This window comes from Vespula vulgaris, chromosome 9 (assembly GCF_905475345.1).
Source record: "Vespula vulgaris chromosome 9, iyVesVulg1.1, whole genome shotgun sequence".
NCBI classification, from domain to species: domain Eukaryota; kingdom Metazoa; phylum Arthropoda; class Insecta; order Hymenoptera; family Vespidae; genus Vespula; species Vespula vulgaris.
Genome location: NC_066594.1, coordinates 440936 through 715000, shown reverse-complemented (window position 1 = coordinate 715000; position 274065 = coordinate 440936). Strand labels below are relative to the sequence as shown.

The 274065-nt window shown below is 36.8% G+C and overlaps 15 protein-coding genes across 30 annotated transcripts in view; 10 read left to right on the top strand and 5 right to left on the bottom strand.

Annotated features, from left to right (window-relative positions):
- The window catches only part of LOC127066318 (uncharacterized), a 16842-nt gene extending 6623 nt beyond the window's left edge, over positions 1-10219 (bottom strand). The window contains exon 1 of the mRNA XM_050999881.1: positions 9474-10219. Coding sequence (XP_050855838.1) covers positions 9474-9561 — 88 coding nt within the window. The 5' untranslated portion in view covers positions 9562-10219. The remainder of the gene's footprint in view (positions 1-9473) is intronic.
- A 579-nt stretch (positions 10220-10798) lies between these two features.
- LOC127066311 (protein abrupt-like) lies at positions 10799-13044 on the top strand. The gene has a single exon (XM_050999873.1). It carries the CDS (start codon positions 11701-11703, stop codon positions 12838-12840), a length of 1140 nt encoding a protein of 379 aa, XP_050855830.1. The 5' UTR covers positions 10799-11700; the 3' UTR covers positions 12841-13044.
- Positions 13045-13162: 118 nt separating this feature from the next.
- On the top strand, positions 13163-14385 carry LOC127066315 (tetratricopeptide repeat protein 12-like). The gene is made up of 4 exons (XM_050999877.1): positions 13163-13444; positions 13520-13717; positions 13785-14177; positions 14250-14385. Exons 1-4 carry the CDS (start codon positions 13312-13314, stop codon positions 14303-14305), a joined length of 780 nt encoding a protein of 259 aa, XP_050855834.1. The 5' UTR covers positions 13163-13311; the 3' UTR covers positions 14306-14385.
- Positions 14168-15891, bottom strand: LOC127066309 (UPF0415 protein C7orf25 homolog). The gene is made up of 3 exons (XM_050999871.1): positions 15736-15891; positions 14668-15651; positions 14168-14591 (listed from the first exon to the last, which is right to left on the bottom strand). The coding sequence occupies exons 1-3, from the start codon at positions 15889-15891 to the stop codon at positions 14505-14507; spliced, it is 1227 nt and encodes a 408-aa protein (XP_050855828.1). The 3' UTR covers positions 14168-14504.
- A 352-nt stretch (positions 15892-16243) lies between these two features.
- LOC127066307 (zinc finger protein 346-like) lies at positions 16244-22333 on the top strand. The gene is made up of 8 exons (XM_050999865.1): positions 16244-16388; positions 19743-20225; positions 20840-20913; positions 21005-21151; positions 21248-21342; positions 21431-21738; positions 21836-21904; positions 21974-22333. The coding sequence occupies exons 1-8, from the start codon at positions 16349-16351 to the stop codon at positions 22126-22128; spliced, it is 1371 nt and encodes a 456-aa protein (XP_050855822.1). The 5' UTR covers positions 16244-16348; the 3' UTR covers positions 22129-22333.
- An 8174-nt stretch (positions 22334-30507) lies between these two features.
- Positions 30508-187980, top strand: LOC127066064 (ephrin type-B receptor 1-B). Of its 11 annotated transcripts, none has more exons than XM_050999308.1 (17): positions 30508-32504; positions 90344-90977; positions 125291-125370; positions 170771-171056; positions 171179-171715; positions 171806-171966; positions 172052-172316; positions 172403-172591; positions 172666-172777; positions 172843-172979; positions 173685-173702; positions 174460-174525; positions 175640-175816; positions 175903-176372; positions 176520-176857; positions 182184-182258; positions 184346-187980. In XM_050999308.1, the coding sequence occupies exons 2-17, from the start codon at positions 90869-90871 to the stop codon at positions 184620-184622; spliced, it is 3297 nt and encodes a 1098-aa protein (XP_050855265.1). In that variant the 5' UTR covers positions 30508-32504; positions 90344-90868; the 3' UTR covers positions 184623-187980. The 11 variants fall into 11 exon arrangements, with proteins under 11 accessions (XP_050855265.1, XP_050855267.1, XP_050855268.1 ...); XM_050999310.1 differs by having other exon boundaries at positions 30510-32504; positions 172912-172979; XM_050999311.1 differs by having other exon boundaries at positions 30510-32504; positions 172909-172979; positions 184358-187980.
- Positions 187981-190836: 2856 nt separating this feature from the next.
- Positions 190837-192193, top strand: LOC127066321 (60S ribosomal protein L34-like). Its single transcript, XM_050999884.1, has 4 exons — positions 190837-190916; positions 191077-191148; positions 191733-191930; positions 192050-192193. Exons 2-4 carry the CDS (start codon positions 191084-191086, stop codon positions 192144-192146), a joined length of 360 nt encoding a protein of 119 aa, XP_050855841.1. The 5' UTR covers positions 190837-190916; positions 191077-191083; the 3' UTR covers positions 192147-192193.
- A 14048-nt stretch (positions 192194-206241) lies between these two features.
- Positions 206242-218180, top strand: LOC127066067 (bone morphogenetic protein receptor type-1B). 3 transcript variants are annotated; one of them, XM_050999324.1, is made up of 4 exons: positions 206242-206422; positions 214411-215410; positions 215503-215818; positions 215929-218180. In XM_050999324.1, the coding sequence occupies exons 1-4, from the start codon at positions 206332-206334 to the stop codon at positions 216055-216057; spliced, it is 1536 nt and encodes a 511-aa protein (XP_050855281.1). In that variant the 5' UTR covers positions 206242-206331; the 3' UTR covers positions 216058-218180. The 3 variants fall into 3 exon arrangements, with proteins under 3 accessions (XP_050855281.1, XP_050855282.1, XP_050855283.1); XM_050999325.1 differs by lacking the exon at positions 206242-206422 and adding an exon at positions 206438-206609; XM_050999326.1 differs by lacking the exon at positions 206242-206422 and adding an exon at positions 211889-214081.
- A 3386-nt stretch (positions 218181-221566) lies between these two features.
- On the top strand, positions 221567-229906 carry LOC127066319 (RNA-binding protein lark). Its single transcript, XM_050999882.1, is given in 6 exon segments — positions 221567-221722; positions 221800-222345; positions 222500-222783; positions 226518-226535; positions 226537-226563; positions 228525-229906. Coding segments are annotated over 6 exon segments (1068 nt in total). The 5' UTR covers positions 221567-221578; the 3' UTR covers positions 228574-229906.
- Positions 229907-234096: 4190 nt separating this feature from the next.
- On the bottom strand, positions 234097-242256 carry LOC127066314 (F-box/LRR-repeat protein 15-like). 2 transcript variants are annotated; one of them, XM_050999875.1, is made up of 4 exons: positions 242120-242256; positions 236908-237261; positions 235746-236080; positions 234097-235020 (listed from the first exon to the last, which is right to left on the bottom strand). In XM_050999875.1, exons 2-4 carry the CDS (start codon positions 237103-237105, stop codon positions 234735-234737), a joined length of 819 nt encoding a protein of 272 aa, XP_050855832.1. In that variant the 5' UTR covers positions 237106-237261; positions 242120-242256; the 3' UTR covers positions 234097-234734. The 2 variants fall into 2 exon arrangements, with proteins under 2 accessions (XP_050855832.1, XP_050855833.1); XM_050999876.1 differs by lacking the exon at positions 236908-237261 and having other exon boundaries at positions 242120-242207.
- LOC127066312 (uncharacterized) lies at positions 238956-241556 on the top strand. The gene is made up of 5 exons (XM_050999874.1): positions 238956-239436; positions 240062-240269; positions 240378-240653; positions 240754-241162; positions 241251-241556. The coding sequence occupies exons 1-5, from the start codon at positions 239420-239422 to the stop codon at positions 241376-241378; spliced, it is 1038 nt and encodes a 345-aa protein (XP_050855831.1). The 5' UTR covers positions 238956-239419; the 3' UTR covers positions 241379-241556.
- A 196-nt stretch (positions 242257-242452) lies between the features above and the next one.
- LOC127066062 (histone acetyltransferase KAT6B) lies at positions 242453-268673 on the top strand. Of its 3 annotated transcripts, none has more exons than XM_050999304.1 (6): positions 242453-242592; positions 250920-251766; positions 257108-257592; positions 257982-259519; positions 261359-261744; positions 261837-268673. In XM_050999304.1, the coding sequence occupies exons 2-6, from the start codon at positions 251209-251211 to the stop codon at positions 266247-266249; spliced, it is 7380 nt and encodes a 2459-aa protein (XP_050855261.1). In that variant the 5' UTR covers positions 242453-242592; positions 250920-251208; the 3' UTR covers positions 266250-268673. The 3 variants fall into 3 exon arrangements, with proteins under 3 accessions (XP_050855261.1, XP_050855260.1, XP_050855262.1); XM_050999303.1 differs by lacking the exon at positions 242453-242592 and adding an exon at positions 242784-243365; XM_050999305.1 differs by lacking the exon at positions 242453-242592 and adding an exon at positions 242831-243365 and having other exon boundaries at positions 257982-258070.
- Positions 268674-270208: 1535 nt separating this feature from the next.
- On the bottom strand, positions 270209-271762 carry LOC127066317 (group XIIA secretory phospholipase A2). The gene is made up of 3 exons (XM_050999880.1): positions 271283-271762; positions 270781-270848; positions 270209-270704 (listed from the first exon to the last, which is right to left on the bottom strand). The coding sequence occupies exons 1-3, from the start codon at positions 271515-271517 to the stop codon at positions 270381-270383; spliced, it is 627 nt and encodes a 208-aa protein (XP_050855837.1). The 5' UTR covers positions 271518-271762; the 3' UTR covers positions 270209-270380.
- A 230-nt stretch (positions 271763-271992) lies between these two features.
- Positions 271993-272860, bottom strand: LOC127066320 (uncharacterized). Its single transcript, XM_050999883.1, has 3 exons — positions 272720-272860; positions 272405-272523; positions 271993-272336 (listed from the first exon to the last, which is right to left on the bottom strand). Exons 1-3 carry the CDS (start codon positions 272841-272843, stop codon positions 272139-272141), a joined length of 441 nt encoding a protein of 146 aa, XP_050855840.1. The 5' UTR covers positions 272844-272860; the 3' UTR covers positions 271993-272138.
- An 810-nt stretch (positions 272861-273670) lies between these two features.
- Positions 273671-274065, top strand: part of LOC127066063 (Golgi-specific brefeldin A-resistance guanine nucleotide exchange factor 1) — an 8077-nt gene continuing 7682 nt past the window's right edge. Inside the window, exon 1 of the mRNA XM_050999306.1 lies at positions 273671-274065. This exon is cut by the window's right edge and continues 151 nt beyond it. The gene's annotated coding sequence lies outside the window, so the exon portion shown is untranslated.

Here is a 274065-nt window from a genome sequence, read left to right as displayed (position 1 = left end):
CAAAGTATATTTACTTTAACAAGTATGAAGGTTTTTTTCTTTTTTTTTCTTTTTTTTTTTCTTTATATACGAATATCGTATATCTGCGAGATATGAGACAACCTTGGTTAAATAGAAACATTCAAAAAGTAAAACCTTTAGCGTAACGAAATCTGCTTGTTATTAAATATCTCGTAATCAGCACGTATACACGTACACACAGACACGTACTATATTCTCTTATATTACTGACGAAAATAGAAAAGGAAACAAAAGTAGAAAATTTCAACGATAACATAGCGAAAGCGTACCATTCATCACGGACAAAGCTTTTCACGAAAAAACAGGAAGTCGATCGAGAATTCATCTTATTTCAAATGCAATGAATAGAAATTGTTTTCTTATATGATAGAAGCTCCATTATTCGAGCCGCCATTACCAGAACGTTCTAGCATCCGATCGTTTTTATCGTCAGAACCTATATCTTTTATCATGGGACGTCGATTTTTCCTTCGTCTGATCAAATTTTTTTTTAATCAAGATCAAAAATATTCCATTCCAAATAATTTCATATAAAATCATCGATTTATAATTAGACTTTATATTAGACTATGATTACACGATTAAATCTTAGATTCTAAGAAAATTGAATTCTTCTAAGAGAAGAAATTCAATTCTATGTAATTTAATGTATGAAAGGATTTACGTAAAATATATGTATGTATGTGTCTTCTTATTATTAGCTTGAATTTTTATAAGGAACTCAATTCGATTCTATGTAATGTATGAATGAATGGAAGGATTAAGACCATTTTACGTGATACGTGTGTTTATTATTTTTGTAGTTTCGATCAAAAACAAGGATATCCTCATCGAGTCGTTAATCAGAGTTGAACGATACACATAGATTATGCAAAGTAACAATTTTTCCGATTCAATAACTCATTAAATTGCATTCAAGCGTATTTGTATTATATTTGTATATGCATACGCATCCTCTTCTAAATTTGTATTGCAAGATGCTTACAAGACTTTATAAGGATTTTACCACTTTGCATATGGATAAGATAATACAAAGAAGATTACCTATTTCTTTCGTCAAAGAAAAGAAAGTTACGTTACGTGTAATTATTAAAAAAGTATCGAACGATCCAAGTCGCTAATATGATTACCATCGTAATACGTATCTAGATGAACGATTTTCATTACTCTGACGAACTTGTTTTCTCAGATAAACGAACGTATTAAATTATCCAATGTAATGAAAAGAAATTAAATAAACATCTCTCGAACAGTAGTTAATTAAATGTTGTAATACGATAAGCTAACTATATCAATAAACCTACGTAAACATCTTTATTTTTATTTTCCAACGTTTACATCATTTCCTAAAGTCTAAGTATGCTTACTTTTCTTCCTTAATAGAATGAAATAATAAATGATTTATGATTAAATATCGTTTCTTCACAATTACATGTTTTTATATATAATGATGATAATGGAGGAAGAAGTACATTTGATAGGACAAAAACACGTAAGTAATTGTTTAGATATAGAAACAAATGTTCACATCATTAGGTCACTACAGTAGCGTACGAATAAACGTACATGAGGTATACATATATATTATCGTATCGGGTCATTTATCATCGATGAGCTTGCATCGTCCTTGCGAAATCGAGCATTGTTATCGCTATCAACTTCCTTTATTATCTGTTAGAAATTTTATATGTATATGTAAATAAACAATTCGTTTGAAACATGTCTATTAAAAATAAATGCGTAATAGAAAATTAAATAAAAATATAAGAGAAATCATTCGCACTGTTTTACTCTTTCAATCAATATTTTTCAAAGAGAAATATAAAAACATTTCTAAACAAATTAAATAAAAATGTTCACGAACTTTTATAAATTGCGAATTCATTGAGAGTAATCATGAAAATGAAACGTACTACTTATTATCTGTTGCAACAATTTGCACTATCTAATATTGTGAAATGAAAACAAAATAACAAAATGTATGTATGTATGTATGTATGTATGTTTTTTTTTTTTTTCATATTAAATCTATGCAAGAAAAATCTCGTAAATGTACCAAATAAATTCTGCGAGATTGATAAGATTCTAATCGTCAAAATGTCAAAAGAAAGAATTGTTTCGGTTATTCATGTTCTTAACGGTGTGCTATGGAAAATAATAAATTTTTATTATCGAATAAACTATGAAACGTTATTAAATTGATAAAAGATACCAGATATGAAGTTATATCACGTACATATATTCCAATGTAAAGCGTAGTATCTCTCCGTATAGCATTTTTAAAGCTATATGTGTCACTGTCTAGGCGACATGATTCGAACATTTTTTGAAATCTCACAAAAATCCTGAATGAATGATGAGCGTGGCAGAATAGGAAAAAAAGTTGGTTAGCGATCGAAAGGTCGGTCTCGAAGAAAAAAATATCAAAGCACGTGTATCGTGCTTAATTGTAACTTTAATAATCGTCTAATTTTAATAAATCTGTGTGTATGTATGTGTGTGTATGATATCTCTGTGTATATATATGTGTGTAATATATTCAAATATTAATTATTATATATATAATTATATTTACAATTATATATATATATATATATAATGATATTAATTATTATATATATTAACGTATATAGATGTGATATATCCAAATATTAATTATTCCGTAAAATTTAATATAAAAAAAATACAATTATGATTTTAAATAACAAATATATATATATATATATATATATATATATATATATATATAAATTCTTCTAATTCTCGAGTTGATAATTTACTCAGCCAAAAAATCTTGGCTAAAAAATCTTTTCGCAATCACGTAACGATTTTCGCAAGCGAAACATTAAGAATAATTGAATGAAAAAAAAAGAAGAAAAAAAAAGAAAAAAAAAAGAAATTAAGAAAAAGACTCGTATAATTTATCAACGTATAACGAAGAAACGAATGTAAGTAGCTTCGAGCAACCTACGTATCGATTTCTTTAGATTACAGAGTTTAGCTTGAAGCGAGTTTCGTTCGATCCGGCTTTTGAAGGCCTTGACTCGTACATACAAGAAGACACAGCCGCTACTTGAAACTCGATCGAGTATCTTCGAAGGATATGATTTATCGTTACATAAACGAACGCATTGGACAGAAGTTGAAATAATTACTTTAGTTTCATTACAACTACTACCCACGCGAAATGTATCCCACCGGAAATAAGAACGTCGTTGAAGAAGATAATCTGAAATGCGTGTGTACGATAGAAAGAGTAAGAAATAAAAATTTCAATGATTTTAGTTGATTAAACGAAATATTCAAGTGTAAACGTAATCGTGACATTATCCAATAATCGACATTTGTATCATCTTTACACTAACGTTATAATTATTTTATTAATATGTGGACGAAATGAAGTTAAACGATTACATTTTCTTTCTAATTACATATATATATATATATATATATATATATATATATATATATATATCATGTATAAGGATAGTTTTTAATACTAAAATTCATTTATTTATTTCTTTTTTCTTTTTTTGCAAGAATGTCGACTGTTATCATTTTGATATTTCACATTTTTTTGTCTTTTTTTTTTTTGGATAAAGTTCGAAGAACGACGTGATACATGTATTTATGTATATATATATAATTTATTTATATAATATATATTATAAATTATATAATATAAATATATAAAAATGCAACATATTAATATAACAAATATATATTATATTATATATATATTATATGTTATGTATTATATATATAATATATATTATAATATATAAATAAAAATATACATTTTGTATATCCAAAGTCAAAGGTATATACTCGAGAGACAAGTCATTCCTCTTGTTCGCTCCGCGAGAAACGCCTTTCCAGTTTCCATGCGGTCTCTTACGTAAGACGAGATATTATTACAGCCGTCAATTCGCAAAAGGAACACCGGCGAAAGTTAGCAGAATTTATCTTCCTCTTCTTCCACTTTCGTAAGAAATTCTCGCAAATGAAAGAGATCCTTTTGTAATAAAAAAGGAACACGAAGATGGACGCGTGGCGCCAGTGTGACAAACTTCGACTTAACGATGTCGACCAAGAAGAAGCCAAGAAACAGAGAAAAGAAAATGTAAAAAATAAAAAAATAAAAAAAAACGCACAGGCGAAAAAATAGAAGAGAAATTCTTGAAGAGGAAAGACAAAGTAAGTCGAATAGAGATCGAATATTTCGAGCATTTTCCTATCTTTCTTTTTTCTTTTTCTTTTCTTTTTTTCTCAAAACGAATTAAATTTATCAGAACACAGTCACAAAATCACAAAAGTCAAAAAAAAAAAAAAGATAAAGTCAACAAACGTAAGATAAAATCGAGAATTTATTTTGTACATTTAAACAAGAGAACATACATGCATACATATTTATGTATACAAGGTAAATATGTAAATTTTTGTCTTCTTTATCGAAAATAATCGACCTTGCTCGAAATATTAAACAATATTTTTAATCGATGGAAGGCGAAGAGAACTTTTTTCCCTCGAATACAATTTTCTTAACTTCACGTTATGTTCGCATAAATCGAAGTTTTTCTAAAAGTTTTATATCGCAAGCGATAATCGATTTTATGCCATTCTCATTGAATATTTAAAGGTGGAAAATGACGTTGACCTTACAAAAAATTTAAAAAAACCAGACTGATCGTGTATACGCGGAGTTTATATATATATATATATACATATATATGTACGCGATAAGGTACATGTCTCTTGTTATTATAATTACGAAACACGCGCGACGACATTAAAACTAACCGGTCTTTTTCTTGGCATTTAACGAAAAATCCAAATATTTATTTTATATATAGCAAACGAAAGAAACGTTATACGTCTGAAAAAGCAAAAAAATTTGCTTTAAACACATAGGACGCGAACTACGCGATAACAAAGCTCGGAAGAAAGATATTTCTAATAGGTGCGTTTTTAGATAAGAGATAATAAGAGATAAGAAAAAAAAGATCGATATTATTTACAATCATTATCTGATTTCCGATGTCAACAAGAAAGGAAAAATGAATGTTCAAAATCAATTATCGCGTTTTGATATAGTATCGTCAACGAACAATCGAACCAACGAGAGAGAGAAAGAGAGAGAGAGAGAGAAAGAGAGAAAGAAAGAAAGAAAGAGAAAGATATAAATATATATACATGAGATTGTCGTTAAAAAAATATTATAATATTTATAATAACGTTTACAAAATATTGTAAATATCGTAAGCACATCTTAATATTACGTTTGATAACTAAACCCATTTGAAATAGCTTGATCTATGAAATTTTGTTCTTTCGATATGAACATCGATGCAATCATTGATGCAATCATTGATCATCGTCAATATTTCTCGGTAGCCTATGTACGTTATTATTAATTGCAACAAGAACATTAATAATTTGCATTTCCAAAAATCCCATATTATTCAGGAATACGACGTAATCATCGTATTTGCATAATCGGTACGCGTAGTAAAATGAATCTTTACAATATTAAATCTAGTTCAGGAAAATGAAACGATTTTATTTTGTTGTGTGTGCATAAAGTTATTGGACGTTGAAAAAGTAGGGACGTGTTCGTGACTTTGAGATTGAATGCAACATTTACACGTCATCACGACATCAGAATTAACATCCGGAAATACTGCGGTCAGTAATTATTGATATTCTTGAGTAAATTTTTTTTGAATCATTTTTAATACCATCAATCATACGATCATAAATTCCTATATAAAAAGCTATATAAATAGATTGTTTGAAAATTTTGTCTATATATCTCGCGAGATGAACCATTAGCGAATTGAAATTTGTATAAAGTATGTTTCGTTCAGTGAGCTTAGTAAACTGCTGATAGACGTCTCGTTACTTGTAAATGCGTTGGCTGCATTGTCAACATCATCGATCATCGATGATTGAGCAGCTGGCACTATTGATAATAAGCAACTAAGATGTTCAAACACTTTTTGGCGACCTCGATATTCTCTCAAACGCTCTAGGCTATACTTTAGAGTTTTTATATTTGTTCTTCTTTTTTCAACATTGTTAATTCTATCAATTAATTTCATTTAAAATTAATATAACGTTAAATAAAAAATTACACGAAATATATAACGCGTTATTAAACAAATTATACGATAAAGAAATGCGTGTAACTCAATTTACTAACTATCTCTTTATCACAATAAAAACGAATTTAGAAGAAAAGGAAAATATGAAACACTTTTATTACGATTTACTGAGACAATAAGGAGCAGAACGAGGTAAACAGGGACTACTCTTCCTTCTCTTTCAAAACGTCGATTCTCACAGATAAGTACTATATGAAACGAAATTGTGAAACTTAGGGTACTCACTATATCGAATACTATAACCCTCTCTCCCCGTTTCACTTTTCGTTTCACTCCAATTCCTAATAGTTACAACTCTCACTACTGTGCTCTAAGAAGTTTCATTTTAAAAACATCCATGTTTGGATATTGTTTTTCAAGTGGATATCGTTATTTAAATTTCATAGTAAGGAAGAAGGAAAAAAATAAACGTTCGAAATCAATTATCGCGTTTCGTCAACAAACGTCGAACAAACAAACGAACGAACGAACGAACGATGAAAAATTTTACAATAACGAAGAGAAGAAAGAGAGAAAGAGAGAATAAAGAAATTAATGTTCAAAATCAATTATACCATTTCGTCAACGAACGAACGATGAAATATTTTGCAGTGACACGGATAAAAAAGAAAACAAAAAAAAAATAGATCGGTGTTCGGATATAGTTTATGATCATTATTTGAGTTTCATAGTAAAGAGGAATGCAAAAAAATGAATGTTCGAAATCAATTATAGTTGACTTCGTCAACGAACGAAGGTACGAAAAGATTTTGCAGTGACATAGATGAGAGAGTAACCAAAAAAAAAATGTAAATCAATGTACAGATATAGTTTACGATCATTATTCGAATTTCGTAATAAGAACGAAAGTAAAAAAAAAATGAATGTTCGAAATCAATTATAGCATTTCATCAACGAACGAACGATCAAAGATTATACAAGCACGTAGATAAGAGAAAAAAGAAACAAAAAAAAAGATCGATGTTCAAATATTCTTTATTATTATTATTTGAATTTCGAAATAAGAAAAAAAAAAAGAAAAATGAACGTTCGATATTAATTTTCACATTTCGTCAACGAACGTACGAACCGTGAAAAATTTTACAGCGACGTAAATAAAAGAAAAACCAAAAAAAAAAAGATCGATGTTTACATATTTTTTATTATTATTATTTGAATTTCGAAAAAAGAAAAAAAAACAAAAAAATGAACGTACGAACCGTGAAAGATTTTGCAGCGATGCAGATAAAAGAAAGAACAAAAAAATGATCGATACGCAGATATCTTTTACGATCATTATTTGAATTTTATAATAAGAAAAAAGAAAAAGAAAAAATGGAGGTTCCAAATCAATTATCACGTTCCGTCGATATACGAACAAACGAACGAAAGATATTTTACATATCTTGAAAAACGAAAAAAAAATCGATATGCAGATAATGTCCACGATCATTATTTGAATTTTGTAATAAAAAAGAAAGAAAAAAAAAAGAATATTCCAAATCAATTACCGAGTTTTGCCAACAAACGAACGAAAAAACGAACGAACGTAGAGTGACAGATTTTGTAGAGACGTAAAGAAGACTAAAAGATCGATATTCAAATATTGTTTATGATTATTATTTGAATTTCGCATTGGTTCAAGAAACTAACGAACTAGTCGAACTAACGAACGAACGAACGGAAAAGATATTGAAACGACGCGTAGAAACAAATAAAAAAATTAAAATGAAAGATGGATGTCCAGATATTGCTTACGATCATTATTTAAATTTCGTGTTTTGTAAACGAACGATAAAAGGATTTATTGGGACGGAGATAAGAAAGAAAATGACCAAAAAAAAAAAGATCGACGTTTAAATATTCTTTACGATCATTATTCGTATTTCAAAATAAGAAAAAAAAAAAGGGAGAAAATGAACGTCTAAAATTAATTTTCATGTTTCATCACGAACGAACGATATGAAAGATCTTGCAACAAAGTATATAAGAGAGAGAACAAAAAGTGAAGATCGATGTTCAAATATCGTTTACCTTATGATATTTCGTTGAATTTCGAAATAAAGAAGAAAGGAAAAAAATGAATGTTCGAAATCAATTATCAAGTTTATCAACGACAAACGAACGAACGAAGAAAGACCTCGCGGCGACGCAAAAAAAAAAGAAAAAAAGAAAGAAAAAGGAACAAGACCAGCCGATTGGCCGGAGATTGATCGAACAAATGGAGTGAGCAAACGTCATACATACATACATATATACATCATGCATATACGAATACATACATGCATCATATATACTTACATACGTAGGTATATATATATATATATTTGCATATCATATATTACATATATATATACATATATGTATGTACGAATATATATACATTATATACATACACACATACATAATACATAAGTATGTACGTGTATATATATATATATAATATACATACACACACACATATATATATACGATAGTATATGAGAGACGATGATAAGAGTAGAAATCCGGTGCTCGTTTCAATAGTGGAAGAAAGAAGAGCACGAAAATAGCTTTTGGAACGGTTTGAGCGACTTTCGTCTCGAGGCGACAACGAAAGGCGAACACGTAGCGTAGTATAGACGGTTCCGAAATCTTGAAAGAGCGTAAGCGAGGGATTAACAAGTGTGAGAGAGAAAGGAAGATAAGAATGGGAGAAAGAGAGAAAGAGATAGAGAGAGAAAAGATCGGTCAGGCAGAAAAGGAGGCAGAATATCGAAGAACGAACGAACGAACGAACGAACGACCGAACGACCGAACGAACGAGTGAGAAAGAGAGATAGAAAAAGAGAGAAAGAGATATAGACAGAGATAAAGAGAAAGAGAAAGAGAATCAGTTCGTAAAAAAAAAAGTGAACGTAAGAGAGTGAAAAAAAGAAAAAGAGAGAGAGAGTCACTATGTTAAAAAAAAAAAAAGCGAACGTAAGAGAGTGAGAAAGAGAGATAGAAAAAGAGAGAAAGAGAGAGAGGGCGGAAGAAGACTATTGCGAGTCCACATTGGGGTGACCCTAGCGGCGATGTTCGGCCGGACGAAGTTAATTCGTGGCCCCGTCGGTCGTCGGGCGGTAGTAGCGAGGTTCGATTTTATCTCATAGAGAGATAGAAGCGGGAAATATTGTTGGTTCCTTATTTTTGTTTTTTCTTCGATCTTTTTTACTTTTATACTTATCGTTACTCTATCGTTCTCGTTCTTCTTTTCATTTCTTTATTTTTGTAATATCTGTTTTTTTTTTTTTTATTCTTTTCTTATTTCTTTTTTTTTTTTCTTACCTGGTAAAGCGTAGGCAGCTGCAGAAAGAGAGAGCAGGGCCACGACGACGAGGAGGCGGCGTAACGCGACGCTTCGTCCCCTTCGCATTTTTCGACTTCCCAAGCGGAACACCACCGTATCGTCGTTTTTCGTCCTTTTTGTTTCTTATTTACTTCTACTTCTTCTTCACTGTGTATCTGCGTGTATCTCTTTCTTTCTTTCTTTCTTTCTTTCTCTCTCTCTCTCTGTTTCTCTCTCTCTCCCTCTCTCTCTCTCCTCGTGCGAGTGAATGTGTATACGTGTGTAAACGTTCGTTTGAATGGCGTGTGTTTTTCTTTACTTATTTCTTCCTCTTCTTTTTTTTTCCTTCTCCCAATCACTGTTTCAACACAACGTAGAGCGAAGTTACGAATAGCTTTTAATCCGCATAATAAACAATAAGAAGAAGAAACGAGGACGATTCCTCTCAAACGAGGAAGAAACTCACTAGCGAGATACGCGCACAACTCGGGTTCTTTCCCCTCTCTCTCTCTCTCTCTCTCTCTCTCTCTCTCTCTCTTCCACTCTTCTCTTCTCTTCTCTTTTCTTCTCTTCTCACTCTTTCTCTCTCTCTCTCTCTCTTACTTTTATTATTCTCTTATTTATCGACGTACGCGCACTTCTCTCGTTCCCCTTTGGCTACGTCGCGAAACGACGACGCGAAACGAAGATACGTATATATATATATATATATATATATATATATAGACATATATATATATACACGCAAGTATTTACTTCGAGTACGCGCGGCTAACTAAACTCGACCACGCGTGCGGGACGAACTGACGAGCGACGTGGGATGAAGAGAGGGAGAAAAGAGAGAGAGAAAGAGAGAGGGAAGAGAGAGAAAGAGAGAGGGAAAAGAGAGAGAGAGTCAAACGAGTGCAGATATAGAAAGATGAAAAGAGAGAATGAAAGACACAGAAAGAGAAAGAGAGATAGATATAAAACGAATTCGAAAGAGAGAGAGAGAGAGAGAGAGAGAGAGAGAGATAGTATGTTATATACGATCACTATTACGAGCTTAAATCGAACACGCGTCGACCGGCTCGTCAATGCACATAGCCGGTCGGCACTATCCTTTGACAGATAAATACTAACTCGCGTCGCGTACTCTCAGGAACATCTGCTATTAAGCTACCATTTGCAATAATCGAAGTGATTTGAGCTCTTCGAGAGATCGTCCTCGTCTGAAATGCTGTTGAAATTCAGAAAACGGAGAAAGAAAGAGAGAGAGAGAGAGAAATATCGATGACTATCGATAGTCATCGTCGATTATCGAACGAACCATCTTTGTAGGTACGTGCGCGCCCTCAAAATTTTGGCGCCATTTTTGAACGTACTATTCGTTCATCATTGTAAAAAATCTAAGTTTGACGTTTTTGTTTGAGAACATTTTTCTAACGTTTTGCTCTACACGTTTTTATGTCAAATCGATTTTAATTAATTACGATCTTTTTGATATCGTATTTTTTATTATCAATCTTCTCGATTACTGTGAAACGTATAATAGCGGATATTCGATGATGAATACAATCGTCGATCCGATCGAGTGGTTTTAAATGAAAGAAAATCAGATATGTCGTCAAAGTAAATTCCCGAATTTTTATTTTTAACTTTCTCAGAAATAATATTATTGTAATTGTTAAATTAAAAATATTATCAAAGACGTAATACCCAAAGGTAGATTCTAACGTGGCATCGACTGCGCCACGTGCGAAAAATTTTGCAACGTGTCGCAACCCAGGATAAAATTAATGCTGGTTCATAGTTATCTTGTTACACGATAGATAACGCCACCGTTAACTGTGATGGAAATCGATTACGTTCTATGGTATTTTTAAAATGTTATTTCATCTCTCTCTCTCTCTCTCTCTCTCTCTCTCGCTCTCGCTCTCTTTCTCTCTTATGCTTTTCCTTATTGTAAGACAATGAAAAAGATAGGCACGACGTACGAATTAAATCGAAAACGTGTTGTTCCTTTTATAAAAAATTTCTTTCTCCAGGGACGTACCCTACGAAATTGCCGCGCTTTCAAAAGTAGCGATTTCGAAAATCCGCATACTTCACTAAAGAACATAGTTGCGAGCGATGACAGCGGCACGTGTCATGGCGAGTAGTAGAGCATTGACATAAGAATAGACGAGTCGAGTCGTCGGATATAATCATCGAGTAATAACGAAGAAATTGAGCAAATTGTAGAAAATGAAGGAGGAAACAATGCTTAGTTTAAAGTGGCACAGTTTTCACTCTCACTTGGCAGTTTCTCTAGATACGTGCTATGAGAAGCAACAGTTTGTGGATCTTTCCTTGGTGTGTAAAGACGGAACGATATTAAAGTGTCATAAGATGGTATTAGCAAATTCGAGTCCTTTCTTTCGACGTTTACTCGTCGCTAACGATCATCCTCATCCGATGATCATACTTCACGATATCGAGGCAGATGATCTTAAAACTATTGTCAATTTCATGTATTGCGGAGAGATAAAAGTAGTTAAAAGTGAGGTTAGGAGGTTGCTAAAGTTAGCAGAAATCTTAGAGGTTACTGGTTTGCGACATATTCAAAGGTCAATTTTAACGGGAGAACACTATAATACGTCTCAAGAAGTTCCTAAAAAAACAACTACCATAAACCCTTCTAAGATAGAAGACAGCAGGAATTCTAATAAAAGCGGTCCAAACTCTGACTTCAGATCAAAGGTTCAAAATAAAAATGCATCTCAGTCTACTACGTTTGTTTCTTCCTCTCATTCGCATAGTAGCACGCTTAAAACTTCCCAGGACACTGTTAAAAGAAACGAGGACAGTAATATTACTGCTTCAAATCAACGATTTGAAAGTAACAGATCTAATATTAATATAATAGATATTAATGATATACCAAGTACAAGTAAAGGTTTACAAACGCCATTGACTTCGAAGAGAAAAGCATCTGATGATTCTGTTATCAGCTGGCAAAAGATTTTATCTACTATATCAAAGGACAAGCAATTACCATTAAAAAGATTATGCATCATGGATGAAGTGGAAATTACTCCTGGTAAACCTTCCTCATCCAAATCTGATGCTAAGAGAGACGAGCCATTGGATAGAAGGAAATCGACGGATACTGTCCATAGTAGTACTTCTATGAAATGTGCAGTTTTCATAAAAGATGAAGTAGACGTTTCATCAGAGTTAGAAGAAAATGCAGATATGGATCCTCTTGAAATTGAAGAACTTGAAAGTGAAAATACAGAGAATGTTGTAACACCTAAACGAACGTTCCGTTTGTGGAACGTCGATCGGACTTATAATACACGTAGAATGCTAGATTTTCCACCAAAGAAAGGTTCTAACAGTTAATATGCGGGCCATCGAACTTTGTTCTGTTGAGAGTGATGCTTCTTTAGATAATGCAATCTTGTGATTGTAAATTTCTTTAGAAGGATAAATCTTGTTAAAAACTCATCCTCGTTGTGTGATTATAAATAAGGACTAACATTTCCACTTCGTCGCTGTTTTGTTACATTATCTTACTCCCTTCCTAATAAACCAATACATACGGTAGTTTGTTTCTTTTGTTACCCCAGCAAAATCATTATTAAGCTTTAATATTGGTTTATAATTTATGATCATATCCAACTATAATATAAATAATAAGAAATATTCTAATCACAGATTTTCTAAATTAAAATTCCTCATATAGAATATTATTTCTAAGAAAGGAAAGTTACTGAAATGTTGTGTTACCATAGAAACTGTTTCTCTGCTGAATATAGTATACCATACTAATAGTATTTTAAAATATATATGATTATAAAGTGAGTTAAAAATATGGATTCAAAAAACGTTGAATATAATAATGAACACATGATCGAACGTCAGCAAGTAATAGAAAATTTAAGTTCTACTAATAAACTTACCGAAGAGGAGTTTCAGAATTTCATGCACCGTGTTACTGAAATTGGTAGGTTATAATGAGTTAGACATTAATGTAACTTGGTGAAATTTTTATTTAACTTTTAAACTTTTTATACTATAGAAAAAATTGTATCAAAATTAATGTCTTCTGATCCTAAAGAACAAGAACTTGGTGAAACATTAGCAGATACAATTTTAAATGCAAAAACCCAAAAAGAATTTTCTGAATTAGAGGAATTAAAAGTTAAAACTAATCGTACAATTATCAATAAATGTCCCATAAATGAAAATACATCTGATCCAACTAAAATGGGACAAGGTAATAGTTCATATAAAATAAATATTATGATACGTTATATAATTCAATATTTATCTTAAATAATTAGAAGCATTCATGAAGAGTATTGAAAAAGATGCCAATGAACGAGCAGCGGATAGAAAGATAAGGAATGAACGAGCAGAAACATTAAAAAGGATTGGAAACGGTGCATTTAAAGAAAGAGATTATGAAAAGGCTGTGACATACTTTACCAAAGCAATAGAACAACGTAAAGATTCTAGTGTTCTTTGGAACAATAGAGCTTTGTCATACATGAATCTTAAATTATTTGAAAAAGCTTTACATGACTGTGAATGGGCTTTAAAAGTAAACGATTCAAATTTGAAAGCTCTATTAAATAGTGCTAAATGTTATAAAAATCTTCACAATGAAGAAAAATGCAAAGAGTTTATTAAATTGGCAAGAGAAAAAAATCCACATTTCCAAAAATTCATTGATGGTATTACTTTTTATTTTCTTTTCAGAAAGTTTATGTATTTTTACAGGATATAAGTGTCATTTATTATTGCAGATTTCGAAAAAGATTTAGATACAATAGGCAACGTATATACGATCGATGATGTTTAAAATAGAAGACCATATTTAAATCTTTTCTCTATAATGAATATAGCAGTAATAATTAATCATTATCTAATATAAACATTTTATCATATAATTAAGAAAAAAAGTACTTTGACAAATATTAAAAAACTGAACATTTAATGCAATATTATGCAATATTTATTAATGCCGCTTTTATCGTATAAATAAAAATATATAATTAATATCAAAATTTATCGATTTCTTTGGCGTAGTGTTCTTTGATTTCAGAAAGAGATCTTGGTTCATGTAGGAAGACAGTACACTCAATGCCCTGAAATAATATACTTTAATTGATTAAGAGTATTAAAAATATTTGAAGTGGAAATAATAACGTATAAATCCAATACCTGCATTCGTGCTGCTCTAACAAAACCTTCATTCGCAGAAACAGTAATACTTTTCATACTTTCGCCACTTGCGAAAACTAATCGCGATCTATCTTTAATTTTTCCACCTAAACTTAATTGTTCTATAATCCTACCTGTTTGTACATCATCTACAATTTTCACCCTTTTTAATAACTCGTGTGCTCTTACTGTCTCTTTAGGACCACCAATTACATCTATGATATTCATAAAGTTGTCATAGGCAGTTCGACAAATAACAAAGGTTTTTCCTTTAAATAATTTTTCTAGAATCGGTTTAACAGGTCTTTTTCTTTCCATTTCAGCTTGTTGCGTTAATAACGGTTCCCTGTATATAAAATGATTGTATCCGTTTGTCATATTAGAAACATATGCCAATAACGTTGAAACATCTAAATTCAAAATTTGAATCTCTTCTGTAATCGATGGCGGACTTAAATTCACCATATCGAGAACAGGATTTTCTTTGAATTCTTCAGTTTGTGTCTCTTCGTTGAGACATGGAACCAATAGAGTTTCATCCGTTTCTATCTCACTATTTTCATTTTTATAACTATTTATCCTATCGCCTTCCACGACAATACCCATGGATTCCAAACGTTTTGCTAATACTATTTCTATGCCGTACGCAAAATAAAATACAATTTCAGGTGATTTGTATAAATGCGGATGATGCTTGGCACATTGCAGATAAGATTCTGCTTGATCTAAAACGGACTTTTGACCGTATTCACCATTGCCAAGCGAAATTAAAGTAAGGGCTTTAGCGTTTCTAGCAATAACTTTAACCCAAGATCCTCCGCTCATACAAACGATATCTATCTCCAATCTTGACCTTTCGTATTTAAAAGGTTTCATAACGCTGATTGGTTCTTTGGAGTTAAATAGACGCATGACCATTGCGTCAAGGTGAATCAAATTTGTACTTTGTAGATGTTCTTTCTTTACATTTCCTGTAGATTGTACCTTTATAAAAATACAAAACAATCGTGACATAACAACGTAGAAAATTTGTAAAAAACTTAATTTGAAGACGTATTAAGAAGATACCTTTTTCAAGAATCTTATCTCTTGCTGTATCTTCCGTACAAGCTTATCAACCCCATTAACCTCCTCCATGATCTTCAGTCGATCTATCATATCTTCGCCGTTGCAAATTTTTTCCTGAAGACATTTTAAGAGCTCGATCTTCTCTTCCATCGGCATCTATCGTGAGAGCGAGGCTCGAGCGTACATCGAATATTCGTTTAATACTCGGAATTCTTTGAAAAGATGATAGTTCACGGCCGACGAGCGTAGTATCGGTGGCCATCTTGGACCGCAGGTCAATATCGCGCAATGTCGTCAGGTCGCTTGTCAAAATCATCTAACCTCACAAATTTTTCATTCCTATAGACGATCATAGTCCGGTGTGTCAATCTATGGACTCGTTGCGATAAGGAATTCCCTCCAAAAATTCATGGTGAAAGATGAGACATATTTGAAAAGTGAATCTCATGAGTGAAATCAAAAAAAAAAGATCTTATCGACACATTATATATACGTATATATGTGTGTGTGCATATATATAATATATATATATATATAAAATATAAACGCAGAGTAGCGCTGTCAAGCTTCCTTCGACAAAAATAGAAACCGCATCGATATTGGGGCTCGCAAAATGTCTAGCGCGAAGATAATAAAGAATCCAGAAGTACCGGGTGAGTTTTTATTCTCAATTTATTTATTTAGAATGGCACTTGACGTTTCACACTACTTGTGTGGCGTTTTTCCTACACCTTTCCTCCATCCTTCCTTCGTTAGTGTCAACAAATATTCGAGGTTAATGATACATATTACGATCGTGAGAGAAAGATAGAACTAGCGCTATTATAATTCGTAGGGGTCGTTCGATCTTTGGACGAATAGGATTCGTACATAAGTAAGTACTACTTAGTTCCTTTCTTAGTGACGATTTCGTGTAAGTAAAGTGCATCGATAAATACGTATCAACGAAAGAGAAAGAGAGATGTTTTTTAGGATCTGTACAAATATAATTGTAATTTTTTCATGTACACAAACCTTAATAATTCCATCAACGAATTTACTTTCATTAATTTGTTTTCTTCTATTGTCGACTTTGTCATTAACGCATGACTATGGAGAAGAAAAAAAGAGTAAACTTTATAAATAGTACTCGTTCGAGTATTTCCCACGTTCCCATAACCGGCTTCCATAATTCTACGAATCAGTTGAGAACGTATGACTTGCTAATCCGACATTGTTGTAAATTCATTTCTAATCGTTTTACGAGTCTCTGTATTTACGTAAGACGATATTTGATACGAGCTATATTAGATAATATTCGAATAAGTATATATGTACGCATATACAATGAATTACAAAATATTTCAATTAATTTTCAAAGAAGTATACGCGTGCGCTATTATTGCTCGTTTTACTCGTAGAAAAACAAAATCTTTCCCGTGAATTTACGATCACTTTGAATTTATCGATATCAAATTTTTATTATTCCAACGTGTCCTCGAACGGAAATAAAATTATAATAATAAATAAAAAAAAAGTTTGTGAACATAATCCTTTACTTTCTTCTTCTTCTTTTTTTTTTTTTTTTTAAATACGAAAACTTATTTAAAATCGTTCGTTTTTCGCGCGGATTTTTTAACACTTTCACGACCAATGACAAATCTTTTTTTCTCTTTTTTGTTTTTGTTTTTGTTTTTTTTTTTTCGTAAACGTAAAATTTATGATACGATAAAAATCACAGTGAAGTATTATTTATTTTATAATACGTATAATAATTCGTTTACAATCGCACGATTCGGTCGTTCGTTGAAAAATTGATAATAGATTATTGATTTGCTCTAATTAGCACATCGATTATTATTTATTTAAATATTTCTATAAGATATTGAACATCATACACGTTCACCGTAAAATGATAATAATAATAATGTAATAATAACAACGACAACAATAACAATAATAATAATTTATTCCGCGATATGCTAATGCTTGAAATATTAATAATAATTTGTTAATAATAATTTATATTATAAATTTTAATAAATTTATATGAAAATTTTTATGATAATTTATGTTATAAATTATTATTAAACGTAATAACAATATTTATATTATAGATTATTATTCAAACATTAATAATAATTTGTTAATAATAATAATAACAATTTTATCATTATCGATAATATATTCGTTAACTTCGTCATTCGAATTTTTCTAATATTTCAAGAGTTAATTATTTTGAAGGAAACGTTAGAGCATGTTAGAATAACGTAATACGTATTTTAAAGCTGCGGGTATAGAAAATCGTGTGCGAATAACGAAAGCATTCACGTGAAATAAGCAAATTCTTATTTTGAACCGAGGAAGGCAGATCGCAAAGCGATTTCAAAAGCAGTTGGCTAGATCATAGACTACAAAACGTGTGGTTGACAAAGGTGCTTTGACAACGTACACATATACACGCATACATACGTATATACACATCTACATTCATACATATATACAAAAGGTAAGTACAATTCGGGAGCATTAGAGAATAGAACTAATGGCGGCTGTTCTTTGCCAGACGTATGTGTATGTCCATGTATGTATATATGTGTTTGTGTATACATACATACATATATATATAAAATTATGTAGGTATATGTATACCACCGAACGTGTATTTGTCCCCGTAGTTTGTTCGAAATATGGCTTTCGAGCCAGTGCGTTAGTACGTACTACCAAACAGCGATTATTTCGAAACACGAATATCATTTATCACATTGAATCGAGCGTATCGTGGTAATTTGTTTCACGAAAAGATATTTTTCAAGGATATTTTCCTTATCGGTCGTTCTATTCTGAACGAGAATAAAAAATAAAAAGGAGAAAAAAAAAGAAACAGAAAAGTTTACGTCATCGAAACATGCACATTGCAAGGTTGATTATAGCAGGTCGTTTAGTAACGTAAATAATTTTTATACATGATGTATCTTTGCAATGTCACAAATTATAATTGGATATATTTTCGCAATATTTCGAGCGTTCCGTTGTATCTATTTTGAAAGTGTATATTTCATTGATTTTATCGTGTTAAAAGGAAACGAGATACATATTTGAAACAAAACAAAACAAAAAAAAAATAAATGGTTTCCCCTATCCCATGGTTTTCCTTTTGAAGGGAAATGTATACGATAGTATCGATACCATTGATACTGTTGCCATCAGTGATTACTTTTATTAAAGTCACAGTAAGATTTAAAAGGAAGTCGTTCGAGATATTATTATTATCAATATTGTTATTATTATTATTATTGTTAAAATCGATAAAATCAAGTTAGAACGGTGCAAATTCGTCAGTAACGTTATAGAATGAAATAAAAGATCTTAGTATAGTAAATGAAAAAATAAAATGAATTTTTGAATATAACTTACGTTTATTTTTATACACACGTTGTTCTCATCGTGCAAGTATCGCGTATGATCGAATCGATGAAACATTTTCGAAACGGAGAATAATATTAACCTTTCACTTTGCAATTTACGTACGGTAAATACCTCTACGTGCATCCTCCTATTGCATCGCATCGTATTTAATCTAAGTATATTTGCAACATTTCGAATCCCTTCGATTTGCTGCTCGGATTATCGAAATTTATCGTGTTAACTGAATTGTTCGAGTATTTAAACTTACAATTAATCGCTGGCAAATAGAAAAAGAACAAAAAGAAAAGAACATTTATTTAGAATTTCAATATTATTACAAAATGATTTTTCGTTCGACGGATTCGACAGTTAAATCAACGCGAAATGTTTTAAAGTCACAAAGCGAAATGAATATCATTCGTAAATATAATACCTAAATGGAATTTATTTATTTATATATATATATATATATATACACATACACACGTCATAGACGTATCGAATGAAAAAGCAACAGTTTAATTAAGATCACGATATATCATATCGTACGAACAACGGAAGAGGTCAAGAATGCAATTGAAAATAATAACCAATATATATAATTGTTTTGTTACAATTAGGATTAGAATGCTTCTTACCTCCGCCCCCGCCACCCCCACCTCCCATAATTTCATCGACGAACGCCGTGTCGACGACTAGTGGTATACAAAATCAACAACAACGGGAACAACAAAAACCGACAGTAGAAACAACGATAACGACAACGACGTTAACAACGGTTACAACGGAAACGATAACGAGCTCGACAGCGGCAAATCCGAATACGATACAAACGGCTCTTCCAAATTTAGCGGTGCCAACTCCGTATATTCTGCACCCTACGATGCAACCGCAAACACCGACACAACAACCTATACCATGGTGGATTTCTACGGAGGCGGATACCTCGGCAGACATGTATGCGCAATGGTACGATACGTCGTACAAAGCTGGACCAGCTGTTAATACGGTCGTTCAAGTATCGGCGGTTCAGCCATCATCAAAACCGAAGAATAAGTATTATAAGCGTAAGAACGAGTTCATCGATCCTGCCCAAGATGCAGGTGATTGATTTATTTTCTCCATTATTATTAATAGATCGTTTTTAACAAAGGTTTGATCGAACGAATTAAACGAATTCACACGTACATTCGTTGCATTTATATCTATCGGATGTTATATATAAAATAAATATATATGCCGTACGAATATAATAACAACGTCTGATTATCGCAGGAGAATTATCACTCGTCGAATTTGTGAAAATTCTTTCGAATCTATAAAATTGTAGTTTGATCCATGACGAATACGTATCGTATATGTCGCACGTTATCATCAACTGATCCTTTGCCTAGAGAAAAAAATTGGAGTAGATTTTTTGATATTATATTTTTCTGCTTGAATAGATCGCGGATATATTTTCGAATAGAAACATTGCAATCGATATATATATATTTTTTTTCCGTCCGATGAAAACGATAGTATATTCCGTATTATCGTAAAAACGTTCGCGTGAAAACGGCTTTACGCTTGTTTCTTTTTTCCTTTTTCTTTCTTTTATTCTCATATTTTTTTTTTCTTCCCTTTTTTACAAACTTTTCTTTTTTACTGCGCGAATCATTCCACCGAGAAACAAATGTTTACTTTATATTTGTTTATTTGCTTCTCGCTCTCTCAGAAAAAGTTGCCAGTGCCCAGAGGGAGTTGTCGGCGTTAATGAAGCCGCTCAAGTGCGATCTTTGCAACGCGGTGGTAAGATTTCTTTATCTGTTAACTTCCGTGAAATTTGATCCGCGGCTCAACGAGGGCAGTCGGACGAATAAAAACGATAGGACGTTTTCAGATGAACTCCACCCTTCAAGCGAAATTGCATTACGACGGTAAGCCTCATCAGAAGAAGGTTTCCATGTTTTTGAATCAAAGCGTGAAAAAACAGAAGTCGGAAGACGGTCAAGTCAGTAGTACGACCGATTGGCAAAATCGGTGCGACGTAAGCTTTTTCTTTTTTTTTTTCGTTTCTTTAGCAAGAATTTTGGGAATAATAACCCGATCGTCGTAACAAAATTTGAAATAATTTTCATTTCAGATCTGTAAAACCTGGTTCTCGTCGCAAATCGAAGCGTCACAACATTACGCAGGGAAGAAACATATAAGAGCAGCCCATGGGGGTCCTCGTTCGAGGTATCGAAATGTCCTGACTCGTTTCGATCGATCCTTATCATACAGAACGTTCGACCGAGCTCGATCATTACGATATTGAACGTTACAGGCCGAAAAAGTCGCAGAATCAAAATCAGTACAACCACGTAGACTCGACCGGTCGATATGGAATAGGCATGGCTTTTCAACAGGACGTGCAAGTGCCAGGAACATCAGCCGTGGTATCTGACGGTAACATCATGGTGTCACCGCAAGGAACCACGACTCCCATTTACACACCCCCGGCATATCCCACTCCGCTTCGTTGCGATCTCTGTGGTGTCTCCGCGAATCGCCAGGATCAACTAGAAACACACAAGCGTGGTGCCAGGCACATGAGAATGCTCAGACTCAACGGATTACCCATTCCTGAACTACGTACGAGGCATTTCTTTCATTTAGCATTTTTTCCTTTCGTTCGTAATATCGAAAGAAAGCACGTACATTTATTTCCTTTGTTCTTGTTCCTTTTTAGTTTCTGAAAATGAAAACGCTTCGAGTTCGTCAGGTCCCATAGATTATTCCATTTACAGAACACCCTCGGGTAAGTATAATTATTCTGTTAAGTTATCCCAAGGAAGTCTTGAAAAATTAATGCTCTTGCTTCTTGCAGGTCAATATTATTGCGCACCGTGTAATCTGTCGCTGAACTCGGAGAGCACGTTCGCTCAGCACGTCGAGAGCAAAAAGCACAAAAATCAATCGAATCCTAAATCGCCATTGAACGCCGCGGTGATATCGAAGAAAGCAAGATTCAAGAAGAAATAAATTAACGTAGAGCGTAATCGTTATTTCCTCGTTTAGATCGTATTTTTCCGTTCACGTTTGATTTTTAATTCGACAGATATCGACAATCGTTATATGGAAGAAATTCGATGCGCGTCATCGATCTCCTTTTTAACGTGCAAAACGAACATAACAATAAACTTTTGACGTCTGGACGTAACAAAAGAGGAAGCGTTAAAAAGCCAAGTTCTACGAGCGTTCTTTTTTTTCTTTTTTTTTTCTCTCTCTTTCTTATCTTTTTTTTACTTCTTTCTTAATTAAACGTTCGCGGCGAATCTTCGTATCCGTCGGTGATAACGTCTGTGCGGATATTAGGAATTAAACTAAAGACAGTCGTTCGCCGTCGTCTGGGCCGATGATGAGAAACTTAAGTACGTTATGTCGGGCGGGTGAGGTGGGAGTGGATAGGAGAAGTAGAGGGTGGAGCAAGAAGGGGGTTCCATATTTTAAATGAAATACCGATTAACTTTAAATTAAATTCGCGTTAACTCAAGCGGTTACTTAGTCGAGCCGACAGAGTTCGTTACAATTTCTCTCGGAAGTCGCTTGCAAACGATCATCATCATCATCGTCGTCGTTTATCAGTATTTATTCGATTACGAAACTATTAACGCGCGGTTCCAGTAATGTATTCTCGTTCTCGCGTTCAAGAGGATTCGCGAAATCGAATCGTCGTAAGCCATCCATCCGTCGCGTTACGCGCTGCGTTCTCCCAAGCGTACCGTGTCATGGCCTATACGTGAAATTTATGCGTCGCTCGTTTCTCGACCTTCCGTAGAGAATTTATGACCGTTAGCAAACGAGCCTAACATCGAAACCTCTCGGGTCTATTAATTACCTGCTAAGGTAACGCTTATGACGTATCAACCGTTTACCAGTATCTTTTTTACCGTCACTTCCGTACGACGAATATATGATCGAAAGACCGGTAAACATAAATAGAGAATACTACTGTGTCAGACACGACGAATCAGAACCGAATTTACGAGCAGGCAAATTTACGACGAATAAAAGCTCAACTCGCGCGATTCCTGGATACATTCGGAGCGAAACGATAAAGCCGAGGATCGTCTCGACATTTCTTCCCGAATTCGCTTTTCTCACTTCTTTTTCTTTTTTCTTTTCTTCTTCTTTTGCTTCTTCTGCATCTTCCTCTTTTTCTTTCTTTTTTCTTTTTTTTTCTATTCCTGCTGGTCGCTACAAGCGTCGATTTTTCTAAACGAATTCAAAAGAATTCGCTTGGCAATTTGGCGAAGCAAGGGGTTATTTTCTTTCGAAGCTACTTTTTCGTTTTTCCGCCTTTGGCTCTCTTACTCTTCCTTGAGCGACTAAAAGAAAGACAGAAAGAGAGATTAGGATCGTTCTCGCACGAACTTGTAGATCGTTGCTTTATACCTGCGCTTCGGATTTTTATGACCTCCCTGGTTCCACGTTTAGCGTGTTTTCTTCTTTTTATTCCCTTCTTCATCCTCCCACTCTATCTTCTCTCTTTCTCTCTCTGTTTGTCTGTCCACGACATCTACAAAAAATCCCTTTTCCATCTTCTCGTCTACCGCGAGCCTGTATCCAGGGGTGCCACTCTTTCTTCCACGTTTTGTTTTCTGACCCGATGCTTTATGAAGCCTAAAAGTATGAGACCGCGTTGCGTTACATTGTAGCTTTGAGATTTAAGAGAACTCCTCTCGAAGGAGGAATGGGAGAGAAGAAAGAGAAAAAAAAAAGAAAAGAAAAAGATCGTCGAGAGAAAGTCGTTGTTTTGTATTCGAGTCACCAATACCAATATCATCAGCGCCATCCTTTCTCAGTAATCTTTGGGCGTAAATTATTATGGAATAAAAAGGTCGCGGATATATTTAAAGATAGGATACTTGTGATCGTAGGATCTACGAACGAGACGAGGCGATATGGGAAAACACGCGAATAAATGTAAAACGTTTATTTTACGACGGCTTTTTTTCCCATTTTAATGTTTTATATCGGGCAAGACAAAAAGTGAGAGAAATAAGAAGATATTAATTAAAGACCGACATCGATTACGTTTCCGCGATGAAGTCGACGTCTCGTATGCGTTTTACGAGGACGATGTTAATCCGGGAACGTCTAGAAAGAAAAAAAGAGACAGATAGATAGAGATAGCGAAAGAGAAAGAAAGAAAGAGAGAGAGAGAGAGAGAGAGAAACACCTAAACAAAAAAGATCGCTCTCAATCTGTCACGGGGCTGATAGTAATGCGCGTAAAAAGCCATTAATCGGAGCGGCAAGGTTCGCTTCGAATATCGGTGGAATTCGTAGTCAATGACTGGAGAGAATTTCTCAAGAGGAAGATCAGGAGGAGGAGGAGGAGGAGGGAAAGGATGGTGGAGACTTTGAGGAGGCTGCTAGTCGACTCGTTTCCACCTGCGAGGAGACGATGCCGTGACGAAAAAATCAATCGATCGATTCCTCTCTCCTCTTTCTTCTCTCTCTCTCTCTCTATATATATATGTGTGTGTGTGTGTATATATATATGTGTGTATCTTTCTTTCTCTTTTCCTCTCTTTCTACTTTGCAATGATGAACCCATATCCAAGGTTTCTCTTGACCGATTCTTATAAATATCACAAAGAACATTCTAAAGTTCGTGTATCAAAAAGGATCAGAAGATCCTCTTCCTTGGCATTTACTTAAGTATCATGTACTATGAAAAAAAATCTAGATCATAATCGATACATACGATCTATGTATGCGTTTTAACTTGTTCTGGATATGCGATACCGATGAGCAATTGGTTCCAATTTATGGACTAATGATGATTATCGATTTACCGTTTAATCCGACGATCTTGTTTCTTCTTCCGTTTTTCATCGAATGGCACCCGGAAACATTTAAAAGCATCCAAGGCTTTTAATCGATTAGAAGAGAATTTTTCGAAGTAATACACTTCCCGCAATCATATTCATGATCATGTTTTTAAAAAGATGTTTTTAATCATTGTTCTTTTAATATTTTGTACTTTCAAGATCTGTTTGTACTTTCAGAGATTCATTATTAATTATATACTATTTGAGATATAGTAATTTTTTAAAAAAGAAAATTAAAAAAAGTGAAGATTAGACGTCTCAATGTTTCATTTTTTTGTTTTGTTTATCTAACTCGATAACCGACCAATCAATTTTTTTTATCAACTCTTTGACAATTAATATTACCACGAACTTACGCATTATACATATTCGAGAAATTGCAATTATTTAATAAAGAAAATTAGAAAGAGCGAACCTTTTAATAGATTCGTATTCGACTAGGTATAAAACTAGCGATGAAGAGAAAAGAAATAAAGAGAAAAAAAAAAGGACAAAGAGGAACAGAAAAATCGTATTGTGGAATCAAAACGAGCTCAAGCAGAAGTCACTAAAATAGGTACTCACAGGCTCAAACGAATCATTATGGTTTTCGTTTGGTCGTCGTGAACGCGCGCGCGCACGTTCGCTGGCTCGCTTCTAATTTCGCTAACAAACGACTAACCGAGTTAGCGCGGGAACGTTATAAACGGGTATAAAACGGGGGAACGAACAGCGGCAGCGGCCTCTTTTGTCTCGTGAATTCCATTGTCCTGATGAGAGAGAGAGAAAGAAAGATAGAGAGATAGAACAGAAAAGACAAAGTTCGTTCGAAATAGCGGCACACAGTGGGTTTGTTTTTCTTTTTTCTTTTTTTTTTCTATTTTATTTTTTTTATATACGCCGACGAGCAGTATTCTCGACAAATTCATACAATTATTTCTCGATTAGGGCGAATCGACGTACCGAAGACGAGATTAGCTCGGCCGGTTGTATCAACGGGTAAGAGAAAGAGAAACAGAAAGAGAGAAATAGAGAGAGAGAAAGAAAGAGAGAGATAGGGAGAGAAAACACGTAAGCCCTCGTGTTCCGCGAGCCGGCTAATTGCGGAAGTTTCCTGGACAATTTCGGTATTAATAAAGTTTTTTACGCCTCATCTCGACAAGAGAACGAGCGAAGGTAGAGAGAAATAGAGAGAGAGAGAGAGAGAGAGAAGGAAAGAGAGAGAGAGGGAGAGAGATAAAAAAGATCTTCTCTTGATTTCGTCTGATATTGTCGCCGTTTTTGCAAGGCTTACCGAAAAAGTACGTACTGTTTAGTTTTAAGCGACGCCAAGCGAAAATATTATCTCGTATACACGATCCTACATACAGACATATGCACACACATACACACACACAAACACGGAGCCATAAGTATTTAAATACACAGGTGCCTTTTCTTTTTTTCCTTTGATCCTTTAATTCCCAGCGAATGGAATGACATTCTGTAATTTTTTTTTCTCTTCTTTTTTTGTTGCGTCCCTTCAAACGTTGTCCTTACCACACTAATCTAAAGTAGGTACTTCAATTATTCGAGCAAAAAGATTATTCTTTATCTTGGCGAACGATCAAACTAAAGCGAGGAATCAGGTATATACTAATATATATATCTCTTACAAAGTTACAAGGCTACAAGAAAAGTGGCAATATGTATGCAGATATATACGTTTTATCTGCATCGTGGTAGGGCTAAACGTACGTTGTACAAGAAATACTTGTGCTTGTAATAACTCCTCCCTTCGTAATCGACGAAACCTAATTACACGTGCTATACATCGAAAGGTAGGAGCAAGTACGTTTGCCAATGGAATTTGGACTCATTTTGGACCTCCCGACAATCTTAAATGTTGAAAAAATGGCGGGCTACGTATATCTGTATATACGTGTGGATCATGTAGGTATATAGACATACTTATATACTTACATATACAGTATATATATATATATATATATATATATATATATATATATAGAGAGAGAGAGAGAGAGAGAGAGGAAAATATTAAGTATTATTAAATGTCGATATTCCATCAAGAACGATATCGACCTCCGTAAAAACTTTTTTTCTCCTTCTTCTTCGATAAAGATTTTCAAAACGAGGAAGAAAAGAAATCGAATTCCCGAGATTATTCGCCGTTTCTCTCGATCCTTTAGAGATACCGCAACGGAAGGAAGGAGTTTTTATCAATGGTACTGATTCCACTTGACTCGGCTAGGGGTACGGAAGAGAAGGAAGATCAGAGGGAATAAAAAGCGATCGAGAGGAGACGCATCTCGAAGTCATGGGTAGAAAAGAGAGAGAGAGAGAGAGAGAGGCTGACCTTGCAGGTCTCTACGGGGCCACCAATGTAGACTGACGAGAAAAGAAAAAATCGTGCTGCTCCTAAATGCGGGCGGTGTGATGTCATGCGGAAATAGCCGTCCGACGCGACGGTGCCGTGTCGGCGTGCGAAGGAAGAAGAGAGAAAGAGAAAGAACGAAAGAGAGAGAGAGAGAGAGAGAGAGAGAGAGAGAGAGAGAGAGAGAGATCAAGAGTGAAAGAGTTGCCGGGAGACGCCGGAGGAGAATCTCGATCGCTCGACTCGGCCGATTACCTCCTCTCCGTAAGCTGAGAGTGAACGAATGAGTGAGTGAGTGAGAAAGAGAAAGAGAGAGAGAGAGAAAGAGAGATAGAAAAGATCTCGAAAGACACCTTATTTTCTAACAACTAATCACTCAACAACCAGTTTCATCTTCTATTTATGCAACCCCACGATAACGATTAGTCGCATTATCTACGATTTTTCCGACCTATCCGTTCCACTTATTAAATTTATTGTTTCCGCTGACGACGAGTCGAGGTATCGGTAATGACGCTCAGAGATCGTAGGAATCGTGTTACTGCGATCATCGTTAACTTACGTTAAATTTAAGAAATTTCTGTATCTTCTTTCTCTCGACGTTCCCCAAAAGATTTTATCTTCGTTTGACTCGCGTGATGAATATCGTCAAAGGGCGCGCAGTTCGAACGTTGACGTTCTTTTTCTTTCTTTTTTTTTCTTTTTTCTTTTTTTTTACTTCTTTCCAGTGAAAACGAATATTGCAATTTGTATGAGGTAAGTATACATGGGTTGGATAAAGGATCGTTTCTTTTAATACTCAAGAAACGAAATGCCGTTTATTGCATACGCGCGTACTTACTTACATCGCGATACAAAACTCGGTGTGTCTTTTAATGTGTTCGAAAGAGAAAGTAGCGACGCGTGTGTTCCACGAGATCCATCCTCGTCCATGAACATTCCAATGCTTATAAAGATCATCCGCCATAAATGTGAATGCGCGAAGATACGATCTTTGGGCGAGAAAAGGAAATTAAAGGAAAATTGGACGCGCACATACGGAGATTGTAACGTAATTCATTCACGTAACTCGGAATGTACATCAATTTATTTCGCTTTAAATCGTTTATAATCCATCTATCAAATATAATTTTCTTATAAAATGACGAATAAGTTTGTTTTATATTTCGTCGTTTTAATTATTTCAAACGTTTTATTATTTCGAAACATTTTACGTTTCATAAATTAAGTTATTTTCTTTGAACATCAACGATCTTACATACCTGAAGGTATCTTGTGAAATGTACAAATGAACCGTTCGAAAGAGGAAGAGCATCATCCTTCCGCAATTTATATCTAAGTCGAGTCGATCGGAAAAATGATAGCTTAACGTAGCTTATCTCTTTGCAGCTTCCGCTGTCCACTAGTCACTTAATAATCATAATCCGATTTTACGCCAACGATGTGTGCGTGTAACATCCGCATAGATTAACAAATTTTCTCGACGAAATTTCGCGGACTTTTGAAAATGTAATATTAGTTATTTTCAAAAATGTGATAAAAATATTTTTGATTTTTCTAAAAGTTCGTTGACTTGTCGAATATTCGTTGTGTACGTGTCAAGTACGTAGTACGTGAGACACGATCTCTCCGTTGGTTTGATCGAACCTTTATGAAAATTGTAAAATAACTTATTTAATACATTTCATTGCATTAACCTTTAAACACGCTAAGTTAATGGATATTTATGAGTTGTAACGAAACGACCGAACGAAATGGCGCGACTCCATTTGTTTTAAATATTTTATATCGCTCGTAAAATCTTTATTTAACGTTACGAAGCGATCGAAAATATGTATCGCGAGGTTATATCTTTTGCGTAAAAAGAACAAAAAAATGAAAAATAAATAATTTCATTAAGTTTCATTTTTCGATTAATACGATTAACGCGGTAAAAGCGTTCTGTCGCGACGGTTTATCGATCAATTTGATCGACTATCGTTTCGTTAAAACAATAGAGGGAGTTGCGATCGCCAATGGGGAAATCATCCGTCACATCGATCAAAATTTTTTTCTTTCCTTTTTTTTTTTTCGCATCGAAACAAATTTTATTGCGTATCACGTCAATATATTTTTCGTTATTTTTAATTAATTACATAAATTGTAAGCGAAGCTCGGAACTAATTCCCGCTGTGCAACAATTAACAGAATCGAGAACATTTTTCCAGTTCTCGAGTTTTTATCAAAATTGTTCATTTCGCTAACAACTGGTACATAAAGTTAAGACTAACCAAAAGAAATATAGTCTTCGATCGGTAGCAATTTATAGATAGTCGATATGGTCGTAGATTCAAAAAAATAATCGTTAGATATAGACAGCAAAAAACAGAAAGAGAGAGAGAGAGAGAGAAAGAGAGAGAAGTTGTTCTTCGTAAGAGCGGCACGCCGCGGGCGAAAGTCACCAGGAATTCAAGTCCGATAGGTTCATCGGTAGAATCAAGAGAGAGAGAGAGAGAGCAAGGTAGAGAGATACAGAGAGAAAGAAGGATAAAGAGAGAGAGAGAGAGAGAGAGAAAGAGAACGATGTCACGCCGGTGCGCGGTGGCGCGCATGCGCGCGACTTATACTTGACGGGCTCAAAAAATCAATGAACTCGCGGCACGAGCTTGGACGAGGAGAGGATCGTTCGTGGAAAATAGGGAAAAGATGGTGAAAAAGAAAGAGGAAAAATTTGAAAATGTAGTAAGAACGATAAAAACTCTTTTTCGACGAAAAACTCGATGAAAGATATAAATTGTAATCAGCAAGGATCGAGGAAAAATCGTCGTTGGCATTCGTCGAAGAGACGCATCGTGTGCGATCAGAGAAGAGCGCGGCCGAACGAACGATCTTTCTGTAGAAGAGAAGGAGAAGAGTTGAAGAAGTAGGGATAGGTATAGGGAGTGTGCGAGAGAGAGAGAGAGAGAGAGAGAGAGCGAGAAAGAGAAAGAAAGAGAGAAAGAGATAGAGAAAGAGATAGACAGAGGGAAAGAGAGAGACAGCTATAGGAAAATGGTGGACGAGTGGGAAGAGAGGGTGCAGCCCGGGTGGCGGCGCTAGCGTAAGATGGCCGAATAGCGGTACGGCGGATAGCAGCCGGGCGACCTCTTCGTTCGGCGCTACATTGCTTCGGTGCTACATTCGGCTGGTGGTGCGTTCGTTCGTTCGGTTCCGCCGTCGCCGCCGTCGGCCGCCGCTACCACCGTCGCTGTCGCACGAGTTCGTCTCGGTTCGGGTTTACTCGGCGCTTCAGTTCGTGTCCTCTCGCTGCGCACGACGGACGTGTCTCTCGGTGATCGCGCAGAGAACGTATTTTATATATATATATAGATATATGCATAGGGACATATATATATATACACACACGTACATATACATATACACATATAGACTGTTTGCGACTCTCTCGAACTACCTACCACCATCGAGTTATTATTCTCGTTAAATGCACAGAGAGAAAGAAAGAGGGGGGGAATCCAGAGTACAAGTCAAAACATAGAGACGACACGGAAGAGAAAGAAAGAAAAGAAATAAGTATATAGACAACGATTTAATTCGCGAAGAAACGAGTCGAGTATCGTGCCGAAGAAGGTCGTTTCTTCATACATATATATATATATATATATATGTATGTATGTATGTATGTATGTATATATATATGTATGTAGAGAGAGAGAGAGAGAGAGAGAGGAAAGTATAATAAGAGGTGTAATAGAAAGGAGAAAACGAAGAATCGAAGAACGAAGAAGTTTGTCGTCGGATCACGACGGTTTATTCTGTAAGCGTCCTTTTCGGGTGAAACCGTGACGACCAAGTGTGAAAGTGAACGAAGGTGAAGATCCAAGTGCGCGATTTTAGAAGGGTGCCGATCTCACGCGCGTGTCCACCTTTCTATCTCTATCTACCTCTATCTCTACCTCCTCCTTCTTCTTCTTCACCCTCAGACTCCACACTGCTCCTGTCGCCCACCTCCTCGCTCTCCCTCCCCCCCATTTCTCTCGCGTTAACCGCGAGTGCCGCGAGTTAAAATGGCGCTCGGCTTCGTCCGCAAGAGCGCTTTTCCGTACAACAGCATCGCTACAAAGCAATCTCGTGGCTCGTTGTCATCGTCCTCATCGTCATCGTCATCGTCATTACCGTTGTTGTTTCAACGTAGTGCCGCGTTCTCTCTTTGAACTCGTCGCGTTTTTTCCAAATCCTTAGCGAGTGCAAAGAAAAAGAAAAAGAAGAAGAAGAAGAAGTAGTAGTAGTAGTAGTAGAAGAAGAAGAAGAAGAAGAAGAAGAAGAAGAAGAAGAAGAAGAAGAAGAAGAAGAGAAGGAAGAAGAAGAAGAAGAAGAAGAAGACGGAGAGAAACCTTTCTCCTCGACTCGTCCTTTCGCTCTCCGCGCGCCACCACATCCCGCGTCCTCCTGCACCTACCTCCTCCTCCTCCTCCTCCTCTTCGTTCTACTCTTCTCTCTCTCTCTCTCTCTCTCTCTCTTTCTCTTTTCTTTTTCCTCTTCTCTCCTCTCCTCTCCTCTCCTTTCCTCTCATCTCCTCTTCTCCTCTCCACGGGCCGCGCGCCCCGTCGGAGCCAGCCGGCTCGGGCGGCATTCCGCGAATCGCGAACCCGACCGCCTGTCCTCGCGGCAGAGCCCGAGAAAACGACTTTGCTTCGTCGTACGTTTCGTACGTCCGTTCCTTCGAACTCACCGTAGACACGACTAAGCCAAACCCCCTCTTTCTTTCCTCCTCCTCTTCTTCCTCCTCATCCTCATCCTCATCCTCATCCTTATTCTCATCATCCTCGTCCTCGTCTTCATCCTCATCCTCATCCTCGTCTTCATCCTTGTCTTCGTCCTCGTCCCTTCGCTCGCTACTTTTTTTTCCTTCTTATTTTTCTTCCCTCTTTCTTCTCTCTCTTCCCTTTTTTTTTTCAATTTAATGTAATTTTATTTTGGTTTGTTTGATTTTGTTTGGTTTTTCTTTTTTTTCTTTCTTTCTTTCTTTCTGTATCTGATTCTCTGTCTCGTTCTTACCTCTTTTCTTACTTCTCCTACTGACAAACCCACCAGACAAAACGAGGAATATCATCCGTCCCGCTAACCTTCGGGATCTAGACGAGCGAACGCAAGAAGCCATCTCTCCTCGAGTCTTTCTTACAGGTGAGTTAATTTTTTCATTTTTCTACGATCGATAACACGCGCGCGTATGTATCTATGTATGTCTGTGTGTGTGTTTTTTTTTCTGCGTGAGTGTGTGTATTTATTATTATTATTATTATTATTATTTTCTAACGAACTTTTTTTTTTTAATCCACTTTCATCTTCGTCGTCATTTCTTTATCGTTCGTTATTTCTTCTTGTTTCTAGTCTAGTTTTTTTATTTTATTTTTATTATTATTATTACTATTGTTATTATTATTCCTTTCTTTTTCTGTTCTTTATTACTTCGAAGAAAAATACGAATCTGCTTTCAGAGAAGATATTTAGTGTCAGTAAACTCGTGTTTTCTTGACTGTCATCGTAACCATGCGAAAATTGTAATCGTTTCTTTCTCTTCTTTTATCTCTCTCTCTCTCTCTCTCTCTCTCTCTCTTTCTTTCTTTCTTTCTTTCTTTCTTTCCAGCGTACTTCTTACCGACCGAACGCGAAATTAATCCCCCTCTTATGAGTACGCTCTAGGGAAAAACCGGTTTAGTTCCTCGCTTTAGTTCTCCCGGTTAAGGGACTTATGTTAGTCGAATTCGTAACTCCTATCTCTGCGTGTGCATATATATGTATGTATGTATGTATGTATGTATAAGATCGGTAGAAAAATGCGGTTTTTATAATTTTAAATTTGGCAGCGGTTTTAGTTACTTTTTATTAGGTTATGGTTATATAATATAGAGCATTGTTAACGATGAAATTGGCACGACTGATATATTCCCTGTATCATCGTTTTCATCGTTTAGTATTGTAGAATCGAAGCCCTTAAATTAATCATGAGGTGAAGGAAAAAGAACACATTCGTAAGAGTTTAAAGTAACAGGAGTAGCAACAGAAATTACTCCAATTATCAAGCATATTTTTGACCAAGATATAATTAACGAAAATATAGTTGTTCGAATCAAATATTGATTTTTAAAATTTGGCGATGTTAACGAATTCTTTGAAGATCTGGAGAGTCGCTGATGTCCTTGAGTTATAATGGAAATAATGATTTAAAGTTTATTATTGGATGTAAAATAAATTGAGAGATTGAAGAAGAATTCAATATTGATTGTTCAACAGTTGTTTTGCAATATTTAAATTATATACGTATTTAAATTCGATACGTACAGATCACTATTATTTTCGCAGGTATTACATTTACAATACGTGTGTGTATATATATAAATATATATATATGTATATATCATGCGTAGAGAGAATGGTTCGATCTCGTCTATTAAAATTTGACTCTTCGTTAAAAAAATAATTCTTTCCAATAGCGAAATTTTTTCAAACGTTTCGTTTATTCATCGATGGGAAAAGTAAATGTACAAAGAAGACAGCAAACGATTTTTTTCTCACGAAAAAAATAGTAACATAAATCTCTCTAAGCCTTTACATTTTTTTTTCTTTTTTTTTTGTTTCTTTTTACAAAATCTAAAATGACTTTTTAAAACTAACCAACGTTATATTCTTTGAAATCTATCGCCTCGGTTATCTAATATATATCATAATACAATATAATGATCTTCTGTTCTTTTAAAAGTCCCCATAGGAATTAACTAAATTGCATCATTTACGTTCAGATAATATCTCGCAGCTCGTAAAGTTATATATAATACATCTACATGATACGCGAGAAACACCTAAAATCGACGAACCATAGTGATATCTCTGCTTCAATTCGCAATTTATGCTATATATCGAAGGATTTACGATACACTCGAATCATATTGTCAGAGTTTGATAGATCCTCGACGACAAAGTTACGACGTGTCAGTATCATACGCTGTACATATATACATACACACACATATATATATGTACATATGTATATATGTATGTATGTATGTATGTATGTATGTATGTATGTATGTATGTATGTATGTATGTATGTACGTACGTACATATTTATATATAGCAGAATAGGGTGAAATAGCGATTTGTTATCGAGAAACGATCTCCCAATGATTGTATCATCGATGACTTTTATACGTTCGTACGTCGATATATTTAGAAAATATTTCAGGATAATTCCAACCAAATTTTATCACACATATATACACACATGCGCATGCGCGCCCATACTTGTTAATTATACGAATAAATAACAGATATTGATAATCAAAGACAACATTGATTCAGATTGATCGAAACTTTATTAAAAAAGAAAGTTCCAATCATTCAATATTTTTTTATCGATATTACACCGTGTAATCTCGATTAACGAGATTTTAAAACATATGGTATGACATATGTCAAGTGATTATAACGTTATTTTATAACTCGATCGTTGTATTGAAATATTAGAAATAATTCAAATGTATCGTTATCTTCATATTTCATTTTTTTATTTTTTTGTTGTTGCTTAATTTTCCTTTTCTTCTTTTTTTTCTTTTTTTTAATTTTTATTTCTATTAATAGAAAGTTTAAAGACAATCGAGTATCAAAAAATTCGATTATATTCGATTGTTATATTTTATCGATAATGCATTCATTTTTTTTCGTTAATGTAAATATTTTCATTTAGATATTTTACACACGCACACACACACACATGCGTATACATTAGAAATTCGCTTTTGATTGATAAGCAAAGAGCAACACTTCGATAACCCTAGGAATCGCGATGAACGCAGAGTTTTGTTCGAGTCGACCGATCAATGGACACGCGTTTCTCATCGTTTCGGTTTGACGAGAGTGATTCTCTGTATTGCTGTATCGTAATTAGCCGATTCAATGGGGAATCTCTCCAACCCTTTTCGTTTATAACGTATAGTTGTATTCCTATTCGGATATCGCATCGAGAAACATTGTAAAAATATATAGAATTTTTTTTTCATTCTTCTCGTCTGGACATTCTTCCAATAAATTTACCAATGTTCCAGTAAAAGAATGATATCATGAATATTTGTTTGTTTGTTTCTCTCTCTCTCTCTCTCTCTTTTTTTTATATTTTGCTTCTATTTTTTTCTCTCCTCCATATAGTATCCATTTTGAAGAATGTTTTTACGAGTTATATCAAATAAATATAAGTCTATATATATTTATGTATATAAATATTCAAACAACGAAGAAGTTTTTGTTTTTAGATATTATCTATGATCAAACATTTTTTTATATTACATATATCTCCGGAAATACGTATATGCAGTATAAAAAATATGGGAAAGAATTTCTTTTTTTATTTAATTTATTTATTCGTCGACTTTTCTTTTTTTTTTCTTTTCTTTTCTTTCTACCTCCCTTTATTTTCGTCAATTCAAAACGCGTTCTTTTTTTTTTTTTCGTTACTAGTCTAGTGACACGATACTCGCCGAAAACATATGGCATTTCTCTAACTTAAACGGTCGATCGGTCACTGTCAAGACGATGCCTGGCATCGTCGTTGACGTCACGCCCGATCGTGAACAAATCGTTCCGTCGATGTCACGAAACGTTAAACGGAAGAAGGTCCACTTTTTTTCTCAATATCACGAACGTCAATGTTTAATTAATTTTTGCGAATCTATTCGTTCGTCCTTAAAAGGAAAAAAGAAGACAAACAATATATCTTACAAGAAATAATATAGTATCATAAATACGTAACTATTCGTTCTTTTAATTAAATAAAATTCTTTTTTTGTGACACGAGACTTGATTCTACTCTTTCTTTCTTTCTTTCCTTTTTCTTTTTTCATTTTTCTTCTTTCTATTTATTTTGTTTTTTCGATACGGTTTTGTAAACGGACGTTTTTCAAGTTAACTATTATTAAAGTTTACAAGTGTTTCATATTTACGAGATGATTTTTCTTTGAAATTTCTTTCACGAGAATTGCCTCGCGAAAAATGCGAAATGTACTCGCATCAGCGTTATACAGGACGAATATGAGAGCGATTCAGAGCGGAGAGAGGAGCGCGCTCTTCCATTAAAACGCGGTCCATATTTCGGATTCCCTGCCGTCGACAAAAATCAGTTTTGTCTTGCCTCGTACGGGCAAAATTTATTTTGCGCGGGAATTACAGGCTCTCGATTCGATGGAGGAAATAAATTTTCCCGGTACCACTATTTTCCCGTTTCTACGAAATACGATTGGGTCGATATTCGCGTGCGTGCGTTATATGCGTGCATGAGTGCGTTACGTGCGGCGTGCATGCGTTCGTGCATCTATAACTCTTGAAAATATTCGCATACTTACAATTAGTAAATTGGTAGTACGATTGAAGCCACTTTGCAAAACGAACAATTTTTTTTTCTCCTTCTCTCTGTCTCTTTTCTTTCTTTTTTCTTTTTTTTTTCATTCGCGTTCGTTCTAGGTTAAAAGTCAGAATTTATCAAGCAACGAGAGAAAAATAGACGTCGTTGATGGTTGTAAAATTCATTCGTAACAAAACAAGGAAGAACGATCGATGCGATTTAGACTCACTACCTTTCGCGTTATCTCTAGTTGGTGTAAATTTTGTTATAGGACTTAGGACACGTTATCCCAGAAATCGTATTTACCGAAATTCCTAGACCTCGATCCTCGTCGACCTTGCAAGGAGATACGTCCTTTAAACAAACGTGTGACAGGTGTTGTCCGTCCGTTATCTCGTTAATATCGAGCGATACAACGAAGAAAACAATGACATACGCGTATATCATTTAACAAATCTCCACGAAGTTAAAGGACGAAGAATATTTCAAATATATATTTATATAAGTATACATTAGGATATATAGAAGAGGGGGGGGGGGGAAAGAAAGAAAGAAAGAAAGAAAGACAAAAAAGAAAAAGAAAAAGAAAAGTCGAAGGTGAGAAGAGACAGGAGAACGTCGTGTTCCTGATGGAAAACGTTCTAGGATCTTGTTCTAGGATTAGTGTGCGCGCGCGTGCGCTAGGTAGTACACGTATACCAGTACAAGGAATGAGAGTTCGTAGATGAGCCGCTGGTGTTTGAGCTTGGCTCTTCGCGCAAATATTTTGCGCGGACAAACACTCCCAATGACGGATCATATCCCCTCGTCGTCGTTGTCGTTGTCGTTGTCGTTCTCGTTGTCTTTGTCGTCGTCGTCGTCGTCGTCGTCGTCGTCGTCATCGTAGTTGCATAGTCGGTAGAAACACCAAGGCGGCCATGTCGACAACGGGATTTTCTTCGTTCGTGAAGTTTGCGCGTAATCCTCGGAAGACCTTCGTACGTTCTCTCTCGAACAAACGTAACAGTACCGTCGAAGATCAACTTTGAGAAGGGCTCTTCGGGTGATTACGATTTCGAACTGTTATTAAGGGATTATCATTCTGCATACAGTGAATTCGTGGATAACGTATGGTACGAAAATGATGGCAACTTTAATATTTATATATATATGTATATGTACATGTGTGTATATATATATATATGTATATATCTTATACGAGGTATAACTGTAAATTGCATTAGAAGAATCTTAATACTTCCGTGTAGCAAGTTCGCAGAATCTTGTTTCGAGTAATCCTAACGTGGTACGATTCTGTTGATTTTTAAGGTTACGGTTCAGCGATTAATAATGACTCATCCGATCGTTTCGAAGGTAAAACATTCCTTCCCGAGTTAGTCACTCTTCTAGTACTTCCCTTCGAGAAAAAAAAATGGAGGAAATGAAGTAAAGAAGAAGAAAAAAGAAGTGAGATAGAAAGACGACACAATTGATGGTATCACAATCTGATAGTAACTTATAAACGATGTTTTATAATCGACGGATTGTTAGTAGTATTTTTGTTTGCTTACAATTTTTTCAAATTTCATCTTCCGTCGACGTGATATTCATTCTTTTTGATAGCCGATTTTTAGGATGATATTGATGGCTTAAATCGCGATGGTTCTTTTGCTTTCTTTTTTTCTTTTTTATATATATATATATTCTTTTTTGATCGAAAGGATAGATTGGAAAAGAAAATGAATTTTTACATGGTATGCTCTTGTCATGAAAAAAGCCGAGTTATGTTCGACGGTCGATCGTTATCATCGTGCTACTTGGTGAAAACCCGCTAGATCAGGTAGAGTGCTAACTTTATGACGGGTGGTCGGTTAAAAAATAAAAAAGAAAAAGAAAAAAGAGAGAAAAAGAAAAAGAAAAAAAGAAAAGAGAGAAGAGGCAGCAACCCCTCCCCCGTTTTTCTACCTGTTGGCACACAGGTAGCGTGCTCTTGTCGTTTACACAGAGTTTATTTAAGTTCGGTTTGCGTAGCTCGTCACGTTCTACCGAACGTGAAGGAATCGTCGAAACGCTAGTTTTCTTGGCGGCTAGAGAGAAAGAGAGAGAGAGAGAGACGACAGGGAATATCATTAATTTTTTATCGTGCGACCCTTTTGCTTTTTCAACCGTAAGAACGTAGTAACATAGATGGGAGATATCCTCTTTGCTATAATTCCATCCGTTTATTACGATTCCTTTGAATGTTAAGCGATGGTAAATAAATGATGATTGCGAACGATCTCGTTGTTCTCAAAATTCTTTATCGTTGTAATAATAGATAACATACGTATCGTATTTTCGATGATCGATAAATTTCAAATCGTCGATAATGCAGCTGATATTCTTCTTCGCAAATCTGATAGTAAACATTTTTCGACGTTTTTCAAAGAAAAAAAAAAAAAATAAATAAATCAAAATCAAAATAAAATCAAAAATCAAAAGATAAAGCTACGGAAGGATCTATCATTAAATATATTATTTTGTGATTTATTTATAAATATATCTCAAGTAACGTTAAAATATATATATATATATATATATATATATATATCATTTTCGGAAAGAAATCAAAACGTATCGATGTTCATAAGGACGTTACGTTGGGTGGTACGTTGATCTTTCATTGACCCTGTGTGATTCGATTATGTAGCTCTCAATGGATGCTCGCACAAAGATATGTCCCTTACAAAGGGACACTCGATCGTGACGTAACAGAGCGTTATGATCCCGAAGAATTTGCGGAGAGAAGCTTTGCTCTGCACGCTTTACAAACGCGATTCTCTGAGACGAGCGTAGAAAAGGGGAGGATGTCTAGCGTGTACGTGTGTGCATGTTTACCGAAGCATAACTCGTGTTTTATCGTCGTCTATGTTTGTGCGCGTCTACGTACGACGTTATCGAGCAATTCGCAATATTTTGCAGTTGTGATACTATGAAAATACGACGACATATTCTTGCAAATATATCGACAATAATAACAAATAAAATATTAAATAGACTCATTGAATGCCGCTAAATAAATACCGTTTTCTTTTATCATACAAAAATTTTGTCTCCTCGAATATAATCAATCTTAAATCAAACGTACGAAACTTCTCAAACAGTTACAGAAATATTCCTATATAACGCTGTTTACTTAGAACGACAGACAGGAATTATTTGTTAATTAACCGAATATAAAATAATATAAATATAGGTTGGTAGGTACTTTACGTGATTACGTGTATATCTATGTATACTTAATTAATGAAAAACAAGATAGAAATAAAGTATAACGACGAAAAGTCCGGGATACCCAGGAGACCTTGTGTAATTCTCTTTTCTCGCGTTTCTCATCGTAATTTAACGTTGAAAATGGAATTAGAAGAAGGATTTGTAGGTGTCCCTAGAGGGGATGAATTTTCCACGCATATATAATATATAATACGTAACATGGCATACGCATCTACGACCTGAAAGTTTTCGTTGAGTAAAGTATTGTTGAGAAGATGTAAGGTGGAGGACCTTGAGAAGAACGCGAATTGAAAAACTCACGCGACGCGTTAATCTCCGTCGTATGGTGGTTGTCCTCGGGGCGTGGATATTTCTCTCCGTTCTCTTTCTCCTTAACTTCTGCTTAACTTCTTCTTCTTCTTCTTCTTCTTCTTCGAAAAGTAGTCAGGGTCGTCGTTTTAACGAGAGAGTCGATCCAACTCACGTGAGTTTGTACGGCTCTAAACTCAAGATTGTTGGAGACGTGAGAACGCGGATCTTAGACGTTTGTCGTCTCCACTATCCGATTCTCGGATCTGCTTGATAATCGTCGAACCGTTAGACGAAAATGATCGTGGCTGAGCAAAGATGGTACTTCTCTGTTTCTATCTTTTTCTCTTTCTCTCTTTCACTCGTACCTAAGAACGTTAGGTACAGGTTTACTGAGAGGCAATCTCGCGATCGGTGCCGAGGATTCGACCAATTAATTATGATTACTGGTATTATTCTAGACGACGAAGTCCCTGGCAAACTCGCTAGGTAATTGCATCGTGAAAGTGTTACAAAGCGATTCACGTAGTCTCCGTTTGGCTCGAGTCCGCTTTTAAACGATCGAGAACCTCGGTGAGACCAGTGGAAATAGTGAAAGTAGTGCAGGCAACATCAACGGGGCACCATAACTACCAGTAGGTACTATTACCAAGTACTACAGAGTAGCACGTCATAAAACCATCGTAGCCACCTGCCTGCTATCGTACTTTTGCGTCTCTCGCTAACGCGTTTCTCGAAAACTCGCTAGGCAAAGCTTGGACTATAGCGAGGAAAAAGCGTAGGAAATGGTAAAAGTATTGGATTTCAGCTTTCAGTAGAAGAGCCACCGCTCTGGCCTCGTTTTTCCCGAGAGGAAAAACCTTTAACCCCCCTATATGTCTCTCTCTCTTTCTCTTTTTCTCCTCTTATTCTGCATTATGCTCTTTCTCTCTCTCTTCTCTCTCGTACTTGCAAAGCGTACCTATGTGTCAAAGGCCGGCGACTTCGATGCTCAAGCTGAAAAGAGAAAAGAAGTACATACGAGAAAGAGAGTTTTGATACCATCCAATACATATACATATATACATACGTGTATTATATATATATATATCTGTATCTGTATATATATTTCTACACACACACACACACACACATATCTGTATCTATATCTATATGATAGTCATACGTACGACGCTCTTCTTCGTTCTCATCGTCTTCCTCATCGTCTTCCTCATCGTCGTCCTCATCGTTGTTCTCGTCATTCTCATCGTCGTCGCTCGGAACAAGTTTTTTACTTGAACGGATCGTTGTCGAACGCGATGAACCGTGCCACTCGAAAAGTATCACGCTTCGAATATTTCTTCACTCTGATTCTTTCTTCGTTTCAAATTTTCGACGAGGACACAGGATGGATTTTATTTTTATTCCTTTTCATCAAAATTTTACAAAGTACTATAGTTTACATTCTATCTATGATTTTAATATAAAATAACATCGGACGTATTTTATCATTCAACGAACTTGACATTTTGGAGATTTATATACATCGATCATAAGTCAGCTGTTATTACTAAGGTATATTGTATTATCGTATTTGGATATCGACTACCGATACTTACACATTTTTCAGATAAACGATGTTAAGATATTAATAAAAGAATTTAGAAACGTATTCGATATTTTTATTCTAATAAATAAAATATCGATAAACATCGAAAACGTGAAATTGTATAGTACTTTTTTCAATCACATCAATTGTTAACTATATTTAATTGTATTATGACGTAGGCGTCCCAAGTATTATAGATATCCTACGATACTAGTCTCACAAGCGTCGAATATCTCGCACACCCTCGAACACACTCGACCGATTCCCGATTACATCGCGAACTTGCCGTTGAAATTCCTTCGCATTCCAGTTCTTTCTATATATATATATGTTAATTTATTAGCTATTCAAAGTATAATTCACGCTAAGAAAGCTAGGATAACTATCCTTCGACTCGAACTTTTTCGGCTTAAAGAATTTACGATTCGACTTCTTTCTTCTTAATTTCAAACTGCACAATAAAACGATAAATTTTCTTATATCTAGACTCATTTGAAATTAAACTTGGGTAAAATAAAAATAAAAACAGAAAAATATATTAAGCGTAAAACTTAAAATAGAGAGAGTAACCCTTTAAGAAATTCATTTTATTGCATTTCGAAAGGAAGATTGCAGCCGAAAAGAAGAAGAAGAAAAAGAAGAAGAAAAAGAAAAAACTGGAATTCTTCCGGGAGCCTCAAAATTCGAGGCTCATCGGTCAGCTTTATCGACCGTTCCAAATCTCAGAAACGCATCTCTTTCTCTCTCTCTCTCTCTTTCTCTCTCCCTTTCGTAAGAAGAAGGAAGAAGAAGACGGAGTCCTCTTTCTGCTTCTTCTTCCGTACTAATCTCGACGGTCCATCTAGCATCTAGGGTTACCTGCTTTCCGCACCTACACGCATTTACGCTAACGTCCCACTCGTCCTCGGCGTTCAGCCATATTATTATATTACCGGCAAGGTCACGTTTTGACCCGACGAGATACCAGTCGAGATAACGTTCCACAAGGACGATAAGATCGCGTTCCTCCTGAGACGCGAAATTCGATTTTCGGATACTCTTTTCTTTTCTTTTTTTAATCTTATTTTTTTTATATATCATTATCATTATCATTATTGTCATCGTCGTCGTCGTCGTCGTCGTCGTCGTTGTCGTTGTCGATCGTCGTCGCTTTTTTGATAGTCGAAAAATATAAAGATTTCGTTACGCATCAGGAAATAAGAATCTTTGATTTACCGTTGGGCTTTTAATGAGACACATCCTATGATTTCGACTATTTTATGATCGTCTTTTATCTCGAAACCAACGAAAATAACAGAATCGCGTTACGTAAGTAGAAGATAGAAAGGATAATTATGTCGAATGATTAGCTTGTAACCGAAAAATTATTAGCAGAGATCGTTCCGTGAGATTGAGATTCTCTTTCGCGTAAGTCAAGGAGGAATTTATATAAAAGAAATAGGAAACTTCAATTTCATTCGTTTCGCAAGGTTAACTCGTTTCATTTCTTGCGTGTTGTCCGACTAAATATCGCGTATACCTCGACGAAGGGCGAAGAGACGAGAGGGAGGAAGAGAGAAGGGAGGGAAATGTACGGATCTTTAGAAGGAAAAGAGTTTTTTCTTTTTCTTTTTTCTTTCTTTTTTTTTCCCCTTTTTAGTACGGTGCCCGCCGGAAGAAGGAATTTCAATTTGCGTATCATCGTTCGTGCGAATGCAAGAAAGACGGAAAAAAAACGAAAGAGAGAGAAATCTCTTACACGGGTATAGAAATTCTTTAAATCGTTTTAGGTCTGGACGAAGGCCAATCGATATAATCGGTAACTGCATCGAGACGACGATCTCTGTACACCTGTACCTAAAACTTTTGTAAAGAAAAAGAAGGAAAGAGAGAGAGAGAGAGAGAGAGAGAGAGAGAGAGAGAGAGAGAGAGAGAGAGAGAGAGAGAGAGAGAGAGAGAGAGAGAGAGTAAAAAAAATAATATCCTCAGAGATATCGATTAGAAATGATAATGTAACTGTTAAAGATAAAAAAGAGCGTGAGTAGAGAATTAATCGATAAGGTTTTATTCGATTTAACGACAATCCGGGGTGAAAGGTCTCGCGACCCACTTATCTATCGAACGTTCTTGCACTTTCCAGGAGAAAAACTTATCGTAAGGCCATCGTCTATATTTAGCTATGAATATACACACGGAAAGATGTAACAAATTCGTCGGTTTTATTGAAACATCTGTTAGATTATTACGTGATTATTATTACTTGTTAATTACGTTTAAATCATTTACGTATAAGCGATAACTTCTTTCTCATGTTTTTTATTTTTCGATTTTGCTCTTTTATTTTTTATTGGACAGACCATCGTAGTAGATTTATTTTAATTCTTGATTTTATATTTAATATGGACATATAAATTTGAACGTTTATTATCCTCCAGTTCGGTTTGTCGTTGCAAAATCAGACACGATTTATTTCGTTGATTATGAAAGTGGCACACATTATATATATATATATTTATAGTTGCATATTATCATAATGTAAATCGATTTTAACACAAAAATAAGTGAGAGTTTATTTATGAAAGTTTCAAAATCACATAATCTTTTTTTCTTTCTTTTTTTTTCACAAGAATAAATGGAGAAACGTATTTCGAAAAGCGTTCGTTAAAACGACGAGACTTTAAATATATTTATTGGATAAAGAGAGGTAAGAAAAGATAGAAAGGGAGATCGCAATCATTTTTATGGAAACGTCCCTCGTCGTTGAGTATTTAGTGTCGTAAGTACGATTAACGACGGGTGGATATGTGTAGACGAGAGTATTTCTCTCTCTCTCTCTCTCTCTCTCTTTCCCTTTCTTTTTATTTTTTTTCCGCTCATGAATTTCTTCGACAGGGTAAACGACGAGTCATTGTTCGTCCACGTGTCGTCAGAGAATTCGGACTTAACGATTGGCACGCGTTGAGTCCCCTCGTAACGACAATTTTGTCCGATACATCGGCGAAGTACAAAGTTAATCGGCAGATTGTATAGTCCTCGTTTCTCTTTTCGTCGAGTAAAAAAAAAATAAAAGGTTTAAGGAGAGTTAAAACCCCTGAACGATCCGGTACGTTATCCCGACAATACGAAGATAAAAAGACTCAGAAAAATGATCCTCGTGTTCACCCCAAAATCGCCAAACACGTCATCGTTGATATAAACGAAGGGAACCGTTCTGATCTCAAAAGTTTTATATGAAAAAGGAAAGAATAAATTTAAGCTACGAGATGTGTATAATAACAATGACGGCGACGACAACAACAACAACAACAACAACAACAATAATAATAATAATAATATATTTTAACGTGACAGAAAATAAAATATTAATTATACGCACTATTGCGTAATGATACTTGTACTTTGATTTATATATTTTATATAACGAACTTCCAAAAATTCATTTCTCATGTTTATTTATTCAAACATCCAAAGTTATATACACACACATATATATATACATACATATAGAAAGAAAAAGAGAATATTACAAAATTTAATTTCGAACTGAATTACATGGATAGAAATTTAAATTCGAAGGTGGCACGACGAATTACCAAGGGCAATGGCGATAATTGGTAGGATTTGATTCGCACGCAATTTCGTCCGCACAAACACGCAAACACATACACACACGTATATACTCGATAGAAAGAAAAAAAAAAACAAGAGAAAGAGAGACAGATAGACAGACAGACAGACAGACAGACAGAGAGACAGAGAGCATGGGGGTCGGCTTGTGCAGTAAATACCGAAAGCAACTACGAGGACGGATTTCAGCTTTATTTTTCTCATTGTCGAGGCCTTTGCTCGTGAATAGAGGATTCGCCTTATTTGCTGCTCGAATTTCATGGGAATCTGGCCAATGGCAGTGCGCGCACCTTTCGTTTCGCGGCGATCGGTGTCCCGGTTCGCGACGTGCGCGAGCGCGCGCGCGCGCACCGACCTTTTTCCCTTTTCATTGGAGGGTCCATTTTTTTGGGAAGTGGGCGTACCTCTTTCCGGTTTTCGCTCCATTGTGTTCCGCCCTGTCTGCTTCTTCTTCTTCTTCCTTCTCTTCCCTCCCCTCCCTTCCCCTCCCTCCCCCTCCCCCTCCTTCCTCCTTCCTCCTTCTTCTTATCCTCATCCTCCTTATTCGCCTTCTCTCGTCTCCCCTTTCTCTCGTTGCATTCGTGAAGAATGCAACGGACTATGCGAGCGACCGCACGCGAACAAACCTGTCGCACGGACGACCATAAGCCTTTCTAACACGATTTTTATATTTTCGTTAAGATTGTTTGTTCAATTTTTTTCGTGTCGTAAACGATATTTTTAAATAAATATGTAAATGAATAATGTTTAGATCGAGATCGAAAAAGGAAAAAGCTGTTTTGACGGTATTTATTTCGTCGCTGTTTAAAATTTTCTCGTTTTTTGATGTTGGGAAAGAAAGAATATCTTCAAAATAGAGACGAATTTTATTTTATTACGATGTCCGTTTCAAAAAAAAAAAAAAGGAAAAAGAAAAGAAAAGAAAAAATTGCGCCAGTTTATTTTCCATCGTATATAGAATAAAAAAAGAAATAATCGTAGGGATATCGACCTTTCGATTAAACTTTGATCCTTTATTCACAGTTTGAAGATTGTACAATCCGGCGGTCGCCATTTCGACCTTCGTTTTATTTCTTTAATAAAAAAAGAAAAAAGAAGAAGAAACGAGGGTTAAAGGAGATGGGAGGGGAGAGTAAGAAAAAGGTCGAAAATTTTCGTGGTCTTCGCTACGTAAGATATTTAGGTTAGAATGGGCATAAATCGAGCGTAACGCGAAAAGGTTACTACTTTCGTGGAAACTTTGATCGAGCATCGAGTTTCCAGAGAGTTTCCGAAAGCCATATATGTAAATATACTTGTACGTGTACCTACACACACACACACACACACACACATGTATGTATGTATATATATTCGTTCGTAGGAAAACTCGAGGGAATGACGGTCAAAGTAATTTTTGTGTGAAGTTACGAAGCGGCGGCAACTACCGAATTGCCTCGCTGAAGGAAAATATTAAAGTCCGCCATGAGAAATAAGAGAAGAATAAACGTGCAGAGTAGTATTGCATATATGTAACTATAGGACAAATTTAAAAATTAGAAATTTCTCTCTCTCTCTTTCTCTTTTTCTATTTTTCTTTCTTTTTTTCTCTACCTACCTATCTACCTACCAACCAACCAACCAACCAACCAACCAACCAACCAACCAACCTACCTCTTTGTTTTATATACATATACTCTCGAAACGATTTAATGCGCGCGAGGCGAAACAAATTGCCTAAGTTTTTGCATGGCAGTCGGTTTGTCTCCTTCGTGCCTGAGGGACATCGGCACGTTCTTGAGACACAGATTCGTCGTCATCGTCGTCGTCATTGGTCGTCATCGTCGTCGTCGTCGTCGTCGTCGTCGTCGTCGTCGTCGTCGTCGTCGTCGTCGTCGTCGTCATGGAAAAAGGAGAAGAAGATGAGAAGAGGGCGACGAAACGTGCCTCGTCGTCGGCCAATTTCATTCGAAAAAGCCGTAAAGTACAGGTTGGGCTGGCCCACTCGAAAGGAAGGCTCACTCGTTCGTTCTCTCTCTCTCTCTCTCTTTCTCTCTCTCTCTCTTTCTCTCTCTTTCACATTGTGGCTCGAGACAAAGGGACATTTTTGTGCGCGATCAAAGGAACGAAGAAGGAGGAGAAAGAAAGAAAGAAAGAAAGAGGGAATGGACGTGGAACAGAAAGAGAGAGAGAAAGAGAAAGAGAAGGAAAGAAGAAGAGAAAGAGAGAGAGAGAGAGAGAGAGAGAGACGCTTTTAGCGTTATACCTATCAAGCGAAAGAGTTTTCGACTTTCTTTCGACACGCTTGAATCAATGATTTCCTCTTCGTAGTAGGCGCCCCTAATGATTTTCTCTCTCCCCTCTCTCTTTCTCTCTTTTTCTCTCTTACTCACTCTTATTCATTCACTTACTCTTCTCACTTACTCACTGTTATATAGCATCGTTACCTATTTAGATTGAAAAGGACATAATACTTTCTCACACAGTAAGTTTTCGCGAAGGAAAGAAAGGAAAAGAAAAGAAAAAAGAAAAGTAGAACGACAGTGATCCGTTTGTCCGTATTATCTAATCGTTAGCAATCGATATAAAATAAAAAGATTAAAACGAGGAAGACATAGAAAAATAGAGGGATAAGTAGAAGAAAATGTATATATAGGGATAAGGGAAGAAGAATATCGAGCAACCACATCAATATCTGAGTAAGTACTTACTTATGTGTGTCAGTATTTACACTACTTACGTACTTACTTAGTTACATCGACAGAGAGAGAAAGAGAGAGAGAACGTAACAGGTTCTATAACCGCGAGATTTGTTCGCTGAACGTCATCGTAGATTAATACGAACGTTAATCGATGCGTAAGCATTCGAATTATAGATAAATAAGCTAGGCAAGTAAGTGGTAAGTGGGATTGAGATAAAAGAGAAAGACAGAGAAAGAGAGAGAGAGATGAAACAGACGAGTCATTTGAAAGGAAAGAAGACTAAAGAAAGCGAGAGAGAGAGAGAGAGAGAGAGAAGGAAAGGGGAAGCAAACCGTTAGAACTAGTGCTTCCTTCTCGTTCTCTTACCATAGCTTTCGCGAACTGTTATCTCGTCGAGAGGATCACAAGATATTCGGGTCGAGGTTAATCTCTGCTTTGCCGTACTGAGACACCTGCGATTAATATTGTACCTTTTTATCGTGCTTCTTTTCGACATCTTCTTTCTTTCTCCCATCTCACCTTCGTTTATGCTCGTCACATCTTTTTCTTCTTGTTTTTCTTTTCTTTTTTCTCTCTTCTTTTTTCCTCACGTTACTTTCATCATCATCATTATCCTTTCCTTTTTCCCTTCTTTAGAAAGGGTAAACGAGGAAAAAGCGTTTCCGATTGAAATTCAATATCTACGTTTTCTTTCTTTTTTCTCTTTTTTTCTTTCATATGTTCTCTCTCTCTCTCTCTTTTTTCTAATTATGGCTAAACAATTTCCTCTCCTTCTTTTCTCTCTCACCCCTTCTCCTATTCGTTCTGCTATTCTGAGATCACGTAATCAAAGTTTCCTTCTTTTTCGATATTTCCTTGGAGAATCGATTTTCTTTGGAAATCGCCCTTTCGAAATTGAAAAACCACATAGTGGCTATTTTACGTAGATAAAGGGTGGGAGAGAAGATTACAGCTCTCGAGTTCGATGCAACTTATTGTTAGTATTTTGCTCGAGCAAAGTCTCTTATTCTGATCATGCATTTTTGTACTTATACGCGTTACGTTTTGCATTCTAGTGGGTGGTCGTCTGCTATAAGGAAAAGCGAAGTTTCCTTGAAGATCGAAGTTCAAAAGCATCGTCGTTTATGAAAATTCTGCGTTAGTTCTTCGCCTTCGGCCTCGGGGAAACACGAAGTAGCAAAAGGATGATGCTACCTTTCTAATATTTGCGTCCTCTTCTATCCCATGTATATTCTTCTCTCTCATATTCTCGTTCGAGTTATTCGAAAAGTATGGGAAAGTCTTCGATGCTAGGAGCTGCTCGATCTATTTTTCGAGTGGCCTTTCAAATATCGTTCTTGTTTTTTGTTTCTTATCATCTTCGGAATTTCGATCGATTTCCTTTACCAACCCCCTATCTACACCCCCTATTTCACTCACATCTTCATCTTCAGACGCAACCTTCTCTTTTCTTCTCTTCTCTTCTCTTCTCTTCTCTTTCCTATCCTATCGTTTTCTATCTTTTTCTTTTCCTTAGTTTTCTCTAAGATACCTCAAGAGAAAAATCCTACGAATAAACATTTGACGTCGGACAGCCCCTCTCTCTCTCTCTCTCTCTCTTTCTCTCATACTACAGCTGCCATGAAATTTCAAAATGTATCGAAAACGACGACGTCTATTGAACGAAGAAACGAGCCAAGCATTTCTCTACGCGCTTCGCGCGACCCGTTTTAAAATACGCCAGGTGTTCCCGAGTGGAACAACCTTTTCGTATGTATAACGAGATTAAATCTTGCGCATCGTAATACTCGTCGTTTCTGCCCGTCGGTCCAAGCGACCGATAAAAGTTTAACTTTCTACGTTCTAGCTTTGTGTATACTTCCTCGAATTAATCTTTTCGACATCGACGATTAATTTCACGTACGTTTTTTCTTTCTCTCTCTCTCTCTCTTTTTTTTTGTTCTATTTTCTTTCTATTTTCTTTTTTTTTTCAAATGAAAGATCGAGGACAATATCTTTGTCAGAAATTTATTCTAAATTTAATCTTCGAAGAATTTTTTACAAATCTTTACGTTCCGATCTACGAAAAGAAAAACAAATAGAATCGGCTACATTAATCAGGTATATTAAATAGAATCATTTCTTTTTCTTTTTTTATTATAACAATTGAAGCGATCGTTTAACAATGTTTTAAGTAAACACATGATAGTTATGTTTTTATGATTATATTTTTCAAAAGAAATTTATTAGTTTGTCCCAAAAGTTTCTTTCGCAACCCAGACGCAACTGCTTTATCTGGCAGTGTTTAAAAAGAAACTAACTTATTAATAACGATATATTAATAATATATTAATTACATTAATTATATTAATATAAATAATATTAACTATAATTATATGTAATAAATTTTTATAATATATTATAAAAAATGATATATATATAAATTATAATAATTATCTTAATTATATTATAATATTTCCCATGTTATTTCACTTCAAAGAAGAAAATTACTTAAAATGAAAAAGAAGAAAAAAACCTAAACCTTAATACCAACTCTCTAATGGAATTACCATAAGATTAGGGGTTTGAAATTTGGAAATATTTCCCGAGAATCGAATTAACCGAGCGAAAGTTTACCAAAGAATTTTTTCTCTTTTTTGTCAAAGCTTTTTCATCTGAACGATTTAATTTTAACAAAGTATCAATGGTGTAGTCACAGTCGGGGTAGTATAGGGATTAAATTCGTACCGTGAATTTCACGGTATTTAACGAATCACTCTGCTTCTTTTCACAAACACACATACATTCTGTCCCGCAGAAACGCAATGTGTAGGTGCGAAAAACGACATCAGTATCTCTCTCTTTCTCTCTTCCGGGCAAACATCAAGACGGTCGCTTGCCTTTTGTCGGCCTGTTTGCGTTTCTTTTCCGTGACTCGCAACTCGCTCGATCGCACGGTACACTCGTTTAGCGAATAGCAGCAGTCTCTCTCTTTCTCTCTCTCTCTCTCTCTCTTTCTCTCTTTATCCGTCTCTCTATCCATCTCTCTTTCTCTCTCTCTTATTCGTACGAACCTTTTGTCGAAGATTTCTTCTCGAATGCGGCATGATCCAAGAAAAGAAGGTACAAGCACCTGGTCGTTTCGATTCATCGAACTTTCAGGTTGCTTTCTCGAAAAGCAACCTGAAAAATATCTTGGGCTCGGTGAATTTGCCTGTTGTGTAGTGTTCATTCGAAAAGTAAAACGTATAAACGTTTGATTCTATATGTACACTGAACGAAAATGAATATAGTATATTTCATTTAACGATCGTCCGGAATCGTTAATGAGAAATCTCATTTCCTTGAACGTGCATATTATTTCTTAATCGTTTTCAAGATAACGATATATATATTTTTTTTTAACTTTGAAATATCATTGACCTCGTTGCCGAGAATATTTTTAATTCGATTTTATCGATTGAATATACAAGAGTATTCGATCGTTATAAAGGTTCATCGATGTATTATACGAATGCGAGATAATTAGGAAGTAATGATCTTTATATATATGTATATATATGTATATATTAGATTATATACTTATATATTTTATTTATCATATTTATTTTTATTTTTTTATTATTTTATAGATTATATAAAGATTTATGTAAAAGAAAAAAAAAGAATTAACAAATAAAAAATCAAAGAAATAGAGTCAATAATTATGTTAAACCTTTTAATATTTATTGCCATATAAGAAATTCGTGTATTCGTTATCACCAATTCGTTTATAAATCGATAGATAAAGGAATTGTTGTACGGTGCAACGAAATTTGCTCATGAATCTCTCGCAAGAAAGTAAGATCAAAAAATACCTAACGAGAATAAAACTCAACTTCCCAAATCGATTCAATATATATATAAGAAAAAAAAAGAATTAACAAAAATCAAAGAAATAGAGTCAATAATTATGTTAAACCTTTTAATATTTATTGCCATATAAGAAATTCGTGTATTCGTTATCACCAATTCGTTTATAAATCGATAGATAAAGGAATTGTTGTACGGTGCAACGAAATTTGCTCATGAATCTCTCGCAAGAAAGTAAGATCAAAAAATACCTAACGAGAATAAAACTCAACTTCCCAAATCGATTCAATATATATATAAGAAAAAAAAGAATTAACAAAAATCAAAGAAATAGAGTCAATAATTATGTTAAACCTTTTAATATTTATTGCCATATAAGAAATTCGTGTATTCGTTATCACCAATTCGTTTATAAATCGATAGATAAAGGAATTGTTGTACGGTGCAACGAAATTTGCTCATGAATCTCTCGCAAGAAAGTAAGATCAAAAAATACCTAACGAGAATAGAACTTAACTCCCCAACTCGATCCGATATTTTCCCCATTCTCTTTCGACATTCCTTACCGTAAAAGTTCCCGACAAAGGAATTCAATGAAATTGGTCTCTCTCTCTCTCTCTCTCTCTCTCTCTGTCTATCTGTCTGTCTGTATGTATGTCTGTTTCCCCTCTTTCGATCGCATTTCGATCGTTATCGACACGCACGCTTCGCGCTATCGCTGACTCAGTCTCTTTTTACATCATGCGTGGCGATAACGGCATTGAATGATATTAATACCGAGAAAGGGACTGTCTCGAGACAATTGATCTCTTTATCTATAAATTTCAATGACACGCGTACAAGCAAAGAAAAAAAGAAAGAAAGAAAGATAAAGAAGCTGTTTGGAGTTTACGAGTTGGCATCGAATTCTTTTTTCTGTTTTTCTTTTCCGTTTTTCTTTCTTTTCTTGCACCTTCTCTTCTTCGTTACTCTCTTCCTCTTTTTATTGGATCCTTTTGTTGTTCTTTTCGACGGTATCTAAACTCTTTCTATTTAGTTACCTATATATAAATATTTTCTTTTTCTTTTCTTTCGTAGTTGCGAAAGTAGGCTAAGTCAATGCTCGAAAGAAGGCGATTTAAAAAGGTCTATTACCAGGGATCTCCTTGCAGCAGAACATTCTTTCATTTTTCTTCTTCCTCTCTTCCCCATCTCTACCTCATCTTCTCTTTCCAGTTCATTCGATCGACGGCTGGTACCTCGATAAGCGAGCTGCCGAGTATTCGATTATTACGATAACGCGGCCACCAAAGAAACACCACTCGGAAGGTTAATGATTTCAGGTTGTTTCGATCGTCGATAGAGATGGAGAAAGATGAAAGAACGCGTATGTTGGTTATAATAACTAACGTATGTGGATATACACACATACGCGAATACACATACGTGCGCGCACACATACTCACGTGATATCGTGTATTCGCGAGAAAACAACGACGGCAACTTCCTCCGTAACTTTTTAATACTATTTATATATGCACGCAAAGGGGCTTATCGTCTAACGGTACACGAGTGGCTCGCCTATTTGTTTATAATTATCCACAGACGGGGAGCCGCCGTTTTGCATCGAAGAAAACCCTGCCTGCCTGACGCTTCGTTAAACGTGATTTATGACTCTTTTTATGCTATCGTTCATTTACCGAGGAATTCCGATGTGAGTCGAACCATCGAAAATATGCGAAAAGGACAGAGAAAAACAAAAAAAAAAGGAGAAAGAGATAGATAGAGAAAGAAGAAAGACACTTTGTCGATCGTGAAACTCGCACGCTTTTAAAATACGTATTTACTCGTCCGTACATTCGATTTTATTTATCGAATTGATATAAGACTTATAAAATAGAATCGTTGTTACGAATGGTTTCGACCGTACGTTTCTTTTTATCCGGCAGATATATAAAGATTTCAAAATAACAGAGAGAGAAAAAGAAAGAGAGGAAGAGAGAGCTCGATAAAAATGGACGAATCTTTGACGTTGACCGTGAGAAAATGGATCGTTAATCTCACCGTTCCGAAAGCTTTTTTAATTTCTTTTATTCGCGAACAGATTTATTTTAACAGGAACGATAAATGCCGGATAATTAGGATCAACCAATGGAATTCCTCGTTAAGGAAGGAAGAAGAAAGAGAAATACCGGAATTCGTTACGGGACTTTGGAATATCCCAGAGTGTCACGCGATAAAGCGAGCGACACGTGCATTTCGAAAAGCGGCACGTTATCGAGAGACGTCCGAAAAGGAAAGAGTGACACGGAGGGCTTAGGGTCGGCCTTTGGATGGGGTGGGGTGGTAGGTAAGGGAATACAGGGGTATGTAAGATAAAAGGAGGGGTACAGCAGGCAGGCTAAGGGGGAATAAAACGGTTTAATCGGCCGAACGGCAGCCACACAAGAGAGAGAAAGAGAAAAAGCCAGAGAAAAAGAACGAGAGAAAGAGAGAGAGAAAATCCCATAGTAGATTGAGAAGTCAGAAGCGTGCTGCTCTCCTCTCTCCCTCTTTGGCCGGTTTTACTCGCGTGGACAGGATATGCCAGCAATGGTAGGAGTACTCTCTCTCTCTCTCTCTTTTTCTTTTTCTTCTTGTTTCTCTCTCTCTCTCTCTTTCTCTTTCTTATTATCGGTCGGCTACATTAGCCTTTGTAGATAGCGCTAAGTGCCCCTGGATATTTTCAGGACCCCTGCTTCAATGCGGATCGGACGGGTCCGGGCGTTATGTATCGCTCGAGTGCTTCCATGTATCCGCTTGTAAGCCCGTTGTAGGTACGCACGAGCCGAAACGAGCCGAACGGAACCCATCACCTTCTTTTTCCACGAGTCGACGACGACGACGACAAATTTTAACCAGAAATGTTTTCTTTCTTTTTTTTTTTTTCATGTGAAAGAGATAGATTTCAATATTATAATCGGAAGAGAGACAGAGAGAGAGAGAGGGAGAGAAAGAGAGAATTCTAAATAGCGTTGAGAAACGATGATTTTAAGGAAATTCAAAGGATTATTTTTTTTCTTTTTTTCAACCATTCGTCGTCGTATTGTTTCTACATTCCACAAAAATTGATTATTGTTCGTTAATCATCATTATTATTCGTGGATTAGTATCGCAGACTTTATCCGGTGATTTGAAAAGAATGCTATTATAAAATGATGCGAATCACGTGGTCAAATTTATCGAGCGTGTCATTTGCACGAGCTCTAATCAAATTGATCCTATCAATCTCAATTTCGTTTTTCAATATGGAATACAATCGACCAATGTATGTATGTATGTATGTATGTATGTATGTATGTATGTATGTCGAAGTACGTCGTCGTTCGTTCGTCGAAAGAAAAATTTTCTTTATTACGTTCTTGCCGATTTATTTATTTAACTATCGTTTTCTCTTTTACGAGTGTACGTATTTATACTATTTTTATTGAATTACTTTCTAATTAAATCGATCGATCAAACTTCAAATATACGAAAGGAAACAAAACTGATTAATCGAAATTCCGATTATCGAGACCGTCGTAAATAGAAATAGTCATTAAGTGTCGTTAATTAAGTAAATCAACGTCGTCAAATTTAATATCGAAAATCATTAACGCCACGATCGATAATAATTTCTTTCCTACGAATGTCATTTTTTCTCTCGTTTTTCTTTTCTTTTTTATTTTTATTTATTTCCTTCGAATCCTCACGTTTTCTATGATAGAAGCTCGATTAAACGTCAGCAAATGATTTCGAGTCGGGCATAACGAGTTAGTTGACGTCTCGTAATCGGAACGATGTCGATGGATTCGTTTTCATTCTCTGAATTAATCGAACGTCGAAACCTTGAACGCACGAAATTTTATACCTTTTACCTACACAACTAGTGTAAATATGTCCTACTTGCTCGTATAAGCATTTTATTATTTTTCGTTCACGTACATTCCCTTTCTCTCTTTCTTTCTCTAAGAAAAAAAAAAAAATCGTATTAATATCTCTATAAATTTACTCGTCTTATCGTCTCTAATCATTACATTTATGCATTTAGCTTCTAGCCTCGATCAATCGAACTCGTTTGTACGATTATTCCAACGTAGAGCACAAATCGGTTTTATTCTCCTTTTCACTCATTCCCTTTCTCCTATAATTCTCAATCTCTTTCGTCTGAAACTATTAATTTTGAGTGTGCCAAGGCGTTCGGTAACGAGCGGAACCCAATAAACGTAATGACAATGTCGTGCATAGAGAAAGATGCGTGTCGCTCGTAGGACTGTAATTTCGTATGCAAAGCAGCGCTCATTGTAAGGCCCTCGATGTCCCTCGGAGTTACGAGAAAGAAAATGAGAGAGACAGAGAAAGAGAGAAAGAGAGAGAAAGAGAGAGAAAGATACCTTCTACTTGTATTCTTCATCATCCTTTCTACATTCTCTCGTCCTTCCTCTTGGCCTTCCACTCTCTCGCGCGATCGTGGACGAGGGCGAAGGCGATAATACGTGGCGACTGTCTCGCGATCGAGCAAAAGATTTTTCTCTTTGCCAAGCGAGGGTGAGGATCAATTGAAGAAGAAGAAGAAGAAAGAGGAGAGAGAGAGAGAGAGAGAGAGAGGCCCTCGAGCTACACGTGGCAACTTTACTTGGCTTCTTCACAGTATAGTAACTATCGTCGTCCTTGCAGAATACGTTCCTCCTGTCAATAAGATCCAAGGATAAGAATTAAGATCTACGCTGCGAATAGGACTTTATCGGCGCATAAATTTAACGCTTGAATGAGAGTCGTAGATTCGTTGCCGCCGATGCCAACGCCACCGCCGCCATTGCCGGCGGTGGTGATCGGACAAATTAATAATTTGACTCGGCTCGTGTCGCGAAATTTTTTTTTTGTTGCTCTCTCTCTCTCTCTCTCTCTCTGTTTTTCTCTCTGCAAGAAAATGATAAAATTATGAAGTAATATAGTATATATGTACGAGGGATCTTCTAATAGGATAATGAAAAAAAAAAAAAGAGAGAAACAAAAAAGAAAACATGTATGAAACGATATAAATAGATTTGAAAAGTGTACTCGTGCACTCGAGTCCACGAAGTAGATCATCGGCTTAGAAATATGTTTCGTTCGAAAGCCAAATGGGATATTACTTAATGGACACTAGGTATAATACGTGCTTTACGCGGTAATGGAAGCAGTGCAATTACTATTCACCGTTCTCCAACCATCTCACCCGTATTCACCGTTCTCTCATCGTCGCTGGTGGTCGTAAGTAGCAAACGCTTGCGCGCGAGTAACCTTGCTTCGTTACTGTTCGTTAAATTGATAACGTTAGACATTTAGAAGATATTATAATAAGAGAGAAAGAGAGAGAGAGAGAGAGAGAGAGAGAGAGAGAGAGAGAGAGAGAGTAATTCAGAGGAAGCCGATAGATTATTAAACGAGCTTTAGCCGCGTTTAGTTAGAGTAAAGGAGACAGGTTTTGCTCGTTTTGAAAGGTTGATATGATTCATGGATAGTAATGTTTTTGATAAATGTTGTATCAAATTATTCTTATATTTTGTATCTATTATTTTACATTATCGAATCGTAAACGATTTTCAAATGTAATACCGTAAACGGTTTCTGTTATTTTCATTTTAATTCCGTTATTTTTCAGAAATAAGTTAATATAAGGAACATTGAGAAGGTAATCAAATACAGTTGACTGTATCGATAATATATCGTATAAGAGATAGATTGAATTTTCTATAATTAATAATAATTATTATACGAGAGTATAAGAGAGAACGAGAGCAAGTTGATAACATTGAAATTATCTGGACATTGTGTGTATCATGCTCGAACTTATTGAAACGAATATCATCTTTCATATATATATAACCAAAAATTATCAAACCAAGTTGAAATCCGTTTGCATTGAGTTCATAACGTGGATCCATTAACTTTTTAAAGACCATCAAAGTTTTAGTAACGTATTAACAGTGGAATTCTTTCGGAAAAAAAAGAAAAGAAAGAAAAACGAAAAAAGAACTCACAAAATGCTTCAATTCGGCAAATCAAAGGAATTAGCGAAACGCATGGATGTTTTATTAATTTCCAATCTTTCAAAGTTCCTATTTCAAAAGCAATTTTTTCATCTTTCTTTTTTTTCTTTCTTTTTTTACTCGACCTTCTCGAAACATTCACGGAATGTGTGTCCTATCTTCGTGTTCGTGAAACGTTTTGTTTCGAAAAAGTATCGAATTAAACGTAAACGCGAGAACGTATCAGACCGTTTGAATAAATGATGAGAATTAAAACCATTTCTATTCTATCTTCTCTATTACCTTCCTCTACGCGCGAACTATGAGGGTGAATGTTTTTTCAACGATGAAATTGGTCCATTGACGTTATAGTCGATATTTATATAAGCCTCGTCTACTGAGGCAACAGCCCATTGGCCTGATATTGTGGAATAAGCAAACAAACATGCAAATATTATTTTATGTATGCTCTCACTATATACGTACATATATACATATATACATATTTTATATATATATATATACTATATATTTTATATATTATTCATAAATGTAAGTGTATGGGAAATTCTCTAAACATTTCCATTGTCAGGAGAGGTTGAACGGGAGCGATGTTGGATGGTGTCGAGGGTTGCATGTTAGTCATATAAATAAACATGCAAACAAGCGAGCAATGTAAACGCCATTCGCATTAGCAAGTGCGTTCTCTCGCTCGTTTTTCCTGTCACACGTGTGGAAAGTATAGTTTGCGAGTGAACGTGCAAACCTAAGTAAGTCCTTAGTTACTTATAGCTCTTTAAATAGAATTTTTCTTGGAGAAAAAGAATTCATTGGTTACTATTACTTTGGTGGTGACGACGCGCGAGGTTGTAGTACTTATTGGTTCTACGAAAAACCAAACAAACATAAAGAAAAGAAAAGAAAAGAAAAAAGAAGGAGAGGAGAAAAAAAACAGAACTTTTTATTATCCAAGTCGAGAACTCAGCTTATATCTTTCCTTCGCTCTTTCCACTCGTTTTCTTAGTCGAGTTTCAAACGCGGATTATACGAGATTACGTTTACTCCAAGTTGTTGTTGTTGTTGTTGTTGTTGTTGTGTGTCTAGTCTTTCTCCCTCGTTCGCTTTTCAAGCTGATCTAAAAACGGAATGAAAAATGAAAAAAAGAAAAGAAAAAAAAAAGAAAATGAAAATAGTACGTCACAAACGACTAGAACTTTACGACTGAGCTTTTGATTAATTCCCAAGTCGCATAAAGAAGAAGAAGAAGAAGAAGAAGAAGAAGAAGAAGAAGAAGAAGAAGAAGAAGATGAGGAAAGCCGAAAGTAACACCGATGGAAGGAAATTTAGGTGGATTCGTTTTATGTCGCTCGACGGTAATAATTTTTGACACCTATTATTAGAAAGGCCAGTAAAAAAGAGAATCCCTGTTTCTCCGATGAACGAACTCGTAGATGATGCCGTCGTATTCTTGATGTAAACGCCGATAAACGAGTGAATAAATAAATAAATAAAACGCCCACCTATATGTGTTGTGCAGGCATCCAACTCGATACCTTTCACGTTAACTTTGAGAACTTTTCGGGTGGGACGAAAGAAAACAAACGACGGATGGCGGAAAGAAAGTTGACGGAAAGAAGAAAGAAAGAGAGAGAGAGAGAGAGAGAGAGAGAGAGAGAGAGAGAGAGAGAGAGAAGCATTGACTCGTAAAAGTCTTTGGTAAAAGTCGTAAAAAATGCCTTTCGAGCAAGGCGCTAACGCTCGTAGAACGAAAGCGAGTACGAATTACGACTTTCGTCGTTTGAGGTCCCCCCCAGTGTCCACCTTTTTTATTTCTTTTTATTTTTATTTTCCCTATTCGTTTCAGCCCTTTCTCTTTCGCACTTTCATAACGACAAATTCGAAGGATATCGAGAAGGTATTCGATATTAGATCGATATCTCGATATTACTTGACCAGGTGTAAACTGTACGTATGTATAGGTGTCGTATTACGAATTGAACGTAAGTAAGCAAGAGACGATGAGAATTATTTTTCTTCGTTGATATAGTAATTAAAGTATATGACCTCGAGAACTCTTGATATATCGAGAATTGTCGAGAAGAAACGAACGAACGAACGAACGAACGAACGAAACGGAAACTAGATGATCTTTTTAAACGCGGATCTATCGGTTGCTCTTAGAAGTACGTTAAAAGTATCTTTTACAGCCCTCTTGGGAAGTATGCTTATATATCAGCTTATATCATTTGTGTGTGCGTGTTTCCGTGTGAAGTGAGAAAGAGAGAGAAAGAAAGAAAGAAAGAGAGAATATATATATACATATAGGTACGTTCAAAGTGCGTCGTCTAGATGCCCGTAGCCAGAGGCAATTCAAAGCACGTACGCGCGATCACTCCCCGGCGACTCGGTCTATTTTCGAAATTCCATCCCCTTGGCCAACCCCAAAGTGCACTCTCGTGTAGAGTGCAACGCGTTACGATTACTTTTATCCATTGGGCGGCGACTCCCCGTTCTCTTTTTTCGCGTTACCGCTATACCTCTCTTCCTCCTCCTCCTCCTCCTCCTTTTACTCCCCCACCTTCTCTTACCGTCGTTTCATTTCTTTTGATGGTAGACCGCCGAACCTCGATCTCGAATCTCACGATTTTCAACATAAACTTTGTGAAAAAAATCAAAAACAATAATAAAATAAAATGCTTTATTAACTTTTAAAATAATAAAGTAAAGTAACTTTTAAAATAAAAAAGTAAATGTAATCAACGTTGTTTTTCTTAGATTCGATGGAATCTAATGATCTTTATCTGCAGATGTAAATTTGAATTTTCATCTACGAGAGATCGATCTCCCTCATTCGTTATGGAAAGGATCCTTAGTCGAGTCTGTTACGTGTCGTGGTGAAGGTAGGAGAGAGGGTGGTTGGAGAACGAAAAGGGAGGAGATCTATCGATGACGCGTCCCTCGCGTAGGAATTTTAAAAGGTCCGATTTGTCATAGTGTTTCCTACCCCGAATTCGCCGAGCCTACAAGAGTCGAACCTTCTCGGTTGGGTCTTCTTCCCTTAATTGGGAATGCTAGATCATGCGGAAGGAAGAAGAGGGATAAGAGACGAAAGAACCGACCGACTGGAAACTCCGTATGCTTTATTTTTCCAGTAATTAAAAATTCGAACACGTTTGCTTTGAAGAGAAAAAGAGAGAGAGAGAGAGAGAGAGAGAGAGAGAGAGAGAGAGAGAGAGAGAGAAAAAAGGAGAGGGAAAGGGATACGGGGACTCGTACCCACTATTACTAAGGCCACGATTAATTATCGCCTGGAGTGCCTTTCATTGTCAAGATCATTCATTCGTAGAGCCCATTACGCGGCAAAATTGAGGAAAAAAAGGACGAAGAGGGTGGAAGGGGTGGTAAGGAGATAGGGTGGGAGGAAAAAAGGAACAAAAAAAAGTTCGATTCCTTCTTCCTCTTTTTCTTCTTCTTCTTCTTCTTCTTCTTCTTCTTCTACTACTTTTTCTTTATCCTCTTATTCCTCCCTCGAACACGAAAAAAAATTCGTTCGATCCTCGATCGTATTCGTTGCCAGTTGAAACCGTAACTTTGATAGCTATTTTCTTGATTTTTCTTCTTCTTTTTTTCTTTCTTTCTTTCTTTTTTATTCTTCTTTGTTTCATTCTTTTTACTTTCGTTCGAGAGAAATCGCCGATGTGAAACACCGACGATTGCCAGTTTAGTGGCCTTCGATTCTTCTCGCTTCTTACGCCCTTTTCCTTTTCCGATTCCCTCGAATCGATCGTTTTCTTTCTATATCTTTCTGTCTCTGTCTTTCTTTCTCTCTCTCTCTCTGTCTCTGTCTCTTTCTCACTCTCACTCTCACTCTCTTTCTTTCTTTTTTTTTTCTTTTCTTTCACGGATCGCTCTTACTGATTCTACGGTCAGACTTCGTTCGATCGCACGATCATAGATTTGATACTGGAAAATAAATGGTGAAGAGAGGAAGTGGGAGAGAGGAGGAGGTGTGGTCCAATCGAAATCTTGCTAAAGTGTATCCTCGTTCGTTATCATCTCATTCATATACATACAAAAAAAATATATGTATGTATGTATGTATGTATGTATGTATGTATGTATACACTTTTGTACATTACTGTTTGAATATATGTATGTAAGTGTCGTTATATAAATTTAGACGATATTAAAGATACAAAGCGCATAATGATTTTATTGTATTGATTAATTCCTTTTTCTATTTTTTCTTTTGATTCTTTTTTTATTTGCATTATTTTAATTAATGTCGGATAACTATTAATTGAACTATAAATGATATTAGATATAATTATTTATATATTATAATTAATAATGATTAATATATAAAATATATAAATTAAATATAATTAATAACTGAAATGAAGGAACAGAAGAAAGGAATGAAAGGTGACGTTCGCAGGGTTTTAGAGGGATTAATAATTGCATGCGAAAATAGATCGAATGCAAAATTTATAATGCAATCGCGAAATCGAGACTAATCTTTAAGTATGTATATCACGAATATGATATCAGTGAGAAATTTATGACCGTTTAGAGAGAAAGAGAGAGAGAGAGAGAAAGAGAGACAAAGGCCGCAGTAAAATTGCAAGGAAATATAATAAACAGGTAACGCGGATTAAGTGCATACATATGTATGTACATACATATATTATATAAATATATATATATATCTTTAAGATTCATAGTGATCATTTTTTTCAACCCGTGAAAAATATTCTTGGACACATTTTATTGAATTACGACGGGAAAAGAAAATAAAATTTGTTATCTTTATCATTCGTGATCATTGTCCTACCTACACACACACATACACCCACCCACCCACACACACACACACACACACACACCTAGGTAGAATAATGATTCTACATGTATGTATGTGTATATATTTGTAAATTAATAAGAAAGAGTACCATGATATATATATATGTATATATATCTATATATAAAATAGTTTTTCTATAATTAAATATATATTATGTATATATATATATATATCATTTATCATCTTTAAATATATATATATATATATATATATATATATATATATATTATTTACTATATTTATATATGTGTATTATACAAGTATCTGTACGTATATATAAATATATATATATATATACATACATATTATCAATATCATGATTAATGTAAAGTATTTTTCTCAAAAAGAGAAGCATTCACAACTATGGCACTCTAACTCTGGCTATATCTCGCTATTCTACTTGCTTTGCTGAGTCCAAAAGAGGAGTGTGAGAAAGAGAGAGAGAGAGAGAAAGAGAAGTAGGTACAAATGGAAGGGGAAAAAGAAAAGGAAAGGAAAAGCTCGACGTGTCCGGCCACTCTCTCGTTGGCTTGCTCACTCGCGCGCTCACATACTTGCTTGTTGTTCGGTGCGTCGAGCAGGGGGTGGGTGGGGAGGCGAGTGGGACGGAGAGAAGAGAACAGAGAAAGACAGAAAAAGACAGAAAGAGAGAAAGAGTGATAGAGAGAGAGAGAGAGAAAGGGGGGTGAGAGAGGGAATGCGCGTGTGCGTGCGTGAAAGAGCCGGAGCATATTGTGTGTGGTGTCCGCCGCGTGCATTAGCGGGACTCCGGCACGGCGAAGTATATCATTAAATATGAGAGCCGCTGAGTCGGGAGCAGCTCGATCGTACCTTTTTTTTTCCTTTTCTTGCCCTCCATTCCCCACCCTAGTCCTTCCTTTCTTCTTTATCTACCTTCTCTCTCTCTCTCTCTCTCTCTCTCTCTCTCTCTCTCTCTCTCTCTCTCTCTTTCTTTGCTCCCGCGTTCCAGCATCTCTCGACCACCTCAACCTCCCTTCCTTCTCCTTCCAAGCGACTTTAGCTCTACCTGAATCGCGTCGAACGAGCGTCGAGTATTGCCTTTTCTCTCTCTCTCTCTTTCTCTCTTTCTCTCTCTCTCTCTTTCTTTCTTTCTTTTGCTCACTCTTTTTCTCTCTCTTACTTTCTGTCTGTTCGTCTGTCTTTCTCTCTCTTTCTCTCTCTCTCTCTCTCTCTCTCTCTACATCGGCGTCTCGTAATTGGCGTGACACGCTCTCTCGATCCTTCGTTCTGCGCTTCGAACGAGAAATGGAGCGTGCAGTCGATGGACTCGCTTCCGTCCTTCTCTTTCTTATTTTCTCCTTCTCTTGATTATCTATTCCACCGTTCATACGTATCTATAAAAGTTTACGTCATCAATAAAATTATATATTTTCGTTTATATGTATATACATACATACATATATATATATATGTATGTATATGTATATAATAATATGTATAATATATAGAATGTAATTTGTATTTTTATTTATTATATTTATATTTGATATATTATTAATTTCATAATATATATATATATATATATATATATATATATAATTTAATTTATATTTTTAGTTATCAGATTTATATTTTATATATTATTAACTTTATACTATAATTTATATAGAATATATATATACATATATAATAATTTATATATATAATTTTATTTATATTTTCATTTATTATATTTATATCTCATAAGTTATTAATTTTATATATATATATATGTATGTATATACGCGTGTATGTGTATATATGTATGTGAATATATTCTCTTTCCCTCTCACTCGTCTAGTTCATTTTAATATTTATGACTCGTTTGTTCCGTACCTTAGTTAAGCGTTTTCATAATTCATTTCCCGTGTACATCGCGTGGGTGTCATTCGTATTTTCAAATAAAGTATCACTTCGTTGTTACTATTATTATTGTTGTTATCATTATCATTATCATTATCATTATCATTATCATTATCATCATTTAAAAATGGTGTTTCTTTCGAGTAACATTTTTATCTATTTTCTCGTGCTAATATGTCGAATCGAAGTTGTTGGTCTCACACGTATACTTCTAATGGAATCGATCGAATCGAAAGAACGCGCATCGAAGTCTTTTTCAGTTAGACAGAGACAATGGAAATACTGGCGTATGTCCTCTCTTGATTAAACCCCGAGAGAAACGCACCTGCTCTCTTTTAATCGAATATGCTTCTCTACTTTCTATGGAATTAGTACGTGCTCGATCATTGGCGGCTACTACACCACATGTCGACTAATCTTTCCTTCTACGAACGAGAGTGTAGTCGAGTTGGAAGCTCGTTTCCGGATGCTTGCTATATTCGATCATACGTTACCAAGAGAAAATGGAATTTACACATAGAACGTAACTGTCGCCAGAGAGAGAAAGAAGAGAGAAAGAAAGAAAGAAAGAAAGAAAGAAAGAAAGAAAGAAAGAGAGAGAGAGAGAGAGAGAGAGAGAGAGAGAGATTCAAACGTTACGCATGTAACATTGAAAAAAAGAATCATATCTCGTTTCTCATTAAATTTCATAATTGATTCATCGAAACAATTAGAAAAATTATTCTCTCCCATAATTCATATCATCGAGATCATCAATCGATTATATATATTCTTTGAATCTATCAAATTTTTAGTCTCCAATAACGACGATTTGTTATTTTCAATTTTATTATTATTATTTTTTTTTTTTCGTTAATTTTTGTTTTTTATATTTTAATGAGTCCGACGGATATGAAAAATTTCTTTTACCCTTTTCTTCCCTCCCCTCGTTCGTACGGAATCGATCGAATCGAATACACGTATTCTCGTATTCGAATCCTTCTAGCCTCCTCTCCTACTACCTTCTTCCTCTCAACGAATCCCCACGACGCGTCGTTTCGAGTAGGAGAGGGAATATGAAATGAAATCGTAAAGCCGCACGGATCATCCATAATTTATTCCGCGGTCTCGAGGAAAGCGGAATTCGGTGCGTCGCGTCGGTTCATCGACGAACGATCGGGGAATTCCCGATAATTGCGTGATCGATTTTATCCTCATCTGTTCTCTCTCTCCCTCTCTATCTATCTATCCATCTATCTATCTATCTATCTATCTATCTATCTATCTATCTATCTATCTATCTATCTCTTTCTTTATCGTATAGTACCACCACCATCAGTACCACTAGCAGCAGCACCATCATCATCGGTCTCTTCTCCAGTCAACCGACCGGCTCCTTTCTTCTTTCTTTTTTCTTTTCTTTTCTTTTTTTTTTTTCTTTTTTTCGGCTTCTCAGCGAGGAAATATCGGGAGCGATAGCTCATCCAACGTGAATTACGCCTCGTCGCTCGCTCGACATTAGTTAAGCGGTTGACTCGCGAAGAGGAGTCGATATAACCGTACGTTTTCATCCTTTTCCCTCTTCTCACCCTTTCTTCCTTCTCTCCCTATTGCCTCTCCCTTTCTCTTTCTCTCTCTTTCTCTTCTTTTAATAGGTACATGCGTACGTACATAGGTATATATAAGTGTGTATATATGTGTATATATATGTGTGTATGTATGTAGATATATTTACTTTCCCTCGCGCTAGTATCAAGCGAAACGTCGCTTTTCATATACATATATATATATACATATATATATATATATGTATATGTATATACATATTTATACATACACACACACACATTTGTAGGATCGAACATCGATGCCAATCGAGAGGGAAAAAAAAGAAATCAGACGCCTAGGTAGACGCAGAAACCACCCCCTCCCCCTTGCCAGACGATTGAACGTGTTTTCTCTTTTTCTCTTTACTTTTCATATGAACGTGTACCTATACTCTTCCTCTCTCTCTCTCTCTCTCTCTCTCCCCCTTTTTGTTTTCTTTTTTCCTTTTATTTCTTTCTCCGTACACGTGGAGAAACACGTTCGTGTAAATATGTGTTGAAAATTGCAGACGTGTGTCCGAACAAAATCGAAAGCCACGGGTAATTATATTTTCTCGTTTGTGATTTATATTGCTTTGGACACGACCGACTCGTTTTGTCCTTTATGACGAATTAATTGCACTCGATAGAATGTTTTCGAAATGGGGAGGTGAAACTATAGAAATGCGCGTTTTCGTGATTTTTAGCGCGATAACGTCAGACGGAGATTAATCTCGTCGAACGTTTATTTAAAGCGACATAAGAAGATTTGATCTAACTTGTGAAATCGTCGGCAAGCTTTGTTTATCGCGATATCGATATATAAAAGTTTTTTTTTTTATAAAAATTCACGATGAAAATTATACGACGGATAATACTATTATATCTATTTATACCATAAACTATAATTATATCTATTTATACGATAAAGTAAGAAATTAATGCAGTGAAATTTTACGTCATACAAATAAATGTGTTCATTAATTCGTTGTGAAAATCTCAGAAAAATGATTTCTTTGATTCGAATTCGACGAGAGTGAAAAGATTACGATCGATCCTTTAGTCGGTTCCCTTACTGAATGAAAATTGATACGTTCCTAAGGATCGCGTGGGAATCCTGTCTATCATCATTATGATCCTAAGCGGAGTTCGTTGAAGTCTAAAGAAGCGTGGATAATGATTTAAGGGTTGAAGCCAACCTATGAGAAGAAACTCACATAATTCGAACGGCGATTATCCCTCTTTTTCTACGTTAGAATATAGATCACTCGTGCGTTTCTTTTCTATCGGTAACCTAATTTTTTCTTTCCTTTTTATTTTTTCTCTCTTCTTTTTTTCCTTTTATACATATATATATACATAATTAATATATATATATATATATAATATATAATTAAAAATAGTTCTCGTAATTATACATATACATATATGTATATATATATTTATATATAATAATTACGAGGACTTCTTTTCACGAGAGAAAAAAGAAAAAAGAAAAATCAAGAAAAAGCTCCCCGTGAAAATTTCTCTCCTTAATTAAAATTGTTCCTAGAACGTTCGGTTAAATGTTCTACGTCACGTTTTGAGAAAGAGAGAAAGAGAGAGAGAGAGAGAGAGAGAGAGAGAAAGAAAGAAAGAAAAAGCGAAAAAACAGAAAGATCAAAATAGAAGTTTAACGAGTGGCAAACGATCCGTCGGTTTACTGTAAAAGTCGGTAAAAATCTTGTCGCAAGGGACGACGAAGTTTAAAGCAAGAGGTCACGCCCCGACGATGTTCCTTCGGAAAGCAACGCGTGTAACCTTCGAACGTGGGTATATCTCCCTTCTTCAACTAAGGTAATCGTCGTAGTCGTCGTTGTCTTCTCTTTGTCGAAGAAAGATAGGAAGGGATGGGGGTAGGGATAGGAGGGGAGGAAAGAAAAGGAGAAGAAGGAGAAGAGGAGATCAGCTGTTGCTCTCGTTGCTTTCCAACAAGTCTGCTCTTCGTCTTCTTCGTCCTTCTTTCCCTTCTCCCTACGTGATACGTAGCGAGGGTGACGGGGTGCCTTCGAGTCATTAAGAATCCATTAAGAGTTTTCCAAACTCGAGAAACTAAATATAAACTACCCGATGGCGAGCCACGAGCGCGTCAGGTGGTGTCTTCTTCTCTCTCTCTCTCTCTCTCTCTCTCTTTCTTTTTTTCTTTCTCTTTCTTTCCTCATCTTCGAAAAAAAAGAAGCCACCGAGTAGCCGACAAAAAATAGAAAGAGATAGAGAATAAGGGTTGTCGATGACGATAAAAAAATGAGAGTGGTTGAAAAATCGACACAGTTCCTCGTTTTTTTTTCTTTCCTCTCTCTCTCTCTCTCTGTCTCTTTTTTTTCTATCTCCGAGAAAATAATAAATGGAATACGTAAGTTAACTCGGTACATTACGTTTTCGTCTCGTCGAAATACGAAGCATCGACGGTTGAAATAATGTATTAGGATTTGTTATGAAAGATATATCTCGTCTGTTCGAAGTTCATCTTCATTTGCATTCCCGCAGATGCATTTTTAAGAGGAAAGACGACATCGATACGCGACAGACCTGTGTGTTTTACCTTACGTTTGACGGTAAAGTTTCTCTCGATGAAACATCGGATATTATAATTTCCATCGTTGTTGTTTCAAACTAGCTATGGGTGCTTTCCCAGCTGTGAACACCAAACCGGCGATGAGAATTCACTGAGTGGAGATATTGCGGTCGAAAGAGAAAGAGAGAGATATATGTATATAGATAGAGAGAGAAAGAGAGAGAGAGAGAGAGAGAGAGAGAGAAAGGCGAATACTACGTAATCGATATATAATTAATTCGTGAATGTGTGGAGAAAGGCAGTTTCACGTGGTATACGTTGGTATCGTTGTTTCCGTCTCTCGAAAATCTCCGAAAAGCCTATATAACGTTCAATTAAGAACTTTTCGTGTAATTTCTGAAAACTTGAAGGATTAAGATACATAAATAACGAACTGTCGTAAAATTAGACAGACTCGTCCTCATTTTCTTTCAAAATAATTTTGCTATTTGTTATTTATTATTTGCGAGAAACGTATAAATATTCGCAACGATTGCAAATTAACGAACATCAAAGATATATAAGATTGATGTAAAAATTATTGTTGTTTTTAATCTCTATTTTTATCCGATATGTAAAAACCGCAATTATTTTTGCATCAATCTAATATATATCTATATAGAATATAAAAGATATATTTAAATCTATATATATATATATATATATATATATAAACACCTATATATGTAGGTATTTATTTACTTCGGATCTTTTTTTTTTAAATTCTCCACAGAATACACAATTTTACGCTATTTGAAAGGTTATTTTCAATGAAATAATTTAGATCGTCAAATTCGATTAGAAATAAGCCTTATTCAATTAAGCAATTATTTCAAATATCAGGCTCATCCGATGCGAACGTGGCTATATTTTTGCGAATTGTACAACGCATTTAGTTTTTTCGCCAGCGGATTAAATATTTACCCGCTCGAACCAGTACCGCGTGTAAATTTATTTATTTTGAAAAAAGCGTGAAATAGAGAGAAAAAGAGAAAAAGAGACAGATAGAGAGAGAGAGAGAGAGAGAGAGAGAGAGAGAGAGAGAGAGAGAGAGAGAGAGAGAGAGAGAGAGAGAGAATAGTTTGGTCGCGCGAACGTTTACCAAAATATTAAAACGAAACGAATGCGAGCTCGTAACGTTTGCTAGACTTATGCGTTATTATTAATTTCCCTCGATACGCTAAATTTGAAAAGGTGAATTTTTAAAAAGCATTAAGTGTAACCCCGGTAAAAAATAAAAAGCAGTTAAGAGGACAGTTATGATGAGTGTTGATAAACGAACAATTTTTTAAACTACATTCGCGATTAGAGTATATTATTCAAAGTCCTACAAAGCTGAAGGGGAGTTTGCAGTTATTACTGTCGTGCGTCTAAATCGTTCGGGGAGTCGCATTAATGCGTTCAAAAATTGTTCTCGATTGTATCCGATTATATAAAAATAATATAGCGTGATGTTTCATTAATCCATTGCCATTTTTAACGAACGAAGAATCGAAGAGAAATCGATGTACCAGAATTTCTCGAAGACAAACGATGTACCAGGATCTATCGATCGATCGATCGATCGATCGATCGAACATCGTTGAAAAGAGCATTTCAAGACGTGACTCCTCGATTTGAAGAAGAAAAAGAAGTAGAAGAAAAAGCAAAAGAAAAAGACAAAGATAAAAGAAGAAAAGAAGATCCCGAGAAAGTCTTGAGAAGAGAGTTGTTTCCATCAATGTTGTGCTGTAAGAAGAAGGGCCAAGCGGTGAAAGTCTCGATCGGTGTTTCTCTTCTGCTCGCTTTAATTGAAAACCATCCTAAAGCATCGTCGGAAGCGTCGCTTTACGAGTGAATCCATCGGACGAAGTTGCTGACTATGTATGTCTCTTTTCTTCTATGAAGAAGCATGAGAAAAAGAGAGAAAGAGAGAATCGAGTTCAGTATATATCTATCTCTCTCGTCCTTCAAGGATTAATCATCCGTTGGTAGAGGCAATACAACGGCGGCTGTTCTTTTGTCCCTTCGCCATGTTTCGACGCGTTCTCACAGAGAAATACTGAAAGAGAGAGAGAGAAATACATAGAGAACGAGAGATAGAAAGAGCAAGAAACAGAGATGGAAAAAGAGGACTAGATAGAGCAAGAAATAGAGATGGAAAAAGAGGACTAGATAGAGCAGAAGAGAGAAAGAGAGAGGGAGAGAGGACTAGTTAGAGCAAGAAAAAGAGGACTAGATAAAGCAAAAGAGAGAAAGAGAGATATAGAAAAAGAGGACTAGATAGAGTAAGATAGAGATAGAAAGAGATGATTGGATAGAACAAAAGAGATAGAGATAGAGAGAGAGAGAGAGAGAGAGAGAGAGAGAGAGAGAGAGAAATCAACACGAAAACGCTTGGCTCCCACAGTAATTTCGAATTTTCCGCAGCGGATTCGGGTCGCTTCGCCGGGTCGTTGAGCATCGTGCTTGCGTATTTGTCCTCTTATGTTTCTATTGAAAAGTGCCGGAAGTTCTACGGAATACGGTCTCGTTGTTGTAACTATACGTATGATAGCAAAGGTCGCGGTTAACGAGAGAGAAAAGTCAAGCGAATCGAGCAGGTGTTTGCGTGCGGCGACAAGTAGCATAGGGTGATTCGACCTCGTAGATATTACACACCTACATACGCGTGCTGATACACACGCACGTAACACATAAGTACGTTCACATGCATATATAATTTGTACGTGTGTGTATGTATGTATGTGTATGTGTATGTATATAGTATAAACATTACGTTACGAATACTTAGGTACGTTGATATGATACGTAGTGCGTCTAATGAACGGTCGCCGGTTAATGGGCCGATTCCCCCATTGAGAGAGCATCGTTCGTGAGCTTGTGCTCGCGCGCACGTTCACATACACAGGAGGGGTTGCGGCAGGAAACCCCATGCTGCCTTTCCTTCCTCTGGGACGCGTTTCGCTGCATAGCAGCGCGTGGGACTCGAGCACAGAATCCGACGATCGATTAACGAGCGGACGAACATTAAAACACATTTGTTATATATATATATATATATATATATATATATATATATCTTTTCGAGATGAAGAAAGAAATCGAGTTAAATTTTATGGGTACCTACGTAACTATATGTTTATATGTATGTGGGTATATATATATTTATTTATTTATTTATGTTCTATGTAAGCACTTATACGTACATTCATACATACGTACGTTTATACATACATACACATATATATATATATATATATATATATATATATATATATATAGGTTCACATAAATGCTTACGTACTTACGTACTTACCTACCTTCCTACCTACCTACCTACCTGCCCATTCTCGTTCACGTACGATAACAGAACATTTCTAGAATAGATAATAGTGCCGTTCGCGAGTCTTATCGTAGAGTGAAAATGTGGATAAAGAAAAAAGGAGCATCAATTTTTATCGAACTTTTTTTTTCCAAAGTGATACGCATAAAGGATGGAAAACGAGGAGAGGAAACGACGTAGTAGAGTAAAAAAAAAAAAAAAAGAAAATAGAAAAAGAAAAGAGAAAAATAAGAACGATGGCCAGAGAGTTCTGTCGTTCGACGTCTTTTTAAAGACGTCTTCGCATTCGTTTTAACGCGAATCCTCGATGAAAAGGATTATCGGAGCGTGATAAAAATTTTTAGTAAAGGGGAAAGGGGAAATAGAGAGTAGGAATATCGTTGCCACTTGTGGTATTATCTACCGTGGCGTTAGATCTTGTTACGAGGAGGAAAATGAGCATGAAAAAAAAAAGAAAGGTGAGCAGGGTTTAAAATAAGTTTCTCGTAGGAAGGAAGAAGGAAGAAAAAGAGAGAAAGGAACAAAATAAAAAGGTAAGAGGAAGACGATGAAGAGGATGAGAATGAGTGGGTGGGGAAGGTGGAGGGTGAACTTTCGGATCGGTCGCAAAGGGCAAGGGAGCGTATTCCCATAGGAGATCTTAAGGGATCGCGGAAAAACAGGGTGTCCTGGGAGCATCGCCATATGTCACGGAATGAGATGCGGCTGCTTCTGGCCGATGTCGTAAACGCAAAGACAGAGAGGTATAGAAAAAGAGAGGAAGTAAGAGAGTTAGTAAGTAAGACAGAGAAAGGGAGAAAGGGAGATGGATATCTTTCCGTAGAAATTCCAGAAAATAAGAAAAGGCCAGCGACTGGAAGCCGGAAACGTCGACTGGAAGCTTGCTCTCCTAGCAAGAACGAATCGTTCTCTTTTGTGTCGAGCTTTTTCTTCAAGACGAGGACAAAGAAAAAGAGAGAGAGAGAGAGAAAGGGAATGGTCGAGGAAGGCAAAGAAACGACGAATTTTATCGCCTTCCCGGGAAAGAAATGATTTTGTCGGTAAAAGCCACTTCTAATACTATATCTGCCTATATGTATCTACCTATGTTTATATATATGTATGTATGTATGTATGTACGACGTGCCTCCTCCGTGAATACAATGTGAAGGGCGACGAGGATACATAATCCCTTTAGAAGAGTGTCCGATAATGCTGCGGGCTGTAAAACAGAAAAATCCCTGGGCCCTTTGACGAATAATTTCGTTTCGTGAAATTCTCCGTCGGAGGAGTCGTTTCTGGCTGACAAAGACATTTCGCCCGGAGGTTCGAACTTTTCAGTACGACGTTCAAAACGATTTTACTTCCGTTTATATTTATTAGATAAAGTAGACACGCGTTATTCTTGGGTATAACAAGAATGGGGTTGGATGAGTGGAAGGTAGAAAAAGATAAGAAAAAGGGAAATGAAAAGATGAAGGAGAAGGAGGAAAAGAAGAAGAAGGAGAAGGAGATCTTCGTTCGGTCCACCCTCGGTCGGTGTAATTTAAGTCGAAACATTAATATCTCTAATTGCGAAAGGAGCTCGGTATGAACTATATCGTTCCCATTCACTTTGTTAACTATTTAGCAAGACAGGCTAATATCTCGAAAACGGATAGGGAGAAAGAATACTCGAGAAAAACGATGTTATACGAATTAACTCGACTTGGAAAGACGGTGCAAATACTAAAAAGTAAAATACTTTTGTGTCCCCCTTACTACGTGATTACTGTTTTAACTGAGGGAGAATAGTAATGAGTAACTTGGAGTTAATGGAGATATGTAGTTACTTATGTATGTACTTACGTATCTTTTGATATAGAGATAATATCGTTAGAACAAGAAAGAAAGAGAGAGAGAGAGAAGATAGATAGAAAGATCCTTTACGATCACTTAATGATATATCACTTGTAAAATATACGTTTCAAGGAGCATTCCTTAGTGACAACCGCAAACTTTCATCATTAATTTAACACATTGTATTGTGTACAAACTCATCTCTGCTTGCGACATCTATAGCTATATACACACATATATGTACTTGGATGCTAAGAAAATGGCAAAGTTTAATATCGAGTATTCTCTCTCTCTCTCTGTCTTTATTTGTCTCTTTCTCTCTTTTTCTCTCTTTCTGTCTCCTTTTATCTAGATATTCGATTTTTTTCCCTTAAATATCGACACGTCGCCATGCGACGTTTTCTTATCGCTCGAAAATTCTGCTTCCTCGTATATACGAGGTTGAATTCGAGAGGGAGAGCTCCAAATATAGAGCAAAAGTAGGATCAGCGCATAGAAAAGAAAGAGAGAGAGAGAGAAAGAAGAGTATATATATATATATATATATATATATATATATATATATATATATAAAACTCGAGTTATATAGAGAGGAAACGAAAGCCATATGGCCCTTCCTTCCTTTTCCTTCGTACGTACTGGAGGAAGATGGAAAAGGAGTCACATCAAGAAGAAAGAGAAAGAGACAGAAAAAGAAAGAACGAAAGAGAGAGAGAGAGAGAGAGAGAAATTTGGGCCAACCCTCCGTAAAATATAGGGCTACTGAGTCTCGCGTAAAGAATTACGAGGCACGCGAGAGAACCGACGAAACGTTATTGCTCCGAAAGACGAAAGAGGGGAGTCCATCCTCCTTAAGTTTTTTTCACACCATACGCAAAAACACCCTACCTTTTCTTTCTTTCTTTCTTTCCTTTTTTTTTTCTTCTCTTCTCTCTTTTCTTTCTCTTCTTTTCTTTTCCACCTCTCTTTCTTCTTCTTCTTCCTCTTCCTCTTCCTCTTCTTATTGTCCAGATACAAAAAGTATACCTCACTCGAGATTTTTATTTTCGAAGGACAAATTATCGATACTGTGAAAGAAGCTTAAAGGAGCTTCCTCGTTTCCCTGCGATTTCTTCGCGCCAAGTGGTCCCACGTCGAGGGATACTCTTTTTCCTCGTTGAGATTAGAGAAACTTATAAATTTATAACGTTTGACGCGGTGAACTACTTTAAGCTCTTTTTCTCGCGCACACACACACACACACACTCTCTCTCTCTCTCTAATTTAATGCAAAGATGAAAAAAAAAGAAAAAGATTTCTCTTTTCCATTCGTTCGTTCGTTCGTTCGTTTTTTTTCACCGTTTGTTCCATAGATATTTTTTCTTATTGTCTTTTCTCTTCCTCTTCCTTTTTTTCTTTCTTCGAAAGAGAAAAATCTTTCCGATGAAAGAAAGAAAAAGAGACGGGCCACTAATGGCCGAACTATTTTGACGCATACGAGAGCCAAGTACGGAACGTTTGTCATGGTGTTCGGATAAGAAGAAGAACGTGGATTACCATTAGCCTATCACCTGGCAGCAGACAGAAAGAGAGAGATCCCTTCTTATTCTTCCTCCTTCTTCCTCCTTCTTCTTTTTCCTCTTGGATCTTCTTCCTTTCGTCTTCTTCTTATTCTCTTCATCGTCTCTTTCTCAGCTCCCGTCTCTTCTCTTGGTAAACGTGCGGTCACCTGGCGTGGCGGAAAGCCGATAAAGCTTCGTTTCTGAACTCTCTGAGTCGGCTTGATTCGGTCTCTTTTGAAAGAGAGCGAGCGAGAGAGAGAGAAAGACGATCCTTTGGATCGCGTGACTGATCGTTGATGGACTCGATGGGGGTTGGAGAAGGCCACCATTAGCTTTATCATCGACCTTCGCGAGCTTCTCTCTTCGCATGTTCTGGCCAAAAGCCGATAAAAGGAACGCCTGGAATTTCCTTCCTCTTACGAAGTTTCTCCCTTCTAGATCACGAAACTCATTTCGTCAGTGATCCTCCTGCTCGCGAGATCAGAGATCATAACCTCGGTTGATCTAACTCCAACGACAAAAAATCGTTTATATCGATCAAGAGTTCGAAACGATTAGGAAATATTGATTGTAATTTCTAATCGAAGGAAAGTAATTCATTTTTCTTCTTCCTTTCTTCTTTCTTTTTCTTCTTTTTTTTTTCATCATTTTTTCTCTCTCCTTTTTTTTTCTTCGCGATACCTCCTCATTCGTAATGATCACTCTAAAATTTTCGTAAGATCATTCATTGGATAATATTGGATTATATAGAGAATTGATTTTGATTCGATTGTATTCGATTGTGAACACTTGTTGTACTATATATATATATATATATATATATATATATATATATATATATATATGTATGTATAACTACAATATGACAATTTTAGATTCGTTCTGTCTCTTTGTTTCACTTTTCTCGAGAATCAATCTTACTGTTGGGTCAAGGCTCGTGGGTAAATAGCCGACCATTTTTAGAAAACGAGATCTCGGCCTTGATTGAGAACAAGGAGTTGCGACTATTTCTGCTTGGTTTACCTTTTTCAATTTCTTTCATTTTTTTTTCTTCTCTCTTTCTTTTTCTTGTTTTCTCATGCGATCACTTAGAATCCTTTTTCTACGAACAGGAAAGAATTTTCGTCGAATTTGTGTCAAGTAAAACCGGCCACGAAGAAATCTGCTCTTGCCATTTACGACGATAAATAAAGCTCTCTCTCTCTCTCTCTCTCTTTTGCGCGCGCGCGCGCAAAATTGCCTTTTATAAACCGACGTAATATTTAATCGACGCGTTAGCGTTCGTTAGATTTATGACATTAATCAGGCTTTTAACCGGACAAACTCTTTGTTCCCGTTCTCTGCTGCTGCTGCAAAGACCTAACCAGCGTGCAATTTCTTTCTTTTTCTCTTCTTTTTTCTTTTTTTCTTTTTTTTCAACTCGACAAACACCGACGTGTCACCCTTCGCTTCCTCGGTCGTTAATAAAACGATAAGCCCGTAAAATCCGTGTGCCCGACGAAGACGACGACGACGACGACAACAACGACGAAACGAAAGGAAACGATGTGCTTTTTAATGTCGAAGGATAATACTCTCTTCGTTTCTTTCGTTTCTTTATTTCGTCGATCCTTTTTCGAAAAGAGAAGCTAGGATTTGATTCGTCCTCGGTTATCGTCCTCAAGAATGGTGTACCATACCTCTTACGTAGGCCTCGTGCGAGTCTTACTTTCACTAGTTGGTACATCGGTATGGTTCTATATACACATCTGTGTATTTACATACATATATATATATAAATTATATACACATACGTACATACATATATATTCACACATACATACCTACGTGAACATACTTGTATACATACGTAGAAGGCTTGCGAAATCCACATTACTCTCTCTCTCTCTTTCTTTTTTTCTTTCTTCTATTTCTCTCTCATTCTCCAACGAACGATAATACGATCCTATTTCTGCCGTAACAGCGGCAGCGTCGGCGGCGGTGGCGAGGCAATTACGAAGGGGAAAAAAAGAACAAGAAAAAGATAAAGAGAGGGAGAGAAAAAAGAAGGGTACGAGCCACGCGGCCGGCACTTGAATTGTTCGCGATTCGAGAGAGATAAATCCGATCGCGTTGTCATACTATCGGATTAATTTAGAGTAATTGGCTCGGAGGCGAGTGCCCGGCGATACACCAGATCGATAAAAGAAAACGAATCTCGTTTTATCATCATCATCATCATCATCATCATCATCATCATCATCATCGTCGTCGTCGTCGTCGTCATTATCATTATCATCATCGTCATTATCCTCGGTAACTTCAGCTTTGGGATCATATTCACTAAATTTTCAAGAAGTTCGGTAGTCATTTCCTTTTCCCTTTCCCTTTCCTACATACCACACCCTTACGGCACCCTTTTCGTAATGCTTTTAATTAATAATACTCAACTGATTTTAGAGAAATCGATTGATCGAAAAGAGAAGAATAAAGAAAGAAAAAAGAAACAAGAAAAGAGAAAGAAAAGAAATGGTATCTATCTAGAAGGTATACGTAAATATATACATACGTACGCTATAACGTGTGTGTATGTTAAAAAAGGTATCTACTTGTTAGTGGTTGTTCTTCGATCGCGAGTTTATCGTCGTCGTCGTCGTGTCGTTGTCAACGTCGTCGACGTCGTCGACGTCGTCGTCGTCGTCGTCGTCGTCGTCGTCGTCGTCGTCATTGTCGTTGAGCTTTTATTCAAGTAGGAGACTTCGAGCCGGCGGCATGAGAAACGCGAGCGAACGCTCGTTCGAGTGCAGACTACGCCCGGTACTTTGTATTTACGAGGTTCTTCGCCTCGCGTTCTACTGCATCGTAGAAATGCGAACTCGCACGTATCCCGCTATGTATGCTCACGAATCGTAACAAGCTTACCGTTTCTCTTTCTTTCTTTCTTTCTTTCTTTCTGTCTTTCTTTTTTTTTTTGTCCCAAAAAAATTGTTTCTTTCTGTTTCTTTTTTTTCTTTCTCTTTTCTTATTTTGGTTCCTTTTTTCTTTTATTATTTTTTGATATTTTAATAATAATGATAACGTTTCGTATATATATATATATATATATATATATATATATATGTATATATGTACATGTACATGTGTATATATGCGTATATTTAGTTTCGCATCGGATGAGTAGATATTTAAAAGAAATAAGAAAAATGATGAGGGTCGTTCGACAACCTCTGTTCTCTTGTGTTTTACTCTAACGTCATTATTATTTTTAATTACGTTCCGTCGTAGGAGAAATAAAAGTTAGCCGAGAGTAGCACCACCAATTACAACTAACGCTGAGACGTCGAAAAAATTCTATTATTCCCTTTCTCTCCTTCCTACCCCCCCCTCTCTCTCTCTCTTTAAAATTCCTTTCTTTTGGTCTTTCGCATACTCGCTCTCTTTCTCCGAGCTTAGCCAGCGAAAGCAGCAAAAGAGAGACGAGAAAATCGAAACAAAGAGAGTAATAAGAGAATGCTAGGAGAGAAAGAGAGAGAGAGAGAGAGAGAGAGAAGAGGAGACTCGAGATGAGAAGTAGAAGGAGGAAGAGAGAAAGAGAGAGAGATGCCAGAAGGCAGGTGGATGGTGGCAGCATTCTAAATTCAAAGGGCTGCTTTTAAATTCGTACTGCAACGGGATCTCCAACAGTTTTGCACCGACTCGTGGAAGAAACTCAGAAATGGAGTAGTAAGTAGCCTAGTCCACGGCTATCCGCAACACATTCCCAGGAAATTAATTCGTTTTAACATGAATCGAGCGAAACGAAATTTTTCTCAACGTTCGTGTTCTATGTTCGAACTTTCCCGCGAGAAAGTTAAGTTGGCAACGTGCACGCTCGTTCATTCGTTCATTCGTTCATTCGTTCGTTCGTTCGTTCGTGCGCTTGCTTGCTTGCTTGCTTGCTTGCTTGCTTGCTTGCTTGCTTTTATGGCTAGTCTAGGGTAAACGAATGCGTTAAATCGACGGAAGGCTTTATTATTTATTCATTTATTTATTCAAAGCTCGTTACGAGCTATCGCGGTGGAGTCAAGTTTCGATAATACGATCACGCAGGTACATGAATATTGTAGTAATATTCTCTGCTAACTACGAAATACGTACATGTGTGTATACGTGTATGTATGTATGTTTTTGTCTGTGTATGTCTATCTGCATACGTACCTGAGTGTGTGTGTGTATATGATATATATATATATATATATATATATATGATGTATGTATGTATGTATGTATGTATGTATGTATGTATGTATGTATGTATGTATGTATGTATGTATGTATGATGTATGTATGATGTATGTATGTATGTATGTATGTATGTATGAATGTACACTTATGCGTTGGCTATAGTACGTACGTATGTGCATATTGCAGTGGATCCCGTTAACCCTTGCAAACACGCGAATACCACCGGCAATATTCGTTTTACTCCGAAAGCGAATGCTTTTCACGATAAAACCATCGCGACGCGCGTTCCAGGAATTAACTCTCGTTTTATTAACTATTTCTTTTCATCGTTAAAAACGTAAAAGAAGAGAGAAGTAACGAGATTCTTGGTAAATTAACGCATGTACATACGTACGTATGTACGTACATATATACGTAAATATGAACAAATGCGATTAGATCGGTTGAGACGATTGAATGGATTGATCGAGTCGATTGAAATGTTATATTTTTTCGTATGTTTATTATTTTAACAAGTGAATATATTTTTATAAAAATAAAAACTCATGACGTATATATAAGTTTCGTTATTTTTTATTTCTTTCGAAATATATATATATATATATATATATATATATATATATATTTCGAATGTAAATATTTTATTATAAAAAAAATATATACATATCTATATGGATTTTACGGATTATATTTCTTTTTCTTTTTTTCTCTTTTCCAACACACACATATATATATATATATATATATATATAAAATAATTTTTTAGATATATCAACAAATGGCGGTAGGTGTGCGTATTCCAGTGCAACGTAGCGCGCATAGCTCTAAGCGTAACGACGGAATGGTACGCGCGTTGAATCATTTATCAAACCACCCTCGGATCGATTTCCGGCGGCGGTGTATATAGGGTCGTCGCGCGTTTCAGATAAAGCGACGGTGGCATCGCGATGCAGGAACGCGTCGTCGTCGTTCCTCGGGGCGAACAAGATCAGAGATTGATTTAATCGAGAAACAAAAGAAATATTGAAGGAAAGAGAGAAAGAGAGTGAGAGACAGAGAGAAAGAGGGAGAGGAGACTAAGTATACTTGTGTACAAAGGGAAGGAAATACGTGTCCTCTTACAAGATTATTACAAAATAACAAAAGATTAATAATTATTTTTTTTTATTAATAATTGGTTCTATTTTCTCTTCTCTGCCTCCATCTCCGTCGTTATGGCGCGACGCAATTTTTTTAACCTATTAAATTTACAGTAATTTTATTAATTCGCGTACGTGGATATTGCGATGCTTTTGAATAGATTATTTATTTATTTATTTGTTTAATACATAGAAAAGATTACGTATATAAAATTAACCTACATAGATGTTACAACGGCGATTCTTTTTTTTTTTTTAATCGTTTTCCTTTTTCTTCAATACGTAGAAAAAATGGCAGTAAAACCGTATGATACTGTTAATATTAGGATAGGAAAGAAGTAATAACATAAATGATCGTACGAAGAGTAATTTAAAGGAAAAGAAAAAAAAATGGAAGGCATACTCCGACCAAGTGACATTATTGCTCCTCACTAGTACCTTCCCCTTGGTACTTGGCATTCGTCCGGTATTTTGTGTTTCTTTCTCTCTCTCTCTCTCTCTCTCTCTCTCTCTCTCTCTCTCTCTCTGTTCCTCTCATTCTTGAGAAGACGTCGCCCGCTCGGATTCATCGGAAATAGAATTTGTCTCGCGTTCGTCTTTCGCGCGAGAAAAATAGCCTCGCACGAGCCAACATGGCGCCACGCTAAGAAGCATATATCAATGGAGACGAAAAAATGTATAGAAGAGAAAGCGAGGAGAAGGAGGAGATGAGAGAGATGTAGAAGAGACTAGAGATGAGAATGGAGAGGAGAAAACAAAATGAAAAGAAAAAACAAGAAGAGAAGAGTAGAGCAGACGACGATCGTCGAAGATATAATAATTTCGTGGAAGCTCGTTCTCTTACCTCTCCTTCTTGTTCCTCCTTCTTTCACTATAGTTCGTCCATAATTTTTTTTTGTTCTTTTTGTTTTTCTTTTTTTCTTCTCTTTTTGTGCGTCTCCGGGGTGTGCGTCTTCTCTCCTTTGTTACGTTTACGAGTCTCCTTGGATCTGGAGTAAAACCTTCTCTTTCTCCTCCTCTTCTTCTTTCTCCTCATCCTTCTCTTCTTCCTAGAGTTCCTCTTGCTCCAACGGACGTCTCCTCCTCTTCGCTTCTCGGTCGCACGCCGCCGATATAAATCCGTATATTCTGGAGGGTCTTAAATTCAAGCGGAAATAGAATTTGTCCCAGAGGCGGTCACGGGCGCCAATGTTTCGTCGAGAATTACGAGAAACGAGAGAAAGAGAGAGAGAGAGAGAGAGAGAGAGAGAGAGAGAGAGAGAGAGAGAGAGAGAGAATGAGAACATCGAGGATCGTAAAAGAATTTGAGTCTTCAATATCGATGCAATATCTTTAAAAAAGAAAAAAACTAAAGGAAAAGGAAGATAAAGAAAAATAAATGAACGATAAATTAATAGCATAATCGACACTCTCTCACTCTCTTTTTCTCTCTTTGCAAATTTTTGTTCTATCGGGTCGCAGATATTTAAATTATTTACATATTTCGATAAAGGGAATTTCTTTAGTTGAATAATTTCAATATATGCATTTTACCTTTATCGGATGACCCGCATTAAAAGATGTATTTGCCACGAATTAATTGACCTTGTGGATTTATCGGAAATTTATAATCGATAGAAACTACACACATGTATATATACATAATATATATATATATATATATATATATATATATATATATATACGTTCGATTAATTAAGAAGAAAGTAAATTGTTAACTCCAACAGCTATGAATTTCAAGATCGACTTATGAGACGGAAGCGACAGCTTTAGCGGCACGTGCTCCTTTCCCGAGGATCGTATCTTTTAAAGATGGGGGAAAAGAGAAAGAGAGAGGCTTGGAATCTTCTATATAGGGAGGAAATTTAATTTTCTAGAAGGCAAAGGAAAACAAACCTTTTCCCTTCCATCGCCTTTACGATCCCGGATTGGAACGTTAAAATATTCGCGTTGTATTTTAGCCGAGAAACGTGGGCCGAAGATACTCGCGAAAATTTTATAGGTTGGAAAACAAAGTGAACGGATAGCTAGAGATAACGGTGGATCGTTGGAAGAAAAGAGATAGACAAAGAAAAGCAGAGAGAAAGAGAGAGTGGTTCTATCTATATCTATGAACCGACAGAACTTTATTTTTCCGATAAAACGAAGAACGCAGGGAACGATCTCGATTGAAACGTTAAAATATTCTTAAGGTTCTTTTCGGCCCTTCTTTCTTTTTTTCTTTTCTTGTTTCTTTCTCTTTCTTTTTTTTTTCTCCCTCGAGAAGAAAAGAAACTTCCACTTACTGATAAAAATCTTCATAGGAAATTTGCGAACGATTTAAAAATATCGAAGAATTTGCGTTATTTAAGGAAGAACGGAGATCGTTAAACCTTAGAGAAATTTTTCAATTTATGATTTTTAATAAATTGTATGAGCGAGAAATCATTAGAATGTGTTATTATTCTATTCGACAAAATTATTTTATTCAATGACAAAAATTCATTCAATGTAATAACAATTAAGTTATTTTCATATTTTCATTTAACATGTTCACGTTGGTCAATCAATACCATTGATGAACTTACAATATGGAGTAACGATCAATGAATAATAAAATAAAATAAAATGTTATTAACAATTTCTTAATAGTAATATAATAACATAATAAAATAAAATAAATGTCAGCAGTGCTTTTTTTTGTATATTATTAACCAAAATTCTTTTTTCGTCGTCGATAAAGATTTGCTTATTTTTTTTCTATCCAAACTTATTCAGAAATAGTTTTAACCTTGTGATGTGATTGTTTTCAATTTTAACTTCGCAATTTAGTCTCATCTCTATGTAACGTTTTATATGATATATCATGTTCCTTAACTGCAATAATACTTTTTCTTTTTTTTTTTTTTCGAAAATTACTTCGTGACATGCTTCATTTCATAATCTCTTTTAAAGGTGAACCTCCATTTGAATTTCTTTAATACGTCCTCATTGTTCTATAAGATAATTAATCTTTTGTAACGAAGTGTTCATACAAATTGATATTATAAGGGTTGATCGAGCAGCTGTTAGTAATATAACCCCGAACGTTATTAGTCAACCAGCTCAGAATGATCCAGTTTCACTTCAATAATCTACATAATCCTGAATAATTAATATATGAAAAAAAATACTGTTTCAATAGGTCTTCTAATAAACAAACAAACTTTAAAATATTCCTTCAATATTTATTCTAACTCTGACTAGGTAGAGCGTATAAAATGAAAAAAAAAAAAAAAATCTTTAAGAGAAAATATTTACTTAACTTAACCAATTTTTCGACAAACTTGGATAACTCTCAAACAACTTGCGACTATAATATTGAAAACAAATAAGTGATATAAAATAACAATAACTTTGAGTGTTTACGGTCAAACTTTTCGCGATAAAGCATGCATCGATAAAGTTACTACCGATTAGTCAATCTAACAATATATAAAACCTGTGCTCTAGTTTTTTCTATCATTACTCAAGAAGTATTTCTATAAAATGTCAGAATTTCCTATAAAAAAAGAAAAAAGAAAACTATATCGAAAATTTCGATCGTTGTTTAATTATCCGACACGATATTTTACGTTTATTAAAAAATTTGGAATACATTGTCGATGGCTTTATAATCTTTCTTTCTTCTTCTTTTCGTTTTTTTTCTTTTTTTTTTTTTTGAGACGAATCGAGTCCTCGTCAAGATCGGAATTTAAGCGAAGGATCGAGACGCGTAAGTACGAATTCTCTCTAACTTCTAATTCCATATAACTGGAAAGTCGTTAGTAACTGAAGAAAGAGAGAGAGAGAGAGAGAGAGAGAGAGAGAGAGAGAGAGTCCTTCTTCCCCGCGGCTTTCGCATTATGACTGCAATTTCCATTTTCAACGACGATCGATAAACTCTCATTCTCGTTACGTAGAACCACTCCGTATTTACCAGATTTCTTCGACCGTTTATTATTTCGAATCGAAAGAAACTTGAAACGTTTCGTGTTTATTATCTCCTATGATTGCTAGAATGCATTTATTCTGCCATATTCGATTCCCCCGAATACGAAAGGAAATTCCTACGCCTCTTTCTCATTTCTTTTCTTAATGCATCTGTCGCGTGTTTGTATATTTAAAAGGCGAACTCAAAGTCTAGGAAATTCATGAAATTGAACGTTTGCGACGTTCAAAATTCGCGGACATACGTGAAATTCCACTTCATGAACTTCACTTCATGCATAGAAAGAATTTTTCATCGACTTTCAGCTACTAAAAAGGGGGAGAAGTAGATTGACTTTCAAATATATTCCTCTTTCTGGTCACGATGACATACTTTTTTTTTTCTCCATTTTTACTTTTTTTTTCTAGCCCATTTTTTTTCTTCCTTCCTTTTTCTTTTTTCTTTTTTCGCGATTCTCTCAAATTCACTCGCTGCGGAATAGAGGCGGATGCATCGAAATGAAAAAAAAAAGAGCAAAAAAAGAGAGAGAGAGAGAAAGAAAAAAAAATAGAGAGAGAGAGAGATTTGCTTCCCTTTGAGTTTAGTTGGAGAAACTGGTGGATAGAGTAATAGTGATAGGTGTCCGATGTATCATGAATTCTCGAAAGAAGAGTCTTGTGGTAGTTGTGGTAGTCATCGTCGTTGTCGGCTTTGAACGAAGGAAAAGAACGAAAGTATACTCGAAGATTTCAAGGAAAGCGTACGAAGAGAGGTACTCATCGTTCTCCTCTTTCTCGTGTCTCTTTATCGCACTCGATTCGAGGCGATAGACGAGGCCGAGGATGAGGACGAGGATGAGAACGTGGACAAGGACGAGGATAAGGACAAGGACGAGGACGAGGTCGACGACAGGGTGAACAGAATATCGAATCGACGATACGACATCAATAGGGTGAAGGAGGACGGGGGTGGAGAAGAAGGAGATGAGACACATAGAAGAAAGTGGGTGGAAGGAGGTGAAAAGAAGAAGTGAAGGCGTATCAGAGGCGACTTAAAATTTTCACGAGCCACTCGAGTTGGCTCCCAGTCTCTCCCGAAATCTTGCAATTTGGCGGGATCCATCGTACCTGCCGGGGGTACTTGGAAAGAGGTCTGGTACGGAAGCGAGGAGAGGGTGGTCGGTTAAGCGGGAGGAGGAGGAGGAGGAGGAGAAGGAGGAGAAGGAGTATGAGGCCTTTGCACGCTGAAGAAGGTGGCCAACCACCTTCTGAGTGGGCGACCCTCTGGCAGACGATCCTCTTCGTGTTTACGTCTACTTTCGAAGGAAAAAGCAATGTATATAGATATACAACGATATGAAAAGGAGAGAGAGAGAGAGAGAGAGAAAGAAAGATAAAAAAAATGGAAAATCGTGTCTTATCAAAGGAACGGTTGGATGCTTAACATCCTATCTCTCGAGCAGCTCTTCCCTCTTTCTCTTTCTCACTCGAAGAATCACCGACCGGTCGGTCCTCTTCTCTTCATCTCTCATCCACCTCCACCTTTTTGTCGAGACGTCGAGCTGTTTTCGGCAATTGCTACCGGGTCTTGTCAAAAAGTTGAAAGAGAACGGCCCAGTGAAAAGAGGTACTACGGATTTCTAGCTCGTCTGAGAAGGAGGTAGAGGAGAAGAAGAAAGGGGGTGAGAGGGGGACAGGGGGGAGGGAGGGAGATACAGAGAGAGAGAGAGAGAGAGAGAGAGAGAGCGATGTAAGAGGTGGAGGAGGACATCTTAAATTTTTGACGAAGGCACTCGCGAGCAATGGCGAGCAAGCCAGCGAGCTATAAGCCAACGCCGTAGAAGCTAGCGCGTTTCACTCGAGTCTGCAATTTCGCGGATGCATCTTGGCTGGCGCACGCTCGGGTTAAAGCAGCTGCGAGAGTCGCGGGAGGATGGGAGGAGGAAGAGAGGGATGAGGTCTTCGCCCGCTTTAGAAGAACTTCTAAAGTGTGCCTTCCGCCTCCTTCTATCCTCGGTCCACCTTGCCACTTCACTATATTTTGGCACTCTAGAATTTCGTTCTACCTCTCTTTCTCTTTCTTTCTCTCTTTCTTTCTCTCTCTCTCTCTCTCTCTCTCTCTCTCTCTCTCTCTCTCTTACTCTGTTCGTCCCTTCGCTCGTCAGGCAGCGCCTCTCTATCTCTCCCCTTCTTCTTCGCTTTCGGCGAAGAATGGCGAGACGCCGAGCAGACCCTGGGGCCCTCTCTCTCTCTCTCTCTCTTGCAAGCGCGTCCAAGAGAGAAAGTAGTCTCTCTCTCTCTCTCTCTCTCTCTCTCTCTCTCATTCTCTGTCGCGCGAGAGAGACGGATAAACGCGAGGTATTGATCCTGGAACCCCTTGCTTCTCGTAGTGCGCCACCCCAAGCACGGAGCTCTCCTTCCACCACCGCAACGAACCCTAAACTTTCTTCTTCGCTTTCCCCAGACGTCTACTCTCTCTATCTCTCTCTCTTTCTCTCTATCCATCTATCCATCTATCTGTCTATCTATCTATCTATCTATCTTCCTGTTTCTCTTTTCCTCTTTTTCTCTATATGTAAACGAATCGAAGAACATGCAGTTCTTCCGCGATAGCCATGATTTGACCTTGCCCTCGAATTTATATCCACGCATGCATCATGCCACTGAGATATTCCTTTCCTTCCTTTTTTTTTTCTTTCTTTTTTTCTTCTTTTTTTTGACATTCGAACTTGTTCGGCTCGTGCGAGGAAGGCCAAAGGTTCTTTCCTTCCTTCCTTCCTTCCTTCCTTCCTTCTTTCCTTCCTTCCTTCCTCGTTCAGACGAAAGAAAAGATAAATATAAAGAAAGAAATCTCGAGGTGCGTCCATCTGTCTCCTACTGCGGCGTTTGGCACGCTTCGAAAGATACCCAAAGAAACAATGATCTCTGCAGAGTCATCGCTCCTAACAGAGCGCAGGTGCCGGCGAGTTGATCGATCGATCCTTTTACCATCACTGGCCGCGACTCGTTAGCGAATGTCGATGCGTTCCTTCGCTTCTTCGAGTTTGAATCTTTCTTTTTTCTTCTTCTTCTTCTTCTCTTCTTTTCTCTTTTTCCTTTTTCTTTTTTTCCTCTCAAAAAGAGAAATAGCAAAATAAAAAGGAAAACGTTCTGAGAGGAGTCCAGTTACCCGGAAATAGTATGAAGAAAATCCTTGAGAGAGAGAGAGAGAGAGAGAGAGAGAGAGAAAATGAGAGAGAAAGAGAGAAACAGAACATTCGTCCGGGTTTACCACAAAATAAGATTGTTTCCGCCCGATGAATTCAGAGTACAAGGATTACTCTTTCGGTTTATTCGTGAAAAAAGAAGAAAAAAGAAAGAAAGAAAAGGAAAGAACTGAAAAGGCGACGGCATTTCATTCGATTTTATTACAATGAAGTAAGATAGGTGTAAGTATGGAGAGTTAGCTGGCTCGGTTCAATCTCTCGCTTCTTCCGCTTTTGCCTTGGCCAAGGACTGGCAATGAAAGCAAACTACTCGAAGGAGACGCGTAAAAGCGTCTCCGAAGTTCGTCCTCGTCTCGTCGTTCGCCAAAGTTAACTCGATATTAGGGATGGTTGACTTGCTTGCTTGCTAGCTTGCTAGCTAGCTAGCTAGCTAGCTAGCTAGCTGCTTGGCTGGCTCTTAGGTCTGACTCGCTTTCTCGATCGCTACCATGTCGTCCTTAACCTTCACGATAAAACTTTTAAGAGTGCCAGTCATGAGACGAGGATAGTTTCGTCGTACTCCGTAAAGCGATATCATTTTATGATCTTTCAGTTATTTTTCTTTTTTCCTTTCTTCTCTTTTCTTTTTATTATTATTATTATTGTTATTATTATTATTATTATTATTATTATTATTATTATTATTATTATTATTATTATCATTATTTCTCTGGTTTTTTCTCTTTTCTTTCTTCCCTCCTCCATCCTTTTGTATTCAAAGTTCAAAGAAAAAAATTTATTGCTTTTCACGCACTACCAAGTATTATATAACTTTTAACAAATGGAAGATAGTCGATTCTACTGAAACGTCATAGTTCAGAGAAAGTTTCAATAGAACCGTGGAATCCTCTTATTATCAAGTCGTACATACCCATCGTTTCAAAGCGGCGTTCCACTTTCCGCTAATCTCCGAATTCTTTCTGATGACGGTGAGGAGACGGCCATCCCGGCGAACGCGTTACGTAGATACGGATGATACGACGATAACAATGAAAAGCGCTGACTTTCATAAAAAGAGGGGAATAGTCGTTTCCTATCGTAAGGCAAGACCTTTAAAGCAAGTAGAACAGTAGTGCCCTTCTATTCGTAAACTCGTGTCTCTCTCTCTTTCTCTTTCTCTTTTTCTGACTCTCTTTGTGTTTTAGAATAACGAAGAGAAAAGGAAAACGCACCCTTCCGCGTCAAGAGAGACATATTTCACTATTCTGCCGGGTAATTCCCGGTTACTTAGCGTCTCTCCCGTCCGGAAAAATTCTCAAAAGGTCGAAACTTTCTAAAAGGGAATTTTTGACCGTAATTTTCAGGTAGAAATCCTCCTGGAAGATTATTTTCTGAGGATTCGTGTCATGACAAATTTTCCATAGAAATTGTAATTGTCCGTTTCCACGTAATTTCACGGTGGTTTCACCTTTTTGGTTTCACCGTTTACCACGTAGGAAGGGAGGACATTTCGTTCGATCGAATATTTCTATTTGATTATTTCAATATTTAATTGATATACGTAAGTAGATATCATTTTTGAATTCGCGCAATATACAATAGATACCATTTTTTTTGTGTGTGTTTGTATGTATGTATGTATATGTATTTATATATAAAATGACAAATAATAGTTTAAAGCGAAACGAACATTAATCTAAAAAAAAAATAAAAAAATAAAAAAAAATAAAAATTGGAATTGAAACAGATCTTGGGCTGTTCCGTCGACGATCTTTGAAAAGTTCTGAATTGATCTTTCGTACGTCGAGATAAATATAAGTTGTATCAATGAAATACGCTTCACAATAAGCTAAGTTCTGACGGAACTTCAAGGAGAACTTCGAAATTGCTTTTTTTCCTCTCTTCTTCCTTTTCTTTTTTTTTTTCTTTTTTTGACGGACACTTTTTCGATACGAGCCGCGACGTAGACGCAGTAATGGGAGGACTACGCTTCTCTCAAAGGATCGTAACCACCCCTCTCTTCTCTCCATCCCTCGCGCATACTCGGCTCCGTGTTACTACCTCGGTGAAAAACGCGAGGATGCAATCGAGTCGCGCGTAAATTTGCTTGGTCTGAGTGAAAAGGCTCGCCTGTCGTGGGGTGTTCGCGTGCGAAATCATTAGGAGAAAGTAAAAGGGAGAAGAAGGTTACAGAGAGAGAGAGAGAGAGAGAGAGAGTGAAAAAGGGGAGGTCTGGCTTTCCCGACAGACAGCAGAGTAATAGTGGAAGAAGGAATCGTATCCGAAAGAGCGAGGGTACACAGTACCTTTTTTCGAGATTTTAATTAATGCGGTTTCACCTTTGTCTGTTTCAGGAGAGGCGATATCTGGGAGCCTTTATCGGCTGATGTGACGAATATAGAAGAAGTGTAGTAGTTGGTGATGTCTTCTTGGTAGAAAAGAACAAAAAAAAAAGAAAAAAGAAAGAAAGAAAGGAAGGAAGGAAGGAAAGAGAAGGCCCGAAAAAAGGAAAAGAAAAGAAATATATCAAGAAGAAGAAGAAGAAAGAAGGAGAGAGATCGGTGAGGCGATAGATGCACCGAAGGGAAGAGGGAAAAAAGGAGGTGGTGGTCCTGGCGCAGCGAAGGCAGCATCGTTTTCTTTGTCGTCGAAGTGGTGCCGGTAGTATCGGTGGTGCTGGTGCTGTTGGTGCCGTTGGTGGTGGTGGTGCCGAGTAAGAAGAAGGACGTCGTCTTTGAAGGAACGACCTGGAGCGGCGGGCGGAGGGGGAGGTGGAGGTGGAGGAGGAGGAGACATCGTCCCTCCCTCCTGGAGGCATAGGAGGAGGCATGAGGAGGAGAGAACGGAGGAGGCTCTGAGGCTCGCCGCTGAAGACAAGGATGGCTCCGTTCTTCGCCGCGAGCACTCTCGCGGGCGCACTCCGCCCTCTGCTCGCGCTTCTGCTCGCGCTTCTGATCGGCTGCCCGCGAGCTATACATGCGGAACAAGGTAAGTCCCTACGTATCTACCTACCTACCAACCTACCTACCAACCTACCTACCAACATACCTACCTACCTCTCTTCATTCTTGTCTCTTATCTTTCGATAGCCAGAAGCTGTATTTGCTTGCTTTGACGATAGAACATCCTTTTCCTCTCCCTACTATCCCAAAAGCAATTGAGAGAGTTTACTCGTTTTTTCTTCTGCGTGTCAATTAATACAACGATCCTCGAAAATCTTTTGAAGATTGCTAAATGCGATTTAAAAATTTTTAAGGAAGAATGTACAGCGTTAGAAAGAGACGGAAAGGGAAAGTAAGAGAAAGACAGAGAGAGAGAGAGAGAGAGAAGAAAGGGGAAAGATTCTTCGTTCTTCTCCTGAACGTAATTTCGTGGCGCCCACCCGGCATGATTTATTGCTCGGAGACGCTGAATAAGGAAGAACTCGTGAGAGAAAGAGAACGAGTCTGGCCAAATTGCCAGGACGTTAATTGCGAACGCGCTGTTACGCTTACACACTCGTAGGATATATATCGTCTTGGATATCGCGTTCAACGTACTCCCGGCCGGCCGCCATTCCGTTATTTCGCGCCACGCATCCGCCTAATCTACTGGCGCATTAAAGTCTCCGAGTTCTTCTTACACTTCGAAAGTGTATAGCGAATGTGTGCGTGAAGAGAAAGAGAGAGAAATTCGAAGGACGGTGTAATCCAATTTCGAGGCTCGTTCGCGACGAACCAACGCGTTGGGACGTCTCCTCGTTGGAATCCTAATCGCAATCGAAGGAGTGAGAGAGTAAGAGTGAGAGAGAGAGAGAGAGAGAGAGAGAGAGAGAGATACTTTTCTTTCAGACGATAAACGTGCCGAAGAACGTCGCCATCTCTCTCTCTCTCTCTCTCTCTCTCTCTCTCTCTCTCTCTCTCTCTCTCGAAGCTACCTCCTTTAATAGCCCAGCTTGAGTAGAGCGTGCCTCTCGTCTCGGTTCTAGTTCCCATTACGGGTTTCCGAGGCTCGTCGAGGAGGAGAAAGAGGAGGTGGAGGATGAGGGGGTGGAGAGGGAGGAAGACGAAGGAGGAAGAAGAAAGGGGACGACCGATGCCTTCTCAGAGCGGAACGTTTTCCATATTTTAAGCGAAAAAAGGTGGCGCCCGAGGCTCAGTTAGGGTGCCTCCTCTTCGAAACCTCCCTTACTCTTCCCTCTTAGCACGGAAATAACGATAATTTCGTAATATACAGGCTCATCTTCCGAATTGGCCTCGGCGATCGTTGAAGGTGCCGGTAAGTTTGTGGTGGCGTTGGATTAAAAGAGAACGGATGGGTTTCCTTCAGGATTCGGCGGCCAGGTTCTCCTATCTTACGAAAAAGAGGAGAAGTCTGGCAGGAAGCTAAAAGAGAAAAGAGAGGGAACGGTAAGGAAAGTAAGACGCCATGACGAAATTGGCCAGCAAACTCAGCAGAGCCTGTTTACTCTACGTGACGCGATTCGAGACGATTCCGTAGGACGAGAGAGTCCTCTTTGGGATTTCACTGATCCATCCTCATCCTCATTCTCATCCTCGTCCTCATCCTCGTCCTCGTCCTCATTTTCCTTCCTTCTTCTTCTTCTTCTTCGTCTTCTTCTTTTTCTTCTTTCTTCCTCCTTCCTTCTTTCTCCTTTCCTCTTCTTCGTTTCATCCTCCCAGTTACTATCCTCCGTCTACTCGAGAAGAAGTCAGCCTTCGACTTTTCTCCCACCATCGCGAATCCTTTTCGCGCAAGAACCGTAAACGAAAGAGGAAGGACGACGTTCAAGATAATCTTATCGTCTACTCCTGGCAGGGCTCGCGCGAGCCGAGTCGAATGGTTAAAAAGGGTCTTCGAACCGTCCCGTTCCGTTCCATTCCGTTCCGTTCCGTTTCTTCGTGTCGCGTCGTTACGAATTCCTCGATCGAGGAAACGCGCAACGTGCTCCTCGAATGATATACAGTGGCTCCCAACGTGTTATCTTCGAATTTCGACGAATTTATTATTATTGTCTCCCTGTTTTACAATCGATTTTCGTTTTGATGACAATATTACACGAGCAATAGCTTACGGATTTAACTTATGATTTGAACGAGCAAGAATTTGTAAAAGATATTTCGATTAATTCTTATTCTTTTTTGTAATAGAACAAGAAAAAAGATTGATCGAATCTTTCTTCTACTTTTTTTTTCTTTTATTTCTTTCTTTTCTTTTCTTTTTTTTTTTTTTTTGAAGAATCTTCGTGTTCTTGCTAATACGATTCGAGTATCTTACATACATCCTCACGGTACTTTCGTTCGGATATCTGTCTCTAGTCGTCGTACGTCAATTACAAGCCGAAAATGAAATTCCTGGGGAGCGTTAATTGGGAAGGTATCCTTTGGCTCTTTGAAATGCAGATACTACATTTCATTAAGTATTCGAAAGTGGTCTCTTCCATCGACGAGGTTCGCCGTCGCGTGCGAAGTGGTTAATACGAACTCTCTTCGTTCTCGTTCGACGACTACACGACGACGTCGTCGACGACGACGAGGAACGCATGAGGATGAACGAAGAGTAGTCTCTGAAAATCGATTCTTCCTCGTTGATTGATCTTTTTCAATAAAGGAATTACCCAACATATTAATTTAAACTTTTAACGAAACTTCTGTCTTAAATGAAAGATGTCAAAAAAAATATTAAAGATTTACGACGAAGATATATCTTTTGAATAATTCGCTTTTGACCTAATATCTTAGTAGATTTCAGAAGAAATGTCAACGGTAATGTAAAATTTGTTTATAACGTGTCAAGTATCATCGTCAAGGTATTATTTCCATTCATCAAAGTTATAAACTCTAAAAGCTTTTGAAATTGTTCTCGAAGAAAAATAATATATGTATATATGTATATACATATATATATAATTCGTTAGAAATCCTTGAGATATTTCGCAGACGTATTATACTTAACGTTCTATCTCGTTTTGAGACTCACTATTGTCCAAACATCAAGTTGATAAGTTCGAAGGTCCTCTTGTAAGTGCATCCTCTCAACGAAGCAGTAATAGTACGGTGCTGATTCTGATGGCGATAGTTGTAACATCCGCAGACGGTCGTTCTCCTGTCAACTTCCTTCTTCGGTGTTGCTACTCCTTCGGGAGTTAGCTCGGATGTAACGCGTTTAATAGAACTTGCCGAGTATCCGTTCCCGATGGAGCGTGTCTTTCACTCTAGCTACCAAGCTTCTCTCGTTAGCTATATCTAGAAGAAAAAGTGGAGGATAAGCATGACGTATTCTCTCTTTCTCTCTCCCTCTTTCTCTCTCTCTTTCTCTTCTTTTTTTCTATCCGTCAACTTTATCCTCTTTTCGTTCTCTCTCGCTAATGCTCTTCTTCTCGTATCTTGAACTCTTATCAACTAGCAACTTCTTCGTCTTTCTCAGGTTTCTTGCTCCTTCTTCTTCTTCTTCTTCTTCTTCTTCGTATTTTTTTTCTTTCTTTCTTCCTTCCTTTTTTTGTTTTTTTTCTCTTGCATTTTTTATCTTTTCACCCTTGTAACTTTTACTCTTTCTCTCGTTTATATCTTTTTCGTTCTTTTTTTTTTCTTTCTCTCTCTATCTCTCTCTTTCTCGATCAGATGCGCTTAGGATAGTCGGAATTTTTTTTCTCGTCTTTTAATGACTCCTAGCAAAAGATAAGAGGATAAAGAGATATATAACGTCGTTCATAAAAATTTACCTGATTATCCGTGAGATTGATCCTTTCCTTTAGCCGTCTTATCTTATCCTTAGACATATGGAAATAATTACGTTCAAAGATAATGATATTATATATGATATTATATACTCGAATGACCGAAAAATACTTCACGCTTCAAGAAAAAATACAACGTAAATACGTTCGTTAGACTACATTCTTTCTCTCTTTCTCTCTCTAGAGACAAGAACGAAGAAAGCTAATCTTTGTCTGTGAGGGTAAAAAAAAGAAAGAAAGAAAAAAAAAGGTTGTTATCGATCGGAGGGTGGAGCTTCGTTTATTTTTCCCTCAAAAAGTGGATTACCGCGCGCGACTGATCACGTCGTCGCGTGTAGGTACGTACGCGTATAAGTATATATATATATATATATAGACTATGTACTATACGTATATATATATGTATGTCGGAGACGATCGAAAGCCCTTAATGCGGCACCCCGAATTCGATTACTCCCAGCGAGTCACAGGGTAAGAAACCCTCGCGGAGGCGTCACGGTTCGTTCACCGCGACCGCTGCCCACAGCATACGCTTCTCCCCTTTTTCGCGATTCCGCATCGCGAAGAACGTGTGCTTCGTCGACGTGTAATGCACCGTCGGAAAGACTTAACTCGATTTTCACGTACGTGATCTCTCTCTCTCTCTCTCTCATTCTCTCATTTTCTTTCTCTTTCTCTCTGCTTCTCTCTATTGCTTCTTCGAAGAATGGATCCGCTGAAAGGCAAACTCGATCTTGTACTCTCGTTCCGCACGGTGATTAACTTCCTATCGAGAAAGACCTTGAGTTCTTGAGAAACGAGAGGAATCGTTATCTTTTGCGTAGTCACGTTAAACTCGTTTACAGTCGTCGGCCCGAAAGCCGCTAACAGACAAAGCTAATGTGTGTGGATATGTGTGTGCATGTTTGCGCGCGCGCGAACATGCCGGTGTGTGGCCAGTTTTTGTTAAACTTCAGTAAGAATTTTCCTAGAGGTGTTATCAATCATATATTATCATCGATCATATATATATATATGTATCTTTTTTTTATTCGTATTTGGATTTAAAAATCCAACGAAACGATCCAACACCCGCGGGTTGAAAGTCGATACAGATACTTACATAAAACCACAGCAATGAATTGGCAGTTTATTTCAAAACCAAGATAATAATAAATAGAGAGTATCCGATATCTACAAAAGTATTTTCAGAAATTCGCATTAGTCAAATGGATCAGGAATGGAATATGAAAGAATAATTGGATAAGCAAGTAGATATGCATAGATGAATAAAATAGAGAAACTCGATGATCGACCAGGGACTTTTCGCAAGGTCGCAGTGTTTCATGGGGTCGAAGAAAAGTGTGTGGTCCGAATCATTCGAGGTGGTGGCATAAAAGCAAGCAGTCGAACTGAGACGAGCTGAGCACAAGCAATCAAGTAGTCAAGCAGTCAAGCAAGCAAGCAAGCAAGCAAGCAAGCAAGCAAGCAAGCAAGCAAGCAAGCAAGCAAGCAAGCAAGCAAGCAAGCTAGCAAGCAAGCTAGCAAGCTAGCAAGCTAGCAAGCTTAGCAAGCTAGCAAGCTTAGCAAGCAAGCAAGCTAGCAAGCTAGCAGTCCTCTCGAGCAAACTCGATTGCCTCCACGAAAAGGTAGAAAGACTCGTTCGAGCTCTCGTGCCTTCGAGCCTTGCTGCTTTTACTCCCTTCTTTCTCTCTTTTCTCTCCTCTCTTCTCCATGGCACAGTAAGTAAGAGACGCGGCAACGCCGCAGGAATGCCCGACCAGCCCACCGCGTGCATACCTGTACAACCTACTACTCCGGTCCAGCCTCTCTCTCTCTCTCTCTCTCTTTCTTTCTTTCTCTCTCTCTCTCTCTCTCTCTCTATATATATATATATATCTGTCTATCTTTCTTTCTCGCTCCTCATCATCCTCATACTCTTCTTCTTCTTTTTCTTCTTCTGTTTCTTCTTCTTCTTCTTCTTCTTCTTCTTCTTCTTCTTCTTCTTCTTCTTCTTCTTCTTCTTCTTCTTCTTCTTCTTCTTCTTCTTCTTCTTCTGCTTCTTCGTTCGTTCGTTCTTCAGCAGCAGGAGCACCGTACGTACCCACTATTCTATCGAATCAACGTACTCCCGAGAGAACGAGAGAGACAGTCTTCCTCTTCTTTCTCTATCTCTTTTTCTCTCTTTTTCTCTCTTTCTTTCTCTCTCTCTCTCTTTTTCACTCACTCTTTCTCTTTCTCTTCACGTAGCCATCTCGCGAAGCAACGGAACGTTGTCGCGACAAACCCGAAAAGCTCGACACCTCCTTCTACTTATTTTCCTTTCTCAACACCATCACTATCAATACCATCAATACCAATATCATCATTATCAACATCATCACCATCAACATCACCATCATCACCATCATCGTCGCTCTAGCACCCTTAATCGAAGTAGTTCTCTACCCACAACAGTACTCTCTGCGAACGGTATTTTCAATACGCTTACATGAGTTTCCATTTTCTAAATTAAATCCCGTTGATTCGAAAATCAAAAGTTTATATTATATATACATTTATATATATATGTATATGTATAGGTTTATACGTACATAGTATGTACATAAGGGTGCTTTCGATTTTTTCTTTTCAAAAATTGTGTGACCAATATGTTTTACTTAGAAGTAGAAAGGAGAACAAAAAAGAATTAAATATATACTTATCACAAATGCTTTATTAAAAAGTTATAAAAATTTAATTCTTATTATTAATATGGTATCTATTGTGTAACGACGATTTATTGTGTGGACTATTATTGTTCCATTTCAAAATATCTACCATTTTCGTTGCATTTGAATTGCTGTTGAAATATTCTCTTTTTCTTTCTATCTCTCTCTTTCTCTTTCTCTCTTCTCTTTGATACGGCGTGGATTTTATTGTGCCCATACATGATTATTTTGAATATTAAAAATACCTTCTCTTGTAAACGTTACTCCATAGTACTCTTAATGGAAAATTATTATTTTTTACGACTATACGAAAGTACCATTCACAAAATTGTAATCACTTTTATTTTTATTTATATTTTTGTTTATTTTTGTTTTATTTTTTATTATTTTTTCAATTTTCTTTTTAGCGTTTACTGATTATACTACAGCGAATAATACAGTATCTTAATAATAAAAATAAGTCTGCTATCATTTCATTGAATTTTTTTCATAACTTTTAAATAAAGTACTTAAATGTAAGTCTACATTTACGCAAAATTTTCTTTTCTTACTTCTACAAACATACTGACACAATTTATAGGAAAATATATAGGTATATATAACCTATATATCTATATACATATTTTATATATGGATATATAGAATAATTCACGATTAGACTACATAGAGTGATATTTGATATTTAATTTATTTAATCAATTGCTTGAAAATCGATGGATTACAAAATAAATTAAAAAAGAAAGCAACTTTGAAAATTAAGGTATCGTCGTGTACATAACAGATAACTAATTCTAATACATGTGAGAATACGAGAATATTTATTAAAATCTTTGAATAAAATTCTGAAAAAAAAAAAAAGAAATTTTTTGTTACTCGAATAAATATTGTAAAAGAAAGAAAAATTGATAATGCGTCCTCGTGTGAGACGAATGTGGATTACTCTCATTGATTGTTCTCTCTCTCTCTCTCTCTCTCTCTCTCTCTCTCTCTTTCTTTTTCAATGCTAGTATAAGCCTTACGAGAGAAACGGAGAAGGACAACCTAGTGTTCTTCCAATCCAATGAGAACAGGACGATCCAACGACCATCAAGAAAGGAGAACCGGTGGTGATCCTTTAGTGTACATTCTTTCGAGTTGATTTTCTTACCCGCTGCTAATCGCATTAGCTGGAACCCTTCACCCACCCAAAGAGGTTGTTCTTTTCTCGAGCAGAGTTTTATATCGTGTCCATGAACAAGTTTCTTCTTTCATTCATCTGAGTCAATGATGTCAACTAATGAGAACTATCATTGAAAGATTATCATTATTATTATTATTATTATCATTATTATTACGATAATCAAACAAACGCAAAGAATATATTTTCCATAAAAATTGTACTCTCTTCAAGGTTTCGGTAACTATACACGATCAATATACTTTGAATTTTAATATAAAAGTTCGAGTTATTATATCTCCTATATTATAATTATTAATATATTTCCTATATTTACGAAGCTTTAATTCCTATTTATTTATTATTTTTAAAGCCTCGCATTTAAAAATCGTCGATCAAAATCATATCTAATTACAAGCGTATCTAATTACAAATTGGATTATTAATGACTAATCGATGAAAAGTATTCAAGTGTGATTACTCAATTGGGTTTGATGATTATATACGTGGTTATATTTAATGGTAATGGATAAATTTTACGTTGGAGATATGCGAAACAGCTCGTAATTTTGTTTCCTTGATTTTCATGCTGACGGCACTCCCATTCTTAGCGGTTCGTCGTACATACTTACATATACATACATACATACATACATACATACATACATATGTACATATGTATGTACACACACATACACATATCGCTCGACACGTTCGTCGCGTAGCGTTCAAAGCGAAAGTAACCGTTCGTCCGCGAATCCTCGATGGAAAAAAGGTGGTTGCACAAAGGACACGTCGTAAAAGAGAAAAGCCTTGAAATCGTAAAGTATGGACGCATGCGTGTGTGTGTTTGTGCGTCGTAGATATACGGTTCGCGTATTCGCGCGTAAGAACGAAGGGGTACTCACGTTATAACGGGGCACAACGTCGTCGTATGGAACACGAAGAACACGATACTTTCACCAAGGATCGACGTCTCGACAGGAAAGAACGAATCGATAGCTTTTCCGATATTCCAACCTCAATAACAAATTCCATTTACGCAATTTATCGTCACAGAACGGGATCGAAATCATACGATTTATTTATAACAGATTTATATTACGTATTATCATTTTCACTTTGCATTTTTCATTTTTCATAATTTTTTCTTTTATCATTTTTACAACGAGATAAACGTGTAATACAATTTATCATAGATTTCATTTCCAGATATATACATACGTATACATGTATATACGTTACGTTACATCTAATCCGATGTCCTAAAATAGAATCTCCATTTTTCTCCTCTCCAATCCCGTTTTAAGATCGACTTAAATAATAATATGAAACAACAAAAATAAGAAATAAGACCGATCTTACGCTTTTGATTTCACCATCGCATTATATCCCTCGTTATTTAATATTTTACTTTAACGTCGAAGAATAAATTTTATCAAGTCGTATAAACGAATTTGGAGGGGGAAAAGGTTACACGAGAATACGTCTACGAATGGATGTACAATACACGGATATGTCGGGTATTGGCTGAAATCAAACTGTTGAAATCGTTTTCGATATCGGCGCGTCAGACCGCGAGGAGTTGGGGAGTTATCGATAAAGCGAAAAAGACGTAAAACGGGACTCAATACATGTGCGTGGTCTCTTCTTTGGGCCGTTCGAGCCCAAGTATCCGCTATTCCAAGGTGTTTTACCAGCGTCATACCTATCCTTATACATACATACATACATATGTACGTATCGTACGTACGTACTATTCCCTTCCTCTTCAAAGAGTCGATTTCTCCCGGAGATTCGAATTTATATTCGCTCGTATTCTCGCGTATCGTTTTTCCTATTCTTTCTCTCTCTCTCTCTCTCTTTTTCTCTTTCTCTTTATGTTTTTGTTATATCCCTTTTTTCATTTAGTTTGCAAGTTTGTTCACACGTATGTATCATATATGTACAAAGCTCTATTTTCTATCGTCTCTCTCTTTCTCTAGCTATCTATCTCTCTATCTTCTGTCTTTCTCTTTCTCTTTCAGTCTATTTCTCGTTTTCTGCATTTGACAAGTTTATTTCTCTATGGAAAAGCCAAGCGTTACACTCGATACGACAAAGAGCACCTTTTCTCTTTTTCGAGGAAACGAAATTGTGCGGAAGCCCTTTGGCGGCAATGTTCGACGCGTGATTCGAGTAAGATTGACGCTTTGCGGGAGGAGAAAGACAAAAAGAGAGAGAGAGAGAGACCGAGAGGAATGAGTCCGGCCGATTTTTAATTCCAACGTCGATACAAGTCGTTACGTAGCTTTCGCTTTGCGGTCCGTCCACAGGGATGTCACCGCGATCGGTGAGCGATTTTTCTGCTCCGATCTCGACACGTTTGTCTCCAGTCATTCTCTTCGTTTTTTTTTCCGTCTCTCTCTCTCTCTCTCTTTCTCTCTTTTTCTTTTTTTTCTTTTTTTTTTATACGACGGATTTGATGTTTCTCTCGTTCCTCGGTGACGGTGAGAAAGATAGACGGTCGAATGAATATTTATTACGATTGCGAGGAGTTCTCACTCATCCGTTCGACGAAAACGTTAAAAAAAGAAAGATAGAAAAAAAGAAAGATAGAAAGAAAGAAAGAAAGAAAGAAAGAAAAATGTGAGGTCGATCGTGAAAACAATAAATGTGTATAAATAAAAATATTAGTCGATCGCGACGGGTTTTTGAATGGGAGGGAGGGAGGGAGGGGGCGTAACGCGTACGTGAAATAAATGTGCGTTCGTAATCGTAATTAAGCTTCAATTGATTTATCGCTCGCTCGTGTAACGAGAAAATGCGTAGGTATACGAAAGGGATGTATTTCCGAGAAAATCAAAGTCTCGTGAGCGTTGGGTATGCGAGCATCATTAAAATGTCGTCGAACGTGATAAAGACACGTGATAAAAAAAAAAAGAACAAAAAGAGAAAGAAAAAAAGAGAAAAAAAGAAAGAAGAAGAAGAAGGAGAAGGAGAAGAAGAGGAAGGAGGGAGAGAGTTTGCGAGTGCATTCGATAATGCTTTTCGCGAGGACGATCGAAGAGAAATAACGTGAGAGAGGTTGACGCGCGAGGAAGTGGAAAGAGGAGGAAGAGGAGGATACGAAAGGGTAGGAGTGTGTATTAGTGTAACATTTTGTACGAATTTGCTCGTTTCTTTCTTTCTTTCTTTTCGATCTACCCTTTATATGCTATCTCTCTCTCTCTCTCTCTCTCTATCTTTCTTACACATACAGATGCAGACACATATACACATATATATATATATATGTATATATATAGTCTAGGTAGTAACCCACCCTTTCGCTTACGCTTTTCTTCGATTCCTCTCTTCTCCTCCTCCTCCTTCAACCGAGCGTAAAGTCTCTCGAGGCGTCGCGACGAGGGCGCGAGCGTCGGCTGGTTACATTTCCTAGCAGACCATTATTTCTCTCTTACGACCACACGCAGACACAGAGAGAAAAAGAGTAAGAGTAAGAGAGAGAGAGAGAGAAAGAGAGTGAGAGCAGATACGTGTATTCGCTTGCACACGTCTACGCCATTTTCTCCCTCTTTACCCATACGCCACTACATTACCTTTTCCGAGCTCTCCGAAAGAGTGTCTTGCGCCTGCATATTAATGAAAAAATTTGTGACTACCCCTCGACGCGTCAGCCTGCTGGTGTACCAGTCACATCTGCGAAAAAAATTTTTCCCTCCCACTCTTCTCCCCTTCTTACTCATTCCTGATCTTTCTCTTTCCATAAAAAAGAAAAGAAAAAAAAATGGAAGGAAAACAAAACGAAACGAAACGAAACGAAACGAAAATCTCGTCGCCGACTGCTTTTTATTAATCTCCCCCTTTCTTCCTTTCGTTCGTACGTTCTTTTTTTTCGAGGTTTCGCTTGGAAAAGAAGAAAGAGGAAACAGAAAAAGAAGAAGAAGAAATAAGGAAAAGAAAAAAGAAGAGTCTCGCTTAAAAGTTCGTTTTCTAATCGAACTACACATGTTAGATCGATAACGAGGACCGACCAATAGAATTTCTTTTTATTTCTTTGTGACTTCATCCACTTGTTTCGACTTCCACACGCTCGAGATTTTGAACGTGGAGAAGAGAGAGAAACTAAAAAGAGAGAAAGAGAGAAAGAGAGAGAGAGAGAGGGAGAGAGAGAGAGAGAGAGAGAAAAGGATGAACGCGTAGAGAAGATAAGAGGCGGTAGTCCAAGAATTAGAAGCTGAGCCACTGTTTCCTAAGCACCGTCGTACACGTCCGAGCCAATAGAATTTTACGAGGCGAGATAACCCAAGGCTGTTTTTCGTCCCATTGTACCCGGCGGTCGCCATTAATAATACAGGTACTTCATGGCTGGTGATAATATGACAGAAAGAGAGGGAGAGAAAGAGAGAGAGAGAGAGAGAAAATGAGAGAATGAGAGAGGAAGAGAGTGAATGAGGGAAAAAGGGAGTCCTAAATTTTCCCTTTTCCAGGAGATAAAGCCGTCCCTTTCTCTCCATTTTCGCTTCTCGCCACATTGGACGCCATTGCTACCAGCTGCTAGCACTTAGAAGCCACTTTCTATCGCCTTCGAGACTCGCTTTTCATTCTTCTTCTTCTTCTTCTTCTTTTTTTTCTTTTTCTTTTTCTTCTTCTACTTTTTTTATTTCTTCTTTTAAAAACGATATCAACGTTCTCTCTCTCTCTCTTTTTCTCTTTTCTTATAAATAATCGATTACGTTCACGCGAAATACTGATACGTTTATCGATGTCATTTAGAAAGATCGTGCTTAGATTATTTATAGAAGTCGAACGGTTTATCATCAATCACAAAATTGCGAGTTAAACGATCGATCGATCGATCGATCGATCGATCGATCAATTTCACGATAAACTTCGAACTTGTGCGGACTCGATCGAAACGGTTAAAAGAAAAGAAAAACAAAAAGGAGAGGAAATGAAAATAAATCAATCTGTACGATCGCGAAGAGAAGGAAAACCGACGAAAAGGGAAAGAAAATAAGAAAATACGAAAGAGGTGTTAGTTTATTCTCGAAGTATGTACATTTCATCGTACGAAGAAATTACGTTTATGTATCGACGAGTTGTGATTAACGCGATACATATGTTATAATTCTGCTGAGAGAAGAAAAAAGAAAAAGGAAAAGAAAGAAAGAAAGAAGAACATGAAAAGGAGGAAGAGAGAAGGGAGATCTGAGTTCGCTTGAAGGCCTTACGGGTTCGAGACTCTTAAGACCTGGAACAAGTTTGATATCGCGCAGAATGCAGTCTCAGGTGCGCTTAAATGCGTTTCTAAAGCGGCATGCTACACATAGATACATACATACATAGATACATACATAAATACATATATGTGTACGTGCTGCGTACTTCGCAATCGACTTTTCCCTTTCAAAAAAAAGAAAAAAAGCCGTAGAAAAATAATAAATTAATAAATAAGAAACTCCCGGTGGTCGTATTTGAAAAAAAAAAAAAAAAGAAATAAAGAGAAACTTATTCTCGACGGTGAAGTGTGGAAAGATATTAAGGATAATTAAAGAACAAGAAGGATTGCTATTTAATAATAATCTGTCTAATAAATGATCGTCGATAAAATTACAGGTTTGTTCTCATTAGCAATGTTTTTTATTTTATTTTATTTTATTTTTTTTTCTTTTTATATATAAATTTTCGTTTGCATTAATCGTGCATTTAATTCATGATGAATGATGCATTAGTCATTATTTACGAATAGTTTAAAATATAGGAGAAATATAAGAGAAAGAAATTGATTAGCAATTTTCTCTTACGTATAGTGGATATATTATTACAATATACGCATGCGTACATATTATACATGCATACGTTACAACATATATATATATATATATATGAGTATACCGTGCAGCATATACTGTTTTTTCAATAAGTTATTTTTTTCGTATATTCACTTTATCAATACGTCTTATAAATAAAAGTAAGAAAAGAAAACAAAATATTATATATACATAAAGTTTTAAATACTTTATTTATAAGATACAATCAGAAATATGAAATTACGATCGTACTTGTGTTTCGACGACATAGCACGTAACAAAACATTGTCGATATTTATTTGACATGATTATTTAAAAATTTAATATTTGCTTGTTGAGGTCATTGATTTGATCGTCGCTGACTCGTATTAAAATTAATAATACTTACGGTTAATACTTAGCACGATTTCATATCAAAGATATTGCGAATCTTTTCAGATCGTGAATACGGTACCATGCATTACATTAAAGTTTTTTTCTTGCATGCAATGGAAATGCAGCTTTTTGCTGTAAGAGAATATCGGCAAAGATTTCCTCGAAGAAGGGATTACCGGATCGGTCAATGTTTCTAAGAATTCATAAAAAGATATGCAACAACGGTTCACTTCACGATGTCATAAGTGAATATTTATTTATGAATCAATTCATAATCTTTTTTGAAGAATTTTTATTTATTTATTTATTTATTTATATATATATATATTTACATACATATGTATAGAAGAATTTTTATTATAACAATTTCTAAATAAATAAAAACTTTTTTAATAATATTAAATAATTATTATGAAAACAATTATTATATAATAAAACATCTTTTAAGTGCTTATAAATCTATAACGAATGTCGTATAAACATATAACATTTGTCTTTTCTTTTTTTATTTTTATATAGAAAATGTCAGTCAAGTTTTGTGAAAAAAAGGAAGAAAAATGAAAGAATTAACCTGTATACGTGATATTTCGTCAGGACGATAACAACGTAGAATTCTAATTAGAATAACTTTTCACTTAGAAGGGGACAAAAATTCGAATAATTCGATGAAGATTCGGTCGTGATATTGACGATGATTTTTGAACGTAATCAAAAACTACAGCAGCAGTAAGAGAGAGAGAGAGAGAGAGGACCGAGTATCAGCAGCAAGGGATTACGTTACGGCTAACGGAAGAAAAGCGAGCTCGGATGAGCTCAAAAGCGATGAGATCGCTCGGATTATATCTTTCAATTATGTTAATACGTAGACTCGTTTGGTCTCGACTCGCGAAAAGGTGGTTGCTCGCATCCCTCTACCATCTCTCTCTTTCTCTCACCCTCTTGATGATGGCTGTCACGACGCGAATCGTAAATTGCGAATCTTCATAATCCGTGTCACGGGTGTATCGACCCTGTTGGGTCACACGAATGGATCTTTAGAATGGATGAGAAAGAGAGAGAGACAGAGAGAGAGAGAGAGAGAGAGAGAGAGAGAGAGAGAGAGAGGTGAGAGGTAGACGAAATGAGATAAACGTATGCCTCGACAGTGACTCAGGTTTCTCGTTATTTCGAATCGGCTCGTAAAATCTCCTTCTTAACAACGCGAAAGCGACGATACGCTTCGGCTTCTCTACCAAACGGAATTAAAAGATTCCCGTGAAGCATATAAAGCAAGAGAGAGAGAGAGAGAGAGAGGAAAAGGAAAAAAAGAGATGAAAACCGCAAATATTTCCTTCGACCGTGCGAGAGTGGAAGAGAGAGAATGCTTTACTAATGAATGCACTCATCGCCCTCATCGTACTGATTAACGACTTCTCGAACGAGCTGATCTCACCGTTTCATTCTCTCTCTCTCTCTCTCTCTCTCTCTCTATCTCTATCCTTAGTTCTCTCTCACTCTAACCTACCCACAAATCGATATACCATTTTTTGGGAATAACTCGTTGAGCGAGTCATCGTACACCGGGCTTGCTACGTCGAATTCCCGTCTATCGTCGAGTCATCAAAATCGTTCCCACTTAATAACGTCGAATTCTTTTTTTTTACGGACAGAGGAAAGAAAGAAAAAAGAGAAATAAAAAGTAAAATAAATAAATATGATAATAATAATAATAATAAGAAGAAGAAGAAGAAGAGGAAGAAATAACGAAAAGAACGCCGTTCTTCATCGTTCTTCAACGTTTTACAATACATTTTTTTTTTTACGGTCTTGTTAAAAAAGTTACCTAAACGTTTTTATAATTCTCTTCTTAAAAAAAAAAGAAAGAAAAAGAAAAAAAAAGAGAAAAAAAACTTTATTTTTTATTTTCCTTTACGAAGACCGATCGACGCACAAACTGTGACGGATCGTCAATTTAACTGTTCAAAATTCGCAATGGACGATAATATTAAATATATCAAGCTTATATACTTAGAGTTAATATCAAATATTAATTATAATCATATTTGTATAAAAGTTAATATTTGGGTAAAAAATATATTTAATATTAATTCAAAGATAGGTTAATATTGATTTAATATTAGGTTAAAAATATATTGTTTAGGTAAAAAATAAATACATTTAGATATAAATAACAATATTTAAAATTATATATAATTAAATATAAAATATGATCGAGCTTTTTACGCAGGAAATATGTTTATTAAAAGAGACGATATTTTTAATCAATTCGTAACATATTTCTTATTAATTTATAAACTATTAACTCGTTCTCCAAAACATAAGAAATTTATTCACCTATTTCTAAACAGCTACTAGCTTCAAATACGGATTATTTTAAAAAAATGTTTGCAGTATGTCTCATGTTATATATCTCAGTATAAGACAATCGCAAATTCGTAAATTTATTATATATAAGTGATATCAATCATGTCGTGTCTCTACCTTGCTTAATAAACATTGAAATATTTTAGCCTAGGGCATATCTCGATAGCTGAAACATAACACATTTATGAAGAAATGATTCACCCAATACGAATGCTATAAGCATCAACAGCCATTTTGTAGATCTATCTGAAAATAAAATATAATCACACAATTCATCAATATTTTCTATGAAATTAAAGCATTACAAAATATTTATACATTGAAAAATGATTCTGTTATTTCACTATATCTTGAAGTATATATCTTATAAAAAAAAAATATATAATGTGAATCATAAAAAAAACATTATCACGGTATTGAAACACAGAGTTCTTTATAATAAAGAAATTAGGTTCGCGTTAGTTGGTAAAAAGTATTCTCGGAACGTTATCAATTTTACAACAAGTATAAATGTTTATTGAACTTTATCAAATTAATTTACACATAATATTTTCGATGGATATAAAACATTTCTCAAGAAAATTCGATAAAAATTAAAGAATTTTACTTTATTAAAAGATATGAAAGGTCCAAATGATCTTTTATCCAATTAGACTCTCTGTCAATCACACTGTTCCAACGGATAAAATAAAAATAATGAGAAAAACATATTTAATCTTTTCATTTTGATTTTATATCTTGATTTTATCTTGATCATTTATCATACTTAAGTTATTATAATTCAATATGTCTATTTCTTTCTTCTTTTATTTACGCGAACAAGTAAAGAAAAAAAGGAAAAAAAGATGTTATCGAGAATATACTTTTTTTCATTTCTTTTCTTTTCTCATTTTTTTTTTCATGTGATGCATATAAAAGAAACGATTCAATTTATATTCCGTGCGTTGACTTTCTTCGTATCTTAGGAAAAGCAGTCGAGATCTCGGCAAGGTCTCGTTCAACATCCTCAGTACTCTTTGGAGCGGCACGCGCGCGAGTAAACTGAGCCGAGATCTTAATAAAGTCGAAAGTCACGAGAAATGAGATGAGGGTGGCTAGGTAGATAGGTAGGTAGGTAGGTAGGTAGGTAGGTAGGTAGGTAGGTAGGTAGGTAGATGGGTGGTGGAGAGCAGGGTAGGTAAGAAGATAGAGATAGAGATAGTAGTAGAGGAAAGTGCGAGAGAGACGAAGAAATTGGAAAGCATGCGACCGTCTGAGATAGCTTGTGGTGGTGTTGGCCGATCAAAATGCAAGCGGCTTATGGCAAATAAGCGTTGCTCTTTATGGTGTGCGCCACCCACGAGTCGTTTTTAGAATACGATCGCGATCCAGATTAAAGGAGTCACGTATCGTCGGTCTAATCCTAGAAAGAAACAAAAAGAAAGAAAGAAAGATAGATAGATAGATAGATAAGTATTGTAGATAGATAAAGAAAGAAAGAAAGAAAGAGCGAAAGAGAAAGAAAGAGATAGAAAAGGACGCATTCCGTGTCGGATAATCAGACCTATAAGGATAATAGAGGAATTAAAAAAAAAGAAAAAAGAAAGAAAAGAGCAAACGAAAGACGATCCTGATCGTGTCCTGATCGTGTCCTAATAAAATCGAAAAAAGGAGTAAAAAAAGGGAGGATAATTGTAATCGGTGGGTTCCCTTAAAAACAAGAACGATGAGCTATCCACTAATAAAATAATTACAATATTGAGAGGCCGATAATAGATTCTTGGAACGCATTAACCGGTCGAGATAAATCGCGCTCGCGAGAGAGAAGGTGAAACAGAGAGAAAGAGAGAGAGAGAGAGAGAGAGAGAGAACGAGGTGAAAGAGAAAGAAAGGAGATAGAAAGGGTGTGGAGGGGTAAAGGCCTTGGCTATGCTTGCTCGTGTACTACTCGCCTCAACCGAGGAACGTGTCGATGTCTAATATCCTCGGTATGTGAAATTACGGAGCCGCATAAATTGCCGATCGGACAGGTGGTCGACAAATGGAGTCGAAGGAAAGGGATATTGATAGTAGTGGTACGAAGCAAGAAGAGTATATACATACATACGTACATAGGTATGTACGTATGTATATATGACGTATATATATGTACGTTTTACTGTATAACCGGCTAAGAGTATACACCGATTCACGAGTATATATCCTCCTCTTTTAAATCTTTTTCTTTAAACATATTACTTTCTTAAGCTTATACGCATTTTCCTATCTCAATCGCGATTAATACGATAGACGTGATACCTATCCTCGAATGGAGGATCCTCCGAAGAAGAAGGAGCGTCATTCTTTTTCTTAACGTAGAACGAACGATATTTCTTAGATAATCTCTTTTCGATCTCCTTTTTTTTATTCGACAATAAACGAAGGAATTTAATTTACTCGGTAAACATATTTTCTTAAAGGACGAGAGAGAGAGAGAGAGAGAGAGAGAGAGAAGGAGAGAGAAAGAAAGAGAAAGATGGAGTGTACGTTATATCGAAGTCACCAATGACACGTTTAAGACACATGGAATTACTATGGGGATCCCCCTTCTACTTCTCTTCCTACTCCCCACCATAAATTTCCAATAAAGGTTTCGTGTACAACGATGGTTACTATACGAGCACGATTCTCTTTCTCTCTCTTTCTCTCTATCTATCTATCTATCTCTATCTCTCTCTCTCTCTCTCTCTCTAGGACTACGATTGGCAACTAGACGATAGCGCGACGATCGTGGTCGGCCTCGGCTCTAGCAATTTTCCAGTAATTTTCGTTGATCCCTTCGACGAATTGATGGACCTACTAGGTTCGGTAGGATGGGGTAGAAAAAGGACGAGGAATATAATAGAGTAAGGGAGGTGGAGAGGAGAGGAGGATCCGAGGGTTGGACGAGTCGAACGATGGTCGCCTCTAACGAGAAATTTATTTTTTTTCCCTGTCGCTCAGAAATCGTGCGTGGATTAAAACAAAAAAAGAATCGAAAAACGAAAAAGGAAAACAAGAAAAAAATCGTAGGAGGGGAAAAAATTGACGGTTTGGCTCTATCTCTCTATCTCTATCTCTCTTCCTCCCACCCTCCCTCCCTCTTTTCTCTCTCGGTCTCTCCTACTTTTGTCCTGATGGTTTGGTCCGACCCATTTTTTGAAATCATTTTTCCTTTCTGCATCTGTTCTATTTGTTTGTTTCTTTTTATTATTATCATATTATTTTATATTATTATTTCTCTTCTTCTTCTTCTTATTATTATTATTACTATTATATTATTATTATCTCGAAACGATCAATTCCGACTATCAATAGCGGGCACAAAATATGCATCGAACGGCATACAAATTATATTAATTTTTCCCGTAAATAGAAAGGACGTGATTGTCATTATATACATGCATGCATATTTATATGTATATTTATATACATATATGCGTATATGTCTACTACTTTGACAAGATGTATTCAAACGAGCGAAACGAGATAAATAGAAAAAGAGGAAACACGAAGTCGGAGTCACCGAGACGGCATAGTAAACTCGATTATCAGTGTCCCCGTTGAAACGGGAAACGATTCTTTAAAACGACGCCGAGTGATTTAGATGCTAATGCGGACTGCGGACTGTGACGCACATAGGGAATGATTAGAGGAAAAAGAAAAGGAAAGAGGAAAGAGATAGAAAGATAGAGAGAGAGAGAGCGAGAGAGAGAGAGAGAGAGAGAGAGAGAGAGAGAGAGAAGAAAAGAAAAGAAAAGAAAAGACAGAGACAAAGTTTGAATTAGTTTCGAGACTGAACGGAGAGAGATAATCTCGATAATTATTCGATTCTCGTTCGAGCTAACGAGAAAAAGGTGGAAAGAATTTCTTTTTTTTTTTCATTCTTAACGTTTATTTGACGAACGATCGATATCTCACCGATTTCTCTTGATTCTTTTTCTACCGATCGTTCTTCGCGTTATTGCGAAGTATCGTTGCTGTCACATCTTCCCTTTCTTTTCGTGATGCGAAAGAGTGAAAGGAGAGTTTGATAGGAGAGGGTAGAAAAGAGAAGGGGAGGAGCGTCGTTGGCGGAGCAGCAGTCGAGGGAAACAAAAGGTAGAGAATGAAAAAGAGAAAGAGAGAGATAGAGAATAAGGGCCGCACTTGAAAAGCACAATTGAAATTCAAGATTCATATGCAAAGAGGCTCGCGAGAGAGAGAGAGAGAATGAGAGGAGAGAAGAAGAGAGAAGAAGAGAGAAAGAGCATCGACGATGAACGGATAGGTTGGACGAAGGGAAAAGAGGAGGAGGTGGAAGGAGAAAACGAAAAAAGAAAAAGAGAGGAGATCGGACGTCTCCACCCTCTGTGGTCTATAGAGTCCCCGGTATATTGTTTAAATAATTGATTTAACACGTGTACATACATTATGCGCAAAGAAAATAACGCTATGTAAATGGTAATTCCAGGCGTGCCTGCACGCTGTCTCCCATTCTGGCGTGGGCCGAGTTCCCCGAGCCAGCTCCGGACCTCATCCAGACCTCCTTCGACCTTGCTTGTGTGTAGTTCTCTCTCTCTCTCTCTCTCTCTCTCTCTCTCTCTCTCTCTGATTCTCTTTCTCTCTCTCTCTCTCTCTCTTTCTTTCTGTTTCTCTTTCTTTTTGATTCTTTCTCTCTCTCTCTCTCTTTCTTTCTTTCTCTCTATCGTTCTTTCATTCGTCCCTCAAGAGATCCCGCAGAGAAGGGTGGACCAAGTTTCGAGTTTCGGAGTATTTTGTATTTTGTATTTCCGTTTATTAATCCTCGTACCATCGTTAACCACTGAATGATTCTTCAAAGATCGATCTCTCTCTCTCTCTCTCTCTTTCTTTCTTTCTTTCTCTCTCTCTTTTTCTCTCTATCTCTATCTTTATCTCTCGTTGATTTACGGGATAATTGTGATTTGTAGACTTTTTGTCAAGCTCGTCCCCTGATTTATTTTTCTCTTTCTCTTTTTCTTTTTGTTTTCTTTCTTTTTTTTTGATTAATTTTCCTACCTTTCTTTATTTCTTTCTTTCTCTTTGGGAAAAAGAAAGAAATAGAAGAAAAGCGTTAGCACGAAGCGTATACAATGATACAGCGGATGAAACCTCTTACCGAGATTCGATAATTAAAGCACCCTGCCGTTCGAGAATTCGGCGAGAATTCGGGAAGAGAATCGAGGTAAGCGCGCTTCGGTGCACGTTCACGAGTGCACCGTTTGAGAGGAAGAGAAAGAGAAAGAGAGAGAGAGAGAGCGTGCGGTAAGAGAGATGGGTCAACGACACCTTTCTCGACGCTTCTTCGAGACTTTGCCGATAGGCTGTAGCTCGATGAAACGAGAGAAGAAAGAGAAAGAAAGAGAAAGACAGAGAAAGACAGAGAGAGAGAGAGAGAGAAAGAAGAACAACTTGAGATGGAGTAGGAAGACGAAATAAAAGATAGAAAGAGAGAGAGCGAGAGAGAGATTCTGACAAATTGGAAGGCCGTTAAACTAAAGGCGTCTCTCTCTTTCTCTCTCTCTTTCTTTTTTCTTTTAAAGAAGAAGAAGAAGAAGAAGAAGGGAAAAGAAGGAGGATGAGGTTCGAAGGAATCGAGGAAAAAGACAAGCCATGCGACGCTCGCGTCAGGACGGTCTTCGTAGCGGCATTTTTAGAGCCGAAATAAAGTCGAGGAACGTATATCGTTGGGATATATCCGCTCGACGCAACTCCGGTGAACGTAGGTGGTCTTCTCTTCCTTTCCCTTCCCTTTTCTTCCCTTCTCTTCTCTTCCCTTCTCTTCTTCTCTCCTTCTCTTCTTCTGTCCTTCTCTTTTCACCCTTTTGATCCATCTTTACAGTCTTGTCTTGCCTCTCTCTCTCTCTCTCTCTCTTTCTGTCTGTCTCTGTCTCTCTCTTTCTCTTGTTCTTTCAGTTCTCCTTTCCTTTCAGTTCTCTATGATCGACGAGCCAATCGATCGTTTATCCTTGATCCCGATTCATAATCAACGATCGACAGACAGGTCAACTTCTGATCTTACGACGAGCCTATCCGCTTTGCTTCCGTCTTGTGTAATTCTTTTCCTTTTTTTTTTTAGACGTATATAAAAATAAAAAAGAAAGAAAGATAAAAGGAAACGAAACGAAATTAAATTTTTAAAAAATCTTTTGAATAATCTTACGATATATTTCTTATTATAAAGTTATTGTATTTGTAATAGTTATGGTATATGATAATGATATATAATAATGATAATAATCATGATAATGATAATCGTAATAGTTATATCAATAATTATCGAAATCTGAACAAAGAGGTGAAAGAGTTTGATCACTTTGATCATTGAAAATCTTACCGAGACGTACCAAAGGACGAGAGACATGTGAAGAACGAAAGGTTAGAGTGCGTTGATCTCTTCTCTGAAAGTAAGAATGAAACGCTCATTGAGCTTTCGCTTCCCGAAGATACTCAGTTTAGTTCGTTCTATCAATAGAAATAGAAATCGGGCTTTGGTTTAATCGATTGTTTCGCTTTTTCGTGTCTGGACTGGGTGTCTGGGCTCAAATTGGTTCTAAAATAGACTACGATACAACATAGTGAACGTTCTCGACGCCGATTCAAAGACTTTCATTCGGATTGTACGCTTTCTTTCTGATATAGCTCTCTCTCTTTCTCTCTCTTCTTTTTTCTTTCTTTTTGTTTGTTTGTTTTTTTCTTTTTAACGTTAATTAGAGCAACACATACGCAAGGATAGGGGTAAAGGTAGGGATGTGTGACGACGCCATCTTCGCTCGCAATTTCACTCGACGAGAGTTTCACGTGAATGACGAAATCGGAATAAATACATCGTCGAGTATATGTACCTACCACCCATCTATGCGACTCCATTCGTTCTCTTCTTAATTAGTAAAGTCATTACGAGCGTTCTCTCTATTTTTCCCTGGCAATCATTGAATCCGTCCCCTCTCGCGTTATATTTTCTCGAGATCTATTTTTTTTTCCTTCGCCATCGAGGAGCCTAGTCAACTACAATAGATCGTAAAAAGAAAGTTTTTTTTCCCTTTCTTTTCTCTTTTTTTCTCGTTAATTCGTTCGATCTCAGTCGTCGACTTGTCGGGTCTTATCACTTTTGATAAGATCGTGATAACTATTTACTTAATTAAACGAATTAAACTCGACCGATGATTTTTTTTCTATGATTGCTTGTAAGTCGTATGTTCGAGCGTTGATTATAATGTACGTATTGTTTTTTTTTTTTTTCTTTTCTTTTTTCAATTAATGACATTCGACATTTGTGTTAAGCCCAAGATTTTTTATTTTGGTACTGTTTAAAAAATATTCGAGTGATTCGACTTTGATATTTTAACTCTTGTATATAAATGTATGTATACAAAGTAGCGAATAGCGTTTCTCAAATTTGTTTTCTTTGACGCAGCACTTGACAAATCGTGAAATTTTAACGAAACATTCTTGATTATTTTATAGATTAAATAGATATTGATAACAAATGAATTGAACAAATAAATATGAGAGAGTTAAGAAAACGAAATGAATATTTATATTCGAATAATAATTATATCAAAATTAAACGAAGGAAAATAGAAGAGAAAAAAAAATGATATTGATTTTTATTTTTCATTTTATTAAATACTCATATTGTTTGGGAAACGTCCGGAATACACTATAAAAATGTTATTTATTTACACGTGAAAAGATTTCTTTTTATATGAATCATTTAAATATTTACATATCCTCCAGATATATATATATAATGTTATATATATTTTATATATATATATAAGTAATATTTGTTTGATATAAAACATATGGCCAATTCGATGGAATATCGAGAAAACGGTTGAACGATCTCGCGTTCTTCCCCTAGTGTAGATAACCACGACGCCATTTTAAAACATCGAAGATCAGTGGAGGCAATGGGTAACGCCGAGTGAATATCGTTGAATGGTTAACCGCAGAAATTGTAACGATATTCCATCGATAGTGGGGAAGCGCATAGAGTTAAATATAAATAAATAAAGAAATAAAGAAAAATGAAAAAATAAAGAACGATTTCGAACGATTTTACTTTTAACAATCGCGGAATAAATTTGATAGAAAAAAAAGAGAATATGATAGAAGTGAAAAAGGAATATCGAAAAATGTTTGTTTCTCATTTTCTATATAGAATTACTTACGTATATATTGAATTAAAGAATCGACGTACGATGACATATTTTCTTGAGTTGTCGAAGAAAGATTAAAACGTCGAATAAGTAAGTAAGTAAGTAAGTAAGTAAGTAAGTAAGTAAGTAAGTACTTACTTACGAGACAGATCGAAGATTCCGTGACGAATCGAAAGTATAAAAAAGTGTTAAGCTCGTACACGTTGGAATGCAGTGAATTTCTTACGCGAGTGGAGAACGCGATGGATGAATGGAGGTGTGAAAAATTTATGTCATTGTACGATCGAATTGAGAAGGATAGATGTACAACGTTATAAAGACGCTTGATTCAAGAGAATTATAATAATGGTTAGAAAGAGAGAAAGGGAGGGAGTGAGAAAGAAAATTGGAAAATTATGCGTTAGAAAATCGATCGAGAAAATAAGGACGGGCTTTCACAGCACGAGTCGTATCGCTGTTAATTTGTCATTCATACATACGTACATATATACATACATACATACATCCTATCTCGGGACTCGTAGTGAGTGAAGAAAAAAGAAAAAAGAAAAAGAAGAAATAAAAAAAAAGGAGCAAAGGAAATAAAATAGAGATACCTGTAAAGGATAGAAGGGGGTAGCAGAGAAAGAGAGAGAAAGAAAGAGAGAGAGAGAGAAAGAGAAAGAAAAGAAAAGAAAAGAAAAGAAAAGAAAAGAAAAGAAAAGAAAAAGGAAAAAAGCCACGAGCTCGTTGCTCTCAGAAGGCAAAATCGTCGTAATCTTAATCGCCTTCGAGTAGCCAAGCGCGCGTTCGTCTCTCGAGCTCAGGCAACAGGTTCTCTCGCGCGCGATTGAATCGTGTCTTTCGATACGTTAGGGAGAAAGAGAAAGAGAGAAAGCAAGCGAACGAGCGAACGAGCGAGCGTGCGAGTGACGAACGAGCGAGTGAACGAGTGAGTGAGAGGATGAACGAATACGAGAGAGAAAGAAAGAGAGAGACAGAGAGAGAGAGAGAGAGAGAAGGAAAGAGATTCCGACCTCTTACCGGCATACGGTAAGAACAGGCTCGTTACGTCACACATCCATCTCCTTCTGTGACCTCGGCTATTGATTTATTGTCCAGTACGAGTATTCTCTCTTCTTCCTTCCTTGGCGTTTATCTTCTTTGGTCATGTATGTTGTATGATGTATGTATGTGTTCGTATATGTATATATGTATATTACGTACGATTCGAGAATTAAGAACCAGACGCATCGCGCGTAGGTTTTGAGAGATAAAGAAAAATAAAAAGGGAAGAAAAGAAAAAGGAGGCTTTCTTCCACAGCTGCCTATCTCTTCATCGAGATAATTATTTTTCATTACGGTCGCGAGACTTTCTTTCTCATTGCTTTCTCGTTCTGTATTCCTCGTAAAGGTTTATAATGAATAGCTCTTTTCTTTCTTTATTTTGTTTTGTTTTTTTTGTTTTTTTTTTTTATTTTTTTTTTATTTCTTTCATATTTACACAGCTTCGATTGCTAAGATTATTAAGTATAAATTAAGCTCTTAATTATATTCGAGGATTTAGTTGAATGAATGGATTTATTCTGAGCGATGAATGTTTGTTATGTAAACTTTGTAGATACGCGCATCTTAAATATCAGAAGAAAGAGAGAGAGAGAGAGAGAGAGAGAGAGAGAGAGAGAGAGGGAAGGAGAGAGAGAGAGTGGAATTTTTAATAGAAATTATATCGAGTTGTTTTTAAATAAAAATATATCATATTCCATTTTGTTAGGAACGATTGTAGAAATAATATATTAGATCCAGTAATTATTATATATGCATGAAATCTTTATTATAGAAGATTTATTTGAATAAATAAATTTATTTTTGAAAGGAGAATGTTTGTTATATAAAGTTGCTACAGAGATACATATTTTAAATATCAGAGGAAAAAGAGAGTGGAATTTCTAATAGAGATTATATCGATTTGTTTCTAAATAAAAATGTATCATATTCCATTTTGTTACGAACGATTGTAGAAATAATATATTAGATCCTGTGATTATTAAATATAAATGAAATCTTTATTATATACGAGGATTTATTTGAACAAATAAATTTATTTTCGAAAGAAGAATGTTTAATTATAAATTTGCTATGCTATAGATACACGGAGATATACGTCTTAAATATTAGAGGACAAAGAAAGAGAGATAGAAAAAGAGAGAGAGTGGAATTTCTAATAAAAAGTATATCGATTTGTTTTTAAATAAAAATGTATCACATTCCACTTTGTTACGAACAATTGTAGAAATAATATATTAAATCCAGTAATTATTAAACATGAATGAAATCTTTATTATATACGATGATTTATTTGAACAAACAAATCTATTTTCGAAAGCAGAATGTTTATTATATAAACTTGCTATGGTATAGATACACAGAGATATGTATTTTAAATATCACAGGAAAAAAGAGAGAGAGAGAAAGAGAGAGAGAGAGAGAAAATGGGATTTATAATAAAAATTATATCGATTTGTTTCTAAATAAAAATATATCACATTCCATTTTGTAACGAACGATTGTAGAAATAATATATTAGATCTTGTGATTATTAAATATAAATGAACTCTTTATTATATTCGAAGATTTATTTGAACAAATCAGTTTATATTTGACAGGAGAATATTTGTTATATAAACTAGCTATACTATAGATACACGAAGATATGTATCTTAAACATAAGAGGAAAAAGAGAGAGAGAGAGAAAGAATAGAATTTATAATAAAAATTATATCGAGTTGTTTTCATAACGAAAAGATTTCATGTTCCCTTTCTTTTTTCCACGAACGATTGTAAAGATAATAAATTGAAATAAAATATTTTGATCGTACAAATATTCAAGGGAGAGGCACTCGTGAATACCGGACAATCCAAATAATTCATCAGAATTACTACTAGAAACTTATATACATTTATACATATATACATATGTATCCAACATGTAGACCCATATCCTATGCGAGATTATACTCGTTCGAATATAATATGAGGGATCGTGGACTCTCTCTCTCTCTCTCTCTCTCTCTCTCTCTCTCTCTCTCTCTCTCTCTCTCTCTCTAACTATCTATCTATCTATCTCTATCTCTCTTTCTCTTGATGGCGGGTCAAGGAATAGAAAGAAGTAGTGCGAGGGTAGAAACTCTAAAGAGAAGGGTATGGGCCAGAAGAGAACGGTATGCATACCGTCACACCCTGCGACACGCTCCAAATTTGAAATTTAAATTTGGTGCGTCTCGCGAGAGCACGTTTTCTCTCTCCCTTCCTCTCTCTATCCCTCTCCCTTTCTCTTTCCACACTGGTTACATGAACACGCATGCAGTGACATCGGCGTTCACTCGGGAGAAAACGTATGTAGAGAAAGGAAGGATGTGAAGAAAAGTAAGGAAAAGTATAGGATGAGTTGAACGGATGATGCCCTCAGAGAAGGACGCAGAAGAACGAATGAACGACCCGTTAAAGTCGTCCTTTCCGTTCTTCGGTAAACACGCTCGAGAATAGTAATTCGAAACTGGCCCTTGGAACTTGTCTCTTTCTTCTTCTTCTTCTTCTTCTTCTTCGTTTTCTTCTCTTTCTCTTTCGACCTCTCTTTCTCCCTCTTTCGAGCCGCTCCCCCACCTCGTCCATCTTTACAGCCCTCACCTACTACTCCCCTCCTCTTAGTAAAGTTGTATCGGCAAGGGCCTATCTGTGTCGGTCGCTCGATACGACACGAGTCACAATTTTAACGAAATCGAATTGATGTCATGTTCAAAGCGAGAGACCCGGCCCGTGCATCGTCCTACCTACCCTGTCAGCCTTTTTCGGTTTAAAATGTCACGCCACGTTTAAACCGGACTTTCTGTTCGGACGCTTGACGATATCGTACATATATACATACATACATACATACATACATACGTGTGTATATATATATACATATATACATGCATACATACATATGTAGAGATACGTACGTATATTTCAATGTATATGTTACCTAAGATATATATATATATATATATACACACACATACATCTACGTACATTGACGAACTACATAACACGTCGATCTAGCACGATTTTCATCATTTTTTTCTTTTCTTTTTTTTTTCTTCCTCGATTTTCTCTATAAGTATCGGCACGAGTTGTGCAAAGAAAAGATTTTGTAAAAGCGTGCCAGACCAGAATCCAATCGTTACCGTTACAATTTTTACAAAGCACGGTTAGAAGAACGGTACATTTATCGTCCGGTAATTTACCGCGAAACTCGATTCGAACGTTTATTGTCGTTCCAAGCTTAAATAGTTCGATACTAATTACATTTAAATACTTCGATTTAGTTCGCGATCGTATATGGACAGACTTCGTGTAAAGTTCATATACGTATAAAAAGATATTTAATATAATATCAAGATTCAAAAAAGGAGGAAATCAAAAACCGAGTGTCTTTTCTTCGCTCTTCTCAGGATGTTAGTATAATTGTGCAGAAAACGCTATTAATTATATCGAAACTTATGTTCGTTCACCGAATCGTACTTCATTAATTTTAATCGTTTAGAAGAGTCTTGTCAAACAAAAAATAAATGAAGAAAAAGAGAGAGAGAGAGAAAGGACCGAGCGATTTCTCGCGCACATATTTGTTTAATCTCATAAAAAATGCAGTACGAATAATTTAGCTTCTTCGTTTGCTTATTTTTCTTTTCTCTCTTTTTCTCTCTCTCTCTCTCTCTCTATTTTTCTCTCTCTCGTTCTTTCCTTTTCTTGTTTTGTTGTTTTTATAATTAGAAAAATTGAAAATTAATCTAGGTCAGCCTAATTAAATGAATAATTTTTTCACATGACCTTCGACTTCGGGCGAATTAATTAACTAAATGCTACTACGTCGAAAGAGAAAGAACCATTCTTATTATTTAATTTAAAAGAAATTCTTATCGAGATCTCGTGCTTATATAAAATTTTTCATGGAAACTAAAGGGAATTAGAGCAAGTGCCATTTCCTCTCGCAATGTAGGTCGTTCAATGAGTGCCGAGAATACGTACAAACATTAATCCTTTTAAATCATTATTATATATTCTTTTTTCTTTCTCTTCTTTTCTCTCTCTCTCTCTCTTTCTCTCTCTCTCTCTCTCTCTCTCTCTCTCTCTCTCTTTCTCTACAGCGAGAATATTTATATACGATAAAAATGTTGCAAATAAGTGACCTCAACTTTTGCCCCTGTCATCTCCTTCGATTTTCTTTTTCCTTGCACAAAAATTCATTGATTCTCGAAAGTAGGATTTATCCATTTTAATCCTTCTCTTCCTCTCTCCCATCACTCTTTCTAAATTTATAATCTCCAATGGAATTACTATTCGACGAAGTTATCGAGAGAATTGATAGATTCGGAAGTCACGATCTTGGTATTATAATTTTCTACCTTAACGAATTAGATGGTAACGCGTGGCAATTGAAAGATCTATTATTTATATTCGAACGATATATATATATATATACATATGTATGTGTGTATATATGAGACTATATCTATATGTATGTATATATAAGACTATATATGTATGTATGTATGTATATATATATGTATACATACACACACATATATATGACTATATCGATTAAACTTTCTTTTATTCAGTAGCATGGGATGGGGATCGAAGATTTAAAAATGGCGCCGAGTCGCGAGGGACTCCAACGAAGACTTTTAAGTATTCAACCGAAGTCTAACCTTGGATGACAGAAAAAGAGAGACAGAGAGGAAGAGAGAGAGAGAGAGAGAGAGAGAGAAAGAGAGACATAAAAAAAAGAGATGAAAAAAGAACATTCCATCTGGATTTATCGCTGAAACCCTCGTCGTTATTTCATTCGACGAAACGAATTGCTTCTACGTAAAGAGATAGATGCTCGATTATTTTAATAATATAGCATCTTAAGGCAATTGCATAAGTCACCAATCGTATAAAAGTTCACGAGACGATTAATATAAACGTAATAATCTTTTCTATGAATACGCGATCGACTTCTTTTTCTTTCTAACTAACCTCTTAACATATACGTATGTACGTACGTTCACACATTCATACACACACACACACACATATAATTCCCTGTTTCCTCGTTTGCGAGTGACATAATTTGCGAGAATTTTCTCGGTCTCGTTGTCTGAGCACCGACTCGTAAATCCAATAGGGAGAAACTCGTCTACTCTCGAGGAATTCCACGACGATGCGACTATGCGAGTGACTCGTGTCACGTGACACGTGTCCGTTGCACCGACTCGCACCGTGCCACGACATATAATGCACGTGTTGGTTGGCCGGTGCACGAGCACAAGTATGCACTCTTTTTCATTCTCTCTCTCTCTCTCTCTGTCTCTCTGTCTCTGTCTGTCTTTTCTTTCTCTTATTCGGCAGCGTATCTTTTTCTACTACTATTACTCTTCCTCTGCTCCTTCTTCTTCTTCTTCGTCTTCTTCTTCGTCTTCTTCTTCTTCTTCTTCTTTCTCCTCTGGTTGCTCCCTTCTCTAGCAGGTACGTGCTACGAATCGATCCCCGAGGCCGTTTGGAATTTCAAAGCGCTCTTTGACCGTCTTCTTGAAAAATTCAGAGGACGCCCGAACCGGTGCCACTGCTTTTTTTTTTCTTCTTCCTTTTTTTTCACGGAGGAAAGAATTTTACCGACTTTTCACGTGCGCGATCTTAAATCTAAAACTCTCTCTCTCTCTCTCTCTCTCTCTTTCTCTCTCTGGATCATCTTCTCTCTCTCTCTCTCTCTCTCTCTCTCTCTCTCTCTCTCTTTCTCGTTCGTTCGACCGGATAAAAGTTATCCCGAAAAAAAGATCTCAGATTTTCGAGAAAAATTCTCCTCTTTTACTTCCAACATTGGCCCTCTTTCGAATTCAATACATTGCGAAGAGATACATGAGATTTCATCTCTTATACATTGATTTTATTCAGGTAGATTGTCATTATCCGTAAAGTTGAAATCATCTCTAAATTTATAATCGGATATATAATTAAACAGATGATTGATTTTATATGTAAAAATGATAAAAAAATATTATTATATATATAAGTATTACGATAAAAAAATATATGTAACGATAAAAATATTATTGATTTTATATGTAAAAATGATAAAAAATATTATTATTATAAAAAAGATATAGATTTTATATGTAAAAACGATAAAAAAAATTATATATAATAAACAAATAGAATTTTCTTTCGAACAGAGAGACTTCATAGCTCTCTCTTTCTCTTTTTTCTTCTTTGTCTACGTTTCTCTCTCTCTCTCTCTCTCTCTCTCTCTCTCTCTTTCTGATTTTATCAAATGAAAACATCATATAAAAAATATTATTAACGAACAAATAGAATTTTCTTTCGAACAGAGAGACTTTTCAGAGCTCTCTCTTTTTTCTTCTTTGCCTCCGTTTCTCTCTCCCTCTCTTTCTCTCTTTCTTTTTCGTTTTATCAAATATCATTTGAATAGCGATTTAGTCGATGATTCGAGGAAGAAACAACTTAAAGATAACTCACTGAATAAGACCGATTGGGGAGAGAGATAGTCGGGCGCGAAACTCAGTGGACCGAAGTGAAGACCACCCCGGTTGGTTCGCTCGAATAATAGGTCAATCTCGAAGCTTCGCCGCCTCGAGGTGTATTAAGGACTAAGCAAGGAGCGCGCGAGGAGCAACAGAGATAGATAGATGGATAGATAGATGGATAGATAGGAGGGTGGAATCTTGCTCCTCGAAATCGGTTCGTCGTCAGTGACGCCGCGTTCCTATATATCCAAAGTACTTCTCGAGGGCACTCGAATCAAGCCGACGGACTGCAAAGCCTATTAGACGCAATGAAACGGCTCGGTAGACGTGCTAGCTTATTTGCTTGCTTGCTTGCTTGCTTGCTTGTGCATTCAACAACGAAGATCCACCGAGATTATCCTGACGATCGTTCATCGATCTCTCTTTCTCTCTCTCTCTCTCTTTTTTTCAGAGACTTTAATAGCTTACAAAACACGCAACGCATAAAGATCGACGAGTATTCCTCTTTTTCTATTCGAAATTGAAATCAGTGTTGATCCTCCGTCTTAACCTCCGAAGGAACGACACATAGTAACTTTCAAGTGGTGATATCAATGCGATCTTTCATCGGCATATTTTCGCGCGCACGTCGGAACTTCATCCGTGTCTGGCGTGAGAGCCCCTGGGATTTTGCGTGTCTCGCGTGTACGAGGGTGGCAAAAAAGAGAGAGAGAGAAAGAGAGAGAGAGAGAGAGACTGGGAGGGAGGAGGCGAAGGGCGACTGCAGCTTGGAGGGAAGAGAGGAGGTAGCCGCCGGTTGAAGGGCGCTGGATGGATTTTGCAGCACGCAGTTTTCACCTTTGAGATTCCATCCGGCGTGTGTGTGTTTCGAAGGAGAACGGGGGTGAAGGGAGGAGAGGAGAAGAGACGAGTTGCACACGGCGTCGGCTGGGGTACTTTGCCCTAGGAATTCAAGGACCCGAGGGCTGGCGAAGGTAGAAGGGAGGGGGAGAGAGAGAGAGGGAGGGAGAGGGGGTGCCAACGACGCTCGTCGTCGTAGCCGTCGTCGTTGTTGTCGTTGGGGTGGCGCGTCGAACGTTAGGAAGGGTGAGGGTGAAGTTGTGTTGAGGTGTGTAGGTGCCGGTCGATACGCTTTCTCGCACTCATGCTACCTTCTCCTCTCTCTCTCTCTCTCTCTCTCTCTGTCTCTCTCTCTCTCTCTTTCTGTTTTTCCCTTTCCCTTTTTCCCTTCGTCTAACTTTCTCTCGCTTTCTCTTCTATCTCCCTCTCCCTCCTCCCCAACATTCCCTTGACTCCTTCTTCTCACCCTCCCCTAGGAACGCCGCGACGGAAGCCGCCGAGCTGCAAGGTGTTTTAGCGCGCACTCGAGAAGCCGCCATTTTGAGAGGGAGGGAAAGAGAGAGAGAGAGAAACTCTCCGTAGCTTGAGCTTTCTTCGTGCTTCGCTTTTGCGCGATGAACATCTCCAAGCGTCGAAAAACAACCGACCGAACGTACCAGCTCTCTTTCTCTTTCTTCTCTCTCCAGACCCACCCCCTTCTCCCTCCCAGACCCTTCCTTCCCTCTCCTACCCGCCCAACCCTCTTAGCGAACAACGCTTCGCGACTCGCTTTTCCATCGGCCGTGAGCTCGTACGCCTACACGTCGTCGTCGTCGTCGTCGTCGTCGTCGTCATCGTCGTCGTCATCGTCGTTGTCGTCGTCGTCGTCGTCGTCGTCGACGTCGACGTTGCTACTACTACCTCGTCTAATTAAAATTCACGAGATACGCGGCGCGCTAAATCGACGTGTACCGCCACTACTCACAAGTCTCTCCCGCTAAAATGGATTTATCTCTCTCTCTCTCTCTCTCTGTTCCTCTGTTCCTCTTTCCTTCTCTCTCTTTTTCTTTTTCTCCATTTCTTTCTTTCTTCTTTCTCTTTCTCTTTCTCTTTCTCTTTATCTTTCTGTTTGCTTATGACGGCCCTTCTTCCAATTATTATTTCCGTGTAACGCTCATATTTACGCTCATTTCTCGACGCGTATCTATAACGCGCGTAATTAAGCTTGCTGCTCCCTCTTTCGTTACTGTCTCAACAATGTTCTCACGACGATGAAAAAGAAAAGAAAGGAGAAGAAAAATAAAGCAAAAAAGAAACGAAAAAGACAAATTAAAAGAGGAAGAGTCATGACTTGTTCTTTTTAACGAAAACAATATGGCGTCAAATAGTTCTCTTTTAATCTATGATGATGATGATGATGATGATGATGATGATGATATAATAATCTAATAACAAGAATTAAAAATAATAATAATAATAGCAACAGCAACAACAATAATAATGATGATTATTATATAATTATAATTATTATTAGTATCATCATTATCGTTATTGTTTGCTATGATAAAAAACGATCGATATCATTGAATATTTCTTTTCTTTTCCCTCTCTTTTTTTTTTTTTTTTTCATTGTAATATAAAATCTTTAATCTCATATCGCATCTTTTTACAATTTCAGTCGTTCTCCTGGACACAACGACGGAGGCGAAGCTCGAGTGGACGAGGTATCCCTATGGACCGCAAGCAAGCACTCCTGGCGTAAGTAAACACTCACGAAATATTAACATTGACTCGGTCTCGCGACATATTCCGCCCAAAATTAATCGCGAAGATGAGCCGACGAAGAAGAAGAGAGAGAGAGAGAGAGAGAGAAGGAGAAGAAGAAAAAGGAGGAGGAGATAGAGATAGAGATAGAGATAGAGAACGTTTATCATATATCAGCGCATTTGGATTTCGTTCGTTCCTCAACGAGATAAAATGAGAGCACTAGCTCGTCGTTCCATTAAATCCGTCGCAATCCGCATTCGAATCTGCTGTCAAATTTTTTTTATACTTTTTTTTTGTCTTTCTCCCTCCTACCTTCTCCGCTCTCTCTCTCTCTCTTTTTATCTGCCATCTAAACTTTTAAAAGGATTGCCCGGGCGAAGCTTCGATGGCCGCCATGATGGATAGCGACAAGTATGGCAACGTTATATCGCGAAAACCATTTATCGACAATACGTATGTTCTCCTCACGATAATGGATCGAAACTCTGATCGTAGTTTCGTAATAAATCTAAAATAGCGTAAACTCTAACCGTGTTTCTACGGATTGAGTAACAATGTCAATCAAAAGGAGGTAATATTTGCTGTTGCGGCGCTTCCGAAAAAAAAGAAAGAAACAAAAATAAATAAATAAATAAATAAATAAATAAATAAATAAATGAAAATAGACGAAAATGGACGAATCAATTAGAAATCGATGAAAATAAAATAAAAGCAAAAGAAGAAAAGAAAGAGTTAGGGAAAATTCTCAAAAGAAAAAGATCGAAGACTTTCGGTAGTGTTGCGTCCCACGTCGCGTTCTTGGTGCCACGTCGAAGAATCGCGGAAGCAGCATCCGAGGGATTTGTTGTCGTGGTAGGAGGCATAAGGAGCAAAGGAAGAGTAGGAGAAGGAAAGAAAAGGATTCCGGAGCTTCCCGACACCTTCTCGGTGGACGGAAAGTACTTACGTTCGCGGTCCGTAGCGACGTCCCGCGGGGTAAAACAACGGCAAGAAGAAGCAACCGGGTTCCATGGGGGTACCAGAAGCACTTTATGGTCTCGGTACGCGCGGCATACGTGAGCTCCCGCTGACCGGTGCGAGCTCTTTCTGTCTCTCTTTCTCTTTCGGCGCCATGTTTGTTTTTCAGTTGTTAAGCGCGCAGCGGGCCGCCAGACAGGTTTAAATCAGCCTCCGCCTCCTCTTCCTCTTCTCTCTCCCCCCCTTTCTCTCTCTCTCTCTCTCTCTCTCTTTCTCTTTCTCTTTCTTTTTCACACTGCTCGCGTATATCCTCTGTCCTTCTCGATCTCGCATCATCCGATTGCTTCTCTCTTTCTCTCTCTCTCTTTTTCCATACCGCGCGTACCACCGGCCCAAGAGTCAGTTCGCTGGGTAACAAATTGCTTTTTGTTTGAACGGACAAATTAGAGAGACGGCCGCCAACTCGAGAGTAAGAGTGAGAGAGAGAGAGAGAGAGAGAGAGAGAGAGAGAGAGAGAGGATGCGTTTATTTAAACGCCATGTGACGTACCGCCATTTTCTCTCTTATAGAGGTAAGTACGTACACGTTTATACGTATTAGTTTGTATATACGTATTACATCTACCGAAAAGGTGTTTGTCCGGGGAAACACAAGAAACCAGTATTTTTGGTATTAACGTGGGTTCCACCAAAACATTGTTATATCCTCCGAACTTCAAATCTAAAGCTCATACAAATATTTTTTGTTATTATAGAGATGATATCGATGGTACTTCTAGTGCTATAGAACAAGAAATAAATAAATAAATAAATAGAACAGAAAGATCGTCGGAGACGACTTTTCTAATTTTGTATTTTGCATTTGGCAGTATACTTACTTTCGAGAAGAGAGAGAGAGAAGAGATAAAAGAAAAGCCAAAAAGAAAAAAAAGAATTGTGAAACAAAGGGCAAATATTTCATTTGCTTTCTAGGCACGATGGCGTCGTCGTCGCGGTCGTGAATTTACGTGGGTGTCGAACGAATATCTCGATTTCGTTCGAGATCGTAATGATAAACCGTTCCTGGCACGTTTTACGGCTACGTCGAGATCATTAGATTTCCCGTGGAGTTGTCGATACACGTAGGTAATTTCTCGTGACGATGACTCGATTGATCGCAACGAGTAGATTTTCTCGATTTTACAATCGATACTTTTATTTTTATTTGTAAATTTCCAATGTTGAATTTGCTCGTTATCTTGTTCTTTCTTTTTTCTTTTTCTTTCTCTTTTTTTCCTACTTTTATTATTACTCTCAAAACTCGATCGACTCATCTAATTCCCATTTTTAACAATTATTTATCGCGAGATCGTTTATCCGTGTTCTTTTTCATCCCCAACTCTCACTTCTTACTTTTGTCTGAAAATAAGACAAAAAGGAAAAAAAAAAAAAGATAATTTTATATCGAAGCACCTTATTCTTTGCTCTTAAACTGAATTCGTCATTTTCTCGCATGCGAGAAAACACGAACAAAAGACTTAATCCTTCACATTGTAAGTGTGATATCTCTCGACTTCTTGAACGAAGTTTCTCTCTTTCTCTCTCTCTCTCTCTCTTTAGCTAGTGATTCTTCTTCTCACACGGGCGCCACCGAACAAATTTATCTCCATGAATCCATAATTTATGACCGCGTTTTATGTTGTATTTATGCATAGTTATCTTGCCCTCGGTCTCAGAACGAAAGAAACATTCTCGTAGTACCTACGTACACCTACCTACCTATCTACCTTCCTACCTACCTACCTACCTACCTACCTACCTACCTACCTACCTACCTACCTATCTATCTACCTACCTACCTATCTACCTACCTACCTACCAACCTACCAACCTATCTACCTAGGTACTACATATACGTGCTGACGCCGAATACGTTCGTTTATTTATTAATCACTGTCCGTTCCGAATCAATGAGCACCGAGAGAAACCATCTTCGTTTTGTTCCTTTGAATTCGATCCGGACAGTTTCATCTCGTAACGTTATTTTCTCATTGGAGCGGCACGAGTAACTACATAGAATATTTTCTCGCTTCACGATCGTTACCCTCGATATTTAACTTTCTTTTTTTTTTCTTTTTTTTTCATTTTCTTCCCGTAATAAATTTTACGACGACTCCCGTATGTGACTTCGTTAATTATTATCTAAAGAATGTTAAGTATTTCTTCTTCTTTTTTCTTTTTTTCTCTTTCGTTTTTTTCTTTTTTCTTCTTTCTCTTCTTCTTTTTGTAATTCTTCTTCTTCTTCTTATTCCTATTGTTTTTTCTTCCTTTTTTTCTTTTTACGTAGAAAAAAAAAACGGAAGAAGGACGAAGAAAAAGAAATATAGAAGCTAAACCTTTAATTCAAAGGTTTACTTTTTTTCTTTTTTTTTTTCCTGTTTTCCTTTCATCCTCGTGGATGACCCATATTCCAAAGACTACTAATTTACACCGTATTACTAGGCGATAAGTGGGATACGAGTAGCAAACGTCGTATCTACGTTCGAATGGTAATTTCAAGAATGATAGAAAACGCGACACTGGTATTACGAGTTACAGAAATGGAACGAATTTGTGAAGGATAGATAGAAAAAGGGAGGATCAGAAATAGCAAGAGAAGAAGAAAAGAGAAAGAGAGAGAGAGAGAGAGAGAGAGAGAGAGAAAGAGAAAAAGAAAAAGAAAGAGAGAAAATACAGAAAATCGTGAAATCGAATTTACGTTGGTTCACGCGTGTGTCCAGCAGCGTCCTCTTTTTTTTCCAACCTTTTCGAACTTCGATCGTTAGTGCAGCAACGCTAATCGAACAGCGTAACGCTCTGTTTGAAAAGGCTCTTTGAGGCTGCTGTTGATTTTCTTGGGTGCTAAACGGTTAGCCCAGCAGCAGCAAACAGCACCAGCACCAGCACAAGCAGCAGCAGCAGCAACAGCTTGCGAAGAGAAACAGCATTGGATCGTTTGCAGCATGCCGCCCCGGAAGCTCCACTTTTTTTTGTGTTCTTTTCTTTTCTTTTTTTGTTTTGTTTTTCCTATAAACTAACCCATGAAAAAAAAAAAGAGAGAGAGAGAAAAAAAAAGAAAAAAGAAGAGCTTTGACGAACGTTCCAGTCACTCTCTCGAAGTACCTAGTACTTTAAGTGGACTATTTTTGTTCGTTAGAGAAATTCCGTTTTGAAAATCCGAACTCTTGTATTCTGTCAATGGCCAAAATCGTCAAAAAATTCGATTGATTTAGTTTCGAACAATTTTGAGCACTAGAGGCAGGAGCCCTCGAGGACTCGTGACCGATTGAAACATGCCAGTATCAAACTTCGATTATGGAACAGTCAGTGAACGTGTGACGTCACCAACATATGACAAGGTATTGTCGAAGGTATTACGAATCTTTCGTAATTTCTTTTTTTTTGATACACCTTTTTGACTCATTCGAAAGACGAGAACTTATCTAAAAAAAAAAAAAAGTAAGAAAGAAAAGAAAAATGGAAACGTCACGCAGAGATACAATTTCGAACGCGGCTCGATATCTTTATATATATTCATTCGATTTTATCTGTCTCTTTTGTTAATTAGAGCGAAAGACACCAAGGATTGCTCTGAGATATTCGTCGAGTTAGCTTTTAAAATTCCTTTACATCTATGTCAGCGTCGAGACAAATGTCTTGATTGAGCAACGTCATCCGATTCCCATAAAACGTGAGTTATCTTTTAACGTGGACCGTGATACTTGATAATAATTTTAATGACTAAGAACAATGCAGAGACTTTTCCATGTTGCTTTTGACGAGAACGTGTAAATTATTTGTAACTGGTATCCGATTTGACTGTTAACACATTTTACGCCGCTATCTACGTTAATTGTTTACTGATTTAACCATCGACGATAATTCTTATATTTCGATTTATAATTACATCTTTAACAATCAATTTTTACAATCGTTACAACCGAAAAAGTATTCGGAATATTTCGAACATGAAATTTTTATTGCAAAGTGTAAATATGCTCTCGATGGTTATATCAATTATTAATATTTATTTGAATATTTTTGTTAGTAGTATTTATCGCACTTTAAAAGAATTAAAAAAAATAAGCAGAGTTTTTTATAATATCAGTGTATTTAACGTTTTAATAAAAAAAAAAAAAAAGAAGAAAAAAATGAAATATTCTTCGGATTGATAAATTGCGATAGATCTATACGTACCTATACGTATTAAATTACATTTAATAAAAGTCAATTTTGCAAAATTATCCAATAAAAGCAAGAAAAGAAAAAGAAAAAGAAAATAAAAGTAAACATTGAAAAACGTAGCTTTACGTGACCGGTAAACGATTAACATGTGGAAAAACGTGTTGTTACTTACGATTATAAAAAAAAAAGAAGTTTTTGTTTTAATGTTATTCGACAATCGAATAAAATTAAGATCGATTTCGAAGGATTGGTCAGATACTTTAGAATTCCGTAGTTGAACTCAAATTTCATGCACTTGAAGACGTTTATCAGGCACGAAACCATGGACGATTACAACTGGCGCGTCTAACGACGTCAAGCACGTCGCGCATTCCTATCATCGTTAGATTAGTCCTTATTCAGTGCTCTCCTCGTGTTCGCTTCTAAGGAGAGTGCCGGCCGTACGCCAATCGTTGTTCCTTAGAAGTACGATCGTTCTCGATTATCGCGTGCATCCGTCGTGCCATTGAGACGTGCCATGAGATTAGGTACGTGGAAACGTTACGACAGTGCTGTGCGAGCAAATTCCTTAGACCGACTAGTGCAATTCCTTACATTAGTTCCTCAAGATCGATCCAGACATCGATCTTTTCGATCCACAGATTGAAACTTCACGAATGAATTTCATTCGTCAATTATACGAAGAAAATACGTTTTTCTTGTTTTATTATAACGAATAAAAAGCTTTAAACGTTTTATTACGTTCGTTCGTCGTTAACGTTTCATCGTTAAAGTACACGTTAAAATGTTCGTAATTAATTATTGTAATTTAAGTATATCTCAATTTTAAAATGGTTTCATATATTTTACGGAAAAATTGTTATATTCTCATTCGTATGGGCAACTAATTTTTATATCATCACAATTGAATAACCTGCTATTTGGAATATTTAATTTGGATTAATATCAGATATCTCGTCCCAGGTGTCTAATTCAATTTTATATAGTAAAGTGCTTTTAACTGTGAATTTGAAACCAAAAAAATAAAAAGAGGGGATCTCGAGATTAACTTTCAAAGAATGTAAATTAATTTTATACTGATATTACGCATTTTCGAAATATTATTATATAGAGGAGGATTGATGGTACGATGAAAATAATTATTTTTATACAATTTCAACAATTTTTATTTGCGGTTTTTCCGAAGCGAATTTCAATTTGAATAAGTTGAGTAAATTTGTTTCGTTACTTTACCGTCCGGAAGGATTATTTTTCTGTTGACTAATCGGTAGGTTGAGCCGAAAGAAAAATCCAAAAAAGGAAAGAGAAGTGACTCGAATCCTCTTAGAGGAGTCCTCACAGTCCTCTTGATCCTCTTCTAAGTGATGCTTTTCCATCCTAAAACGCACATGGATCTACGAGATAGTAGAAAAGAGAAGAGTGTCTCGTGCCATCTCTTACGTCTCTCTAATCACTTTCCACGAACAGGGATTAGCAGCGCTCTTATAAAAGACCGATGGATGGATAAGTGTGATCCTTGATAAAATACTGAAATCTCCGTCTCTTTTCTAATGGTACCATCTCTTTCGACCCTTTTTTGATGGTCAGATATCATAACCGGATATACGATTACGAGAAAAAATCAAATAATGGATTCTCGACGTCTTCATATCCGTCTTATCAAACATGATTCTTAAATCAGTCTTGAAATTGAGTATACAAAAATATAAAAACAGATGTTTAATTGATATTATATAAAATGACAGTGTAACAAGAACAGTGATAAAAATTACGACAAATTGAAACTAAATACAGTCTCTTAAAAGTTTTAGTTTTAGGGACTAACGGAGTATTAGATAATGATTATGATTTTGGAAGAGAAAAATAAAACGATATACATATACGTATATATATATAGATATATATTCTACATGGTGATAAAAAAAAAGGGGTCTCATGTTTTAAGGGCTTATAATATTCACCGAGATGAGTAAAAAATATCTAATTAACATGGATCTTAAAATCAAAACTTTTAATGAAAATTAATTTTTATCATTTATGAAGGTTTGATATCATATGAATGAATTTCTTGGAGACAACATATCGAACGTTTGCAAGGAAATTTGCTTAGAAATACACTAGTTTGAGGTTTATTATGAAAATAAGAAAAAACTGTTAGTAATCTAATAATGGAATTATGTGTATGAATAAAATATGTGTATATATATATTTATATATATATGTATATATATATATAAACATGCGTTTTGTTTCCATATATATATAACACAAAGTTAAATTATTTTCTATTCAAAATATTTTCAAAATATTTACTTTTTTTAAATATTTTTAAAGTTATAATATTTAAAGTTAAGAAATATATATATATAAAGTTAAAATATTTTCACGATGTTTTCCTTCCAAAAAAGATGACACTTCTCACCCGTTAATCAGTTTTCTAGAGCTTGGATTAACATTCTAACGCAATAAGTACTTGGCCCTTAGCAGCTCGAGCAATAAGGAGCGTTCGATGCTTCGTATTAATACACCGTGAGCCGTAGGGCAAGCAGGGAAGAGAAAGAAAGAGAGAGATAGAGAGAGAGACAGAGAGTGAAAAAGAGAGAGAGAAAGAGAGAACAAACGGGCCAAACAGAATTAGCTCGGAGTATTTGAAGAAGCCGAGAGAAAGGGAAAGGACGCGTTAAGCTCGGGGCGGCTGATGATGGCAGGGAGAATACAAAGTACGGAGGGATCGCATCGTTGCATCCTCCCACTATTCTCTCTCTCTCTCTCTCTCTCTCTCCTCTCGATCGCCAACGACTAAAAAAAAAAAAAAGAAAAAAAAATAATAAAACGAAGGGGAAAGGCATCCCGCTGGAATTAATCGAGAACGCTCTTTCCGATGTATTTTTAATCAGTTCAACCGCGTCCCCGCGAGTTTCATGCGAGCAAGCCAAACCCGGGTATCAAGTTTGCTCGTCTTAATTACATAAATAATTTCGTTCGTTGTTTCCCGTCGAGATCGTACGAGATCCCCTTTTTCTCTTTGTTTTTATTTATTATTTTTTCGTTCTTCTCTTTACTTTTTCTTATTTTTTCTTTTCTTTTCTTTTTATGAGGATGCAAAAACACGGACAATAATAAATAAGAAAACAAACATGGACGACATAGGAGTAATTAAGTACAATTGATATCCATTTCACACAGTCTCATTGATGACACTTATGTAAAGTAGAAATGTAACGGTACTTTCTTTCTCTTTCTTTTTTTTTTTATTTATCGAATCATTCATTCGGTAAAAATCGATAGGAGAAACGGTTGCTTCTTCTCTCCCATAGGAAATAAACTTACTTAATTAGTTAATCGAGCAACGAAACGGGACAATTTTGGACAAGGCGATTAAACGCGCACCGGTGAAGGTAAACATTTTTTTCTCGTATCGATGGAACGAGGTAAATAAGGAGAAAAGGAAGAAAGAGAGAGAGAGAGAGAGAGAGAGAGAGGACCCTTCGAATTTAAACGATCGCCGTTTCCACGAACGTCCATCGATAGTTTGTAAGGAAAGAAAGAAAGAGAGAGAAAGAGAGATCGTCTTCTTTCAGAGAAAAATTTATCGTCACCCTACCGGCTATCCTATACTCTTTTTCGATGATCTTTTTTTAACGCCGGCGATCATCGGCCATACGAATGCGTGCGTCCGAGAAAAAAGAGAGAGAGAGAACGCAAGAAAGGTAGAGAAGCGCGAAGAGCGTTAGAAAGTCCAATAAACAATGACGGGACAATTTTAAGGGGGAAGCTGTCGGTTGTACCTTTCTTGTACTTTATGCTGAATGTCTCGTTAAAAGTAAATTATAGAACGTCCAGAACCGACATATACGAGTCGAAGGTGGACGAGTATCTCGTAAGATCTCCGGTAACATGGACGACGAAAAAGTCGACGATAATAGACCCAAATAGGTATGGCGAGTAGTTTCTAGATTTCGAGAATGCACGATGAGAACCTAAAATAAAAAGAGATGGAGACAAAGACGGAGATAGAAGGATAGAGAGAAAGAGAGAGACAGAGATAGAGAGAGATAAAGATAGCGCGAAGAAATCGATAAGATCGACCGGTCGTTTCCAAGCGAACGTTAAACGAGCCTATACGTTTCGTAATGCGCGCGTAGTCCTACGTAGTCTGAAATTTTATTTAGACATTCGATCCCTCGATCGCTCTTTTATTCGACGCGTTTACCTTTTACGTTCTTTCGAATATTCCTCGAGAGGTCGACTTTGTTCACGCCTTTTCTCTCTAGACTACTCTCTAGACAAGAAGAGAAAAAGAAAGAGAGAGACAGAGAGAGAGAAATGGAAGCGTACCGTTAAGTACGAGTAAAGATATTATCAGTGAGATTCACGCAAAGACATAGTACTTCGTGACCGAGATTAAAAAAGAAATGTATATAGATATTTACTTACATTAAAAGCAACGTTTCCTAAACTATGTTCCTCGGTAAGTCAATAAGTTAATGTTCTCTGAAAAATCATGAGAATTGATATTATTCGATTATTCTCGTGCGTTTTGTTTTATATAATCAAAATTTGAGAAGAAGCGTCTTTTCTTTTCTCTTTCTTCTTTTTGTTTTATTATGTTATATTTCTGTTTATCCCTTCGTATTTATCTGCTCAATTTATTTATTATTTATATTTATGTACTTTATGATATGACTCAAGGTTATTTAGTAATAATTCATTTGGAATTGATGGATTTGTCAAGGTTACTTTATTATTTTCATGCGTTTTGTTTCACGTAATTAAATTTGAGAATAAATGCTTTTTTTCTTTTTTTTTTTTCTTTCATTTTATCAATTTTTATATTTACTCTAATAAATAAATTTCTGGATTTTCTGAAATTTCTGATTCCTCCATTCGTCAAGTATACTTTGTTATTCAAATATAATGAAAATTTGAGAATAGATATACTTTTTCTATTTTCTTTTCTTAACTCTCATACGTACAATCTATTTCCAATTATTATTTACTATTAATATCTACGAATTTAATTTATCTACTATTAATATCTATCTACTTCATAAAAAAACTCAAGGTGTTCTCTTGAAATTTCTGGTTTCGCCAAACGTAGTTCCGTGATAAAACAAATTTGAGAAACGTTGCGTTAGACGGTATGTTCCTTAGAAATTTAATAACAAAAAAGTATCATTTTTCAAAATCTCATAAAATTCTATCGCATTATATATGTTGATCATGTTGCTGACATTATCGATGATCTTACAATCAATATCAAATCATATCATTATCCTTGATTTAATCGAATTGATTTAATCGAATGTTCGTCATTATCTTCAATCATATTCCTGATCATTACAAATCTCTCTCTCTCTCTCTCTCTCTCTCTCTCTCTCTCTCTCTGTAATTTTCTCTCTTAACCTGATATCCTTTTAAAATAAGTCTATCCTGTCAACCATGGAACACGATCCACGTACGGTAAGGAACGTATACGGTATCTTTTTCGCGGAAAGTAGGGAAGGGTCCAAAAGGGACTCGTTATCTCTTCGAGTTGGTTCTCCACGTGGATACAATTAACGGCATTCTCGCGCGAACGGGGGATCCGGTTAAGAGAAATCTGGCTTCCGAAAAAGAGAGACTCTCTCTCTCTCTTTCTCTCTTGCTGTCTCTTTGCATCTCCTTCTTTCTCTTTCTTTCTTTTTCTTTCATAAGGATAAGCGCACGCACACACAAAATCGCATCTTCGGTGGCAGAATTCTCGGTGGCGAAAAGAAGAAGAAGAAGGAGAAGAAGAAGAAGGTTTAGATTCATCCGCAGGCTTGATGAAACGTGGCGATCGCGTCTGAAGTTCCGGCGAAAAGGTCTCTCTCGCACGTGGCACTCTGCTTATCTGATCGTTTCATCTTTTCCTCTCCCCTCCTCTCTTCTTTTCTCTTCGTCTCTTTATCCTTGGCTACATTTCTTTCTCTCTTACAAATACACATATACAAATATATATATATATTTTCTTACAAATATATATATATATATAAATATATATTTATATATATTTTTCTCTTTCTCTTATATATATACACATATACGCGTAAACATACATATACACATACACACATACACATTTCTCTTTTTTTCTTACAAATACATATATCTCTATTTTTCTCTCTCGTTTTGATACATAAACATCTCTCTCTCTCTCTCTCTCTCTCTCTCTCTCTTTCTCTCTTTCTCAGATATAGCATGGTGGCAAGTCTTTTTAAACGTTCTCGTCCGCGGGCGTATCTGCATCTAAATGCGCTTCTTGGATGCGAAATTCTGAGGACGTCACGCAGTGATATGTGACTCGGGTAACCGCGTCTTCGGGGACTCTCGCTCGTCAGGAATCGCCTTCCCGGAATGCGAGACCCTGTGCGAGAATAATATCTTTCTCTTTCTCTCTTTTTCTATTTTACACACATTCACGCTACGATGCATAAGACTACTGCCCGTCTACCGACATGTCTCTTAGCTATCCAATATCTTCCTTCCTCATCGTTCTCGTCCTTTAAATAAACTCGCATAAAGCAAAAGTTATTATTAAGTCGACGTAGAAACAAACACAGAGAGACAGAGAGAAACAAAAACAAAAACAAAAACAAAAACAATTATCATGAATACTTAATACCAACACTATCGTTGAAAATATTTGTATTAATAGTTTCTATCGATAGAAAGTAAATATAGATACTAAACGTCGATTATTTAACTTATCGAACTATCCGATGTTCCTTCGGATCGATCTATCGTTTTCTTATCGCTCGAAAAATCCGAATCGATTAATCCGAGTCGTAAGCGTGTAGAATGCACGCGCGACTGAGATCCGTTAGTTCGTACACGCTCCTGCGATCTTAACCTTTCGGTCGAAAGATGCATTCGCGCATGCGTTACGCTCGCCTACGTTCTTCTTCTTCTTCTTCTTTCTCTTCCTTCTCCTCTTCTTCTTCTTCTTCTTCTTCTTCTTCTTCTTCTTCTTCTTCTTCTTCTTCTTCTTCTTCTTCTTCTTCTCCCGTAAATCGAACACACGGAAGATCGAGCCAACGATTTCCCGTATTGCAAGAGGAAAAAATTTACGCGCAGTCGTTCCGCGTGCAACGAACGGCGTTTTACGCTTATCGAAGTAGTTAACTGATACTCCCCCTCCTTCACTTATCCCCTTCGGGCCCTTACCTTCACCCCTTCTTTATATATCTCGAAATTGAGACAAGAAAATTACTTTCATTGTATTCGATGGAGAGTCGATGCTGAAAAGCATTCCTGTTCGTATGATTCACAAAAAGATGACGTATTTCGCTTATCTTAGAGAGACAGAAAGAGACAGAAAGAGAGAGAAAGAGAGAGAGAGAGAAAGAGACTTACAGGATGACGTTTTGAGAGTACTTACAAGGAAATAATCGCTTTAATGTATTGTAAAAGCCACAGAGTAATGAAGATCCTTCTGTAGTCACATTGTATCCAACTATAACATTGTACGTATCCAGATAGTAAAAGAGAGAGAGCAAAAGAGAGCAAAAGAGAATAAGAGAGAGAAAGAGAGAGATAAAGATAAAGAGACCCTAGTAATTTGTTGGAACATGTTTCAGTCACAATAGTACATTACATACTGTCATTCACGCGCGGGATTGGATTTCGCATAGGTACGCGTTACCATTCTGCCGGTAGCGATCGTAGTATCTATAATTTCAACATTTTATTCCTTTAGAGTTTACCTACTGTATATTTCTCATTTATAAATTTGAATAATCCCATACGGAATTTACGAGCATAACAATAATAATTGTTTTATCATTCGAATATCTTCGTTTCAAGTTCGATAATCGAAATAACTCGAATCGTCTTTCTCGTCAAACTAAATATATAACGTAGAATATTTTAAACGATTAACAAATCTCCGTTTCTCTAACACTTGAATCTAAACTCTTGTAATTGATTCATTTCGTATAAGATCTCGGCGTAACATAAACTTAACGACGTCGATAACGGTACAGTGGAATCGTTTTAAAACAAGAAAGAATGACTTCCACAAATATAGAAAAAAAAAAGAAAAGAAAGGAAAAAAAGAAAAAGAAAAAGAATAACGACGGAGTGTCGTAACTTAGAAAAAATCATTAAATCACTGACATTTATGTTCTACCGCTCCGGTTGAAAAACCACAGGAGTGATCGTAATAGGGATTTCTTTTTTTTTATATATATATATATATATATATATATATATACAAAATACACGAAAAGGGACGCATTCGTGTAAGTAAATATATATATATGTATATGTATATGTATATAACTCACTAACAAATATATATATATATATATACATACATATATACGTATATACATATATACACTCGTTCGCGTGAAAAATGGTACGGACAAATAAAATATAGGAGGGAGGAAAGACACGTGGCGTGCGTATCTCTCTCTTTCTCTCTCTGTCAGTCTCACACACGAATAAGTCTCGACGAACACGTAGTGTAATAATCGTACAGCTGTGAAAAGTTTCCCGAGGATCCCTTTTTGAAGGGGGGAAATAATAAATATCGAACTGCTTTTGAGGGTGTGTCTAGGATAACTAACCGACTATTAACTTAAATATTTATTAGCCAGATAAGTGTTTGATTTACGCACTCTTCGCGATGACGATGACAACGACGGAGGAAGAACTTCGGCGGCTTTTCGACTATTTAGAAAAGAAAAAAATGTAGAAACGAGAAATTTTAATCACATTCGCGACTAGCATTTGTCGGTCAACAAAATACTTAGCTGGATATCGTGTATGTATGTATGTATGTATGTATTATAATTTTCGGAAATTTATAACCAAATACATTAATGTTCCGAATATAAAAATATGAATGGATTCAATGTATATAAATATAAAAAATATTCTTTCTTAATATCATGTTTACAATCGTCTGTTGTTTAAAATTAAAAAGAAAAGAGAAAATAGAAAAAATTAATTGTTTGATGGACTGAAAATATTAAATAAAATTAAATGAAATTACTGAAAATATTAAAATAAGAAGAGTAGTTTAAATTCATTCAATTTTTGTTTAATTTTATTTCTTGGAAAACGAGTATGACTTTACTCTAAACTAATAATCATCGATAATCATTTCTTTTTCAACATATTTATTTCGCATAATAACTTTACGTTGTATTTAATAATATAAATAAAAATAATAATAATAACTCGAAATATAAAACGTATTATTAATTTAAGAAACAATTCAATGTGTTTATAACAATAAAATTAAAATAAAGTTAAAACGAAATTGAAACGAACGAATTAACGAATTAAAATTTAATTATTTTAGTAATACTTGATCTTCTATGATATCGTATTTAAAAAAAAAAAAACAATTATTTTTACACATCGATAGTTCACAATGTCTACAAATAAAACTAATATCTCTACGTTTCCTAATTTTTTCTAATTACATATTCATGACTACGTAAAGATTTTTAAATGACATAGGACTATTTACTCACGAGTTAACGGTTTCAAATGTGTTAATATCTTTGTTAAGTAAAGATACGAAAAGATTGAATCATCTATCGATCCGATCTTTGAAAACCAGGATTATCAGAATAAACATGGATCTCGATTTTTAGATTTTCTACATGATCATATTCTCTCTCTCTCTCTCTCTCTCTCTCTCTCTCTTTCTTTCTTTCTCTCTCGCTGTTTCTCTCTTTCTTACACATAAACACATATTTGATCGTACATACTTAGAAAACGATTAAGAATAATCGATCGTCAAGTTGGTCTCGTGTCGTGCAACGGAAATTGGATTCTCTTTCTCTCTCTCTCTCTCTTTCTTTTTTTTTTCTCTCTGTCTCTCTTTCCATAAGACAGAAATTCGAGACAGGTTTCTCGCATGTGAAACTTTATCGATCGTCAATGTAACCTTGTTTATCTTCGGCGAGTCTCTTATCTCCGCCGACGGCGCCGTATTTTTTTCTCTCTTTTTATCTTCCACGTGCATCGGCCATCCTTCTTCTTCTTCTGCTTTTTTTTTCGCGAATAAACTGTACCCGCTAGAATTCTCGGTACATTGTAATCGAGTTTCCGGCTCGTCCGACTACACCAGTGACTCAATATTTCCTTTCATTCTTCGATTAAAAGATCTTCTCTTTCGTTCTCTCATTGATTACGTCGAATACGAGAGATAGAGGAAAAAAGAGTGAGAAGGAGAGAGAGAGAGAGAGAGAGAGAGAGAGAGATCAAAAGTTTCGGCATAACTAGAACCCTTTGAATCGGTCCATACAAATATTCATTACGAGTCGATGAACTAATTTTAAACGGATCGTTTGTTCGAGATTCGATAATTTCGAGATTCGACCTTTGCTCTGTTGTTTTTTCTCTGACACAATCCTTCTTTCTCTTCTTCTTTTCTCAACTTTATTTTTTTTTCTTTTTTTCTCTCCATTTTTTTTTCCTTTAGAGAAGAAATCACATTCCCACGTTGCAGTCTGCATCGTAAAAACTGCAGACTATCGAAAGAGAAAGAGAAAAAGAGAAAAAGAGAAGGAGAGAGAGAGAGAGAGAGAAAGAGAGAGAGAGAAAGAAAGAGAAAGAGAGACATAGAGAGAGGGAGGAAGGGAGGGGGAGAAACAGATAGAAAGTCGTTTTGCATAGACGCGAACGTCGCGAGCGAAGCCACGCACGTCGAACGGAAAGTATCGATTACAGATTTCTCATCGAGGCACTGCGGAACAGAAACAAATCGTGGGTCTCGATCGATAAGAAGAGCGAGAGAACCTTCTCTCTCTCTCTCTCTCTCTCTCTCTTTCTCTTTCTCTTTCTCTTTCTCTTACCTTCCTAACCATTACACGTCTCTCGTTCGCAAGCGTTTTAACTCACAATGTGCCGTATCGTAAGTCGTTAGGCTCGCCTCAAAATCATTTGATACCGTTCGCCTTACCTTCACCATTCGCCAAATCTCACGTTTGTTATCTTCCTCTTAAAATTTTCGTTATCGCAGTTGAAATAATTTAACGTTCTAAAGAGATGCTGCTCATTGTATTGTATCATTGAAGAAAGAAGAATTCAATCTCTCTCTCTCTCTCTCTCTCTCTCTCTCTTTATAATATTCAACGTTATAAACGTTTAACAATCTTTACTTACGAACTTTTCAGTTAACCTAATTAAAACGTCAAGAGAACCCTTCGTTATCGTTCAATTCATCTATTACACTTTAATCTAAAAGTCAAAAGAGAGATAGAGAATTTAAATATGTATACTACATCGCGAGCATACAATCGTAACCCATTTTCCTAAATCAGAATAAAATAAGAAAAGAAAAGGAATAAAAAATAAAAAAAAATGTTAAGATCGACGATCAAGAAAGAAGCTAAGTCGCGACCCACTTCGTTGATAAAACTCGTGTTTAAGACTTCAGAACAATGACTGTGTCAAGAAGACGAGAATAAAAGAGAAAGAGAGAAAGAGATTTTTCTTCCCTCAAGAAGAAGAAGAAGAAGAAGAAGAAGAAGAAGAAGAAGAAGAAAAAGAAAAAAAGAAGAGTAAACGGGTAGGGTAGGAAAAGGTCTTTCGACCTTTTTTTTTTTTCTTTTTCTCTCTCGAGTAGATCTATACGTAATTACGAGGGTGTTCTTAGGATATCGTTTCCTAAAGGCGAAAAGTCACCAGAAAATTTCTCGAAAAGTCGAAAAATCCTTCTATTTATACTTTTGTTTTCAGCGTTGATTTACGATAATCTTTTTTACTCAAGAAGCCACTGAACGAATGTCATTAAGAAGCTAAGAGTAACTCTTCTTTATCATCAACATAAATAAAGCGTACTGATTTCATCTCTGTTATTTCTATCTTCTATGTCTCTGTCTATGTCTCTTTCTTTTTCTCTTTTTTCCAAAGATGATCAGAAGGCTAGATACATATATACGTACATATATAAATTATCCTTCGATGAATTTTACAATCCTTCGATCGTTTAGCTAATGAGAACAACTCGTTCTCGCATGATCTAAATCGTTCGTTCACCCCTTTATTTCATTTTTTTATGTAATTATTCGATGGATACAGCTCATCACGTAAGATAAAGAGAAAAAGAAAGATAGAAATTGAAAATTGTATCCTGATGTATCTCTTTTAACTTTTATCATCAGTAATTGTATAAAGAATATATAGTATTAAAATATAAAATTTCAACAAACCTCTTCGTCTTGTGTGCAATCCATTCGGACATTTCGTTTTGATAATAATATTTTATTAGAAATTATTAGATATATCGATAAGAAATTAATAGCGAATTAATAGATACGATAGAATAAAGAGCAAAACTGTATGCGCACTCTTTACGATATAATAATTATTTTAAGATCGAATGACTTGATTTTTTTTAATTAGAAGTATTATATTACTAGACGATGCTTAATAAAATAATTTTTGAAAATTGCAACACGAAGAAAATGATAAAGGTCAGTCTTTGCAATTTTTTTATTCGAACCTGTATAAGTATAAATAACACATTTTATCATTTATGTATACGCTGAAAATTTTATTGAAATTAGTTGATGTGGAAACGAGCGACAGGTATCGAAAGAAGTAAAAATCTGCAAATTTTTGAATAAAAATTATGGAAATTACGACTTTTATCATTTTTAAACGTTCGTAACTTAAAACAATCGTTAATCGATTCGATCGCTGAGATTTTCAGCGTATATGTATATAAATCTTCAAAAAAGAAACGTATGTATATATATAAAAATAAAAAAGGAATAAAAAAAAATCTTCTCAAGTAATAAATTTTCATAATTTTCATTACAGATTCAGATAAAAAAGAAAGTAGCAAAAAACGATCTTTAGTTGTTTCTTAGGGATTCCGACGAATCGCAATTTTTTTTAATAAAATATTTTTACGCTTCATCCAGTAAACTAATTCTTCTAACTAGTAAAAAAAAAAAAAAAGAAAAGAAAAGAAAAAAGATCAAGTCGTTTGGTCGGATCTTAAAAAGTTATTTCGCTGTGAACAACATCTGTTCAGTTTTGCTCATTACTGTGTGTTGTTTAAAAAGAAACTCGTAAATGTGAAAATATTCTTCGTGAATGAGCCACCTGTCCCTGACGAGACAACTTTCTTTTTATATCTTTTTTCGATCATTTATATCAACGATCAACAAAACGAGTTTACATAAATAGCTTTTCCTTGGAAAGTTACTATCATCGGTAAATATAAAAGATAATATATAAATAAATAAGATAATATATAAAAGATAATATATATCTACATATAACACACATATATATGTGTGTGTGTATTTATATATGCGTTTACTTAAGATACTAAAATAAAAAAAAAAAATAGAAATTTTTTAGAAGTCCATTTAAACGAATATTAATATAGATCAATTTTTCGTTCTTGTCCGACGAGAGAAATTCCCTTATTCGAATTTTGCGCATTAAGACTTCACTGCGTTCCTCTTTGAAAGGTAGCTAAGAGTGTCTAGGAACTCGACTTATGTTTTTGCTCCTAAAACTATCGAGTCTTCCTGCGGCATTAACTCTGAAATAACGCGACGCTTCACTGGCTACGCACACATGTACATATATACATACATACAATCCTACTTTGCCACTGATTACGTGTGCTGTCTTGCAAAATAAGACTCTTACTTCGTGATTTCCCTTTTCTCAATTAACGTTCGCACAGACAGAGAGATAGAGAAAGAAAGAAAGAGAAAGAGAGAAAAAGAGAGAGAGAGAGAGAGAGAGAGTGAGAGAGTGAGTGAGTGAGAAAAGGAGAAAGAAATCCTTTTTCCTTCTCCTCTATTTCTTCCCCTTTAACTCGACTTCTTCTCCTTCGTTTCTAAGTAATGGAAGCACAACGGTAATAAATTATTCCTCGAGAAATTCCTCATAATATCTTTCCGTCTTTAATTGAAATCTCGAAGAGTCCTCGAAGCGACGTTGGACAACTACTTCGTTTGACTTTCGTGAATTTATTGTCGTTGAGAGAACCTTATTGCACGTCATAGAACCCAGAGCAGAGTGGAGAACGTGTAAGAGAGAGAAAGAAAGAAAAAGAGATAGAGAGAGAGAGAGAGAGAGAGATATTAATTGTCAGAGCGAAGAGAAACATTAAACATTTCCATAAAATTCGTGCGAAAAGATAGGGGAGTACTAGCACGATCGTTGGGACGTCGAAAAGATCGACGTTGTTCAAATAGGGAGGACCTGTGAGAATACGATACTAATTCCCCATTGCGTTAGAGAGAGGAAACTTTACGACGAATTTTTTCACCCTGAACGTATATTCAGAAACTATAGCACTTCATTTTCGTGGTTTCGTCCGAGAGGCCGAGAATAGCAGAGAGAAAAATAGAAGAAGAAAAGAAAGATGAATAAATAGAAAGAAAGAAGAATGAGGAAGAGAGACAGAGAGAGGGAAAGAGATAAATAGATAGATAGAAAGAGATAGAAAGAGGGACTGGTCGAGTGACCTCGCTTGGAATGAAATTAATGTTAATCCCTACGGAATTAATCCTCCGAGTCGAATGAGAGAATAGAGTTGGATTATTTGGAGGACACGCCATCGGTCAGACGACCGTCAGACCATTTCCACGGGATTAATCTCTTCGAGAATACTAGGAGAATGAGCTAGTGTGCGCAGGCGTACTTATAAACAACGATTTCTTTTCTCATTCGCATTTCTTCCATCACCGGTTGTGTTAACTATACAAGGAGAGGAGTAGGAGAAGGAACCTACCACTGTGAGTGAGCTTTTTTAAATTTCATGACGTCGCAGTAGGTTAACTCCGTTTAAAAGCGTGCGATTACACACTCGGTTTAACGCTACCTAATAATTCAAAACGCCAAGGAGTTGCCGTCTCTCTCTCTCTCTCTCTCTCTCTCTCGTTTTATTTATTTTTTTTTTCTTTTATTTTCTTTTTCTTTTTTTCTTCTTTCCACCGCTGCCTGTAGTAATTATTAAAATCGTCGATGATCATCATCGAGCTGGTCTCCCAAGGACTATCCAATCCCATCGCGTATATTTATTATGCACAAGAATCGACAGAGCGCAACGAAGAAAGAATAATTACGATCGGGATCGCACTGTTACTAAATAAGTCATTATACTTTAATAATGATGGCCTCTTGGTGTGTTGGTTCCTTGATTTAACGATCGAAAATCTTCCATCTTCATTTTGTATTCGTATTTCTTAGTTCGAGGAGTACTAGATGCGTTTAAGAAACGGAAGGATGGAAGGAAAATCCTGGCAATTATTTTATAATAGAAGAGATAGATGAGAGAGATAGAGATTGAGATAGAGAGAAAGAGAGAAGATAAGGAAAAAAAATATTTCACGTCGAGGTCACAGTGCCGACAACGATCGTTGATCGCTCTTTAAGGGTAGTCGATCGACTACTCGCGCGTACCATTCATTTGCATAGTCCATTATTCATCGCGCAGCCATTATTCTATACGCGAAACTTAACCGGGTCTCCTCTTCGACTTCCTTACACTCTCTCTCTCTCTCTCTCTCTCTCTCTCTCTTTCTCTCTGTCCCTCTTTCTCTCTCTTTCTCTTTCTCTCTTCCATCCTTTATTCTCTTCCTCATTTCTTATCCAACGAGAAACGAAGCGAAGGCGTTGCGTTTCTACGTAGTTCGACTATATATCGTGTACACACACACACACACATTTGTGTGTGCATGTGTGTATATATATGTATGTACGTACGTACGTAGGTATTTACGATTCCTTATCGCATATTGAAAACAACATCGACACGAACGAACGATCGTCGTTGTCATCGTCAACGTCGTCGTCGTCGTCGTCTACTTCCGATTTGTTTCGTTGTTACTTGAAGATATTAAAAAAAAAAAGATGAAGAAAAGAAAAGATAAAAGAGAACAAAAAGAAAGAAAGTTAGAAAATAAAAGAGAAAGAACAATCTCTTAACGATCCATCCCGGAATACGAGACGAAACGGACGAATGATCGTTTATTAGAACTGATAGCGTTTTAACAGGCAGAGATATTTCTGTAGTATGAAAGAGAGAGAGAGAAAGAGAAAGTAATCTTTGATCGTTGTCTTTGAACGAGCGTGTGGGCCGAATTCCATCCGATTAAGATTTAATTTTTAAATCACGACAAGCACACACACGAATAAACACACACATACTCGACGTTTGCGCGCTGGACACACTCCTTACGTTATATCCTCTTTTTTTTTCTCTTTCCTATTACACTTTTTCTCTCCCATCATATATCTCTCTCTTTCTCTTACTCTCTTTCTCTCTCACTTTCTCTTCATTATTATTATCACGTGAAAACATATCTTCGATTATCCCGACATAAAAATACAGTTCTCCTCATCCATAGATTTGATCACATTTTGATCGAGAAATAAATCCGTGATCACGAACATCTTTTTCATCGACGATCTCATCAACGAGTTCTGCTTTTCAAGGAGCAGAAAGCTTTCGAGCTTTGATAACGGATAGATTCGCCTAATAGAACGTTCCCTAGAAGCGACAATTATCGCTCAGATCTCGTACAACGTTTTACTATGACGATCGTTCTCTCTCTCTCTCTCTCTCTCTCTCTCTCTCTCTATATATATATATATATATATATATATATATATATATATGTCCTTGAACGACCCCCAACCACTTTATCTCGAATGAAATTCGTCGTAAAATCGATTCCTCGTTAACGCTCTCGCTCCTCTCTTCCTTTCTGATCACCGATCGGTAAGTGGCGCTTGTTCCACAGAGCACACCGATAAATATCCACCCAGCTATTATTCCGATTTTCCCGGCTATCTCTCCTCCCCTAGGGAAGAGGCTGGACTAGAGGGATGAAGAGAGAGAGAAAGAGAGGAAAAGAGAGAGAGAAAGAAAGAAGGAGGGTGAGTTTGATTTTTAGGCAGATGGTCGCGGATTCGGTGACGATTAGTTTGCCTCGTCATCGTCCTCGATGCTCGATGAGACTGGATCGTTCGAAGGGCGAAGGTCGATGATCCGTTTTTCTCCCATCCCATTTTCTCTTTCTATCTCATACACATTCCCATTCTCATTCTCTCTCTCTCTCTCTCTCTCTCTCTCTCTCTCTCTCTCTCTCTCTCTCTCTCTCTCTCTCTGTCTCTCACGCACTCACTCATTTACCCTACCCGCACCATTGTAGACAAGAGGGCAAATATTTATAACGAGGATAAAATGATGTAAAGCATTTGTGGTGGAATCTCGTTGAAGGAAATAAAACTGAGTTTATAAACGATTCGCTGCTTTTTCGTTGTTGCGTTACTTTTAACAGGGAGCAATTGAAATTTAATTAACGCATGCGCCATTGTCCGACGTTTTAAAAGCCATATACCGTGTTACATCTCCTGTGTTTAATATGTATTTTAATTCGGTAAGTACTTCGTGCTTTTAATGCAATGTTGTTCTCTTTTAAAACAGAAAAAATCTATAAGAAACGATAGTTTAACGTTTTTTTTTTATATTAACAGGTATTTTGCTGCAAATAATAGTAGTTTTACAGAATTATATTCTAAATCATAGATTAACGAAGCGTCCCGCGCGAATTTCTGTGATTTCGTCAAAAACTTCAGGGATTCAGCGTGACAGACCGACGGGCAATTTATTCGGACTACCAAATTTTATATTATTCATGTTGGGAACAGTATGCACGAAGTTCTGTTACATTGAATAAAGTTTGAAATACTGAAATAATATTTGTTCAATCATTACGTTCAATAAATCATATCAATATCTCATTAAATTTGCGGAGGAAGGTGGTCTCTGTTATTATACAAAATATAGAAGAAGGTTCTTCGGCGACAAAAAAAAAGAAAAGAAGGGAAAAAGAAAAAGAAAATATTTGAGAATCCCTGTTGTGAAACGAACTACAGAATCTATGGCTAACGAAGTTCTAATAAACCTTTTATTTAACTGCAATCGACCGAATGTCAAAATCTAAAATTGACAGACTGAAAATATTTTTCTAATCGATCGGATTATTTTTCTCCGATATCGTTTATGAACAAACGAATCGATCAAACATATATTACGAAGTAAACGAGGTCAATATAAAAGCTAAAAGAGAGAGAGAGAGAGAGAGAGAGAGAGAGAGAATGAAGCTAAGAATTTTGTACCCGATAAATCTGAAAAGCAAAGGAATTTTTTAGAAGATGCAGACAAACGCTGCCAGGAACAGTCGAGTCTTCACAACTATGCAGAAAGAAAGAGAGAGAGAGAGAGAGAGAGAGAGAGAGAGAGAGAGAGAGAGAGAGAGAGAGAGATAAAGAAAAGATATCACAGGAACAAAGGATATAGAACGTGATCACGAGAATCTCGTCTGCGATAAAGGAGAAGAAAAAAAAATAAAAAAAAAAAAAACGTTGATAAAATAAGAATGAATCATTCAATTTCCTAAGCGTACCAGGTTCTTATTTTCCGCAATCCTTCATCAGTAATCGATAAGAATTGATTCTCAAAGATTTGATTCTCTTCAAATAACAAAATTCAACTGACTTAATTAGTAAATAATTTATTCATTTACATAGCGATAGCCATAAGACTCTCTTAATAATTGATGATATTCAAGAAACTCGATCCGATGATTTTTATTCCAAATTTATTAGAAATATGCTCTCTCTCTCTCTCTCTTTGAAAAAGATAGAAAAAGAAAGTATCTTACATTAAACGGACACAAGACCTTTCGCGAGAATGCGAAAGAGAAAAGAACGAGATGAAAAGAAAAGTAAGAAAGAAAGAAAAACAGAGAAAGAGAGAGAAATAGAGATAGACGACAGACGACTACGAGTACTTTGATGTGCCCGTTATTTTTGGTTGTAACAATTAACGAAAAAGGCCGGCTGTGAAGCTTGCATCAATCGTCGTACACGGAAGCTTTGCGTGTACGAAGGATACGAAAGGGTTTCATGAAAGAGGTCCGAAGTGCTTGCACGCAGTTGGAATATAGGTACTTTGTGATATCGTATGTGTGTGTATTTGTGAGCCTCGGTAAACGAGACAAGGGATTACGTTCCGCGCCGTCCTCTGATCCTCTTCCCACAATCTCTTCCTACTCCTCCTACTCCCCCTCCCCTCCCTCCCTCCCTTCCTCCTCCTCCTCCTCTTCCTCTTTCTCCTCCACCTCCCTTGTCGCTTCTCTCGCAGCCTCCGCGAGCCTCGCATTAATTCTTGATCATGCGACGTTCGGGTTAAACAAGGAAAATCGATTCCACCACGCCCCGTCCGATTCCACGCAGGATCCTGTCACAATCCTGTTGCAATTGCAATGTATCGTTCACTGAACATTATTGTACAGTTCCACCGGTATGTAGTTAGTTAACCTACGTATTGTGTTGCACGATGAAGTGAATTCATTTAACGATATTTATTTAAGAATTTCGCCGTCGATAAAATCTCGCAGAGAGAAACATTTCGAATATAAAATTTCATTGAGAATCAATGAATCCAAGAGCAGAGGAGGAACGATAGAAAATTTATTTCTAATCTAATAGAAAATTATTTCCAGTTATAATATATGCTGATGATTTATTTCTAAAAATGAAAAATGTAACGACTAGTTTTGTTAGGTCGTTCTAATGTTTTCGTTGTCTAAATTCGTAATAAATTCTATTGTTATCGATGGATGAATATTGTGGGAAAAGATGTAATAAAATTTATTAAACGCTAGATTTTATAAATGTTAAATCACGTAATTAAATATGGCAACTAGAAAATAGAAGCAATTAAATTATGTTATTATACGATGTCGTGTCAACCGCCAAACACGAGCGATCAATTATCGATATCTAATTCAACGATGGGACGATGAATTAAACAAAATTCCTATTAAAATTCAAAAGAGAGATCATCGAAACCCTACGAGGTCCGATCGAGATCGAGCGTGCGATTAATCGATTTCATTTCGATAAATCCTACATCGAGATATTATACGTATACACATATATACATACATACACACATACATAAATACGTACGTACGTTCTTGAACATATAGTTTATTGAAAAGTACGTTGCTCTAACCATCATCGAAATATGAAACGTTTTACAAACGAGACCATCTTGAATTCGTGCGGCAACACGCGAAATTAATAAATCTTCAAAACTTTTCCTCTCCGAGTACTTGGTCGATGCTTTACAGTAACCTAGTAATTTAATTACATATTTTGCCTTTCCCGCGCACCGCCTCTCTTAACGAATTTTCACTGACTTAACGTTTCTTTAAAAAAAAAAGAAAAAGAAAAAGAAAAGGCAAAAAAAACAGAGAAAAAGAAAGAGTCACGAGGATGGAGAATGGGAGATGGGGAGAGGGGAGAGGGAAAAGAAAACAAACAAAAAAGAAAATACAAAATGTCGAGACTCTTTCTTATCCTCCGATTACTTCCACACGGCTAAACGTTGATGTAATTTGCTACGCAAAAGAACGTAGCGTGCGACGATATTCACTACGGAATAATTATCGTCCGTTTCGTTCCAAAGAGAGAAAAACGGAGAGAAAAGGTTGTCGTTCATTTTGTTGGAAGTGGAGGGGATAAAGAGAGAGAGAGAGAGAACACCTCGGGCTCGCGGTCCTCGAGAGTAGTTTCTAGGAATTAAAATCATAAAGTCGGGAGCGTCGTTGAATACGAAATCTCTACCATCTAGCCTTTTTCCGTGAGCATGGAGAACAAGCAAGAGAGACCACGTTCATATTTATCGTACGTGTATGTGTATATATTATATATATATGTATGTAATATATATATATGTATATACAAGGTGACCCAAAAGATATGACAACAGGACAATTTAAAGTTTAACTCGCGTATTTATAGAACGGTATATGGTTCTTCTACTACGTGCTCCGTACCTTTTCTCTTTTATTTTCTTTTACCTTCTTTCTTTTTTCTTTAAACATAGATGTTAATTCGATTTTACGATTTTATGAAACGATGAACAATCCGATTTGCAATTTTTAACGCAAGTTTCATCTAATTCGCAAACCCCTTCTTCAATTTCGCTTCTCTTTCTCTGCATTTTCTCTCGTATGTATATCGTGGATATATATATATATATATATATATATATACGATTTACGATCTCATTTCACGGGTGAAAAGGTTTCCACACTTCAACTTGCATCTTCTTCGTCTAGTAACGACGTTAAATATCGAAATGCGAAGGAAGCCGAAAATCATAATCGATCGGAGGGAATCGAACCACAAGGAGAAATCATATTACCGATAATTCGCTTCCGAACTATATACGATGAATATTGAAGCTTTCTCATTGCTCAAGTAGAGTTTAAAATGTAAAAGGAACGGTAGAGACAGCCAACGAATCGGAGTTACTTTGGCAGAACATAAAATTAACTAACGTTAATATCGAATCCTTCGTTAACGAGCATGTCTAACCTTAACTCCAAATTTGATGCGAGTTGCCCTTTGATCTGAGAATCTCGTTCGAAAGTCTACGGATGAACGTCGAGATGAAATGTAACTACGTCACGAGTCAGCTTATACGTCGTATATAGATATACATACACAGATATATCTATATATAGATATGTATATTATATGTACACACACACACACACATATATATATATATCGTAAAGAGAGGACAGACAGATCCATTTGCCGTGGCACGGACGACATAAATTCAACGTTTACGAGTTATCCACGTTTCGCTTGGAGACGGGCACGGCACAGAGCGCGGTCTCTTTTCTTTGGATCTTGGATTCAAGACGAATTAATAGAATCGCGAGCGGAATATAAGTGCCTAACCGAGGTTGGGCTCGTTTCTTTCATAAGAAAAGAGAGACTTCTTTTGGATGCGTTCGACGATGTCGAGAGAACGATCTCGCGACTTCAACATTTATGATGTCGACCCTATCTTACGTCTCTTCGTGCGATGATTTCTCATTTTATTCTCTTTTCATTCGTCGATATCGCATTACGCCTGTACTTACACGTACATAACATTTTTCTTCTTTTTTCTTTTTTTTTTTTTTTCTTTTCTTTTTTCATCTTTCGTCCTTCGCGTATATACCTAACTCTTTATCTCGTTATATATGAAATTAATTAATGATATTTTTGTTGATGGTTTCTTTCCTCTAATAGTTGTATAATTTTATTCGTTTAATTGGCAAAAAAGGAGAAGGAAACTTTAATAATATTTTAATAATAATAATGTCGGGAATTGTGTTTATGTATTATAGATACGTTTCTGAAGAATATGTATATGTGAGAAATTTGTATAAAAAAACATACTGAATCTATGGAAGGTAGAAGATTGATTTCAAGATTGAAAATCAAAAACATCTTTAAATCTTATCGTTTCTACGTGTTTGCGTTTTTTATTGCACAAAAATTGCATGTATATCCGTATACGATTATATTATATAAGATAAATTATTATTCGAAAAGAGAAATAACATGTTGTTCATTCTTAAAAATGAAAATGGGATAAAACAATGAGTGACAGCAAGATTTTATTAGTTCTTATTTTTCAATAATAAACGTAAATTTTTTCGTAAAACCAATTCTAATTCTAACATGTCAAAGTGAATAATGCAAAGCGTCGCATTCATTGTAATAAAAAAACGTTCGTTTCCTTACAACTTTATTGTTAAATCAATACAAATCTTATGTAAAAAGATGAATGAACATTCATCCTTTAGATAGATGTTTATTCATTATTATTAAATCAATACAAGTCTTGCACAACAAGACGAATGAAACATTCTTTATATTACAATTTTATTATCCAATCAATACAAATCTTATACAAAGGGATGAATGAAACATACTTTCTCTTACAATTTTATCGTCAAATCAATACAAATTTGACGCAAAATGGATAACTAAAATTACTTTCTCCAATCCGTATATCGAATCAAAAGCGTGTGAACAAAAATTACCGATAAAAACAAAATTCGATATACATCACTCTGTATAATATAATACACAATAATTATTAACAATAATTATTATACAAGTACTTAACGAAGACAAAGTTTGATAATAATTTTTATACAGAAATACATACGTATATACGTCGAAAAAAGAAAAAGAAAGAGAAAGAAAAGAAATGAAAGAAAAAAGATAAAATAACGATAATTAGAGAAGACAGAAGGGAAATAAAAGGATGATTGGTGACGAAAAGGGAAAGGAAGAGAAAAAGAGAGAGAGATAGAGAGAGATAGCGAGAGATAGCGAGAGAGAGAGAGTATTATAAGAGATAGTAAATGGAAGTACGAGAAGACGACGATAGCATGCTGCTGCCGCGCCATCACGAGTATCTCCAGACAGCTAAGCCTCTCCTAATGCATCTGTACGTTTCCCATTACGATTCTGCGCGCGTGGCTTAAACTAACGAAAGCGAGTGAGCGAGAGAACGAGACGCGGTATTAGAAGCGGACACATGAAAGAGAAAGAGCTAAAGAGAGACAGAGATAAAAAGACTGTGTGTTTGTACGAGTGAGAGAGAGAGAGAGAGAGAGAGAGAGAAAGAGAAAGAAAGAGGGTAGTTTTCGTCCCGATTTCAACGTGTTTCTATGACGACCGGTACGTGACCACGTTGCCTATGGGAAGAAGAGAGAAATAAATGAAAAAAAGAGAGAAAGTGTGAGAGAGAGAGAAAGAATATCTTCTTCGGTAAGCGCAATATCGTCGGTGCATCCTCTCTTTTCCTCTCCCAAAGGATGACCCTTATCGAAAAGAGGAGAGAATGAGTGAGAAAGAAAGAGGGAGAGGGAAAGAGAAAGGCACGGGATAAATGGATACCAGGAGCCAGCAAGAGAGTGGTTAAACCAACCGTGAGGTCACGTGGGAGCGAAGCAGTCCCTTCGAAAAAGTTTCCGGTGCTCTGCACCGGCAAAGGGCCTACGTATAGAAAGAAAGAGAATCTATATAGAACAGATTGAATCCTGAGGTCGAAGGTGAAAGCTTCTGATGTTTTAGATCAATCATATTCGAAAGATCAAATAATATATGCTAAAGATACGATGTCGTTCGTTATTTAAAAATTTTATTGGATATTGTAATATGTGTAAAAAAAAAAAGAGAAGAAGAAGATGAAAAACATGACAAAACGAAACTCTAATAACTCTGAAATATTTTTTTATTGAATTAAATAATCGATCGATCGTTTAATATTCGTTCTATGAACGTGCGATAAAGACAGAGATAAAAAATCAATCATTAACGTAATAGATATACGCGATCAGTATTATTTGGGCTTGCGAATAAGGGTCTCTCCTTGTCGTGTACAAAGTCGAAGATCGTTTGATTTGGTTAGTGAAAAAGAAAAAGGGGTAAGGGAGAAACGCCGAGTATGCAAAAGAAACTATCGAGGCGACGACGACGATCGAGCGCACTCGAGCACTTGTCGGAAAGAAAGAGAAAGATAGATACAAAGAGAATGAGAAAGAGAGAGAGAGAGAGAAGATTGCCAATTTGTCGAAGGGTCGAAGCCGGGCAGGAGCAGCAACGCCGGCGTTTTCAACCCCCTCAAAGGACCTCATGGCACTGGCACGAGAAGAGCCCCCAAAGCTATCCAATGTCGGCACGCTGTGCGTGCTTACATGCGCGCGCGCGTTCATGCGATCGATGATTCATCCAAGGGCATTGTTGTTCCGAAATAAGGAACTCGAGGTGGTGTTCCGTGGGTTTTTTCCCTTAACACGAGTCCCGCATACCGAACGTTCCTATCTTCGATTTTTAAGAGAAGTTTCGCCAGTCAATTTGCTATAAATGATCTTTGAAAAAGTCATTGAGTTTGAAGTAAATAAAATTGAATTTTATCTTATATTAAAAACGATCCGTTTTCTTTCTTCTCTCTTTTTTTTCTTTGTTTTTCAATCGAGGTTTTCGATTTGATAATTAAAATTAAGAATTCTGGAATGGTTAAGGGTTGTCGATAACAAATGATGGGTGATCGATAATTTTGAAAGATCATTTGGTTTTTTTATCAATTGCTTATTAATCGTTTACGATTTACAATGTAATCTGTATAATATTTAACTGTACTACTTTGATATAATTTCTATGTATAAATGTTTTCGTCGATATCGATAGAAATAAATAAATTTAAGTCTTTGCTTGCCGTTAGTTTCGTGAAATTTTTTAATACGGATAAACCCGATCGGTTAAAATTATTTTTGTTTACAGATGAAGAGACGGTAGTCTCAAACGATTACATGTTACTATGTTAAACTTATAAAACAATTACTTTCATTAAATCCTATTGATAGATAAAATTACTTTAAAAAAAAATTCACGTCTTCAGGAGTAAATAATTTTGCTCCGAACAATATCTACTTTCATTTATAACAATTTTAATTCCAATTAAAACGATAAAAATGCTTTGTCGAGGAGAATCTCGGATTTCTATTGCGAGGAATTAAAAAAAAAGAAAAAAGAAAGAAAATAAATTATTCGTATGAAATGATGAGAAATAAACGTCTTTGATGATTAAGACGACGAAAGAAAAAAAGAAAAAAGAAGAAGAAGAAGAAGAAGAGAAAGACAAAAAAAAATTCGAAGGGCGATAGAAACTCGGGAGATGTAAGAATGGAGTTCTCCCTTTTATCGGAAAGACCCCCATGCAAAACAAAGTCAAATAGATCTGCATCGGTCGATCGACCGCAAAGAAAAAAAGGAAAGAAAAAGCAAAAGGAGAGAAAGAGAGAGAGGGAGAGAAAGAGAGAGAGAGAGAGACAACGAAGATAAAGAAGAAGAGAAGGAGAAAGGAGAAAAAGAAAAAGAAAGAGAAAACACTTTAAAGCCACCCTAAGGCTTTCTTTGGTCCCTTTCAGTTCCCACATAAAACTACGGCGCTCGTTAAAATTATCTGGCGAGCTCTCGCCAGGTGGACGCACCGCAGGGGACATCCGAAGTCCGTAGAAATGGGGTGAAAAATAAAAAGGGGATAAAAAGGAAGAAGAAGAAAAAAGAAAGGGAATATAGGGATAGAGGTAGTACGCATGCGCGCGAGCGAAAGAGCTGGGTAAATGCGCGACTGGACAACCGAATTAACTCCTCCTAGGTATTTCAAGCTTTGCTCGTTTTGTCATTGTCGGGGTGGAGAAGGATAAGAATCTCGTTGTCTTTCTCTTTTTCTCTCTTCTTATCTCTTCCAAACTCTTATGCGTATACATAATATACATATGTATACCAATCTCCATGATATTTGTGTATGTGTGTATGTGTGTATGTATGTATATATATATATATATATTTTGACTCGTTGCGAGTCGCACAACGAAAAGGACTCTCCCCCTTGACTCGTACGCACGAACCGCGTTCTCCGAGTGCCTCTATAAAATATGAGGGACATTAATATTCCGGCCCTCCCGAGAAGGTGGTAGGTTGGAAGCGAATAAGCCAGGGAGAAGAGAAGAGAAGAGAAGAGAAGAGAAGAGAAGAGAAGAGAAGAGAAGAGAAGAGAAGAGAAGAGAAGAGAAGAGAAGGAACTTCGAGCTACAAGCGTCGATGTTCCTTTCTTCCATCGTCTAAGCATGCTCACGCTCACACGCAGATATAATAGCTTAAGCATAAACACATAACAACCAGATCTCCAAACTACAACGTCGATTTACAAATCCAATAGCTTTCCCCATACTTTTATATTTTTATATAATCGAGTCTTTATTATAACTTATACTATATAGAAACAATTAGAAAATTCGTAATAGACTGAACCAGGTAAATATCTCTAATATTACCATAGACATACATGCATACGTACATACACACATCTATATATATATATATATATATATATATATATATATATATATGTATATATAAGTATTGGGGTGGATACTCAACCATCTTCTGACTAAAGAAAAAGAAAACTGGTTTGAATCGAAAGGAAGTAAGAAAGAAGGAGGAAGCTACTATATAGCAAAGTTGGTCTCGCTACGGTTGGTCCATGATCGCGATTGGAGGACTGAGAGAACGGAGACCAGCCACAAGATCGGATCTACGAGTATCGATCATGCATCGGTCGAGCTTCCACTATGTTCGAGTACTAATGGAAAGAGTCCTCTGGTACTTCGTGCGAACGGCCTTCGGGACCTTGTCCGGGCCATTGCCTTTGTATCCTCCCTCTCCCCACCCCTTTCTCTTTCTCTCTCTCTCTCTCTCTCTCTCCACACACATGCATACATCTTCCTACCGTTCTCCATCTCATTCTATCTCAGGAGCAATTCCGTGCTACGTCTGTCATCCGAATCACGTCGTTGAACATGGTTCTGTTTATTGACACGCGTGTGCCTCCTACGCTTTCCCTCATTCACTAATACGTACGCATACATACGCATGCAGATTCACCTAGACTAAGGCACGCGCGGACGCGATGCCAGCCACACACACTAGCATACAAACACACGCACACACACATATGGTTTAATGCGAAATCTCGTCGACGTCAGTGCCACACGCGTCTTTCCACGAGAATTTCGCGAGATAATGGACTCGGAGGGTGCCTCTGCTGATACGTCGAGACGGATTTGTATTCTCTCTCTCTCTCTCTCTCTCTCATCTCTCTCTCGGTGTAATTAAACTTATGCAACGAGCTTGGCTACAACGAGCCAGACATTCTCAATCTCTCTCTCTCTCTCTCCCCCTCTCTCTCTCTCTGTCTTCTCCTTATATCTTTTACACCTTTCTCACTTTCTTCCTTTTATGCGATTCTCGTGAGAATCCGTGGACTCGGTGAATAAACCAATAAAGCTACGCCGTAGAAAGAACAACAAAGGGTGTGCCAGCTTGGGAAAAGGATTAATCGAAGGATTCCGCGCTCGCGCGCTCATGAGAGCCCTACCCTTCAACCATTCCCCCCCCCCCTCTCTCTCTCTCTCTTTATCTAACTATCTCTTTCTCTCTTTCTTTTTTTCTTTCTTTCTTTCTACTTTCTTTCCCGAGTCACGCGTGAACTTCGATCTCTAAAGTGAAAATCTTCGAGCGATATTCGATTCCTTTCCTATCTCATCCTCGATTCTTTCAATGCTATCGCAAATATTTTTTTATTGGAGTTGGAATTGTTACGTCAAGTTAAAAATTGTATACATCGTTTATATTAGAAAGTGTTTCAATGAAGTTTCAGTTTATTCAGGAACGTATCAAACGTTCTCTGACTTTTCGAACTTATGAGATCTTCTTGAAATTCTTGACGTACATTTTGACCTCAAACAAGAAAAAAAAGGAAACAATGATAATCGCAACAAGGATAATAGTAATAATAATAATGATAATAATAAGAATAATAATAATAACAATAGTAATAATAATTTCACGTATGAAAAATACTTGCGTTTGAAAATGAATTTTCCTTCACGAAGAAAAACAGAAACAGACACTTTTGAAACGCCCTATAATATTTCTATCTGATATCTATTCAAATACTCGATTCTCTGGTATGCGATTTATCTCATTGTATCATAAATATAATAATTATAGATACGCTGCTTTCTGTTTTCTCTTTCTTTTTTCTCGTTTTTAATTCGAAAATATAACAAACGTTATATCACCGTTTTAAATGTATAACAATCCATTTAAATTCTTTACAAAGTATGTACTTACTTATCTATCGAACACTTTCAATTATTTATCACCAATATGGAATTCATCATCCTACTCTTTTACCCATTCGTACGATCGACGTAATTAAACTCTCTCTCTCTCTCTTTTAAAGTTAAGAGAAAGAGAGAGAGAGAGAGAGAGAGAGAGAGAGAGAGAGAGAGAGAGAGAGAAGTAGATTTTTCTCGCTCGACACTTGTTGCGCTCCGAGTGATTTTAATTATCTCGATCGATATTTCGCAATATCATGCCATTCTCTATGAAATGACATAACTGAATTGTGCAATGCTACTTGAAACTTTGTACTTGTATACCGTATAAAATGTATACCTCTCTCCCCCTCTCTCTTCCTCTCACACACATATATACACATACACACTCATTCTCTCTCTCTCTCTCTCTCTCTCTCTCTCTCTCTCTCTCTCTCTCTCTCTCTCTCTATGACTCGAAACTTATTGAATAATAAAAAGAAAGAAACCTCCCATTCGAAGTCAAAGTTTTAACAAAGGAAACCGACGAAGAGAGAATATTCATGACACGCGTATTGATATTCGTGAATATCGTAGGAAGGTTCGCGAGGCGGCCTTTGTTTCGCGCCTTATCGAATCGTCGATCGAGTAGCCCCGAGGGTAGGTATTTTGTTCTTTTCTCCCTGAAGAAGAACAAGGAGACACCCCTCTTCTTATTCTTCTATCTAAGGAAGCAACGATCAAGGGAGGGAGCAATATCGTCGCGAAATTCGTAATTAAGATTCGCACGAAGTTGCCGGAGGGAAAAAAAGGAAAAGTATGAGTCAAGAAGGACGAACTCTTTCTCTCTTTCTCTCTCTCTCTCTCTCTCTCTCTTTCTTCATTCTTATGAACATACGCGTGCATACGTACGCGCATACATGTGTGTGTATTTGTGTAGGTATGTCTCTTCATGTACATATTCTTGGAGGTCGAAGGCGATCGCCAACGCCGTACATTGTGAGTCTCGTTCTCCGTCTCGCGCGACCCGCCTCGTTATCGACATTGTTCCATTGTTGGATTATCATAAACACTGTTTCATTACCGCGATAAAGTCCACGGGTACGAGCCCAACGTCCCTTCAGTCTCGAACGAGCCACGAAAAGCCCCTCGGGAGAAAACGAACTCGGAAACTCAATTTCTCCGGTCGAGAAAAGGGATGCCACTCCGAGTTTGTCGACTCACCTCCACCTCCTTCTATTTCTCTCTCTCTCTCTCTCTCTCTCTCTCTTCTTCCTCTTTTTCCTTCTTCTTCTCCTCTTCCTCTTCCTCTCTTTCTCTCTTTTCCTCTTGCAATCTTTTTTTCTTCCCTCTCTTCTTTACACAAACCTCCATTTTTTCCCCTTTATCCTTCTCCCTTTTCTCAGCTTTTTTTACGACTTACATCTTGCGCACTCGGCATACGAATTCTATGTATTTATGAGCAAGGAAGTGGATTGTTTCATTTTGAAATAAGGTTTATGACCGTAATATCATGCCCTGGGAGTATTCGTGTACGTAGTATCTATCTATCTATCTATCTAACTAACTAACCATATGATTTGTGAAGAAGGCGAGAATTTGAAAAACGTGCTTTTCCGAGATTACTTACTTCCCTTTTCTTTTTTCTTTCTTTTCTTTTCGAAAAAAAAAACAAAACGAAGCATAACCCATTGGAGAAGAGTTTTCGAAATAGGAATAGATATGTCGAAAGTTGAAAGCCGTTCGGACATCGGTAATACTGCGTAGGTAACATCTGGACTGACGGCCATTACTGAACTCGTATATCGAGGAGGACTTGATCTTTATCGAAACATCGTCGTGCTCACCGGTGCGTAGCACTTCGATCGAGGCTAAGTTTCGACCCTTCTATTTTGACTTTCTCTCTTTCTCTCTCTCTCTCTCTCTCTCTCTCTCTCTCTCTCTCTCTCTCTATACATATCTCTCTATCTCTTTCACGAGAGCGAACGTAGGTTTGTTAACGTTTGAAAAAAGAAAAACAAACAAGATAAAAAAAAAAGCAAAAAAGTTTTATTCCAATCCGCGTTAGCTTAATTATCTCGTAGTTTCGCGATTTCGTGATGGTAATAATTACGTAAGCAGAATCGCCAGCACTGATTATTGAAACGATCAGTTTGGAACAAAACGTCCGACCCTTAATCCGAGCTTCATTCCCCTATGCAGAGGTTGGGTAATAATGCGCATGCGCAGACGCGTGCATCGTACAGGGCGTCGGTGATGGCGCGACCGTGTGCGTTTCCTATCACGAGGAGTAATTGACTATATAATGGATTCCTGCGACTGCGATACGTCAAACTGACAGGTCCAGGGGCGTGCGTCGAGGGCCCGAACGGTCGAGTCCTCTTCGATATTAAAACCAACCCCAACGTAGACTTTACCCTCCGGCTAATTCTTCACGATTCTATAAACTCGATCGTTTCTCTTCTTTTGACGGGACGCTGCTGTTACAAGGAACGTCTTCATTTCTGGATTAGAATTTAAAACAATCTAGCAATATGTATATATGTACATGTATATATATATATATATATCCATTTGATTCTATGTATTTAATCATTTTTTAAGAAAACGTGCTTGATTTTTAATCGCATACAATTGTAATTTATATATTTATAAATTAATTCGTAGAAGGAGAAGAAGAAAAAGAAACTGTATGTTTTCATTCGTTACAAATCATTTAATCAAAATGATATTAAATAAAGGATAGATTCTTTTCGTATTATGTCATTTGAAAAAGAAAACAAGAAAGAAAATGTATAAAGCTGAGAATTTCATATATTTCTCTACTTACATTCCTTTCGTCTTTCTCGCGTATCTCTTTATTGCGTCATTGTTCAAATGCACTTATTATTATTATGATCCTCGAAAGTATTAAAAGCTCAAGATGGAAATGGGGACGTTCGATGAACGAAATTAGCATAAGTCCGATTCTTCCCTTACGATCGAAGGGTGCATCGAGAAGAAAGAAATGAAAGAAAAAAAAAAAAAAGAAACGTGGCGTTAGAGATCAATGACACCTATGGTTCGTCACGCTCCTTTCCGTGACTAATTCGGTTGACCGATTTAGGGGGTACAAAATCAAAGGGACAATCGGTTTGGCCAATTGGTATTCGCATTACGTTCCTGACACGCGACCAATCGCCTTCTCGCGCCCTGTTTGCTTCTAATATTGCGACAAACGCGACCAACTGGCATTGCTGCGACTCGAATTGCCTACGCTTCGTGTAATTAAGTCACGCTAATTATACCCCGTTCCAACGGCCGCAGAAACGATGACGAGCAACCCTTCCCCTACTCCTAACCACTAGCATACGCCATCACGTTCACCCGTCATCCCAACAAAAAAAAAATGCACGATGTCATGCGTATCGAGCCACCACTGTCAACTCTCTCTCATTCTCTGTCCCTCTCTTTCTATCTATCTATCTATCTATCTATCTATCTATGTATCTATCTATCTATCTATCTATCTATCTCTTTCTATCTCTATCTCTATCTCTCTACGGAAACTCCTGAATAATACGGATTTGGCGTTACGCACGAGTGAAAGGTACCCCGGGCAAAATATGAGTAGCATGGCTGCTGTGGTTGCTGCTGCTTTTGCTCGACGCCTCCTATTACGCTTTCCAGGAACGAACGTGCCTCTCGTGGATCGTGTCGCTGGATATACTAACGCGTATCTCGATCGTTAAAAAGAGACGTTTTGATTCATGAAGAGAGATAAGGTTAAGAAAAGTTTGATATTTCTTAACGATCTACATTAGATATTAGATATTCCAAAGTTTGAAATTTCTTAACGGTCTGCAAGGATATTAGAGAAGGAAGTAATTTTTGTTGAAATTTCTTATTAGAAAATTAAAAAGAAAAGATGGATATATCTACGTGAAAGAAGAAAATTATATTTATAAATCTGATCGAAAACGAATAACGGGATAATTATCGATGTTCGTTACACTATAATTCAAATCATAAATGTTGAAAATAATTCCGATAAATTTTTAAGTCGAGAACGTTCGTCGAATAAAATAAAATCTTTCCGTATTATTTAAAAAGTGTCACTTTTAAAGACCTCTTAACTTATTCACAAAGTAGTCCAAGTATTATGTATTCTGTCTCGTTAACTTAAAATAAATCTTTAATCCTTTAATTCGTTTAAAAGCCGACCCTTTCATTGGGACGCCGTTATGACGGTAACTCCAAAGGCAAAATTTAAATCGTCCTGCTCCTGTAGGAGAGCACCCTAACGCAACTTTGTATGTCTGTGCCCTCTTCGTTACGCTGTGACGACGAGCTATTTCGTTGGGATATGATGGTCATTGGCAAGTTCGGCCCTTCTCCCTGACACGCGACACCGAGGACGCGTGAACCTCTACGCTCGAAATATTACTACGGTGGTTAGCCTCGTTACGGAAAATATACACGTATATATATATACATACATATATATGTATATATATATATATATATACGTAACTTTGTCGACAATAAGTTTTCAATGAACTCGATCGTTCGTTATATATTCGATTTATAATACAAAACATTTTTCTTTAACTCACTTTAATTTAATTTAATTTTCTTTAACTTAATTAGAAACAGATAAGTTCTCATTGGTAACCATTAGATAAAATAAATATATCTATTTTAACCATTTTAACTCGTATGGCAGTACAAATTTGCTATAAAATTCATACGTCATCTTTGAGATGATAATAATAATCATTTATCATCGTGACATATTTCTCAGTCGATTATATTTTTTTATTAGTTTAGTTTTTATTACATCGACACGAATAACTTAAATAATTATCTTTTCTTTCACACGCCGAACCTAGACGCCATTGGAGGAAATATCGAGTTCGAAGGGTTAACATTTATCGATCGCACGATTAACGTGATATAAGTTAAATGAATTTATTCATTCGTTTTTAGTGCTTTGGAATTCGTATAATATTTATTCGTAAATATTAAAAATATTAATAAAATTATTATAATCGATAATACTAGTTTTATCAAAAAAAAAGACGAAAAAACAAAACCGATCTAAAGAAAACGGTAAAAGTGGGAAATGAGAAGAGGTGTTTATAGAATCGAAGTTAAACGTCTGCGATATTTCACCATTGTTGTTAATGATTCACCGTTGTGAGTACATTAACCGTGACTGGTTATCTTGAACATAAAAAAAGAAAGATTCAACAGAGCTTCAATCGTTGTCATTGAGCATATATGAAGTACAAAAAGCGACAGTTATGACAAATTGTGCAGCTTTTTAATGAAAGACGATAGAAGAAGCGTGAATCATCATTTGGATAAACGATCTTGTCACGAAAAAATAATGCGCCTCGTTCTTTGCGTAAAATTTGCGCTCGCGATCGTATTTACGGATAGAAATAAAAAGAAGAGGCAAAAGAAGAAGAAGAAGAAGAAGAAGGAGGAGGAGGAGAAAAAGAATAAGAGGAAGAGAAAGAGGAGCTTTTTGAAACGTGCCATATCTTTTCAACCTTAAACAGCGATGAATATCGAATGAGCACGAACAATGAGAGAACGGCACCGATGAGAGAACAAAACGGCTGCAGCTCGTTTTCACTGTGGCACCTCGGGTGGAAGAATTCTCTTATGTTTCGTTTCTATTCTTCCGAGTTTTCAACGAATATTTCAGATACGACTGTAAAAAAACGTACCATTTTCGTATCACACTTCTTTATGGCGTTTTTGATTGTTTGAAGAATCGTTAAAAATCCATCTCTATCTTTCTTTTCTATTTCGTAACTGTGCAAGTACTTACATCTAGATCTAATCGAGAAAGGAAAAAGATGATTTCAAGTAAACAACGTAGTCATCGTTTAGACAATATCTACGACGAATAATTTGTTAATTAATCGTAGGGTTAAAAAGAGAAAAAAAACTCGAAAACAATAATTCGTACGATATTCTTCCAATCGATTTTCACATTATTCGCAGATCAAAAAAAAGAAAAAAGAAAATGAAAAAAAATGGTAGTACTATCAAGATTAAACAAAGATCGATTGGAAAGCTCTCGACATCGGGAAATCGTATCGCGTGCGAGACTTTGACGGGTAAGGAATAAAAACGTCGCGTCGTAGGTATCGAGCCGCGTCAGATTCGAATTTTCCTTGATCTCTCAGCGGAGTCGATCTTATGATCATAAATCTGGTCCCTGGAAATTGCTTTCTCGGTGTTCACGAAGAACCGAACGATTTTTCCTTACCGTTTTTCGTTAGAAGGAGATAGATAGATAAAGAAAAAGAGAAGACACTGCCCTTCCTATTCTCTATCTCTTTTTCTCCCATCGAATAATCCCGAAATAAATTCCTCAGACGAACGCGCGTTGGTCTTATAGGACGCACCCAATCCCTGAACTCTCAGAGGAAAAGTGAAGGGAGGGGGTGAGAGCGAGGGTTCAAGTTCGGTTCTCGACGTGTTTCTCTTATCGTCTCACCCTCGATCATTCGAGGTTGGCAACGACTTCTCGTAACTTGCGTTTACTCGCGCGAGGAAGAATCTCAGTTAACGCCTGAGAACCGTGGAAATGCTCCTTAAATGGCATTCCTCCTTTCCCCGCCTTCCCAGAGCCACGAATTCTCCGCAAGGAAATAATACTTTATATATACTCATCTTATATATACGTATATATACACACAAAGAAAGAGAGAGAGAGAGAGAAACACAATTATACTTGTATATATACGTGTTATATCCGTGTATGGGTAGATTGCGTTGAATGAAAGTGTAGGTACGAAGGTAGGGTGCCAAATAAACGACTACACAAAGTTTTCGATCGACGAATGGTGTCGATGCGTCCCTTCCTGTTACAGAGAGAAAGAGAGAGAGAGAGAGAGAGAGAGAAGGAGATAGAGAGAGAGAATGGAAGGTAGAGAGGAGGGTCTGCGAGAGAGTTACCCTCGCATATGTGCACTTGCTCGTGCGTGATGTGCACCCTCTCCGTGCGCGTGTCTGCTGACGCGCTCGACTACCAGCCGCTTCAAAACAACCTTCCATTCTCTTCTTCCACGTCCTATTCTCTTCGAATTACTCTGATCTCGCGCTAGAATCCCTCCTCTCCGGGCGATAAACCCGACTTTTCTTTTTTGTTGTCTCTTCGAACAAGTCTCTCGGCTTCTAACGTGGCGAGACGAGTCCTGTGAGAACGTCAGGTTCGAGCAATACGACGGACCATTTTTCATAGGTGAAAAAAAAGAAAAAGAGAAAGAGAAAAATAAAGATATATATATATTTCTGTGTGTGTGTGTATGTGTGGCTTCTTCATGAAACAAAAGTGTATGAAAAAGGAAAAACGCACCGAGCGACATAACTCTTTACGAATAATTTTCTGTGATTATGCCGTTTCTCGGAAATAATTATTGAGATTATTTTCCTTTCAATTTCTTATCTAAAAAAAAAACAAGAGAAGAAAAAAACGAAAAAGAAGAAAAAAGAAAAGAAAGAAAGAAAGAAAATTAAGATATCCGCTCATAAATCGTTACTTTGCTCTTCTATACTCGGTTGTACACACACACACACACGATTCCTTACGATCATTCGAAGAGATGATTCTCATTTCCTCCATGCGAAGGAAGTAAAAGGTAGAGAAACTGTAGGAAGTTTCTCATGATTTCCTCTGAAAGAGTATCGCTGCTATTGTTATTACATAACACGCTTGAGACTCCCAGAGCAATAACAGCTTCGAAATAAGTTGTGCGTCTAAAGAAAGATAGAAAGATAGAGGAAGAGAGATAGAGAGATAAAGATAGAGATAGAGAAAGAAAGAAGGAGAAACAGAGGAAAATGAAAGAGAGAGAAAGAAACAGAGAGAGAGAGAGAGAAAGAGAGAGAAAAAAAGAGATCACGAGGCGAGAAAAGTCGAAGGCGAGAACGTAGAAGCTCCGTGGTGAATTAAGAGCGGGTATTAATCTTCCATGCTTCCACTTCCAGTCAACACCTGTCTCCGGGGTTCGTTATGAAACGACCTGTAGCGAACACGCACGTAGTACCTACCTCGACGAGGAGAATCTACGTGCCTGCCGGTGCAACGCTGTTGGTGATGAAGGGGGTAGGTTGGGTTGGAGCTAGAGAAAGAGAAGGGGAAAGGGGTAGGAGAAAGATAGAGGGTGGTGGCACTACTACTACTACTGCTACTACTACCACTACGTCCACCATCACCATCACCATCACCACCAACAGCAAACCACCCCAAGGACGCAAGGGGTGGCGTGTGCACGAGAGCTCAATATATATTAAGATCCACGAACAACCCCTCCAGTAGACTAAAAGTTCGTCCACCCCAGACACAGCCTCCGCGTAGTCTTCTCGTACTTTCTCTACCCTCCACGCTCCACTGGGGGGGACGGCTACACCATCGGAATTGCGATTATGGTGGCAATATTACGATGAGAAGGGAGGAGAAAAAGAAAGAAAGAGAGAGAGAGAGAGAGAGAGAGAGAGAGAGGAAAATGGGGATAGAGAATTCTTTTTCTGCCATCCTTAACCATTCTCTCTTTCTATCTATTTGTCTCTCTCTCTCTCTCTCTCTCTCTCTCTCTCTCTCTTTCTCTCTCTTTCTCTTTCTCTTTCTATCTCCTTTTCTTTCTTGCTCTCAAGCTTTTCGACTCTACCTCTTTTAAGCTGGTAACTCTAAGCGCACACTTAGACGCAGTTTGCGTGATTCAAGGGTAAAAAAGAAGAGAATTTTCGCCCAGCAGCCATTGTTATCGAGGACAACCTTTTCCTTTCTGTTTTTTCTTTCGTCGTCGCCTTCTCTCTTTCTCTCTCTCTCTCTCTCTCTCTCTCTCTCTCTCTCTCTCTTTTCTTTCTCTCTTTTTCATATACTTAAGAAGTTTTCTTAACCTTGAGTTAAGCAAGCTTGCCTCTTTCCTTCCTTCCTTCCTTCCTTCCTTCCTTCCTTCCCAATCCTCTTCATCCAACTCCATAAAAGGATCTAGCGTGTCGGATGATAATAAAATAAGATAGTTCTTCTCGGTCTCTCCTTTCTCTCTTCTTTCTCCCTCTTCTTTTATAAAAGAACAATACTGTTGCGGCTTATTGCCTTTGTTCTAAATCGGCAGTTCGTATCTATTTACCAAGAAAGAGATTCACGAGAAGCAAAAATGAAGGATCGCCGACGGCGTGTTAAACGTCGATCAAGATGCGAGTTCGACACCGATCCTTCGACTCGATGATAGTGATGAAAATATAATCTTACGAGAGAGAGAGAGAGAGTGAGAGAGAGAGAGAGAGAGAACGATTCGCAACGAAGATTCTTCACGATCCGTGAAAGATTTTCTTAAACCCGTTCGAGCTTGAAGATGCCTTCGAATAGACGATTCCTCGCGAGCGTAGAAACGTTTCGTTATCGTCGTGAAGCAGTAAGAAGCACAAAGAAAGTCGTTACGGAATAATACAGCATCCTGGCGCTGAGGGATCTCATTTCTCTCCTTCCCCCGTTTGTCCGTATCCTAAATAAAGAGAGAGAGAGAGAGAGAGAGAGATAAAGAAATAAAAGAAAAAGGGAAAAAAATAAGAAAAGAAAAAAAAAGGAAAGAAGAAAAAGAAAGAAGGAGAAAGAGAATAGATAAAAAGAAGCATCATCTTTTTTCCACCTCCTTCTTTCTCTCATGGACTCCGCAATAATTTCTTCGCGTAAGCGTGGAACCATAGAAGGAATTTATTACGACCTCCCTGCCGGAAAGACATTCGCGAGAGGAAATCTTCGGTACGGGAGTAGGCCTGGTCTCCTCGATTCGCCATCTTTCCTCTCTCTCTCTCTCTCTCTTTCTTTCTCTCTCTTTCTTTCTTTCTCTCTCGCGAATATACAGCGTATCGAAGGAGACGACGAGCGAAGAGTAGGACGACAATGACAACGGACGAAGACGACGAGTGAGGAGGACGGATCCTTCTTGTGCTCGGCCGGAACTTTTTGCGGTCTCTCTCGGGACGAGCTCGAGCGAAGGGGAGGCAATAAAACTAATGGTAACGCGCGCCGGTAATTCCTTGCGGTCTGTTTGTCGCAAGTCGACGACCTATCTTCTCTTCTCTTTCTCTTGCAAAGGGTAGAAAGGATCAAGGATAACGCGAGGATATCGAAGCAAGCCCAGTCGAGCAAACCCTAGAATACCTATATACCTATATATGTTAGGTATATATATATGCTATGTACAATATATACACGCATATATATACAGTCGTTTCGTATATATATATATATATGTATGTATGTATGTATGTATGTATGTATGTATGTATGTATGTATCTAAATCGACGAAGCTTGATCCTCGAATCTGAGACAAGATCCCAACTGCGGTAGTCCCCGAGCCAAAGACTTTCCCCCTTTCCTTCTTTCAAAGAGAAGACGAGAAGAAGCCCGTTTGCTGACTACGAGAACTCGTAGTCTCTTCCGCAAAGCGACCGTAAAACCCGTTTTGCGCGGGATACGCCTCGGGGAATCCGAGGATTCGAGAAAAGCTGATTTCACTAGATGCTGACTCGCGCTCCTTCGAAGGGTAAATCTTGCTTATGTTTACGCGCGAAAACGTACGCGTCCTTGTAAATACATTTTTGGTATCGTCGTGGATGTATTCGATATTTCGACGCTAGTAGATTATCGAAGTGAATTTTTTCCTCTTTTCTCTCTCTCTCTTTCTCTTCCTGTTTTTCTCCTTCTTTATTCCTGCCATTTCGTGAGAAAAAATATAGGTCACACTTACGTATGTACATACATATATATATATATGTATGTGTAGATATTTACGAGGTGAAAAATCCGTCGAAAGCATTTCTCTATCGTATATTTAAAAGCGAATACTAAAAACGGCCAACATTCTTGCGTCCTCCTTTGAGAAAGGAAGCCGATTCGTTCTTTCGCAACGTCGATTGAAGTTATACGTGTACGTTACCTACGTTCACTCTGTAGCATGGCAAAGCTTCCCCTTCTCCGTGGCCTCATTTTCCGATAGTCCATTGTAAATCCTATTTTTCTTTTTCTTTTTCTTTTCTTTTCTTTTCTTTTCTTTTCTTTTCTTTCCAAGCACAGAGTCTGTTGTTTCGTGCAAGTACTTACTCCCGAGAACGCGGCAATCGTTCCATCGTGATAATCGATCGAAACGAACGGGAACAGGCTGCTTGCAATTAATTGTTAATGGACGCGTCGAATTTGAACGAGAAACTTTTCAATGAAATTTCATAGGAGTATCTGAAATGAGTTTGTGGAATTTCCACAAGTACAAATGCGATTTACTGTTTGCACGATGTTAAATTTGCGCTCAGCGGAGCAGCACGTAGAGGCGCAAACGGATGGCAAAAAGAACCAAACAAACCAAAATGAGAGAGAGAGAGAGAGAGAGAGAGAGAGAGAGAGGTGGGAAGTCGTAGGAGTCGAAAACGAAGTTCGCTAAGGACTTAATACGGTCTGATTCGTTTGACGATTTCGTGATTGCGAGTCGTGCTCCAAAAATAGTCGACGAGAAGAGGTCGCCGTTCCTTCCGTCGCGCGTCCTTAACCCGTCATTGGACTAAGAGGGAGAGAGGAGTACCAACGTGGTACTCTACGCAATTAGATAGAAGTTGTTTACATCGGAGAACGGAGTTCGATAATTAAGAACACTTTCATTCGTTACTTGCAGTGGGTGGAAGAGTCGTTCACAAACTTCGACAAGGGTATCAATTGGCGAAGTTACGTCGTCTGCGACGTCGCTTATAACAACGTGAACAATTGGCTCTGGACGCCGTTCATCGAGAGGGGTCCGGCGAATCGCATGTACATAGAAATCAAATTCACGACACGAGACTGTTCGTTGTTCCCTGGAAATGCCCTTAGCTGCAAGGAGACATTCAGTCTTCTCTACTACGAGTTTGACGCCGCTACGAAAGAGCCACCACCGTGGGAGCCGGACAGTTATAAACTCATCGGTAAGTCAATCGAAAATAACCAACGAATATTCTCTGATATTCGTTAATGTTAACGTCAATTAATCATCGTCGAATAAAAGAACACGAATAAGAAACAACATCGAGATATTAAAACGTTTCAGGACGAATAGCCGCTGGCGAGGGTAGATTCAACACGAATACGGAAGTGGTGATTAACACCGAAATAAAGTCCGTACCAGTTACGAAGAAGGGCGTGTACTTTGCCTTCCGTGATCAAGGTGCCTGCATCTCGCTTCTTGCCATCAAGGTTTATTACATCAGTTGTCCGGAAATCTCGGTGAACTTTGCTCATTTCCCGGCGACACCGACCGGCCGCGAAGTCGCTTTGGTCGAACAAACGATCGGCACCTGCGTCGCGAATGCCGTTAAGATCGAGACACCGACGTTCCTTTGCAAGGGTGACGGTAAATGGTATCTACCAAGTGGTGGATGTCATTGCAAACCTGGTTACCAAGCAGACGTTGAAAAGCAGCAGTGCATCGAATGTCCGATCGGTAGATTCAAGCACGAGGCTGGACCCCACAGCTGCGAGCTGTGTCCTACTCATAGCAAATCGACCGATCAGGCTGTCACCGAGTGCCGCTGCGATGCCGATTATTACAGAGCTGCTGATGATCCCAAGAAGATGCCCTGCACACGTAAGTTTACCTTCAGTTCAATTCCCTTGGATGTTCTCTCTTCCTATCTTTTTTTTTATATCCTTTCCCTTTTTTTTCTTTGACCACCAGAACCACCGTCGGCGCCTCAGAACCTAACCGTCAATTTCGTGGACCAATCGACGGTGATTCTTTCGTGGAACGCACCGCACAAGCTCGGTGGTAGGACCGACACAACGTATAGGGTCGTTTGCGATGCTTGCAGCATGGGTGTCAAATATATACCTAACACGGTAAATCGTTAAAACGATTGGAACTTTAAATTCTTATTATTTCCTATTCGTTCCTTTCGCTAAAACGCACGTTCGTTCTTTGCAGGAGATCTTCAACGACACGAAGATCACGATCACCGGCTTAAATGCTGTCACGACCTATCGTTTCCAAGTGTTCGCCGAGAATGGTGTGTCCGCACAAGCTGGGAAGTCGGAATACGTGGACATCACGGTCACCACCGAAGCAAGCGTACCGAGCTTAGTGAGCAATGTTAGAATAACGAGCGTCAAAAGTTCCGAACTGAGCATTAGTTGGGATGCACCGGTCACGGAAGTAGGTGGAGACAGCGATCACGTTGAGAGATACGAAGGTAATCGTAAGAGTTTCTATCTTTTCATTAACGATTAAAACTTATGAAAAATAAAACGACTCTATCGAAACGTTGAATCCTTACAGTGAGGTGTTATCCGCGCTTCGACGATGCCATTAACGCCACTGTGATCCAAACTTCAGATCTCTCTGCTACTTTTAAAGGCCTAAAGCCAGCAACGGATTATGCGATTCAGGTTCGAGCTAAAACCACACGTGGCTGGGGCGAATATACCCCTGTTATCTACAAAAAGACACCGCACGCGATGGGACTCGGTAACGACACGTAGAATCTTTTATCATATAAATCATCGAACTCGCTTTATGACATAATACCATTATTATTTTAGACTATGTCGGCGAAGACGACAATATGCAGGTCAGAATAATCGCCGGTGCAGTAGTAGCAGTGGTCGTCCTTCTCGTTATCATCATCGTCATGACCGTTCTCTTCCTGAGAAGGTAATCGAATCGCTTAAAATATCGTTTTTTTCTTCTCTTTTTTAAAAGAAAGAACCTCTTCACAGAAACCCTTTACATTTAAACCCATACGCTTCACTCGACTCGACTCATATAATGCAATTTCGATGCAGCAGGGCCTCAGACGAGTGTAACAAGAAACAGCCGAGCGATTGCGACACCTTGGAATACAGAAACGGCGAAGGTACGTTTATCGCTCGCCAGACGGCTCCAACTTCTCTCTATTCTATTTACAAATTTATTATCGCTACCACACCCCCTACCCCCACCCCCTGCCCCTCTCTGTCACTATCATAGTTGTCTCACTGCGCCCTCGTGTCTTGTGACTAATACATTTTGAAACCACTGACCCATTTAGAACCAGCAAGTATTGAAAAGAACCCACTCTCGAACACCCCTTGTATACAAACTCCCTTACGATAATGTCTTGTCACTGAACACCTAGTATATTCTAGTATGGTCTTTCTTTGCGAGAATGAGAATGTGTGCGTATGTGTGCGTGCGAAAATGTGAAAGATGAGAATATGTGTGAGAGAATCGGAAAGAGAGAGAGAGAGAGAATGAGAGATAAGGAGAGCGGTAGAGAGACTGCGAAATCGAGAGAAAGAGAAAAAAAAGAGAAGCAAGAAGAGAGAAAGAAGGCAGTCGGACTCTTCCGATGTCCTCATCTTTTCTTTTTTTGTGGAGGACGTACAGTGAGAGACACGATCGCTTTCCGACCAAAATTCACACAACGATTTGGCCCGTAGACGATGTAATAATTGTTCTAACCAAATTCTTTCGATTCTTTCTTTTCATGTGCGATTCCCCTAATCTATCGAACCTGCCTCCATGAAAAATCCATGAAAAAACCCAATGAAACAATGTACACAATCGCCTGCTACTACAGGACTAGTTGTGACCTACAGTAAGTCTTCTCCAACACCTCAAGTTTTTTTTTTCTTCTTTAGGATTCTCGGTTTCTTGTTTTTTTTTTTTTCTTTGCATAGATTTTATTTTCTTGCACCCCCCGTATATACTTACATAGTACATGCATCTTTTGACGTTAGTAATTTTATAGCGTAGAAACGACTGCACGCGTACTTCCGTTCGATAGAGATTCGTTGAAAAGATAAAACGAAGCGAATTCGCACCAAGCGAATCATCTCTAGATCATGCTCATCGGTTCGTCTCGTTATGTTAAACGGAAGTATGCGAGCGTCCGTCGTTATTGCTTGCGTATGTGTGTCTTGCATCGTTTTGTTTGTTTTTTTTCTCTTTTTTTTTCTTTTTTCATTTTGTACATTTTGCATGAGTATTAGTCGTATTGATATTACGTATATCGTTTGATGTTGACGACTACGTGCTTCTATCGTTTTTCTGTATATTTCGTAGCACGTTCGTGAGAAACTGAAGCGAAATCGAAGTGAAATACGTTTCAACGAGAAAATCGTCGTTATTAGCGTTTGGTTTCCTCTCATAGATTTTCATTATCATTCGATATAATAACAATAATAACAACAACAACAACAACAATAATAATAATAATAACAACAACGACGATAATAATAATAATAATCGAAAACGAGCGCGTCATTCGAATTCTCATCATTCCAAAGACCCGCAGCTTCTTTCTTTTTTTTGCTGTTTGTCAATCAGTGTGTTGGTTGTTGTGTTGTTCACAGTGCACTGCAAAATGGACAGTTCACCGATTGTGACAACCCACACCAACAACAAGAGCAAGTCGTCGCGTAAGTGCTTTGCCAGCAAATCTAAAGAATCTTGATCGAAATCACCGCTCGTAAATCCGTAAATCCTATTCTATTCTCTTCTTCGCGACAACATACTTATACAGATACGTACGTATAAATACGTACACATATTGATCACCGCTTGAGCTCAGGGATATACATACGTTAGTTTCGCAAGAGTTTCGCATTTATCGTCCAACCAACAGAAGTTATTTTTTCTCTTCTCGCCGTTCCTAGAGTTTAGAGTGTATCGAGCGTAGAGCATGCATCATTTCTGGTATCTCAAAACGTTGTGCATCGTGTTCTGATTATCTTTTTGTCACTTTTCTTCACCGATGACCGACTCTATCATATCTCCTTTCTGTAACGTTCTACAAAGAAACGACGGATGTATACTGGGTTTATATCGATTTACAGAAAGAGGGGGAGAGAGAGAGAGAGAGAGAGAGAGAAAGAGCGAGCGAGAGAGAGGGAGAGAGAGAGAGAGAGAAAGATGAAGAGGGAAAGAGAGAGAGAGAGAGAGAGAGAGAGAGAGAGAGAAATAAAACAAGACCAGCGATATTTACCGTTCTATAGATTATTTTAAAAAGAGTATAGACCCGGAGACATCCGCCATCCGATAAGACAAACACCAATATAGTATTAAACGAGTCGGATGCATCGTACTTGAGAAACAATTCAATGTCCAGGCATGCAACATAATTATGGTGCTGGCATGTGAATTAGCTCATTAAAAAAAAAAAAAAAAAGAAAGAAAGAAAAAACAAGATCTAGATTCGATGAGTTTTGTTTATTTGTAAAAAAGGAAAAGAATGAAGCATTTACGAAATCGAAAAAAGCAAACAGAACTAAAACGAATTATCGAATATCCAGAGCGTTTGGTCTTTTATCTTTTTTTTTTGTTCTTTTGTTTGCGTTGTTATTTGGATATTATGAAACTTCGTTTTGGTGGATCTGGCGCGCAAAAAAAGAAAAAAATAGAAAAATCAAACAAAATAAAGGTGTGCGAGTGTTTACGGGATAAAAAGAATGTCGAAAGAGTTCCGTTTAAATTTCACACACACACACCGACCCCCATCTTAATATAATGAACTCTGTTTTCGTGACGTTGCAGTGACGACGCCGCTGTTCACGCCTGCAGTGGGAGTAACTGGAGCGGGTGCTGGAGGTACAGGTGGCACCGGTGCTAGGAGCTACGTCGATCCTCACACCTACGAGGATCCAAATCAGGCTGTTCGAGAATTTGCTAGAGAAATTGACGCTGGATACATCACGATAGAAGCCATCATCGGTAAATTGAAATTATTTCATTCGTTCTATTCGTTCGTAATTTGATATGCACATGCAAATATTAAACTTCGATTAAATACATTACAGGCGGTGGTGAATTCGGAGACGTTTGTCGTGGCAAATTGAAACTACCACCGGATGGTCGAACGGAAATCGACGTGGCCATAAAGACATTGAAACCTGGCTCTGCTGACAAAGCACGGAACGACTTTCTAACGGAAGCCTCGATAATGGGTCAGTTCGAACACCCCAATGTGATATTTCTTCAAGGTGTCGTGACAAAGAGTAATCCGGTGATGATCATCACCGAGTTCATGGAGAACGGAAGTTTAGACACTTTTCTTCGGGCGAATGATGGTAAATTCCAAGTGCTTCAGCTGGTCGGTATGCTACGTGGCATAGCCAGTGGTATGCAGTATCTCGCCGAAATGAATTATGTGCATCGTGATCTCGCGGCAAGGAATGTCCTGGTGAATGCTGCTCTGGTTTGTAAGATAGCTGATTTTGGACTGAGCCGAGAGATTGAAAGTGCGACGGAGGGTGCATATACAACTAGGGTACGTCTAGCTTGAAAAAAGGAAAACTTTGTTACGAGTAGTATCGATAATTGATATATGTATATATATATATGTTTATATATATATATATTTACACACATATATTATATATATAATTATGTATGACATTTTGTTGGTTAAAATCAGGGCGGTAAGATTCCGGTACGATGGACAGCACCAGAGGCAATAGCATTCCGTAAATTTACTAGCGCCTCCGACGTCTGGAGTATGGGTATCGTTTGCTGGGAAGTCATGTCCTACGGCGAGAGACCATATTGGAATTGGTCCAACCAAGACGTGATAAAATCGATCGAAAAAGGATACAGACTTCCAGCACCGATGGACTGTCCCGAAGCAATCTATCAGTTAATGCTCGACTGTTGGCAGAAAGAACGAACTCATCGGCCTACCTTCGCCAATCTCACTCAGACATTGGACAAACTCATACGGAGTCCGGACACTTTGAGGAAAATCGCGCAGAACAGGTAAAAACCTATTTCAATCTATTTACATCGCGTTAATATAAATCGATAAAACGATTAATTAACTAGCGTTCTGATTCACGACTGACAAATTATCGTCGGATATTCGTTTATCGCCGGTAAAACAGTCGATCGCTCGCCGGAGAAAACTACTATTTTATCTCAGGGACTCGATATATACATATTATATAATACACGTACATATATTGAATATATGTATAGTGCGAAATAATAATTACATATAACGTAGTACGAACAGTGTTAGCAAATATAATTTTTCGCCTTCATCGTATGAACGAACGACTCGCCGGAAGTACTACGAATAAAATTGAATAACTTGGTGGACGTTAAGAGCCGTGAAAAAGCCTTTTTTATACATATAAAAGAGGAAGAAAAAAAGAAAAAGGGAGAGAGAGAGAGAGAGATAGAGGGGAACCTTCTCTTCCTATCTCAATCTCTCTCTTTTTTCTCTCTGTCCACAATTTTACAATTTTCTCTTCCTTCCGTCCGGTCGTTCGTCTGTCATCGTTTAACATAAATCATGTCGCATGCCAAGCGAGTCACACTTCGTGTCCATAAATTAATTTCTCTCTCGTCAGCTAAAAATATTTTCCGTTGTATCTTTTTGGAACTTTTTTCTTTTTTTTTTTTTTGTTCTTCTTTTTTTCTTGCGAAAATATTTAAGAAGCTCATCACGCCGCTCTCTGTTCTATTTCTCTGTGCTCTCCACATACGCTGTTAGAATGGGCTTTGATATGGCGCTCATTTTATACACGATGTTAAAACGCTCATAATTAAGCACACACTCTCGTACACGAGTTAGAACGATGATATGCGTGTGTGTGTGATGTGCTAACCGAACTGGCGTCGTGCGCATACGTATATCTCTGCCTGTCTCATTTTCTGTGAACGAGGAATCGTCGTGTGATACCTCGAAAAACCTGATTGGCATTACTGGAAGCGGGTCGTACGTACTGGACTGTTTTTCTCACCTTTCATTTCGCACCTTTTCTTGTTTTCTATTCTTTCTTTTTCTGTTTTTTTTTTCTTTTTTTTATTTATAATACTCTAATCACTTCTTTACAAGAGACGGCGGCTGCAACTTTTCACAGATTTTTTGAAAACCGATCTCTTCAAAATTAATTTTTCAACGTTCGCGAATAGATCGTATCCTTCTTTTCAAAGCTTTCGTAGATTTTTTCAACGTCACGTGAAATTAATCGAAGTTGTTGCGCCGTCGCCATCGTCGTCGTCGTTGTCGTCGTCGTCGTCGTCGTCGTCGTCGTCGTCGTCGTCGTCGTCGTCATCGTTGTCGTCGTCATCGTCGTCGTAGTCGTCGTCGTCGTCGTCGACGACGACGTCGTTGTTGCCGTTGAAAAACTTCTTCCGCATTTTTCTTACGTTTTGACACACACAATTTTCGAACGTGACACCATCGCGAGCTTTGCGCACGGAGTATCTTTTCACAACGCGCCTTTCGAATAGCTTCAATTCTCTTTTCTTTGCTCGCTCCTCTCCAAACCTTCCAAAGAAAAACTTCGAGTTTCTCCGCAGCGTTGTTACCTGCCAACCGGGAGGAAAATTAATTTATGGACGAAAGTCTACGTCATTATTTTTACGGGTTATATTTTTTTTCTTTCGCGACTCAAGGAAAAAAAGGAGAAAAGAAAACGGTAACGAGTTAAAAGAAAGCGGAGAAGAAAAGAAAAAGAAAAAGAAAAAATCCAAAAGCAAAAAACTAGCGCGCGTTATACTGCGGTGGCTTTTCAGAAAGCTTTTGTCGCTTTTGGCGCTTATCATTTCCGTAGATCCCGACCGTTCCCAATTTTCTAAAACCCTTAAATCCCTCCTCGACCAAGCTTGCTATTATCTACTACCGAACGCGTGAACGGGGATAGAGTAACAAGAAACTTTTCCGTGATTCGCCAACTTGACTTCTTTCGATCCAGCAACGATATTAACTCATCAGGATATACAATAAAATTTAACTTTTTATTTTCTTCGTAACGTTGCTCTCTTTCAAAATTGATTTTGACATCTTAAATTCAAACGTAATCAACTTTGGAATAAATCATATCGATTATCAAGCACAACTATTATCAACAATATCTTGTCTGAATATATTTGAAAATAATCAAAAACGTAAATTACCTTTATCTCCGTCAACGCGGTCAATGGTAGAAGAATATCGTGGGACGCGTTGAACGCAGGCCAGAGTGGGAAATCCTTGATTCCTTTCAAACTAACTTTTTGTTTCTCTCTCTCTCTCTCTCTCTCTCTCTCTCTCTCTCTCTCTCTCTCTCTCTTTCTCTATCTGCCTTCGTCAATCTTTATCCGACTCCCAAGTACAAGTTCTCCTTCGTACCTATCTATCTCCGGCAGGCCAGCACCCTTTTTTTCTGGGCTAATTCTTTGTGGTTTTGGTTTTGTGGTGTCTTTGGTACCCGACTACGAACTGCTACGACAACTACTACCATCCACTACGTTCGCTACCTACTACGTTCGCAACGTGACAACAACAACAGCGTGAGGCCGCCCGCACACAATCCGTACTATGTCACAAGCCATACGGCTGCCGCCCAGGCCGCAGCAGCGGCGGCGGCGGCTGCTGCCACGGCGGCTGCCACGGCTGCCTCGGCGGCTGCTCCGGTACCAGGTGCACCCACAACGGGACCGTTCCCCGTAGACGTGGTCGGTCATCAGGCCCATCAGGCCCAGTCAACGATTGCCGTTCCAGTAATGCCACCAGGAGCCGCCCGTAGCCTACACTATCACACACACGCAGCAACACATGCACTGCCACATCAACCACCTCTAACATATCCTAATTGGGTTCCCTTCACTCACTTTGGTTGATTTCCATTCTCTCCCACCGATGTCTCATAATAATTTCCTATATTCTATTCCCACTCACCAAAGGGATTCTAATTGATATTATATATTATAGCCTACCTAAACCTGTATATATATATACATGCATACATACGTCTATATTACGATCGTCGTTTTCGATTAATAGTTGTCGATTTTATCCGAGATTATATAGTATATAAATACATATATATATATATAGATATATAAATCGAGAGCCGTAGATGACGAATTTATTATTATTATTATTATTAATTATTATTATTATTATTATTATTATTATTATTATTATTATTATTATTATTATTATTATTATTATTATTATTATTATTATTATTATCATTATCATCATCATCATTATCATCATCATCATCATCATTATTATTATCATTATTATTATTAATTATTATTATTATTAATTATTATTAACATTATTATTATTATTATTATTATTATTATTATTATTATTATCATTATTACTATTATTATTACTATCATTATTCTTATTAATATTATTATTATAGTATCATATTCTATCGTATTGTTCGTTCAAGCGTTAGGCCCTTTTAGCTTCTTCCGCTAATATATATCATGTCATATCGGTCAATACCAATGACATTATAGAACGTACATAATAATAATAATCATTTCAAATTAGAGCGATTTAAGAAGAATGTTTTCGTGATACTCTTTCGCGTTCCCGTACGTTTCTTCCGCGCGAACCGTTCTATACGGGTTTCAACCATTTGTTCCTTTCGCGAGACGAGCGTTTTTCGTCGATTAAACTCGACTCCGGACCTCGACTGTTTCAACTATAAATTACAGACGCAGTCTTATTACTCATCATACTCTTATAACTCATCAGACATATACACACATGCACATACATATGTGTATGTTCACGTATATGTACACTCTCAATGTACGCCGATCTTTTTCATTTCGAGCGACACATTGTATAGAAGGACATTTGTAATTTTACCAGAATTTATTTATAGCAGATCACGTTAGGTGATAGTAGGTTCGTCAGCCATTGAATCATGCGAGATCGCAAAGAATCCGAAAACAATAATTATATTATCTTGCAGTTTAAAAAAGATAAATAGTATGAAATAGATGGGAAAAAAAGAAAAGAAAAAAAAAAGAAAGAGAATAGAAAAGAAAGAAGATAAAGAAGCTTTTATATAAAAGAGGACGAATCGAACCAACGAATAGCTAAACGTAGAACGTAACATCGCGAGCTTAGACGAAAGAGACAAGAACGACGCAATCGCGATTAACGATAGTCTTTCACGATCTTTTTCTAATTCTATATTTAGTGGTAAATGCATATGATTATATACGTAAATGTATTATTACAAACGCGAGTATTGAATACACGTATACATATGACGTAATATATATGTATATATATATATATATATATTATTAATAAATATATATATATGTGTATGTATGTATATGTAATATCGTCGATCGATTTTAACGTAAAAACAAAAACGTAAAGACTTATTAGCAATATTATAATCATGCGAGCGAAACGGTTCGACCATTTTAGAATAGTATTTTTATACTTGAGATATTAAAAGGAAAAGGGGAGAAAAAATATGGGCAACCATCTTAGGAAAAATAACGTAAACGAAAAGAAAGATGAACAGAGAAGATTATCGGTAATAATCGATAAGCGAATAAACCTTCGCTGTAAATCTTTTGCCCCTTGGCAAATTTCTTTTTTTTTTTCTCCGTTCCTCACGTCCTTTTAACCACCGTTCATCATCCCCTTCAATTTTGCACACATTTTCGTACGAGCGTACTTCTCGAAAGTTCAACGTAATATGTGATATCGACGACGTAGAGTAGTAGAAAATCGAGTTTACGAATAATGATAAAACGGACAATCAATTTTTCGATGTCGGCTCGACGAAAAGAAAAAAAAGAAAAGGAAAAAAAAAGAAAGAAAAAAAAATGCAAAGAAATAATACTAACGCGTTTCAATGGCAGAACGATCTATCCGAGACATTACGCGCGATTTCGTACGATCGTAACATTGATCGCGTTTATATTGTGTTTATCTCCTAAATTGATCCCTCGTTCACGCAACCACACTATCCTATATATTACGCACCTATACACAAACACACAAACCAACACACCTAATACACAAGCAAGATCACTCTCGAGTAAGAGACGAGAAAAGAGGAAACGAACGAATGAAAGTGCGACTTGCGAATTTGAGAGCTATCACTGGCGGACTATAAAAAATAAAAAATAGAAAACCACTCACGCACACACACATACACACACACACCAAATAAAAAGAAAAAGGAAACAAGAATAGAAAAAAAGAAACACACCAGTATCGCGAGAAAGAAAAGAAAAAAAAACCACGAACACATTGCAAATAGTAACACACACGAGTGTGACCTCTATTGCACTAACAAATGCTAACAATTGTCAGAATCAGGGAACGGGGTGCTCCACCCCCACCCCCACCCGCCACGTCGGCATCTTCCAACGTGCATTTGAGAAAAAGGTAAAAAAAAATATCAAGAACGGTCTCTCCTATAGCCGAAAAGCATAAGAAAGATAAAAAAAATCGAACGAAGCGGGAAGCAACGAAGTTTTGCAAAGTGTTCTCTTTTTGATGAAAGTAAAAAGGAGTGATTCTTTTTACGTGCTAAAATTAAAAAAAAAAAAAGAAAGAAAGAGGGAGAAAAAAAAGAAGATTAAAATAGAAAAAGGAAGAACTAGAAGATGCTTCCTTGCTTTCTACGCTTTGTCGAAATCGTAACAGATATTTCTATCACGTAGACGAGACAGCATTTGCTATGCTTGTACCCTTTTAGTTCGTATCGCACTGCTTGCTTCATACGCACCATTACCCCCGATTCTCACGTATACATCCATTTCAAGCTCGACTATTTAAATCGCTCAGTTTACCATATTTCTCGTATCATCATTATTATTATAATTATTACTAGTAATATTGTTACTTATTATTAATTGATTACCATCACTACTATAACAACCCCGTACTAATACTATTACTACTACTACTACTACTACTACTACTACTACTACTACTACTACTACTACTACTACTACTACTACCACTACTACCACTACTACCATTACTAGCGTTATAATTGTTACTACTACTACTATTAGTATCATTCATCTTCTTCTTTTTATTATTTTTATTAATATTATTGTGTTGTTATTATTATTATTAATATGATTAATATTAATATTATTATCATTATCACTATTTATTTTTATTATTATGATTACTAGTGCTATTATAATTATTACAATTATTATTATTTTTTTATTGTTATTAATATTGATATGTCTTATATTTAAACGCAAAGAGGCTCCAACTTAATCGATAATGTATAGCTTCCCTTTTTTCTTACATTCAAACTTGTAAATATATTATTACAGAAATGATATAGTTAACAATGCTGTAATTAATGCTTTTTTTTATGACTGTATAATTTGATAACACGCGTTTGAGCCTTTTTGTCGAAAGGTGTACATATAAAAAGACATATGGATTTCCCGTTTAGAAATTAAGATTCATTTTATATACATCTATTCTATCATACCCTATGTCACGTGTCTCTTTACCCCCCACCCCCTACCAACCCCACACCCATTCATTTTAAAAACCTAATAAGAGAATAAATAAATCGAACGACTTGAATTTATCTTAGACATTGTAGCAAGAGACATCCTAAGAACCTTGCAATTTACCCGTTAATGTTTTTTAACGACGACAGAATGTATTTTGTCTTTCGCAAACGCGATCACGAAACTTATCGTTTCATGAAAGCGTAAGCACGAGCGAAAACATTCCGTATAATTCGTGTAACTTTTGAACTTAGCCGTGTATGTATGTGTGCCTTTCGTTGATCGAATATTTTGTACATACACATACGTATTACTATTCCTTGTACATAAATCAGAAAGTAAATTTCTCATTTCTATCCGATCTCTTAGCCAGATCCCAGTATGGTTTCACAAGTTTCCAGATTTTGTAATAGGTAATAATAAATTATCTTGCGATGAAACAATCGCGATATTTTATAGTAGTAATTCAATATGAAATATCCTGGGATTTAGCTTTGTTTGAAAACTCAATGTCGAGTATAGCAAGTTTTACAAAAAAAAAAAAGAAAGAAAAGAGAAAAAGAAAGAAAAAACATGAATCAAAGAGAATACTTTAGCTGCTATCTGTAGCAACTTTAAAAAAGATATATATATATATTTATTTATTTATATATATCCATACGATATCTTTTACCTCTTTTAACGTGTACGCGTGTCTCTCGCTGAAGTAGAACCTATCTCTCTTGACATAAAAACTCGTAAGAAAGGAAAATATTAGAAGAAAATTCGAACGGTATGTCAAAATATTTTTTGTATCAGCGAGAAACGTGTACGCGATTAAAAAAAGAAAAAAAAAGAGAAGAAGAAAAAAAAACAAAAATAAGCCAAACATAAAAAAGATCGGAAGGAAATCGTAAATGAGAACGAAATATAGTCGACCAAAAAAAAAAAAAAGAAAAAAAGAAAGAAATGAAAAAAAAATAATAAAACACAATATATCTGACGCAGTGTTCTTGACAGGGGCACCAATCCACTGGCGCCGGACGCGGTGGACTTGACGCAGTTGACCTCGGTCAGCGAGTGGTTGGCCTCGATCAAAATGTCTCGATACGCGGAGAGTTTCGAAAGGGCGGGAGTGACGACGTTGGAGGCAGCAGCTCGCGTTACCGTTCAAGAACTCACCGCACTTGGTATTACACTGGTCGGTCATCAAAAGAAGATCATGAACAGTGTGACGGCATTAAGAGCGCAAATGTCCGCCACGTCGCAGAGCTTTCTCGTTTAGGAAAGAAAAAAAAATGGCGGGAAAAGAAGAAGGGTAAAAGTAAGAAGTCAAACTTTTCGCCAGGGAAACAAGAGTGTCTCGATGAATCGAGTCGTCCTGCATGAAAGCAGGAATTTTCAGCTTTCTATAAACGACAGGTCTGAATCATGGACATCCTCTTAAGAAGGATAGCAAACTCTTCCTCTTCGTCTCGCGAACGTTCGTGAAAACGAAGTCGAAGTCGAGTGATAACGAAAGACAATTTTCTCTTTCTCTCGACGGAGACCTGATATTTTAATTCTCGATATTAGAATTAGGAAAACATTCCAGCGAGTAGTCTCGCTTGAAAAATAAAATAAAATATAACAAAGAAAGAAAATTGGCCTCTCCGGAAATATCTCAGCAGCCATATATATTCCAAGGTGGTCGATGTATCGATCGATCTATCGGATCTTTTCTCTTTGAACAAATACGTACGTACATATATATATATATATATATATACATATATATATTATATATATGTGTGTGTATATATATATATATTGTATATATATCTATATACATGCATATATTATATATATAAATATATATATATATATATATATATATATATATATATATATATATATATCATGTAAGTATCGATAAAGATTTGTCCTTGACACAATACGACGAGGATCTAAGCGAAAAAAAGTAATAAAGGACGATTGTATCGCTCGCAAAAAGAGAAGGAGAGAAAGAGAGAGAAAGACAGAAAGAGAGAACGAATTTATTCGAATTCTTTTCGGAAAATACGCGAAAGAAAAAAAAAAAAGTCGAGCGCGTCCTTTCGCTTTATTCCTCGTTCTTGCGACGAATCGTCACGAGATCATCAGACTGATATAAACGCGACAGGAACTAGCCGCAATAGCGTGCATGCGATCCACTGCCTTAAAAAGCCGTTTCGTGTCGTCGACTCCCTCGCGTAAGAAGAATAAAAAGAGAAAAATTGAGAAAGCGAGAGGGAGAGAGAGAGAGAGAGAGAATGTACGCGCGCGAAAACACGTCCGCCATAATGATAATTCTTCTTAGAAATTCTTCGAAGGATCCGTCATTTGAATTTCCCGCCACAATATTGCGACGCCCTTCTTTCAACGATCTTATTTTCTTTCCTTCGTATTTTTATTTTTATTTTTATTTTTGTTCTTTTCATTTCATTGTCTTTTTTTTTCTTTTCCTTTAATTTTAATAATCTCGACGCACGTGATCCCGGATCCTTCGTGATACGAGCTACGAAAATAGACGGCCTAACGAGTTTACATACAACGGATAAAAGAATACCACTTTGATAATGAAAAAAGAAGACTACAAAGGATCGACAGTCGTAATAAGAAAACACTGCCTTTCTTTTTTTTACTTTTGTATATATATATATATATAAATATATGTATTTGTATTTTGGTACATATGTATGTACTTTTTGTATACGTAGTACAGAGTAATGGTCTAACTAATTAATTAGGACAAATTTTTATAAGATACTTTGATCATTCACGTTCGTTTTTTCGTTGATTTCGCTACTGCTGCCTTTTCTTCTTTTTCTTCTTCTTCAACTTTCTTTATTCTCTTTCCTTGTTTCGTTAATGTCAACTTATAACAACGAGGACGAGAAACGATCATAGAGGTTTATACTCGGATTATCATTTCTTTATAACGTAAGAATGATTATGTCGTTTTTTAATGATAAAGAAAGGTGAAGGAAGGAAAAGGAGATTAAAAAAGTTTCAGTGAGAAACGGCTTATAAATTGTTAATCGCAACGACGTTTGCTCGACTCGCCTAAAAAAAACAAAAAGAAAGGAAAGGAAAGGAAAGAAAAGAAAAGAAAAATATGACGGCCATCGTGTTGTTGCTTTTACGATGCGATATGTATGCTTGTTGAAATGTATGTGAGTATGTTTGTTTGTGTGTGTATATGACGCGGATGAAATCATTTTCAACGTGCGAACGTTGAAAATGGATAATGACGATGACGACGAGATAAAAACGGAAAAAGTGTAACGAGTTTCGAAATTATTGTAAATTTTTGCGAATGATGAAAGGAATGGAGAAAAGAGAGGGAGAGAGAGAGAGAGAAAGGAAGAGAAAGAAAGAAAGAAAGAAAGAAAGAAAGAAAGAAAGAAAGAAAGAAAGAGTGAGAGAAAGATGATAAAAGTTTCTTGCCTTTGTGTTACCTATATGAGTATATTGTATATGCCTAATTAATCGATTTGTGAAGTAGGTAGTACCTGTCGAGAGTATCAAAAATGCGAAAGAAATATAACGAAAAGAAAGGGGATAGTAATATATGTGCCAAGGCGAGAGCGCAAGAACCTTCGCTCGCGAATAATACGACCATATGCGAAACGTGTGCGTGTACGTGTGCGTAATAAAAAAGGAAAAAAGAGAAAAAAGCGAGCAGAGAGAGCAAAATTGAGGGAAAAAAAAATAAAGAAAAGAGAGAGAGCAAGGAACCGTGGGGACGACTTTATCGCGGTACGAACGATGATAAAAAAAAAAAAAAAAGAAGAACAGACGATGTTATATCGTCATCGAAAAGAACCCGATCGTTAAATCTTTTTATGCTACCGTGTAAAGAGAAAATAGATTAGAAAACGGACTCGTTCATCTTTATACATTCATGCAAACAACCGTATGAGACATGTGCAGGAAAAAAAAGGGGGGGAAATTATTGTCGATTTGCGATTCCGAAGATAATTACCAGTCTACCCCTCGGTGTAACGTTAACATATCAACGAATATCTAAAGAATAGAAAAAAAGAAAAAAAAAAGAAAGAAAGAAAAGTACTAACTAACAAACTTAAACGAAACGAAAGGAGGATTTAGAATCCACGATATTGTTCATAAGAAATATCGTCGGAGGATGGATACCGGCCAACGAGAAACAACACGGAACGTATTACCGAATTATCTCACGGTGAAAAAAGAACGTTCGACGAGCTATCACTTTACCAATCCTCGATAGAGGGGGTCGTAAAAAAGAAAAAAAAAAACGAAAAAGAAAAAAAGAAAAACGAAGAAAGTGCGAAAACCTAAAGTTTTCTCGTACCGCTTCTTTTCATTTCCATCGTTCCTTTGACTTATTACTTTTGTTCTCGTTTTTGTTGGTTTCGATTTTTTTCGTCACCTATCTTCTTCAATCATATTTCTTCTTCGTATATAGAATGACTCTTCGCGATAAGGAACGCGCAAGGGTACGCATCCAGCCTAACTTTCGTCGCGGAACAACGACCATTCCAAATCCCCTTATATATATATACCTTACAAGTTAATGCTACAGAAGAAGCGAAACGTTAAAGAAAAAAAAAAAAAAAAGAAGAAAACAACAAAAAAAAGAATATTGAGCGTGATAAAAGAAAGAGACAAAGATAACGAAAGCTCGTTCTCATCGCGAAGAATGGTCTGTATCTTGTTACACCTACATTCGCTCGACTCTAAAAAGACTGCTACCCCTTCATTAACCTCCCCCGGCGCGCGACAACCGCGATATCCGGCTAATTGTTCTTCTAATCGGCGATCTTATCGTTGTCGTCGAAAAAGAATAAAAAAATAAATAAAGAGAGAGAGAGAGAGAGGAAGAGAGATATAAGAGATAGAAGACCAATAATCGCCGATGAGAGAAAGAATAGTGAAAAAAAAAAAAGAAACGAAAAAAAGAAGAAGGGAAATAAAAATCCGCGTGCGTCGCACGACTTCCACGACACAAAGTTTAAAGCCGTGCCACGGGACATTCTTTTTTACTCTTTATTTAACGAATTCTAACTAGTAAGGTAGTGTTGTCGGCGTCGAAGCAACGTTGGGTTATGTCTTGAAAGCGATGTATACAATAAAAGGAGTTTTTTAAAATGATGGAAACCGTCACCGACGAAAAATGGCGTCTCGCGTACGGTCGTCCTCTTCGGTCTTTCTCGCATCATCTTTCTTATTCGAGGATAGCCCAGCGATGCTTCCGTTTAATGGAATAAGTGATTTTAATCGAGATCGTTCGCTTCGCGTTAGGAAAATGAAATGAGAAAAGGGAGAAGCGAGTATCGCGAAGGTTGAACTCCCCTTGAGATTTATCTCGGTTATTCGTCCCGCGACGGATCTGATATCTGAAACAAGTCTTTAAAAAAATCGTGACTTAGATGACCGAGAAACGTCACGGGACACGAATGCCCTGGATAGCTTTATTTGTTTTTTTTCTTTTTTTTTTTTTTTTTTAATATTATCTTTTTTGTTCTTATCTTTTTCTTCTTAAGGGGGAGGAAGGAACAAGGAGTTACTCAAAATGGCGACGATTACGAAGCAATAAGTGAATACACGCAAATGCAGATTTTTATATAGAGAATGTTAACAAATTTCAGAAGATATTAATTATCAATAGCGCTATCTTCCTAAATGTTCGTATTAAAAGTTAGCAAAAAGTAAGATAAAAAGTAAGGGGCGGTGAAAATGAGGAATATCGCGGAACGACGTTCCGAATAGGCCAAGGGCGACGCGAAGGGCCTTTAATTAATTTGTCCTTGTCCTCGCCCTTGGTCGGAACGACGTCAACCGGTAAGTTTTAAGAATTTTGAGCTGTAACTATTTGTGTCTAGCGGCGAATGAACGAGTGCGACCTGAAGTTTTGAGAATGTCGATAGTTTCAGCGAATTATTAGATTTCATAGATCTCTATCAATATTATACGATTCGTAGATGCGAGACGAGAGAGAGGATATTAGTTAGAGCAGGAAAATCTCTTACATATAACTTTAACCGATTTTCCTTTCATCACCCTTCGATACCCTTGTTATCGTAAAAGAAAATGGGTAGTTTCCTTTCGTAGATCCGATTCGTTTTTTCTCTCCCAATATCGTGGGCTACACTTTCAAAGCTTTTGGATCGTACTTCATGTTACATATTTTGGTTATTCTCGTATACGTGTAAAGCTTTCTAAGAACAAGTCTGGAATTATAGAAATCGATAAAAGTAAAAAAAAAAGTGAGCGATAGGGGAAAAAAAATATTGCTTGATAAAAATTCTTGAATTTCTTTGCAAATTCTTCGGTTTCCTTGATGTTTCTTTTTCCAATTTTCTTTTTTTTTTTTTTTTGTTTAAAATTTTTATTTTTATTAACTATTTTTAATTATCCGTACTGAAGGAACGGACAAAATAACAGGCGAAGAAATCGTTGAACTCTCCCCACACCTTTTATTACTTAATTTTTTATCGATTAACGCATCTGTATTACTATTTATTAAAAAAAAAAAAACAAAAAAAAACTTATTTATTGTTTAGAGATCTGACTAAATTAAAAAAAGTTCTAATTATCATAGGTATTATCTATTATTGCTAGTACGAAAGTATGAAAGGAGTAGAATTATTTCTTTATGTTAGAGTTTTCGAAAACTCTGCCGTGTAAAGTAACGAATTACAGTACGACGATTGACGATCGACGATCGTTGAGTTTATAAGCAGCTATATTATTAATTAATTAAGCGTTATTTAGGCGACTTATGTGCGCGTTGTTTAATTTTTTACTTTTTACGACTCTCTTTTTACAGCGAACTTTGTCAAAGTACCTGCTTCGAAAACGAAAAGAACAAAAAAAAAAGTAATAAAATCCGTGAAAACAAAGCACACAGGTACCGTCCCATATATATATAGCTTATCTACACATACACAGACGCAATAATTTATGTATACTCGACAAGCTGAGTTTTTTATAAAATTGGTTAAGCAAATCGCCTGCGTGTGTCTTCGATTCATTGTATAAAACAAAACGACTAAACGCAAAGAGAAGCAAGCAGAGAGTTACTGCCAACAAATTTTGGGATGTGTCAAAAACATTTTTCCTATGGTGTTGTCAAGACGATGTTGAATGTACATAAGATATAATAAATAATATACCTTATACAATGTAATCCTGGTGTATAATTTTCTACATAGATTAAGTCTTAATATTTCAATCTTATGACCTCGGTAATATATCGTGTAAATCGATATCACATTCAAGAGTAAGTATCTAATGCTTAAGTTAACAGATTAATCGATACGATAATGATAGATTGAATCTAACACTACAGATATCTTAGCCGTTTCTATTTTGTGCTGTTCGCTCCAATTTTTCGATGCTGCGCTCCTATTGGCTGCTACTGACTCTTATTGGCTCCCATTGGCTAGAGGAAAAATATATCCCTATACAGGCTTCAAAAATTTATCGGTCCAATCGCATTGGCCATCTGACACGACCTCTGCTGGTAAGTTCTTCATAGACATTAGCTTCCTTTTCCGTTTGGCTCTGCAAAAAGGTTCGTGTCAGTTTTATATGATATTGAGAAATCCAAATCTTTTTTGTCGATCGCAAAATTAATAAATACACTATGGATTTCTCGAAATTATACATATTATTCCGATGTTTTTCAGATTATTATAAATATATTTTTTCTTACGTATGCTTTCATATTACAGAACCAAGATGGTACAACGATTAACCTATCGGCGGCGTTTGTCGTATAATACAAAAAGTAATAGGAGACGCGTGTAAGTAATAAATTTTGTACCGTTTAACTAACGATAGATATAACAAATAAACTTCCTTTGATTCATATTTTTTTTTCTACGGTATTAATGTAAGTTATTTTGTTTATGTTGTGTACAACCAATCTATAATAGAGGTTATGTTTTGATAGTACTTTTTCAACATTTTTCCACGTGTATTCTAGTATTTAAAATAAACCAATGTTATTTAATTAATACGTAAATATTAATAACTAGTAATAACTTATTTAACTATGTTTTGTTATCGTGTGCATTGTTAATATTAGATAGACAAAAAGGTGTAAATGTTAAAAGTTTTTCTGCAAAGATTGCTTTAATAAGAGATATATAAGTCGATTTTCTGTTATTTTTTATTCAATTAATTAATTAATTATTGTAATAGTAATTTTTCAAAATTTAACAATAGTTTTAAGATTTTATAATATTTGAATGTGGTAAATGTTTACGCATACGTCATACTTGTTATTTTTCATAATTGTATTCTTCCAAGCATTTAAAAGTAATTTTAACTCATTAATTTCTTTGTTTCATTGTCTTAAAAACGTTAACTAATATATTTTCTATAGCGTTCGTACTCCTGGAGGCAAATTAGTATATCAATATTTGAAGAAACCTAAGAAAACTCCAAGATGCGGTCACTGCAAAGATAAGCTCAGAGGTATTCAACCTGCAAGGCCAATGGAACGTTCGCGGATGTGTAAGAGAAAGAAAACGGTTAAACGCGTATACGGTGGTGTTCTTTGTCACAAATGCGTTAAAGAAAGGTACGTTTGAAAGTATTTTAACAAATAATATTTTATGTGTTTTCTTAGACGTATGAGAAATAGTGATGACATTCTATTGCAAATTATATTTGAGTAATAACAATATTTGAGCTTTGTAGGATTGTCCGTGCTTTTCTGATCGAAGAACAGAAGATCGTAGTTAAAGTTATGAAAGCACAGCAAGCTACTGAGAAGACAAAGAAAACAGAGAAATAATAATGATTTTTATTAATTAAATAAAATAAATATAAAATTACAAAAAATCCACTATGAATCATTATTATTACACTTCAATGTACCCATAAATATTTATTATAAAATTTGCTAAATATAATAATAGTAGAGTAGAAGCACGTAAACAACAAAACAGTGGACTTTCCTTAATATATAATAATCCATAAGTGTTGTAATTTAACAAAGCAACAATAAGGATGAAACAAATCATGTTTGATTATGCGTCTTGTATTGTGACATGTAAATTAAGTGTCAAAAGTATTAATATTTAATTTTCAAATATTAACCCATACAGCTAATGTTTAAAAATTAAACTTATGTACAATAATAATCCATTTTTATCAACTTATGAGCCATCCTATATATTATTTAATGAACATCTTGATAACTCAAATAATATGACGTTTGTTCATAAGTAATATTTACATTTGTTTTCCTTTTTATTTTATTCATTCATTTATTTTTTTTTTAGCAAATATTTCAATCTATATTAACTGCAATAAAATCATGTACATACTAGGATAAAATTAAATTTTAAACATTGAACAAACACGCCATCTAGCAGCAAAATGCTTGAACTATCAGAAAACGCGCCTCTGATACAATGCATTGTTTTTACACGTTTGTCCAAACACCTCTATATAGGTAAATAATACATATATGTGTGTGTGTATATATATAAAGCTAATTATCTACATACCAACAAAATATTTATTAATAATAAATCACTTTATTATTCTACATACGAAAAAAAAAAATTGAGGAAATGCATGATATACATGTGTTATTCTGTTAACGCAACAAAAGATATAGATATTAAAATAATTCCTCGTTCTAGAAAAACAATCGTTTAGATTTGGAAATTTTCTAATGAACGAACAAGGTATGCGAGTCCTATGTGATTCTCTTGCAGTTCACCATAGATACAGTAGCACAACGACCTATCGAAGAAGGATAAAAAGGACAGGTATTGTATTCCGATTATGGTCAACGCGCGTGCAAAACCCGTCCCAAAGGAGTATGGAGACTCGCTAGCCTCGGTACTTTTAACAAGAGCCTTATTTGTTGAGCGAAACTTCGTATGTACATATATGTACCAGTTGTGTCACGGTATAGTTTCCACAATCAAGTATAAATGCCAACGACGTGAGAGAGCATGCCAAGTAAAAGTTTTATATCAACTAAGAAAATGCGACAACTTCTAACAAATATTATAAACTTATTAAAAGATGTATATTTATAAACTTATTAAAAGATTCATATCTAAATTTTATATTAATATTTATAAACATTTTATATCTATAAATATGTTATATATCAATGAACAATGCGCAATTAATCGAATTCCAAATTTCGAATTCTTTACTCGTTTATACGCAGTATGACTCGACACGTTTCCTTCTTAAGTCAGTGATTAGAAATATTTTTTCTTTTTTTCTTCTTTTTCTGTTCTTTTTATTTGTAAAAAAAAAAATCTAAACTCCTTTATATATACTTTTTATGAAAGAAAGATCGATTTTGTTGAACCACATCTAGGGGTGATTTTTATCATAACATGAACCCGCATAAGAATCTGAATACATCGTTGACGTGTAATTTTTATAACTACACCCTGTACGTAAAGCCTATTCAGTATTAAGAATGTAATTCGTTGGTTTTTGAAATAGCAACGAGTTCACGTAAAAGCATACAACTTTTTATTTCTGGCTACTAGCTTATAAATTTCACGAAATGGCCCCCAGGAGTATATCGGTTAATCTTTTAGCGATATGATTGACTCCGTGAGACTCGATGAGAATAAATTGACCACCGTACTTGGCCCTACTTGTCGATCGACCCCGAGTTCAGGGCCTGAATTTCTTACGTTCGGAATGTCCTTCGAATAATTTATCGCGACACATTATTTTCAATACTAATTTATATAATATATATATATATATTATTATCTTTAATATTAATAGTTTTTTTTATCACGATTTGTTATTAATATCGTCGATATGATTATAGCGTTTAATTAAGTTTAATATTAAAAATTAATTGCAATTATTGCTTAATTAACAACAAAAATTCCGATATGAATATGAAATACTAAGATAATACCAAGTATTAAGAAAGATCTGATATTCTTTACGTTGACATCGATATTAAAATGACTAGATCGTTTTACAATAGTCCTTCGAGGCAACGCATTAAATCGATTCGATCACGAGTGGTGTCAAGTCATTTAGTTAGGCTAATGAAGCTACACGATCGCCATCGGCAGTCCACGTATTTTCACGTTGTAGATACTTAGTTACGTACATGTGATACGTCCGTTGCACGTCAAAGAAGAAGGAAGGAGTTACTCGTTATTTCGAACGCGAACTAACGAATGTCCTTGATTACGAGACAATCCTTCTACTTTAACAAACATAAAACCTTTGCGACGAGTATCATATTAATAGTAAAAACATTCTTGAGTTTAAACCGACTTAAGTTCAGTACCTACTCATTTTGAGAACTCCTATCTTCTCTTAGAATTACGTAGCCATTCGATATTTATGACCACGAGAATAGCCATTAAGAGGGACTTCTCGAGAAACGAGTATTCTCAATTACGCAATTTATCTGGACTTTGCAAATATTTATACGACTTCCGAATAGAAAGATACGAAAACTCAATTTTTCTCAGGTATGTCTTTCTGTATCTCTTTATTTAATAATTAATTTGATATACATAATAATTTTGTTTACATACATAAATACTTTGTTGTTTTATCGAGACATGAGTAGAATTTAAGAGTTTGTAACAAGTTTGACGTTTTCTTCGAATTTTTTTTTTTTTATAACACAAAAGGAACTGCTTCTTTTGGGTGTTGCATAAACGGAAAGAAGTCGAGTCACTTCAAGAGTCACGTTTAATCGTAAGAAGGATCAATCGAAGAGAATCGCAAAAAGTCGCCGTTTCCCAGGAAGACTCGCTCTCTCGAATCTTGGGTTCCGTTTCAAGGGAGAGCTCCTCCTCCGTCGACGTTGAGAAACGATACGAGTGTAAGAATGCGGTGGTCGATCGAATAAAAAGCGGCGCAACGAAAACTTGGCACGAGAGAGTAGATATTAAAGGATACTGTATACCTTTTCAGATGACGCGAATCGACTAAACAAAAATAGAAGAAAAACCGATAGAGACAAAATAGGAAGGTTGTTTACCGCACGATGCAATTAATTTTTTTATTTGCAAAAGGATAGATTTAAGAAATAATTTAGTTCTCTTGTAAAAAAGGAACAGAGATAATTTCATTTAAGGCACTAGCAAAAACAAAATGACATCCATATGATGAATTTACGATGCTAGTTAATATTTTGATTTATACAAAAGTATAAATTTAAGAAATAATAGTAATTTCCTTGTAAATAAAAAAAGAAAAGAATATAACAAAAATATAAAAAATGAAGATAACTTCGTTTAACATACTTACAAAGACAAAATTACATCGATATGACGAATGGACGTGATAAAGAAAAAAAAAAAAAAGCAATGACAATAAAAACAATAACAAAGAAAAGTAAAATGAAAGTACTCGTCGCAAAGAATCTCGCGTTCGGTTCGACCTATCGGAAATAATAATCAGTGTGGTTAGCCACGGCAGCTGCGAGAAGCTATCCCAGAGTTGAGTACTCGCGGCTCTCGTATGCTCGAGTCGGCGTTTCGTCTCGGTTCAATTGCCTCGAAATTATTGCAACCACCGGCGAGCCATCGGAATTCGCAATTCCGTCGATCGCAGTGCCGAGTCCGTTCGATTTCAGAGCCCCTACGATAACGTACGGATCGAAAAACTAATAGAATCAAGCGACAAACAAATCGATAGACAAACAAAACGATCGTATTAGCTCGCGTCAACTTTAATCGCGTTTAAACAGCAGTAGCAGTTATTTTACGGTTTCGCGTTTAATTGACGGTTATAAAATACGAAGCGCCCGCACGAAAGCAAAGAGAATAAAAGTTGGATCGAATATAATCTGTCGTGCGCATGGCTCATATTAGACGTATAGGATAGGCTCGATGTGCCGCATGATTCCTATAATTTTCAGGGCTCGTGTTTGACAAAATAACAAGTGGGTGGGTGTCGGTTTTCACACCCGCAGCCCGGCGGGGCCTCTTCGGGGAATGTAAAAAAGGGCAGAACACGAAACCGGTCCCGATGGATCTTTGTTGTGCCGGGTCTCGCGTCTACCCTCTCACTCTTTTCTTTCCTTTTATTTTTTTTTTCCTTTTCTTTTTTCTTTCCTTTCCTTCTTCTTCTTTCTTCTTCTTCTTCTTTCTCTCTCGCTCTCGTGTACCACGGAATAAGAACCGACGCCAGGACCAGGACCGTCTACTAACCTCCCGCCACCCGATACGCGTTCGGACCTCTCCGAGAACATCGACTTCGATCTTGTCACTTTTCAACTCTCTTTCTCCCTTCGTTATAATTCACCTTTTCAAGGACCCTAACCCCCCATTGCTCGACGAGAATTTATTTTGTAGGTTCGTCCACTGCGTCCTATTCGATAATAATGTAATCGATGAAACACATGAAACTTCTTCAACTATAAAATTCGATCGAATACGACATTTCATTTTACGTTTATATTTCAGGATTGTAGAGTTTCTTTATATTTATTCGTCTTAATTATACATAATTGAAATAAAATTTAATTCACGTATAAAGATGAATTTATTTCGACTTATATAAAAGCATTCCTTTTTTCAATAAATCATTCCTGATTATTTATCGTGTCCCGTGTGTCATTCTTATCCATGGACAAGATACCGACAAGGACATCAGCTACCACTGAGACCACCATTGAGAGAAAACTCGTAAACGGACAAATAAATTATGTGTCTAAAATATAGAAATGACAAAGTATGGAGAATCGCCAAATACACACTCGACTCCTCGTTCATTATAACTCGGGTCATGATTGCGTCACGATTCGTTGGCCAATTATGATTGGATGCAAATTAGGTGATCCCGCTGGAGGATATATTTGCCTGTAACGTTCATTTTCTCTTTCTATCTTTCAGCGGTCACCTCGTGTGAACGAACGAACGAACATAAATACGTGAGTTAAATTTAATCATTATGAATGTGTGCGCTAGCGTGATTTTCGTGAAGGGAAAGAGATATCTTGTGTTCGTCGAGTTAAACTTCGATATATTCTAATTTGTCGGTAGGCGGGTACGATTAGGTGACTCTCTCTTCGTCGTCTGTCTTTCTCTCTCTTTTTCTTTCTCTTTCCGTTTCATCGAATTCATTCGAGCGGACAATATGTAACATGTACACACGTACATACGTACAATATGTACACATATATAGATAGACATAATACACAAACAGAGACGATAGTCTCACGCGTCGACCTATCTTGTATCTCGTCGGTTAATAATTTTCCAGTCGAGAACTCTCAATAAGGATTTCGACGAATCGTTTACACGAAGATCTCTTTATATCTTTATAAACGTTATCGATCGTTTACACCCAACACTTGTTTTTAATCGTCTTTCACTTTAATCGAAGAAGAAAAAAAAAGAGAAGAAGATTGGATGGACTAAATCGAACATTTCTTCTTTCTAATTCTTCTTCTTCCCTTTCCTTACATTTTCGTTTCTCGTTCTGCTTCCTAACCGCTTACTATCCTTTTCCTTTCTTACTCATTCTCTCTCTCTCTCTCTCTCTCTTGTTCTCTATCGCTCTCTTTTCCTCTTTACATTAGTCGTATCACGTCGGCACGGTCGCCTTTGATCGAGCACCGGTGGCCCCAATTCACACCTGACTTTTAGCGATAAAAGCCACCTCTAAAGATATCCTTATACACAGCTGGTTGTACGCAGCACCGTTCGCATACACAACCAAAAAGGAAGAAACTTTTTATCGTGACCAGGTAGTCGACCCTCTTTTTAACTCCAACTTAATCGAGCGAATTCATTTGCCGCCTACTTCTCTTTTTCTTTTCATTTTTCTTTTTCTTTTTCGTCTTTCTCTCTCTCTTTCTCTCTTTTTTTTCGCGATAACAGCATCACGAGAGAAGAAGAATGACAAAATAGAAAAGAGTCGACCTGTATCCTTTCATGGAACAGAACCAAGTTCTCGTTCGATCGAATTATTATGGCGCCAAAAAGCTTTGTATTCGTGAACGTAAAGTCCAAAAACGTTTGGACGGTTCCTATGTTCCTCGCTAAATTTATTCCTCCTCTTCTCTCTTTCTCTCTCTCTCTATATATATCTATCTATCTATCTATCTATCTATCTATCTACATTTCTCTCTTTCTTTCCCTATGAACGATTATTCAGTCGTGCGGTTAACCGCTTCCTGTCGTTAATATAAGAGATGCCACTTCGGTAGAGTCTCCAAGAAGAGACATACGAGCCATCCCCAGCTTCGCTATACTAAATAGACACAATTACGATCGATTATCCAATATCGTCCTATCGTTTAATCTCGACCGAGAATGCTCCTTGTTAAGAGTTACGTGCCACTTTACTTCAATACAATATACATATATTTATATTTATATCTCTCTCCCTCTCTCTCTCTCTCTCCTTTTCTCTATCGACGAAAAAAATTTTTCTCCTCTTTTATTACGAACATTTTAAACGAAATTTACTCTCTCTTAAAAATTTTATTTTATTCGCCAATATATATATATATATGATTCTACTTTAATAATCAAAGAAATTGTTCTTTCTCTTTTCGTTTTTAAATAAAGAAAAATTCATTAAAAACGAAATCGATAAACTCTAATCACAAAATATGGACCAGGAAATAAAGTACGCCCCTGAAACTCGACTCTCGAGGTGGTATAGAATGCCGAGACTGATGTGGTTACCAGAGAGAGCCGAGAACTGACCCAAAGGCCGGGAGGCTACGCCGCGTTAAGGCCCAGACATGGATTTCGCTCTTTTGTGGCTCCGTCCGACCGTTTCTCCTCTCTCTCTCTCTCTCTCTCTCTCTCTCTCTCTCTCCCTTACATACACCCATTCTACCTCGAATGAAATATATATTTCCACCTTCGTCGGTCCACCTCGTAACGGGCGCCGAACAGATCGAGATTTTGGGCCCTCTGGTTCCCCCTTTTTTTCCCTCCTCCCTCTCGACTTCTTTTCTTTAACAGTCCTCCTCCTGTCGCGTTTTAAACTTCGCCGAGGCGCCAGGCGAAAGAGTATTAAACGAACCGTTCGTGGAACGGCAAAAGAGGGTTCATTCTAATCCAAGGATCTTGTTCAACCTCGCGAATTGTCGGTCTTCCTTCTCACACCTCTTTCCGACGATGAATATCCTTGAAAATATCCTTGTAAACCTGTTTCGCGATAATACAACGAGAATCGTTTATTCTTACGATATGTATATGTACCTATCTTGCTTGTCAAAGTTCTTTACTAATTACAATCTGTTATCCACGCGCCATTGATCTCCATTAACACGCAATAACTCGTAATCACGTATATAGGTATATACTATTGTGTTATATTTTTCCAAAAAAAAAGAAGACGATAGAAAAGGAGAAAGGAAAAAAAAGGAAGGAAGGAAATTTCTTAGGATCCAACGATGAATCTTTACGAATCTTTTTTAAAGCCGCTTTATAGAAAGTATCCATAGTATTATTCGGGAATGTTTCACACCATTGATCATTCCTCTTTCTTCGCAGAAGAAAATACGGTTCCAAGACATCCGAGACGAATGGACCATGATTCGAAATCCGAATAAGGGACCTTTACGATCGGACCCGATCCCTACTTCCCTTTGTTGCCCATTGTCGCACTTACCCGTGGCCGTTCGAATGTGACGAGCCGAAGGCGAGATCTCCGTCGCCCTCGACTGCATAAAAACGAACGAAGGGCTTCGCAGAAGAAGAAGAAAAAGAATAAAAAGACGAAGTAGAAGAAGACGAAGAAGCAGGCGGTCGATTGTAATCCCGAAATCCGGTTTGAAGGAACGGATTGTCGTCCACTGTGCTCCTCCTTTTTCGTTAACACGGAATTCAAAAGATTCTTCTTTCTCTCTCTTTCGTTCCTCGACGACATTCTACCGATCCAAGCACGAATAAGTAACACGCATAGCTCTCGAAGAAACTCGTACGAGTTCTTCTCTCCTTTTCGAGACCGACCAAATTTCATTCGTTTTCGACTTCGTTGGCGGCCACGAGCGTCTCGATCGTTGACGGTTCCCTTAACAACGGTTTCCGCGCAAATTGATAAGAGCCCCATAAACTGCAATCGTATTTTATTCGTAATGACAAAAATCGATTTCTCCCTTTTGAGAATATCATTACCGGGATTCATTCGTGTAAGAGATATAATAGTAAGAGATTCTCGACAGTGGTCAATTGTTCGATCTTATAAAAGGCTCGTTTATTATTTTAGGTCAGTTAGAATTGCGAATGAAAAAAGAAAAAAAGGAAAAAAGAAAAAAGAAATTATTTTTCATAAGGAACAACGAACTTCGAGTTGAACGGTCGATGCTTTCGTTATCGGTAAAAATATTTCAACGTAGGTATCTTCTTTTTCTTCCAATGCTAGAAAATTATAACGAGTAAATAACAACTAATTATAAATCTGAGTCAGTAAGTCAGTCAGTCAGTCAGTCGAGTAGGTGGTTCTTCGACGATCTCATAACTTTACTCGCCAGCAATACGACTTCGCGATATATATGGCATTACTATAATAATTATGAGAGTCCTTATCTTATCCCTATAGTTCTCGTTGAGTAAGCTCGCTTATGAGCTACTATGGCGCTCCGATCGCGTTGTCTATTTCTTTTTTTTTTCTTTTTTTTCTTTTTCTCCTTCCTCTTTCTTCTTGGCTTACGCGATAAAAGCACGCGCGCGTGTAATTGAGCGCTTATGCACGCATGTGATAAGGAAAAAGAAGAAGAAAGAAAGAAAAAAAGAAAAAGAAATAGAAAAAACGAACGGAAAACGACACAACGAAGAACATTCGTCTTTGTGCCGAGTCGCACTTTTTTTCTATTAGAAATTTCATTATATAATTATGATCAAATAGAAATGAAAATTCTGAAGATTATAATATATAGAGACATATATGTACGCGCGTGTACATATTGCGTTATTGTTGTTAACAGTTAAGAATCATTATCCATAACTTTAACATTTCTATTAAATCATTCTCGAAGTAATAAAAGGCAACAATAAATGTTTCTTTTTTTTTACGAGAAAAACTTAAGAATCGTATAATCGATTTAGTTATTGTATTTGAACGTATCGGATCTTTTATATGAATCGTACGTGTCATTCGACTCGGCTTGCCTATAAATTAAAAAGCTGCCTATAAAAAAGTACATATACACGTACACACATATGTATATGTACATGTATATGTATATGTATATACATATATATATGTACGTGTATACATACGTGTATACACATACTATATGAAACGGAGAATATCAATTTCGACATTCCTCTCAAACGAAAGTCGGGACACGCGCGACAATACGCAAGGAAACGACTCTGAGCAGTGTTTACAGGCGTTTAAGAGCAACGTTTCAATTAGTTCCGGTAGAAGCAGCTAGCATGCGAACGCGGAACGCTAAATAAGTGGTCAACCGAGCGGGTGGTGAGTATACGAGAGAATGAAAGAGAGAGAAAATGAGAGAATGAGAGATAGAAAATGAGAGAAAGAGAAAGAGAGAGTTTAAACACAGTATCCTTTGTACTCTGAAATTAAGTGATTCACGATCCGGAGACAAATTGTGTCAGGACTTATGAGTATGCGTCTATAATTTTCGGTGCGGCATAATAATTTGCATTTTTATGAGCGATAAACGCGTTTAAGTACGAACGTGTTCGCGCGCGTCTAGCCTCATAAAAGAGAAAGAGAGAGAGAGAGAAAGAGAGAGATCGATTACCATATCCTCGTAATCCATCGTTATTATCGGACATGATCGCTGAACAATTTTATTTCATGTTTTTTCTCACTAAATAAGTCGATTAAACATAAGAGAGAAACGAGTAATAGGAGCGTAATATAATGGCAGGTTTAAAAACGAATAAAATCGTGTCTCTGGTTTTCGATCGATTCGATAAAAAGTTACAGACCGACGTACATAATTCGCGAAAGAAACACGTGCTGAGGACGTCGCGAAGGGGCAGATATCGTGGTATTGATAATCAACGAAACGTCGCGCGTTGCTCGTCGTAAATAAGATCGAACAGCGATTTCGAACGCGTGTTACTAAATTATGATAAGAAATCCTCGTATATATAATATATAAACCGTGCGAAAGTCGATATATCCATAAGAAATTCGTTTCGCTTGCGAATAAAATTCTTTTACGTTTATTAAACGAAAGCGAACAGGAAGAAAAAAGAAAAACGACCGGCTAAATTCGTATCTTCGTCGTCTTTAAAAAAGGAAGAAAAAAAACGAAGATTAGGTGTACGTGACCGAATTATGTTATAAATCGAAAGAAGATTTCGTAACCATGTAACTAAATAACCACCACTAACTTGGAAAAATCTTGGATATATGTAAAAAAAAAAAAAAAAGAAAGAAAAAAAAGAAAAAAAGAGATAGAAAGGAAAAGATAAAAAAGACAAAAATATATATATTACATTGTCAAACGAAACGACGTGATAAGATAATCGTAACTAATCGAATAGGTTTACGTTAAAATATTCGACTGGTAAATAAGTAGGTAGATACACGTGTCGCATGGAAATTAATATACAATCGTACACGAGTTATTTCTTCGCGAATATACAAGTGTCAGTAGTAGATAGTGGAGCAGTAAAGAAACCTGAATAGCATCGGATCGTCGTGAGAGATAGCGCGAAGAACCGAACGATCGAGGAAAAGGAACGTAAGCTGAAAAACGCATGGGCGCGTTCACTCGCGCTCGCGCGCACACGCTTCTGCATCGTTGCGTTCGAACGTGTCGGAAGTCGCGTTTCCATAAAAGCGTTCAACATCATCTCTAAAAATACATGTACGTAATAACGGAGGTGGTTTAAACGGCGGAACGGAGCAGCGTCGCGTTTCAATCTTTATCGTGATCTTTCCTTCATATATGGTACATATGAGCAAAGTAGCAACATGGACAGGCAACAGGTTAGGCGAGAAACTTTAAAGAAAGCAACGATAACGACGAAAACGACGAATCGACCTTTTGGTTTTGAATCGACCTATAAAACCATTTTAAAAATCAGTAAACGAATCCAACGAGAATCGGTACGATCTTCGGACGTACGTGCTCGTTGTTTTTTTCGATAATGTTTTTATATAAAACTCTTGTACGTATTGAATTTATATTACGATTAAAATTTACTAAGCGTTCTTTAGATAAAAAAGATTGCGTAGGTAGAGAAGAATTTGTTAAATCTGTTTACGTAGCATTAGTTTGGACACATCGTCACAAGTAATCCTCATTGATCCGATATTTTCATTCGAATTAATTAGCATCAACTTATTGTCAACTACTTTTTATCTCAGTTATTTTAGAGTTTACAGCAATTATTTGATATCGATCGGACGATAAACATTTTTCCAACGTTTCGAATTAATTTAATGTCATTTCATCGCAAGATTCAGAATAATCGCTGGATTTTTCTCCGACGTAGATCGAATAACGATAAACCGAAGGTGTTGGGAAAAATAAATATAATTTTCTAACGTGCGAACAAAATTAAAGGGAGATTAATTTATACGGCATTAAACAGGAAACTTTTAAGGTAAGATCGAGTCAATTTCTCACGACTCGCGACCAAGCTCATTCGATTTCTCACGCGTTTCGTGCAATTAATAAGCGGCCACCAATTAATAAGCGTCACGATGGAGACTTTTATGGCACCGCAAAGTATTAAATAGTATACTTAGCTACCTAAATGTTGGGCCTAGTTGGAGATATTCCAACGGACATACGCGAAAAGAGAAAGAAAGAAGAAAAGAAAGAAAGAAAACGCGTGGTACAAAGCGTTCGAGTGAAACGTGCCTTTCGAGTTCTACGTCGTTGATCTTAACTAATTAAAGAGTAATAGGTATAGTTAAGCGACGATTAACCCCCCGTGTAAGAAGAGCCTACGGCAAGAAGTATAACGACTGACGAATCTATAAGCCTTCGTTATCTTACTAAGAGCAGGTTCGGTAGATCAGATCGATCGATTTTCAACGACTTTGAAAATAATACTAATGACTGTCGATGTACAACGTCGTTCGAGCGTAAAGTTATACCTATCAACTGGTACGTAGTTACTATCTCTACTACTCGTTCGTATAAATATACTTTCAGTGAAATCGCAATGTAATCAACTACTTCGATGAATAAAAATAAAAAATAAAAAATAAATCAACGACATCGTCATAAACGTTTCGCAAATTGCTCCTCGATCTAAGAAGCGACTTTCAAGATACTCGCTTCCTATTCGTTCAAATTCTCACGCACTCCCGCTAATTAACCGGTCGAAGAGCAATGTTCGCCTGATATTTCTTCTTCTTCTTCTTCTCCTTCTCCTTCTTTCTTTTTTTCTTTTTCATAGAAATGTCGAGGAAGCACTAAACTAGGAGATACAACGTAGGAAAAGACGCAAATAAGTACCGATCCCCTCGAGCTCGATCAAACTCCTTTTGCAGGCTCGCACAACTCGATCTATCTCCTTTTCGAGGCGAAGAAATCGCTTTCTTTTCACGGTCGCATCGAGTTTCGCCGCTTCCTCAGTCCTGTGCCGTGCGAATCTCCTCACGGAGTCGTTGCATCGTTAAGAGTTCACTTGCGTTTAATTGACCCATTAGATCCCGTTATTTCCACGAGTCGAACATTTTAATGTAAACGCGATCCGAGTTGCATTTAGTTGAAAAACAATTTCAAAGGATCGATCGTACGTTAATAAATGAATAAACATTAAGAGGAACGTAAACATCCGCGATCGTTTCGAGAATAATTTTAAGGGAAGATCGACGCGTCTAAAAACGCAAAAGCGTAAGATAAATACGAACACACACACACACACACACATATATATTATATAGATCAAGCCTCAAAAAAAAACTAAAGAAAAAGAAAATAATAAAGATAAAAAAGAAATAAAAACAAAATAAAAAAAAATAGACCACGCGAGAGTAATAATGAGCTTCGAGCGAGATCGACATTTCTTTTCTTTGGAGAAAAAAACAAAAAAAAAAGAAAAAAAGGAACAGAGTCGCATCATTCTCGTTCCTTCGGCTCAAGAAAAAGATTTCAGATTCTAGCTGAGTTCTAGTTCTCCGTTGACGGTGACGCGAGACGCATAGACATTCGCGCCTTTCCAAGGAGCAGCAGCTCCCCTCGCTGCTCCTCTTGGCTCATACTCTCTTAAAGCTCTGGAGCCGTCGGCTGGTATACACTGTCGTGGCTCGTCACGCGGGAAAAGGAGAAAGAGAAAGAAAGATCTCTCCGGGGCTCTGCTCGTCGCGGCACGGTGGCGCCCGCAGGGCGCCGTCGCGCGCTCTTCCCCCACTTTTTCAACCTGATGTCAGGTCCGTACCAAGCTTCAACATCGCGATATATTCTCCTCTTTAAAGTTTTAAACCTATTCGATAATGTCTAACGAAGGATAATCAAGATAGTAAATGAAACGAAGGGAAAAGAGAAAAAAAAAAGAAGTTTACTAATTTTTCAACGGAAACTATCGGATTAGAAAAAGTCTGATACGCTCGTATACATACACATGTATAGATATATATGTGTGCGGCTGAAAAACGAGTACATTTTTTGTTTCCTTTGCTGTTGTTTTCTTTTCTCTTCGTTTGATATATCAATGATTTTACACATATATATACATGTTTGTAATAAATTTATAGAAGACGAAAAGTCGAGTACATACGTATGTACGCATCCCTCTTCGAAGAATTAACAAGCGTTCGACCCGACTCGAATCGAAGCTCGGCCGCGAATCCGCAAACGTCTTAGCGCGAAATCGTGTGTTACTACTGTGCTTCTTTCTCTCTCTCTCTTTCTCACTCGGTCTTTACGAAGAATAACGAAGTCGCACGAAGGTATACCCCCACTAAATACCACAGCCGTTCGGCGCGGTCCCGACGAATGAAAACGGACGGAGCCGAGTTTGACCGAAGCGTCCGTGGCCTGCGCCTTGCGAGTCGACGCCGAGCGCCCTACGTCACAGTGAAGTATGTGCTCTCGAGTGTAGAAAATGGCTGAGCTCTCCGCTACCCCGGGTCGGCGCGGATGTAAATACGGCCTGTGGCTCGGCCTGGGAGTGTTTGTCGCGAGATTTCTCGGTGGTGAGTAAAGAATAACGTAAACGCGATTAAACCAACGTATTCCTTACGAATCGATCGTTTCAATCGTAAAAACAGTGCGAGTTTTCGTGGTAAACGTTAGTCGAGAAGGAGAGGAATCGATCGGAGGATATGCAGAGGGACTGTGCGCGAGAACGATTGGTGTCCGTTCGCCTTCTGCCACACATATGTGCGGACACTCTATCTCTCTTTCATACACACACATATATACAAACAATATCCGTCCTCTCTCTCTTTCTCTCTCTCTCTCTCTCTCTCTCTCTCTCTTCCAAAAGAAACATCGCATCCCTCGTTTCTTCCCTTTGTCGTATGTCGCCTTCTTTGTAGTCGTCGTCGTCGTATACTGCGGAGAGAAACGATCCCTCTTCTCACTCTTTCTGCTCTTCCTCCTCCTCCTCCTCCTCCTCTTCTTCTTCTTCTCCTCCAGCTTTAAGAGAGATCGTCGTCCGGCGCGCCCTCGATCCTTCCTTCTTCCACCTAGCTTTTTGCTCCGATTTCGAAGACGTCTCGAGGACGGACCAAGACGACTGTGATGCCTCTTCTCTCTTTCTCTCTCTCTCTCTCTCTCCCTCCTTTCTCATCGTCTCTCATTTCCATTGCAAGAGATCTCCCTTCGCGACGCTCGTTTTCCCGTCTCTCTCTCTCTCTCTCTCTCTCTCTCTCTCTCTCTCTCTCTCTCTCTCTCTTTCTCTCTCTCTCTCTTAGTCTTTCCGATACACGCTGAAAATAGTGTGACGTCTCTTCTACGTGTGCGTGCCGATCTTCTCGAGCTTCGTCTTATCCACCAAGATAATACGCTTCTCTCGCTTTCTCTTCGCGAACGTACGCACGTTTTTAACCCTCGAGAGAAAGAGAGAGAGAGAGAGAGAGATTAGATGCAGAGGTTAGGGACTGAAATACCAGCGGTTCCAGAGATTCCCGACGCCACCACGAAAACCCGTCGTAGTATTCCTTCTCAGTAGCTAGTTCTTTTTCTTTTTTACTTTCATCCATCCTCTTATCCCCGAACTCTTCTTTTTCTTTTCGTCTCTTTTCTTTTTTTTCCTTTCGACGAGTTTTCTTTCCTCGCACGGATATTCCCAATATTATAACACGTTTTATAAAAACGATGTCGCTCCGGCCGTTTCCAAAATTAAATAGGATTCAATCCTTGTTATAGAATTTAGCTTTAGTCGGATAAGATCGATTTATTGCGTGAACTGTGTAACAGTGAGACATTGTAGACACGCTTTGACAGCAGCATATCATTCTTCCCTTTCTCTTCGTTCTCTCTCTCTCTCTCTCTCTCTCTCTCTCTCTCTCTCTCTCTCTCTCTCCATTATAGCGCGTCTCGCGAACATCGCAACATCCTGTTTCAACGATTCCTGCAGTAACCTCAATGACGTTCCAAAAGCATCGTACTGTCCGTTCGCTATTTTCTTCCGGTCCATTGTGAGCTCGTTTAATTAGAAGTCTTTTTGTCGGGTCATAAACTAATTGACTTGTGTTTTTCTCTTTCTAACAGAGGCAGAGTTATTATCCATCAACTTAAAAACTACTCTTTTTGTTGATACTCTTTATTCGTTCGTTCTCTTAATACATATCGCGGAATTAAACGCCATTTCTTTTTTCTTTCTTTCTTTCTTTCTTTCTTTTTTTTTTTTTTAACACGTTGAGTAACTTCGATTATAAAATCTAGATTGTTTTCTTTCCTTTTCTGTTTTTAAATTGCTACTATTGAAATCGAGAATCGTCAAAATCTATATTCCTGTCGAGTTTTCCTCGAAATATTCGTAATCTTGTTGTATAACAATGCTGACAGAGGCGCGAATATCTGTAGTGTGTGTGTTTATTTACATATATTTACACTGATTCTTCAACGAAGTCACGGAAACTTATAGAAGAATACGGAAGACCGAACGATCTTTGTTTTTCCGCGAAAAATCACGCTCGTTCATTGCATATTTTAGATGAATGTGTGATTCTCAGTAAAGGAGAAATACCGATCTTTCAGCAATCCCGAGGACGTGCGAGAAGATCGCGTATCTTTTTCCAATATCCTGTTAAACGGTAAACGACGAGTGATGTGACCGGATAATTGCCATTCGTTCTTCCTTATCGTCGTCCTTATTCTCTTCATTGTTTTTTCTTTTTTTTCTTTTCTTTTTTTTTTTAATCGTGTTATCATCGTTTTTCTTTGATTTATCTTTCGAAAGAATATTGAAGAAATCGTCGGCGATATATAATAAAGATCAATTTACGACATCAATGCCGAGAATGTCTCATCATTGAGACTCGTGATTGGTTGGTTTGCTTATTTAAATTAAATAGAAGAATGAAGAAACTTTTTTTAAATAACATTAACGTTTGAATAGATATAATAATAATAATAATGTAAAAATAATAATAGTAATAAAATAAAAACGTGTATATGTACACAATAAATATAATAGAAATAATAATAATAACAATAACAAAAATTAAAACCCAAAAAATCGCGAAGTAAAGACATGGCAGATTCTGATTCGATCGTACTAATGTAAATATATAAGTATTGACCAATCGCAATTCAGTGCAACCAGCACTGAAGTACATCTTACGTCATGCGTTTTTACGTTTCGGAATCAATTTTGCTTGCTACCAGATATATATATATATATATATATATATATATATATACACAATACAGATATGTATATATATATAGATACACACACAATACAGATATAAATATATCCTGCACAATACAGATATATATATATATATCCTCATACATGAGATTTTTTCTTCGTTATGTATTAAATAAAAAATATACATGTTAGTCAGTATACGCGTTATCGCGGCGCATTGACGTTGATTTTGACGTAAAATACTGAATGGATTGGAATGAAATCCACAGAAACGTCATCCTTGTCCTAATGACGAGAAAATATTTTTAGATAACGATAAGGGGGCGCCGTGTAAAACCAGATTTTTATACAGATGAATTATATCGAGAGAGAAAAAGAAAAAGAAAGAGAGAAAGAGATTTGTATCATAGCATATATCAGTAGTAAATTAACAAATACGATCTTTTTTTCTTGATTCCTTTCAAGTTAAATGAAAAAGATCAGAAACTGAACAAAGTTTACCAACAACGACGTTGGAGAAACAAATGCCTCGTCACCAGCCCTTCATTAATCGCTTGTCCGATGTTATGTCCTAAGTAAGGTGCACCGATCGCACGTGCCTACAAGTCTTGCTTTTATTTTTACTCGGAAAGATGAGAACAAGTGTTAGGCTTTTCTCAAGACTGCGAGTCGTCTTTTAAATTATCAACTTTGTAATACGTATTTTCTCCTTGAAATAAAAGTTCGTCAAAATTATTTCTTTTTTCTTTATTTTTTATTTTCATTTATTTTCACAAAGATAAGACAAACTATCTTAGAAAATATTAAGAAATAAATATTAAGAACACAAATTTTCTTTCCAATTTTCTTTTATTTTTTATTTATTTATTTATTTTTTTTTTCAAACAAAGATAATACTTAAACCATCGAAAATAAATTTGTTCGTTTTTGTTTTTCGTTTCTTTTATTTGTTTACAATTATTAAAATCACACTTACTAATGGTAATTAACTAAAATGTTTATCGAAAGTTTTCGCTTGTTTATTACTGTACGTACAAAAGTAAAATATATATTAAATCAAAGAAAACAAATGAATTGTCGTAAGTTCGTTCAAGTTAGTACTCGTCTAATTAAATGAATATCGTGAAAACTGGTCGGTAGTTGCGTTTAAAAAAAAAGAAACTCGTTCGTTCGAAAAACTTTATTTGAATAGTTACGAAATCTCTCTCTCGCGTTATAAATGAAGTAAACGATAAATATAACGACGTACGTATACATATATATATACACACACACATGTGTATATATATATATATAAGTACATACGTGTCGTCGATCGTTTGAGAAAAAAAAAACTTAAGCTTTTACGAAGAATCGCTTGACTCGAACCTTTTCGAAATCACGATCTCGCGGGCGTAGCGAGAGTTATCATTGACCGATATCGCTATTTGCTTTTCCAGCTTGCCGTGATTACTAACGCGAATTGAAGTGTTATAACTAAAAAAACGCTCAAATGCACGTATGAAACTACGTATATGTATCTATCTGTATTATGTACAATATATACTGACAAGTAGTTCTTACAGTTTTCTGTTAACGTGCTTACAGTTTTACGAAACGGACGTGCCCATTTCTAAAATAAGAATTAGAAAGGCCGATCGCGCGAAGAATTTTCCTCGAAAAGAAAAACGAAGATGAAGGAAAGGCTATTTACGAAGCGTATCGAGCGATCGCTCTCGAATTGCAATCGACAATTAAACTCATTGACTGGATGTTGTTGATGGAAAAGTACTCATACTTCACCTCACCTCTCCCTTCTATTTTCATTTCGAGATAGACAAGGATAAGAAACGAGTTCGTTCTCTTTCTCTCTCTCTCGCTCTCTCTGGAACACATACACACATACACATACTCGTTCATTCTGTCTCTTTGCCATCGCGATACTCGAACAAATGTTTGAAAGAGATGCGCTCACCTTCAACTCGTTTGTCATCGATCAATAGACTTATCTGAATTTACATTTCGCAGAGCAAGATAAGTTTATTGTCGATCGTAAATAATCTAATGTCCGAACTATCGACATACGGATCGATTGCGATCATAAGTTATTGAAGAGGATATAAAGATCGCTTTTTTATTTGAACAATTTTTCTTTTAGTAAAACGGACCTCGTACGATAAGTATTATCCGTAATGGATAAGAATCGTTTAAATTTATCTTAACCTCTTTCATTAAATATGATAATAATAATAATTAAGTTATTTAAATCGATATCCTGATCGTTGATTCTTTAAAATGTAATAATTTTTTATAAAATCAAACAAAGTTTTGTCGTAATAGAAATTCAGTGATAATTAATCGCGCATGCGAAGAAAACGACCGTTCGAAGTTTGAACGACCTTGTCGAGATGAATAGTAAACTTGCCGGAAGGAATCGTAAAGAACTATGTGAACAAATACCGCATTATAAAAACTAGGGGAAATACTGGAGGTCCGATATAAAAAACGGAAGTAGACATACATGTACTTTCGACTTTTGTGATGATCGAATTATATATATACTTTAGTACACACGCACAATATACACACATAATGTGGAACTGAAGTATTCGTACAGTAGACATGTATTTCTCACTCCATATATATATATATATATACACACACACGCGTATACGTGATCGACGTACAACTGGACATAGGAAGCCAAAGAAAAGGAAGATAAAAATTCCATTTAAACTGAAATATGGGAGAGAAATTTGGCTGGCTCATAAAAAAAAAATACCAATCTCATTCTACTTGAATGCATTGTGTTATACGACAAGAAAAAAAAGGGGGGGGAAATAGGATGAGAAGATGGGGATGAGGACGAAAGGGTGTGTGATAGAACGATGAAAAAAGAAGGTATTACGTATAATGTCGGTAAAAAAGGTATAAGAATATCAACGAAATAAAGTAATAATGTATCGTGTAGTGTGTATCGTACGCCAAAAGATTATGGATACGTTTTCTTATAGCGAATAGTTAGGTTAGGAATAGAAGTGGAGGACAGTTGAAGTAAAGGGTGGTTGGTTGGTAGCAGTTAATGATGGTGGAGGGGCGAAAAAGAGAAAGAGAGAGAAACAGAGAGATTAGTATCGTGCGTTACACGACTGAACGGACGCAGAACGCATGGAGGATCGATCCGTCATCCAGATATTTGGGGAGATTATAAATAGAGCGGTCACCGGAAAATAGACGCGCGAGGGAGTAATTCCGCGACATAAGATAAGCGAGCTCCACTGTCGTCTCGTGACTATCTCGCAATACTTCTCGACTACCAACCAACTAACCACCTTTTTTTTTCGTTTTTCTTCCTTCTCCGTCTACACATCGTCGGTCTTCTTCTTCTTCTTTTTCTTCTTCTTCTTATTCTTATTCTTATTCTTACTCTTCCTCTCCCTCTCTTTCTCCTTCTTTTCCTCCTCCTGCTTCTTCTCCTTTTTTGTCGACACTCTGAACCGTTTAACACGGCAATTCCCTAATTCCGAAGATAAAATCGCGTCTCTCGCATTTATCGCGATTCCTTTATTCCATCCTTTTCACTTCTTATCTTTCTTTTCTCTGTTTTAAACCATTGCGACGAACCGTTACACCCGCGACTTTCACTTATATTTTAATTTTTATATAAAGAGAGAAAGAGAGAGAGAAAGGACGAAGAAAAGGAGAAAAAAAAGAAAATTTCGTTGCTTTCAAATGAAAAAAGAAAAAGGGAAAAAAAAGTCGTATCGACGTCTAGATTCGTACGAAGAAAAAATACTTATTTTGATTATAACGATAAGACCGAAGACGCCCATAGAGAAGTAGGGAGAGAGACTTATTGTTTTTCCATGTTTCGTACGTTTAATCGTTCGATTTTATTGTCAGACGATTAAATTTGTTTATAAACTTCCCGCTCTTGATTCATTGCGACGCATTTCTCGTTGATTTTTGCAAGCCCGAGATAACCTTAAACTCTATACGCAATCCGATGCAACGCTTTAGTTTTATCGATCAAATTTGCGTATCAATCAAAATGTAAAGAGGTTACATCGTTCTTCTTTTTTTATGAAATTTCTTTTTATAAAAAAAAAAAAAAAGAAAAATATTTTGCGACTTGATAGCGTTTTGTTTCGTCTATGAATAATGATACAGTTTCTCGTACGAGAAATTTCACTTGTGATTAACAACGTACATAAAATTCCTCTTCTATAGGTTAGCTTACAAGATAAATAGAATGAAACTTATCCTTTGTATCTTCAATCTCGATCACCTTCGCGCTTTACTTTGTAATCAGTATGTATCAAGTTCCTGCCTTCAAGCTAATCTTTTCGGTATCGATGATACTACAATGATTCATTTCCTTTTTTCCACGTTGATCAAGAAAGATTCATTTTAGTTTAGAATTAACGTTCTATATAAAAACATTTGTTTCTCTTCTTTCGTATCCACGACATCTTGTACGTAATTGTAAAAGGAGGGGAAAGCGAATATACTTCAATTTTATAAATACGAAACAAACATTTATTATTATTGTTTTCATTGATGAAACATCTTTCACATTCAGTCGATATATACGCAATTTAGCGAATATAGACGTTCTCTTTTTAAGAGTACATATATTACTCGAGATCTTTAAAAAGATATTCTTCGATCAATGAAATCCGATTGAAATCGATCAGTTCTGCAAGTTCGTTGACTGAATTTCTAAAATTACATACACCCACACGTGTATCCCATTATAATTATGAAAATCAAGATATCCAGTGAAGTTGAGAATGAAATTATTTTATATTTTTATATTCCGCGTTAAATACGATTATATTTTATCAACGAACCGAAAACGAACAACTTTCTTGTTCCTTCTGATGACTGTTCATTCGTTGAGAGTCGTGGGTAGTGATGCTCGTCCGCCTACGCGACACATCGATGCTTGGCAAACCTCTCGAATTCATTCGATATTAGATGCTTGATTCTATATACCATTCGTCCGTTCTTTATAGAATCTTTGAATCTTAAAACTATGTCTACGTAACTAGTATGCTTTTTAACGACTCTCTCTTTTCTTTCTTTCCTTTTTTGAATCATCTGTTATGTTTAAGTTACATATAAAATTTGTTTATCGATACATAACCTCAAAGTTACATTAAATATTTTCTTTTTGAATTCGAGTCGTTATTAGGAAACGGATATTGAACGATCCAATGTTTGTTTCTTGCTTAGAATACGTATTTAACAATATAGTAGTTGTACGTTTTGATCAAAGTTAAAATAATTCACTGATACTCGAATGTCTTTTGTATTTTTAATAATATTTGATCGAAATAAATGATTTCCTTTTTTTCTTACATTCTTTCTTTCTTTCAGTGCTGGGAATTACTTGCTACTGTGAAGGACACTGCCCGGACGACCGACAAAACGGTACTTGCGAAGGAAGACCCGGTGGACATTGTTTTAGCGCTGTAGAGGAAGTGTGGGATGCGGAACTCGGAGAATATGTTCCAGAATGGTCCTTTGGATGTTTGCCACCGGACGAGCAGGGTTTCCTGCAATGCAAGGGCTACCTCGTTCCACATCTACAAGGAAAAAACATAATTTGTTGCAACAAGACAGCTCTGTGTAACAAGGAGTTATTTCCAGAGTACAAGCCTCGTCCCACCGCAGCACCAGATCCTATAGCTATTGCTTCTGGAGCACCGCTCATCATACTAGCTGCTTCATTATCTGTGTGTTTAACCGTTATTTTGATAGCAATGGTGATCATATATCATAGGTACAGAAGAAAAGAAAGAGGCCCATGCTTAGTACCTTCTCAAGGAACGCTTAGAGATTTTATAGATCAGAGTAGTGGATCAGGTTCTGGACTACCTCTTTTAGTACAAAGAACTATAGCTAAACAATTGGCTTTATCGCAGTGCGTGGGAAAAGGTAGATACGGTGAAGTATGGCTTGCACGATGGAGAGGAGAAAAAGTGGCAGTGAAGGTCTTCTTTACTTTGGAAGAAGCATCTTGGTTTCGTGAAACTGAAATCTATCAAACTGTTCTAATGAGGCACGATAATATCTTAGGCTTCATTGCCGCCGACATTAAAGGAACAGGATCTTGGACTCAAATGTTATTAATTACGGACTATCATGAAAGAGGTTCTTTACATGATTATTTACAAACCACCGTACTAGACCATGCAGGCCTATTGGCTATCTGTCTTTCCATTGCATCGGGTATTGCTCATCTGCATACAGAAATTTTTGGAACTCGTGGAAAACCAGCGATAGCTCATAGAGATATTAAAAGCAGAAATATTTTAGTTAAAAGGAATGGTGAATGTGCAATTGCTGACTTTGGCTTAGCTGTACGTTTTATAAGGTATGTCAGCTTTTCTAATACCATATATATCGACTTTGATACGTCATGCTATTAAGTTTCTAAGAACGATATTGATTATTGTTTTAATCTAGTGAAAGCGGAGAAATCGATATTGCGCCTAATACGCGAGTAGGAACCAGAAGGTACATGGCTCCAGAAGTGTTGGATGAAAGTTTGAACACATCGTCGTTTGATGCTTTCAAAATGGCAGACATGTACTCTGTAGGATTAGTTTTGTGGGAAGCATGTAGACGTTGTGTAACAGGTGGTAAGAATTCCATTGTGGAACCATATGCCTTGCCTTATCACGACGTTGTCCCAAATGATCCAGATTTTGAAGACATGCGATTAGCTGTATGTGTAAAACGTTTGCGTCCTGTTATTCCAGCGAGATGGGATAACGATCCAGTAAGCCAATTAATCTGTGTATTTTTACAAATACCTATATTACACTTACCTATATTATAGATATTTTTAATTAAAACCATTAATACGTTCTTCTATTTTTCTTTTTTCAGATTCTGTTTGCGTTGAGTAAATTAATGGCAGAGTGTTGGCATGCGAACCCTGCTGTGCGTTTAACAGCACTTCGCGTTAAAAAGACAATGTCAAAATTACATATTGACAATGCCATTAAGATCGTGTAGTGCTTGGCAACATTACTCAAAACTGTTATTCTCATCTAGATAAAAAAAAATATGTTCAACCCCTTGTAAATATGCCCTTTGTGTACATAGAACTATTGACAGACTGCAGCCTGAAGACTGAGTACTAAAATTTACAAATACATAAAGATGGACAAGAATGTGCGTGCATTGCGTCTGCATCTGCATCTCCGTTCGTATGTATGAGTGCGTGTGTGTATGGTGAATGAAAATTGTGAATATTCGAAGATAATTACGTGTATCTGAATGTGTTATATATATATACATACATATGTGTATATATATATATATGTATGTATGTATGTATGTACGTATGTGTGTATGTATGTATGTATGTATGTATGTATGTGTGTGTGTGTGCGCATGTATGTATGTTGTATATAATTTTTTTCCCCGTGAATCGCACCAAAGCCATGCTTTAGCCAAAGTTTTGGCGCGTTTCACTGTATTAAAGTTGGTTGAGTATCTAATCAATGAAGGCTACTACTTAGATACAAAACTATAATTATTTCCACAAAGATGTTCATTTTAAACATGAAGAAAGCTGTTTATATATTTGGAAATAGATCCAGCATATAATAAAAATAAATACAGATAATATGAAACTCATTTAAAGATACATAATTAGGATATATAAAATACAAATCGCGTATATGCAAATGCCTGTTCTTTTATATCTATCTTAACTACTGTAAGAGATTACATAAACCTAAGAGATTATGAAACACTCGAGTACTTTCAAAAAATAGCTATATGAATAATAGTATTCCAAAAAAGTGTGTCTATAATTGTCTCTCCACTTTCAATATGTCAATGTATGCTAGTTCTGTTTCTGAATACCTTTAGAGGCAATTGCTTTTATGGAGATTAGTTATGGTTATCAATTATGAATATTAATACAAATTCTTACAAAATATAAAAAATGAAAATCGATATTAAATATTATTCCATTGAGAAATATGGAAGTACAAGACAGAGGTTTAATTATTGTATTTCTTATGTCTCTGATTGTATAATAATGTTATGGCTTTTCTGTTATTTGATACAAAAAATCATGTGATTTTTCGTCTACTTGCATTGGTATTTTATTATATTGTAATTAACGAACATCGTCCACTGCAGGATAGTATAATTTATTATTCTTTTAAATGTAACAACATATTTTTTTTATCAACTTTTAACTAATTTAATAGAAAATTTTACGTATTGTAAACAGTGAGAAAGTACTTTGAAAGTATATAATATTACCAATTTTTCCAATTCTTTAGATTCTTTAAAAATTTCTTTGGATAATTATGGCTTGTGTATTACCATAGTTAATTATACTTTGACTTAAAAGAACGATAAATCAATGATAAACTTAAAGAATTCAATAATATACCAGTTAAAAGTTAATATATCGTATCATCGAAATTGCTTCTTGTCATTTCGTTCTATAAGTTTCAAATGCCATAAACTAATCTGTATTACCTGTACAGTATATAATTTAGGTTTCTAATTTGTACAAACAAGCATATTAATTAAACTAATAGCAATTAAAATGTTGCTGTAATGTCAAAGAATGATTTTAAGTCTATGGTTGTTATACCAAACTAAACTATAAAAAGTCATACTTGTGAAAGTAAACTAATGCATCTTGCGCTTAAATTGTATAGCGATCGATCTTTTGCTACTAAATATTATTATTTTCCACTATGAGGTAACGAGCAGCATAAAACAATTTAAAATCAGATATTTTGCAAATTATCTTTATAGTGCAATAATCATTTTGTTATGTAAAAGATATTATTTGTCAAAGTGATATGGTTTTTGCATATCTTTGTAATATCTATTGCACTCAATTGTAAAGATTTTACCATGAAAAAGTTGTTACTATAATTTTATAAACTATAAAGCCAGACTTTTGGTCGTTGACTCAACATTGTTATGTTATTAAATATGATTCCCATGTGCTATAATATGGGAATAACTGTTGCATATTACCTTATATCTTCTGTAGGAAGATCATTGTAATTATATTAAAAATTGTAGTTATTAGCTAGTTGATTGAAAGTAATGAAATTTATATTTTTAACAAGTATTAAACAATATCATCTTTTTCCAGATACGCTCATTTTATTTATTGCAAGTGCATACTGTTCATTCCTGATAACACTCTTTGTAATAGTATACATCAATTTATCAGAATATTCGAAATATAACAGTCTAAGGATAGCAACGATTTTACGGACAACGTCCTTGATTTCTTTTCGGCTAATAAGATCGCGCACGCGCAAATCCCAATTAATCATACGTCATTCATATATATATTACATACACATATATACATACATCCATATAAACATGAATGTGATGTATATATACACTATGTTCTTAAGATTATTAATGGCGTTTAATTTAAAAGATCAAATGAAACATTGTCTCTGACGTCGTGATGATATTTTCTACATAGAGAACATTAATCGATTGAAATCTCCAATTGGTTTAATTTAACATTCCTCTTTAATATATTCATTAATCTTGCTAAAAAAAACGTTACGCGATCTTTTGTAGTAATTTATAGCTTACAATTTGGAATGTAAGTTTTGCCGGTATTGTAGATGTCTCTGGTGTAGATGAAAAAACTGTACGATATCGAACGCAAAGAATTGTGGTCCGATAAAGGGAGTGTCGATCACTGTTGCCAAATCAAATGTTTGAAAGTCCCTATATCGGCGTAAAAGAAAAAAAAGAAATCTACAATCTTTTATAACATATTTGAAGAATTTAAGATTACGAAACAAATAAAACGCATTCTTACTTTATTATTAAAATAAAATCGTACGTAGTAATGAAATTTGGTAACGATGTCATTTGTATAGTGAGATCGTATCGCATAAGTTTGTAACTCTGATAGTCATATCAGTGGATTTGCTTCGTCGCACCGCCTTCCTCTTCCCGGTCTGTTTCGGTGCGGCCATTTTTTATTTCGGAAGCGTGTAGGTTCGCGTCGTGTTGTATCGCGTTGTTTTACAGAATTTACTGACTTGGTGAGTACTCAACACATTAAAATTTTATATCTATAGGTATTTTATCAATTTATCGAAAAAATATGTAAAGAAGAAGGGTTCGTACGACTCGTATCGAAAAAGTATCACGATGTCGTTGTCGGAGCACGCCATTTCGTTTCATTCTACCATCGGCGCTTTTCCTATCTCATTATTCGTTGTTTCGTTGAAAATGAAAATGATGGGAGGTTTGTACAAAATAGATTTCCAGCAGTAGTTTTAACGTTAGTCTCGTTTCTCGAACGATTATTTCGAATGGAAAATTTGTGCAAGTACAAATGACGCACCACGTCTGTGTACTCATCTATATAGTCATTCCTTCGCCTCTTCTCACTTATTCCAATTCTCACATTGCCATTGCTGAATGCAGTTTACTCTTGCTTTGTTCGTAATTTTCCGCTTTGTCGTCTTGTAAGACGATCCAAAAATTCGATCATGTTGCACTTCAACTTCAACCGCATCTATATATATATACATATATATATATACACGTATGTATATATATGTATGTATATGTGTATATATATATATTTTATCACATGCAAATCAAATGCACATTAAACGTAAAATTAATATTTCAATTATATTCATTTATGCAATCGTATATCTCTCTGATAAAATCTTTATTGTTTTTATTTGTTTCGTGTGCTTCGTCTTAACCAAAAATAGTAGTTGGTTATAAGAAATTTTGTTATCGTATTTTTCGAAAGATTTAGCTCTTCTCATAGGTCATTTGAAACGTGACGTGTTATTGTTTACGAGAATCAAAAAAAGAAAGACTGGAATATGTAATAGAATTTTCGACGTAATTCGACGTTCAATGTATTTTTTTTTTTTACTAAAGTAGAACAAAGAATCAACTATGTCATATGTAGTATATATGTGTATATATATATATATCATATATTTGAATATGTATACACGTGCTATACTCAGCGAGATCTCTATTCATTCCTTGCCCTTTAAATTCTTTATTTTGAAAAAGCTTGATTCTTGACGTAACTTCGGTCGTAAAGGAACAAATTTATAGCAAGAATTATACTCAAGGAGAAGTAAATTTTCGGACTATTAACAAATCGAAATTAATCGGAAGATTGAAGAATCGTCTGCGCCGCATGAAGTGTCAGAAGAAACGTGTTAAAATGTATTATCATTAGCTCATTAGAAACCGTGTTGTTTATAATTGGGGTTATTAAAAATGGCGGCGGTTAGACTATTGCGTGAGTAAAGTCAATCTAAAGGAGACCGGGAAAACAACGCCGGTGTAGAAGCTAACGGAACGCCGGGTACGTAGTCGAGTTGGCTACGCCGGAAGAGACGCGTTCTTGATAACTTTAAGAACGTATCGTATGATTGGACCGACTCAACCAATAGAATCGCAGCACCGAACATTTTCTTATACGACGCGGCAAGCGAGACGCCGCCATTACGTTGATTTCATCTCTCTCGTGCGGATGTCCTGACGGTTGGTTGGTGGTATCGTTTGGTGTTGTTTCAATCACATCGTGTTCCCAAAACAAAGAGTATTAACAAATAAACGATAGTATCGTACAAAAAAGATTTTCGTTCGTTGTTTACAAGAAGAAAGCGCTGTATTTTCGCAGAAGTAAAGCCGCGCGCGCCATTTCACGAAGGTCAGTGAGCGTTGAACTACTACGTGCTTTCACGGCATTCCGGGCGATCTCGTTCGTAGTAATATATTCTTGCAAGTTAGCTTAGTGAGGATAAAAATAGAAGGTATATATATTTTTTCGTAACGTTCCAACTTTCATACTCGATATATTTGAGATCGCAAACGACATAGCGCATGTCGAAATATTTGGCATTTTGGTGATTGTAAATGTGGAAGATCGCCAAGCAAATGGTGGATGAAAGCGTCAGAGCTGTAATCAAACTTTAGCGTCTTTGCGGTATTTCCCGCCTTACTTGCTCAAATTTGAGAAATCTTTTTAGATGGCTTATATACGCGATCGCTATCTTTTAATTCGTTTGTAACAATTATTTATTTCTTCCCTTAACAGTTTTATATAAATTGTTACGTTATATGGTGTAATAAATCATGTTTTTTCATGCAGTCTTATTTATCCGATACGGAAATCGCGTTATTCATGCATTGTTTAGAACGTAAGATCGTTTTGTCCGTTTATAAAAATAAAAATAGAAATTTAATCTTGTAAAGTGCTATTCTTATAATGATAATTTACGTGAATTTAGTTAATTAATATATGATCGAGATGTGATTCTCTGTTGATCAAAAGATTCACTTCGCTTTGTGTACTTGATTTTGTATCTTTCTTTTGTATTTGATTATGATTACGTGAAAGGTATTAATGTCAATTGTTTTTTGCCAAAGCGACGATCATTCCTTAAATATAATATAAAATTGGTAATGTTTTGTATAACTTTTTCTATATATAGTAAATGTTTTTTTTAATAGGTTCTAAAACGAGCCGAAAATGCCGGGTTTTAGCAGCGTTGGTACATTCAAAATTTTCATCGGTAACTTGGCTGATAAAACATCGAATGCTGATATCAAGCCGCTTTTTGAGAAATATGGAAAGGTCGTAGAGTGTGACGTTGTTAAGAATTATGGATTTGTGGTAAGTGATTGGATATACGAGAAATTTAAATTTGTTTTATCTATGTAAACCTGAATCCTCTTTACTTTGTTTATTAGCATATGGAAAATGAAGAAGCAGGAAGAAACGCAATACAAAATTTGAATGGACATATAGTTCATGGTCAGCCTATAAAATGCGAAGCTGCTAAGAGTCGTAAAGGACCCAACACTCCTACGACCAAAATCTTTGTTGGCAATCTCACAGATAACACGAAAGCACCTCAAGTGCGCGAGTTGTTTGCCAAATATGGCACTGTCGTAGAATGCGACATAGTGAGAAATTATGGATTCGTCCATCTAGAAGCCACAGGTGACGTGAATGACGCCATTAAGGAGCTTAATGGGCAAATCGTGGACGGTCAACCTATGAAGGTTCAAATTTCCACCAGCAGAGTACGACAAAGGCCAGGAATGGGAGATCCAGAACAATGCTACCGATGCGGACGCGGAGGCCATTGGTCCAAGGAATGTCCAAAAGGAGGAATGGGAGGAGGACCGGACAGGAACGGATTCAGGGACCGAATGTTTGGACGTGACCCGTATCCTCCACCGCCGCCACCACCTTTCCTTCGGGACCGGCTAATGGGTGGTGGCCGCTTTGGAGTAAGTATATTTTGAGTTAATCGATCGCGACATCGTTGCTTCGAAAGGCTAGGGCTAGCCGCATGTAGCCTGGTATAGCCTCGTACACTTCGAAGTTTAACCTTAATTTTTTTTTTTTTTTTTTTTTTTTTTGGAATTTTCTTTCTGCAAACAGGACTACGAAAGCTACTATGACAGGAGGGGCTTCGACGACACCAGGGATCTCTACGAGAGGCGGTTTACGGGTATGACAGGGCCCTGTGACATGGGAACTTCCATGTGCGGGCTAGACTTTCCACCAATGACAATGCCACCTCTACCTCCAAGACGAGACCCAATGCCTCCTATGCCTCCTCTAGGTATGGGATCCATGCGCGACACTGGCTTCTCCCGAGGCAACGATTATGGCATGTTCAGCCGACGATCACCCCCTCCGAGTGGCAACAACGGCCGGTTCAGGTGAGTAGAGCCGGAGTACCGACAGCCCATTCGTCCGACTTAACATTGTGAACGTTCCAGGCTGGATTAACAGCTCATGCGAATTGGGGTTCGGTGATTCGTCGACATTTTATTATTCCATTACATTTTTTCATTCTTGTATACTTTGAACCTTCACTTTGTTTTCTTTTTCTTTGCCTCGCCGTTCATAAAAAGTTGACGATATTATCTTTTATTTTCGGTGGGCTTCGCGTTCGCGTTTATTTCTCTTTCTCTCTCCCTCTTTCTCTGTTTTTTTTTTTTTTTTTTTTTTTTTAATATATATAACTCTATCTATCTCTTTCTATCATTCTCTCTCTCTCTCTCCCCCCACCTCCTCCCTCTCCCCATTTCTGGGTAAACGCGAAAAGTCACAACGTAAGCCTATCTCTTTTCTCACTTTTTCTACTTTAGACATTGATTTTGCTGTAAAAAAAAAAAAAAAAAAAAAAGAAATCTTCCTGTTCTCTTTGTCTCTCTATATTTTATTATACACGTAACACTTATAATCCTTGCCGATCCAACAACAATATTAGGAATTCACGCACGATCACTTTTCTATCTATTATTGCATACTACCTATCTCTTTTCTCTCGCTTCAGTTATGGTAGCAAATGTAGCATTTTTATATAAGAACGACTGTCGACCCGATGCCCACATGAGTGCAGCGTCTCCGTAGTAAAAAATGTTATTATATGACGCTTGGACGTTTCTGTACATTCTAAATTTCAGTGCACCTCAGGCTGCGTACCATCTTTGTCCATGAATGCGGGCAACCCTAGAGAGACAGTCCCGGGCCAACGTTCAAGTCATGCAAGAGTAAGTCTTTGACCATTTTGTTAGCGAGTAGTCACACCTCGTTCTTGTCGCTGGCGCGTTGTAAAATTACCGCAGCCGTTTCTACATTTCTCTCTCGTATATATCTTCTATTCCACAAAATGAAGAATTCGATCGCGAGGTCTCGACTGATTATGCCTTGAACATGTCGACTGCTCTTCTAGGGATGTCCCATTTCATAGCCTCTCTCTTGATCCATGGCGTTAACTGCGAGATTGGCCTGTATGTCTCTCATAAATCCTTTGTGTTTCAAGCGCTCCCTATTACGTACATCACTCGACCGGGAGTGGCGCGGAGGCCTGGGATGAAGAAACGTTCCTAAGGAATGCGAACTAGTTTTCTTGATCGCACTACCTACCGCGAGCCAGGATATGCGATCTTCGATTTTAACGAACTATCAGTCTTTTTCTCTTTCACTTTCTCTCTCTTTTTCTCTTTTTCTCTCTTTCTCTTTTTCTCTCTTTCTCTCTTTTTCTCTCTCTTTCTCTCTCTCTCTTTCTCTTTTTCTCTCTGTCTCTCTTTCTTTCTCTCTGTCTCTCCTCTCGTACACTGTGTAGATAGAACAAAAAAAAAAATGATCAAAAAATGAGAAAACACAAGCAAAAAGTATATATATATACATCTTTATAATATTATATAAAGAGGGCTGGCGCGATTTTCAGGAACGGCGCCGGTCAATTGCTTTGAAACGTCTCGTAAGTAGAAACCAGCTCTGCGGACAAATTGGACGAGTAAGTTTGTATGTCGGTATTTTCTGATATTTGTTTTTCAGGCCAGTTTCATAGACTCGCCCGAAATCTCTTGCTTTTATTTCTTTGTTTCCCTATACGTTTTTATTTGATATTTCATTATATATATACATATATATATTTTTTTTTCTTTTTACTTTTCCTTATTCTTTTTTTTCTTCTTTTTCTTCGTTTGATTTTCATTCTAAACAACATAATTAAATGTTCGTAATTTGTTCGATTTAAGACACGTTTGTTTTGTTAATTTTAGGAAAAAAGATTTAAGTTCATACATGTTATATTAATTTAGATACAGATGAGGATATAAAGCAATCTTTTTTTTTTCCTCCTATAATGTAACATTTTCATTTCTTTCTGTTTCTGTTTGTTGAAAAATATTTTTCGCTCTAGACACAAAGATACGCTACGTACGTTCATATCGTAATAATTCCAACGTTTCGTAGTTTACTCGCTTAGACGATCATGAAACCGGCCGGTTAGATACTTATGCTTGTACTTGACGTGTTTAAATTCATTATTGTTATGTATACAAAGCACACACATTCATATATATACATATATACACATACATATATATATATGTGTGTACATATATAATTTTACGTGTACGAAATTAAGAGCTCATTAACGTGTCCTAAAGAGGCTGATTTCTACTCACGACGTTCAAAGCTTTTTATGCTATGTAATTTCCATTCGCAAAACTTTCAAATAGAAACAGAATTGATTGAAACTTCTCAATTTTCCGACGTACATTGAGTTTGTTGTTGCACGTTACCTTACCAATCAACCAACCAACCTACCTACCTACCTACCTACCTACCTACCAATCAACCCTACATTATCCCAGCCTGAGCTGCAAATGGCTCTTACGTTCTAATTGTTTGTAAGCATATAAAGCATATACGAAAAGAACGAACGAAACGAAAAGAAAGAATACTTGCAAATCGCATGGGTTTAAAAGAGAATCCAGTCTAACGCGCACTGCCTGCCTTATATGACTGGTTGAAATCCCATGTCTCTTGTTACCATAGTTTCTTACCTATGCCTTGATTAAATCATTTGATTTCTTCTACAACGTTTAATTGTACTCTTATTGTGTTGAATAAAGAAACTTCCTAAAAAAAAGAAAAAAAAAAAAGAAAAGGAGGATAGAAATTCTACATTTGTCTGCCTTCGATTTTCATAGGCGCGTGTTGTGTGTAGTAGTAGTAGTTTTAAGTGCTTTCTTTGAATGTGTAGAAGAAAAGAGCACAAGTAGAAGAAACGTGTCTCATGAAAAACGTGAACAAGAAAAACGTTTAGCGTTTCTCTCATTTGCGAATGACCTTCTTAATTCCTCTCTCTCTCCCCCCTTCTCTCTCTCTCTCTCTCTCTTTCTCTCTCTCTCTCTCTCTCTTTCTTTCTCTTTCTCTTTCTCTTTATTACAAAGGCCTCTTGCCAAGCTTTGACATTTTGTTAGTGTAGTTTGATCGTTTTAGATATATTATTTTTTTCTTTCCCTCTTCTCGATACATCCTCCCACCTCCCCCTTACTGTACATTAGTGTGTCGTTGTACATCCATAGAAACACGCGAAGTTGTTTAAGGTGTTGAACGTTTTATAGAATCTTCTTTGGGGTTTCTTCTATATTCATCGATCCGTCCTATTAGGTTCGTTGTGGTCGTGGCATTTTCAAAAAATTTCAAATCCTTCCTAACCCTTCTTCATTATTCGTAATACCAAACTTCTTTTTCTTGGGAATCTCTTCCTCTCTTTTTCTCTCTCTTTCTCTGTCCATTCCTTCAAAAAAAGGAAGAAAAAAGAAAACAAAAAATTAAAGAAATAAAGCAGTCATATTAGGCGGCGAGCGTGGTTCTTTTTCTGTGCCCGTTGCATAATGTACAGGGACTAATTCACAAAGTTAAGCCTTGGACAAGGGAACGAGTGTGGTATACATATTAGTGTGGTGATGATGATGATGATAAAGATGATGATGATGATGATGATAAGGATGATGATGATGATAATGAGGAGGATGATGATGACGATGACGATGATGATGATAATGATGATGAGGATGATGATGATGATGATGATGATGAATCTTGATCAATTGGTAGATTCGATTATTTATTATAAACGCTGTTATAGTAGAGGCATGTACGAAGACCAGCCGAGATTCGTTCGAAGAACGTAGGTAAGTAGACGTGTCACCGGCTAATTTAAAAAAAAAATATATTCCCAAAGAGAAGAAAAAAAGTTAATCAGCCTGAAGATGCGAGATACATAGTGTGTGTGTGTATGTGTGTATATATATCTTTCTCTCTCTTTCTCTTTCTCTTTCTCTCTCATATTTTCGTATCCAAATTAAATCAATTAGATTCGTTTAAACACCAATCCTTCAAAACTTCACCCTCCTTTATGTCACGATCACCGTTCCGTATTTAGCGTTGCTTCTTGTATATATCAGTACGTTTTTAAACTTTCTCTCTCTCTCTCTCTCTCTCTCTCTCTCTCTCTCTGTCCCTCTTTCTCTCTCTTCTTTCTTTTATCCCAACTTGCTTTACTTCCAACTTTTTTGAAACTAATTTTTCTTACTTTAATGAGAAAAAAAATGTTCACTTAGTAATATATATGTCGAAAGAATTCAAATTATCAATGCCCTCTCCCCTTCCATTCTGAATATTCTTATTTCTTGGAAATTCTGTTGCATCTTTTATTTTTCAAAATGAAATTCTCGGATTTATTGAAACCACCACCACTACCTCGATCTTATTAGATCTCTTTTTGCTTTCTCATTGCCGTATATAAGGCTCGTTCGAGAGTGTCGACTTTGAATGTGTGTCATCATCGTTGTCCTTCGTCATCATCGCGTAAGAACGGAGAGAAAAGAAGAGTAAACAGAGAAGAAGAGTCTTCAAGCGGGGTACGATCATCGTTCGGCGAACTTGTCCCCGATCTTAGACCATCAATGATTCTTAATTTATCTATTTTTCTAAATATACCATGTATGTATATATATGTACGTGTATATGTATATATCGTATATTTAAATATATATATATTATGCTATATATATATACACACACCAACACACACGCACACAAAGTGATATATGTATACTGTATAAATGTTTGTAGGTTTTTCTCGCGAGCTTTCAAGTTTTAGGAGATATCTCGTTGCATAGGAAAGAAAAGAAAAAAAATGATAGTTTTGTTCTCGTAGACTTTTTTCTCTCTTTCTCTTTCTCTTTCTCTTTCTCTTTCTATTAGACAATCCAATATGTAATTTCGTATTATGATGGTATCTTACTAATTGTTGATCGATCGGTCGTATCACCGCCCTGTGTCGCTTCTGAAAAGAGAAAAAGGCCGTCGTTATTCTCTGACTTTCTCGCATCCCACTCCCAAAAAGAGAAAAAAAGAAAAAAAAAGAAAAGAAAAAAGAACAGGAGAAACAAAGAGCGTTTTTCAACCTGAAAGAAAGATCTTTCGTAAAGAAGAGCGGTCGATAGTTTTGAGATGCGCTTTATTTAAATGAAAGATATTCAATTCCTACTCGCAATCGCGCTGTTTAATCATATCGTAAATCCATTATACATATAATATGTATATATATATATATATTTATATAAAATGTATGTATTATATGTATAATATGTATGTGTATGTATATATATATATATATAAAATGTATAGATAATAATAAAAATATATATATATGCATACATAGAAAAAATTATTGAACGATATACATGCGAGAAAAACGAGGAAGAACATACTCTTCGTGCTGCTACCAGTTATTTGTTTATATATTTATTTATTTATTTATTTAATTAATTAATTTATTTTTTTTGTTTTGATCGTACTTTTCCTTCGATCTTTATCTTTTTTCACATTCCTATCTAATTCTATCTCACTCTCTCTCTCTCTCTCTCTCTCTCTCTCTCTTTCTCTTTCTCTTTCTATCACACTCTCAATCACTCTTTCATCGCTATTGTCAAATGTTTTTCCTCCATTTATATACTTATATCTATCAATATGCAAAAAAAAAGTAATCATCCAGAGAAAAAAAAAGCAAAGCCCCTACTATAAGACCCGTGCTTTAACCGTAATAATCGAATTCGTGTGACTGACGTGGCTTAATTTTGGTTACCAGACCGGGATTACGAGGGCCATCGCCGTCGCGCCGGTTCGCACCATACTAAATCGTCGCGTCGGGCTCGGATCGGTCTGTCGGTCTGTCCGTCTCTCTCTGTGTGTCGGGTCTGATCGCTAGCAGGAAGCCTCGGGACCGAGATACTCTTGGCCGTCTGTCGATCTGCACGCGCGAAGATCTGCCGCAACCGCTCTATGAGAACAAGTACATTCTGTCACCCGCATTGCGCCCATTATTAGATTACTCTAAATAAATAAACTAATGACGAAAAGAAAAAAAAAAAAAAAGAAAAAAAAGAATACCCACAACAACAACTACTACTACAACAAAGTATACAAAAAAAGAAAAGAAAATACAATAAGCGGAAAGAAAGCAACGCCGAATCCACTGAGAAATAATAATAATAATAATAATAATAATAATAATAATATGATAGACAAAGAATGTCCTTGTCTGCGATAGTATACCGAAAAAACTGCGCATAAATTAATCGTCATAAACAACAAACTGAACAAAAAAAAAGGAAAACTGAATATCTGAAGTAAAATTCAGACGAAAATTTCACGGTCCCCATGCATCTTGATAAGTCTGCCCTTCCAAATCTTATCTCCCTCTTGCCTTACTACAGCAACACCATTACCACCACCATCACAATCTCCGCTACCCTTCCTCGTCCGATATGTATATATATATAAAACTGTATATGTGTATATATACAAGTACATCCATCTGTTTCTTTTATCAGAGCACACGTATAATTATTACTACTCCGTCGGATTGCTCATCGTTTATTACGATATATCGTAGGGAAACGATAACGAACGATTAGATAGAGAGAAAGAAAAAAAATAGCAGAAATTACAGGAAAATGTTACTATCCTCGACGGAATCATTTAAGCGAGCGAAAAATTTATAAATTCGACGCACTATTTATCCGCCACTCTTCCACCATAGTTACAAAAAGAAAATTTCACCGCCCTTTCCACGCGTGTATATTATTTATTTAATCGGCCTGTGTGCGTTGCGATACATCACGTACGCGATTCTCAACGATCGCGACTATTTTTATGTGATCTGAACTTGTATTATTCGTTCGTTCGTTCGTTCGTTTGGTCGTTCGTTCGTTCGTTCGTACGTACGTTCGTTCGTCCGTTCGTTCATCAGCGCGATGTTTCAGCAGGGACTTTTTCATCTTTTTTTTTTTTGTTCGGATTCTCTTCCCTCTCTAAAAACTAGGAACAAAACGTCGTTATTACCGATCTTTTACGCGCGTTTATGAATGCGTGTGCGTGTATATGTGTGTTTGCGATAAAAAATAAATAAATAAATAACTTAAAGAAAAAGCTTAGAAAAAAATTAAAAAAAAAAAAGGAAAAAAAAAAGTAGGTGAGAAGAGTGTGCTTAGTGGACGATTTTTTGTGGGATCGTGAAAATTTTCGCCATATTGTCATCGCACTCGTGTGGTCTTTGTGTTTGTACCGTCGATGGATAGAAAAATTCTTTTTCTTTTTTTTTTTTTCTCATTGTTACTAACGTTTTCTCGGATATCGCTTCGAAAAAGTATCACTCCTTCGGCTCAAATATATGGCGTTAATGTCAAAATGAATTATATGGCAATTGTTCATATATATATTCTTATTATATATATATATATAATATTATATATATATATATATACATCATTTTGGGAAATTTTTCATTTCAATTTCGCAGCGATACGTCGATTTGATTTTAGAACAATTCGTGTATGCGATGCACAAATCGATCGTTCGTTACGTTTCCTTCTAATTTCTTTTTTCTTTATCTTTTTCTTATTTTTTTTTTTTTTTTTTTTTTCCTTATCAAAGGAAAAGTGAGATCTCTTTTTTCATCTGTTTCTACGGCGGCAAAAGAAAACGTTTTTTATGCGATTTATCGTGATCTATGTAATTTATTAGAAATAAAAGGTTTCTTTTTTTCCTATCATCGCTCAGGTCCGTCGTTCGGTTCAAAGAATATTAGCGATGCTAATAAAACAAAAAGAAACAAAATAATAATAATAATAATAATCATAACAATAATAATAATAATAATAATATTGACGATGTTATTTGGCATCGAACGAAAAGAAGCGCAAAATTTTGTATGACGTATAGACAAGATTAAATGTTGAGTATGTATGTGTATGCGTGTATGCGTGTGACGATCGTGGCCGAACGGTTTTCTTCGATGATTCGCTTTTCTGGTTTTTTTATTTTTTTTTTTTATTTTTTTGATTGTTTTCTTTTTTTTAATCTATCATAGCGATCTAACGTGAATAGAAATTATCCTAGATATGATATAGTTCTTCGAGATAATATTCCATGCACGATGTTTTAGGAAAAAGTGCCGTTCGGGGACTAGAATGCGCAAATTCATAATAAAAATTTGACGACACGTGTTAAAAAGAAAAATATATATATATACATATTTATATATATATATATATAATTTATATTTATATATATATTTATATATGTTTATATATATATACATATATGCACACACACAAAAAAATGAATAAAAAGACGAGTAAGAAACGTGCTTTCTAGCCTTCAGAATGAGTTTCCTTTTATTTTCGTCGGGCGAGGTGGGGGGAGGGAAGTATGACGTTAAACGATTACGCTAATAATTAGTTTAACGACTCGGAGATTACGGTTGGACCTATAAATTCCGTAGAGATGCGTCGATTCTGTATGAGATATCTTAATTGGATCGTGCGAACATTTAGCGTGTAGTAACATAACCATTTTATTATAAATAGGATTAATCGACGTAAAGTAAAGTAAAGTAAAGTAAAGGAAAGAATGACAAAAAAATAAGACAGAAGGAAAAAACAATCTATTGATGAAGATCAATTGCGTTTAACCACACGTATTTGCGCTCGTTATATCTATTATAAAAAAGGAAAAGGATTTAAACAAACAGACAAACAAAATAAAAGAGAGAAATCAACACAACAAATAAGCAAGCAAGCATTTCCTTCGTTCGAGCATGTATACGTTGGTGTAAGTCTTTTTTCTTCTCTCCTTTGATCTATTATTATTTTTTTTTTCTTTTTTTCTTTTTTTTTTGTAAGAAACCGTGTTTTCATTAATAATTATAATAATGATAATCATAATAATAATAATAATGGATAAAAAATAATGTAATAACAATGTATTTGTGAAGTTCACAAAAACGACATTACGTGTTCTTTAATTCTCTCTCTCTCTCTCTCTCTCTCTCTCTCTCTCTCTTTCTCTTTCTCTCTCTTTCTCTATCTCTATCTCTATCTAGCTCTATCTCTTCTATCTATCTATCTCTATCTCTTTCTCTTACTATCACCAATTTTTGCCGTTTACTCCTTCCTATCCATCATTTCGACGAGCCCATCCTTATACCCTCATCGCACCCCGACCCTGCCGCATAAAATACATGTGGTCGTAACGAAAACCTTTCGACTCGGCTCCGACGAATATATGAAAATTAACAACGATTTTCACGCATGTCTGGAACCCGTTTTTTTCGATCGAACGCGCGCTTCGCTGGCTTCCTGCGTTTTCGCGCGCTGCTTTCCGCGCTCGCTCGAAAATCGGCCGAAGACGCGCGTATTTCGTTATGCTAACCTTAAACACATACATTGCCTCTTTATTATAATATAATACATACGTATGTGTGTATATATACATATATGTATATATATACATATATATATATATAGACACATACCTATCTATCTTACTATCTATCTATTTCTATCTATTGATCTATCTATTGAACTGTCTATCTATCTTCGCTTTCTTTCAGTTGCACCCTCCTAAAAATATCTCTCTCGTTTTTATAAACACACACGACATCGTACACTTATATAAATATTATACACAATACGCACACGCTCCTCTCAACTTTTCTCCTCTCGCGATATGCCAATTATTAAAAGGGGAGGGAGAAAGAATAAATAAATCAATCAAGAAGGATGAAAAAGGTAAAAAGGAAAAAAAAAACGAAGAAGAGTACGTCTCTCGAGACGTGCATCATTAACGACTTCTCGAAACAAATTCCAAGCGAAATCCTTTCTTTTCTTTCTGTTTCAAGAATTAATTTTGCTTTCAAGGAGTATGGGGGAAAAAAGCGAATGTGGGGCGTTCGAGTTACTCGAAATTGCGTTCTCGATTTTTCTCTATCTTTATTTCTCTCTTCTCCTCGCTGCGTCTTTCTTTCTTTCTCTATGTTTGTTTCTATCGATTCTCTTCTTGCCTTGCATATAAATCGAATTCTTTAAAAAGAAGAAAAAATTAAAAAAATAAAAAAAACAAACAAACAAAGAACAAAAGAAACAGTATCACAAACAACGATAATAATACGGTCGTCGTGTCTATCACGAGAAAATTTCCAATCTTTTATGTAACATTTTTTCCGACTGTCGTGCACATTACTCTGTCCTGTTCTGTTCTAAACGTGTTTTACTTTTATTTATTTTTTTTTCTTTTTTTTCTGTTACATCATGGATCAATAAGATAGCGCCTTTCTAAAAGATATTGTAAGCTATAAGTTTTATTACGTTTGTTGCAATTATTCTGGTTGCTATACTATCGCGCTTTAATCTCGATACGCGAGAAAATTTTCTATCTATCTTTCTTTTTCTATATCTTTCTATCTTTCTCGTCACAGCGAAACACCGCCCCAATCGTATATAAAACGAACACCGCAAGTCGCTTAACGATTTTACTATATAGATAAAGAACGGCTCTATTCTTTTTTTATTATCATTATTTTTTGTTCGTTTTTGTTATTGTCTTTGTATACGTATAGACGTGTATCTGTTTATATATATATATATATATATATATATATATATATTATAAAGAAAATATTGCTTAGTATTTCGTGTACGTATTGTGTTACATTTTATTTCGAAACTTGAACATGTAGAAACGTCCTGAATAAGTTGTATCAATGTTTAAAACGTTAAATATTTAAAAATATCAACAGAGAAACCTAACGCAGAGTTTTAAAGGTCAAAAAATAATTCCATCCGTGTATTATGTAAAACCGTTCGTTGAATGGACCTGATGTTTTCAGAACAATTGGCACCGCAGATGAGGTAGTTGCGCACGAGGTAGCGTACAATGCGAATAAGTCGCTTCACGCATATACGGACGTGGGATACTAATTATTTGTAATAATATGCATCACATATTAAAGAGAAAAGCGAGCGAATTGTCTTTTACAACTTCTCTCGTGATATGCATGACTTAAACGATTGTTTGTATATCTAAATGACAGTCATATACCATTTGTGTTTTTCAACTTCTTATTTTAATAAATATATAAAAACGTGCGAAGAATATATCGTTTCTTCTTTTTTTTTATTTTTTTTTTAATTTTTTTTAATTTTTTTTATTTTCTTTCTTTTTTATTTTTATTTTTTTTTATTTTTTTAAAGTAATTTATTGTAAATATGAAAAACACAGAACCACCCCACCTTCTCGGTGGCTTCGTCGAGGAGGAGCTTCATCAAAAGAATAGTTTCGAATTGGAAAAGAACAAGGAAGAAAAATGTTAGACATAATGAAGCATTATTACTTATTTATTATTATTCTTAATTATTCTTATTATTCTTATTATTATTATTGTTAATATTAGTGTTATTATTCTTATTCTTATTCCTATTATTATTATCATTATTATTATTATTACTATTATTATTATATTATTATTATTATTATCATTATTATCATTATCTTCATTTTTACAATTTCTTTATGAATTTCTACTTGGCGATCCTCGCTTTTTCTCTCTTCTACAATCTTCTGTTTCTTAATTAGAACGAAAATTTCGATCGAAGTAAATCGATCGATATGGAGTTGAAGATAAATTTATGTTATCCATCATATTGTGAATGCATCGACAGATGCAACGTCGATATTTAGTTGAACGAGTAATTGTACGACCATTACAATATTTTACTTTTTTTTTTGTCATATCAATATTTCTCCAGCGTGCGATTGCTCGTTGCAAAGATGTATCCGACTCGGTTTAACTTATATATATATATTTTTTTTACTTTAAACTTAAATGTATTACGGTTGGCGCGGTGTTACGCGATGCCGAAAGAATGCAGCACAGCGTCCATTGGAAAAAGGAGGATCTTAACGGCCAAAATACACGCGAAAGAAGAGAAGGAAGAGAAACGAGCCGGAAAAAATATTATACTTGCAAGGACAGAGGTCGAATCGCGCAGATCGGTCTCTGAGGAAGATCAATATCCGTACGCTCGCGAAAGCTCGCGAGGCCACGTTCGGTAATCGAACGACAACCGAGGATCCAAAGTTTTTTCATAGATCGTAACGGTCTCAGTAGCATCAGACCGTAATCGGTGATTCCGTGGCAGTAACGCAAGTCGAGGTACTCGATCGCCGTGACACCGTGTTCGATCATTGCCAGAAGACTTTTGTCCGTAATGGCGGTCTTCTCCAGGCTGAGATCGGTCAATCTGTGCATGGAAAAGAAAGAAAAAAGAAAAGAAAAGAAAGGAGGCAGCTTTAAACTTTGATTTTGCATACGTCGAACCAAAAAAAGTATTATTAATAATTTTTATTATTATTATTTTTTTTTCTTCCCCTAGTCTCTTCGAATGCTTTTAGAGTTACGATATATGAAGTATATATTTATATATAAATATATATATGCCATGTATACAATGATATACACGGCAAAGTTATTCGTTGTGAGAACCCCTTTTGTCTCGACACATGCTTCTTTTCGTGTGAGAGACAGTAGTAAATTAATATTATATAACCTACAATGTATATATGTTAACAATAAGGAAAACAAAAAAAAGAGATAAAAAGAAAAAAACAACAAAGAACAACTACGAGACGTATAGAGACGACTTGACGACAACTAGAACAATAACGCAACATTGACGACAATGAATTTTAGTAACAGTTCGGTGTTTAGCCGGCAACAAACGTTCGTTTCTATACGCCTAGCGTTTTGGAAAGAGATGATAATATATGTATATTATTACTCGTTATATATATTAGTGATTGGATAATAAATATATACATATGTGTGTGTGCGCGTGTGCGTGTGTGTGTGTGTATCTGTATGTATACATGTATTATCCATATAATATATATATAATCGTTCCTGGAGCTTTCGATACGATTAATCCGTTATTAAATGTATCGTTGTTACGCTTCTATTCGTACGTACGTCGTGAGAAACTCGAACATGGATTCCACAGCCTCGTCGGATATTTGATAACAATCGGCTAATACAAGTCGTCGAAGATTACGGTTGTACCGGACTAACGACAATAGGAAATCTGCGGTGACCCAGTCGCAGCCTCTTAGCCTTACGGACGTGAGATTACGACATTTGGTTATCTCGATAAAGTCGCAGCGCATCTGCGGCCCGTTGCAACCGGTCAAGTCCAAATGCGTGAGCCCGGGATGTACGCCGAGAAGGTCGACGAGATGAGAACTTCCGAGCCAATAGCTATTACTAAGGTCGACACGTCGCAACCTCTTGCAGCCTTTTACGAGTTCCTTGACAGAGTAACGAAATATAGATCAAAAATGCATATGTGTAGCGTGTGCATAGAGACACGGAGCGTGAGCGGACGGAATTAGAAAAAAAAGCAAAAAAAATAAATAAATAAATAAACGAAATCTATTCCCTATATACGTATATAATATACGAGCAAATCGTCGGAGGATTTCGGATTATATATATATATATTTATATGTATATATATATAAAAAAAAAAGTCAAACGGAAAGAAAGCGAATCGCATAGGATCGGATCGAGATATGTAGATTCGGGATGCCCATACAGAAAAAAAGTAAAAATAAAAAATACGTTGTATACGTGTATATACACGCGTGAGTGTGACGGGCCATCGATGTCCTCTCAATAAATAAATAAATAAATAAATAAATAAATAAAAAGCATCCGCAGGATCGGGACGTATTGATACCACTACTACCACGCTACTTCTACCACTGCTACTACCCCCTCACGCGCGTGACGAGAAAAAAACGTGTCTCTTGCCGGCTTCGCCTTCGTCTTCGCCTTCGCCGCCATCGTCGTCGGGTGTCGTCGTCGGTAAAAAAAAAAAAAAAAAATAAGATAAAAAAAAATTAAAAAAAGCCAAATTACGAAACGAAGCGAAATGAACGAAAACAAAAAATAATAAAAAGTATATACATAAAAAAAAGGGAAGCGAAACAAAACGAAACGAAACAAAAAACAAAACAAAAAATAGCGAACGACGCGCCAGAAGGGAATGTTTCGAACTATTATGCATATTGTAATATGATGTGTGATGTAGGACTCGATAGCCCTGCTACTACCGAACACCTATGGACTATACTTCGAAGGAGTTGGGCTCGAAATCCGTGTACGAAGAGATGTCCAACGTGTCCCATGTGGCGATGTAATTGTCGACCAGGACTCGGTACTCCGTTGAGGAGAGGCATCGAAGGTTACAGAGGTCCCGCAGATCCAGTCGAATAAAGATGTGCCTGTAGATCACGTCGTACCAAGGCAAGTCCACCAGCCTCAGTATCATTTCTTACTTCTTTATTTCTTTTCTTTCTCACTTTATAACTCTATCTGTCTATCTATCTATCTATTTTTCTATATCTGTCTTTGTCTGTCTATTTATCCATCTGTCTATCTATCCATATTTCTATCTAACTATTTATCTATATCTCTTCTTCGACACCTATAATATTTCAAGAAAACAAAACGGATATTAATTATCTTCGCCCGCTTTTTCAATTAATTTATAATCATAATTTTTTTTATCTTTCGAAATCTATCGAGGTTTTTTTTCCCTTGACAAAAGTAGCAGAGAAAAAGGCACGGAGACAGACATACAGACAGACAGAGCGAGAGAGAGAGAGAGAGAGAGAGAGAGAGAGAGAGAGAGCGAATGCGAGCAATATATCTCGAAAATCTCCCTACTACGTGTAAGATGGCTCACCTTGGACACATCGAGCGCAGGTGCACACACCGACAGAGAGAGAGAGAGAGAGAGAGAGAGGGAGGGGAGAGAGTATATATATATGCATGTATGTATATATATATATATATATGCATGCACACGCGCACGACTCTCTGTATATTCTAAAAATTGACTGATAACGAGAATAATACTGATCTTCCTTTTGACATTCAACAAATCCTCTCTCTCTGTCTCTCCATTCTTCCCTTCCTCCGTCTCTCTCTCTTTACTCATCTCCATCTCTTCCCTAATAATAGATATTTATACTTTTTTTCTTATCCTTCTATTTTTATACCAACTACGAAAGTATCGTAAGTAGGAACGATGAGATTTGTCTTTATATAATATTTGTAAGTTTTCTACAGATAGTTATTATAAAAATAATATTTCTTTTTTATATTATTTTTCATTTCTCGTTCTCTCTCTCTCTCTCTCTCTCTCTTTTTCTTTCTTTCTCTTTCTGTCTCTCGTTTACACTGTTAAACTTTTTCCCCATTCAGTTTCTCTCCCAATTACTCCGTTTTCCTCGATTCCACGAGTCTTACGAAGCGTTGTTGATATTTTTGATACGTGTGTTGACAAACACGCGATAAAATGCGTTTCATCGATACGAATGTTTTAAAAGCATTTTTTATTCCGATTTTTTTTTTCTCTTTTTTTTTTGGATCAACCGTGACGAAACAAAAATCGCATTAATTAAATAAATATATTTTGTGGTAAGTAGAGGTAGACAGGTAAGAAAATAAGATTCTAAAGTGAAATTTATAATCATTACTCAAAAGATAACGCGAGTTATCTTGTATCAACGTAACGTGAATGTCATTTATTTAAGTGTTTTTTCTTTCTTTTTTTTTTCTTTCTTCTTAGACATATAGTTGCCTTAAGAAATTATAAAAATCAATTGAATATTATAAAAAGACTTCCGATTTCTCTTCCTTGTATTCTCCAATCTCTATTCCCTTTTTATCGATATCACGATAAAAATGAAGAAAATTAGTTGTAATAAATTTGTGAAAGTGAAAGTTGAGTATATTGAATTTTATTTCACGATTTGGAAAATGATAAAACTGAAATGCAAGATTACCGAAGGAACACATGACGGATGATGTGTGCAGCGTTATCTCGCAAATAATCGTTGATGTTGTAAATTGCAACATTTAACGTGACGTAATAAAAACGTGATGTAAATTGGTAAAGTACAATTTTATATACGATATATTCGTTTTACGAAATAACGGATTAATGGGATACATAAGCGGATAGATTCTATTCTCGCATAAATTTTTTCCTCTTCGTTAATAGTCGATTGAATTACGCAAGATGAAACACTGTGTCATACTTCGGACGCGAAGTAGATTGAAAATCATTCGAGAAACAACGCACGAGATAAAAATTCTCCGTAAGTTATGATTACATAATTTCAAATAACTACTGGCAAAGTAGTTATTTTAAGAATTTCAAATACTTCCCCTTCCAACATTATTTTAAACGATCGAGATCCGCAATAAATATTTTAGAACGAGGTCGATAAAAAGTAAGAATTTGATAACGATTTTTATTGACAATGGAAAAACTTTCTCCTTAAAAGATTTTACGTCTAATTTTATCAAGCTCCGATGAACCATAAGATAACGCGTGGCCCCGACATGAAGTAGCATCTTTTTTTAAACGATTGTGCCTACCTACATTTAGCTTACAACGGTTATCCGTTTCATTGAGCCACGCGCTCTGACGTAAGGATACGCTATCCGACGAGTCACGCACGCACACATACACACACACACACACACATCATCGGTGGCGCACAGTCGCCAGTACACTCGCAGTGTGTCTTCGGAAATCCATTTATTCCCGTAAGAAATCGTGTACTTCGCCAATGGCAGAAAATTTACGGTACGATATTTTTTTTGCTTTTTTTTCTTATTTTCTCGGTCACTCGTAATTACAAAAGTTATCGCCCGAACATCGTTTTAGAGAGGTTATGTTTCGTTCAACCTTCGGTCGAGATGAGGTTAAGTTCGTCCACGCGTGACGAATTGCGAACATTCGTGTACTTCGAACGAGACGAAACGAAACCGCGTTCTACATGGGATGATGAAACGTCCGTTTTCGCGTTCCTTGTCTCGCCATTCGGATGATTACTCTAGCGACGGTGTGTAGCACGCACTCTGACCAATCAGTTCACGAATCTTTGATCGTATAACGTTCCGAAAGAGGAACGGTGTATAGGTTATGTAATCGACAGGGCCGCATCTAGCCATTCCAGTACGTAGGTTTATTCGTTAATATTGTTCCTTTATTCTTTTTTATATCTCTTGTTATCGTTTTTGTTTGTGACAACTCTATCGCTGTTTTATTTGTTCACGATGTGGAGAATGTGTTCGTTCAGACGCTTATGTTTTCATATACCTTATCCATAAATCGTGAATTCGACAGAAAATATTGCGAGTGACCGAGAATGAAGCGATCGATAGAAAAATGTATCGGAAAGTGCCAAAGATTTTCTCAAATGCTTCAGAGAAGGTCTTCTTCTGGGTATGGGAAATCCCCTGCTTGACATATCTGCGACAGTAGACAAAAACTTTTTGGAGAAGTATGACTTAAAAGCCAACGATGCTATTCTTGCGGAGGAGAAACATAAATCTCTATACGATGAGTTAATCAATCTGTACAATGCCAATTTTATTGCTGGTGGTTCTGTACAGAATACAATGCGAGTGACACAAGTAAATTCAATTTAATATTTCTTTCATATTCTGTGGAAAATAAATACAGGGGCAATTTTCTATAACAACATTGATTCGTTATTATAGTCGGCATCTATATTTTTTTAGTGGTTCTTGGAGAAATCAAAAGTTGCCAGTTACATGGGTTGCGTAGGTAATGACAAGTATTCAAAAATATTGGAAGAAAGAGCTCTCACGAACGGCTTAAATATTTGCTATCAATATACGGATAAAGAACCAACCGGAACTTGTGCCGTTCTTATCACAGGAAAGGAAAGATCCTTATGTGCCAATTTAGCAGCTGCGAATTGTTTCTCGACGTCGCATATAGAAGTACCAGAAAACAAGAAACTTATAGAAAACGCAGAATATATTTATATTTCTGTAAGTATACGATCGTTTTCTACGTATCTTGCAATCTTATGTTGTTTTCTTTTATTAGTTATACACGAGAAAACTTTGATCTTTCATTTTGATATTGCAGGGATTTTTCTTAACCGTTAATCCGGAAGTAATTCAAACGGTGGCTAAACATGCATATGAAAACAATAAAATGTTCATGATGAATCTGAGCGCTCCATTTATACCCGATCTTTTTAAAAAACCATTAGAAGATGTTCTTCCTTACGTAGATATTTTGTTTGGTAACGAAGCAGAGGCAGATGTATTCGCGAAAGTTCACGATTTTAAGACGACGGACAGGAAGGAGATAGCGTTAAAGATATCTCGTATGGAGAAGATAAATAAAAGGAGGAACAGGATCGTCATAATTACACAGGGTTCTGGACCAATCCTTTTAGTCAAGGACAACGTAGCGACAGAATATCCTACTACAAGAATCCCGGAAGAAAACGTAGTCGACACTAACGGTGCTGGGGATGCATTCGTAGGAGGTAGATTACGTCAAATATAGATATTTAACAATTCGTACGTACGTTCGACCGCTGTCTTATACAGTACTAATTTATTTGATATATTTAGGCTTTTTGGCACAACTGATTCAAGGAAAAGACATAGAAATATGTATAAAGTGTGGTATTTGGGCTGCCACGCAAATCGTACAAACTTCTGGATGTACTTACGACGGCAAACCTGACTTTAAACTTTGATCAAACATAGATTTATTAGTAATTGTAAATCCAGTACTTAAATAAATACCTTAATAACTTTTCAAACGTTTTACCCATTATATTACTATATTATATAAGATCTTTTTATGGCAACGGTAAATCAGGATTATTCATGTTAATACATTTGTAATTGAGGAATAAATTTTTTTAAAACTTCTCTTTTGAAGCTTCTAATCATTACAACGTACACGACGTATCCGTAAATACCGTTTAATGGATATGCGATGACAGGCCACTAGGTAATAAATGTCAATAGTTTCTATAATTTACACTCATAAAAATGACGAGATATTTTCTAAAATATATCAAAGACAGTTTTATTTCGAACGAGTATATGGCTCCAGATAACAATCGAAATGGAGTACGGAGGAGACTATAAATTAGAAATCAAATTACGAGTCATGATCGAAGAAACACAAAGTACCGTCGATTAGCCTTTAAAAAATACATAAGTACATCGTCGAGTTCAGGAATTTTAATAGGAAGCAACATCATCGATTGCGTTCCTTTACATAATTGATAGATCGAACGTGAGGAGGAGCACGAAGTGCGAATATAATTTGATCTCGTCGTCGATCATAACGGCTTCACGTTAAGAAACAAATATTACCGTTACGTGAAGCAATCGATAGGTTTATTATGACTAGCATAGCGAAAAAAGCGATTAAACATGACGAAACGAAGCATCGCTAAACGGGCCAATCAGCGTAATCTACTTACGTTCCTAACAGTCCCGCACAACAGATCCATAAGTTTTTACAACAATGAGCGACAAAGCACGATAATTGGCTCGTTGCTAGAATGAAAGATAATCGACTACCGCCAATCAGTGTATTCAGCATTACCAACTTGCCGCTGATACCAACATCCCCTTTCTTATTAAAAAATAAAATGTCGGTCGGGTGAAGAGTAGACGGGGAGAGAGTATCGCGTACGATACTGAAAATTGATTTAGTTAAATACCGACGAGGACACGTATAAAACGACGAACGAATCGACGTTTGAATCGTGATCGTTAACGACGAATTAGTTCGATCCCCTCTTCCACCTTTTCTCCTGATTTCGACGATTAATGAATTTTCGTCGGTCTCGCATGAAAATCACCGTCGGTGCGCGTAAATTTACATTTCAATCGAAACGAAAAGTTTCGGTTATATGGAAAAAAGAACGACGCGATAAGGGACAGGTGTGAGGTGAGTAAAAGCGTTACGACGAAACTCCCTAGTTATTATCCGCGATCGTAACGCGGTTGGCAGGCCTGCCGTCGTGACCGTTTTGGCTTTTGCTCCCTGGCTGCAAATCATTCTTCGCGTACGGCGCCGTTTCAGGAGTGTTCGTGCACGTAATTCGTAACCCCCGACTCCCCTCCCTAAGCCCCCTCCCTCTCTCTTTCTCTCTTTTGGACTCGTCTTCACCGGGTGAAGTGGGAAGGGAGAGAGGGTTTCTGTTAGTGGCACGCAATGCCGAGAGGCACGCACGTGTGACGCCGGACGAGAGCGAGAAGGGCTTCTAGACGGTAGAGAGAGCGATTATTCGTGGAGATCGGTCGGGCAGGAGGTGATTGGTCGAGGCGAAGGCGCGTGCCGCGCCAAGATACACTCCGAAGTGAATGGGCGCGTTTCATCGTCCGCATTTCGGTGTACGGGTTCGTTATTTGATTCGCTATTTGCCTCGGTCCTCTCCTCGGTTCGTCGTTCCGCCGCGCCGTAGGAGCGCGCAGTATGTGCGCAGTGCGCTCCCACCGCGTGCGCGTAGTGTGTCTAACCCCCGCCGACGACTGCCATCTTTGTCAAGTGGGTAACCTTTGTTGATTTGTGTGAAATGTGACGCCGTTGTCGCGAGATAATTGGTGATCGGTGATTAAGCGCGAAGCGCGTGTCGACGCGATAAAGTGTTTAACGATAGTGTTTTCCCTGGAGTATCGTCGTCATCCTGGATACATCATAAATGGAACTATTTTGACCAGGTAAAGAAACAGCACCAGCAGCGATATAACAGCAATAGCAATAGCAGTAGCAGTAACAGCACAGCAGCAGCAGCAGCATCGGTAGCAGCAGCGGTAGCAGTAGTAGCAACAGCGGTAGTAGTAGCGGTCGTATAAGCAGCAGAAACGGGAGGAGGAGAAGGAGGAGAAAGACGAGGAATCGATGGAGGAGGAGGAGGAGAGGGAAAAGTGCTCGGAATATACGCGACTCGTCGCAGGAAGTGCACGTCTTCTCTATCTTCGGAGAGAAAGAGAAATAAAAAGAAAAAGAAAAAAAGAGAGATGAGGATATCGCCAAAGACAGTTGCCGTCGGCACCGTCGTCGTCATTACCGTCGTCGTCGCCGTCGTTTTCTACATTTTCATTACCATCATCTTTTTTCCTTATATTCATTGATGAAGATAACGGCGACGGTACACGTCCAAACGAAATTTCAAGCTCGAGCCTCGGCATTGAAAATTATTGCACGGGGAAACAACGGCGTCATTCCTCGATAATCCGAGGACGCGCGAAAATACGTGCGAAAAGAGATAGATAGAAAGAAAGAAAGAGAAAGATAGGAAAGGAGTCAGAGAGAGAGAGAGAGAGAGAGCCGTGTCGTATCGTGCCGTGCCTACTCAAGATGGCTGCCCGTCGGGCTTCGAGAACATTGGTCGGCCGTCGCGTAACACGATGCCTTCTTTCGGGCGGAGAGCGGCCGAACGTATGTCGTGTCGTATCGTTCGTTCGGTCACTTCGTCGTCCTTCGGTTTTTCTTCGAAGGAAAAAATACATTGAAAAACGGGAAGAAACGATTCGTTGATAAATGTAAAGATCATCGTCAGCTGGCTCGTTAAGCGACGGAATTTTTCTTCGAAAATGGGCACGAGCCGACGGCCGCCGGGAGGCGGTCGATCGTGCGCTCTTTCTCTTTCTTTATCTATCTATCTATCTATCTATCTCTATCTCTATCTCTATCTCTGTATCGCCCGCTCTCTCTTTCTCTCTCTCGTTTCCTCTCACTCTCTCTCTCCTCTCTCTCTCTCTCTGTCGCTGGGTTCATCGATTTTTCCACTCTCTATGCTGTCCTGGCTAGCGAGCTCGAAAGTGGACGAAGTGGTGGCCTAGGATAGTTTGCGTTAACGTTGTATCCGTCCCGTCGTTGCGTCTTCGTCCTCGTCCTCGTCCTCGTCTTCGCCATCGTCGTCGTCGTCGACGCGACGGGCGGCGGCAGCTGCTATCTCCCTCTCGCTTCCTCTCTGTTGTGTCTCTATTTCTCTCTCTCTCTCTCTCTCTCTCTCTTGCTCGCTCCTTCTAGCGCGCGCGATCTCGCTCGATCCGTCGGCCACCATCGTCGTCGTCGTCGTCGTCGTCATCGTCGTTCTCGTCGTCATCGTGGTTGTCGTCGTGCCGTTGCGTTGTCGTTGTCGTTGTCGTTGCGTCGTTGTCGCGTTGTACGAGAGGGCCCACAAGCACGCACAGCTGGCTGTGGAGAGTGGCCTCTCCTCGCCCTCGGCCCCGACGTTGCCTCGTTCTTCTCATTCTCTCTTTCTCTCTTTCTTTCTTTCTCTCTCTCTCTGTCTCTCTCGCGTTTCTCTTCGTTCTCTTATAACTGAACGAGCGAGTCGACGAGTTAAGCGAACGGACAAGCGACGGACGCGATCGCTCCTACCACCACGCTCTTCTCTTCGTCTTCTTTCCTTTGGACTAATAAGACAAGGAGAACGAGAAAGACGTTGCCTCTCTTTTCCTTTCTCTCTCTCTCCCTCCTTTTCCTCCTCCTCCTCCTCCTCCTCCTCCTCCTCTCTCTCTCTCTCTTTCGCCTACTCACTTGTTCACTCACTCCTTCGCTCGCTCCAACAAGATCGCGAAAGTCCTACGTGTTGTACGTAACATACTACGGTACATATGTGTGTGTATGTACGCTCGAACGTAGTAGCGACGGATCTCTTATTGTCTGTTTCTTTCTCTCTCTCTTTGTATATATATATATATATATATATATATTCCTCCCACTGTTCCGTTTCTTTCTTTGCTTCGACGACAGAACCCCCTTCGATTTCGCGCTTCTTTAACAGGTCCAGTCGAATACGACAAATATATATACACACATACATGCATATAGACATATACGATTATATTCTTTACGAAGTATATATATATATATCTTTTCCTTTACTTCTGAATAACAACAGGTAGATTCTTCTTTTTTCCTCGATCGTTGCCAATCGCATGACACGCGTCAGGTATGCTATATACCATCATGTAAATTTGAAGTGGCACCATTACTTTCAAAGAAACTAGTCAATATGTACATCTTTCTCATATGTTACCAGTTCCCTTTACTCGACTTTTTTCGCCGCTAAGAATTAGCCGTATCTCTTTCGATTAAAATTTCGATAATCTTCCCTATATTGTTTTAATCGTGAATTAATTCAAGTTCCATCAACGATATCATCGATCATCGTACATTTTCTAGTTTCTATTGATGTTATTGTTATTATATATAATCTTATTTTATCCGATCGATGTGACACATTTTCGATCAAATCAATGTACTCGTCGAATATCCGTTTTGTCGTGAACTTTTCCTTCTCCCCTCTCTCTCCCTATTTATCTATATCTCTTTGTGGTTATAACCCGTTAAGTTCGTAATAGGAAGTTCGTAAAAATAACATTTTAAATTTCGCGGTCCGAATCGAGCTGAAACAAGAAACTCTAGGGAATGGCAGATGCGTGGGTGTCAAGCGTGACGTGATGTTCCGTTCGATTTCCGTCTTTTTTATCATCTTCTAGTCTCGTTCCCACGCTCGAAAAAAGCCCGACCCCGTTGAGATCGCTCGATGGTGTTACAGGGATGCTTGGGAGGGTCGTCATCGTTCGCCTTTCGTCGTTTCTCAGTATGTGTTTGTGTTTGTATGTGTATTTTCTCTCTCTCTCTCTCTCTCTCTCTGTCTTTCTCTTTCTCTTTATTGGTACAAAGTAGCGCGAGTCGTTGAAGTGGTCTGTTGAAAAGAATACACGATGTATACCAAAATTGTTGAAATCAGCAACGGTAATTGGCCGATTAGAAAATTCGAGTCAAGGTCATCGATTCGCATTTTCAACGTCGTTATCTACGACGTTCGGCGAAATATCTTTCGAATGTGTCGGACGGTCTAATCTGTGAATTATTATATGCGAGAATTTCTTTACAAATATTAAGTTAGTTCTCTCTAATTAATCGTTCATCCATATTTGGAATTGAACTATCCTCAACGTAATCTCCGTTTGGTCATACGCTGAATTATCTTTAAATTGGAACGTAGATTCGACGAGAAGAAGAATATCGTTTATGTTCTAACGAAATCATCGAAGATATCATTTTATATATACGTTTTCTCGTATATATGTTTCTCTTTCTCTTGAAATAGATGATAGTCGATTATGGAATAAATGTCAAATATAACTAGTTTTATAACAAATTCAATTCGATCGTTTCGATTGTTAAAGTATTCGTTAATAATATTCATTGAACGTATAGAATCGGAATTTTTAATAACAAATTTCCTTCTATACTCATTTATTATTTGAATGATAATAACCTGTTAGATAATTAATATGTCTATTTCAATCGATTATCATATTTTTAACATTTCGTTATCGACGATACTTCGTGTTAAACCACGGAAAGATTTTTAACATAGATTTTGCATGTTTTATTTTCATAAAAAAGAGGAAAAAAAAGAAAGAGAGAGATGTGGGTTTCATTGAGTATCTACGCAACTTACGCAACTTACTAATGTACATTTATAATCACGCGTTTTTGCAAAATCGTTTTCTATCGTTTCTAGAGAAACTCTTCTATCTCTCATACGCGAGCAAAGAACGTTGGTCAAGTGTATTGCGTCGCGCTTATAACTTGTCACTTGATAAAGTTACAAAAAAAAGACGAGCTACGTCGTTCCGAAACAATCATTCGTATGTGATAACATGTTCGTATCCATCGCTGAAACTGAATAACTATTTTTTTTTCTTTTTTTTTTTTTTGTTAGGATAAATACATCTAATAAACTCGACTCTCGTATCGTTCAAATCGGAGTCGTTACTTCTCAATCGGTACGATTTTTCACATATGTATGTGTTTCACGCATGTATGTATGTATATGGAGTAAATCTTACAAACGAGATAATGATATTGTTATTTTCGCACGTACATAAATACATAAAGGTACGATAGCGATATCGGACGATATCGATCGTATTACATAATCAATAACAAAAGTTAGATTTATTTATAATATCCTTCGTTTCAATTATCGATAATTTCAAAATTTTTTATGTTAGGAGAAGAAACTTTTTTACTTTATAAAGATATATATATATATATATAGATAGATAGATAGATAGATACATATATTAAGAAGAAGAAAAAGAAATTTTGTGTAGAAATATTCAATGGATGGAATGAAATAAAGAGACGAAATATCCACGTGGCAAGAAAACGGCGCGTAGTTTGCTTTGGCATCAAGGATACAAGAGGAAAAGAGATAGAACGAGAGACTGAGAGGAGTAGGAGGGTCGGTTTAAAGTCGCGGTTTTACTACCTCTTTCCCTCCCTTACCCTTCTCTCTCTCTCTTTCTCTCTCTCTCTCTCTTTTACCAACTTCTGCTTCGTCTCCTCTATTGCCGGCAAAACTCTCTTGAGGAATATTTATTATCGTGCACCCGCGTGCGAAAGCTAGAGAGAGAGAAACAGAGAGACAGAGACAGAGAGAGTTGACGGCACTGGCCTAGGTCAACTCGTATCGCAGCTGCATCTCGTCTTCCTGTGATTCGCCGTGAGCGTTTAGGTCGTTTAGGATCTCTCTAATCAAGAAGAGGGAGGTTGGACAGCTTTATCCAAAATTACATTCTTTTTTATACCACACAGTTTTGTTTCTCATTTATTTTCTTTTCTTTTCTTTTTTTTCTTTTTTTTTTTTAAGTAATGTCGTGTCCTCTTCCACCGATGATTTCTTTTTTCTCGACAATTTTGTATAAATTACGTACTCGTCGTTTGTTCATCGTTTCATATTTTTTTTCCTTTTGCCTTTTTTGTTTTAAATAGATTACCATGAGAATTTTTACGATCGCGAAGATTTTGTTATTATAGTTCTTGCTTTGGTTGGATAATGTTCTTTTCATATTATAATATACCGTTGAATTTGAACAAGTTCGAAGTTTAAATCTTGATAAAATAAATACATTTTTGACATTCGTTGGTACAATAGTATTTTAACTGTTTCCGAATATCTAAAACATTGGGCCGTGTTACGCAATTGGACGCTGCGCCTGGAGATCTATCGACATATTGTATTTGAAACTGGCGCTATCGCGTAGCTTTGGCATTTTTCGACGTGAATTTAAACAAGCGTTATACCGTCTCACTTTGTCACTTTTTCCTATTATTTTTCGACAAGATTTTTTTTTTTTCAAATACTTGCCACTCACTTAAGCCACTTAAACTGGTTAAATAGTACTGATTTTGCATTTGTATTGTAATTGCGTCTTCATCGATTTGGCTGAAAAATTAAAATGTTTCCAGTTTCAAACTTGATTATTATTGATCGATTTCGTAATAAAGAATCATCCTTATGATTGTAATATTTTTTTTTTTTTTTTTTGATTACAAAATATGGAAAGACATTGGAAGAAAAAAATATATTCAAAACGTTGTTTATTTGAAATTTTATGATGACGTTTAGAGAATTGAAAATACGATCGTTAAGATGGAAGAAGACGCAAAAACAAAAAGAAATGAAATATAAGAAAGATCGTGAGACGTCTCCCGGTAAGATCTTCGAGTTTGCGGGTGGTCTTCCGTATAATATTGTAGTTACGGACAACGATAATGCATCCACGATTTGACGATCGAGTTATATCGTGACTCGGAATTACGGATCGCCGCGTATTCCTCCTATCGAAAGTTCTTATGATAATCTACACGTAGAGTAGAAGCATTGTTTCTCACGGTTGGTCATAATACAATGGATTAAAAGGGGGAGCCAGATTATCGGTCTCGGTTGTCTTTTTTTTCTTACTTTTTATTCCTTAATGACAAAAGAAGAAGCTTTTTTATTACTCAACATAGATCAATCTTCATGTGTTTGAACTAATTTCTTCGAATGCGTGTGTGTGTGTGTATAAATCATTTCTGTAACATAAATAAAGTACTGTAAACATATCTAGTTTCAAACAACTCCAAAAAATCGTCGATTTTACATGGAGTAACTATTATACCTGATAAAGTAAATCTAAGATTCGAACGAATCACGGGAAAGTAAAACGACACGGAGAGAAAGAGAGACTTTGTGTGTGTGTGTGTGTGTGTGTGTGTGTATACGTGCAAGAGAGTGAGTGAGTCAGTATATTTGGTGTGTGTACATAGGTGCGTATGGGAGATCGAGTTAGTGAGGCCACGCGTTCGCCTATAGGTTGTTTCGCGTTGCGCAATATGGTTACTCGTAATACGTTAGTTCGCGATTTTAAATATTTCTTCCCGTTCTCTATATACTATTTTATTCGACGTATACGTTTTCTTCCTCTAAGGAGGAGGGAGAGAGATTTAAACTCATAGGAGAAAGTCGGAGAAAACTGAGAGATCGTTTTACGAAGAAATTGTTTCGATTCGCTCGTCTACGATTCGCTAGAATGGCAACCTTTAAAATCCTTTCCTTCGTCCTCGAACCGATACTTTAACCTTTTGAAGGTTAGGTTAGACGATGATGCTTTTCGTTGAGCTTTGGAATCACGAATATTTCGTCGATCGATTGTTAATCGATATAATAGTAGGTATCGTAGGATAGTCGAGTGAAAGCTGGAGGATAAAGGCTAACGCGTCAAAGGACGTGGGAAAGTGTGAGACACGATCAGAGTTCGATACAATGTTGTAATTTATTTTCGATAAAACTTTATCAATAACTATCGTTTCTATATATCGTACGCACGCGCGAACGTGTGTGTGTGTATAAAATTTTTCTTTTATTGAAAGGAGCAAAAATGCGAACGAAAAATTGAGATAAACGAATTTGGTCATAAGATGCATAAAAATTCATTTTTATAAATTTATATTGATTTTAATGAAATTACTACGATCGATACCTCTAAAACCGATCAAGATCGCACATTGTTGTTGATTTACAATACCATCAGTTAATTCAAAGCAAGACTCGTTCCATATATCAATCGTCTGAGTCTCTCAAATCCTTTCGATCTTCGGTCGTTTTTAGCGAACCGCCGCCATGAATCCCAGATCTTATTTGGATAAAGCGACGGTAATACATAGAAAGAATCGAACGTTGGACCAATGTGGCGATTCGCGAGACTTTCGCTCGTATATTTTTCATATCCGTAAAGTGGATACCGCTTTCGTTGTCTTTAGAAGAGTCGACTCGTTGATGGATTGCCTACGTGTCACGTTCGATGTGGCTTCTGACGATTAATATATATGCGATTAATATCAATGCGTATTTTGACACACACATACGCGCACAAATGTATGTACGTATATATATATTTCTTTTCTTTTTTTTGCAGTGGGTCTCTACGAGGAATCAACAAATCAAAGAAAGAAAAAGCGGAAGAAGAAGAAAGAAAGAGAAGAAGAAGAAGAAGAAGAAGAAGAAGAAAAGAAAAGAAAAGAAAAGGTGGAAGAGGAGGGAAGGTAGGGAAGTGGCAAGTGGTGATGGACCTTGCCGTCTGCAGGATGTGAAGAATGTCGCGAGCTCGGGACCAAACGTTACCGAGCCTCGATATATAATATATCGCGGGCTCGGAGACAGCCCTCTCCCTCTCCGGTAGCCTGCCCTCCAGGTGGCTTTCCGAGATGGACGAGAGCGAGTCAGCCGACACATGGTCGGTCTGGTTCCTGGACGCGATACGAAAGATACGTAGCCAGAAACAGAGGCCGAGCGTCGAGCGAATATGTCACGCAATAAGGCAGCATCATAATTTTCACGAGGAAGAGATCGCGGAACACCTCGAGGTTGCTGTCAAACGGGGTGACGTTCTTAAGATCTTCAACAAGGGTCAATCATCTTATAAGGATCCTGGTGGTTTGCAATCGAAGCCATTGAAAGTTGGTAAAGGGACCGACTTAAGCAAGGTTTTAGGCAAGGCTGTGAGGGAGCTCGGCGAGAGAGACGGTTCCAGTTTGAAGAACATCGAGAAGTACATAAGGCAGAGTCATACGGTAGAGGAGGAAGCTGAAGGAGATCTCAGGACAGCTCTGAAACTTTCCGCGAAAAGGGCGCTCGAAAGGGGACTTGTTCTTCAAGACGGTAGGCTCCTCAGGCAACCTGATAGGCCGCCGTACTTCAAGAAAGTTGGTAATGCTGAAGGAGCGGCTCATCACAGTCTGTCTCAGGAACATCTTGCGCCCAAGGTCAGTAATAGTGGTGGTAGTAGTAATAATAATAGTATTAATAGTAGTAGTAATAGTAGTAGTAGTATCGGTACCAGTACTTGTTGGTTTACGTCTCGTACTTAACTGATGGTACGCGGTGTTTTCGTGACCTTGAACTCGGCTACTTTGTGAGGCAAACAAGTATACCTTTATCCTCCCCCCTCATCTTATCTTGGAAACGCTTACGCTTGATATCCCGAGGAGAGAAGCCAGAATTTCAATTTTCATCCAAATCTTCGATTTACCCTGAATCATGACCGTGTTTGTAATGCTCCCTAGAAAATAGGTCAAGGACGATCCATTAATCTTAAACGCTGTTCGTCCACATCTATAGCTTTCAATGGCGATCACGATTTCGATGGTCACGTGGTTAGTCCGCCAAATACCCCTTCCGTTTGAAACGCATTTAGATGGAGTGCTACGAGAGCACAAGATCAGTGAGACTTTGACCTTTATTCATTGAGTATTGCTATTCATTAGGTTGCGCATGTTTTGTATCCGACGTTGTTAAAGCCTGCTTAAACATTCTTCTTTGGATATTAATAACTATATCTATTTTATCTTCGTTTACAATAATTAGCGATTACTGAAACAGTAATTAATCGTGATCATATATTTTTACAAAAATAGTGTGAATCATTACACGTATTAGCGTTTTTTATTGTAAGGAACGGATGAACATCTCGAATTCGTATCTCTATCTTAGCATTATTATTTACGAATACAAATTTTTTCTCGACGATTCTGTCAAAGAAAAGCGATAATCCCGAGACTGCTTTTTTGCCCCTTTTTTTCCAAGCTAGAATACGTTAGTTATCGATTAACAAGAACAGAAATGTCGTCAATACACCGCGATGTTAAACGACACTATTCGTTTTCTCTCAAATTTTGACAAAAACTACTCCGAGTTTAAAATGTAAACGAAACTCAGTTTTTCGTTGAAAATACCGTTGAAATTGTCTTTGTTAAAGTTGCTCTTTACTACTTATGTCACTGACTCCTCGGATGACTCACAAAAGAATTGCTGGCAACTTTATTCGCTCGTGGTATACATAAAAGGATACAATGTAAAGCCACTTCGGGAAAAGATCGGTAGGATTATGAAGTTTCTCGAATGACGTGTCATTGCATTGCGAACAAAAATAAATTGAAAATTAAGTTTACTGATATAATGAACGCTAACGGTAGCGTAAAAATGCAATGAAATCTCACCGCGAAAGGGTAACGGGTCGATACATTTTTCGCGGTTGGCGTACCAACTCTCTCTCTCTCTCTTTCTCAGTGGTCGTAAATTCTGTAACAGACTCTCGGCATTTGCGTCAGTGTGGTTGGTTTCCTGTCTCTTCGAGGCATGCATTGTATTGTGTTTCGTTTATAGAACACCTCTTAGTAATCCATATCAATTATGGAAAATTAAATGCTCCCGCAATCGTAAGAAAATATAAATCTTAGAAAAAAAAAGAAAATAAAAATAAAAAAGCGATAAGAAGAAAAAGAAAGAATATATTTTTAGATTCGAATATATAAGACTTGTAGAAATTAAACGATTACAACGTAGACATGCGATAGAGAATAAAATAAGTAAGTAAAAATCGATTCGCACAATGAGGGGGAAGGAGTCTTGGTGCGTAGAACGTCGGGATTATTCGCGTTGGAAGGACGACATAACGCGACGCAGCAAACGAAGAAGAAGAAGAAGAAGAAGAAGAAGAAGAAGAAGAAGAAGAAGAAGAAGAAGAAGAAGAAGAAGAAACTAAAACAGCAAAGATGGCCGAACACGGTGGGCGCGGAGTAGTATCACGCGCGAAGTCTTTACGTGCGAATCAAGCAGGAAAATATTACGCGCTTGTTACCAGTCCTTTCTTCGCGCGGCTGCCCAAGTCACGCCGTATGCCCACGCCTCGAGAAGTCTCTTGGCTGAGGGAAGGAAGAATGTATGGAGCGTAGTGTTGTACGACGATGAGGAGGAGGAGGAGGAGGAGGAAAGGAGAGGGCGGGGGTTAAGAAGAGAAGGAGAGGCGTCGTAGGCCATAGAATCGTTCCATCTCTTTCTCTTTTGAACGAAACTGTTTGCTCGAGGGAAGAGAGGGAAAGAGAAAGAGGCTGTGGGGAGAGAAATAGTAGAGAGAGAGAGAGAGAGAGAGAGAGATGAAAAAAGTTGTTGAAGAAGCAAAGAGGGGAGCGACGATGCGCTATCTCGACCGACTTCCGGCGAGTCGTTTGTATATCGCTTCTCTTATTGATCCTCTGCGCGCATGGAATCGCTCGACGTTCTCTCTCGTTGTTCTGTTCTGTGCTTCTCTCTCTCTCTCTCTCTCTCTCTCTCTCTCTCTCTCTCTCGTTCGTTCGCTCGCTCGATCGCTCGCTTGCTCGCTCACTCGCTCGCTTTCTTCCCCCTCCCTTTCTATTCTTCTCACCTGCTCGCGTGGCCCGCCGCGGCGCTCGTGTTTTACGTGCGTGTCTCTCCGCCGTCGGTGAGCGCGGAGTAATCTCGAAAACAGTGTACGCCGACGCGGGACCGCCAATCGCGGTTCTCCTATCAACCTAGCTTCTTCCTTTCGCCGTAATGCGTCGCTACGTTGCACGCGCCCTCCCTTTCCCGCGCTTTTTTCGACACACACACAGCTTTATTCTTAAAAATGCTTACATTTTTTTTTACGTTACTACTGCCGTCTTTTGCAATAATTTAAATTGTTATATATGTTCGTATCACGTAAGATCGACATACTTTTCTCCTACATTTTTCTCTCTTTTTTTCTCTCTCTCTCTCTCTTTTTCCTTTTCTTCCCTTCTCTCTTCCTTTCCCTATTTCTTTCTCTTGCTACAAACGTAACGCACTCGTGTGTGGCGAAAGAAATTCTTGCGGTTGGAATGTGACGGACTCCTCGTGCATTAGCGCAAGACAAAATTAAATTTTCGATCGATCGAAGTACTTGTTAGTAACACATACAGCACGGTCATTACTATTATTAGATATATAACGTGGTAAGAGGGACGTAATCCGATCGACCGGTCGAACGGTACAACGTCGGTTATTTGATTCTCCGCGAGCATCTATAGAGCAACAGGTCGTTGGACCGAAAGACGGGAACGCGTCACGTGCGCTCTCTTTCCGACTGTTACGCATCTACTTATTCCATTGAAATGCAAAGTTGTGAAACTTTGTGAAACAGCACGAAACCATGCAAAACTATTACGTTCTCAACGTTTTGGATGTTTTAGTGTATTTAGGCGATAAAGTATCTGCTATAAACATCATACATTTTGTACACGTATATACGTATGGGAAGGGTCATTTTTAAAATTACTTCAGAATTCTGCATTTCTTTTTCTCTTTTTTAGAAACATTTTCTATTACATAATTCTAAGATAACATTACAAATCGGCTATAGTATGTTTTTATGTAATTGTTAAATTTCTCTTTCTTTTTTCTTTCTTTTTTCTTTTTTAATTTTACAATAAATACATGAGTGATCGTGTTACATATGATTCTCTCTGTATATGTTATAAGATTCTCCAGAGATCGTCAACCTCAAATGTCTCGAGTTCACGACTATTTCCCTCGTCGTGATATTTTCATGCGACTCGAGAGATTGTGATTACCACCTCGATCCGGCCTCCAGGATCTGTCGTAGATCATGCGGTTACGTAATAACGATAAGATTGCGCGTAAAAAGTGCGTACGCGAGTATGTTCATCGACCTTTCGCATTTCATTGTTAAGAAAAAGCATTTGCCAGCTGTTTGAATCACGTATAATAACTATGTGCATACATGCTCGCGTGTACACACGTCAGTGCGTAATACATCGAATTGCATGTTCAATATTTTTTCGAGCTCGATATCGATCGAACTGTCCGGTACTCGTTACGTATTTAGGAACTACTACGGATATGCACCCTTACTTCCAATCGTATTTGTACATATCATAAAAAAAAAATAGATATATATGCATGTACACACGTACGTGTGTATCGTCTAGATACATACACGGATGCATGTGCGGCCTATGTTCGAGCAAAATTCAGAGAGTAATTAACAAATAAATTAGTGTTGTAGTTGGTACTCTTTCGATTAATTTATTCATTTAATTTGTAGACGAACAATCTATATCCGAGTATTTTAATATAATACAAAATATAACTCCATACGCGTATACAGTCGTAGACATATCTTAGTTTTGTATATACGTGCAGAGTCAAGCGTGAAGTGCAACATGCGTGACACGTATCACGCCATATGGCCTTTCGGTTTTTCCCAAAGTAGAATAATCTAACCGCTGCTTGACCATGTATCCGCTATTCCTCTAAAATATCTTCATAAGGTCGTGTAAAATGGGAAAGCACTATCGTTTTCGTCTTACAATCGCCGTTACGTTGAACAAGATCGAACGAAAGAAATGTATTAATTTCCATTTTCCGCGGATTAAGAGTTGTGAGAGAAAAGACGATTTAGATATGGCTGAGAAAGGAATGAATTTGGCGATTTATTTCTATTCCTCATTTATTTTCGATATAAAACTATGTAAAGCATAATGATACGAGTAAAATTTGATTTCATCATTTCCAATGATCTTTCACGTAAAACAATTATCTCTCGATTTATTTTGCTTTTTCATTATATTTTCTGTTTGAACATTCATTGTAATTTGAAGTTCGCACTAAATTAATTCCACGCGCCAGATACACCTTGAGAACAAGGGGCTTATGCTTTTAATAAGATGCACCCCTCGTTGTGTCGAACGTGCAAAGGATACGGTGTTGGCGCGAGCAGTGGTAGCGAAGGTCATAGTACTGCGATCAGAAAACGAATACTTTTGTTTTATGATCCAAACTAGTTTTCTCCGCTGGTCTACACAAATACTCGTACCTGTAGTCCGACAATATAAACAAATTTGCGAAGCCGATGCAAAGTTTACGTTAACGTGCTTTCTTTACGATAAAAAACACGACCTGTAATGATAGCTTTCCCTGACATTGTAGTTGCGTCGTGCAACTATCTTGATTATAATCTTAAGTTCTTGTCTCGTAGAAACCATCGTCTCTAGATTAGGTTATTTATAGTAGAAAGATCAGCGTCAACGTTGTTGTTCTATGATTTATCGCTCGTTCCTCTCTCATCGTCTCATAGAGAAAGAGAGAGATTATATTACATAGTGAAGGATATATGATTGGTTGCTTACCCTTAACAACCTCGAACGGCTACTTAAGATTGAATTTTCACGTTGAGACGATGTCATTCATACTCTCTTTGTATATATCTATCTATCTAATTGATATTTTCGCTTCGTAGTCCGATAAAGATTTATTTTTTCGTTGCAGTTACCGGCTCCGCTTCCAATATGTAGAGAATGTCTTGGTGCGACGATAGCCAGCAACAATAACAACACCAAGCGTAATAGTACCACCAATGGCAGCGCATCGGAAAAATTGAGCAGGTGTAGCATTTGTGGTGCAGCGTTACACAACTCTTGCGCACCACCCGAACTTTCGATACTCGTTGATAGGGGTATAACGTGGTCGTGCGACGATTGTTCGCCAACGTGCGCGGGTTGTCAGTTGGATCGAGAGTCTCAGAATTATTTGGTAAAGTGTGCCGGTTGCGTGAAATGTTATCATCCTACCTGTTTGGATCCGGCTTTGGATAAGAAGAACAAGGCACCTTGGAGATGTCGACATTGTCAAACGGCGCATACACCTGTTTCTAAGGACGATGGAAAGAAGGGCAAGGTGCAAGATTCATCCACGCTCGAAGATACGCCGACAAGTGCGAGGAAGAGACTTAGCAAGTTGCGTGAAAATAGAAAGTAAGTGATCAGAGATGAATTATTTAGATGACTCGTTCGGTCTGATTATACTTACGATGGAAGGATTTACGGTGGAGATACTGTCAGTGGTGTTGCGTTTTATATCCGAATGTTTTCGTGTTTTCCCTTTGTTGGATCGAAAGCTTTTTCCGGTGTATGTTCTTTACTTTTTCTCGAACGTGTAAAAAAAGTCCATTGTTAAAAAATATCTACTCCCACGTTTTTGAGCCGTTTAAAAAATCACTTGGGACTATTACTTCGTGATAAACCGACACATCAGGAGAGCGTTCGTCACTTGTGATCCTTCCCTTGTTAGTTTGAAGTTACAAACGAAAAAAAGATAAGGCGCTAAGAGTTACTGACGGGTTTATCCTTTTGAATAACCGTAGGTCTACTGTATCCAGAAAGAGCCTGACAGCGTCAACCCCGGGCAAGAAAGGAAACTCAGGAGTGGCTCAGGTGGACAGCAGCTCGGACGGTAATGCGGGTGTTGTCTCCCCTCGTCAACTACCTTTGATTCCTTCTCCTTTACCACAACCCCCCACCCCACTCGCAGGCCAGGGTAGGCTGCTCGAAGAAAAGAACGACCGGATTTCCAAGGAAAAACAAAAGTTCTTTAGGCTGAGCATGTTCAACGCGGATCACAACAAATTAAAGCGGGTGGGGGGCGGTGATAAATGTAGACCCTCACAGAACGTTAGTCCTAGGTCGACACGGGGTAACGCGAATTTGAAGAAAGTCGTGCCTAGTAAAAGTGTACCACTATCTAGTAGTAGCAGCAGCAGTAGCAGTGAGGCCAGTGAGAGCGACAGTTCTGACGGGAGTGATAGTACGGACGATGACGAGGAGGAGGACGAGGAGGAGGAGGAGGAGGAGGAGGGTAATAGTTCAAGCGAATCCAGCGGCTCGTCTTCCTCGGAAGAGAGCCGAGAGGAAGAGCAGAACGAAACGCCGAAACCAAAGGGCCCCTTTTCTTGTGATCTTAGCGAGGATAAACCTTGGGGCTTCGCCGCGGCTGCTGCCAAGTTGAACACGGAATCTCCTTTCTTTAGCAATATCAACAACACTTTCGGTGCGCCTTTACCTAAACTCGATGTAAGCAATACACCGACCTTTGGTATTCATATACAGCCTGCCGCTATTCTGGACGGTACAAAGAAGCAGAAAAATGCGACGAATAGTTTCGCGAGCATGGATAGTAAAATAAAGCCCGGAGTTGGTCAGCTAAAAAGCCTCTTCGACGGACTAAGTCATTTCTTTTCAGCTCCCACTAATAGTAGAGCGAGGACAGGTGCTCAGGCACCGAATTACGCACCTGGCAGAAGGAAAAGGTCCAACACCGACGATGGGAATAAAGCGAATAAAGTATTTAAAACCGGTACGGGACAAAGAGGCAAGCGGGAAGACTCGCCTGGTGCTAGGAACAAGTCGAAAGAACGGAGAAAGATCGAGGACGGCAACGAGGAACTGGTATCGAGAACTCCGAGACCGGGTATCTTTGTACCTTCCAGCGAAAGCTTGTTCGCCTCTATGAACAATAACGAGAAACCACCGAAAATGACTCCGTCAAATTTGGTTAAAACCGCGGTTAATAGTAAAAGGCACGAGCACGAAAGAAGGAAATTAATGAAAGACGATACGTCTTTGGTAAAGTGTGCTGACGCTGATTTGTCCTCGCCATCGTCATCGCCGTCTTCCTTGATGAAACACGAACAGCAACAGCTACACTCGCGAAAGAAAGAAAAGGTCACGGAGGCGGCAGCTCAGTCACGCCACCCTGCGCCCGCTGCTCCGAAATCCGGCCTGTGCTCCGATTCCCTCGTCAAATCTAATCCTAACCTTAAACCTAATCCACGAGCCTGTACTAGCGCCATCACCACCAACACCACCACGACACCCCGCGCGACACCCTGCTCCACCAGGAAGGGTAAGAGTCTACCCCATCCATTCACAACTCCTAACCTCGATGATGCACCCAAGTCGCAAAGAAGACTTCCCTCTAATCTAATCCTCGCTCACCACCACGTGGATGTGTTGGCGGTGTGGTGTGGTATGATGTGTGTGTACACGTGCGTCCGATGAGCGTAGCTTCTTTCAACGTAACACGAATACTCCGGCTCTAGAGCTTTTCTGTTTTATTCACATTCATGTGTGTGCGCGCGCGTGCGTGTGTGTGTTCATACATATATATGTGCATATGCACGTGCGCGCGCGTGTGTGTAAATACACATACGCAAAAACACACATATATTTATTTTGTACATACACATATTTGTATCATAGACTCACACTTTCATTTTAATCGTTTCACCATTCTCTAGTGACCCATTTTTCGACGAATCCTTTAATAGTGTTTCTCTAACATGGTGTAAAATCAATGGAAGCAGGTTCTATACGTGGCATTGCTCTCGAGAAAAAAGAACATTTATATACAAATTTATCATTTTAACTGGTTTCCATTACTTTTATACTATTTATACGTGATGCATGTTGTTAATACTATCTTTCGAGACTGACACGTTATGATTACTCATCCCGAAAAGATACAGCACGCGATTAATTGCATGCGTTGGTACACGCGGCAACACACGTGTAACACGTGTAACTTCCGCAACTTTATATGATACTTTTATTATTTTGGTTCATAAGTACATAATTTTTTAAGTTTTATTCGAAACGTACGATCTGACGAACCCTCGTTTCTTTGAAAATCGTGATTATTCTGAAAGAAGTTATATCGGAAAATTATGTATATGCGATTTTAACTAGAAATGGTATAGTATCATATAAAAAAAAACATGCTATTATCCTTGTACAAATTGATGCTTCATCGAACCTTATCAGAGCCTCCGACTTCGATCCTTCATCCTCATATCCTGGCAATAAATATGGAAATAACTATAACAAACAGATTACAGGGCGAAGAAAGATTTTATTTGGTGGCATATCTCACTCAGCCGTCTTCTTGAATCGCTCAAACTGATGCCTACCTGCTGCTGCTGACATTAAGCAGGCACTGTTGCTGTAACTCACCGATCCAAGTTATAAAATTATCCCTGCAATATAAAAGCTGAATTTAATACTCTGCCAACACATCCTATGAAACCTACCTTAAAGCTTTGCTGTTAAAAAGACTACTGACAATTATTAACAGAAATTACATCATTTTGTCGCAGCTTTTATTGCCGCCTGAGACTCCTTATGCCACTGGTCAAACCTCTGCTTGCCAATTAAATCCATTTTTATCGATTTATAGTATTTAATATATCTCGGACGACTTAAATCCTTCCATATGTTTTTTCAATGTGTACATATGATAGTGTCTAATGTTTTGCAAACGTTTCGTCGGGGTTTTAAATGTTATTAACTTTTATTTCTCGCAGATTATTGTTCTAACGTGAGGTTATACAGTTCGAAATTATTGTACGTAGATATGTATTAAAACTACAAATACAAAAAACATTGTCGCATTTGACTCAGATCATTTTCACGTATTAATTATGTAAATTGGTATATATATATATATATATATACACACATATATAATGTATTGTATCTTGATTCAGAAGGACGAAATTTATCAAACATACATCATTAATCGCAACATTATCGTTCATAGCATTATTATATGCATATATCGTTTCGTCTAGTTATCAATCTGAATTCAATAGATATCTCGTTATAATAATTCCTGTACTGTTCTTGTTTTATCTAAAATAATTTTTCATACTAATTAAAAGGGAACTTTATATTTCTTATTTTACAGATGAACCGGTCGTGCCCCAAACCTTACCACCTGGAGTGACACAAAGGGATGTAGAACTGTTCAAAGAAGCTCGCGACAGGGCGGCACGCTTGACAGTCACCAACGACGACGACGAGGAACCTCTGTCTAGTCATGTCACAGGTGGCGCAAATACCAACAATACGCGTAATCCAGCAGCTATTGTCTTTGGACGTTACGAAGTAGAAACGTGGTATTCCAGTCCGTTCCCTCAAGAATACGCAAGATTACCAAAATTATTCTTTTGCGAATTTTGTTTGAAATACACAAAAAGTCGTGCTGTTCTAGACAGGCATATGGATAAGTGTCAATGGAGGCATCCACCTGCTACAGAAATTTATAGGTGCAATGGATTGTCTGTTTTTGAGGTACATGAGAAGGACTTTTTAAAGAAACTATACAAGTAATTTACTAGCTGATATATCATTTCTAACGCGATTATCATTTTGATATGTTGCAGATCGATGGGAACGTCAACAAGATTTATTGTCAAAACTTGTGTCTGTTGGCAAAATTATTTTTAGATCACAAAACTCTTTATTACGACGTAGAACCATTTTTATTTTATGCTGTAACAAAGAATGACAAATATGGCTGTCATTTGATAGGATATTTCAGTAAGGAGAAACATTGTCCTGCCCAAAGGTATAATGTCTCTTGCATTATGACGTTGCCGCAATACCAAAGGCAGGGCTTCGGCAGATTTCTCATTGAATTCAGTTATCTTTTGTCCAAAGTCGAAGGAATTCCTGGTACCCCGGAAAAACCACTATCCGACCTTGGACGTGTATCGTACCATTCTTTTTGGAAAAGTGTTGTACTTGAGTATTTAGATGCACATAGGAGTGCGACCGAAGTAAGAATAGGTGATATAACGAAAGAAACTGGTGTGTCGGCTCATGACATTGCTATGGCGATGCAATTGTTAGGATTTATTAAAACGGTTCATTTGCCTGGCGAAGGAAATTCTAAAATCGCTATTGTAGTCGACTGGAGTAAAGTTGACGCGCATATGACAAAAGTACGAAAGAGTTCCCGTATCAAACTCGATCCAGATTGTTTGCGATGGATACCATTACTAACACAAATACCTAATCCTTATCAAAGCCCCGAAGAAAGCGGTGATGCCAGTTCAGAAGCTTCTCCAACGATAGAACCTAAACCTGTACCAACGATCGTTGAGAAAATACAGAGGGTAAAAATAAAGAAGAAACCGCGCAGTAGAAGAATAGGACAGCGAAAATCGTCTCCTTTAAAGCCAAAGACACCAGTAAGAGCCACGCAACAAAAAGAGAAGGATGGAAAAGAAGGAGAAGAATCTAAAGTGCCTAAAGAATCAAAGGTGACAAATGATATTATGGGAGAGAAAGAAAAGAAAGAACGAGATCAAGATAATAATCAAAGTAGTAATACGGGCATAGGAATTGAGAAGAATTCAACGGAAATGGAAAGTAAAAGCGTTGCGTCGACGCCGAGAAATGCACGAGGGGGTAACGTTTCAAAAAACACTAATACATCACCTACATCGAAAGTAACGCCTGCTTCGACGGCATCAAGAAGAAGAATTCGAGTAGCGAAGACCGCCGCCGTGGAAACACCGGCAACCACGCCTCTAAGAAAACGAAAACATTCCGAGAAAGTTGAAGCCGAAGAGAAGGAGGAAAAGTCTGAAGTGAGTTCCAGGAAAAGGACTCGAGAATCATTAAGAGAAAAAGAACGAGAAAAGGAACGCGAACGGGACAAGGAGAAAGATAAAGAAAAATCGAAGGAGAAAGACAAATCTAGAGACAAGGATGCTCAAAAGGAAAAAGTTGTGGAAACGAGAAAAACACCACCGAAGGTAGTAACACCAACTCAATCGGTCAATCAGAAGCCAGCAAAGAAACAATGTAAAGTCGACGACATTTTGTTAAAGGTAACTAGTAGACAGACTAAATGTTTGCAAGCCAAGCAAATGAAAGAGAAAAAGATGTCGGAAGAGAGTCAGTGTAATGGGAAACAAGATACGAAAGAAGTCGCTAAGACATCCCCGATATCGAGGCGTGGCAGAGCAAAAGCGGCGGTAGTGGAGCCGCTAAAAATGCCACAATTAAAACCAGAACCACCTGCGAAAGATAGAGCTGAGAGTCCTGTCATAACACCGCCATCTCTGTCTCCTCCTCCCGACGACATAAAAAATACGTCTTCTACGGATAAGCAATTGCTTACTTCGGAGTTGCAACCGGGAAAAACAAGCGACGCAGAGGATAACAAGCCTGAAACGACGGAAGATAACGCGGTTCCAACTACGACGGAATCGGAAGTAACGTCAGCAAGTCCGGGAGAGTACGAAGGTGGGGACGAAGACGAAGGTGAAGAGGAAGAAGAAGAAGTACCTGCACCAAGATCACAACCTGTAGCACAGTTTGCAAACGAATTGGAGAACACGTCGAAAGAACGAAACGAAGATTTGGACCAAGTTGGTGTAAGTGATGATAATCAGAACAAGGAGAAACCTTGTTTATCAAACGTGGAGCCTGAACTACCAGTCGTTGGAGATCAAGAAGATATTTTAAAAGTACAGGAAAAAGGCTCTGACATAGGTAAGGCTGTCGATTGTGTGGAGTCATCTAAATTGGTACCTGAAGTCTCTTTATTAAAAGAAGACGAAGTTAAGAAATCAGAAGTTTCCACGCAAGAGAAAGATATCCCTAAGGAAGAAACGATGGTTTACGAACCGTCTGGTGATTTGAAAGAAGACGACACAACTCGTTTAAAACCAGAAATATCTCCTTCCACGCCTACAGAGAAGAAGGAACCTTTTTCAACTCCAAACGTAGCTTCTCCGGAAGTGCAACCGCATACTCCACAGGAGAAGCTTATATCGATCACGGAGCAACAAGATACGTTACAATTACAAAATCAATCCGAAGAGTTGAAACAGCATTCACCAGAGAGTGGTAAGACAACGCCACATCTCGAAAATCCTGGTTCGGTAAAAAGGACACCACCTTCGCAACCGGATTTACCTTCCATGGGTGTATACACGCCTGATTCCACAACAAACTCTGTACATTCGTTGCATTATGGCCAATGCGATCTAGACGTTAGTCAGCTCGGCTTAGAGTCTCCTACTTCTATAGCCAGTGATTTGGCATCGCAAAACAGCGTAGAAAGGCCACCAAGTGCGTTACCATCGATGCCAGCTGGACCTGTTACGGTTCCGATATCAGTTTCGATGCAAATCACGGCACCCTCCACTTCGGTATCGGTGAACATACCGCAACAAGTTCAATACGCTGATTGTTCAATGCCACAACATACACCGCCAGCTCATGTCAGTATACATCCGATGCACCAACCTCATACGCCACAATCTCTTCAACAACCACGAACTCCACAATCTCATACGCCCCAAAGTATACCCACGCAAAGTCCACAACCATTACCGCAAAGTCACACGCCTCAGCCACTTCCTCAATCTCACACGCCACAACCTCTTCCGCAATCTCACACACCTCAAAATATACCGACGCAGAGTCCTCAGCCAATGCCACAAAGTCATACTCCTCAACCTTTACCACAGTCACATACTCCACAACCGATGCAGTTATCGATGGCACAGCAGACGCAAAGTCAAAGTATGGCGCATACGCAATCGCAAACGACGCAACCACAGCAACCATCGGCTCACCAACAACAACAACAACAACAACAGCAACAACAACAGCAGCAGCAGCAGCAGCAGCAGCAACAGCAGCAACAACAACCGCAACAGCAAACGCAACAGTCTCATAGCAATAAGAGAGCCAGTGGTTCTCAAACGACTCACAGGTCAAGATCTGCACAACAAAGTAGATCTCATCGAACGACACCGCCGACGCCGCATACGCAAACGTCGCAACATACGACGTCGTCGCATACGAGTCATACAACTGTAGCTCATTCGACTCACATACCGCAATATCAACAGTCGTCCTCTATGAGCGTACCGCCTGTGCCGCATCCACATTCTCATACGCATGCTGCACATTCTCACAATATGGCTGTCATTTCGCAAGGAAACTACATGGCCGTGGCATCACAAGGTTTTCCTACTCAGAACACTTACGTGATACAACATCGAAGTAGTAGATCCGGTGCACCGACGCCATGTACTACCGCCACCAATTTCTACATACAAACGAGTGCGATGCCACCACATTCGCATACGCCGGCACCATCTCTTCCTGGTTCGAGTAATCATCAGACAACGAATTCCTGTAGTTTGGCAAAATTGCAGCAGTTAACCAACGGCTTGGAGATGATACCGCCTACGCCACCACCGGCCATGAATTTGACACCACCACCGCCCATACCACATACCATGACGCCACCGCAGACGTCGAGGCAATTACCGACGCCCCCACAGGTACCTTTAGGCTATCCAAAAAACTACTACAACGTGAACACGGTGCCACCAGGTACACCAGGGCCACCGAGCAGATCGGCATCGAGGTCATCGTCCAATTCAAATATGCCGTCTCTTACTCAGCCTTATCCCAGCGAGAGTCTCTATCGACAGACCCTAGATCCTGGTAGCACGTGTCCGCAGATGCAAAGTGCCGCTAGCAGAGTCAGTCCGAACGTGGCATTGAATACGAATCTCATGGCTGCCGCACCATACGGATATCGAGTCGCTCAACCGGCAACCGGTTACATGAATCAAGCGGCACAACTGGGTGGCTTTATGAACCAAGCGAGCCAATTACCTGTTGGTGTTGTAAACGTACCTGCACCTTATTCTCAGGATCCTCATCAGCAGAATCCAGCGGCGGTGTACACCACGTATCACGGCTATATTAACGGAAGCCTCGCGATGCAGCCGTTAAATGGTACCATGAGGCCACGCTAGTTGTCTCGCTGATTCCATTTCTTTTTCAACGGCGAAATCCTCCACAATTCGTCGTAGCCGATCAACGAACTAATTTTATCGGACAAGTGAACGCTCTCTAAGATATCACGACCTTCCGTATTTGTCGCCATCAATCGTCACGAGCGTACCCCGGATTATCATACTTCCCTGACTTTGCTTCCAGGTTCGTCCGACGCGAGCATTCACGACTATAAACATCCTTTGGATTTTTTGTACAGATTGCCTCGGTTGCTACTCTTTTTACAGTGCCGTTTTTTATCTCGCTCTCGTATTTCGGTGAACACCATTTAGTGTGACAGTAAAGAGTACAAAGTAGGATATGGTTGGTCGAAGTGAAGACTCAACATTATTTCGAATTGTTACTTTATCGATTTCTCTCTCTCTTTCTCTCTCTCTCTCTCTCTCTCTCTCTCTCTCTCTCTCTTTTTCTTTCTCTTTCTCTTTCTTTTTTTTTATGACATTTGTGATTGTAGGAATGAAAAAAGAAAGCTCGGTAGTAGTAATCGTAAATGAATACGTTATTAGTATCGATAGGATACTTTTTCTCCGAAAGGGGATTATTTATAATGTTGTAAGGGAGGATGTTTTAGCAACAACCGTAGGTATAAATTTACAGTATTTAACATACAATACGACATTTTGGCTCCGCGAGAAAAGTAAGGTTTCGTGTTTCGTTTGAAGTGTCGTATCCTATTGTTGAAGGATTCATGCTGCACGGGCTTTCAACTTGTCGATAAAGATTAACGAGGTACAATTATGCGTGGTAATAGGAATTTGTAACTTGTGCATTTAACGATTGACACTTTCCGTGCCGCATCAGTTTTGTGATTAGTCATTCAGGCCACGTGAATCATCGTTTGATTCACATAAGTTCATTATATTTGTTAAATAAATCATGTTCCATAAGAGTTACGAAATTAGAAAAATTATTATTGTAAAGAAAAATTAATGGATTATTAATTAAGGATTAATGTTGTATATTGCATTATAAGTAATATACATAATAATGATTGTAAATTATACATATAATAATAGTATATTGCCAGATATCAGAAAGTATTTCATAACTTTTTGTTTTTTTAGCTATTGTAAAATATCCAACGGCATGGAATGTGTTAAATATCGCACTGGATATCAGTTTTTAAAGGCCAATGTAGGCCCATCGATTTGTCTCTTCAAATCGATCAAAGCGAATACATATACATACGTATGTTTCAGCAGGGTCTCATCCTCCCGACATCGGCGCGCAACAGTGTTATGTTTTATGTATCATAGTATGTATATATATATATATATACAAACAAACAATATATATATATATACATACATATATATATATATATATATATATAAATACTTACAAATAATATTCTGTTTGATATTATAAATTGTTGAACATTGTTGTTTACGTTTTCTTCGGGGCACGCTGTACTTTATATGTATTATAAAACTACTTATCACTATGACAATTCTATTATCAGAAATTATTCTATTATTGTCATTGTCATTATAAACATTATCATCGTCATCGACATTATCATCATCGTTATCGTCATTATCATCAGCATCACAGTCTTTACTATTATCGTTGTCGCGTCATCGCGCACGCGCGCGCTATCATGATTACTATTATAATAATAATAATTATTATTAATTATTAATTATTGATTATTATTATTAATTATTAATTATTATTATTATTATTATTATTATTATTATTATTATTATTATTATTATTATTATTATTTTTATTAATATAATATTATCGCGTTACTCTTACTACACCAATCGACATACATAATTATATTTTACTCATCCCGCACGTTCACGCATCTATCATTCGCTTATCTATCATTCGCCATGATGCGTAACATTTTTATTATTCAGTACCGCGAGGGGGCACACTAGTTTCGAAGGAAAAAAAAAAAACAGAAAAAGGTTTATGACTGCACGATTGGTTCTTCCACGAAGCGTTGCGAGATTTAGCGAAAATTATTTTTTGTATTGAAACGCGCGAGAGGTGGCATTGTCGACGATCTCCTCCTTATCGTGATAAGGGCGTACGGGTGCTCGTTCGTATGACTTTAAATTCAAATTACCCCTTTCTCGTGTACAACGCTTCGCGGAATGGCCGCAGACCAAATAATATATATATATTATATTATAAATATTATATATATTATATATATATTATTTATATATATATATATTTATGGTACGCGTTCGAGTTTAATTTTTTCAAACAAGAGGAATAAGAGCGCGAACGTTCGAGTTGCGCCTAGTTTGTAGTATAACTCGTAAGCGATAAGGAAGGTCATTAATAGTGTAAAAATACATCAATATTTATTGTACATAGATCTAAAAAATACTAACAAATAAAAAACAAATCAAAAAATATAAAAATTGTCAGTAGTGTATGAATATATATATGTGTGTGTGTATATGCCCGTGCGCGTGTTACTGATGAGTGCAACCTAAAAATGAAAAGCGTGTTTTCTTCCTTGTGTAACGTCACATCCACTTCTTATCTTTTCTTTTTTTTTTCCTTTTATTTTTTTCTTTATCTTCGAATTAAAAAACTTTTCCTCTCTGTAATTTTTCGTTGAACTCATCTTTGCGATATATTATTATTTGAATCTATAAACAAGAAATACGTCGTTTTTTAGATTTACATTTACGTTTAAAGGAAAGAAGTATCAAATGAGAAAGATTTTTGGAGTAAGGGTTTATGAGAAGAGAGAAGGGGAGGGGAGGGGAAGGGAGAGGGTGTAGCAAAGTAGAAAAAATGTTCAAAAAGTTTATTAATTTGATACAAATGAAAATATATACTACAAGAGTGAATAAAGTAAAAACGTGTTAGTTAGCAAACATACTTGTTCGTACATCTACGCTTTCGTCTTTTTTCCTCTCGTCGTTTTTTCTCGGCATTTGCCAAATCGATATATTTTCTTCTTTGATCCGGAGACATGCGCGTCCATAATTTTCCGGCTGCTCGAGCTATCACCGTTACATGCTCATTGGGTTTCTTGTTACGCAATCGTAAAAAAAAAATGATAAAGGGATTGGTGGAACGATTTCCAACAAAATTCTTCCTCAATATCTGTGAATTTCTTTTAGGGTTATTCACGTTCCTCGATTTCTTCGTCTTTCCATTACGATAACCTGTGCTACGCAAAGTAAAAACTGAAAAGTATGCTTTTGCAGATTTTTACGTTTGTTTTTCGTAACTTAGTGAAACGAGGTAAACGTTTTTTTTCTTTTTTTTTTTTTTTCTTATGTCTTGCTCATTTGATACTTTTTTATGAATAAGATTGTTAAGAAGTACGTGAAAAAAATATATATATTATTCAATTGTAAAAAGGTGGAGTTTATAGAACGTTACTCTTCTTTTTATTTTCTTTTTACTTTTTTGATTATTTTGTTCTTCTTTTCTTTTCTTTTTTTTTTTTTTTTATTTAGTCGATTATCATTACCATTTTAATAATTCGATGGAAAGGAAAGATCGTCGATATAACGCGAAACGTATCGGTAATCATAGTGACCGACATTGATTAAATTAACCTTATCGTCGCGAGGACAATGAAGAAAACGAAATAAATATCTTACCTGTCTTTGACGTTTGCTTTTTGGTCGTTTTGTGTTTTACATGGCTGCGTGGAGTTTTTATTTCCCATTCTCCACGTTATTTCCGTACTTTATGCGACCGTATTGTAACCATACATTGCATTACTTGAGAATTTAAATTCTACAGAATTACTCGAATTTCATTGCGATATAACATTCATATTTATTATTAAAATATTTTCATTTGTTTTGTAAACGAAAATAAATAGATGGGCAATAGGACGATGTCGAGGTCGACCAATAAGGACTTTCGAAAATTAGTCGTACAAATTTTAATATGAAAAAAAAAAAAAAAGCAGAAAATATATTTAAACTTTTGTGTACATCTATGTAACGTAACGATATATTAATGTTTTTGTTTTAAATACAAAATATTTTATGTACTCTCGATAATGGATTATATACAAAGGTAAGGGAACATAGAGACGACGCAAATTTTAAATAAGTAAATTACATAAGGAGAAACGCTAATTACAAATAACTAAATTACAATTCCCCACCGGCTTGTGCAGCCTTTTTAGGTTTTTTATTTTTACTCCATTTATCTCCGCAATAGCAAGCTTCTTTTTGAGCATCCATATAGCTCTTACATCCTAGGGCCGTAGTACCCGTGAATAGCATTTTTGCAGCTGCTTTGCAGGTATTGACAATCGTTATTCCAGAACTTTGATATCCGTCGCAGTATTTGTACAGACATCTTTTAAATTCTAAATCGCACTTTTCTTTGTCCGAATTGCATGTGTCATAACAGATGTCGTGTTGATCGCAACACTTTGTCATTTCTGCTAAAGGCAGATACTCTTGGTTTATCTTAAAAATAGAAATAAATCACATTAAATCGTTTCTCAAATATGCAATATTGAACCTTATCGAATAGTTTTACAACCTCTATTCCCAACGAGCCGCATCCGTTACTCTGTGGTTTGTGATTCCAATCCGCTTTTGGTGTAACTCCTGTAAATACAAATCATCGCGCCATTTTCTAACGTACACAATATACGTTTCATGAACGACCAATAAGCGTGTTCGTAAATAGTACGTCCAAACGAATTGGATTTCATGGTTAGAACAATTTACAAATTTACAATTCATAGATATCGAACCTTTGATGGATTTTATCGCAATTTATGAAGAGCTTCAAAAATGACGCATTTTATACATACTGATGATTTTATTGTATTTTCTTCAGATCGATAAAATGAATATAGTAATTTCGCGATTCGTAAATTTATGTAAAATTATGCAATCGTTAAACGAAGTTTTCATTTCTGCAGTATCGTTCGACCAATAATATAACCGCAATAAAAACGATATAAAAATAATTTAGTGAGACGAAGAAGAGAATATATATTTTTACAGCAAAGTACTGCCAATAAGTACATACGTACCTCCGGGACAATAGAAAACACAATTTTCTTCAACAGCGGCATCGAATACCTCATGTATATCCTTGATTTTTTTCGCTACGGTTATGGCATTTTCAAATAAATCTTGAAACACCGATTCGGCCGTTAACACAGCATCTCGTAGATTTCCCAATAATCCAGCACCATAACCGGACCACGCGTAAGCGAGAAATGTCAGAACGTAAACCAATATTTTCCGATATTGTGAGAAGTCCATCGTCGTTTGCTCGTTAAAAAATTTGATGGATACACAGTTTGTTCGATATATGTATTTAGGGATATTTTTAGGCGAATTGGCTCATCTAAGTGAAATCTACATTTGTAGACACGTGGTGATTGGAGACCCGTAAACCGTTGAATATCATACGCGTCGGACATACGTGTCCCGTATGAGCGAAATTGCATTTGTGTATGCATGTAATCAATATGTATAATTAACATTATCTTAATGCCGTGTAATTAGTTCATTTTATTGTTACTTTGTATGATTCAAATAAATTATTTATTTTTATTTTTACGATTATTAATATCTTTATTTATAATAACTTGGTATCATATCTACGTAAGATTGTATAATATATGTAAATGTAAGTAGTCAATAGCTAATATAAGTGTTTCTATATTTTATGGGATAGTCTATGGATGGATAAGTAATTGTGATTGTTATGAGTAATGAATTATCACCTTATAAATACTTTTAAGTCAAAGTATTTATTGGAATTGTTATTACATATAGAATTCAGTTACTATTGTTATGTAACATAGTATAGAATGCACGGTATCATGATTATTTGATATATTACATAAAGAAACCAGGTACATGCTCTTTACCAACAATTTAAAATTTATTCTGTAATTCTCCGCTATCATAAAGCTTCTTTATATCAGTACCTCCTCCAAGGCATTCTCCTTTAACAAATACCCTAGGAACTGTTCTCGCACCTGTTATTTCTCCCAATATCGATTGGATTTCTTCTGCGTCATCCCTTTCATCCAATTCAATGGCAGTATATTCTTTTTTCAACGATTCAAATACCTATTAGAAATGTATGCATTTGTAAATATAACTGAATCGATTTCGTTACGTAAAAAAAGTATACATACTTGTTTTGCCATTTTACAATACGGGCAACGCGTCTTGGAAAATATAACAATTTGATCTGAAGCGATCAGTTGATCGACCATTTCTCGTGTTGCAGGCATGATCTTTTGTGTACTGGAAACTGAACCCATTGAATTGAGCTAAAGAAATTAGTTATCCAGGTATATGTGGTATTACAAGGTATGATCAATCATCTTAACTAATTAATCTTAAGATGACATTATAGACTCGTAACGAAAACGTCTTAGAGTAATAAATCGTCTAAATCGAAACGACTTAGAGTTTAAATTATTGTTATTTCTTTTGCTTTCACTTACAGTCGTCGTTGTAGTTAATATAATCGGAATTATGTTCACTAGGTATATCTTCCATGGTACCAATTAAAGCTATAGTGATTTTGTAAAAATTTATACGCAGTTTATTTCTTATGAAAGAATACATGATGACTGATAGATACACTATTGCAAGGTCGAATTACAAATTTTTTTTATACGTATTGTTATAAACGGTTAATAAACCATAAATTCATGTAAATTAAAGGACTTTATATGGTCAAGACCACACCTAGAATTCATTCAGCTTCTTAAATGATAAATTTCTCTCTTTTGTTTTAGAAAAAATTAAAACCCGTTATTCATTTCTTATTTTAAAATATTTGGCTATTAAAAATGTTGGCTATAACGTAAATAAATTTATAAAAAGTTTTCCGATCTTTGATAATCAATGAATAAAAATATGTGAGAAGCTGCAATGCAGGGCCACGTATGCCCGATTCGTTTTTGTTATTTCCTATATTATGTGTTCTTTCAATATAATAGAACACAAAATGTGTATTAATTATTTAAGCTATTACAAAGTAATAAACAAATGAATTTTCGAAAACTATATAAAAGTAAATTTACCTTTTAACGTTACTGTTTCTTAACGATAGATCTCTTCGAATATCTATGACAGAGTATCTTCAAATTTGAAAGAATATTGTTATACGATATTTAAAATTCACTAAATTTCATTAAAATGCACAGTAAAATAAGTTAAAATGATCTCGATGAATCGATAAAAACCGCGCTATTATGACTTATAATGTCGTAATCTGGGTTGCATGTAATATTGTAATCAAATGTATAATCGTAATAATAATAAATTTTCCTTGAATTTCTACTCTACCAACCAATGAAATTAAAATGCACGTCGATGATAAATAAGCGATCTAAAAAGACGTAGTCTCTGCTCAAGCGCAAGTACTTGTGCGTTCGATTGAGCCGATTCTGTGAATGAAACTTAACACATAACTACAATCGATTATAGTTATATTATTCTCCAGTTATATAGATATATTTTATTCAACCTGATAGAACAAAAAATCTACTACTATATTTAAGATTTATAATTTTTGTTAACGGAACATGAATGAAATAATCAACGATGTTAATTTATTAACAATTTATTTGACTCTTATATAGACGTTGAGTAATCGTCAGTAAGTTCGTTGTTTAACAATTTTATGTCAGAACGGTCGATAACGTCGAGAGGAGCACGACGATGAAGAAAATTGTCTATCTTTATGCATTCTGAAGTTTATGATTATCGTGTTGGAAGTGTTCTACACTCCTGACACTTGACGTTACGAATTATCAAGTTACTTGTAAGGGCTCCTAAATAC

Bases quoted from the DNA above. Each gene is read 5' to 3' on its own strand.
- LOC127066309 (XM_050999871.1), bottom strand. From the start codon at position 15,891: ATGCCGATGGAAGAGAAGATCGAGCTCTTAAAATGTCTTCAGGAAAAA. The intron at 15,652-15,735 runs GTATCTTCTTAA...ATTTTTATAAAG, and splicing joins AGATAAGATTCTTGAAAAAG to GTACAATCTACAGGAAATGT. The intron at 14,592-14,667 runs GTATTGGATTTA...ATATTATTTCAG, and splicing joins TTAGAGCAGCACGAATGCAG to GGCATTGAGTGTACTGTCTT.
- LOC127066314 (XM_050999875.1), bottom strand. From the start codon at position 237,105: ATGATACTGAGGCTGGTGGACTTGCCTTGGTACGACGTGATCTACAGG. The intron at 236,081-236,907 runs GTATAGTCCATA...TACTCTGTCAAG, and splicing joins TCGAGCCCAACTCCTTCGAA to GAACTCGTAAAAGGCTGCAA. The intron at 235,021-235,745 runs GTACGTACGAAT...TTCCATGCACAG, and splicing joins ATGTTCGAGTTTCTCACGAC to ATTGACCGATCTCAGCCTGG.
- LOC127066062 (XM_050999304.1), top strand. From the start codon at position 251,209: ATGGACGAGAGCGAGTCAGCCGACACATGGTCGGTCTGGTTCCTGGAC. The intron at 257,593-257,981 runs GTAAGTGATCAG...GAATAACCGTAG, and splicing joins AAGTTGCGTGAAAATAGAAA to GTCTACTGTATCCAGAAAGA. The intron at 259,520-261,358 runs GTAAGAGTCTAC...CTTATTTTACAG, and splicing joins ACCCTGCTCCACCAGGAAGG to ATGAACCGGTCGTGCCCCAA.
- LOC127066307 (XM_050999865.1), top strand. From the start codon at position 16,349: ATGTCTAGCGCGAAGATAATAAAGAATCCAGAAGTACCGG. The intron at 20,226-20,839 runs GTGATTGATTTA...TCGCTCTCTCAG, and splicing joins CGATCCTGCCCAAGATGCAG to AAAAAGTTGCCAGTGCCCAG. The intron at 21,739-21,835 runs GTACGAGGCATT...GTTCCTTTTTAG, and splicing joins ATTACCCATTCCTGAACTAC to TTTCTGAAAATGAAAACGCT.
- LOC127066067 (XM_050999324.1), top strand. From the start codon at position 206,332: ATGGCTGAGCTCTCCGCTACCCCGGGTCGGCGCGGATGTAAATACGGC. The intron at 215,411-215,502 runs GTATGTCAGCTT...GTTTTAATCTAG, and splicing joins TTAGCTGTACGTTTTATAAG to TGAAAGCGGAGAAATCGATA. The intron at 215,819-215,928 runs GTAAGCCAATTA...TTCTTTTTTCAG, and splicing joins CGAGATGGGATAACGATCCA to ATTCTGTTTGCGTTGAGTAA.
- LOC127066317 (XM_050999880.1), bottom strand. From the start codon at position 271,517: ATGGACTTCTCACAATATCGGAAAATATTGGTTTACGTTCTGACATTT. The intron at 270,849-271,282 runs GTACGTATGTAC...TTGTATTTACAG, and splicing joins TGTTTTCTATTGTCCCGGAG to GAGTTACACCAAAAGCGGAT. The intron at 270,705-270,780 runs GTTGTAAAACTA...TCTATTTTTAAG, and splicing joins GCGGCTCGTTGGGAATAGAG to ATAAACCAAGAGTATCTGCC.
- LOC127066320 (XM_050999883.1), bottom strand. From the start codon at position 272,843: ATGTATTCTTTCATAAGAAATAAACTGCGTATAAATTTTTACAAAATC. The intron at 272,524-272,719 runs GTAAGTGAAAGC...CAATGGGTTCAG, and splicing joins TATTAACTACAACGACGACT to TTTCCAGTACACAAAAGATC. The intron at 272,337-272,404 runs GTATGTATACTT...CATTTCTAATAG, and splicing joins ATTGTAAAATGGCAAAACAA to GTATTTGAATCGTTGAAAAA.
- LOC127066315 (XM_050999877.1), top strand. From the start codon at position 13,312: ATGGATTCAAAAAACGTTGAATATAATAATGAACACATGATCGAACGT. The intron at 13,718-13,784 runs GTAATAGTTCAT...TTAAATAATTAG, and splicing joins TCCAACTAAAATGGGACAAG to AAGCATTCATGAAGAGTATT. The intron at 14,178-14,249 runs GTATTACTTTTT...TTATTATTGCAG, and splicing joins TTTCCAAAAATTCATTGATG to ATTTCGAAAAAGATTTAGAT.
- LOC127066064 (XM_050999308.1), top strand. From the start codon at position 90,869: ATGGCTCCGTTCTTCGCCGCGAGCACTCTCGCGGGCGCACTCCGCCCT. The intron at 171,967-172,051 runs GTAAATCGTTAA...CGTTCTTTGCAG, and splicing joins TCAAATATATACCTAACACG to GAGATCTTCAACGACACGAA. The intron at 172,592-172,665 runs GTAACGACACGT...TTATTATTTTAG, and splicing joins ACCGCACGCGATGGGACTCG to ACTATGTCGGCGAAGACGAC.
- LOC127066312 (XM_050999874.1), top strand. The intron at 240,654-240,753 runs GTAAGTATACGA...TTGATATTGCAG, and splicing joins CAGAATATATTTATATTTCT to GGATTTTTCTTAACCGTTAA. The intron at 241,163-241,250 runs GTAGATTACGTC...TGATATATTTAG, and splicing joins TGGGGATGCATTCGTAGGAG to GCTTTTTGGCACAACTGATT.
- LOC127066321 (XM_050999884.1), top strand. From the start codon at position 191,084: ATGGTACAACGATTAACCTATCGGCGGCGTTTGTCGTATAATACAAAA. The intron at 191,149-191,732 runs GTAAGTAATAAA...TATTTTCTATAG, and splicing joins AAAAGTAATAGGAGACGCGT to CGTTCGTACTCCTGGAGGCA. The intron at 191,931-192,049 runs GTACGTTTGAAA...TGAGCTTTGTAG, and splicing joins CACAAATGCGTTAAAGAAAG to GATTGTCCGTGCTTTTCTGA.
- LOC127066311 (XM_050999873.1), top strand. From the start codon at position 11,701: ATGAAGGAGGAAACAATGCTTAGTTTAAAGTGGCACAGTTTTCACTCT.